The sequence below is a fragment of the Manis pentadactyla genome, chromosome 10 (genome assembly GCF_030020395.1).
Source record: "Manis pentadactyla isolate mManPen7 chromosome 10, mManPen7.hap1, whole genome shotgun sequence".
Classification (NCBI taxonomy): Eukaryota; Metazoa; Chordata; class Mammalia; order Pholidota; family Manidae; genus Manis; species Manis pentadactyla.
In genome coordinates this window covers 114,717,840-115,006,197 of record NC_080028.1, presented here as the reverse complement: position 1 = coordinate 115,006,197, position 288,358 = coordinate 114,717,840, and the positions used below count along the sequence as shown (strand labels likewise).

Below are 288,358 nucleotides of genomic sequence, written 5' to 3'. Positions count from 1 at the left end.
ACTTCCCCAATCTGGGGAAGAAGATAATCTCTCAGGCCATGGAGGTGCACAGATGTCCCAACACAAGGGGCCCAAGGAGGACAACACCAAGACATATAGTAATTAAAATGGCAAAGATCAAGGATAAGGACAGACAGAGAGAAAATAAGATCACATACAAATAATGAAAGCCCATCTAGGCTATCATCAGACTTTTCAACAGAAACTTTACAGGCCATAAGGGAGTGACATGATGTATTTAATGTAATGAAGCAGAAGGGCCTCAAACCAAGAACACTTTATTTGGCAAGATTATCATTTAAATTTGAAGGTGGGATTAAACAATTTCCAGCTAAGAAAAGCTGAGAAAATTTACCTCCCAAAAACCATCTCTACAGTGTATTTTGGAGGGACTGCTATAAATGGAAGTGTTCCTAAGGTTTAATAGCTGTCACCAGAGGCAATAAAACCACAGTAAAGAAAGTAGAAGAGGTAATTACTAATCAAATACAAAATTAAATCAACTACCCCCAAAATCAATCAAGGGATAGAAAAAGAGTACACAATATGATACCTAATATATAAAGAGTGGAGGAGGAAGAAAAGGAGAAGAAAAAAGAAACTTAGATTGTGTTTCTAATAACATACTAAGTGAGTTAAATTAGACCCTTAGACAGTAAGGAAGTTAACCCTGAACATTTAGTAACCACGAATCTAAAGCCTGCAATGCCAATAAGTACATAGCTATTGATAATCACCCTAAATGTAAATGGTCTGAATGCACCAATCAAAAGACGTAGAGTCACTAAATTGATAAAAAAAAAAAAAAGACCCATCTATATGCTGCCTACAAGAGACTCACTTTAAACCCAAAGACATTCACAGACAAAAAGTGAAGTCATGAAAAAAGATATTTTATGCAACCAATAGGGAGAAAAAAGCAGGAGTTGTGGTACTTGTATCAGACAAAATAGATTTCAAAACAAATAAAGTCACAAGAGACAAAGAAGAACAGTGCATAATGATATAGGGTTCAATCCAACAAGAAAACATAATCATTATAAATATCGTTGTACCCAACACAGGAGAACTGACATATGTGAAACAAATACTAACAGAATTAAAGGGGAAATAAAATGCAAAGCATTCATTCTAGGAGGCTTCAACACTGCACTTACTTCAAAGGACAGATCAACCAGACAGAAAGTAAGTAAGGAGACAGAGGCAATGAACAACGCATTAGAACAGATGGACCTAACACACATCTACAGAACTCTACACCCAAAAGCAGCAGAATACACATTCCTCTCAAGGTCACATGGAATATTTTCAAGAATAGATCATTTACTATGCCACAAAAAGAGCCTTGGTAAATTCAAAAGACTGAAATTGTACCAATCAGTTTCTCACACCACAAAATGCATGAAACTAGAAATAAATAGTGCAAAGAGAATGAAAAATCCCACAAACATGTGGTAGCTTCACAATATGATCCTAATAACCAATGGATCAATGACCATATAAAAACAGAGATTAAGCAATATATGGATACAAATAACAATGATAATTCAACAATGCCAACTCTATGGGATGCAGTGAAGGCCATGCTAAGATGAAAGTATATTGCAATACAGGCCAACCTCAGGAAAGAACAATCCCATATGAACACTGTAAACTCACAATTAATGAAATTAGAAAAAGAAGAACAAATGAGGCCCAAACTCAGTAGAAGGAGGGACATAATAAAGATTAGAGCAGAAATAAATAAAATCGAGAAGAATAAAATAATGGAAAGGGTCAATGAAAGGAAGACCTGGTTCTTCGAGAAAATAAACAAAATAGATAAATCCCTAGTGAGACTTATCAAGAAACAAAGAGAGTCTACACACATAAACAGAATAAGAAATGACAAATGAAAAATCACTATGGACACCACAGAAATGCAAAGAATTATAAGAGAATAATATAAAAAATTACATGCTAACAATCTGGACAACATAGAAGAAATGGACAACTTTCTGGACAAATACAAACTTCCAAGGCTGACCCAGAAAGAAACAGAAAATCCAGGTAGACTAATTTCCAGCAAAGATATTGAATTCATAATTTAAAAAACTACCTAAGAACAAAATTCCTGGACCAGATGGCCTCACTGCAGAATTTTATCAAATATTTATTGAAGACCTAATAACCATACCACTTAAAATTTTCCAAAAAGTAGAAGAAGAAAGAATACTCTGAAACTCATCCTATAAGGCCAGCATCACTCAAATACCAAAACCAGGCAAAGACACCATAAAGAAAGAAAATTACAGACCAATATCCCTGATGAACATAGATGGAAAAATACTCAACAAAAAATTAGCAAACTGAATTCAAAAATACATAAAAAAAATTATCCATCATGATCAAGTAGGATTTATTCCAGGGATGCAAGAATGGTACAATATTTGAAAATCCATCAACAGCATCCACCACATAACCAAAAAGAAGGGCAAAAACCACATGATTATCTCCATAGATGCAGAAAAAGCATTTGACAAAATTCAACATCCATTCATGATAAAAACTTGCAACAAAATGGGTTTAGGGGGCAAGTACCTCAACATAATAGAGGCCATACATGACAAACCCACAGCCAACATCATACTCAACAGCAAGAAGCTGAAAGCTTTTCCTTTAAGATTGGAAACAAAACAAGGATGTCCACTCTCTCCACTTTCACCCAACACAGTTCTGGAGGTCCTTGCTACGGCAATCAGACAACACAAATGAGGAGTATACAGATAGGTAAAGAACTTAAATTGTCACTGTTTGCAGATGGCATGATATTGTACATGTAAAAAAAAAGCCCTACAGAAGTAACTACAAAACTACTAGATCTAATATATGAATTCAGCAAAGTTGCAGGATTCAAAATTAATGCACAGAAATCTGTTGCACTCCTATACACTAATGATGAACTAGTAGAAACAGAAATCATGAAACAATTCCATTCATAATTGCACCAAACAGAATAAAATACCTAGGAATAAACCTAACCAAGGAAGTGAAAGACCTATACACTGAAAACTGCAAGACACTTCTGAGGAAATTAAAGAAGATACCAATAAATGGAAACATCCCACACGCATGGATAGGAAGAACTAATATTGTCAAAATGGCCATCCTGCCTGAAGCAATCTACAGATTGAATGCAATTCCTATCAAAATACCAACCACATTCTTCAATGAACTAGAGCAAATTGTTCTGAAATTCATATGGAACCACAAAAGAACCTGAATAGCCAAAGCAATCCTGAGAAGGAACAATAAAGCTGGGAGGATTATGCTCCCCAACTTCAAGCTCTACTACAAAGCCACAGTAATCAAGACAACTTGGGACAGAAAATAGGGGGATTAAAGATGGCAGTGTGTGAGGTGAGACAGTGACTTCCTCCTAAAACCACATACAGTACCAAAGTATAATTGATACAACAAATCCTGAAAGAGCAACACCAAAGAAGGCTGCACCAGACTGCATACACCTGGAGAAAAGAGCAGACGTCATGGAACAGTGTAAAGTACAAAAGCTTTGACCCATCAGGACCCAAGCCTTTCCACCACACCAGCTCACCAGCAGGAGGAAGAGATACAGAGAGGGAAGGGATTGGATGCCTGGGACTGCTGAAGACGTATCCCTGGAGATCTGCTCTGGGGGCAAGAATGTACATTGCATGGTGCTCCAGTGATTAGTGGGGTTGGAAATCTAAGATAGGTGGAATATAATAAGTACATATCTTTCAATAATCACCCTAAATGTAAATGGACTGAATGCACCAATTAAAAGACACAGAGTAATAGAATGGATAAAAAAGCAAGATCCATCTATATGCTGCTTACAGAAAACTCACCTCAAACCCAAAGACATGCACAGACTAAAAGTCAAGGCATGGAAAACGATATTTCATGTAAACAACAGGGAGAAAAAAGCAGGTGTTGCAGTACTAGTATCAAACAAAATAGACTTCAAAACAAAGAAGTTAACAAGAGATAAAGATGGACATTACATAATGATAAAGGGGTCAAACCAACGAGATGATATAACCATTATAAATATCTATGTACCCTATACACAATGGAATATTATGCAGCCATAAGAAAAAAACAGATCCTACCATTCGCAACAACATGGATGGAGCTGGAGGGTATTATGCTCAGTGAAATAAGCCAGGTGGAGAAGGACAAGTACAAAATGATTTCACTCATATGTGGAGTATAAGAACAAAGGAAAACTGAAGGAACAAAACAGCAGCAGAATCACAGAACCCAAGAATGGACTAATAGTTACCAAAGGGAAAGGGACTGGGGAGGATGGGTGGGAAGGGAGGGATAAGGGCGGGGAAAAAGAAAGAGGACATTAAGATTAGCATGTATAGTGCGTGCGTGGGGGGCATGGGAGGGCTGCGCAACACAGAGAAGACAAGTAGTGATTTTACAGCATCTTACTATGCAGATGGACAGTGACTGTGAAGGGGTATGTGGGGGGGACTTGGTGAAGGGGGAAACCTAGTAAACATAATGTTCTTTCTGTAATTGTAGATTAATGATACCAAAATAAATAAAGAAATAATATCTATGTACCCAACACAGGAGCACTGACGTATGTGAAACAAATACTAACAGAATTAAAAGGGGAAATAGAATGCAATGCATTCATTCTAGGAGACTTCATCACTACCCTCACTCCAAAGGACAGAACAGCCAGACAGAAATTAAGACAACAACACATTAGAACAGACAGACCTAACAGACATCTACAGAAGTCTACATCCAAAAGCAGCAGGATACACATTCTTCTCAAGTGCACATGGAACATTTTCAAGAATAGGTCATATACAAGGCCACAAAAAGAGCCTCAGTAAATTAAAAAAGATTGAAATTGCACCAACCAGTTTCTCAAACCACAAGGGTAAGAAACTAGAAATAAATTACACAAATAAAATGAAAAAGCATACAAGCACATGCAGGCTTCACAAAATGCTCCTAAATAACCAATGGATCAATAACCAAACAAGATCAAGCAATATATGTAGAAAAATGACAACAATAATTCAACACTGCAAAATCTGTGGGAAGTAGAGAAGGCCATCCTAAGAGGAAAGTATATTGCAATACAGGCCTACCTCAGGAAAGAAGAACAATCCCTTATGAACAGTCTAAACTCACAATTAACTAAACTAGATAAAGGAGAACAAATGAGGCCCAAAGTCAGTAGAAGGAGAGACATAATAAAGATTAGAGCATAAATACATAATATCGAGAAGAATAAAACAATAGAAAGAATCAATGAAAGCAAGAGCTGGGTCTTTAAGAAAATAAACAAAATAGATGAACCCGTAGCCAGACTTATCAAGAAAAAAAGAGAGTCTACACACATAAACAGAATTAGAAAAAAGAAAAGAAAAATCACTATGGACGTCACAGAAATACAAAGAATTATTAGAGAATACTAAGGAAAATTATATGTTAGCAAAATGGGTAACCTAGAAGAAATGGACAACTTTCTAGAAAAATACAACTTTTCAAGGCTGACCAAGAAAAAAATAGGAAATCTGAACAGACCAATTACTAGCAATAAAATTGAATTGGTGATCAAAAAACCACTTAAGAAAAATAGTCTTGTAACAGATGGTTTCACTGATGAATTTTATCAAACATTTAGTGAAGATCTAATACCCATCCTCCTTAAAGTTTTCCAAAATGTAGAAGAAAGAGGAATACTCCCAAACTCATTCTATGAGGCCAGTATCACTCTAATTCCAAAACCAGGAAAAGACACCACAAAAAAGGAAAATTACAGACCAATATCCCTGATGAACATAGATGGAAAAATACTCAACAAAATATTAGCAAACTGAGTTCAAAAATACATAAAAAAGATCATCCATCATGATCAAGTAAGATTTATTCCAGGGATGCAAGGATAATACAATATTAGAAAATCCATCAACATCATCTACCAAATCCACAAAAAGAAGGACAAAAACCACATGATCATCTCCATAGATGCCGAAAAAGCATCTCACAAAATTCAACATCCATTTATGATAAAAACTCTCAATAAAATGGGTTTAGAGGGCAAGTACCTCAGCATAATAAAGGCCATATATGACAAACAAACAGCCAACATCATACTTAACAGCAAGAAGATGAAAGCCTTTCCTTTAAGATCGGGAACAAGACAAGGATGCCCACTCTCTCCACTTTTATTCAACATAGTTCTGGAGGTAATTTCCATGGCAATCAGACAAAACAAAGCAATAAAAGGCATCCAGATTGGTAAGGAAGAATTCAAACTGCCACTGTTGGCAAATTACATGATATTGTACATTAAAAACCCAAAGGAATCCACTCCAAAACTACTAGATCTAACATCTGAATTCAGCAACGTTGCAGGATTCAAAATTAATACACAGAAATCTGTTGCATTCCTATACACTAATGATGAAATAGCAGAAAGAGAAATCAGGAAAACAATTCCATTCACAATTGCATCAAAAACAATAAAATACCTAGGAATAAACCTAACCAAGGAAGTGAAAGACCTGAAAACTACAAGACACTCATGAGAGAAATTAGATACCAATAAATGGAAACACATCCCATGTTCATGGATAGGAAGAATTAATATTGTCAAAATGGCCATCCTGCCTAAAGCAATGTACAGATTCAATGCAATTCCTATCAAAATACGAACAGCATTCTTCAGTGAACTAGAGCAAATTGTTCTGAAATTCATATGGAACCACAAAAGAACCTGAATAGCCAAAGAAATCCTGAGAACGAACAATAAAGCCAGGGGGATTGTGCTCCCTAACTTCAAGCTCTACTACAAACCACAGTAATCAACACAATTTGGTACTGGCACAAGAACAGATCCATAGACCAATGCAACAGACTAGAGAGCCCAGATATAAACCCAATTATATATGGTCAATTAATATATGATAAAGGAGCCACAGACATGCAATGGGGAAATGACAGCATCTTCAACAAATTGTGTTGCAAAACTGGACAGCTACATACAGGAGAATGAAACTGAATTATTGTCTATCCCCATAAAGAAAAGTAAATCTGAAATGAATCAAAGACCTGAATGTAAGTTATGAAACCATAAAGCTGTTAGAAAATAACACAGGCAAAAATCCTCTGAATTTTTGAGCAACTTTCTTCAATGCATCTTCTCGAGCAGGAGAAAGAAAAGCAAAAATGAATGTATGGGACTACATGAAACTTAAAAGCTTCTGTACAGCAAAGGACACCATTCACATAACAAAAAGGCCTCCTACAGTATGGGAGAATATATTTGTAAATAACAGTTCCCACAAGCAGTTAACACCCAAAATATATAAAGAACTCACATATCTTAACACCCAAAAAGCAAATAATCCGATTACAAAATGGGCAGAGTATATGAACAATTTCCAAAGAAGAAATTCAGATGGCCAACAGACACATGAAAAAATGCTCCACATCACTAATCATCAGGGAAATGCAAATTCAAACTACAGTGAGATATCACCTCACTCCTGTTAGGATGGCCAGCATCAAAAAGACTAAGAACAAGAAATGCTGGTGAGGATGCAGAGAAAGGGGAACTCTCCTACATTGCTAGTGGGAATGCAAGCTAGTTCAACCATTGTGGAAAGCAATATGGAGGTTCTTCAAAAAACTAAAAATAGAAATACCATTTGACCTTGGAATCCCACTCCTTGGAATTTACCCAAAGAATACAAGTTCTCAGATTCAAAAAGACATATGCACCCCTATGTTTATCGCAGCCCTATTTACAATATCCAAGGTATAGAAGCCACCTAAGTCTCTATCATTAGATGAATGGATAAAGAAGAGTTGGTACATGTACACAATGGAATATTATTCAGCCATAAGAAAGAAACAAATCCTACTATTTGCAACAACATGGATGGAGCTGGAGGGTATTATGCTCAGTGAAATAAGCCAGGCAGAGAAAGACAAGTGCCAAATGATTTCACTCATTTGTGGAGTATAGCAATGAAGCAAAACTGAAGGAACAAAACAGCAGCAGACTCACAGTCCAAGAAGGGACTAGCGGTTACCAAAGGGGAGGGTTGTGGGAAGACATTTTTGGGGGGGGTAGAGAGAAGGGGATTGAGGAGTATTATGTTTAGTACACATGGTGTGGAGGGTCATGGGGAAGATAGTGTAGCACAGAGAAGGCAAATAGTGAATCTTTGGTATATTACTACACTGATGGACAGTAACTGCAAGGAGGTATGGGTGGGGACTTGATAATATAGGTGAATGTAGTTAACCACATTGCTTTTCATGTGAAACATTCATAAGAGTGTATATCAATAATACCCTAATAAAAAAAAACAATCTCAATGGGTAGAATGTATTTCTGAGACTTGAGGGATGTGGTGAGAGTGGTGGGTCAATTATCTGTAGAAATACAGAAGTGCTAGGACCTCAGGGTAGGGGAGGTTATGTACCGCTGTGTAAATGCTTAGGTCCGTGGTTGAGTTCGGCCCCCGCAGGATGTATGCTGTTAGTAGGGAAGTAGGGGAGGAGAGGTTTTCAACTGCTCTGCAGTGGATTGGAAATGGATCTCTGTGGTGACCATTATGGAATGAATACCCAAAGTCTTCCCTTCTCTCCTAGATTTTATAAACTAGAGTTGTATTCTTTAATTTTAAGAGAAGAGGAAGTGTCTTTGGGAAACAGACTGAGTGGGACTGGTTGGGTAGATTCTGAGCCAGGTCAAATATCAGGACATGTGATTGTTTCTGAACTCTAGTATTATAGGCAAATTCACACCAATGACCAATAGGATATTTGAACTTCTGCTAAAACAATATTTTAACTAAGAGATTGCAGTGCATCTCTGCTTATGAATTCTAGTTAATTGGAATATACTATGGGATAGCATTTCATCCTTGACCAAGTTAAAAATTCCAGTTACATACAGCAATCAAGAAGTACTGCTTCCAGCTTCAAAATTTAGTTGCTGTGTATAAAGAAAGAAAGTCAAGATTGCTTGATATAAACATGACCCATACTGGAAGAAGAAAGTCCAAGCCTGGGTCCCTCACCCTTTGAATCAAAACAGAATCCACCCATGAGAAGCAGAGCCTATAACTAAAACATTCATATGTGAAGCACAGCATAGTGCTACAATGAATATAGAGTTTCTTTGTAAAATAATTTATCAAGTAGAAAAGAATTTATGGATATAATATAAGAGAAGGTTGCTGTAGTACATTTTGAACTTTTATTCAATTTGTCGTATTCATTATACTAAAGTTAAATTCAATAGGCTTTATATGAATAAATTCTGAGATTTTTTTCCAAAGGGCCTATTCAATGAAGTATTGCTAATGGCCACTTAATCATCCGGCTAAGGCACAGATGTAGTACTGTGGAAAGTAAAATGGTTTGTTCAAGGCGACTCTATTCATGTAAGCCCTGGAAAGCAAATGGAAATAGGAAGGTTCTGAACTTAGTTACCATGAACTCTTCTCTACCATTATATGATCTCTCTTTTTTTCTCCTACAATTTTACACTAACATGTGTACTTTTATCATTTTGCGTAATTTCTGAGTAAGAGAAATAAAATCATTCTGCATAATATATTTATTTCCTCTGTACTTGGATTTTTTTTATTCCTTCATTCTTTTATTTGAAAATACCACTGACCCTTGAACAACACAGGTTTGAATGGCATGGGTCCACTTATACATGGATTTTTTTCAATAACTACTTTGGAAAATTTGGGGGATGCTTATGACAATTGAAAAAAAATTATTTAGCTTACTTTATCATAAGAATATAGTGTATAATACCTTTAACATACAAATACGTGTTAATCTTCATTTATATTATTGGTAAAGCTTCTGGTCAACTGTAGGCTGTTTAGTAATTCATTTTGGGGGGAATCAAAAGTTACATGTGGATCTTCATCTGGGTGGTGGGTCAGCACAGTAACATCCACATTACTCAAGGGTCAGCTGCAGTTAATGATACCTGTATGATAACAGATATTGGACTACATGTCTGGAAACAAAGATAAAAGAAGTAAGCCAAAATCATAGTCTAAGGCAGTGGTATTCACAGTACAGCCAGGGGTAAGCATCATTTAGCATCAGCCCAGAATTCGTTAGGAATGTAAGATCAAGCCTGCACTACTTCACCCAACAATTTATCTTTTAATTGCCCCTCCGAGTGATTTTGATCTACACTCATGTATGAGAACCCCTGGTTTAAGGAAAGTAAGACAAGCAAATAGATTCACAAAACATTTTGATAAGGTGTCTAAGACTTACGTATAAATTCCTACTGGAGCAGAGTGGGGGAAGCTTCCAATCCCTTCTACAACTGGTTTAGGAAATACATGCTGTATCTAAATGCATGCATCTAAAATGTGTATGTGTCCTTGGCATCCCTCACCATTGTGCAAAACATTTCGTTGTTCCCTACTGCTTTCAGATAAAGTCCAGTATTCTTAGCATATCTGTGATATAAATGATGTATAAGAAATATATGTATTTGGTCATTCAGATGTCCAAAATCTATTTCTCACGTATATTTGGTCTTCATCCACAGTTCCTGAAAATGCTTCAGAGCCTTGAAGGTGAAATAATGAGACTTTTGGAACTCACACAAGGTGGGGGACGGGCGCTGGCTGCCAGGGGGACCAACTGTGTGATTAAAGGGTGGGAACTTTCAGCCCCTGGGCCCCAACCTCCAGGGAGGCAGAGGGGCTGGATGTTGAATCAGGTAATGGCCAATGACTTAAGTCAATCTGACTATGCACTGAAGCCCTCACAAAAACCCATGAGAATATTTTGCTCCTTTTTACATCCTGTCCAAGAGAGAACTTCCATGCGACACCAAGCCAGGTCCCAAACTCCACAAGGAAAGAAACTCCTTCATTTGGGATCTCGCCCCTATGTATTGCTTCATCTAGTGCTAACTTGTACCCTTTACTAAACTGGTAAATATGTTTTCTTGAGTTCTGTGAGCCGCCCTAGCAAAGTAATGGAATGAACCTAAGGGGGAGGTCCTTGGAACTTCCGGTCTGTAGCCGGTAGGTCAGAAACACAGGGAACTGCCTGGGACTTGTGACTGGAGTCTGGAGTGGGGGGTGGAGGGCAGTCTTATAGGACTGAGACCTTAACTTGGGGAATCTGGACCTGTCTCCTTAAAGATAGTGCCAGAACTGAGTTGAATTCTCTGGACACCCTGCTGGTGTTCAAGAATTGCTTTGTGTTACGTGGGAAAGTCCCTCCCATGCACTTGCACACACTGGAACTGGGTCTGGGGACCTGAACGGAATGCCACTCGAGGGGTTCCAGGAGTTGGCCCCAATTATTTTCTCCAGTCTTATCTCTTCCTCTTCCATCAACAAGCATATAGCTTGTAGTCCACACTTGCCATACTATTTTCACCTCTGCTGTTCCCAGAATATTTTCTCCCTCATGTCCTTCCTTAATATTGGACATTATATTAAGAGAAAATTTTAATTTAAAATGTAATTTAATGTCTTACATTAAAAGGAAATTTCCAAAGGGAAGTCTTTCCTAACTTCCCTATGGCCATCACAGCTCCAGCTATTATAACTCTGTCACCGAACTTACCACATTTCATTGTTTCTTGGCTTATCTGTCTATCTTTGTCACTTAAGTTAGTTCCTGGAAACAAGGGTGTTTGGTAAATTTTTGTGTCCCTAATGCCAATGCAGTGCCTGGGACCAAATGAAAATTCAAAAAGGTTTTAATGTATGCTTTTTAAGAAAGGAATGTATTTTCTTGTAACAGGTTTCTGTATTATATGGTTAGCCTTTCAGGCAGATGTATTCATGTGTTTCAACCCCAGAATTACTAGGACAGCCCATGGATTGAAAAGTTCATATGTTTTTCAAACCTTTTGCATCAAAATGTTGTTGGAATATTACTGAAAAACATTTTACAATAAGGATTTCAAATATTCTCATTGATATTAATGGCAAGAATTTTTACAACATTGGAAGCTTTTCCATGAGTATCTGATAAAATGCTTTGCTCTGAGTTGTCGGAAGACATTGCCCAGACCAGAGGATTGTCTTGTCTGAAAAGCACATTGTTAATTGACTCCTTCCCCATCTAGTCACATTATAACAATTTCAGGGTTCTGTGTAAGTCAATCCTTTGTTCAGAGATTTAAAGGATATCTATGGTGTGCATAGACTGCTGCAATATAAATACAATGTACTGGGAACTTAAGTGATAGACACTGAGAATACTGTATATGTACCATGGATGTTAATAATATCCATATCCATGATGTAGGGACCACAATAACCTTGCTAACAGTGAAAGTAAATAATCTGCATAAGATCACAAGCCTAGTAAGTAGCAAAAGCCCCAGACATGAACTCAGGTTGCTCTGGTAATACTATTCTCTAATAACTGTTTATTGGTCTTCCTGGCCCCCTTCTAAGTTTCATGCTAACTGTTGGTTAGATATTTTAACTCCACTTTTATGGATGCCTTTGTCATCACATATAAAATTCTGGAATGCCTAGCAATCAGACTTCACTTTAGAGTGTAAACCTCCAGAGGTAGACACCATTCATTCCCAAGTCCCTTGTACAAAGAATCTATAATGCTTTGCTCTGCCACTTATTAACAGTGACTTAGTAGATTATTTGAATGGTTAGACACTACACATTGCATTAATTCAATTTTCATATAATTAATTCACTCCACAAATGTTGATTAAGCACCTATTATGTAGAAGATATGCTTAAGCCCTGGAACTGTGTAGAGAAGAAGATAGGGTTTCTCTCCTTGGAGCGATCACGTCAAATAGACAAAGACAGGTAAACAGGTGATTACTATGCAGAGTGTCTTGGCAGCAGTAAGCACAGTGCTGTGGACGTACAGTGAAGGACACAAACTAGACCTGGGGCTGGAGGAAGAATTGCAAATGAATTCCTAGAAAAATAATACAGCTGACACCTTCCACTAACAGACAAGTGGAAGTCACGCTAAGGGAGGGAAAGATTATTTCTGTGTAGATGAAATTGCCTTGAGAAAACTGTGGAGGCCCAAATTCTCACTATGCATGTGGGAAAAGGCAAGATAGAAGGGTGTGCTAGACATCTTTTATTTTACAATGAAATTAGACTCTGTCCTCAGAAAAATGGGAACTTGGTAAAGGGATTTAAGCAGAAGAATGACAAACTTCACTTTTATGAAAGGTCCCTTAGTTGCTGTGTGAAAAAAAATTAAAGGAATAAAACAGATACCAGGAGCAAAGAGATGCATTAAGTGCCTGCAGCCCTAAGCTAGATGCACATGATGGTGACCTAGGGGAAAGGCGCTGGTACTCAGAGGAGTGGGTAGACTGAAAATCAGATGTCTAAGAGAATTGATGGGCTTCGTGTTGGATTGTAGGTGGGGGAGGAGATCAAGGCTGGATTGGCAGGCAACGTTCAGGTCTCTGACTTGGACAGCTTTCAGCAGGCTAAGGAACTAAGGGTGAATGCTTTTTAGAATGGAAGAACATGAGTCCTGCTTTTAAGAATTTGAATCTGTGAAGCTGGTAGGGCATTGTACAGTGGATTTGGATCCTATTGATCACAAAACGACTGACAGATGACTTAAAGAAGAACAAGCCTCAAGAAACATCTATAGCATATCATATCTTTTCTTAGAGCTTAAATATTGTTTTTAGAGGTTACCCATTTTAGTTCAGGGTAAGCCTGAGGCACACCATTTCCCTGAAACCCCTAAAAATATTAAATGTATAACTTTATTTAATACTTAGTACCCACTTAAACTTAGTTTTGATTGGCATAATTCCAGTAGCTAAGATTATATAATTAAAAATGACTATTCCCTAGGTCATCAACCCATCAGCCATCTTGTGGGCACTGAACTGATATTTTCTTAGTATTTCAGAACTACTGAATTCAAACTTTATTTCACTGGAAATCTAATTCCAGAAATGAGTCCTGGAATAGCCTAAATTCAAGAAATTTTTTGGGGGTATTTTCATTAATTCAAACATAATTTATTAAGGAAAGAATAACATACATGCCCACATGTTTCAGAAATTAGTACATTTTTTGCTTCATGAAGGCTTAATCTCATGGGCTCCATCCTCTTTATTCTATTAACCTTAATAGAACTAGTGAGTAACTAGTTCATCACCAGTTAATGAAAAAATGCCACTGAATCATTGGTATCTAGCAAGTCATATTGTAAGAATTGTAGTCAACTCTAGTATATCAGGCATTGTTTCTATTTACTGGTTTACAATAAATGACTGCTTTTATTTTTATTTTTATTTTAAAAACATTTTTATTAAGGTATTATTGATATACACTCTTATGAAGGATTCACATGAAAAACAATGTGGCTACTACATTTACCCATATTATCAAGTCCCCACCCACACCCCATTGCAGTCACTGACCATCAGTATAGTAAAATGCCACAGATTCACTATTTGCCTTGTCTGTGCTACACTGTTTTCTCCATGACACCTCACACCATGTGTACTAAACATAATACCCTTCAATTTCCATCTCCCTCCCTCCTGACCTGCACTCCCACACCCCTCCGCTTTGGTAACCAGTAGTCCCTTGGAGTCTGTGAGTCTGCTGCTGTTTTGTTCCTTCAGTTTTGCTTTGTTATACCCCACAAATGAGGGAAATCATTTGATACTTGTCTTTCTGTGCCTGGAATATTTCACTGAGCATAATATCCAACAGCTCCATCCATGTTGTTGCAAATGGTAAGATTTGTTTCTTTCTTATGGCTGAATAGTATTCCATTGTGTATATGTACCACCTCTTCTTTATCCATTCATCTACTGATGGACACTTAGGTTGCTTCCATATCTTGGCTATTGTAAAAAGTGCTGCAATAAACATAGGGGTGCATATTGTCTTTTTGAATCTGAGGAGTTATATTCCTTGGGTAAATTTCAAGGAGTGAGTTTTCTGGGTCAAATGGTATTTCTATTTTTAGATTTTTGAGGAACCTCCATATTGTTTTCCACAATAGTTGAACTAGTTTACCTTCCTACCAGCAGTGTAGGAGGGTTACCCTTTCTCTGCATCCTCACCAGCATTTCTTGTTCTTTGTCTTTTTGATGCTGGCCATCCTTACCGGTGTAAGGTGATATCTCATTGTGGTTTTAATTTGCATTTCCCTGATGATTAGTGCTGTGGAGAATCTCTTCATGTGTCTGTTGGCCGTCTGAATTTCTTCTTTGGAGAACTATCTCTTCATATCCTCTCCCATTTATGTAATTGGGCTATTTGCTTTTTGGGTGTTAAGGCTAGTGAGTTCTTTATATATTTTAGATGTAGGATTTACATACTGGTTTACAATAAATGACTGCTTTTATTTTTATTTTTATTTTAAAAACATTTTTATTAAGGTATTATTGATATACACTCTTATGAAGGATTCACATGAAAAACAATGTGGCTACTACATTTACCCATATTATCAAGACCCCTTGTCGGATATGTCATTTACAAATATATTCTCCCATACCGTAGGGTGCCTTTTTCTTCTGTGATGGTGTCCTTTGCCATACAGAAGCTTTTTAGCATGATGTAGTCCCATTTGTTCATTTATGATTTTGTTTCCCTTGCCCAAGGAGATGCATTCAGGAAGAAGTTGCTCATGTTTATATTCAGGAGATTTTTGCCTACATTATCTTCTAATAGTTTTATGGTTTCCTGACTTACATTCAGGTCTTTGATCCATCTTGAGTTTACTTTTGTGTATAGGGTTAGACAATAATCCAGTTTTATTCTCTTGCATGTAGCTGTCCAGTTTAGCCAACACTAGTTGTTGAAGAGGCTGTCATTTCTGCATTGTATGTCCATGGCTCTTTTATCATATATTAATTGACCATATATGGTTGGGTTTATATCTGGGCTCTCTAGTCTATTCAATTGGACTATGGTTCTCTTCTGGTGCCAGCACCAAATTGTCTTGGTTACTGTGGCTTTGTAGCAGAACTTGAAGTTGGGGAGCATAATCCTCCCAGCTTTATTGTTCCTTCTCAAGATTGCTTTGGCTATTCAGGGTCTTTTGTGGTTCCATATGAATTTTAGAATGATTTACTCTAGTTCATTGAAGAATACTGTTGGTATTTTGATAAGAATTGCATTGAATCTGTAGATTGCTTTTGGCAGGATGGCCATTTTGACAATATTAATTCTTCCTATCCAAGAGCACGGGATGTGTTTCCATTTATTGGAATCTTCTTCAATTTCTCTCATGAGTGTTTGTAGTTTTCAGAGTATAGGTCTTTCACTTCCTTGGTTAGGTTTATTCCTAGGTATTTTATTGTTTTTTGATGCAATTGTGAATCGAATTGTTTTCCTGATTTCTCTTTCTGCCAGTTCATTATTAGTGTATAGGTATACAACAGATTCCTGTGTATTAATTTTGTATCCCACAACATTGCTGAATTCAGATATTATATCTAGTAGTTTTGGAGTGGATTCTTTAGGAGTTTTATGCACAATATCATGTCATCTGCAAACAGGGGCATTTTAACTTCTTCCTTGCTGATCTGGATGCCTTTATTTCTTTGTGTTGTCTGATAGCCATGGCTAGGACCTCCAGAACTATGTTGAATAAAAGCGGAGACAGTGAGCATCCTTGTCTTGTTCCAGATCTTAAAGAAAAAGCTTTCATTTTCTCATTGTTGAGTATAATGTTGGCTATGGTTTTGTCATATATGGCTTTTATTATGTTGAGAGTTTTTATCGTAAATGGATGGTGAATTTTGTCAAATGCTTTTTTGGCATCTATTGAGATGATCATGTGATTTTTGTCCTTCTTTTTGTGGATTTCATGGATGATATTGATGGATTTCCTAATATTGTACCATCCTTGCATCCCTGGAATAAATCCTACTTGATCATGATGGATGACCTTTTTGATGTATTTTTGAATTTGTTTCACTAATATTTTTTTTAGTATTTTTGCATTTGTGTTCATCAGGGTTGTTGGTCTGTAATTTTCTTTTTTTGTGGTGTCTTTGCCTGGTTTTAGTATTAGTTGATGCTGGCATCATAGAATGAGTTTCGGAGTATTCCCTCTTCTACTTTTTGGAAAACTTTAAGCAAAATGGGTATTAGGTCTTCACTAAATGTTTGATAAAATTCTGCAGTGAGGCCATCTGGTCCAGGCAGGGTCCAGGGGTTTAGTTCTTTGGTAGTTTTTTGATTACCAATTCAATTTCATTGTTGGTAATAGGTCTATTAAGATTTTCTGTTTCTTGGTCAGCTTTGGAAGGTTATATTTTTCTAGAAAGTTGTCCATTTCATCTAGATTATCCAGGCTGTTAGTTTATAATTTTTCATAGTATTCTCTCATAATTCTCTCATAATTCTCTCATAATTCATTGTATTTCTGTGTTCCATAGTGATTTTTCCTTTCTCATTTCCTTTTCTGTTTATGTGTATAAACTCTATTTTTTTCTTGGTAAGTCTGGTGAGGGATTTGTCTATTTTGTTTATTTTCTTGAAGAACCAGTTTTGCTTTCATCGGTTCTTTTTGTTGTATTATTCTTCTCAATTCTATATATTTCTGCTTTAATCTTTATGATGCCCCTCCTTCCACTTACTTTGGCCCTCATTTGTTCTCCTTTTTCTAGTTTCATTAACTGTGAATTTAGACTGTTCATATGGGATTGTTCTTCTTTCCTGAGGTAGGCCTGTATTGCAGTATACTTTCCTCTTAGCATGACCTTAGCTGCATCTCACAGATTTTGCAATGTTGAATTATTGTTGTCATTTGTCTCCATATATTGTTTGATCTCTGTTTTTATTTGGTCATTGATCCATTGGTTATTTAGGAGCATTTTGTGAAACCTCCAAGTGTTTGTGCACTTTTTTGTTTTCTTTGTGTAATTTATTTCTAGTTTCATACTTTTGTGGTCTGAAAAACTGGTTGATACATTTTCAATGTTTTAAAATTTACTGAGGCTCTTTTTGTGGCCTGGTATATGATGTATTCTTGAAAATATTCCGGAGGCGGAGAAAACATGGCGGCGTGAGTAGGACAGTGGGAATCTCCTCCCAAAAACATATATACTTTTGAAAATACAACAAACACAACTATCCCTAAAAGAGAGACCAGAAGACGCAGGACAGTGGCCAGACTGCAGCTACACCAGCGAGAACCCAGCGACTGGTGAAACGGGTAAGATACAAGCCCCGGCCTGCGGGACCCGAGCGCCCCTCCCCCCAGCTCCCGGCGGGAGAACAATAGGCAGAGCAGCAGGGAGACGGTGCCCAGGACTGCCGAACACCCAGCCCCAGCCATCCGGGCCAGAGCGCAGACACAGTACATGCCCAGGGGGCCCTGGATACTGGGGGAACAGGGAGTAAGACCTCTGAGTGGGTGCTGAAGCTGATGCCCCTGTGACAAAGAAAAGCGGGGGCTTTTTGAAAGTCTTAAAGGGACAGGGACTTAACAGCTTGACGGAAACAACCCAGGTCACACTACAGCAGCTGGAAATTACAGGGAAAACCGGGTGCACTAACCCCCTGGGCAACAGCTCTGAGACCCCTCACGGAGGCAAACAGTCAAGCAGCCCCCCCATCCATCACCCCACCGGGCGCTGCGAAAGCAGAGAAGCAGCCTGAGACAAATTCCGCCCACAGAAAGGGAAATTTCTCCCTCCCGGCCAGGCAAGACACAAAGACCCACTCTACACGCAATTACCCAACACAAGCCACTAGGGGTCACAGTTGCCCCAGTAAAGAAAGGCCAGTAGCAAGTGAAAATTTTGGCCCTCCCAGCTGACAGTCAATAGCACCTGTCAACATGAAAAGGCAAAAAAATATGATCCAGACAAGACTAACCCAGACAGCTTCAGCATCTGCTACATCTTCCCCTGAGAAGGAATCTGGGGAGATAGATTTAGCCAGTCTACCTGAAAAAGAATTCAAAACAAAAGTCATAAACATGCTGATGGACTTGCAGAGAAATATGCAAGAACTAAGGAAGGAGAATTCAGAAATAAAACAAGCTCTGGAAGGACTTCAAAACAGAATGGACGAGATGCAAGAGACCATTAATGGACTAGAAAACAGAGAACAGGAACGCAGAGAAGCTGATGCAGAGAGAGATAAAAGGATCTCCAGGAATGAAAGAATTTTAAGAGAGCTGAGTGATCAATCTAAAAGGAATAATATAAGAATCATAGGCATTCCAGAAGAAGTAAAGAGAGAAAAGGGGATAGAAAATGTCTTTGAAGAAATAATTGCTGAAAACTTCCCCAAACTAGGGGAAGAAATGGCCTCTCAGACCACAGAGGTACACAGAACTCCCATGACAAGGGATCCAAGGAGGGCAACACCAAGACACATAATAATTAAAATGGCAAAGATCAAAGACAAGGACAAAGTATTACAAGCAGCCAGAGAGAAAAAAAAGGTTACCTACAAAGGAAAACCCATCAGGCTATCATCAGACTTCTCAACAGAAACCCTACAGGCCAGAAGAGAATGGCATGATATACTTAATGCAATGAAACAGAAGGGCCTCGAACCAAGACTACTGTATCCAGCACGAATATCATTTAAATATGAAGGAGGGATTAAACAATTCCCAGACAAGCAAAAGTTGAGGGAATTTGCCTCCCACAAACCACCTCTACAGGGCATCCTACAGGGACTGCTCTAGATGGGAGCACTCCTAAAAAGAGCACACAACAAAACACCCAACATATGAAGAAGGGAGGAGGAGGAATAAGAAGGGAGAGAAATAAAGAATCATCAGATTGTGTTTATAATAGCTCAACAAGCGAGTTAAGTTAGACAGTAAGACAGTAAAGAAGCTAACCCTCAATCTTTGGTAACCACAAACTTAAAGCCTGCAATGGCAATAAATTCATACCTTTCAATAATCACCCTAAATGTAAATGGACTGAATGCACCAATCAAAAGACACAGAGTAATAGAATGGATAAAAAAGCAAGATCCATCCATATGCTGCTTACAAGAGACTCACCTCAAACCCAAAGACGCGCACAGACTTAAAGTCAAGGGATGGAAAAAGATATTTCAAGCAAACAACAGAGAGAAGAAAGCAGGTGTTGCAATTCTGGTATCAGACAAAACAGACTTCAAAATAAAGAAAGTAACAAAAGACAAAGAAGGACATTACATAATGATAAAGGGCTCAGTCCATCACGAGGATATAACCATTATAAATATATATGCACCCAATACAGGAGCACCAACATAACTGAAACAAATATTAACAGAACTAAAGGAGGAAATAGAATGCAATGCATTCATTCTAGGAGACTTCAACACAACACTCACTTCAAAGGACAGATCCACCAGACAGAAAATAAGTAAGGACACAGAGGCACTGAACAACACACTAGAACAGATGGACCTAATAGACATCTACAGAACTCTACATCCAAAAGCAACAGGATACACGTTCTTCTCAAGTGCACATGGAACATTCACCAGAATAGAACACATACTAGGACACAAAAAGAGCCTCAGTATATTCCAAAAGATTGAAATCCTACCAACCAACTTTTCAGACCACAAAGGCATTAAACTAGAAATAAACTGTTCAAAGAAAGCAAAAAGGCTCACAAACACATGGAGGCTAAACAACACGCTCCTAAATAATCAATGGATCAATGACCAAATCAAAATGGAGATCCAGCAATATATGGAAACAAATGACAACAACAACACTAAGCCCCAACTTCTGTGGGACGCAGCAAAAGCAGTCTTAAGAGGAAAGTATATAGCGCTCCAAGCATATTTAAAAAAGGAAGAGCAATCCCAAATGAACGGTCTAATGTCACAACTATCAAAATTGGAAAAAGAAGAACAGATGAGGCCTAAGGTCAGCAGAAGGAGGGACATAATAAAGATCAGAGAAGAAATAAATAAAATTGAGAAGAATAAAACAATAGCAAAAATCAATGAAACCAAGAGCTGGTTCTTCGAGAAAATAAACAAAATAGATAAGCCTCTAGCCAGACTTATTAAGAGGAAAAGAGAGTCAACACAAATCAACAGTATCAGAAATGAGAATGGAAAAATCACAACAGATCCCGCAGAAATACAAAGAATTATTAGAGACTACTATGAAAACCTATATGCTAACAAGCTGGGAAACCTAGGAGAAATGGACAACTTCCTAGAAAAATACAACCTTCCAAGACTGACCCAAAAAGAAACAGAAAATCTAAACAGACCAATTACCAGCAACGAAATTGAAGCGGTAATCAAAAAACTACCAAAGAACAAAACCCCCGGGCCAGATGGATTTACCTCGGAATTTTATCAGACATACAGGGAAGACATAATACCCATTCTCCTTAAAGTTTTCCAAGAAATAGAAGAGGAGGGGATACTCCCAAACTCATTCTATGAAGCTAACATCACCCTAATACCAAAACCAGGCAAAGACCCCACCAAAAAAGAAAACTACAGACCAATATCCCTGATGAACGTAGACGCAAAAATACTCAACAAAATTTTAGCAAACCGAATTCAAAAATACATCAAAACCATCGTACACCATGACCAAGTGGGATTCATCCCAGGGATGCAAGGATGGCACAACATTCGAAAGTCCATCAATATCATCCACCACATCAACAAAAAGAAAGACAAAAACCACATGATCATCTCCATAGATGCTGAAAAAGCATTTGACAAAGTTCAACATCCATTCATGATAAAAACTCTCAGCAAAATGGGAATAGAGGGCAAGTACCTCAACATAATAAAGGCCATCTATGAAAAACCCACAGCCAACATTATATTGAATAGCGAGAAGCTGAAAGCATTTCCGCTGAGATCGGGAACGAGACAGGGATGCCCACTCTCCCCACTGTTATTTAACATTGTACTAGAGGTCCTAGCCACGGCAATCAGACAAAACAAAAAAATACAAGGAATCCAGATTGGCAAAGAAGAAGTCAAACTGTCACTATTTGCAGATGACATGATACTGTACATAAAAAACCCTAAAGACTCCACCCCAGAACTACTAGAACTGATATCGGAATACAGCAAAGTTGCAGGATACAAAATCAACACACAGAAATCTGTGGCTTTCCTATATACCAACAATGAACCAACAGAAAGAGAAATCAGGAAAACAACTCCATTCACAATTGCATCAAAAAAAATAAAATACCTAGGAATAAACCTAAGCAAAGAAGTGAAAGACTTATATTCTGAAAACTACAAGTCACTCTTAAAAGAAATTAAAGGGGACACTAACAGATGGAAACGCATCCCATGCTCCTGGCTAGGAAGAATTAATATCGTCAAAATGGCCATCCTGCCCAAAGCAAAATACAGATTTGATGCAATCCCTATGAAACTACCAGCAACATTCTTCAATGAACTAGAACAAATAATTCAAAAATTCATATGGAACCACCAAAGACCCCGAATAGCCAAAGCAATCCTGAGAAAGAAGAATAAAGTATGGGGGATCTCACTCCCCAACTTCAAGCTCTATTATAAAGCCATAGTAATCAAGACAATTTGGTACTGGCACAAGAACAGAGCCACAGACCAATGGAACAGACTAGACAATCCAGACATTAACCCAGACATATATGGTCAATTAATATTTGATAAAGGAGCCATGGACATACAATGGCGAAATGACAGTCTCTTCAACAGATGGTGCTGGCAAAACTGGACAGCTACATGTAGGAGAATGAAACTGGACCATCGTCTAACCCCATATACAAAAGTAAACTCAAAATGGATCAAAGACCTGAATGTAAGTCATGAAACCATTAAACTCTTGGAAGAAAACATAGGCACAAACCTCTTAGACATAAACATGAGTGACCTCTTCTTGAACATATCTCCCCGGGCAAGGAAAACAACAGCAAAAATGAACAAGTGGGACTATATTAAGCTAAAAAGCTTCTGTACAGCAAAAGACACCATCAATAGAACAAAAAGAAACCCTACAGTATGGGAGAATATCTTTGAAAATGACACATCCGATAAAGGCTTGACGTCCAGAATATATAAAGAGCTCACACGCCTCAACAAACAAAAAACAAATAACCCAATTAAAAAATGGGCAAAGGAACTGAACAGACGGTTCTCCAAAAAAGAAATACAGATGGCCAACAGACACATGAAAAGATGCTCCACATCGCTAATTATCAGAGAAATGCAAATTAAAACTACAATGAGGTATCACCTCACACCAGTAAGGATGGCTGCCATCCAAAAGACAAACAACAACAAATGTTGGCGAGGCTGTGGAGAAAGGGAACCCTCCTACACTGCTGGTGGGAATGTAAGTTAGTTCAACCATTGTGGAAAGCAGTATGGAGGTACATCAAAATGCTCAAAACAGACTTACCATTTGATCCAGGAATTGCACTCCTAGGAATTTACCCTAAGAACGCAGCAATCAAGTATGAGAAAGATCAGTGCACCCCTATGTTTATCGCAGCACTATTTACAATAGCCAAGAATTGGAAGCAACCTAAATGTCCATCGATAGATGAATGGATAAAGAAGAAGTGGTACATATACACAATGGAATACTACTCAGCCATAAGAAAAGGGCAAATCCAACCATTTGCAGCAACATGGATGGAGCTGGAGGGTATTATGCTCAGTGAAACAAGCCAAGCGGAGAAAGAGAAATACCAAATGATTTCACTCATCTGTGGAGTATAAGAACAAAGGAAAAACTGAAGGAACAAAACAGCAGCAGAATCACAGAACTCAAGAATGGACTAACAGGTACCAAAGGGAAAGGGACTGGGGAGGATGGGTGGGGAGGGAGGGAGAAGGGGGGGGAAGAAGTAGATTAGCATGCATGGGGGGTAGGAGAAAAGTGAGGGCTGTACAACACAGAGAAGGCAAGTAGTGATTCTACAACATTTTGCTATGCTGATGGACAGTGACTGTAAAGGGGTTTATAGGGGAGACCTGATATAGGGGAGAGCCTAGTAAACATAATATTCGTCATGTAAGTGTAGATTAGTGATACCAAAAACAAAACAAAACAAAACAAACAAACAAAAAAAAAGGACTGTTCCTGTGTGGTAACCTCCAATGAGTTCTACACAAGGGTATAAAGGGAATATACAAGTGTAGGCAAAGGGTCTGTTTGCGTTTATACAGAAATCAAAGCCTAATTGGGCTACCCTGAAAATGAACTAAGATACGATATGAAAGAGAACTTCCAACATCTGCACTCTCTGGAAGACTCATGACAGAAGATGGTCATCAAGAAATCCCAACAAAGATCCACGCACTGCTACAGCTGTAGATGCACTCATCCCACCAGCTCCTGGACTTGCCATGGGAATGAGGAAGGAGATATCTAAGCTGGCCTGTGCATACAGTGAAACAACAAATTTGGACTGGATCTATACTGTTGGAACTCAACCAAGAATTTGGAGAAGTGCAAATTGTAGCGCTCCAAACTCTTACAACTACAGACTATTTACTGTTAAAAGAACATATGGCATGTGAACAGTCCCCAGGAATGGGTTGTTTTAATTTGTCTGATTTCTCTCAGACTGTTCAAGTTCATTTGGACAATATCCACCATATCATAGATAAGTTTTCCCAAATGCCTAAGGTGCCTAACTGGTTTTCTTGGTTTCACTGCAGATGGCTGGTAATTACAGGTATGCTTTGGTTAGGTAACTATATTCCTATTATGTTAATGTGTGTGCACAATTTAATTAGTAGTTTAAAACCTATCCATGCTGAAGTTACTCTACAAGAAGATATGTCAAAGAAATAATCAATCTTCCCAGGTTTTCTTCTGCCTGCTACTTCTGTAGCTTTTCTTCTTCCTACCTAATCACAACCTTTAAATAGAACTCGTGCCACATGTCGAATTTACCGAGTATCATAATTCTTCCAAGTGGTAAAGACACCTCAAGACAAATGCTGGGCATAGAAGCCACAGGGCATAAATATGCGAAGAAGTAAAAAGCTAACCTTTTCAAACGATAAGGCTTCTCTCTCACTTACCAACTTCACATTTCCCTGTATGGCCCCGGAAGATGACTGGTTAGCCAGAGACGGGTAAGATTCCTCAAGGGAGGAACAACCTAAGACAGGCACAGTCGCAGGGGGCCATCTGGTGAGAAAATGGGGAGCAGCAGAGGTGAGGCTTAGAACCTCCCCCCTCATGTTCTGAGAGAAATCTTCTGCATACATGGATGTTTATTGCCCTCGTCTAGCGCGGATTAACACATAGTCTACAGGCACACACCTGATCATCTACATTTGCTCTCTTACAACACTAAACTCTGTTTTCTACCTTTATCTCGTATCTACCTACCACTTCAGCATTTTATTAAAAATAATAATAATAGAGAAATGTGGTATCCACATATAAATCAGGTTTAAAAATCAAATGAGTATTCATATTTGAACTGACTGTTTATAGTTCATAATGCATTAACAAAACCGAAAGCTTCTGTGATGACTGCCCTTGTACTGTTCACCATGTAACTTATTCACTATGTAAGAATTTGTACTCCATGTAAGAATTTGTTCATTATGCATCAGAAGATTGGAGACTGACGAAAAATGGGCTTGGGGTGGATTAACAATTGTGCATTGAGTATTGACCCCCCTATACAGAGATTTGTTGTGGTTAACAACTATTTGATCAATAAATATGAGAGATGCCCTCACAATATATATATATATATATATATATATATATATATATATATATATAAACACACTTCCAATTGTAAAATAAATAAGTAACCGGGATGTAATGTATAGCATAAGGAATATAGTCAAAATATTGTAACAACTTGGTATGGTGATACCTGGTACCTAGAAATATCATGTATATAAATGTTGAGTCGCTGTGTTGTACACCTGAAACTAATGTAATGCAATGCTGTTGTCAACTACCCTTCAATAAAAAAAAAAAAAAAAAGAAAATATTCCATGTGCACTTGAGAAGAATGTGTATTCTGCTGCTTTTGGGTGTAGATTTCTGTTGATGTCTGTTAGGTCCATTTGTTCTATTGCAGTGTTCAGTGCCTCTGTATCCTTACTTAGTTTCTGTCTGTTTTATCTGTCCTTTGGAGTGAGGGAGCGTTGAAGTCTCCTAGAATGAATGCATTGCATTCTATTTCCCCTTTTAATTCTGTTAGTATGTGTTTCACATATGTATGTGCTCCTGTGTTGGGTGCATAGAGAATTACAATTGTTATATCTTCTTGTTGGATTGACCCTTTTATAATTATGTAATGTTCTTCTTTGTCTCTTGTGTCTTTCTTTGTTTTGAAGTCTATTTTGTCTGATAAAAGTACTGCAACTCCTGCTTTTTTCTCTCTATTAGTTGCTTGAAACATCCTTTTCCATCCCTTCACTTTTAGTCTGTGTATGTCTTGGGATTTAAAGTGAAGTGAGTCTCTTGTAGGCAGCATATAGTTGGATTTTATTTTTTATACATTCAGTGACTCTGTGTCTTTTGAATGGTGCATTCAGACCATTTACATTTAGGGTGATTATCAACAGGTATGTACTTATTGCCATTGCAGGCTTTAGGTTTGTGGTTACCAAAGGTTCAAGGTTAACATCCTTACTATCTAAGAATCTTACTTAACTTAGTTAGTATGTGATTACAAACACAATCTAAAGGTTCTTTTTTTCTCCTCCTATTTCGTCTTCCCACATTCTTTATATATTAGATACCATATTGTGTACTCTTTTTCTATCCCTTTTTGACTTTGGGGGTAGTTGATTTAATTTTGCATTTTATTAGTAATTAGCTGTTCTACTTTCTTTACTGTGGTTTTATTACCTCTGGTGACATCTATTAAACCTTAGGAACCCTTCCATCTATAGCAGTCCCTCCAAAATATACTGTAGAGATGGTTTGTGGAAGGTAAATTTTATCAGCTTTTGCTTATCTGGAAATTGTTTAATCCCTCCTTCGAATTTAAATGATAACCTTGTTTTATAAAGTATTTTTGTTTTGAGGCCCTTCTGCTTCATTGCATTAAATACATCATGCCACTCCTTTATGGCCTGTAAAGTTTCTGCTGAGAAGTCTGATGATATGCTGATGGGCTTTCCTTTGTATATGATCTTATTTCTCTCTCTGGCTGCTTTTAATAGTTTATCCTTATTCTTGATCTTTGCCATTTTATTTACTATATGTCTTGGTGTTGTCTTCCTTGGTTCCCTTGTGTTGGGAGATCTGTGCACCTCTATGGCCTAAGAGACTATCTTCTTCCCCCAGATTGGGGATGTTTTCAGCAATTACCTCTTCAAAGACAATTTCTATCCCTGTTTCTCTCTCTTCTTCTTCTGGTACCCCTATAATGTGAATATTGTTCTGTTTGGACTGGTCACAAAGTTCTCTCAATATTATTTCATTCTTCAAGATCCTTTTTTTCTCTCTGTGCCTCAGCTTCTTTGTATTCCTCTTCTCTAGTTTCTATTTTATTTATCTTCTCCTCCACCATATCTAATCTGCTTTTAAAACTTTCCATTGTATGTTTCCTCTCTGATACTGTGTTCTGTAATGATTGGATCTCTGTCTGGAATTCATTCCTGAGTTCTTGAATATTTTTCTGTACCTCCAACAGCATGTTGATTTTTATTTTGAAATCTCTTTCAGGAAACTTCATGAGGTCGATTTATTCATAATTTTGCTCTGAGACAGTTTCCTTTGACATTTCATATTTGTATGTAGCGCCCTCTAGTTCCCAGAAGCTCTACTCTCTGGAGCTGCTCAGCTCCTGGAGCAATGTTGGGGGTCACAGGGGAGCAGTGTTGGTGCCTTGGGGTAGGAAAAAGAGCTGTTTTCTGCTTCCCAGCTGCTATGCCTTTCTCGACTGCCAGAACCAGTGGGCCACGCTCACTGGTATAAGCCTCTATGCTTTGTGTTTGTAGCTGCTCTATGCAAGGCTTCTCTCTTCCTGGCCTAACGACAGGGTATGGTTTGTCGGTTTGCAAGCCAGGTGTGGGCTGGTGGGGAGGAAGGCATAGCAGGCTGCATATCATGGAGGGGGCCCTTGGAGCTGTGTAGCCGGCCAGCGGACTAGAGTGTCTGAAGATCATGAAAGTTCCCAACCTGCTGGGCAGAGTGCAACCAGACAATTTTGTCTACCTGTCCTTTCTCCTGAGCAGTAAACTCTGCCCAATCCTTGCCCCTTTAGCAGCCCTCTCTCTGTTAGGAAGTCTCTCAGACTGCCTGCCTTTCTTTTGTTCCAGAGCAGCCTGGTATGGTTGTCTGCTTTTCACAAGTGGCTGGAATCTCAGACTCTCCAGGTATTCTGCCTGTCTTAGCTTTCCAACCCTTGTAATCATGAAAGCACCATGCAATGTATGTTTGTGCTCCCAGAGTAGATCTCCAGAGCTAGATGTTCAGCAGTCTCAGGCATCCACCCGTTTTCTGCTCCGTTTCTCTTTCTCCCATAGGTAAGCTGGGGTGGGGGAAGGGCTTGGGTCCCACCGGGCCTTGGCTTTGTTATGTTACCCTGTTCCGTGAGGTATGTTCTTTCTTCTAGGTGTATGCAGTTTGGCACAGCCCTCTTACCTGTTTCTCTTTCAGGATTCATTGTATTAATTATATTTTCATATTATATGTAGTTTTAGGAGGAAGCCTCTGTCTCACCTCCTAAGCCACCATCTTTAATCCCTGTCCCCTAAATAACTGCTTTTAAATGTTGAAGTTGATTCTTCATTTTGAATACATGAATGCTGTCCTACATATGTGAAAAGCCTCCACCAACTCATCCAGTGAATCAGCACAGCCAACCACATTCCCAGCATCTGCTCTTGTTGGAGTGTTGACCCAGGTGTCTATGGACATACATCAGCCTATGTGGCACCAAATAATGAAACACAAACAGACAGAAATAATCTCAGCCATAGATATAATCGGTCTGATGAAAATGATTGATTTGAATCCCTGAACTAAGACTGTGCCATTAACAAATTCGATTGAAGCATACACTTTGCAGGTCTCAAATAAATTTCATTCACTGCCCAGCAAAAAATAATACTTGAGGGACTTGTGTGTTCATCAGGCAGTCATTTAGATTGAAGCAACCAAAAGTGAGAAGCACAACACCTAGCAAATGCCATTGAATTTGAAATCTTCCTGGATTTCCTCAGGATCTTTTAAAGTCTTTTTCAGTGCTGTATCCACCTGATACTAAGAAAATGCAGTGAAGACACAGGGTAACATAATCAGAGAAGGTACTGTAAGGTCTATTAACAAAGTAGCTTGGTCACATGATTTGAAGGGAAACAGCTGTAGATGTTGAAACCTTAATGAATTAACCCTCCTGTTGCTATTTACAAGAAGTCTCTATCATCATGCCTGTTGTGTCTGTTATTTGCACCTGGCGTGAGGCTCTTTTGGAGCAATTATGTATCATTTATGTGCAGTCAAGAGCCATTGCTTTGAAGAACTGTTATTTCTAAACACTGACTCCTTTGAGTTTAAAGAAAGAAAATGCTTGGGTATGTATTTAAGTGGATAACACACCATATTGAAATTTATGAACTGGAAGACATGCATACTTTAAATATTTTTTTCAGTTCCTAAGTTTTTTGACTGGTAATGCTTAATTAATCCTTGTCATTCTCATATCTGCCTGTGATTTGGGATGTCACGCAGATGTATGTGTCTGCTCAGAATGAACACTGTCAATCAACTTTATATGTATATGTATTTTTTTCTTCTTTGTACTTTTCTCCATGGTAGTTTTTGTTAAGAAAAAGTAGATTCCTGTGTTCCTTTTTCAGAACCTCTCCTTTAGCACAGCCATTACCTGGTTGAAGAGTTGCAAAGCTCTCTGAATAACATGGACTATTTAAATTCAACTAGACAAAGACAAGAAGTAAACACTGTTGGAACATATACTTTTGTACCCAATTATCCAAATTTCTGGAGCAGGAAGCAGCTGATGAGAGAGGATGCCAGAAGAAAAGGAAGAAGAAGAGGGCTAGGGAGGCAGGGGAAGAGCTAACATATACCAGTAGTATCTTCATGTTTCACTTAAATGTGCTGTCATTCTTGATGGACTCCTGAAGACATATATTGCTCTCCAATTATCCCCAAACTCATCCCCTGCTTTGCAGTCTTGAAGCTTCACCCTCAAAGTCCTCTTTACTTTGCATCACATACCTCTGGTCTACGAATAAACATGGCTCATCACTGAGGTCTCTGACTTCTGATGAGGTTCTGCTGTTGGCAACAAGTCTAAGGACCTGCTGTCTCTGGAAACTTAACCCCATAAAGACATGATGCTACGTCCCTCACATACAAATTTCTCTTGGGTTTGAAATTCTTCTAAATAATAATTTCTGCTGAGGGAATCACCGTAAATATATGTTGTAGAGAAAGTCACTTTAATCTGTAAAAATGGCCAAAATGCTCATGCCAAAGAAAGCCGAGTCAATGGTTTTCAGCAATGTTTTACATTCTCTTTTCTTGCATTTCTGTCTACCATTGGCAAACTTCTGCAGTTGTTGGGTATGTATGGCTGGTCCCCAGAAGACCCTACCTTTGGATTTGACATACACAAAGTTCAACCAAATCCTGAGGGAGAAAGACCATCACTGAAGCCACCTACTGCATATCACACAAGGAGAATTTTATCTCCTATTACTTCTCACAACTCATGAGTACACACTAGAACAGTGCAAAAAAATTTGTTAGTGTGTTCTTAGAGTAGGAATCTCTTATTTAAATAGAGGGACCTGAGAACTACATTATCTAGAAATGGGTTTATTCATACTCCAGTGCATAGTTATATGTGTTTTTTTGTCCATTTCTCTAACTGGAAAACTGAAGTAAGGTGTATTAGTCATCAATCTCCAAAGAAACAGAACCAATCAGATATACAGTGATGTATGTAAGAGGAGGTTCATTACTGGAATCGGCTCATGTGACTATGGATGCTGAGATTCCTATGATCTGCCTGTCATCTGTAAGTGGGAGAACCAGAGAAGCCATTGGTATAATTCAGTCTGAATCCTAAAACCTGAGAACCAGGGAAAAGATGTCTGAGGGTAGGAAAAGGTGGATGCTCCAGCATAAGTGAAGAACAGTTTGCCCTTCCTCTGCTTTTTTGTTGTATTCTTGCTTTCAGTGGATTGGTTAATGCCCAATGCATGGGTGAGGACAGTGTTCTACTGTTTCATGCTAATCTCTTCTGAAAATACCCTCACAAATGCACCCAGAAATATTGTTCTACTATCTGGGCATCTTTTAGCTCAGTCAAATTGACACATAAATTAATCATCACACAATGGCAGTAGTGGAAGCTATGGATTAACTCAACTGAAATAATCTCCAACCCCTAAGGGCATGCAGAAGCACACACCTCTTAGATTACTTTGCAGAAGGGGCTCCTGATATGACTTAAGTCTTGCCAACTAGATGCTTTCATTCAAGTCAGAACTGAGTTCTGTGGGAAGAAAAGCATGGTGTGAGAGAACAAATTTTAAGGCAAGCATCATGGCAGGGGTGGCTAGTTCTGGATCCAATAGCTGTAGAGTCAGCTTCCCAGTTTAGTAGATAATGGGCTGCTCTAATGGTCCTGCTGAGATAAAGGTAGCTTTCCTGGTGATGGTGGCAGGAGACTGGTTCTGCAGGCTGGGAACCTCCCCTGTGTGCTGAGTGAAGGGTAGGAAAATGCCACCCCAAATATGCCACTTTGACCCGAGGAGCTGAAGGCAATCAAGGCCCAGCAGACTAAGGAAAAGCTTCATATCTTTCTCTTAACTGCTTAAAAGCATTTACAAAGAGGGTCTGTGCCAGGAAGAGAGCTATTACCAGAGATAAATTTTTCATCTGAGAGACTTATCTGAATGACATGGCAAACATTTATTTACCAAACATTTTCTCTTCTCATATTCCTTTGAGTTGCTTTCCAGCCCTTGAAGTCCCAAATTCCTATCCCTTTCCTTAGGATGGTATAGAAGCTTAAATTGCCTGGCTCCCTTTCAGATCTCATATCTTTGTGGGACCCCCAAACATATGAAAGTTAATTTGTTATTCTCCTGTTAATCTGTATTTTTTATTATGGGGGTTAGGGATGCAGGAGGGGTTCCAGCCAAGAACCTACAAGGGCAGAGGAAAACTATTTTTCCTTCCTTCCACCAGCGGGAAGCCTGCTCTTCTAACCCAACTAAAGATTTTGTAAGTACCAGTTCCCTGAAGTAAATTCCCCTACATTTTTAGTAGGTTGATGGATTCTGTTGTCTGCAACTGAAACCTGACTTAATGAAGGGCCAAGAGAAAAGTAGGTTAAATAAAAGAGCCAGTAGTAATTTTTGACTACTTATTTTCACTTTACTGTTCTAGTTTAATTTCAATTTCGAGAATTCTTTAGAGTAGGTATTATAATTTTACAGAAAAGGAAATTCATTCACAGAGAGGTTAAGATATTTATCCTGTGTCACACAATGTATAAAGGACAAAATCATGATTTTGAAAGGGCAAGCTCCTCCTGGACTCTACCTCAGCCAATCAGGACCGGGTTCTACTTCAGCCAATCGGAACCTGGATCCTATTTCAGCCAATTGGAGCTTGGTCTCTCTCTCTCCTCCAGTCAGCAAAAAGTACACCCACCACCCCTAGACTCTGCCAATTGACCAAAGCCACGACCTATCACCTCACCAACTACCCCCAGGCCCAGCCAATCAGCCAGGGCCATGACCATCACCCCACAAACCACCCTAGAAACCCATAAAATCTTTGTTCTTGGAAAACTCGCTCTCTCTCTGGCACCTGGCCACTGCATTGGCGTGGGTGTGAGATTGAGCTCGGGCTAGCTCGAATAAAGGCTCTTTGCTTTTGCACCCATGTTGGCTCCTTGGTGGTCTCCTTGGGAATCGCAACTTTGGGCACAACATTTTGGGGGCTCATCCGGGATCCCGGAGACCCCCAGGACTCCCGACCTGGGGGGCCTAGTGCCGGCTGGTGAGTGCACTCAGTTATCTGTCTGTCTTTGTCTACCTGTGTCTCACTCTGTCTTTGTCTATCAGTGTCTCGCTGTTTTTGTTTGTGAACAAGCCTGTATAAGCCTGTAGGAGCTCCAATCTGTATCTGGGTCGGCATTGACTTAGGTGGACATGCTGGCGGGTTGCCGACCAGGGGTCTTGGGAGATGTCCCTTGCCCCCGTCTGGAGGACGAGGTCCTCATCTGTGAGGAAAGTCGGCTGCTGCTGCAGTCCAAAAGACCCTCAACTTAACTTTCAGTTTTGCTTCCGCAGATTCTTCTCTGTAGGCGTCTGTTTGTTGGCTATTGTGTTTATCTTAGTCTTGTTGACGGAAGAAATGGGACAGATGCAGACGACTCCTTTATCTCTCATGACAGACCATTTTTTTGGTGTTAGGGAGAGAGCTCACAATTTGAGCATGGATGTCAGGAAGGGAAAATTTCGTGTTTTCTGCACCTCTGAGTGGCCGTCCTTTAACGTTGGATGGCCGCCGGAGGGAACTTTTAATCTAACCACTCTTTTACAGGTGAAAGGTGTTATCTTCAGGAAAGGAGCCCAGGGCCGTCCAGGCCAAATTCCCTACATCTTAGTCTGGCAGGATCTAATTGAAAACCCTCTCTCATGGCTTAAACCTTTCCTTCCATCCAGGGCAGACCCCACACCCAAAGTCTTGGCCCTACAAGGTCCGGTCCCAAAGTCTCAGAGAGACTCAGGACCTAAAGAAACCAAACCATCCCTTTACCCAGTTCTGCAGGACATCAGCTCAGAGGAGTTGATCTTTCCACCACCCTATCAGCCCCTCCCAACTGCCCCACCAGCAGAGCCAGCAGAACCAGATGGAGGGGAACCAGTTCCGGAAGAACCGGTTCCTGTTCCTGGAAGAGGAGTGCCTGCGCACGGACCTGCGGCGGGGACACAGGGCCAGGTCCATTGGGCAGCTCTCAGTCAAGGACCCACTGACTCAACTGTCCTTCCCCTGCGTGCCGCAGGGCCCCCTGATGAAAAAGGAGAACGGCCAATGCACTATTGGCCATTCTCCACTAGCGACCTCTATAAGTGGAGAATTCAGAATGCTAAGTTCTCAGAAAATCCCAAAGATCTTATTAACCTCTTAGACACTGTTCTTTTTACCCATCAGCCCACTTGGGATGATTGTCAACAGCTCTTACAGGTTCTTTTTACCACTGAGGAGAGAGGAAGGATCCAGGTGGAAGCCCGGAAGTCAGTTCTGGGCGACAATAGACAGCCCACCCAGAACCCAGAGCTCATCAATGCTGCTTTTCCCCTCTCTCATCCAAACTGGAACTACAATTCAGCAGAAGGTAAGGAGAGACTCCAGGTCTATTGCCAGACTCTGTTGGCAGGTATCAGGGCGGCTTCATGCAAGCCCACTAATTTGGCTAAGGTATATAATGTACAACAAGGCAGGGATGAAAGCCCAGTGGCATTTCTAGAGAGAATCATGGAGGCTTTTAGACAATACACCCCCATGGATCCTGAAGCTCCAGAGAACAGGGCTGCTATAGTTATGGCTTTCGTTAACCAAGCCGCTCCATACATAAAGAGAAAATTACAGAGAGTGGAGAGATTAGGAGAAAAGAACTTGCAGGACCTGGTAGTGGTGGCAGAAAGAGTTTTTAATAATTGAGAGAGCCCAGAAGAACTACAGATGAGAATAAACGACCGCCAAACTCGAAACTTGGCTAAAATACTGCTGGCTACAACTGCAGATAATCCTCAGGAGCGACAGAGACACCTTAAGAAACTGGCCAATGGATAAGGTAAGGAAGACCTCACCCGAGGGAACTGCCCCAAGTTAAATAAGAACCAGTGTGCCTATTGCAAAGAGGAAGGCCACTGGGTCAAAGACTGTCCTAACAAAAGACCCAAAAAGGCCCCCATTACTATCCTGGGTACCGAAGGCATTGATGACTAGGGGCGACAGGGTTCGGCACCCCTCCCCGAGCCCAGGGTAACCCTAAAAGTGGAGGGGCAACCTATAGAATTCCTTGTGGACACCGGAGCTCAGCACTCTGTTCTATTAAAACCCCAGGGGAAATTGGCAGATAAAACCTCATGGGTACAGGGAGCTACTGGGATGAAACAATATTCATGGACTACCCGAAGAACAGTGGACCTCGGCGTGGGCCAGGTATCCCACTCGTTCATGGTCATCCCAAAATGCCCCTACCCCTTATTAGGCTGAGACTTGCTCACCAAGGTGGGGGCACAAATCAGCTTCCACCCAGAAGGAACAAAAATTCTAGACAAAGAAGGATGTCCAATACAGGTGCTCACTATAAGTCTCAAAGATGAGTACCGTCTGCACCAGGCACCCTTACCACCAATGCATGACTTAGAATATTGGCTACAGACATTTCCCCAAGCTTGGGCTGAGACAGGGGGAGTGGGATTAGCTCAACATAGGCCGGAAATATTTATAGAACTGAAATCAGGCGCGGATCCAGTCAGGGTCCGGCAATACCCGATGGCACTCGAAGCAAGAGCTGGAATCACTCCACACATTAGAAGGTTACTCAAGTTAAGCATACTGAGACCTTGCCAGTCAGCATGGAATACCCCCCTATTACCAGTCCGAAAGCCAAACTCACAAAGCCGACTGACTATCGACCAGTCCAAGACTTGCGGGAGGTAAACAAGTGGGTGACAGATGTACACCCAATGGTCCCAAATAAGTATACCCTCCTCAGCTCATTGCCTCCCACCCGAACCTGGTATACAGTCTTAGATTTAAAAGATGCCTTTTTCAGCTTGCCCCTAGCACCTAAGAGCCAGAACATCTTTGCCTTTGAGTGGACGGACCCGGAAAAAGTGATTAGCGGCCAGCTCACCTGGACCAGTCTCCCCCAAGGATTCAAGAACTTTCCCACCATCTTCGATGAGGCTCTACATAAAGATCTGAGTGAGTTCCAATCTAAACACCCAGAATTAACTCTTTTACAGTATGTAGATGATATCCTGGTAGCCACTGAAGACCAGGAGAGATGCCTGCAAGGCACCAAGGACCTGCTTTCAACACTAGGAGCCTTGGGTTACTGAGCCTCGGCCAAAAAGGCCCAAATCTGCAAGACAGAGGTAAGCTACTTAGGCTATAAATTAAAAGAGGGACAGAGATGGCTCACGGAGGCAAGAAAAGAGACTGTCTTAAGAATACCACGCCCACAAAATGTCCGCCAAATGCGTGAGTTCCTAGGGGCCGCAGGATACTGCTGATTGTGGATCCCAGGTTTTGCAGAAATAGCTGGACCCCTTTATGAAGCGACCAAAGAAAGACAGGAGTTTACATGGACAGACACTATGGAAAACTCATTCACTAGACTGAAGCAGGCCTTACTCTCTGCACCTGCACTGGGGCTTCCTGATTTAACCAAACCTTTCTACCTATACGTAGATGAAAGTAAAAGAGTAGCTAAAGGAGTGCTGATACAGTACATTGGCCCTTGGAAAAGGCCCATAGCTTATTTCTCCAAGAAGCTAGACACTGTCACCGCTGGATGGCCCCCCTGTCTGTAAACCATTGCCACAGTGGCTACCATGGTCAAAGATGCAGACAAACTAACACTAGGACAAGAATTAAATGTCAGTACCCCACATGCAATCGAAGGGGTGCTCAAACAGCCACCAGACAGATGGATAAGTAATGCCCGACTAATGCACTACCAAGGACTGCTTTTAAATCCCGCTAGAATTCTGTTCCAGAGACCCGCTTTGCTGAATCCAGCCACCCTCCTCCCTGACCCGGACTGGGAGGCACCACTCCATGACTGTGGAGAAATCCTGGCTCATGTTCATGGAGTCAGAACCGACCCGCGAGATCAGCCACTGGCAGAAGCAGATGCCACATGGTACACCGATGGAAGCAGCTTCATGCAAGACAGAGTAAGGTATGCAGGGGCAGCTGTGACAACCGAGACAGAAGCTGTCTGGGCTGAGCCACTGGCTCCAGGGACTTCAGCCCAGCGGGCAGAGCTGATTGCGCTGACTAGAGCATTGACTATGGCCAAAGGCAAACGCCTTAATGTCTATATGGACAGTAGGTATGCATTTGCCACTGCCCACATACATGGAGCCATCTACAGAGAGAGGGGGCTATTAACTGCAGAGGGAAAAACCATCAAAAATAAAGAAGAAATTCTTGGCCTCCTATGGGCCCTTTGGCTACCCAAAGCCCTGGCTATAATTCATTGCCCAGGCCATCAAAATCTGACACCCGATTGCCAAAGGAAATAGACTAGCAGACCAATGCGCCAGACAGGCAGCCCTTTCAGTGGACCATGCCCTAGTGACCACGTTGCCAGACCCAGGGGCCTCTAACCTCCCAGACACCTCCTCCTACACTGATGAAGACACCAAATGGATCAAGCAGCTACCCATGACCAACTACCCAAATGGGTGGTGGAGAGCTGCCGACTGCATCATTCTACCGGAAGAGCTAGGACCATGCATCCTGACCAAAATGCATCGGGCTACACACATGGGGATGAGAAAAATGGAAGACTTGGTGCGACGTGCTCACATCACTATCAGAGACTCTCCATCAAAAATTGGACAAATCGTAGCAAGCTGCAATGCTTGCCAACTGACAAACGCGACTGCCCAAGCGCCCAACCCTGGTACCAGACTCCAAGGAAATAGACCAGGTGCCTATTGGGAAGTAGATTTTACGGAAGTAAAGCCCGGAAAATACAGGTACAGGTATTTGCTAGTGTTTGTAGACACTTTTTCAGGTTAGATCAAGGCGTTTCCCACCAAACATGAGACAGCGCAGACCATGGCCAGGAAGTTGTTAGAAGACATCCTGCCAAGGTATGGTTTTCCTGCCAAGATAAGTTCATACAATGGATCAGGATTTGCTTCCAAGGTAACTCAGGGAGTAGCACTGATTTTTGGGGCGAATTGGAAATTACATTGTGCATATAGGCCCCAAAGTTCGGGACAGGTAGAAAGAATGAACCGAACTTTAAAAGAGATCTTGACTAAATTAGCCCTAGAGACTGGCAGAGACTGGGTAACTCTCCTTCCCTTTGCCTTTTATCGAGTGCATAACTCCCCATATAAGATGGGACTTACTCCCTTTGAAATCATGTATGGCATTCCTCCACCTATTATTCCCACTCTCAAACCCGAAGTCCTTGCTGAATTTGATGATCACCAACTCCTTTTTTCCCTCCAAGTGTTGCAACAAGCCCATGAGCAGGTCTGGCCTAAGCTGAAAGCTCTTTATGAGACTGGACCCCCTCCAGAACCGCACCGCTATCGTCTGGGTGACTGGGTGTACATCCGGAGACACCAACACCAGACACTGCAACCACGCTGGAAGGGACCCTACATCGTGATCCTGACCACTCCCACTGCTCTCAAAGTTGACGGGATTACTTCCTGGGTCCACTGCACCCACGTCAGACCAGCTGACCCACACTCCGTTCTCAAAGACTTTGTTCCAGGATGGAAAAGTCAGCCAGACAAAAGCAATCCTCTAAAGCTAAGACTGCACCGTTCTCACTTACCCCACTAATGTTGCTTATACTATGCCTTCCTCATGCCAAAACTCACGACCCTAACCCTCATACCCCCTATAATAGTACATGGCAAATCATTACCCCAGCTTCCCACCAAGTAGTAGTCCAGTTAACGGGACAATACCCTAGGGGGACCTGGTGGCCTACACTCACCGTGGACCTGTGCACTCTCTTCAAGCAAGACCCTTGGCATGAAGGCAGAATAGGGATACCAGGATGTGGTACTCAGGCTTCCATGAAAGACTCCAAAATACCTGCTTCTATATATGTCCAGCCCCCTCAACCAACCGTGCCAAGGTCTCACAGTGTGGTGGGTGGACAGATTTTTTTCTGTAAAAATTGGGGTTGTGAGCAGACTGGAACATGCCATTGACTGATAGGAAAGCCTCCCCCAGGCCTCATAAAAATCCAACAAAATAGAACTCACACCCAATGCACACCTAATCCCACCTGCAACCTAATTGACAGGAGAAAAAGAAACAAACTGGGAAATAGGGCTTATGTGGGGACTATGACTCTACCAGAGTGGATATGATAATGGAGTCTTGTTTATGCTCAGGCTGCTTGAAAGGCCTCTAGCCAGGTCCCAGAGAATAGGCCCAAACCCTATGCTAGCACCTCCTCCACCCAAATTTCAGGCAACCACAACGCCTATCTCCCCATTGCCCTCCCCTATACCTGCCATAACATCTGCATCCAATAACACCTCTGATGCAGACACAATCACCCCCGTCCTGACCTCCTTCCCACAGAACCCTCCCTTCCTCAACCCCTCTCAACATCCACTTTGGGATCTGATGTTCCAAGCTTACAGGTTCCTCAATGCAACCAGACCCAGCCTTACCCAATCTTGCTGGCTCTGCTATGACATTCGCCTTCCCTTCTATGAGGGAATCGTGATTTTGGGTCAGTACAACACAACTCCTGACCCTAATGCCTGTAGATGACACCAGAGAACTCAAGGACTAACTTTACAGTCAGTGTCAGGTCACGGCCTCTGTTTATGATACCCCCTCTTCAATATCAACCCCTCTGTAATACAACCATAAACCCCTCCAGTCTGGACTATTATGTACCCCCCCAAGAAAGTTGGTGGGCCTGCTCGACAGGCCTGACACCTTGTGTCCACGGGCAGGTCTTAAATAAGACTAAAGGATTTTGTGTCTTAGTCCAGCTTCTCCCTAAAATCATATATCACTCAGAAGAAGAAATATATCAGAGATATTCGAGTGAAACTGGACACGCTAAGAAAGAACCCATTTCAGCATTAACTATTGCAATGCTCTTTGGAATAGGGCTGACAGAGGTTGGGACTGGAGTAGCTTCATTAACAATGCAGAGCTCCCATTATAATAGCTTGAGAGCTGCTATAGATTTAGACCTCAAGAGAATAGAAACCTCCATCTCCCACCTTCAGGAATCTTTAACCTCTTTGTCAGAAGTTGTCCTTCAGAACAGGAGAGGTTTAGACTTAATTTTCTTACAACAAGGGGAGTTATGTGCAGCCCTGGGGGAAGAATGCTGTTTCTTTACAGATCCCTCGGGAATTGTCAAAGAATCTATGGCTAAAGTCCGAGAAGGCTTAGCCAAATGGTAAGAGAGAACGGGAACAACAAGAAGGATGGTTTGAATCTCTATATAAAAATTCCCCATGGTTAACAACCCTAGTCTCCACCCTAATGGGCCCTCTAGTAATACCGTTACTCCTACTTACCTTTGGACCCTGTATCCTCAATAGACTGATGACTTTTGTCAAAAATAGAATTAATACAGTTCAGCTGATGGTGCTAAGACAACAGTATCAGCCTTTATCTCCTTACAACTGTGAAACCTCATTGGACCCATGATTGGGTCCCTTTTTAAGATCCAAAGAAAGGGGGGAATGAAAGGGCAAGCTCCTGGACTCTACTTCAGCCAATCAGGACCGGGTTCTACTTCAGCCAATTGGAACCTGGATCCTATTTCAGGCAATCAGGACCCGGATCCTATTTCAGCCAATCGGAGCTTGGTCTCTCTCTCTCTCCTCCAGTCAGCAAAAAGTGCACCCACCACCCCTAGACTCTGCCAATTGACCAAAGCCACGACCTATCACCTCACCAACTACCCCCAGGCCCAGCCAATCAGCCAGGGCCACGACCATCAGCCCACAAACCGCCCTAGAAACCCATAAAACCTTTGTTCTTGGAAAACTCGCTCTCTCTCTGGCACCTGGCCACTGCGTTAGCACGGGTGTGAGATTGAGCTTGGGCTAGCTCAAATAAAGGCTCTTTGCTTTTGTATCCATGTTGGCTCCTTGGTGGTCTCCTTGGGATTCGCAACTTCGGGCACAACAATTTGAAGCCAGATCTGTCTTGTACCAAGTTTCATGATCATAATCACTATGCTGTTAAGCCTCCCCAGGAAAAAAGGAAAACAGAGTGACTCTCAGTGACTTGGCAGGCTCTGGATGAGGGCAATCACATCAATACCAAGAAACAATTTATTGTGTTCTTGAATACTCTCTCAGATTCATTATTACAGATCGATACTTGAATTTGTAAACTATTACATACCTCTTTATCAATATTCAGGAAGGCACTGGAAAGTTTGGATGGTCTATTTATGATTTTATACATGGATGCTTGTGGCATAAGTGCTAGTTTAGCATGTCATCTCTATGCTCTCCTGGTGCTTACTCAGCATATGGTCCTTAGACTGCCCAGAAAATCAGGCTGGGTTTGTACTTAGAGTGACCAGCCATCCCAACTTGCCCATAAATATCAGTGTTAAAACTGAAAGTCTCATATCCTGGGGAAACCCTTTAGTCCCCAGCAAATGAGGATGGTCAGTTACCTTACTGGTACACTTCCTTCTCCATATACTGTCTCTTCGCTGCACTAATACTTCGTAAAGCTGGAAATCTACCATGGCTGAGTTTTCCCATAGCTATGTCTTCCCACAGAGCAAACATCTGTCACCTTTGCCTCCTAATGAGCCTGGTTACCCTCTGAAGTGATCTGTTGTTTTCTTCTTTTCCCAGAGGACCAAACATCTCCACCCAGTCTTGACTTCCTGGCTCTTCCTAGAGGCATAAATGGCATAAAATGCCTCCCAAAGCAGAAATAAGTGCAGACAGGCATAGAGCTCACCTGTGGTAGCATGGCAACCACTGCCAGCTGCTTGTTAGTGTGGGAGTTATTTTGCATGAAGTTATTCGTTAACTGGGCTAGAAACTTCCAGTTTCCTGCACACCTTGCTTTATTACAGATTATTCTTTTTTTTTTTTTTAATAATTATTTTTTATTGAAGGGTAGTTGATGCACAGTATTACATTACATTAGTTTCAAGTGTACAACACAGTGGTAGAACATTTATATACATAATTCTAGGTTCCAGCTATCACCCTACCAAGCTGTTACAATATCTTGACTATATTCCTTATGCTATACATTACATCCCGGTTACTTATTTATTTTAACATTGGAAGTCTGTCTTTTTTTTTTTTTTTTTTTTTTTTTTTTTTTTTTTGTGAGGGCATCTCTCATATTTATTGATCAAATGGTTGTTAACGACAATAAAATTCTGTATAGGGGAGTCAATGCTCAATGCACAATCATTAATCCACCCCAAGCCTAATTTTCATCAGTCTCCAATCTTCTGAGGCATAACAAACAAGTTCTTACATGTAGAACAAATTCTTACATAATGAATAAGTTACATAGTGAACAGTACAAGGGCAGTCATCACAGAAACTTTCGGTTTTGCTCATGCATTATGAACTCTAAACAGTCAGTTCAAATATGAATACTCATTTGGTTTTTATACTTGATTTATATGTGGATACCACATTTCTCTCTTTATTATTATTATTTTTAATAAAATGCTGAAGTGGTAGGTAGATACAAGATAAAGGTAGAAAACATAGTTTAGTGTTGTAAGAGAGCAAATGTAGATGATCAGGTGTGTGCCTGTAGACTATGTGTTAATCCAAGCTAGACCAGGGCAATAAAACATCCACGTATGCAGAAGATTTCTCTCAGAATAGGGGGGGTGAGGTTCTAAGCCTCACCTCTGTTGATCCCCAATTTCTCACCAGATGGCCCCCCTGCGACTGTGCCTGTCTTAGGTTGTTCCTCCCTTGAGGAATCTTACCCGTCTCTGGCTAACCAGTCATCTTCCGGGGCCATACAGGGAAATGTGAAGTTGGTAAGTGAGAGGGAAGCCTTATTGTTTGAAAAGGTTAGCTTTTTACTTCTTTGCATATTTATGCCCTGTGGCTTCTATGCCCAGCATTTGTCTTGAGGTATCTTTACCACTTGGAGGAGTTATGATACTCGGTAAATTTGATATGAGGCACGAATTCTATTTAAGGGTTGTAATTAGGAAGGAAGAAGAAAAGCTATAGAAGTAGCAGACGGAAGAAAACATGGGAAGATTGATTATTTCTTTGACATATCTTCTTGTAGAGTAACTTCAGCATATATAGGTTTTAAGCTACTACTTAAATTGCGCACACACATTAATATAATAGGAGTATAGTTACATAACCAAAGCATATCTGTAATTACCAGCCATCTCCAGTGAAACCAAGAAAACCATTAAGCCACCTTAGGCATTTGTGAAAACTTATCTATGATATGGTGGATATTGTCCAACTGAACTTGAACAGTCTGAGAGAAATCAGACAAATTAAAACAACCCATTCCTGGGGACTGTTCACATGCCATATGTTCTTTTAACAGTAAATAGTCTGTAGTTGTAAGTGTTTGGAGCGCTACAATTTGCACTTCTCCAAATTCTTGGTTGAGTTCCAACAGTATAGATCCAGTCAAATTTGTTGTTTAACTGTGTGCACAGGCCAGCTTAGATATCTCCTTCCTCATTCCCATGGCAAGTCCAGGAACTGGTGGGATGAGTGCATCTACAGCTGTAGCAGTGCGTGGATCTTTGTTGGGGTTTTTTGATGATCATCTTCTGGCATGAGTCTTCCTGAGAGTGCAGATGTTGGAAGTTCTTTTTCATATCGTATCTTAGTTCATTTCCGGGGTAGCCCAATTAGGCTTTGATCCTCTGTATAAACACAAACAGACCCTTTGCCTACACTTTTTTTTTTTAAATCATTAATCTACACTTACATGACGAATACTTTGTTTACTAGGCTCTCCCCTATACCAGGTCCCCCCTATATACTCCTTTACAGTCACTGCCCATCAGCGTAGCAACCTGTTGTAGAATCACTACTTGTCTTCTCTGTGTTGTACAGCCCTCCCCTTTCTCCCACCCCGCTATGGATGCTAATCTTAATACCCCCCTACTTCTCCCCCCCTTATCCCTCCCTACCCACCCATCCTCCCCAGTCCCTTTCCCTTTGGTACCTGTTAGTCCATTCTTGAGTTCTGTGATTCTGCTGCTGTTTTGTTCCTTCAGTTTTTCCTTTGTTCTTATATTCCACAGATGAGTGAGATCATTTGGTATTTCTCTTTCTCTGCTTGGCTTGTTTCACAATATACCCTCCAGCTCCATCCATGTTGCTGCAAATGGTTGGATTTGCCCTTTTCTTATGGCTGAGTAGTATTCCATTGTGTATATGTACCACATCTTCTTTATCCATTCATCTATCGATGGACATTTAGGTTGCTTCCAATTCTTGGCTATTGTAAATAGTGCTGCGATAAACATAGGGGTGCACTGATCTTTCTCATACTTGATTGCTGCATTCTTAGGGTAAATTCCTAGGAGTGCAATTCCTGGGTCAAATGGTAAGTCTGTTTTGAGCATTTTGATGTACCTCCATAATGCTTTCCACAATGGCTGAACAAGTTTACATTCCCACCAGCAGTGTAGGAGGGTTCCCCTTTCTCCACAGCCTCGCCAACATTTGTTGTTGTTTGTCTTTTGGATGGCAGCCATCCTTACTGGTGTGAGGTGATACCTCATTGTAGTTTTAATTTGCATTTCTCTGATAATTAGCGATGTGGAGCAATTTTTCATGTGTCTGTTGGCCATCTGTATTTCTTTTTTGGAGAACCGTCTGTTCAGTTCCTTTGCCCATTTTTTAATTGGGTTATTTGTTTTTTGTTTGTTGAGGCGTGTGAGCTCTTTATATATTCTGGACGTCAAGCCTTTATCGGATGTGTCATTTTCAAATATATTCTCCCATACTGTAGGGTTCCTTTTTGTTCTATTGATGGTGTCTTTTGCTGTACAGAAGCTTTTCAGCTTAATATAGTCCCACTTGTTCATTTTTGCTGTTGTTTTCCTTGCCCAGGGAGATATGTTCAAGAAGAGGTCGCTCATGTTTATGTCTAAGAGGTTTGTGCCTATGTTTTCTTCCAAGAGTTTAATGGTTTCATGACTTACATTCAGGTCTTTGATCCATTTTGAGTTTACTTTTGTATATGGGGTTAGACAATGGTCCAGTTTCATTCTCCTACATGTAGCTGTCCAGTTTTGCCAGCACCATCTGTTGAAGAGACTGTCATTTTGCCATTGTATGTCCATGGCTCCTTTATCAAATATTAATTGACCATATATGTCTGAGTTAATGTCTGGATTGTCTAGTCTGTTCCATTGGTCTGTGGCTCTGTTCTTGTGCCAGTACCAAATTGTCTTGATTACTATGGCTTTATAATAGAGCTTGAAGTTGGGGAGTGAGATCCCCCCTACTTTATTCTTCTTTCTCAGGATTGCTTTGGCTATTCGGGGTCTTTGGTGTTTCCATATGAATTTTTGAATTATTTGTTCCAGTTCATTGAAGAATGTTGCTGGTAGTTTCATCGGGATTGCATCAAATCTGTATATTGCTTTGGGCAGGATGGCCATTTTGACGATATTAATTCTTCCTAGCCATGAGCATGGGATGCGTTTCCATCTGTTAGTGTCCCCTTTAATTTCTTTTAAGAGTGACTTGTAGTTTTCAGAATATAAGTCTTTCACTTCTTTGGTTAGGTTTATTCCTAGGTATTTTATTTTTTTTGATGCAATTGTGAATGGAGTTGTTTTCCTGATTTCTCTTTCTGTTGGTTCATTGTTGGTATATAGGAAAGCCACAGATTTCTGTGTGTTGATTTTGTATCCTGCAACTTTGCTGTATTCCGATATCAGTTCTAGTAGTTCTGGGGTGGAGTCTTTAGGGTTTTTTATGTACAGTATCATGTCATCTGCAAATAGTGACAGTTTGACTTCTTCTTTGCCAATCTGGATTCCTTGTATTTTTTTGTTTTGTCTGATTGCCGTGGCTAGGACCTCTAGTACAATGTTAAATAACAGTGGGGAGAGTGGGCATCCCTGTCTCGTTCCCGATCTCAGCGGAAATGCTTTCAGCTTCTCGCTATTCAATATAATGTTGGCTGTGGGTTTTTCATAGATGGCCTTTATTATGTTGAGGTACTTGCCCTCTATTCCCATTTTGCTGAGAGTTTTTATCATGAATGGATGTTGAACTTTGTCAAATGCTTTTTCAGCATCTATGGAGATGATCATGTGGTTTTTGTCTTTCTTTTTGTTGATGTGGTGGATGATGTTGATGGACTTTCGAATGTTGTACCATCCTTGCATCCCTGGGATGAATCCCACTTGGTCATGGTGTACGATGGTTTTGATGTATTTTTGAATTCGGTTTGCTAAAATTTTGTTGAGTATTTTTGCGTCTACGTTCATCAGGGATATTGGTCTGTAGTTTTCTTTTTTGGTGGTGTCTTTGCCTGGTTTTGGTATTAGGGTGATGTTAGCTTCATAGAATGAGTTTGGGAGTATCCCCTCCTCTTCTATTTCTTGGAAAACTTTAAGGAGAATGGGTATTATGTCTTCCCTGTATGTCTGATAAAATTCCGAGGTAAATCCATCTGGCCCGGGGGTTTTGTTCTTTGGTAGTTTTTTGATTACCGCTTCAATTTCGTTGCTGGTAATTGGTCTGTTTAGATTTTCTGTTTCTTTTTGGGTCAGTCTTGGAAGGTTGTATTTTTCTAGGAAGTTGTCCATTTCTCCTAGGTTTCCCAGCTTGTTAGCATATAGGTTTTCATAGTAGTCTCTAATAATTCTTTGTATTTCTGCGGGATCTGTTGTGATTTTTCCTTTCTCATTTCTGATACTGTTGATTTGTGTTGACTCTCTTTTCCTCTTAATAAGTCTGGCTAGAGGCTTATCTATTTTGTTTATTTTCTCGAAGAACCAGCTCTTGGTTTCATTGATTTTTGCTATTGTTTTATTCTTCTCAATTTTATTTATTTCTTCTCTGATCTTTATTATGTCCCTCCTTCTGCTGACCTTAGGCCTCATCTGTTCTTCTTTTTCCAATTTTGGTAGTTGTGACATTAGACCGTTCATTTGGGATTGCTCTTCCTTTTTTAAATATGCTTGGAGCGCTATATACTTTCCTCTTAAGACTGCTTTTGCTGCGTCCCACAGAAGTTGGGGCTTAGTGTTGTTGTTGTCATTTGTTTCCATATATTGCTGGATCTCCATTTTGATTTGGTCATTGATCCATTGATTATTTAGGAGCGTGTTGTTTAGCCTCCATGTGTTTGTGAGCCTTTTTGCTTTCTTTGAACAGTTTATTTCTAGTTTAATGCCTTTGTGGTCTGAAAAGTTGGTTGGTAGGATTTCAATCTTTTGGAATTTACTGAGGCTCTTTTTGTGTCCTAGTATGTGGTCTATTCTGGAGAATGTTCCATGTGCACTTGAGAAGAACGTGTATCCTGTTGCTTTTGGATGTAGAGTTCTGTAGATGTCTATTAGGTCCATCTGTTCTAGTGTGTTGTTCAGTGCCTCTGTGTCCTTACTTATTTTCTGTCTGGTGGATCTGTCCTTTGGAGTGAGTGGTGTGTTGAAGTCTCCTAGAATGAATGCATTGCATTCTATTTCCTCCTTTAGTTCTCTTAATATTTGTTTCAGGTATGTTGGTGCTCCTGTATTGGGTGCATATATATTTATAATGGTTATATCCTCGTGATGGACTGAGCCCTTTATCATTATGTAATGTCCTTCTTTGTCTTTTGTTACTTTCTTTATTTTGAAGTCTGTTTTGTCTGATACCAGAATTGCAACACCTGCTTTCTTCTCTCTGTTGTTTGCTTGAAATATCTTTTTCCATCCCTTGACTTTAAGTCTGTGCGCGTCTTTGGGTTTGAGGTGAGTCTCTTGTAAGCAGCATATGGATGGATCTTGCTTTTTTATCCATTCTATTACTCTGTGTCTTTTGATTGGTGCATTCAGTCCATTTACATTTAGGGTGATTATTGAAAGGTATGAATTTATTGCCATTGCAGGCTTTAAGTTTGTGGTTACCAAAGGTTTAGGGTTAGCTTCTTTACTGTCTTACTGTCTAACTTAACTCGCTTGTTGAGCTATTATAAACACAATCTGATGATTCTTTATTTCTCTCCCTTCTTATTCCTCCTCCTCCCTTCTTCATATGTTGGGTGTTTTGTTGTGTGCTCTTTTTAGGAGTGCTCCCATCTAGAGCAGTCCCTGTAGGATGCCCTGTAGAGGTGGTTTGTGGGAGGCAAATTCCCTCAACTTTTGCTTGTCTGGGAATTGTTTAATCCCTCCTTCATATTTAAATGATATTCGTGCTGGATACAGTAGTCTTGGTTCGAGGCCCTTCTGTTTCATTGCATTAAGTATATCATGCCATTCTCTTCTGGCCTGTAGGGTTTCTGTTGAGAAGTCTGATGATAGCCTGATGGGTTTTCCTTTGTAGGTAACCTTTTTTTTCTCTCTGGCTGCTTGTAATACTTTGTCCTTGTCTTTGATCTTTGCCATTTTAATTATTATGTGTCTTGGTGTTGCCCTCCTTGGATCCCTTGTCATGGGAGTTCTGTGTACCTCTGTGGTCTGAGAGGCCATTTCTTCCCCTAGTTTGGGGAAGTTTTCAGCAATTATTTCTTCAAAGACATTTTCTATCCCCTTTTCTCTCTCTACTTCTTCTGGAATGCCTATGATTCTTATATTATTCCTTTTAGATTGATCACTCAGCTCTCTTAAAATTCTTTCAATCCTGGAGATCCTTTTATCTCTCTCTGCATCAGCTTCTCTGCGTTCCTGTTCTCTGTTTTCTAGTCCATTAATGGTCTCTTGCATCTCGTCCATTCTGTTTTGAAGTCCTTCCAGAGCTTGTTTTATTTCTGAATTCTCCTTCCTTAGTTCTTGCATATTTCTCTGCAAGTCCATCAGCATGGTTATGACTTTTGTTTTGAATTCTTTTTCAGGTAGACTGGCTAAATCTATCTCCCCATGTTCCTTCTCAGGGGAAGATGTAGCAGATGCCGAAGCTGTCTGGGTTAGTCTTGTCTGGATCATATTTTTTTGCCTTTTTATGTTGACAGGTGCTATTGACTGTCAGCTGGGAGGGCCAAAATTTTCACTTGCTACTGGCCTTTCTTTACTGGGGCAACTGCGACCCCTAGTGGCTTGTGTTGGGTAATTGCGTGTAGACTGGGTCTTTGTGTCTTGCCTGGCTGGAAGGGAGAAATTTCCCTTTCTGTGGGCGGAATTTGTCTCAGGCTGCTTCTCTGCTTTCGCAGCGCCCGGTGGGGTGATGGATGGGGGGGCTGCTTGACTGTTTGCCTCCGTGAGGGGTCTCAGAGCTGTTGCCCAGGGGGTTAGTGCACCCGGTTTTCCCTGTAATTTCCAGCTGCTCTACTGTGACCTGGGTTGTTTCCGTCAAGCTGTTAAGTCCCTGTCCCTTTAAGACTTTCAAAAAGCTCCCGCTTTTCTTTGTCACAGGGGCATCAGCTTCAGCACCCGCTCAGAGGTCTTACTCCCTGTTCCCCCAGTATCCAGGGCCCCCTGGGCCTGTACTGTGTCTGCGCTCTGGCCCGGATGGCTGGGGCTGGGTGTTCGGCAGTCCTGGGCTCCGTCTCCCTCCCGCTCTGCCTGCTCTTCTCCCGCCGGGAGCTGGGGGGAGGGGCGCTCGGGTCCCGCCGGGCCGGGGCTTGTATCTTACCCCTTTCACCAGTCGCTGGGTTCTCGCTGGTGTAGCTGCAGTCTGGCCACTGTCCTGCGTCTTCTGGTCTCTCTTTTAGGGCTAGTTGTGTTTGTTGTATTTTCAAAAGTATATATGTTTTTGGGAGGAGATTCCCACTGTCCTACTCACGCCGCCATGTTGGCTCCGCCTCTCTACTACAGATTATTCTTCCCCTCAGAAACTTTTATGACCTAAAAGAGATTTGAAGATATCACACAAATAATAGGACATATCTGCCAACACCCTTCAAATGGTTGAGAGTGTCCCTGCATCCTCAGCCTAGATTATTTTAGGTTATTTCTTATTCCTTTGACTAGTAAGTGACAGAGAACAAAAGTGTGTACTCAAATATTCTTTTCCTTCAATTCAAGGCAACAGTTTACTCTCCATCCCATTCAGCCAGGTAGGTACCTCCATCACAGCCTGAAAACTACTAGGGGACTTTTTTTTGGTGGGGGGCTGATTACCCATTCACCCCCCCACCAACAAAGAAAAAAAATCACTGAACAATTTGCAGTCCTTAATTGACTTAATACAATTTAATTTCCTGCTACTCTCCAGTCCCTTTTACGCTTTAACTAGGTAATCTCACCAATCTAAAAAAAAAAAAACACTCATAATCACTTCTTAATCTCTATTTTGTTGCCACGATTATTCTCTCATCTGCTCTTTGCTGCTAGCCCTACCTCAGCTCAGGTAGTTACTGCCATGATACCTTCACTGCTACCACTCCCACGGTGGCTATGGTAGCACCACCAGCACCACCAGCTCCTACCTCAGCATCGTTCCGAAGGGCCTTGAACTAGGCCTGACCCTGTATATTGAGCTCTTTGCAACACCTGTCTCATTTGAATCTTCACCGCAACTCAGTGAGTGACTATTATTTCTGTTTCATGCATGAGGAATTTGAGACATGAGATATTAAATAACTTTGTCCAAAGTCACAAAGAAAATAGGCAGTGGAAATTTATTTGACTACTTACTCGTCACTATAGGAACAGAACAAAGGGACTATATGCTTTTTTAAAAGGACTGTGAATGTCATGATGCTTGAGAAAAATACTCTGGTTCCAAAATATGAAGAGACAATTGCAAAACTAAAATACATAAGCATTTCCTTAAATATCTCTAGAACGTGCCATTATGTCAATATAGTTCAGTGATAAGTTCATGGTATTTTGAACAAATAACAATGGGTTTAAATCCTGTTTGTTTGTTTTATTTACTAGATATGTGACTCTGAGAAAATTATTTAGCCATTTTTTTCTCATTGGTGGAATATAGTAATCCTAACACTTGCCTATAGGAATCTGGTTGTAACGATCAAATAGGCATAAAGTGTTCTGTCTGTGCCTCTCAAGTCAATAAGTGCTCCAAAGAGGTAGTGACTTTAAAGCATGTCGGCTTGGCAGGATGTGACTGTTAAGGTTTGACATAATGTAGGGTGGGACGACCAAGTATAAGAGTGCCCAGGGCCCTGATGGGCTTAGGACATCTCTCAGCAGCTGTGGAGGCCCTGCACAGGAGGAACCTGGGCTGTGGGTCCCACTGAGGCGGGTCAGAGAGGACGGAAAGGGAAGAAGTTTGCGCGGAGCCTTAGTTTTTTATCATTTGCCTTTTTGATATATGTGTGATTCCCTGTTTCCAGGTCAGAAAAATAAAATTAAGGATAGGGCACCGATGAACTAATGCTTCTCTCTTTTTCCAGTGAGTTAAATTTGACTTCCCATCATGCTTTTGGACCTGGCTTATTTTGTGCCTGACTTATCTTTTTTAAAAAAATTTTCCCAGGCTTTTGTTGTTTGTTTTTAAGCCGTTTCCCATTATTTTGCCTTCTTGGGTTCTTCCCGAGAATGTAGGTTACTAGCAATATGTTTTTCTTCTTTTTTTAAAAAAAGTTAATTTGCTTAAACTTACAAAACAAAAACAGAAACAAATATTCTTGGTTAAACAATTTGGTAAGATGAAATGGAAACGTTCTTGTAGGATGAAAAATTCTTGTAGAAGGGCCAGCAAGCTTATGATGTTCCTAGAGATAGCTATAACTCTCCTACAGTTCAACTTATTTTTTTTCTATGATGGGAAAAGCACAAGGTCATATTGTGACATTAATTCTTGAGTGAGTCTTAACACATGAAAGCGTTTTCAGAAAAATATCTTGCATTCGTTGCTTCTCGTCAATGGCAATGTGAAATCTTGACAGCTAAAAATGAGCTATATAAACTAGCATTTCAGTTGTCTAAAAACATTAGAATTTGGGGGATGTCATTTATATGCTCAGGCTCTTTGCTCATGCTAAAGACCAAAAACTTCCCTATGTGCTTCACTGACATGAGATTTTTATTTTTAGAACCTGGAAACAATTATATAGTGTGTTTAGCTCAGACTCCTGCATGGAAACACCACCATGCGATGGGAGTCTCAGCTCTGCTGATGGCTTATTTGATATTGTCATTTGAGGATAGAGAAAGGAAAGATAACTCTCCTTTGTAATGAATTCACTTGGGAATTTTCTTTTTTAATAGGGAAAAGTTCCTACTAATACCTATTTAATGTCCCTATATAAGTTGTAATAAAGTTTTGGAAATACAGGTTTTGGAGTCAAACCATATTGACTTCAGTTCAATGTTTTATCTCTTGTTAGGTTTTCTAGTATCTCCTGATACAAGTTTCCCAATGTGTAACATTAAGTTGATAATACACAGTTTTATTGTAAAAAATCTGTGAAGCACTCATTATTCTCGAAACATATTAGACTGAGAAATATTTGTGACTTTCCTCCCTTTTTTCTAAAGCATAATTCTGCATTTACTCCCTTAATCCAGATATTCTGAACACTCATTATCAAATGTCTGTATTTTATTTTATTATTTTTTTTTAAATTAAAGTATCATTGTATTTTATTCTAAAGCTGCTGATAGATAAAAAGATGGGAAGAACCGAGACCCTGAATGCCCCCATCTATCCTTTCACAAGTCACCCCTGGTCCTAGAGGTCCCCAGGGAGACGGCTGTGCTAGTGCCTGCCCCGTTCCGCTCAGAGGCTTTGGCCCTAACACAGGGCAATGCCCGAGGGCTGGGAGGAACCGAGCGTGTGGCTGGCTTCTGCCATGGTCCCGGGACACAGGCAGTGCCTGCCCTCTTTGCATTTCTCCTAACCGCTATGTGAATCTTGTCTTCCTTTCAGCAGTAATCAAACGGTGGTCCAAGTCTTGAACAATACTCTCCTGGAAAGGAAAGCTTCTTTCTCACTCCTGAAGAAAGTGCTGCTTGCAGAGCCCTCTGCCTCTCGCCCCCTCCTGCTCTCCCCCAGGCAGGTTCAGGACAAAGGACTGAGCCGGCACAGGTCAGTCACCTCATCGCTGTCACTCCTTTGGGAGCCAGCTGCCCGCAGGAAGCGCGCCCTGTCCTCTGTTCCTTCGTGCTGCATGCTTCACAGGGGCCTCGGGGGGAAGTTCACTGGTGGCCCAGAGTCACCTGTGATGAAGTCTGTCTAAATCCGAGGCTCAATATACGAAAGTACATTGCTGCCAGGCACCTAAGCCACGTTTTTCAATAGCGCCTTTAATATTAATAGGGCGCTAATTTTTCCTCCATCAGCCACTTTGTATAATCTCCCTCTGGGTTCAGAGCTTCAGTGGTGAATCTGATTCCTCTTGTGGCCAGCCGCCTGTCCTTTTACTCTAGCCATGCCGTAGTCAGCAGCTTTATGTACGTGCACCGTGACAGCAGTTCACCTCAGCTGGACTTAGCCCTCACCATCTGCCCCAGAGCTTCTCAAACTCGACAGCTTTGCATGCCTATGGAAACCTTCCCAGCACTCAGGTTTGCGTGACACCCCTGTGCGCACACGTGCAAGCGCAGGGAGTGAGGGGAGTTAACAGCCCTCAACCAACGACCAACATGGGCACGGGAGCTGGTGAATAGACACATCCTTCCTTCTGGGGCACCGTGTTCACTACATGGATCTGCAAGAGGTCCCAGGGAGATCAAGTCCCATTCGCCCATAGTCAGGAGCTTCTCAAGAAGGCGCTGCAGTACTGGCTTCACCCTGTCGTGGTTTCCGGCGCCATCATTCACTACAGTTCTCTGGAATCACTTCCCAGAAATAAATGACAGCCACAAGCCCATGCCTCATGCTCTTCTGTCTGGGAGCAACGCAGGCTATGAGAAGCTGAAAAGCAAAGGACTATTTATGTTTTTCCTTCTTTGCAGCATCTTTGATAACTAGGGAGCTTAAGAAACAGAATTTAGTGGAATCTGAGAATCAAAACAATGCAGGGAATGAGAATTTTGGTGAGGCCTTTCTCTCAGCTTTGGCTGGTCGTTGAACTCTGGTTGCTTTCTCCATGAGCAAAGGCAGTTCTAACACTGGCCTCTCTAAAGGAGAGGGCGCTCAAGTCTCAGGCTGCTTTGGTTTAACCTTAAAATATGCAGGTACACATTTCTCTAAGCTACTCTGGCCTGAGCAGAGTTTTGATGAATAACTTGTGGATAGCAGAGGCAAAAAAAAAAAAAATTTCTATTTGACTGTGTTATTAAATAAATTAGGTAAGCCAAGTCTTCAACAGCAACTAGTTTTTTGTGGGCTACAAGAGTTCTACTGGGTAAGCTTCTAGCGTTCTAAGTCATTTATGCCAGACTGGGTAGGGATAAGAGATACGCTACCCTAGATCCTGTGCCATTTTCCAGTGCTTTTAACTGCCTTTAGGACCCAGGAAGGAAACTGCAGAGGACAGAGTCAGATTTACACGGAAGGAAATTCAACTTTTTGCATTGGGCCCCTTCCTGTATGTTCACCTGATTGTTTTCATGGAATCTCAGAACTAAGATGTTTTTACTGCAGTTGCTTAAAGACTGCTTCTTTTAAGAAATGACTGCATGCTGTTTCAGAATCTTGCTTTGGGTAATGGATTTGGAGATTGATTTGGAATCTGATTTAGTGAGATATATTTATGTAGCTTACAGTCACTTTCAAAGAAGCTATTGCATGTAATCCTGAGTAGAAACGGCTTCTGGGGACTTTAACACTCACTCTCCCAACTCACCAGCAATGATATATAAGGTGCAGATCAAAGTTCATATCATGATATGAGCAGAAACATGTCGGCAGTAGAAGAGAAATGAGGTTAGACATGTGAACCATCCTTGCAGTTATAAATACAGAAAATTGTACATGGTTATTCCTTTCTCATGAATGTCTGGTCAAAATGGAAGTTCTCTTTAATCAGAAATGTATTTCATAAAGCAGGATATAAATCCTGAACATACTAATCATTTTTTTCTTTTTATTGGTAGCATTCAGGTAGAAAATATTATAATAATTCGCCTTTGCAGACCACAGCTCTGTAGCAGTATGATGAAGAGTAAATACATCCATTTATGACATTGTGCGTAAAATTGCAATATTTCCAGACTCTCACACCTGGCCTTAGTGCATCTCCGTATCAATAGGTGTTTCCAAGAGGTGGAGAGAAGTAGTCTGTCTCCATATCAATAGGTGACTACAAGGGGGAACAGGGCATATCTGGACTGGAGAGTTGAGTAGGGTTCCTTTTTGCAGCCAGGTCACAAGAAACATGGGAGAGCAGAAGTGAATGACTGCTTGTAAACAAAAACTGGGTTTCTCCCACTTTATTTCTCTGTTTGACTGGTTTCAGCTTCAAAGGTAATTTTCCCCAGACTAGAAACTTATTCCCCCACACACACCTCGAGAGTTACAGATGTAAAAAATGTAATGGGTCCTGACTATCAATAATAAAAATACTGCACTAGTTAGGGTGAGGATTTAATAATGTGTGTAACTGTTAAATCACTGAGTTATATACTTGAAACCAATATAATATTGTATATCAACTATACTTCAATAAAAAAATAATAGAAGAAAACTCAATCAACCTAGAGAAAAGGCTGAGTTATCTTTTATAGTTTCTATTGAAAATCCTGTGAAAGTATCTTTATCATACTAACAGTGATAGCATGCAACTAAAAATATAGGAAAAAATTATTACCAAGATGTTTTAAATAATTAATGAAATATAGTAATTTATCTGGATTTGGTGACATTTGTCAGATTTTTTAAGTTTATGATTTACTGTGTTTCTTTGTCTCATTCTAAATAACTATGTATTTTTATCTAAGTTTACATTCAAAATTTTGTGTCCTTTGTCCTAAGAGGGGCCCCAGAAAATTACATTAAGCTTCAAACATCTGATTCTGGCCCCAGGCTGATAGACTAATTCTTTGCCTTCAAGCCATTTGTTTACAGATGCATAAGGTTTGTCCAATTGCACGGTGCCAAGCTGGCTCTGGACTTGATTAAATGTTAGTGGCAGACTGGAGGGAGATGAGTGGGAAAATGAGATAATTGAGGCTAGGATAGAGTGAGATAAAAGCACCAAGGAGATAGATGTGGTTCTAACTGTTCTTAAAACGTGTTTTAGAAATGGGGCTGATATTTTACTTACCAGTTGATTGAAACTGTGCTGGGGTCTGATAGAATCTAGCAGAGAAAGAGAGAAAAAGTCTTAGAAAGCTTCCTGGAATAAACTTTCCTAGAAGAGATAGAGATCCAGGAAACTACAGTGTAGAGGGAAACCCCATTAAAGCCACATTTAGTATCCATAATAAAAATTATCTGGAAGTTACCCCTTAAAGATTGTGACAGCTGTTTGAAGTGGTTAAAATAAATTGGACTGGCCTGCAGAAGGAAGACCAGAGGATCATCATTAAATATTCAAAGCATTACGGAGGATCAAAGTGAAATGAATCTCTTACTGTGTGTGGAGAAGCAGCAGCTATTGCCTGTGTTCTGTTGGAACCTGATTAAGAAGTTTATGTAATTGAGATTCCAAGAGAGGGTACAACAAAGTAATTCAAGGGAAGCCAGGCAGGAGAATAATAGATCAAGGTCAGGCCTTGGACAGATGTTGGTCTGATGGGCGAATTCCTCCTGGGTGAGAATATTCAATTCATAGACATGGAGGTGGCCAAGATTTATTTGAAAAAATAGTTGCTTTGGCAGGTTCAGAGCTCACTCGTTTCCTATTTCTTGTTTTGAAAGATCTTCACAGGACCAAATTTATGAAAAATTGCTGGACAAATAAATGACTATCCAGAAAACAAAGTAATGTGCGAGAAAACAAGCGCTTAAGATCCTATAAATGGTACTAATTATATGTTGTAAAGGATCCATTTAAGAAGCAGATCCAACTTTCTGAAAAGATGTGAAAAATGGTTGGGGCAGACAAAGATAGGATAAGAGAAATACTATTCATGCCTAGCACGTGAAAAATGTGAGAAATTTGGATAGCTTAGGAGTACATAGCAGGGATATGGGGATACGCTACACCCCCAGGGGTATATACTAAAAAATCCTTAAGAGAACTTTTAGTGTTTGAACCTGTTGAAGACGTTTCTGCTAAGACAAATGTGGAAATGAAGGCAGAATCTTCCCAGGAGGTAGGTTCCTTTGACTTAAGCAACTCCATAGCAAGAAGCATTTCAGAGGGTTCTGTAGCGGAACTGACAATCCCGGGACATAAGATACAGTAGGTTCTGTCAGCAAGTACAGCTTATACTCAGTTCAGCATTGGAGGGCCGGACACACCAGGATCAATGAGCAAATGGAAATAAAGATTGTATTACATATGCAGGAAAGATATCTCAGTTTAAGACCCCATAACTGGGCCTACTCACACAGACATTTCTAAACTTTGCAGAAGGCAGGGATCTAATAAATCTGAGAGAAAACCACATGCATAGCTGGATCTGCCTGCCAGCTGTGGTATAATCATAACGCCAAAGTTAATCTCCTGTTGGGAAGTTTCTTCAGCCAAGTTTAAGAACCCTAGGCACAGACCTTGGACAGCTGAAGGTAGATTGACTAGCACCCAAGTAAGGCTGAAATTCACAAGGTCTCTTTCCTCCTTTCCTATAAGTGCGTGAGTTTCTGCATCGGCCTTTGGTAACCCTGAAGACTTTGGTTGGAGCGACTGCATCAAGCCTGGGGATTGGCTTATCTTCTAAATTTTGGGGTTCTTGAAGTGTTAGAATATTTTGTGTCCTACTATCTTTTAGGATACTCTGTCTTAGATCTTGAGAAGACATCAATTCCAGTGAGAGAATGCATTAGCTTTGGCTGCTAAACAATTGCCATGAAAACTTCACTGACTGAGACAGAATAGAGAAAGGAGTTAGGAAGATGAATTCTAGACTAATTTGAATTTTAATTCATAGGGACAAGTACATTTGATTTAAAATTTGAATTCCTTTGGACTTTAACTTATACTATGTTTATGCTTTCATTTCTTTGGAAATTTAGCTCACAGGGGCAAGATAATTTGATTTCTGAATCTATGTCTTTAGACTATAACTTTCAGCGGGATTTAATTTTGAAACTTAATTTTTCCCTAGGAATTTCATAATAGGCAAGGTTTCTATTGAAATTCTGGTCACATCTATGTTGTTAGCCATTTTATTTTATGCTGTCTCTTTATTTCACAGTAGATTCTTGATTGATTGGAAAGCATAGCTTGTCATAATTTGGGATAGACTATGTGTAGAAAATGGCCTTAGAGTTATAGAATTAAGTATCATTCTGACAAATTTCAAAACACCAATGGGCCAAATATATACCCTGGTCACCAGCATTCCTGGTGATGAAAAATAAAGGAGCTGTGGTGAGAGCTATTGGGACAATGACCCCTTGAAGTCAGGAACAAAACTTTCTGGATAAATTCCTTCCCTAAGGGGAAGAACCACACGTTTGGTTGGTCATAGGCTCAAGGACAATTGGCTAAATGTGAGTAAAATTGCAATTATTTCCAGAACCTCTCTCCTGGTCTTAGTTGTTCACAATAGGTATTTACCGCTGCAGCATTTCCCAGCCCCAGAGCAAGGGGTGGAGAGAGGATGGCAGTTGTCTCCTCCTGTCCATTGCTGGTACCTAATTGGTCTGGCACCTGCCAGTCGCCAGGACCCGCCCCTGGTGCTCCTTCTGGAAGCTGTGGGCAGAGAGGGTACCGCGGGCGGAGACACGAGCCAGAGCTGTGGCTAGAGGGGACAAATGGAGTCAGGCTGCTCGTGAGCAATAAACGGGTTTCTCCCAGCCCAGCTTTTCCCTTGACTGATTCCGTCATACCAGTTCATTTGCTCCACTCCATGAACAACATTTCCCCCAGAGCTACACTAAGGAAACAGAATTCTGAGCATTTACAAGGGAAACAAGTTTCTCCCCTCATGTATCCTTTTAAGAGGACTCCACTCTGCTCCTCACTCTTTACGGTGGGGGAGTGACTTGACAAATGGAGTAATCTGGGATAAGGATCTGTGGCTCACCCTCTTCTCTCTCTCAGGAGCTAGCTGTTCTGCTTGCTTCTACATACATCACGTTCCTGGAGGAAGCCCCCTCACCACACCTGCAATCCCCCTGTGGTGGTGTGCAGTGTTCTAGGGCTGCCCGTAACCCAGGGCTCTTTGTCTAATGGGGATGCTTTATGTAAGAAGTCATAGTCTTAGCATTACCTTCATCAGTAAAAACTGAGTAGGCCTTTAACTGGGCTGCATTGGGCTCTTACCTGGAGGCTCTGGAGAAGAACATGTTCTTAGTCTCATTCAGATCTTTGGAAGAATTCAGTTCCTTAGAGTTGTAGGACTGAGGTCCCCATCTGCCTCCTGACTGTTAGTCAGACATTCTCATCTCCCAAAGACCACTCACTCTCCTGGCCTTCTGCATGGTTCCCCTTCATCTTTAAAGCCAGAAACAGCACATCAAATCATTCTTGTGCTTCAAATCTCTCTGACTCCCCCTTCTACTACCAACTAGAAAAAAATCTCTGTTTTAGAAGGCCCTAAGTAAATCAATCCCACCCAGATAATCTCCCTATGGTCAACTGATTAGTAACTTTCAATCAATCTACACAATCCCTTGGCAGGTGCCACGCAATCTGACATAATCACAGGCGTGGTGCCTCATCACATTCACGTCTTGGAAATTAGGGATGGGACACCACAGGGCACCAGCATTGAGTTCTGACTGCCACACTGGCCAATCTTTGGTAATATTGCTTTTCCTTTGCAGGACAAGAGGGGAATGGAGCAGGAGCCCCAGGTCCGCACCCGTGGTCACTGTGGCAGTGGTGTAAGGTGTGCCCAGGTGTGGGGTTGGGGCAGAGGAGGCAGAGGCATGGTTTCCTCTCGAGATCAGTTCTGTGGGTGATTTAGTTCTGGCTTCCAAGCCCGGTTCTCAATTTTCCTGGAGATGGTGTGAAGTACTCAATATCCTCTAATACATTTATCTTTTTGATCAGATTATCCAGTGTTTGTGTTGCTTTAAATTAAAAAACTTACAATAACCAAATTGATTGATCATATATTCTTCTTCTCAGTTTCCAGAGCTTTGTTCATGTATTTTTTCCTTAACTGGAATGCAGTATTTATCACATCTACCTATTGTGGGGAAATGTTATTTTCCTATAAGGCCACCTCTCATTTCCTCATAAAGTGTTCTTACCCTTTCCACCCTGGGCCCAGTGGATTTTTTTCTTTTTAATATTATTTGGTACTTATCACAATGTACCTTGATTTATAGTTATGTCATCCTTGAATTATATATCATCCTTAGAATCTATTATATAGCCTCTAAAGTCTTTAAGGATATTGTAGTGGGTTGAATGGTGGTCCTCCCAAAATAAGTCCATGCTCTACTCCCTGGAACCTGTGAATGTTACCTTATTTGAGAAAGAGCCTTTCTGGTATGATTAAATTAAGGACTTCAGCTGAGATCGTTCAGGAATTAGGATTCACCCTAAACCGAATAACAAATGTCCTTGTAAGGGAAAACCTGGGTGAGATTTGAGATAGAGATGCTCCAAGACACAAGAGAAGGCCATGTGAAGATGGAGCCAGAGACCGCAGTTCTGCAGCCCAGGACCCAAGGAATGCATGGAGCCACTAGAAGCCGGAAGAGGCAAGGAAGGATTCTACCCGAGAGCCTTGATAGGAAACATGAGCCAACCTACTCTTTGATTTCAGACTTCTGGCCTCAGGACTGTGCAAGAGTAATTTTTTATTGTTTTAAGCAACCCAGTTTCTGGTCATTTGTTATGGCAGCCTTAGGAGTCCAAAATAGATCATCTTCAATGGAAATTTTTCTAGGCATGTGGTTTTCCTTACTGCTTCCCAGTTACTTGGATACTATGATGGACAATTGCTGTTTTACCTTTCTATCATCAAGTTTTCATTCTTCTACTAATAGCCCCTCCTTTCACTTTGGGGGACCTATTTTCCCCTTGATAGGATGCCAGTCAAAGTGGCCATCCTTTGGATTCTCCTGGCCAACTGGAGGACATAAGATCCAAACGTGGCCTATCAGATAGGCTCTTCCTGGAGTTTGAATCTTCAGAAAACTGATACAGAGACTGAATAGGAGTGTAATTCATTTTTTTTGGAGAGAAGTACCCCAGAGAAATGTTTTACTAATGAAACATTACTTCGATCACCTGGGATTCTTAATGCCTGTCCTTTGCAAAGCTTTTCCTTTCAGCTTATTGTTGAATGCTATGAATTACGCCAGATCTGTTTAAGACCATTTTGTGCTTAAATTGGCAGAGTTGATTCCTTTTTTTTTTCAAGTTGCTACCCAAGATAGCTACTTGTTGATAGGAACCTTCTTGAAACTCATCCTAGACCAGAATCTGAATAAGAATCTTTGAGGATGCATTTCAGAATCTGTATTTTTATAAGCTCAATTGGGGATTCATTTTTCCTTTCTTTCTCTTAAAAAAAGTGTAACATTTGCTAATCTATAAGCAAACAGCACTTATCTCAGATTCAGACTTAAATATGTGGAATGAACAAATGCTGCATTTCACTTTGAATTTACCAGTCCTCAGGTGGAAATGGATATATGAAGATCGAATGGGGAAACTGTCGTACCAACAAGTACTTATTGGTCCTACATATTTATATGAAGAGAATACAGCCCCATGGCAATTGGTAAATCCCATAGGCAAATTAAAGTTGTACTTTGGTGGTTCTCAGACTACATTTTTTGAAGTAGACTTCAGGCTAGAAAATGGAGCAAGGAACTCAGGCTAAATCTCAAATCCTATGATCCCTATTCTTAACACTAATCTGAGCCAGACATTTTTAGTGGGATTTTTATAAATCCCACTTTAAAAAACTATTTTGAAAAAAAAAATCTCAGTTGTTAACAAAAGGTAACTTAAATTTTTAGAAATTATTTTCAAAAAACATCTCAGGTGTAATAAAAAGGTAACTTTAACATTTCTTCTCTGTATAACACAATATAACTTTGTTCACAAGGCCTATGCCTGATAAACATAGATAACAAAGTCTTACTAATTCAGGAGGACTCAATCCCTTGCACTGTGAAATACAGTCACATTGAAGTTACTCGATCAGTTCAGACTTTCTCATCTCTTTCTCTTTCTCCTGTTCTCTGCAGAGGCACTGTGAGTTCCTAGGAGTTTATTTGTAAGAATAATGCCAGTATAGGTAAGTTGGTACCACTGATCCAACCACCACCTTCTGATCAACCTGGCTTCAGCTAGAGGGTGACCCAGTGTGTCTGGACCAGGGTAGTCGGTCTGTGTCGCTTTCCCCGCTCGAGTTCCCGCTGCTGGAATAACCTCTGGTTATTGTGAGTGGAAATCTTGCATCCTTTCCTCTACTATTAGGCTTCTTGCAGTCTACTGGCCTCAGCATTTCCTCTCTTCTCCTTGGGGCCTGGAGAATCTCTAAGGCTACCTTTAGACCCAGGCACTGGTACATGCTCCTTAGCCATTCTACTACAGTGCTCAGAGACTGTGTTGTAAACCTGCAGTAGAACTTGCCAGAATTTGTGGTCTTCTATATTCTGGGAGACTCTCAGATATGTGTTGGGTTTTATCAAGAATTCATTACACTGCTACACATCCACCCCAGCCAATTCCCCAGTCTAAGGTCTAGTCGTGTCCCTAATTATTCTCCCTTATGACCCATTATTCTAACTTTCCTATCTCTTTGGGATAGAAAATTGCTCTTACATTATCATGTATCCCTCCTCGTTCTGTCATTTATCACTGTGCATAAATACTGTGTTCTGAGAACTCCAAAGATCTCAGGATTTGGAGATCATCAAAATCTTTTATCACTCAAAAAAGTCTAGCTTCTATAATAATAATAGAAATAATAGAAAGGCTTGCTTTCAAGATTATTGCTTCTACCACAGACTTTTGAAAAAGCCTAATTTGAACCTTGAAGATGAGCAATGCCCTCTTCTCAGCTAATATTCTCACTGGCCCTGAGGGTGTTCATAAGAAAAGCTACTGTGGCAGCCTGGATGGTGGAAAGATAATGGGTATAAGTAATCATGAGGAAAAGAAAGAAGGTAGTTTATTTTAAAACATTAACCACAAGGAATCAGTGAAAAGCAAATTGTATGAGAAGCTTCTTTTACTATCTTTAAAATTGTAGCAAGAGCCAATCCCCTAGTAAAACAGCTACTTATGTTACAAATGGCCCAACTCCAATATGAGTTACCTTATATATATCAGAGAGATAGAGACAGAGAGGAACAGAGAGATTTATTATAAAGGCACTGAGCTATCTCAGGTAATCCAAGGACAAGAATAAGGTTGCTGGACTTAAGAGGCACTGAAATCAGATTGTATATATGATCAGGACCATTGGTGTTCCAGAACCAGTCCTACCAGCTCACTAGAGCCAATTATCAACAGGAAGTTTGAAAACTGGTTGTAAAACACAGATATTACTAAAAATTAAACTAAATAAACTTACAATTAAGTAAATTATTTAGGTACTAACTAGATCTCACCATTCCATAATATTTTTACTGTTGTTGTTTTCATTATTATCTATTTGATATTTTAGTATTATCTATGCTCATGAAATTGTATACATTTATTGTATCTATGTGTTGGAAATATTGTATTATGTGTGCTACTGGGAATCTCTTTCCAACTCACATTCATTGACATCCCATTAGTACTTTGAAATCAGCCATGATAGAAGAATTTACACCATAGTAATTGGCAAATCCTCCAACCGGTTAGGTTTTTTTAGGAAAACTGGTAACTGGTTGTTAAACATTGTCCAGCATACCAATGTTCAGGACTCTCTCTGTTTCCCATGTCTTTTCTCTCATCCTTTTATGTCTCTGCTTTGTTGTTTTTCTCTTTTATCCCTCTAAGCCAGCTATGTCTGGATCTTTACACATGTGGGAAGAAATATGGATACAGAGAAATTTTAAGATTCACAATTTACAATCAAGTCACTCAATAATAGTATACTCTTGCAATAACTCCTGTGAAAAGCAAGGAGATGGCCTGACACGAGAGGAACTTTGCAGAGCAGAGATGCTGGGTAGATAATCTCAAAGTTATCCACCATATTACCACGGACATGTTCCTTTTTTAGAGCTTTCCCTTGAAAAGCTGCTCAGAGTATCTCCAGGAAGCCCATCTTTTTTTGTTCTAATTGTCCATTTGTGACTAATGACAGAATATATATATTTTGCTCTTCTGATTGACTTTCATACCAAAACCATTTATCAGCAAAAAAAGTTTTTTTTTGAACACATAGCTGTAAATGAAATCCCTGCCAGACAATTCAAAAAAACTCATGTTCAAATGCTAAAGGTTTCCTGACTTTTCTTTTGAGTCCAGTAATTCTATATAAATTTGGCTTTGAAACATAAGAAATGAACAAATTGAGAATAATCCATGTTATGATGCAATACAAAAAAATGCACATTTTACTTTCCAAAACTAAAACTCACACCATTCTCATTAACATGGCCCTGGATCATGTCAAATATCTACTTTACCAGCTATCAGATATTTCGATAACTAGGTCAGAGTTCTTTCCACTATACGTTTCCAAATATCTCTACACAATTATTTATCTATGAGAATGGAGTCCTAGCTTTTGAGGGAACTGTAATCAAATCCAGAACAGGGACTCTAGAGTGACCTGGTATAAATTAGCACTTTTGAATCAATAGCACTCAATGCACTGCTAGATCTACAGCAGATGCTCATAAACCTTGGTTGAATAAGTAAATGAATGAAGGTCAGAGACTTTTCTTGACATCGCTTTGGACGTCGATGACAGTGTGTTGTAATCCTTGAGAATAATTATAGTTTCCATAGTAGTACAGTTTTTCCTCACGTGAAGAAAGAAAAAACAGAAATATGCAAGAGCTGAATTGGGTGTGTCATGTCATGATGCTGCTTTATGCATGGTTCTTTAAATGCTTTCTATAAAACTGGTAGGTAAGACCCAGAGGCTTAATTAAATTCATATTTTTTTAAAACTCTTCTTTTTGCAGTAATATTGCATGGATGGGGCTGTGTATTTCCTGTAATATCACACTCGAATAAGAGGCAATGGGTCTGGGCCACACTGAGTGATGGGGAGGATTAATCAGTGGGTTTAGGGAACGTCAGTGTAATCCATGTGCCTTAAAGTTCCCATCAACCTTTACCTTAGGGTGATCTTTGACCAGATCTATTATTTCACTAAGAATTGCAAATTTCTTAATTTTTCAGAATTATCAGATCTACTGTAAAGAATTTTTCCACATTAACTATTTGTTTTCTTGAAATATAGTTTGTATAGGAAAGGCAGGATAAGTGCTTGACTTATTATATCCTTTATTTTCCGTTTCAAAATAATAAAGTGCTAGGTACACTAGCAAACCCATGAGGCTGACCTGTTTTTTTTAGGTATCATGAAGTCATGGATTTTTTACAGATTTGATCTGTTTTACATAGCACAGTCTTTCTTCTCTTCAGTGCTACGTTTTCCATTTTACTCTAGTGAAGGAACTTCAAGTTAGTTCCTGAGACATCCTATGTGACCCCAGTAGTCCTGGATGGCTTCCTTGCTTTTGGTCTAACAAGATAACCCAGGATCACCTTGTACATGTCCTGACATACATCTGGAATAAGTTTTAAAAGGATCCCTAGATCTTTTTAGTGGGAAATGTTATCTAAAGACCAAAATCTGGGCACTAGAGCTGCCGATTTATACCAGCTTATGACTCTCTCTAGACGTTTCCAAAACAGACAGGTATGAAGTGAAGTTGTTGTGTTTTGTTATTTTTAGCAAGATAAAAATAAATATGCTGTACCGACATTCAATAAAAACATTACATGACTTCTGCTTAGTTTCACTGATTTTTATATTTTTCTCTTTTATTTTAGAAACATTGGTTCCTAAAGACATTAACACTACTATTTATTTGCTTTACCCTCCAACATATAATTAGTAGTTTCATATAATGATAACAGTATTATTATAAATGTCATTACATAATGCTGTTCGATTTTTTTAATGATTTTCTTTTGTTCTTAGGATAATTCCTGCTAGGAATATACAATAAAATTACTATGTTTTAAAGTCACTTGAAAGAATTATTCTCAATGCTCATTCATTTCATATGTTTTATTCACCAATATCTCAAATCCCCACTTTGTAAGGTGAAAATATGTGGGTTTTTTTAGCTTTTTTTCTTCTTCTTCATCTCTTCAGTTCTTTATGTTAGGCTAACTTCTAGCAGTTACATTTTCACGTTTAGTTTTTCAAGCTTATCAGCAGGTACAATTGGCTCAATAAACCACAAATCATTTTTGCTATGTCTGTAGGTTGAGTATAAATGTTGGAAATCAATAAGAAGCATTTATAACTATAGCTATATAAATATTATTTGAATCTGGGTCAAATTTGGAGTCTTAATATCATCATTTCCCTAATCAGAGTGGAATGTGCCTAGAATCAAAATTTAATTTTTTCTTATTCTACGTTTAAATCACTTAATACTATTCCACAGTTAACATGCCTCATATTTTGCTGTGACTTTCTCAACAAGTTTGTTTGGTTTGATTTTGTTTTCTGAGGTTTCTTTTTTATTGAACAATTTGATTTTATCATATCTTAACCCATATTTAAACATTTCAAATGTATCACTGTTTATGAACATCTTTCATACAAAGCTCGACCCACCCCCATGGTCAGAGCGCCCAGTCTCTGCTGCATTGCTGCGAGAACTGCAATGTGCAGAGGCTTCAGCATGGTGCCAGCTGGTACGAGAACCTGACCAAGTGTCTGACCTCGTGGCTTTACTGGACCTCATGGGGTCCCAGAACCTGCCCAGAGACAGGGTAATATAATCTAGAGGTGCTCTGATGTGGGGTGGACTTGAACAATGGGGGACCTAGGACAGGAAGATGCTAGCAGAACAGTTCTCTCTTCTTCCCTGACTATGGACTGTTCTGGGATAGTAGTTCCTACAGCCTCTTTGAAGATCTCCTTTTTAACTAACTAAGTTTTTAACTGAGTTAAAAAGTTTTAGCCAGCTTGGTGAGGCACCACTTAAATTTTCTACTCCTCTTTCCCCGCCTTGCTTCTCTCTGTCCCTCATTCTTGCTTTCATGGGATTAAACTTTCTCATAAAGTGTTAGTACCTTACCTTTACTGGCTATGTGTTTATTCCCATTTTTGTTCTAGATTTTTGTAATTTTACTTGTGACATAAAATTGTGCAATCAGAAGCATTGTAGGCAGAGTCTGTAGCTAGTTTGCCATTCTGAACAGCGTGTTGATGTCACAGCTTTAGAAGATATGAGCATCATACTGGGCAGGTATATGCATTTGGTCCAAAGGGAAGAGTAATTTTCGTGCATCATTTATTCAACCAGTATTTATTTGTGATAAACCTATGCCAGGTGCATGGATTCAGAAATAAAAGATATTCTCATCCTCAAAGAGATTATTTCCAATAGAAATACATCTATTTTCTGAATACAATGGTAATTCCTCAGTCATAGTGTACTTTTCCTGAGCTTTAATTTTTTGTCAAAACCCTTCCCAGAGCCTTGGTTCTGTCCTTGTTTCTAGGTTCTAGGATTTGGAGTTGTATAACCAGAGGCTGGCCTTTGAAACAGGCAGCACAGTCACAATCTCCTTTTCTTTAGCTCATTGTTTTTGGTTTTTTTTTAAACTTCTCTCTCTGCCATGGCTGAGAAATGGCTGTTCATAACAGAGGCTGAAAATGATGCCAAAGGGAAAGTAACAGTTTTCTCTTAGTCTTTTTTCTCAGTTTACTAAGCTTTCACATCCATGTTCTCATGTGTTTATCACAACTCGGGAGGTAAACAGTGTGGGTGTTGTTTCTTCATTGTGCAGAAGAGGACACTGAGGCCCAGTGAGATGAATTGTCTGGCTCAGGGGCAGTAATGCAAAATCAGGTCAAGAATCCCAGTCTCAACTCCTGGACCATTTTTTTCCAGTGATGTTTTAATAGAGCTGCAAGGTCCAGGTAAGAGATGGAAAGACAGTGTAATAATCTCACTGTGCCTTCTCTTCTTAGCACCATCTATGGACTCAGCTGTGCCCAACATTCAGTGATCGGTTTGAGAATTTCCAGATTCAAAGGAAGAGTGAAAGAGGCAGCATAGGATCAAGAGCGAGGCGGCTCCAGGGGTCCAGGTGGACCAGTGTTCTTGCGGCCCCTGTTCTGACGGCTTTCTACCCCAGTCTATTAAGCTCACTCGTGGGACCCATTCCCGTTCCTCCTGGCTGTCCAGGTCATCTGTGAGGTCCCTGACATGTGTCATGGGATCTCTTTCCCTCTAGTCTGACACAGAAAATTTAATAAAAATGTACTAAATCAGTAAATGCATAAATAGATGTACACCCCTAATCTGAAGTTCTGCTTCAGTCTTGTTTATAAACCTTCTGTTCTGTCATTTCCTTTCCTTTTTTGCTCCTTTAATGCCATGCCCTGACATGTTGTATTCCTACAAGCAGAGCGGCAATGACGAGTGTTTTTTGGTTGTAGGCAAAAGAAACAGACTCTGTTGTGCTAAGCAGAAAAATAAAAAATATAGTAACAAAATATGTAAATGTGAATAACATGGGATAATTCAAAAATGGAAGGGAAAGGGTAAGAACCAGGCTAAGAACAAGAAGGAGGCGGCTCCGGGATCCTAGTAGCTGAGTTCACCTGATGGGCTTGTCAGCCTGCCATTCTTGCGATGACTCAGCCCCACCAGTTTTCCTGTCCTAGAATCAGGGTGTTCAGCATTCAGAGTCCCACAGAGAGAGTGTGAGTTGACTAACATCTGTTATATACTCAGGCCTTAGCTGGAAAACGACTTGACCAGCAGTCCCCCAAGACTGCAGACAATTGTCAAGAATGACTTTCTCCAAAAGAATTCTGAGCACTATGACAAAAATAAGGGGAAACAGACTGTAACCATCCAATTTGCAGAGTATAATGGCAAGAGCAATGAACTGCAGTTAGAAAACTTGGGTTCAAATTTTGTGTTTCTATTGCTTAGTTTGGTGACCTCAGCATGCTGTTTCATGTTTCTGTGGTTCCGTCTCCTTGTCTACAAATAAAAACCTTGGGTAAATGATAACTAATGCTCCTCTTATTTTTGTTTGCCCTAAAACTGTGTTTTTCTAACTTCAGAAAGTTTGCCCTAAAACTGTGTTTTTCTAATGCATGCCAGCAAGTTTATACTATAATGGTTTCACAGAACCCAAATCATTTCCCTGATACTAGTCGAAAGCATGGTTACTGGATTAGGAGACCCCATGCCATACACGTCTGCAGTCTTCTTCCCCCAATCCCCGTTCACTATTCTGTGCTGATCCAGTGCATTGCCTTAGTCCTGACCTTCCTCTGTACAGTGTATCCTCTTCTGATATATGATATTCTGTCCTTTCAATACTGCCCATGAAAAACTCTCTTAATTTCTTTTTCACCAGCAAACTTCACTTTTTTTGCTAAGGTACTTTTTCAGAAAAACTGACAGTGATGTTTTCAACTTTATTTTTCCCATTCAAATTAATTAAACTTTTAATGTTTTTCAAAAGTTCTATTTTCCCTGTTTTATCCAGAACAATGAATTGGTCCTGCATAGGATACCCACTGTCCCCACTTTTATTCAACATAGTTCTGAAGGTCCCAGCCACAGCAATCAGACAACACAAAGAAATAAAAGGCATCCAGATTGTCAGGGAAGAAGCTAAACTGTCACTGTTTGCAAATGACATGATATTGTACATAAAAACCCTAAAGACTCCACTCTGAAACTACTAGATCTAATATCTGCATTCAGCACAGTTGCAGGATACAAAATTAACACAGAAATCTGTTGCATTCCTGTACACTAACGACGAACTAGCAGAATGAGAAATCAGGAAAACAATTCCATTCACAATTGCATCAAAAACTAATAAAATACCTAGGTTAAACCTAAACAGGGAAGTGAAAGACCTATATACCCTGAAAACGATGGGACACTCATGAGAGAAATTAAAGAAGGTACCAATAAATGGAAACACATCCCGTGCTCATAGACAAGAAGAATTAATATTGTCAAAATGGCCAACCTGCCTGAAGCAATCTACAGATTCAATGCAATCCCTTTCAAAATACCAACAGCATTCTTCAAGGAACTAGAGTAAATAGTTCTAAAATTCATATGGAACCACAAAAGACCCTGAATAGCCAAAGCAATCCTGAGAAGGAAGAATAAAGCAGGGGGGATTATGCTCCCCGACTTTAAGCTCTACTACAAAGCCACAGTTTTGGTACTGGCACAAGAACAGACCCATAGACCAATGGAAAAGACTAGAGAGCCCAGATATAAACCCAAGCATATATGGTCAATTAATATACAATAAAGGAGCCCTGGACATACAATGGGGAAATGACAGCCTCTTCAACAAATGGTGTTGGCAAAACTGGACAGCTACATGTAAGAGAATGAAACTGCATTATTGTCTAACCCCATACACAAAAGTAAACTCGAAATGGATCAAGACCTGAATTGAATGTAAGTCATGAAACCATAAAATTCTTAGAAAAAAATATAGGCAAAAAACTCTTGAATATAAACATGAGCAACTTTTTCCTGAACACATCTCCTCAGGCAAGGGAAACAAAAAAAAAATGAACAAATGGGACTACATCATGCTAAAAAGCTTCTGTATAGCAAAGGACACTATCAGCAGAACAAAAAGGAATCCTAAAGTATAGGAGAATATATTTGTAAATGACATATCCGACAAGGGGTTAACATCCAAAATATATAAAGAACTCATACGCCTCAACACCCAAGAAGCAAATAACCTTATTAAAAAATGAGTGGAGGATATGAACAGACACTTCTCCAAAGAAGAAATTCAGATGGCCAACAGGCACATGAAAAGGTGCTCCACATTACTAATTATCAGGGAAATGCAAATTAAAACCACAATAAGATATCACCTCATGCCAGTTAGGATGGCCAACATAGAAAAGACTAGGAACAACAAATGCTGGCAAGGATGTGGAGAAAGGGGAACCCTCCTACACTGCTGGTGGGAATGTAAACTAGTTCAACCATTGTGGAAAGCAGTATGGAGGTTCTTCAAAAAACCAAAAATATAAATACCATTTGACCCAGGAATTCCAGTCCTAGGAATTTACCCTAAGAATGTAGTTTCCCAGTTTCAAAAAGACACATACACCTTTATATTTATAGTAGCACTATTTACAATAGCCAAGAAATGGAAGCAACCTAAGCGTCCATCAGTAGATGAATGGATAAAGAAGATGTGGTACATGTACACAATGGAGTATTATTCAGCCATAAGAAGAAAACAAATCCTACGATTAGCAACAACGTGGATGGAGCTAGAGGGTATTATGCTCAGTGAAATAAGTCAGGTGGAGCAAGACAAGTATCAAATGATTTCACTCATCTGTGGAGCATAAGAACAAAGCAAAGACTGAAGGAATAAAACAGCAGCAGACTCACAGAACCCAAGAATGGACTAACAGTTACCAAAGGGAAAGGGACTGGGATGGGAAGTGAGGAAGAAGGGGATTAAGGGGCATTATGATTAGGACATATAAGGTAGGGTGGGGCACGGGGAAGGCAGTATAGCATATAGAAGTCAAGTAGTGACTCTGTAGCATCTTACTACACTGATGGACAGTACTGTTATGGGGTATGTGGGGGGGACTTGATAATGGGGGAAATCTAGTAACCACGATGTTGTTCATGTAATTGTATATTAATGATACCAAAATAAAAAAATTAATAAATAAAAAACAATTGGTCCTGCATAGAAAGTTGAGACATCCATTTTTTCCCCACCTTTCTCCATACTTTGTTTATGTCAATACCAACAGTCATTTACTTTTTAAATTCTCTCCACAGTTATGTAGGCTGTGGAGGAATGGATTCTCTTCATTGCCAGTGAGCACAATTAAATTCTTACTCCTTCATCCTCATGTAATATTTATTTTGTCTTAGCCACTGAGTTAAGCTCTGTTACAAATGCAAAGGTATACAAAATATAATTCCTATCCTGTAGGATCTCACGTCCTAAGATTTTCAAAAGTAGATGAAACATAACTGCTTCCTAAAATGACTAGACTGAATATAATAAATGTTATAAAACAGGAGCAACACAGAGTTACCAGGGTAAAGAAGGGAGAGATTATCTCCATTTAGGTGAGTAGGGAAGGCTTCATGGGGCAAGGGAGTGTCTGAACTATGATCCAGGTAGGGAGAACTGGCCTCCATCCTCCACTCTTGCACCCCAGCAACACACAGTGACTGAAAAGTTAATCAGTTCCTGATTCCTTTGCATCTAACTGCCCAGTGCCTTCTCACTGTGCCAGGAGTAATATCCCTACCTCTTACTGTCTCTTAGAAAATGCTACATAATCTGGTCTTCCATCCTAACATTTATACACTCATCTATTATTTTCCAGCCATGCTGGACTACTTTCAAAGTCTTGGCTACAGAAAAGGACATTTGCTGTGAGATACTTATTTTTGCTGCCTTTTGCCCCAAACTCTTTGCCCCCAGATCTGGTGTTTTCTTGACATTTAGGTCTCACCCCAAACATCCGAGAGGCCTTCCACGAACCCAATCCAAACTCATGCATCTCCAAGATTCTACTGCATCACTCTACTTTGCTTCTTTCAAACTACATGAAATTTTCTTGCTAATTCATGTGTTTACTTTTAAAATTTCTGTTCTTCCATGACTACAGTGTTATTAATTGTTTTTAATATATAATGGGCTTCTTCATGGGAAAGTAATATTCACTCAATATTTCACTTTATTAGTATCTTATTAATTCTATGATTTTATTCAAGAATGGATTTTTTAATTCTTCTATCATAGAAATTAATGAAACAAAATTTAAGAACTTTGCAAAGTTAATATCTCCCAGTTTTAAATATTGTTGACCAAAAAATGCTTCTAAATATTTTATATTTTAGGTTACTTTCAATGTTTTAAATACCCTTTAAAAATAAGGAATACACTATGACAATGATTACAAAATTAATGAATATATTTACTCTAAAACCAGGCATTAAAGTGCTCTATATTATTCTTATCCTTATATTTATTATTCTTGTCTTCAGGTTTCCATTAAAACCCCTACATGGGTTTTAATAATCTTACCAAATCTTTTGAAAAATGGTACCATTTCAACCTAACTGGGTTTTGGATATGAGTTATGTGAAAAATTTAATTCTTGGTTGAGACACAGCCCTGGTTGAGCAGCCTCAGGTGACTTCTAGAATGCTAATCAATAGTAAATTCCATTTTGTAGTAAAATTTTAATCATTATTACATCTTGAGACTCAATTATTTTTTTTCATAAAAGTTTAATTTTTTGAGACTTGGTAGCTTTCCAGGAAGTAAGGAATCCTTTTTTAAGTTCTATCCTCTGCATCAACAGTCATGTTGATGTATTAGTGTGGTTTGTTAGTACTATTAAAATCTTATACATTTCTTATTAGTATTTTATTATAATTAGTTGGACCATCAAGAATTGTGAACTCCTAGGAGATGAGCAATTGTGTCTGCACAGTCAGCTTTACTCTTTTGTGCATTTGGTTAATTTATCACTTTACAATACTCTGTTGAGCCCTCCTTTTACTTGATTGTGTGTGACCACTGAAGCTGATTAGCTGTGGACACCCTTTGAATCTGACTAATTATATGTGCTGATCAGGTCTTTTCTTGCTACTGACTCTACTTTTGCTGGGATAACATGGCTTTCTTATGTACTCTGTATTGATCAAAGTAAGTACATACCTAAACTTTATAGACATATTTAATACTTTTGTATGCTAACAACTCCTTATATGTTCAGATAAATAAAATATTAAGCATATTCTAATATATTCACTCACTTCTGTATTACAGTACCTTTTGGGAATCTTATATAAACTTCTCTTGTCTGAATATTGTTAGGAACTTATAGACTTCCTTAGATTCTATCTGTTTCACTAGCTATAGCAAAATTACTATAATTGTTGTAATAATTATTATTGTTTAATACTCAAACTGTGAATATTTTGAAAATAAGGACCCCTATAATTTGCCTCTTTTTATTTCAGCATTTTCACTGACATTTTTGAAAGCATGCTTATGTCCAGCAACACCAATTAGAATTCAGTTTCCTCATCTATAATCAGTAGGAACAAATAGGTGTACCATCAATACTGATATTTTTCTGCCCCCAAAATTTGAAATCAACCTCTTTTCAAGGAGTCCTCTTCTTCTTTGTGTGTATGCATGTAGATGAGAGACAAAAATATGGATGCTAGAGGGGTCTAATGAGATTTAGGTCACTTTGTTGGCCTCTCCCCTATATCATTCAATCAAAGCCAAAATCCCATAAAAGGGAGTTAGAAATGACACCCTCTAACTGAAACACCTCACGGTTCCCTGTGGTATGCATTCTATTTTGCTGTAATGAGTAATGCACCCAACTAGTTCAAGATACAACCCTTGAAGTCAAATTGCATAGCCATAAGGTAGTACATTTTACTTTTGAATGATACTGCCAATTATCCTTTAAAAAAACTGCACCAATTTATGCTCCTATCAAATGTCTGAATAGGTTTGCTTCCTCACAGCTTTGCCACATTGATCTTTTTTGATCTTTGGTCATCTATTATGTGAAAAATAATGTCTGCTCCATTTAGTTTACTTTTCTTTAATTAGAACTGAAGTTAAGCATGTTTTTCTATTTTTAAACCAAATTTTTTCATATTTATGACTTATGCTCGGTGTCCTGTCAGGTTTACCTTTCCATCCAATTTGTAAGAGCTTTTTAAATATTAAAGATATTGTATTCTTTTGTGTGTGGCATGAGTTGCAAATATGTTACCATTTTGTTATGTGTCTTATTTTTTAATACAATTGTGTCATTGTAGACATATCAGCTTTAAAAATTTTATGTAGTAAAATTTATCTAGCTTCTCCCTTACAACTTATAAATTTTGTATGTTAACTAGAAAGACCTTTTTTAAAATCATTAAAAAAAAAATTCTCCCATGTTTTCTTCTAGTACTTTTGCAGTGGCTGTTTCCTGTTCTTTTACTTTAGATTCTTGCAGCAACGGACTTTGATCCCCACACCTTTCACATTGAAAATTTCATATTTTTATTTTCAGTTTCCTTCATGGTTTCTCCTAATCTGGTAGATAACTATTGTTTATGACTCTCTGCTCATTTCCCTTTCTCTAGAGCAGTAATCCCTTAACAAAATATTGTGAAACTACCCTTTGCCATCCATTCTCACCTATGTATTACTGAGTAGGGTTTTTCCAGGGAAATCCCGGAAACTCTGAGTGGCTTAAGTTAAATGGTGATTCCATCTTCTGGCCACAGTGGTTCAAGGTAGGGCCACAACCTCACTGGAGGTATAGCTGTGTACAAAGGGAAACTTTTTGTTTTGCCCTTTTTGGAAAGAGACTCCCTTGTGCAGGAGCACACAACTTCCTTTCTCTTAATAGGAAAAGTGTGAAAATGTGAAGTTTGTAATATGGCAGCTACTTTTTAACTCTCATAGATAAACCTGAATCTCCTGAGTATCACCATATGGAGCTGAGGGTAAAGCAGACACCGTGGAAGGCCGAGGGAAGAAATAGAGAGAAATGCTGACATTACTGAATTGCTAGATCCAGCCCTGCCTGAATCTAGCCATACGTCTGATTTTTCACGTACATGAGATAATAAATATCTCCCACCTTAAAAATCCAATTGGAGCCGAATTATCTGTCACTTGCAAGCAAAAGATTCCTGATACTTTTTCTTTTTCTTTCTTTCTTTCTGTCTGCTACCTTTTGATGTTTCTAACATTTCTGTCTTCTAATTTCATTTTTGCACATGGTAGGCTATGACCTGATTCTGGTTCATACTTTCCTTTTGGCCCACAGACCTACAGAATATATTTTTGTCTTTGATTTGAATTAGTTGCCAACATTTAACACTTACCAGTTGAAAAGCATTTCCATAAATATGCAACAGTGGGCCTACAATTCCAATTGACTGGAACTAAATAGCGACTATGATATCAAGATGAGTCTTGCTGGGGCCAGCTTTCCACAGCCTCCATACCTCTATTATCTTCCACTGGACACGCATCCCTTGTTTGTTTACCTGACTTTTCTGGTTTTTGAGTCTGTGATCCTGATCTACAGTACAGTAGATAATGGGAATGAAGAAGAAGAGAAGGTCCAGCCTTGTTTCCGTGTAGAGTAAGAAAACAATGACCCTTATAGGGTATTTTTACTACTTTGATTAATCTCTATTTGTCTTTCTGAAAGTATTCAGAAATAAATCTCTATTCCTACAGGGAGAACTTAATAAAAAAATTAATTGAAAAATTAAGAATTACTTTTCCAACGCCTGTGAAATGGAAAGGCAGTTAAAATAAGAAGGCTTAAAGTTATTTTCTCCTGCTTAATTTGATACATTATATATGCATAAAAACCAATCTCATAATTGAATGCTGCTTTAATGAATGTGCTAATGGTGGCATAGAGCTTTTTAAATTTAAAAAGATCTAAAAATATCACTCCATTCTTATTATCTCCGACACATTCTATGTTACATAAATCCATCTTGACTGAATCTAAATGACACTCAGTGGCACACTTGAGTTCTTCATGAAAGGCCGCACCAACAAGTAAATGTAATTGCAAGACGTTATCAGCCCTTTCAAGCAAGAGAATGAAATCAGTCTTAGGCCAGTGACAGGTCTGGGAAGATTGTTTGCCCTAAGTCAAAGGAGACAGGGATATTTTCGAAGAGTCTGAATTCTCTTCTAGTACATGAACAGGTACCTTGACTCTAATTAGATTACAGCTGGTGATTTTAAAGAGCAGCATTATACAGATAAGAGCTTTCTTTTTAAAAATAAAATCCTATAATACTTAAAACTTTGTTTTGGTATGATAGAGGCATTTGAATAGCATGAATCATTGGGTAGGTATTTTTAATAAGTACATTCTAACATTCATGTGAAAATGTACCTTAATAAATATTCTATAGATTTTATTAATATCATTTATGTGTGTATTAGGTATTATTTTCTTAGAAGAAAGCTAAGTGTTTATTTCTTTGTGTTAAGACTCAAGTTAAAGGCCTATAAATTCTGTTTAGTGCTTAAAATTGAATCCTTTCATTAATGAGTTTGAATACAGAGCTGGGAATGATGAAGAAGAAAAGTGAAATCAGAGGCTACTGAATCATAACAACAGCTACCAGTATTGAATTTTTCCTGTGTGCCAGGCATGGGATTAAAAATTCAATATGCATTGCTTCTGGAGTATTTACAACATATCCTTATTATTCTTATTTTACTTGCCCAAGGACTCTAGAAGGGTTAGAAATGTCTTTCTGTTGAAGGGGCAAAACAATTGGTTTAGATTACTTGTGCACTAGATTATTCAGTGGCATGTACTTCCTATAGCATTGCCCTGTGGTGATCCATTTAGTCAAGTCTCTCCCAAGACCTTGATAACCACCAGCTAAACCTGCTGATTAAGCCAAGCTGGGTCATTGCCTACTTTTTTTTTTTAATAGATTAGAAACTTTTATTCTGATATAATTTCTCACTTACAGAATAGCACAAAGAATTCCATATTCTACTTACTCATATTCTTCAATTGTCACGTTCACTCCATCTGCTTTATCACTTATTACATTGGAGGAAAGTTTTTTTTTTTTTGAGAGGGCATATCTTATATTTATTGATCAAATGGTTGTTAACAACAATAAAATTCTGATTAGGGGACTCAATGCATTGCCTACTTTTATCAGTATTATTGTATCCTTACTGTTAAGAGAGAATATCAACCTTACAGAGTTATAGTAAGTGTCCCTGAAGGAGGAACTCAAGGTAGATCTTTTATAAGGTTTCATGGTCTGGGCTCCAGTGGTTCAATCCTAGTCTTTCGAGACAGGGATCTGGTTGGGATAAGGAAAAGTTTCTGATATAAATAATTTAAGATTGCTGGTCACAGAGAGGTGAGGATCTTGTAGTGATTCATAATGAGTAAACAGTCCTTTCATCAGCATGCAGCTCACCCAGATAAGCAATCCACTATCCGGAAAAGAGAGTTAATTTTTTGAATGAATTTTCTAGAAGTCCCTAAACTAATTTAAGAGTAACAGAATGTGCCCCCCCCGCCAAATACACCTCTTTGGCACAGAAATTATGTTTTAGCTGATCATTTTTAAGAAACTTGCAGACACAGGAGAAGCTCTGAAAACAGAGTACAAGATTGCCCTTTTGGAAGGGAAAAGTATATGTATAAATGAAGATGGGTTTACATTAGAAGGTGGGGGAGGGCTGTACCAGGAAGACAGCTATTACCAGGGAGACTTATGTACATGGCAGGACAACCTTTGGTTACTACATATCTGCACTTCCCACCTGTGAATTGCCTTTTGGCCTTTGAAGGTCCTTATCCCTTTCCTTAGCTAGGAGGTACAGGAGCTTTAATCATCTGGCTGCCTTTTGAGTCATATTTCTGTGAGGCTCCCTTATGTGATACATAATTAATTTTTTTTCTCCTGTTAACCTGTCTTTTATTATAGGGGACTGTCAGCCAAGAACTCAGAAGGGTACAAGAACAATTAATTTTCCTCCCCTACAAAGCAATGAAGTAATTTCCTGGTTTATAGTCTTACCTTCCTGGAAAAAGACAGTAGAGTCATGTTGATGCAGGCAACCTTAGTTCCACAGAAATGACTTTCTAGGACCAAGACTGAGCTGTCCCTGCCGGGGGTACCATGCAGCAAACCGGAATTTACGTAACGTTTATATTCCTTGTAAATGCTCCGCTCGACCATAAAGGCACTATATCCAGTCAGCCAGTCTCCAAACCAAGCCAACTCTGGGCTCTGTACTTATTTCCCTGCTCCTTACTCATTTTCTATTTTCTCTTCCTTATTCCTTATTCTTTGCTCTATTAAAAGTTTGCCATTTTCTTCCCTGCCTCGCAGTTCTTCAAATGGAGACTATCTGCTTCATGAGGTGTTAAATACTGTTTGTATGTGTCACCAAAATTGTCTTTAATTATTTTTTCACGGTTCTTAGTCTCGATAGTGGAGCTATGTGGCAACATGCAGTCATATTTTTCAGGGATATATAAAGGTATTTGGAGAGAAAGTCTAGTGCTGTGGAATAAGCTAGGACTTTGGAGTCCCTGAGCCAGCTGTAGCCCTTGGAAAAGAACTGAATTTCCTCATGTTTGAGAATTGAGCCCATCCATGTTAATATGACTTAACTGTTCATTTCAGTCATTCTTGTCCAGGAAGAGAAGAATACAAACTAAAGCATGATTTCTCTTTGCTTTAGGAGATTCTTGCAAACTAGTTTTTCTGGGGAAAAAGGACTCATTCTGGCCAATATTCTTAGATCGGAAGATTATCATCCAGACAAACAACTCATCCATCAGGAAACTTTGCCATCAAGGCTGCTTTAAAACATTCACTTTGTTATGTCCTCCAATTTTGAACTATTATGTCATAAATTTTGCCCAGTCTCAGTAAGGTTCCTGCCAGGAAAGACCATCCTAAACCACTGAATCTCAGACTCCAAACCATACTAATATCCTTCCTTGACCCCTTCTTTACCCCTTTAAGATGGTACTAGGATTATCATATTGCTGTACATCTATTAAACTTGACTGTGTGTGATCAACAGGTTTTTATGGAGATCTTACTTGGAGTCAGTAATCACCATCTTAAAAAAGGGAATGATAATAAATATTTCCCAGTTTTGTTATAAAGATTAGGATATGTACATATAAAAGTACTGAGTATAGTGTTTGGCATAGATAGGGACTCTGTAATAAATGGTAGTCATTATTATAGGAAAATTTCAGAAAGATTATATTCAGCTCAGTGGCCTAAGACCAGCAAAGATGTCTTTTCCCAAATATGAGGGTTATATTTCTGAAAACCCCCTTGGTAGATTTAAAGGATTTAAGAATATAAGATGTTAATAAAAGGACCATAGGGTCTTGGGAGATTACATGTGAACATATACAGGTTGTTGAAAATGCTTCTTTACATTTGCCAAAATATAACAATGATCACATATAATACATGAACTAAAGAGAGTAATACTTGTATTTAGACATTCTAAATACAATTAATTTCCAATTACCTTTCCCAGCTGTCCAGAAGAAAAGCCAGTTTCAAGAAAGTAATATTCATTTTATTTAGTTGAATATAATATGCTACTCAGAGTCAGTCAAACTCAAGGTTAAGGACTCAGTCCCCAGACTGCCAAGTTGGCCCAAAACTTCAGACATCAACTGCAAGTTTGGGGGTTTCCCAGGACAACTATCAGTTTCAAAAATTCACTAGAACAACTCTCAGAATTCAGGAAAGGGCTATACTTAACAAATATATTTATATTATACTAAAGGATATAAATCAAAACCAGCCAAATAAGAGGCGTGTAGAGCAGAATCTGGGATTGGGAGGGCTCCACATGTGAGGCTTCTGTGTGCTCAGGGATGCACTTCCCTTTCGGTACCAATACATGGCAATAGTGCAAGAAGCATTGCCAACACACCTGAGCTTCAGTTTCCAGAGTTTTTATTGAGACTTCGTTGTGTGGGCGTCATTGACTGAGTGACTACTCATGCAGTTGACCTCAGTGTCTGTCCTCTCCCGTCCCCAGAGGTCAGGCTGATAACACAGGCTTGAAGCCTTAATCCTCTGATTACACGGGTGGTCTTTTTGATGTAGTCAGTCCCCATCCTGAGTCATCTTGCTACCATAAACTACCTGGCGGCCCATGACAAATCACCTTATCACCATAAAGTATCAGGTGTCATCTGAGGGACCTGACATGAGTAGCAAAGATGCTCCTATCACTTGGGGACTTCCAAGGATTTAGAAGTTACCTCCCAGAAGCAGGAACAAAGGCCAGATGTTTCTTTGGAGAAAGTTAGTTCTTCACTACTAATATGCACAATGCTAATATATATAAATTATTGAGCATTCATAATGCAGCAATCATTTTATACATTATTTCTAATTATCACTAGGATTGGAATGATGATGTGTTATAAATCATATTCTAATGGTCAAGAAACTGAATACTTACCCAAGACTACAATCTAGTGCACATCTGACCCACAATTAGAACTTCAATCTTACTTCAAAGATCGCACACTTTCTATGGCCTCTTGCTTCTTTTTTACTGTCAACAAAGATAAACAAATATTATTATGTTCTACTATTATGTCCAACACCTCCTATGGCTGCTCATCCAACCAAATATTCAATGTTTCTGCCTTTTTTTTTAAGTAAAAATACCTAATTTACACACCTTAGATAAGAATTTAGAGTGACAGTAATATATTCTGTAAATGTTTGCAGATAAAGAAATGTATGCATGAAACAAAATTTAAGAAACACATCTTCTAGTGTTCTCTGGTTATAAGGAACAGAAAATACTTCTGGATAACTTGCAAAATGAAATTTCTTGGAAGAATATGAGGTAATTCATAGAATTAAAGGAGGAGCCAAGAAACCATGTATTGAAATTCTCCCGGCAGAGAAGACAGTGGATTAGTTTGAGTTACATCCCTAAATCCTGATAGCCAGTTACCAGGGAAAGGGGGATGGGTAAGTCCTCATAGAGAAATCCAAGGGCTGCAGGACTGCTGTCCTAAGACGGAGGAGTGTATGCTTAAGATAAAAAAGGAAAGAAATTTCCACATCAAGGGGAATTAGTACAGGGGAAGTGCACACATACAGACAAGCCCAAAAGGGACACTAATCACCGTCTGCATGGAAAGTTAAAAAAAAAATAGTCACTTTATATATACAGGACAAATTGAAGGGAAGACTTCATAATATTAGGGTAGTGGTAGTGGAGAAATTTACTTAGATAAATGAAGTTCTGAATCATTAAAATATACCAAAAACTAGAACTGGTTTATCTGATTTTTCCATTGTACTTAAGTATAAAATAGTATCAGCAGTGGTAGTACCAAGAGGAGATAGCATCACACTTCTCTTAATAATATAAAACCTACAGAAAAGCCGGGTACTTGCTGGAAAAAATGCAGCTTTGAGATATAGCCCCTGAGGTCCCATTTCCCAGCCTACTGTCCTATGTAGTGGATTTATTGCAAAACTGTCCCAATTTCCACCTCTTTCTATGTCCACCTTGTTTGACTTGAGAATTCCCAGTTCCTTCCATGAAGAGCTGGAGTCTGTTTCCTAGCCTTTGATTCTGGGCTGGCCTTGTGACTTGCTTGAGCCATAAAATGTGGCATAGGCAGAGAATTCCAATTCTGAGCGTGAGCCTCAAGCGGCCTAGTACACATTTGCTTGCTCCCTCGGATTCCCGCCACCCTGTTAGGCTGCTGAAGGGAAGGGACAAAATCCTGGAGGTGGGCAGAATTGGCCCTACTGAGGCCATCCTGGCATAGCCGCCACTGGCCAGTCTTCCAGTTGGCTGCAGAAACATAAACAAGCCCAATTCTGATTAGCTGAGCCCAGCTGAGACCCACAGGGCACCAGCCAACCCAGGCATTCATAAGTAAAAATATATGTTTATTGTTGTACATGCCTCTGAAGCGTTGTGTCTGCTTTTTTCATACAGCATTACTGCAGCAGTGGGTAATCCTCCTGCTATGGAACAGCCACTGTGAAGAAGGAAGCAGACCTGCTCTGATTCTTCCGTATTTCCTCTTGCTGATACTGGCAAATAACCAGGGAATGAGAACTGACTCCCTCTCTTCAACCAGCCCGTGCTCATGAAGCATTAAGAGGAATACCAGCGAGCCACAGCAGGTGCATTTTACGAAGCTAACTTTCCTGTACACACACGTCACCCAGCCGAACTTTACTTGGTAACTGTCAACTTTCTTCTTTGCTTTGTGGCTTCCTAGACCCAGACATCATGTCCACTTAAAAATACTCATTAGTAGGTATCTTAAAAACATAGAGCTATGAGCAAATTTTTAAAAAGAGGCTTTCATTAAAAATTATTTGTTTTAATGTTAAGTATAAAAACTATTCTTTCCCAACCCAGATGATAAGTTAAAAGTATCTCCTCAAGCTTGGAAAATTACTTTTCCTGAAAAAAACAAAAACAAATACAAAGTATATAACTTGAAATGAGCTGAGAATAAACACTTTAAGTTTTCCAGGTGATATTTATTAATGCATATTGCACACCAATGGGATGCTCAGAACTGTGCAGTGTACCCATACACTTCTGGCTCATTTTTAGAGATTTTGGACTCAGCAGTTTTTTAGATTCCTTGTGAAGCCGAAGTTGCTCAGTACCTGTATTTATGGCAGAATCAAACTGCATCCTCACTTATAAATCTTTTCTGTTTTTTATTTGCCTCACTAAAATCTCAACAGAGATTTTGAGTCTCTTTCTTCAACAATCTCTCTCTCTCCATCTTTTCCTTGAATGAGTCAAGATCATTTTAAAAGCAAATGAATAACCATCCCTAACGAAAGTGATAAGAGTATATACAGTTTCTAAGTGTCTTTTACCTGAGGGCTTTCTGGGGTGCTACTTTTTCTCCTTATTACACATTACAGCAACTTTTCTGAAAGGTTAGTGCATAATTATTTGAAACCAGATTCTATTCTTGGTAGTTTATAATGAAAAAAGTCCATTTTCTAAATACAAATAGATGACATTTTTCTCTTTGAACACTTTGATAGCAAGGTTTTTAATTATGGATTTTTCATTGTAATTTAACACTCTCATCAAATAATTATTTTCCACCCATTTCATAGAACAACATTCCCAAAGGACTGAATTTGTTAATCCACATTTGATAGTTATTTTGTTTCATTCACTTACATGTTTCAAAGAAGGGACAGGGCAGAAAATGTCCCGTGTACCCCAAAACAATAATGAAAATGAAGGGCTGCTGCAGGGGCAGGAGTGTAAAGGCTGGCATGCTCACGCGGAACAGAGAAGTGTTACTACGTGACACCAGGGGGGACTTCCAAGAGCAAGTTGCTAATTTGACTTTTAAGGTGTCAATATGCCTCATGAATACTTGAATGGGGATTTGGAGGGTGATGCTAATGAAAAGGAGATAAGCAGACTTTCTGTAGGAAAAGGTTGGAGGGGTCCTTACCTTGAGGCAGTTGATATCCAAACATCTGGAAGTATGGAACGGTGAAGGATGTTTTCAAAGAAGACCTGAAAGAGGAAAAGGACAGAGAGACAATAACATCTAGGCTCAGGCCAAAAATCAGTCTTGGGGAACAGCTAGAGAGGGGACCTAAAAGTGTAGACTGGCAAGAGAAGACTAAAGAGAAAAGACTTTCACTAGGGCTGGCCTGGGGGACAGTGGCAAACACAGGCAAGCTCGTGGGCAAGTCACAAAGGCAGAGAATAGAAGTCAGTGAGGATATACCTGGATGGCCCTATCTGGGTAGAATCAGGCTTCTAGAACCCCAAAGGCAGGCTAAGACTTCATTACCTGAACCCAGAACAGGAATTAGAATTTGAATAGACGATCCAAAATCCTTGCACTTTCAGGGTAAAGGGGAGCAGATACATTGTATATGAAATCATTTAATTCTATGTCAAGAGAAATGGCATTAACCAGCCTCATGGCTTGTAAACCCTTTGGGTATAGTTTCTTCCCTTATAAAATGAAAAGGTTGCACAAACTCATCCTTTAGATTCCAGCTCTCCTATCTGAGGAATCTGACACTTGTGCAAAACCCTAGTTGCATTCAATCTGCAAACCCTTGTTTCCCAGTTGGGGACTGCGGGGTGCAGATATCTGACAATATCTAGCGACACTTTTGGTTGTCGTGACTTGCAGAATGCTACTGGCATATAGTATGTCCAGGCCAAGGATGCTGCCAAACATTCTACAGTGAACGGGCAGCCCCCACAACAATTATCCAGCCCACAATGTCAGTAGCGATGCGGTTGAGAAACTTTACTACAGGCCAAAATTCCTTGGCAGTAAGTTCTTATTTACTGATCAGTTAGTTCTACTGCTCCTTTAAGTAGAAAATACTGTGGTAAGAGAGCAGGTTTAAGGTGAGGTCAGTGATTTCTTAAGGAAGAAAACCTACCCTTGAAAATAGCCCCTGGGTCAGAATGTCATGGCTGTATTTATCAAGAAAAATCGTGTGTCCTTCATTCTCTGGTGAAGGCCTGTGCAGCAATGGCAACAGATTTGGGGAACCAGAGGGTATGGGTTCCAGTATATTTGAACTGATCCTGTCATTAACCAGTTGTAACTGGCAAGTCACTCAGAACCTGAGAGTAGTAATAACATGGTTACTATTTGTTTTACTGTCCATAAGGTTACTATGAAAATCAAACGAAAGGAGATCTGAAAGAGATTTGAGAAGTTAGAAGTGCTATAACTTTTATAAAAGTGCTGAAACTATATTAAAAGTGATTTATGCTTATGTTTGACATCATTTAAAGCATTTTCTCAGCTAAATCTTGTTATATATGAAATTGAGCTCAACAAAAACTGGAATTCCAACTTGGAAAAGCATAGTATTAGATACTGTGCAGGCCACGGACAACAAAACAAAACACGTTTGTGTTCACTAAGAGTTGATAGTCTAGTTTGGGAAATGTATCAGTTACCTACTATCATAACAAACAATTATAAAAACCTAAATGTCATATGACATTAAGCATTAGTGCTTATGTGTTGAGACCAGCTGGGGCTTGGTCAGGTGGCTCTCTTGGTCAGCTCACTAATACCTGCAGGCTGACTGTCCACTAATGGAGCATTCCTTAGCTGGGGCAACCAGCTCTGCTCCATGTGTCTCTCGTCCTTGTGTAGACTGGCCTTGGGCATGTGTTCATGTTGATAGCAGAAGGCAAGTTTCTGCTTAGGTCTTGTCTGCTAACATCCCAGGGGTCAAAGCAAGACATGTGGCTAAGCTCAGCATCAAAGGGTGGGCACAGCATTTCATCCACAGCAAATGGACACTGCCGTAAAGTTACATGGCAACAGATGTGCATACAGGGAGTGGTCAAGATTTGGGCCAATGATGCCACCTTTTTCAGGAAACAGACACAATCACTGGACCATGAGGGGCCACACCCATACCTGAAGGAGAAGATTATGTATACCCCAGATTTTCTGGACACTGAGTTTTCTGGTAAGAGTTACTGAATATAACTGTGAGTGGACTTCCTTGAAGAGGTATTATTGAGTTCGTTTAACGTGTAAGAAGTTGATTCACAAATGTTCAATGGTCAGAGGGATAAACAATGGAAAAACAGCTAACTGTACATCCAAGTTTGTGATTCCCTTTCTCCCTGTCTGTGTGCGATCATGTGACTCATTCTCTCCAATGTAATATGAGCAGAAACAATTGTGTCATTTCCAGGATACGGTACTTAAGAAGTAGGTGTGCATTCATTCCCTGTTCTTCCCTCTTCCCTTAGCTGCAGACAAAGTACTTCAAAGCCCTAGTAGATGGCAGAACCACAAGAGGAACAGAAGCTGAGTCCTTGAATATAGAGGAAAGTTACCCACCAACCATCAATAACAGCATGAGACATGTACGTGAGTTTGAAATAAATGGTTGTATCAAGCCACTAACATTTTTAGACATATTTGTCACATCAGCTGGCATTATTTAATATGTCATAATTTTCATATAACATTGTTAACAATTTAAAATTTTAGGAAGAGCTCAAATCAATCTTTCTTAGAAGTTTAGTACAGCTCCTCACCTAAACCTGAGAATTTAAAACTCTAACAAATTCTCACCAAATGAATACCTGATCCATTTGAATATTTTCAGTGATGGTAAACTTACAAACTTCAGAAGCAACCATTTCTGTTCAAGGATATTGTTTATAGGGAACGCTTTCCCTAGTTTTAGCAGCATATTTCTGTTATCTACCCATTTTAGAATGATAAGCTTCAGCTTAGCCTCTCTTCTAAAAGGCAGATGTTTCATTATTTCAAGATTGCTGTACATTCTACCTCCAAACTGTAATGTTTTTTTTTCTCTCACCTCAATCATGCCTTACAGAAAATAAATTCACCTTTAAACTATCTCTGGGAAACCCAGCGGCAGTAATTATATATCAAACTTCAATGTTCTTTGAAAACTGCAATAACTTTGTAAACACTAGTTACACTAACGCTATGATGAGTTAACTTTTATTGTGTAGTTGAGAAACTAATACATTTTAAAAAGCTCACATAGAGAATGAAAGTCACAGAACAGGTTGGGACAACAACAAACATTTGAGACTTTAAAGGGTTTCAAACCTAATGGTGGAAAGAAACCACAAAGCCGTTTTACAAATACATGGATTTTACTATACTGGCATCTGATAACTTTTTGAGGTTTTTGTTCCAACATTTTGACATAAAGAAGGATTTGTATTAACTAAGTCAACTAGAAAAATTTTTATGTAATTTCTAAGAAATTCTGTTTTTTGAAGTTCTACAGCACTAACATCTTGTATCCATTATTTTTATTTATACTTCTTTCCCTGACTTGAATATTGGTTCAATTATGCAAAGCTTCCAAGAGGAAAGCTTCATATTGAAAACTTCTGACCCCTTTGTACATTTTTACTAACTAAATATTCAGGGTTTTTTTCCTCCCCTAAAATGCTGAAACATGGTAAATGGCGACCTCTACTGGCCCTCAGATCGCATAACCAAAATCACTGACTTCTGGCGAACAGCAGTTGCTTCTGCATGATGCATAGAGGAAATTACCAGCATAAACTGAAAAGTAAATTTTTAAGAAGAAGAATAGATCTCTGCTGGTTTTAATGCAGTTTCAAGTTCTACATTCAATAATATCTTTAGTTCAGGAAATGCTTTTAGGGTTTTTACCACCTCGTATCTGTGTTTTTATTTTCAGAGAATAAAAGCATAGTTGCTAGAAAAAGGAAGAAACATATTTCAGATTTCAAAAAAAAAATGCTCGATAGAATTTTACTTATCACAAAAGGAATACAGTCTTATTGTTAAAAAAAAAGAAACAATAAAAACTACTCCTTAGGTAATACTAGTAACAAGGAGAAAGTGTCTTCATCACCTCCACTGGTCCTATTGCGATAGGGCAGGAACATGAGACAAGGGTCATATCATTGTAAAATCGACTAAGCCTGTGAAAAAGGCAAAGCTCATTATTTAACTTAATCTATATGCTGCTCTTCCTCTTCTTCCAGCCCCTTAATAAATTAAGTAACTAAGTAACCAGGACAGGAGATAGACCTCCGAAGTGTAAATGAACATGTGGATAAAGAATGCCGAGATCCTGGTCAACACAGTCACCTAAATACCCTATTGTTAAGACAAAACTTAAGAATTATGAGTCACCTGTATACATCATGCCTTATGCTGGCCCCTACTCAAAGGCCCTTTAAAACCCCAAACCCTAAACCCTTAAGTGCATCTCCTCTCTGAGGTTGCCTGCACTCCCATCTGACTGTTACTGTCTTATATCAAATAAACTTCTTTGTTGCATAAGCCAATAGCACTTGTCTCTAAATTCTTCTGCATGATAAAGAAAAGAACTCGCTCGCCATCCTCCACATCTGGTTGTAAATGTCTTTGTCACTTTACTATTTCATTCAGCTTTCTAGTCTTAACACAATTCTTTTCTCTCTCCCTGTTTTATTTCAGACCAGTAGGGAAGTGGAAGCTCCCAGAAAATCATCTCACTCCATCCAGTGCTCTGCAGCTCCCCCAAATCCTGGGGTGGTAGGGGCTCAGGTCCCACACTGTGCAGATTCAAGTGGACACTGGACGCCGGGTGAGTGGCTTCAGGGGTTGGCGAGGGATCTGCCCTGTGCCGAGCAGCAGTTCGATGAGCTTCCCTTTCCTCCCTCTGCTCTTCTTGCTCTCTGCTCCCTGCAGCTTGCTGACATTCACTTCTGCTCACACTTGAATGAATTCCTTCCTTACCTACACTTGTCTGACCTGTTCGAGAATTCTTCCTCGTTCAGAGTCAAGAACCCTGCCCTGTCCAGGTGTGCAGGTTGAGGTTTCACCTAGTGCACAGCTGCCCGACAACACTACTTTCCAGGATTCAGATTAATTTACCATGGAAACATTTATTTTTGGTGTTTGGATTACACGGTTTGGGATTTTATACTTAGTTTGGGTGAATAGAATATAAGTATGCATTGGCTTTTAGAGTAGTAGGATAAAGAGGAGGGTAAACAAAACCACTCTATTTCCATGCCCTTAAAGAACTTAACACTGAAGAAGATTGTCTGCTCATCTTGCTAGAGGGAAGACGTAACCAGTCTTTCTCTGAAAAGTGTCAGAGTGCTAAACATATAGGAAAAAGAACAAAGTATGCCTGGATATAGGTATCCCAAGTCTAGGCTTTCAAAATTGAATTTAGGATAAGACTCAATTTGTAGACTCATTGTCACTTTTAGCAGAAAACTACTCCATTGGTGTTAATAAAATCAAGTTCTTTTTTCACAATATGCCAAATTGTAAGTAAAAATACTACAACATCAAAAATCGCCAAATAACAAGGATTCTTAATTTTCCTCTTACAGACCATTTATTACTAGACATTTCACTCAAGGCAATGGCAAAAAAAGAAAGAAAAAAAAATCTTAGTAGTTTCTTGGACCTCATGGATTGATTAAACCTGTTAAAAAGAATAAGTATTAAAAGAGCTTTCTTACTCAGGAGGAAAAAGAGAAGAGTGTTCTGTGCATATGAATTAAATTTTACTAGTGCTTGAAGGTATGGCAATAGTTTTGAATAGTCTGACAAACTATTCAAAGATGGGTAAAACCCTAACTATATCAGGTCCTCGAAATGGGAATAAAAAAAGAAATTGTACTCAAGGAAGGGATTTATTGAATCAGAACAGAATAAAACACTATTCTCCAGTAAATGCAAACATTCACTAGAATTTACATTAAATGTCAACATTCACATTATTTTGTCCTAAAGTATAGGGGTTTGCTTTCTAGTTAGTTGTTAGAAGCTTTTGAGTAAGATTTTAGTGGTTGCTTAGGGTAGAGAACTAGCTCATGCTAAGAAAGTGGCTTCCAGCCGTGGGTCTGCAGACCAGCTCTGGGGGTTGCCACAGCATTTTCACTGGTCCACAACGGAATTAGAACACTTAGGTAAACCAAGACAATATTTCGTGAAGCTAAGAACATTAAATCTAAAGACCTGCATTTTCAACTGTATGTTTTTGTGCTGCCAATTATTTTGTATGAAAAGATAATAATAATAGAACAGCACAAGTTAATAAAAATAAAATGAAAACTGATCTTATTTGGCAAAAGAAAAAGGTGACCACGCTCTGGTTCCCTCTTCCCCATACTTCAGAAAATTTACTTATCTTTAAAATACCAAAAACTGTTGTCACTGCCTTGTTAGGCTTCCTCTTTACATTTACCAAAATATCGATTTAACCCTCCCATCTTAGAAATGAAACTTCTGAATCAAGTTTCCTCAGGTCAGAGCTGGCACCACACTTACAAAATCCCCTATTTGCAGTACGAATACTGCCAGAATAACACGTGACTTATCTTCACCCCAACGAGCTGGAGAACTTCTGCATTTTGTGGAAGGAATGTTTTGTCTTACGGTTTTTGAGAAACACTTGTAAATCCATGTATATCTGTGGGATTTATCTTTCAGAACCAGGAAGATATGTTCTGCCAGTTATAAATGGACTGTAATCCCTGCAGACTCAAGTTCAATTCAAAAACACTCTCTCCAGAGCCACTAAATTTGGCAATCACATGCTCTCCTCCATATGCTGTCCTTGGGGGATGCCATGTACATTGTCCATAATGGTTCCTACTTTAGATGTCTGGAAAAGTAGGTATTATGGTCACAGAAGGGCCATTAAGGGAAATTTGAAAACAGATCCATTAAGTTGAAGTATTCAATTGTGTGAGTCTTCAGGTTGGATGGACTACGCTAATTTATATTCAAGGACCATATCCACCTGCTTCTTTTATCATAGCCTCTAACTACCCAAGCTTGCATTGCTTACCAACCTGGTTTGGAGAGGGAAATATTAGCAGAACATGGTGTGCATACAAAGTACAGCAGATAAACAATGAATTGTCCCTAAATGTGAACCTCATTTCCATTCCATTCGGTCGTTCAGTGCCTTCACCGTTTCAAACAGCCACCTTTTCTTCATTAATTACATCAGCTCTGCTTTTGTGTCTTCTTGGAAAAGAGAAAAGAAAGTTTCCATTATTTCTCTTCTAGACTGTGGAATGCAGCAGCTGTTGTGTTTTGCAAACATACAATCATATCTTAGAATCTCTGATCAGTTTTTGAGTGGATTTAAAAATACTTTTCTGTATTGTTGTGCTCACTTGCCCCAGATTTGTGAATTTATGCTTCTTTTCTCTGCTCATCTTTTGTGGCCTTACCCTTCCTCTACCTGGATCTCCTTTTCAAGCCTTAAAAGTTCTCAGGGACAATGTAACTATCCCAGAGGTTTCCCAGCTTGGCCCTGTCTCAGCAATCCAACACTATTTTTGAGTTTTTAAAAATTCTGGTTCTTTTCCTTCTGTTTATATGATTTTCAGGACACAGTTTCTCTTCTACTGTGCATGCTAGCTGCTCTCTGTTGGACATCTCTGTGGTCTTCATCACGTGATGCTTAGCTGAGGTTGAACTCACAGTTTGTGGGTAAAATTGCAATATTTCTAGATTCTCTCACTTGGCCTTAGTGTATCTGCATATCAATAGGTGTTTCCAAGGGGTGGAGAGCAGTAGTCCATCTCCATATCAATAGGTAATTATATGACCTAGAGAAAGCTTATCTGGACTGGAGAGGTTGAGTGGGGCCTCTTCTTCTGCAGTCGGGTTGTGAGAGACATGGGGGAGCAGAAGTGGATGACTGCTTGTAAGAAATAAATGGGTTTCTCTCACTTTATTTCTCCCTTTGACTGATTTTGCTTTCAAAGGTATTTTGCCCCAGGATTTTCCCCCTGGAATTACACAGTTTTACTTATACCACTTCCTTCATTGGATGGAAATAACACAGTCAGAAAGATCCCTGAATCTGGACAGCACTTCATGAGTTTTAAAAGCTCTTTTACCCATCCACTTTCTCATTTGATCCCAGAAGGATCTTGCAAAGTAAACAGGATAGATGTTATTCTTCCCATTTGATGAATGAGGAGAGTTATGGACATAAGGAGTTACGGCACTGGATCAACAAACTCTGAACACTAGTAAATGGTGGAACAGCAACAAGAAGGCCAGTCTTCTGTCTTCAGTGTTTTGTCCTTCATGTGTCCTTGGGTCTCTCTTCATCTGTGAAATGGGAAAGATACTAAATTTATGTTGTTATGAATGAAAGAATCTAGGTAAAGCACTTAGGATAATTCCTGGGCCTTAATAAGTGTTCAATAAATGTTTATTTTTGTCTTTTACCTGTCATATAACAGATAAATCGGCTGAAATACACATGCGGCTGTTGTCTTTCTGCACACATCAGGATATATTCATCTACAAAGGAGAGCTTTTGATTACCCATTGACTGAAATACAGTGATTGGAAATTTATGTTTGGTTCCAGCCCTCCAGCAGCGACAGTCCCGCCCTGCTCGCACCAGGAAAATTACACATGTAGCAGATTCTTCCATACAATGAAACTAGCTGATCCAAACAGTATGGTGCACATGTGGACAACAGATTCTAGGCTCATATCCTGTCTTACAATTAATAGACTGAATGATTATGGTTTGGACAAATTATCTAATCTCTCTGTGTCTGTTTTCCTATCTGTAAAATGTGGATACGCAAGCTTATCAAATAGGTTTGTGGAGGGGCCCAAATGAGTATAATAGGACTGTTTAATTGGAATTGCTGTCCAAAGGTATCAAATAGTCCCTCAGAATGCAAATTTACAAAGAAAATAATAGTGTCTATTGATATTTTAAGTCCTTTACCCAGGGATCCTTCATTCAGAGCCCAGATATAAAAGGACCAGAAGAGGTGGGATTTGGGGAGGGTTTGCCAAGAGACTGTTTTAGGTGACAGCTGCACTCTTACCTCCCCTGTGGGGAAGGCTGCCTCCCAATGCCAGGTCAGGTGAGAGGGGCTCCACAGACACCACTCAGAGAGCGTGGTAGCCTGGGCCCCACAGACTGCGGGCTCCCGCATGCCTGAGGAAGCAGAGAGCTGCCCCAAGAAGTGACTGCATCTGCTCCGTCCTGCAGCGAGTAAAGGTGTATGGACTCTGAGGACTAGATGTAGAAACTATGCTTGTGATGTCAACTTCGGGTTGTTTAAAAAGGGATCCCCACTCAGGTACGTGGTCTGCCAGGGAAAGGAGGTGGTAGGCACACGTGCTGGGGCAGGGACTAAGGGAGGGTGGCTCAGTTGGGCCAAAGCTAAGGCTGAGCCCGCCAGGAGGGAGTCACGGTTGGAGGTTTCTGGGATGGAATCCCCAGGGATCCAAGGGTTCTCGTGGGAGAAGGAGTCAGCATCAATTCCCCACCCCAGACAACCTCCGGGGAACATGCAGCCATCTTACAAAAGCGCCTGAGAGGGAAAACTTTTCCTCTGCCCCCTGGCTCTCCTTCCAAGAGCCTTCGTGCCAGCGAAAGGCAGGCTCGACCTGTGCGGACATGGATGCATTGGATGTATTCACTTTAAATCAAGATCAAATTTTTGATTATAACACCATAGTGGATGTTTTAAGTCATAAAAATCATAAATGTTTTTGTGACTTGAAGTTTCTGTAGGACTGTTATGGGCATACAACCTATGAAGTCATAGGCTGGCTCAGGGTATCATCCAAGCAGGGAAAAGAATAGCCCTACTGAGTAGGATTAAAAAGAGAAAGAAAGAGAGAGAGACAAAAATAAGGTTATTTTGTAATTATTTCAATGGGTTCTAAGATCAGTTAGGTAAAGAATCGTAAATAAAGTTTGCTCTCTAAGCTGCTCTGGAAGTCTATTCTCTCATCTGAAAAATAAGAATTTTAAATGCAAACAAATATTAATAAAATTTAAAATACTTAAAATCTCTCAATAAGTGAGTTGATTATTTCCAGTAGTAAGGCAGCCACTAGCTCATTAAACTGACTATTGAAAACCTACAGACGTTAGAAAGTCCATCCTTACTCCAAAACAAAATCCATATTCATGTGGTTTCCATCCATTTGTTCATCTTTTATCCACTAGAGGAATACAGACCATGTTTAGCTGAAATTCTGTGGTTTTCAGTTTTTTCCCTCTTCCAAATAATATCACGGGACAGTTATGTCTCCCTTATTCTCTGTTTTCAGACTAAATGTTACTGTTTGCTTCAATAATTTTTCATATAATGTGATGTACTTATCACCTTAATCTCCTTCCTCTGCAGGTTTTCCGGTTGCTGTCTCTCCTCTTGAACTGAACATGAGCCCCACATGTAAGTTGAGAGCTGAATGAATTTAGCAGTGATATAACATGCATATCAGGTTTGTGGACAACTCAAAGCCCTCAAGTTATTTTCATAGAAAATACCCCCACAAGTCAGGTCTTCCTCATCCTGTATTTATACAGATGGTAATGTAGAAGCAAAGAAAAAACTGTGCCTTTGTTATACTCCATTTTGTTGGGTTTACCATAGTGTTCAGGCTTTTGCAAGTACTTGGAATCTCTTCTGACTCATGAATATTTTGGAAATAATTTTTTTCCAAATCCCAGCATTGACCATTTTATAGTTTATAAGCGTTCCTTTAAATCTCCACTTGAGCCACTGATAATGGATTGAAGAGGAAAATTATTTTAAGTGAATATCCTTGGATATGTAGATGCTTGTGCATGCCAAGTGAGTTTCACCAGGGCATATGCTCCAAAGTGAAATTACTGGGTCATAAAATCCAAGGATTTTTATTTGTATTAGATGTTGGTAAATTGCACATTCTTTAGATAAATTAAATGCACACAGTTAATTTTCATTATATGAGGGAGTTGCTCATGTATATTCAAAAATTACTGTTTCCCATGAACACATGTAAAAGTGGCCGCGGAACGCATGCGGCGGTGGTAACACCCAGGGTCCAGGGCTGGAGAGCAAGCTGGGAGGTCCGGACCCCTGTGGTGGCAGCAACAGTGATCTCCATGCACTCACTGTAGCAAGACTTTTGCTCTAGTCTGATCTTGTTTCTGCATACATTTTAAGCCTAGTTTTTCTGGTTCTCTGGTGCTTCTATGAGGCTAAACTTTATTCTTTTAATAAACTCCATTTCTGATTAAATATATATAAGCCAGACTTACTTTCTGTTGCATACAGCTAAGAGAATATCACAACTATTTTCTCATTGCTACTTAAGCGCTCATTTCCTCCCCCACCAGTTTCAGAGCGAGATTTCACACCTCTGTTAATACGCATATTCAGAGATGTTTTTGTCACTACTGCAAACTGAACAACTGCTATCCTAAAAGATTCACTCAATTCCCTTTTTTATTGAGTGCACATGCTGCTTCCTCAGCTAGGAAATCCAGCAGCTCGGAAGAATGGGGCTTCACAGCCTTCCCACGCTCTACGGTCCTATCTTCTTTCTTAATCTGTTCTTTGTTTCATTTAGATTTTGTTTCCATGTTTCTTTCTCAGACAAGCAAAAAAAAAACCTAACCAAAAAAAAAAAAACAAACCCAGAAAGAAATAAAGAATATGTTATCAACAGTAGTACTAAAATTAGCAAATTTGGCTAATTTGAGTGTCTATCTTATAATTTGTTCCTCAAAGGATAATTTTATATATATTTATATTTTTTTACTTACTAGCTTTTAGGGAAAGGAATGTCACAAAGGAATTGATACACAGCCGCATTTTTGTAGGAGCATTTTATACAGACATTAAAAATTGGTTTAATTGGGAATCTAAAAGTTTTGGTTGTTAATTCCAATGTGGGACAGGGCTCCACACCACCAACAGGCAAGTCTCTGACACCAGCTGGGTTCCCTATAAGCCCAATTCACTTCTGACACTACCACCTGGAGACAGTGCCGGATCCCACAGGCTGATGTGTCCATGCCTCCCACCCCCGCGCTGCTTCAGATGCCAATCAAAGCCAAGGTTGTCTCCTGCGCACATCTGACCCACTGACTGTAGACTGGACACACCAGCAGCTCTCCCCGCCCTGAACCTGGGTTCCGTCAGCTTTCTAGGGTGGCTCACAGAACTCAGTAACATGCTCCTTACTAAAGTACCAATTTATTATAAAAATATGTAACTCAGGAACAGTCAGATGGAAGAGATGCATAGGACAAAGCAGGGAAAGGACATAGAGTGTAGAGGCCCTCTAAGTGCACCACTCTCCCCAAATCTCCATGTATTCACCAACCTGGAAGCCCTCTGCACCTCATCCCATGGGGTTTCATGGAGCCTTCCTTGCATAGACATGCTGGAGTAAGTGGTTGGCCTTTGGTGACCGATAATCCAGCAACTCTCTCCTCCCTGGAGGTCAGCGGTGGGACTGAAAGGCGCAGCCCTCTAATCACAGGGCTGGTTCCCCTGGCGACCAGCGCTCATCCTTAGGGGCTTCCCAAGTTACCTCATTAACATAAACACAAGTATGATTGGAAAGGGTTTGTTAGGAATATTAAGGCAGCATTGCCACTCTTATACTTGCTTTGATCACTTAGGAAATCCCAAGGGTTTTAGGTGCTCCCTGCCAGAAACAAGGATAAAGACCAAATACATATTTCATCATAATATCATACTCTCACTGGTTCCCAGAAACTTACAGTGCTGGATCCCACAGGCTGATGTGTCCATGAAAAGACTGAATCTCATTAAACTACCAAATAAAAGAAAAAGTATCTCAGACTAGAGCACCTAGTCCCTGCATCCTAGAAAGGCTTCTGAGAAAGCATCTAATCAGAACTGCTGAGGGGAAGCCTCTGGCATCTGTAGTTTTTACAAGCTCCCATGTCATTTCAATACACAGCCTATGCTCAGAATTAGTAGAAGGCTGGTAGTGTTAGCAGAGGCTGTCAGACAGACTTGAGCAGGAGGGGAGAAAGGAGGGTGGCAGACCACCCTGCCTCCACCCAGTGTCTGCTCAGAGACTGCCCTGTCTCCCTTAGAACAACACTTTTTTCAGTTCAGCACAAACTGACAAAGAAAAGATACTATCACTGAGACTTTCCCAGTTTTGGATTATGTGCACTTAGGGAAGAACTTGTCTACCAATGACCCCAGAGGCCATTATAGTATCATTTACATTGCAGTTCAGTTTTGCTTAGGCATTGTCTCACCTGAGGGTTTCACCTTGGTCAAGTTCACTGCGGATTCAGTGAGACTGGGAAATGACAATGGGACTGAACGTCCTAGGGGTAAAAGAGTTTATACCCGGCTTTATTCTCCAGGCAGTAGGTCAAGCACTAGAATCACATCTGCATCCAGAAGCCTGCAGATCCATAATCCATATACACCTCTACCTCCGCCCAGAGCCCTGGGCAGATCTCTCTATATAGTGACTCAGTCAGTAATAGCTCATTGCCTGTGGGTGTGGAAGCAGCAGCCTAGCAGCAGGCTAGTTACATCATCAAGTAGTTTAGGGTCAGGTGAGGATCCTGGCCATAGGGACTTCCATTTTCCCCACAGGCATTCATGGAAAAAATGACTACCACCAACTTGTGCAATGAGACTGAAGGAGGAGAACTAAGGCAGATCCAAAAGATGATGTAAGAATGACAAAATGGGAGGAAAGACACCAAATAAACCCCCATAAAAGACACAATGTAAAACCCTGTGGGCTGCTACCCACCCTTAGGGTCAGTCCAGTCCTCTGTCTCTGGAGCATACTTCCCTTTGTGGTTTTAACTCTCTATTGTGTCTCCTAAATGAATTCTTTCATTTGAGAAGACAAGAACCAAGAATTCCACAATCCTCCCCACTGCCCGTAACAGTGGTGGACTTACTGGTATTGCCTTCCCAGCAGCCCTTTCTCTGCTGCTCGGCCATCCTGATTTCCCTCTGGAGGGCTGCCCTGCTCCCCTCACAGCCAAGAGCCTGCTGGGGGTGAGGCTTAGCCAATCTATAGTGACTGATTTGGGGATAAGTATCTAACCCAAGCTAGCCTGGTAAGGCTCAGTTACAACCTTTTGTTAGCACTGTGGGAGAAGAGGAGAGAGATTTCTTCTCCCTAGGATTTCACTAGGATCATGCAGAGAGAGAGATAGAGAGAGAGAGTCTAATCCTATTGTATCAGGGGCTCTACCTTTATAATCTTATTTAAGTTAATTACCTCCCTACAAGCCCATCTCCAAATATAGTCACATTGGGGTTTAGGACTTCAACCTATGAAATATGAACTTCGAGGAAGACAGAATTTAGTCCATAGGATGAAACACGAAATTCCTTCTGTCTTGCCAATGGGTTTCAGCCACAGGCAAGTTCACTATGGATTCAGTGAGACTGAAGAATGACAATGGAACATTCTTGGGGTGAAAGGGTTCATTACCTGGCTTGTTCTCCTGGCAATAGGTCGAGCACTAGAATTATGTCTGCATCCAACAGCCTGCAGGTCTGTAATCCTCCTTCATCTCTGCCTCCACCCAGAGCCCTGGGCAGAGCTCTTTATGTAGTAATAAGTTATTGCCTACAAGTGTGGAAACATTAGCCTAGCAGGAGGCCAGTTACATCATCAAGTAGTTTAGGGTCAGGTGAGGATCCTGGCCATAGGAACTTCCATTTTCCCCACACCTTCCTTCCTTCCTGCTTTCCTCCCTCCCTCTCTCCATTCCTTTCTCTCTCTCTCTCTCTCTCTCTTTAGACATTGGGTTAGTTTTCAGTCACTTCATATGACACAGTTCCACATGCTGTTGGCTTCAGCACCCCGCTCATTCTGTTTCTGTCCTCTGTGTCTGTCTGCCTCCCTAAGCTGGTCACTGCAGTGGACAAACAGGGCCCTTAGGACAGAAACAGCCATCTAGTGGGGTGGTTCAAAGCGAGGCCTCTGGAGTCTGCCTACCTGGGCTTGAATTCCAGTTGTTCTTTACTTAACCTCCCTCTGTCTGAACTCGCCTGTAAACTGGTAAGGACAAAATCTCTACCTCCTCAGTTGTGAGGATTCGATACACTAATATTTATAAAATACCTAGCACTGTGCTACAATGTTAAATACATACACAGATCTGCATTAAACCTCTGCTTGTGCGTCTATCAGTGTGACTGCACGTCAGCTAACTTCCCAAGCTTGTTTTTTCCTAATGAGGAAACAGAAGATGAACTGCTCACTTTGGGTGATAACACATATGAATTCAGTAACACAGGTCCTGATAGTAAATGCTCAATAAGTGGTGTGGGAACAAATGGATGCATTACAGATAGAGGAAGAAGTTCCCCTTGTTGTCTTGAAATTTTCACTTTGAACTTAAGTATATTTAATTTTGAACTACTTCATAGATTTATTAGATTCATCTATTTTTCTCTCTTTACTTACGAAGGTATCATTTATCTAATGCTCAAATGTAGTTACATGGAAATGTCAGCTGTGCTCAAATGAGATGGAATAATGTAGATGAGCCCTCCACAATTCTTACAAAATCTGCAAAAATACTAAGGCAAAGTGGAAGTCTTCTGGGAGCTGTGTGATTAGCAGTTATTTAGATGGACTACTTTTCTAAGAAACTTTCTGTAATGGAATAAACTATAGGCTGCCTATAAAAATTATACTTTATGTATTGAAAATAAAGACCAGAAAAACAGAATAGATTGCCTTTTTCTGACCTGTATAGTTAGAGCAAATGCTTATTGAAAGTCAAGGTTCTCCTTGCCTTTAGATGAGACATATATAATGGAATGCCACTTCAAAGATTCTCTTGAACTACTGACTTGAGTTAGGAAAAAAAGAAGAAAACTGTGGGATTTTAGAGACAGATTCACATTATAAATTACATTTTTCCATGTTGCGAGAGTTGGTGACTGTCTTGCCAATGGGTTTCAGCCCCAGGCAAGTTCACTATGGATTCAATGAGACTGAAAAATGACAGTAGAATATTCTTGGGGTGAAAGGGTTTATACCCAACTTTATTTCCACGGTGGCAGGTCAGTCACTAGAATCCTGCCCACTCAGAGCGAGTCTGCATGCAGCAAGCCTGTCTCTGCCTCTGGGTCCTCTGTCCCCACAGCCGCCTCAGTCTCTGTCCTCGGTGCTGCCACCACTCCAGTCCCATCTCTGCTCTCCTGCAGCCTTGCAGCGGTGCCACTGTGTTGTGCAGAGCACTGGAGAGCTCTTTATATAGAGTCAATAGCAATGTATTGCCCACACGGGTGTAGTGAGCAAGCCCACCAGGGCCAGATAGGAACCTTCACTTTATCCACAGTGAGTCTCAGAAGCAGATTTCTCTTAACAGGGAAACAGATTATTGTCCCAAATAGACTAGGAAGGTTATTAGAATTTTTGTTTCCAATTGGCACTTGAAAATTTTTCTTTAAAAATTATTCTTATAAAAAGTAAAACAGTGAAGATACATTTAAAGAAAGTTAAATAATCTTTTATTCTCCACTTTCCCCTCCAATCATATCTGCCTGAGGTAACCAGGTCATCAGTGTATTTCTCTTTTTTAAGAAAATGGAGTCATATTATATACATTACTCTGCAGTTTGACTTTCTACTTCTTTGATATTGGTAGTGATGCACAGCCCTCTTCCAGGGCAGTACATGGAGCTCAAACACATTCTTTATGTGGTGGCTTAAGATCTCAAGTGAGCATGCGCCAAAACTTATTCACCAGACCATTTAAGTTTTCAGATTGTATTTTATTTTTTGTCACTACAAAGAATGTGACAATAAATGTGCACATGCTCTTTTGTTGACAAAAACAGTAACAGATTTCTCTAATGTGCTGTTATTTTAGGGTAACTTCAAGGTGCTACCACATCCTCCTAACAAAGTAAAAGAAAATAATGACTAATGTTTGTTGATGGGAGAATTTGATAGTAAACACAAAAGAATGTAAAGAATGAATTTAAATAATTTAGGTCAAGAGTGATCCCATTCACTTTTGCGCAGTGTGGTACTTGTAATACTCAACCTTCATGAATTGTTTCTAGGTCTGCGGAGGGGGCCATCAAGCCTCCACACTAATCTGAAGGTCTTGAGTAGTTTCTCAAAGTGTGGCTCCTAAAGCCCCATTGGTGGGGATCATGCACATATTCACAGTAAAGATTCCACTGCCCACCAACTAGAGATTTTTATTCAGTGGGTTTGGGTGAGGCCTAGGTCACCTAACCTTTCGACAAAGAACTTCCATGTGGAATTCTCAGGTGAAAGCATTGGAGTGTGCAAGCTTTGGACTAGATCAGGGGCCAGCCCAATTCAGCCTTCCATTTGTTTTTTACAGCCTGTTAACTAAGAATGTTTTTTACATTCTAAATGGTTAAAAAAACAAACAAAAGAAATATAATATTTCATGATATGTAAAATTATATGCAATTCAAATTTCAGTGACCTTAAAGTGTTGCTGGGACACAGCCACGCCCATTCATTCTGTGTCATCTCCACTGCGATGGCAGGGGTCAGTAGTTGCCACAGAAACTATATGTCTACAAAGCTAAATATTTACAATCTGGCTCTTTGCAGAAAAAGTTTGCCGACTCCTGGGCTAGATGAACTCCAAGGTCCCTGTCGATATGTTTTACTCACAGGAGTCGTTTGCCTCCTTTGATATGCAAATACATGGCCAAACCTTAGAGCTGGTGCAAACCAATGGAGTCACAAAGGGTGGGTGAAGGTCGTACACCAGGATGAGTTTCTTTCTACCAGTCACTTACAAATTAGGAGGCTGTGTGAGGAACATAAGCATACATTAGTGCAAGCAGAAAATGAGTAACAGCTACCATAGCTGTCTTATGTGATGCATTACCTGTACCAGGACCTGTTTTCATGCTTTCCACACACTGACTCATGCAACCCTCACGAGAGCTAAGTGATAAAGGTATCTGAATTCCAATATGCAAGTCAGGAGAGTGGGACATTACCCTCCAGTGAACATTACATCACCTTTTTACCCAGGGTCACAAGGTCAGATATCTTCAGGGTCAGGTAAGAACATCAATGAAGAGCATTGCCTTCTCAAACCCAGTTCCTTTTCCTACGTTGAACAGCTCTATAGAAACAGAGCCTTATTTTTATGAAAACAGCTTTCTAAGGAATGATAGTAACTGGTAGTTGCAGGGCAAGAAAACTATCATGTGTGTGTGTGTGTGTGTGTGTGTGTGTGTGTGTGTGTAGGGACTGCGTCCAGCTAGTGACTGCATGCCCGGCACTCATCTCTAGCTTGTTACTGACATGTAGAAATTAGGGCAATACATATTTTTATAGTGCCATCTCCTGATATTTAGGAGTTCAGCAATTAATTCAAATATTAAAAACAAACAAAGAAAACACACTGTCTTGGCCAAATAAAATAAGACTTCAAGCCACTGAAGCTTGAAGCCAGGGTGTGACCCATGCTTTAGCAATTTCTCCTTAGGCTAAATAATCTCAATTCCAAACCTTTCCGAGTGGATCTCTAGGTCAAGACGTTTAATCAGAATCATGGCTGCCCCCTTGAACTGGTGCCAAACTCTTCAGGTATCTGTAGTTGATGATAGTTACAAAGTTACTTTCAGGAGTTGAGTCCTATCTGGCAAGTGGTTATGCAAGGATCAAGCCTAATGCCCTCTCATGTATGTTATAAGGAGCGTCTGCTTTATATTAGAGTAGACAATCTTGACGGGGACCGGCAGCATTGATGAGCCCTTTTCCTTAATGGGAAAGCATTTTCATTGATTTTCCGGGAGTATCTTGGTGCTTTTCTTGGAGCCATATGATCCATTGCCTTATGCATCATTCTTCAATCGCACAATGCTTATTACATTGAATATAATGGCTTATACACCTTCACTAATAGCCCCCAAATAAAGACACTTTTTTTTTTAATTTGAAAGTGCTTCAGAGTAGAGTACACAATAAGGAAAAGAACAAAACAGAAAATTGCCAGTTGTTTACTTGAAGTGAAAAAAAAGTAATGTTTGGAGTTCTGGAAACTTGACTGATAAATCACTGTAATAAAAAAATAAAAAACATTCTTCATTCTGACAATCTAAAATGGTATTTAAATTCAGACATTTTACTAAACATTTACCTAAAGAACTTTTAGATCCCATAGGAAACAATTTTTTATAAAAGAGTATTTTAAGGTACTTTCCATGAGAATCTATTCAGGAAAATAGTGCCTTAAATGGAATTTCAAAATCAATCAAAATTTATTGCTAAAAATTGACATTTATATGTTCTGGTTGGAGTTCATGGACTCTGAGTAAAGTAAGCATTATTTCAAATATTTTCAGTTACTTTAATACATAGAGTAATAAATAAAGGACAAGTTGTGTTCAGAGGCCTGCCTTGAAGTTTGGAGTTTGAACCAGGCTCTCTGGCACTTGAAAACAATTCTCTAATGAAAATTAAATAGTTACATAGAGGCACTAACAGGACACTAAATTAAGACGTGCAGAACTTTACAAAACTTGAATTAAAACACAATCACAAAATGAAAAATATAGTATTCTGGATTAGAACATGAAACAGAAAAAAGTGGAAAACTTGAAATCTGAATAAAATGTGGAGTTAAGTTAATAGCAATGCACAATGTTGGCCTCTCAGTTTTTACAAATGCACTGCAGGAACATAAGATGTTAGTTTAGAGAACATAAGGTGTTACCATGTTAGTTTCCAGATACCTGGGTGAAAGGTACATGGAAACTCTATTTTTGCAACCTTTCTGTAAATCTAAAATTACTCCAAAATAAAAAGTTTATTTGAAAGACCACAAAACAATTGTTATGAGTATTAACCTATGCTCTTACAGCATCCAACAGCATAGGGTAAGCTGATAAAATTCATATGCTATTAAGTACCATTTGTGCATGGGTGTGTGGGTGGTATGTTTGTATAGCCCAGGTGGCTAGGTAGGGATGTGTGAACACAGTTAACAAACTTTGATCTTTTCCTCAGTTGACAGCGATGGTACTCAAAGTTTTAAAGAACAGAAATGAGAGTGGGAAGTGAGTTCCTAAACATTTTATTAAAAAGAATATATGTTATTAAAATATATTTATATATATTAATAACATATATTTAAACTTTATGAATTCCTCTATCACTGTGTTAAAAACGAGAGGTTGTCATAATTGGCAACTTCTAACTTTTGCTTTTCTGTGTGATTTTGATTTTTTAAAACAGCTTTGTGCCTCTTTGTGATATCTTTAAATACAGACCAATGAAAATGATTATGGCTTGTTTCCAAGCTCTACAGAGCACAACCTTATCCTCATGTCTATCCTTTGAACAAAACTCCAATCTGATTTGTGCTGTACAGAGAAGGTGGAGTAGACACACATTGGCATGTTAATGTAAATGTAATAGGCTTGCTTTCGGACAGGATGTCTCAGATCATGGCTAGCCAACACTTCCACGGAAACAACCAAAAAAAGGCAAATAAACTACAAAAAGAGGCACCTATTTTTAAAGATCTCAGAGAATAAGGATACAGCATAAACAAACATTCCAGAGAAAGGAAAACCATTTTCTGAAAAAAGCTGACAATTGTTGGCTTTGGTTTTCCTTAGGGTCTGAGGGTTGATCTTGATGGAGGCAGAGAGCTTCTGTGAGGGAAAAGAGACCCCAGCAAGTCTTTGAGCTTTCTTGTGGGACTAGAGGAATCAAAAAGAAATGTGGAAGGTCTCAAATACAGGTAATAATGGTGGAACATTTGCAATGCAAGTAGAGAGTCTGGACTTGTGCCAAATGCCATTTTGAGATGGTTGAGATCTCAAGAATCAGGACTAGGACATATCGATCCAAATGATACTGGTTCTTTGCAAAAACAAAGGGTGGAGTAGGTCTAAGGCAGCCAACTACTGCTGCCTCATCACCTCCTATGCCCACCAGCAGCCCCCTGGATACCCCTTTCACCTCTGCTCAGCACCACGTGCTGTGTCAAAGGTTTGAGCAAATGTAAACCATCAGAGGTGGTTCAGCGGTTATGGTACTGTGTGAATCCATCAGCATGGTGCTGCTTCCGGGAGACCAAAGGAACCTCCATGCAGGGTGCACAGGATGAATTCATCTACAGATTCCTATCAGGTGCTTAGAAGAAGTTCCATGTTCCATGAGGAAAATGTATGCCAGTTGTCAATGTGACTCCATCCCAGCTGACATTAAGACTTGATCACTGTGCTAGGCCTTGAACTCTGAATTAAATGTTTAACTTTTTCCTCCTTTGATAGAGATGAATTGAGGACACTTGCTTGAGGGAGCCCGAATCTTTAGTGTACAGGTAAAGCTGCACGAAGGAACAGCCAGGGCAGCTCTGTGCTGCAGACCATACGGAAGTGGTTAAGCTGGTGACCCGCAGGGGGATCTTTTCTCCATGGTTTTGTCATTACCTTTTTTGGATTTTGAACTCCACCGTTCTTGGCTTCAGTCCAGCATGCACTGTTCTAAGAAGGTGCAAAGGGAACATCAAATTCTGGTTTCATGGGGCATTTCATTTGTCACCATGAAAGAATAACTAGAACCTGAATCAGCAGGATTTGTTCCTGGGCCTGTTCGTTTTAGTGAAATTGAAGAATTAAAACAGCATCATGACCTTAGGAAACACTTCATTTCCTTTATTTCACCCTTATCTGGATGTATAAATCAGCCATATCGAACAGTTTGGGCATTATTTATTGACAATGCAGGTATATGGCACATGATTTAATCTGTAAACAATTTCAATTTGGCCTATTTGTCATTCAAGGTGCGTGCTCCATTTAGAATGGCTTCTGCTCACTCAGGTCTCTCACAAGCTCAGGGATTCAATATTTAGATATATATAAAGTTCTTGACAACACAGTAAAAAACAGCACTTAAATGAACTGCACAGGCCTCAAAAAAAATCAGATACAATCTTGAACATTGCCAGATTCTGAAAAGACAGTATAGCACACATTTTTATTTTGTTTTCTTTTGCTGATTATGAATACTGAGTTCTCATAAATGAAAAGAAGTTTTATGTTCTAAAAAAAAAATCTATCCAAGTATATGTATAACATTGTTTTGTTTAATGAAGGCCTCAATTTGAATTTTGATATAAATAATTAATAAGAAATTGGTGCCATTTTAGGAGTTAATCTGGGGCAAGTTTTTCTGGTTACAAAGGAATGTTTAATTTCTATACTTTTTTTCTCATGAAAGATTCTAACAGAGAAAAATAAACAGCAAACATCAATAAAAGTTGTTTTAGGAAAGATAATTTTTATCAGATGTACTATCATTTCACATATATAAAACAGATAGTATATAAGAATGTAATATATTTTAATATAACTCCATTTAGAAATAGTATCTGGATTTATTAATTTTTACAGTGTGTTTTTCACATGGGTCAGCTGGAAAGTCTACAATAAACAGTGGTTGACATGTGTTAATAAATAATATTAGTTGTGATGATTTTTAGAATCAAGTCAACCTTTAATACCAGTTTAGCTTCGTCTGTTACTTCCTTAAGTCACAGCCTATTTACCCCCTTCATTTTATTTGTTAAATTATAATTAAGTAATTGGGTAATTTTTGATATAGAACCTTTCCTGTTATGTTCTGAACTCCATGAGGGCTGGGACTATGTTGTCTTATTCACTACGCTATACTTAATACTTAGCCTAGTACTGAAATATAGACATGCTCAATAAAGACAATCTTAATGAATAAAGGACTGAATGATTAGCACCAGGGGTGGGCAAACTGCCGCTCACATCACCCAGTTGTCTGCTTCTTACGGCCTTCGAGCTAAGAATGTTTTTCTATTTCTAAATAGATCTATTTTTCAAATCATTAGATAAGAACCTTAATAGTAATATCTGTTTTGCTTATTGATCCATAAATTTAAAAATATTTAGAATCCAGCCCTTTAAGAGAAAAGTTTTCTCACCTTGTTGTAGACCAGCAATGTCCCACAGAACTGTGGGAACGATGAAAACAGCCTCCATCTGTGCCCTCCGATAGGATTGCCATGCACGGCATGTTTATTGAGCATATGAAATGTGTGACTGGGGAGCTGAATTTTATTTCATTTTAAGTAATTTAAATAATCCCACATAGCTAGCAGCTAGTATATTAGACAGCAGCAGACCTAGATATACAAGAGAATAGACTTTGTGTAAATACAGTAAACAATTACTTGGAGATCAAGTATATCCAAGGAAAAATTGAAAAATATGTGCTAATTTTGCAGTTAGTTGAGCTTTTTGGCAAAAAATAGCATAAAAAAAGATAAACTAAATTATCACTGGTTCATTAAAATAGCTAATGTTATGACAATCTTTGAAAAGGCCCCAATGTAAAAGTTAATTCATTAAGTTTGAGTTACACAGAAACTCAATTAAAATAACTGGTGGTTCTTCATTCTATGAACTGTAGGTAAGAAAATAATTATTTTGTATAAGACTGATAATGGTAATGTTCTATTAACAAGTAAATGAAGGATATTATTTTTAGGAAGATTTTAAAGCTTTTCTTTGCTTTACTGAAGGTCACATCACTTATTTGCAAAGAAATTCTTAAAATACATAGAATACTATTAAAGCAAAATATTCTATAGCATAGCAGGCAAACACTGGCACACATAAACAACAAAAAAAAAACAATATAATCCAGTGCTATCCTCAAACATTTAGCATTAAAGTTGACTGAAAAGTAAGATCCAAATTGCAAAGTGAAGTTTACATCACCCACATCCACATATGATTTCAAGTCTTTAAGTTGAGAAGCTCTTAAAAGGAAATCTGAATCATGTGCTATTTAGGATTGAAATGTTTTGCTGCTGTTATTTATAATACTTACAGTAAGTTAAAAATTTCAAAATCAGAGTACATTTCCTTTTTTTGCTTGTACTGTTCCTAACGTGTCTATGTATGAAATAATATCTCCCTGAGTAAAACTACTTTGGCTGCCCTCTTGCATTTGCAGTGATTTTATCATTAGGGAAAAATTTGAAATCACAGTGGACAAATAATCCCTTAATGCTTTTCCTGGCTAGCAAGTAATTTGTCAAAGCAATCCAATTTCCAAATACCGTACAGACTCAGTAAGACACTGAGCCAATGCATCTGCTCCTCTCTGTATTCAGATGCACAAACGCCTTCCATCTGGGAGTAGAATCCTGAGACTGAATTCTCTAAAAGGATAATTTAACTCTTGTAACAAAATATCATTTATACTTTGTTAAATCTTGAGAATTTTTTTAAAAATCAGGTTTTATTGAGATGCAATTTACATGCAATAACATTCACCCTTTTTAAATGCACAGTTAAATGAATTTTGACATTTAAATTGTGTATTCACCATCCAAATTAACTCATGCAGCGTTTTCATCACCTTATGCCCCTTTGTAGACAATCTCTCCTTTACCTGCAGCCCACTGACAAGCAGTGATTGACCTATTTTTTATCTCTACAGCTTTGACTTTTCTAGAATGCCATATAAATGGAACCATACAGAATGTAATCTATTGTGTCTGGCATATTTCACTTAGCCACTTTGTGTAATGCTTTCGAATTTCATCCATGTTGCTGCATGTATGTTTCTTGCTTGTTTATTATATTTTATCCATTCTGTTGCTGGTGGACTTTTGGCTACTATGAATAAAGCAACTATTAACATTTACTGTGTGGACATATGTTTTCATTTTCGTTGGTTAAATATGTATGAGTGGAATTGTTGTGTTATAGGTTAGGTATATGTTTAACTTTATAAAAATCTGCCAAAGTGTTCTCCACGGTAATTGCATCATCTGCATTTCCATCAGCAATCTTTACAACTCCAGTTGTTATATTGTCCCCAACAGTTAGTATTATCAACCCTTTTAATTTTAGCCATTCTAATGGATGTGTAGTGGTATCCCCAGGTGCTTTTAACTTGTATTTTCCCGATGATAAATGATGTTGAATATTTTTACATGTGTTCATTGCCTATCTTCTTTGGTGAAATGTTTGCTCCAATCTTTTGCTTTTCTTTTAACTGAGCTTTTGTCTTATTATTTATATACTCTGAAAACAATCTCTTTATCAGGTATGTGCTTTACAAATATTTTTCATTGGTCTATGGCCTGTCTTTGCAGTTTCTTTTGAAGAGCAGATATTTTAAATTTGAAGTCAAATTGGTCAAATTTTTCACTTATGGTTCATATTTTTTGTGTCATAAGAAATCTTTCCTTATTCTAGGGTCATTGACATTTCCTCCTACATTTTCTTCTAGAACTTTTTAAATTTTCTCTCTTACATTTAGGTCTAAAATCCATTTCAAGTGACTTTTTCTATGTGATATGTGGTAAGAGTTGAGATACCTTTTTTTTTCCATTTTGATGTGCAGTTATTAGCTTGTTACTTGATGAAAAGAGTATTTTTCCCCATTGAATTGCTTTGGCACCTCCGTCAAAGATCCACTGACCAAATAATTATGAGTCTATTCCTGAACTCACTAGTTTCTTCCATTCATCTATGTGTTTGTCTTTAAACAAATACCACACTGTTCTGATTACTATGGTTTTATAGTAAGTCTGGGAAACTTTTACATTTGAAATAAATATAGTGAATACTGACATCCTTCATAAACTCAAGTCCCCTGAAAGAGTCATTTACTATACAGAGCTGTAGGTGGACTCCTGAACTAGGTGGAGAAGATACCACAGACAGAGGAATTGCTATTGTTAGTGGCTACTTCAGGAGGCCTGTGCCCCTGTGTTCCACAGGCAGGCAGTTGACTGAACCCTGAGGATTCACAGAGAGCATTCAGGGCATCCAAGATCTTGGGTCTTGGAGAAAACTTACTTCTTTATTTCCACTAATCTCTAATTGAAAGTCAGCATTTGCTTCAGTCATAAAAGTGGATGACTAACCTCAGCAGTAGTGGCAGTTTCTGGGACCTCACCAGCTACTTGGCCTTGTCGTTGAGTGAGTTAGTGAAGAAACATATGTAATTATGATTTAAAAAAAAATTATTTTGGTAAATATCTCAATATGACTGGTTTCCTTTGTCATATTATATATTTAACTATGTATTTTTTAAAAAATTGTTTGAGAAGGATCCCAAAGGCATTTCCAGACTGGCAAAAGGTCCGTGGCATGGAAACTGTTTAACTCTGCGCTCTGGATGCCCAGCTAATTAGGGACTAATTCACTCTTTAGTGCTCTTATCAGCTGTTGACAGAGCCCTTTCCTGCCGGTGGCTGCCAGGGCACTGGGACCCTCCTTTGTGACGGGCTCCATTTTCACTTGCATCAGTATCTAAACGGAGCAAATTCCAGTCACACATTTTTTTTTTTTTTGCTCCAATATGGGTGTACATGAAAAATCTTTATATTTTTGAGGGTTTCTGTTTCGTTCAGGAAATTGTTCCATCTTGCATGGCTGTCCTTATGGGAAACAGGCTGGCCTGCCTCTGAAGGGTTCTGCTTCCAATTGCTGAGGTGACATTACACTTTCTGAAGAAGAGATGGTGCCCTTTCTTGCCCTCTGCAGAAGAGTTTTTTTTTTTTTTCTTTCTTTCTATTTGGAGGACATCTTAAATTATGACAATAAAATTTTATGACCTCACTTACCTGGCATTATTCTTTTCTCTCAGAGGATGGACTAGTTTTATTCCTGGGGGGATCAGTGTATTTATTTCCTTCTTTTCCTCCACAGCGTGTTCTGAATGCTTGCACTGTAGGCACAGGACAAACAGTAAAAATGATGTATTTTCTGTCCCTCTGGTTGACTAGAAGAATACAAGCATTTTGAAAGTAAGTGCAATAAAGTCGCATTGATGCTGTCATAGTCGTCTGTTCAGAGTATAGCGGGAATATAATAAACAGACAGTGATTTACATGTGGGGGTAGGGCCATAAATATTGAAGGACAACATAGGCAAGTGTTGACAGGAAGGCTAAAGGATGTTAGCCTCCCTGGAAGAGGGACCAGTGAGAGCAAAGTCCAGATGGAGGCAACACTTGAGATGTAGGAGTCACAGAAAGTGTGGATAATTTGAAACTGGGGTTAGATGGAGTGCAGAGAAAAGTTATGTTGATGAAGTAACCAGGGGAAGCTTCATGGGGGATTTGGATGCCATGCAAAAGAGTCTGGGCTTTTCAGTGCAAAAATGGGGGTGCCACAGGACGGCTGTGAGTAGGGGGTAGGAGACTGATGCCAAGGGAACCAGGAGGGCAGTTCTGAGGCCCTGAACTGAGACCATGGCGGTGGGACTGCAGAGGAGAGGCAGTGAAGAGAGATACATTTCATTTGAATGAAATTGTTCAAATGGATTAGAGGAGGGGGCAGCCTAGGGTGCGTTTGGTTTTCAGCTGAAAGTTGCCTTTGCTAAAAAAGGAGTATTAGGAGAAGAGTAGGTTTGACAGGAAAGTTTAATGTCAGACCTGCTGATTCTGAGGTGCTAATGGAACGCCCATGGTGTGCGGCAATGTTATTCAGGCAGTTGGATAAGCAGGTCTAGAGCCCAGGAGAAGATTCAGAAGAACTAGGTTAGAAATTAAGATTTAAGCATCATCAGATTCAGGCAGTTTTAGAAGCCATGACCGTGTCCCTTGGAAAGTGTGTAAATTGAGGAAGGCCCAAGGACAGAGCCCTCAATGGAAAATACTGATATTTAGAAGACAAATAGAGAAAGAAGAGGCTGTGAAGAAGCTGGGAGGGAAATGGTGGAAGGAGAAAGCTCCGGGAGCAGGGCCTCTTCTGGCTTCCAGGGAGCAGCTCTTGGGGCGCATCGGGTCCCCCATCTCCCTGAATCGTAGGGCCTCCTTCCTCCTCTGCACTGGCTTTGGCTCTTCACAGGATACCTTCCTCTGCTCATTCATAGTTTTTGACCCTCAGAACTTTGGCTTCTCACGGTCAGACACTGCCTTGAGAATCTTTCTATATGACATAACCCTTCAGCAACCACCCCAAAGAAAGAGAGGCAGAGAAAGTGAGACGCAGATGGGTCTGAGTCTTCTTTTTGAGTCAGGTCACATCAAGGATCTGGGAACAAGCGTGCATTCCCAGTCACAGCACCGGTGGTGGCGATTTTGTGATTTTAGGTCTTTGCTCTTGTTCTGGAGTAAAGCAGTGGGTCTGGACTTATGAGCACAGATAACAGAACTACCCTTAGAAAAAAGAAGAAAGGATCTCTTTAAAGGACACTGTGGGAAGGAGGGAAGGGGAAGCAATGTGGGTACATTTTAGGAAAGGGTATGAGGCTGGCAAAGGGCACTGATGTGTACTATGCAGTCTTTGTCCCTTCACTCCTCTTCTCCTCTCTTTTTCCTAAGAGTTAACGGATAACCTAATGCTGCTATAGATCCTGAAGTCTCCCAAAGGGATCCCATGGAGAGTCAAATGGAGGATAGCCCTCCTGGTCCTTTAGGGAGGAGCAGGCTCTGCTATCGTGTGCAGCCTGCCAGGGAAAACCAGGCTGCTGCCAGTCTGGCTCTATGGCACAGCTCCAGAGCCATCCGTGACACCGACCCCTTCACAAGGGTTTCTGCCAGCCCTTTCTGGGTGTTCTGGGGTAGCCTGCCCATTCTGCACTCCTCCCCCCAAACAAGCCATGGCCGTGGTGTCTCAGGCTCCTTAAAGGACATCTGAGGAATCACCAATCCCCTCATTATATAAATAAGGATTCAGACCCTGGAGAAATCAAGTGACTTATGCAGCTTTCTTTGCTGCTCATCCTTCTCTACAGAACCTTCCTTTTGCAGTTATTGAAGATTTAGCCCTAGTTTCCCCATTCTTTCCTCCCTTTGCTTTTTGCACTGAGTGATTTCATCTGCGTCCTAGCTTCCATTTACATTTGTATGTTGATAACTTCTAAATTTGTATTCAGGCTCCCTCTTTGTTTTATAGACAAGGGCGTCTTTAACATCTCTTGAATTTCTCAAAGCATCTGACATTCAACATATCCAAAATGGGATTTTTAGCTTTTCTCCCAAATATTGCTCTGGCCAAACAATCTAGAAGCTGTTATAGCCCATCGGCCAAGGAGCACTAGGAATACAACTGTAGCCCAAGTTAGATTTATTTTGCTTACCGCAGCTGGGGGAATGCACTCCGGAGGAATTGTGGATTTTCTCCACGAAATAGAGTTCTTAGGAACTTCATATAGCAGTTGGGCTTGTACTGTTTGGTTGTAGAGAGTTTTTAAAAATCTGAGGTCCAGTTTTGAATTGGAGTTGTCAAGAAGATAGGGAAATTCAATGACTGGGCTTACTTTTTCTTTTTTTTTTTTAAACAGGAGGCAGGATGATTAAAGTAGGCTGAGAGTAGTCATTGCTAAAGAAGCAGTTTTAGATAAAAACCTTAAAAAGTGTCAAAAGTTACCTGTTAGAAGACAGGATTTTGAGAGTAGCCTTGTCTATCTTGTTCCAGACATGCCATTGATTAGCCTTGTCTGAATGTTATCAATAATTATCATTTATTTCATTTTTTTATCATCTCCAAGTTTTTGTTAGCTAATTTTGGGAACAGTGACTTGAACTCTCAGCTTAAATTTTCTAACAGAAAAAGTAAAGCAAATATCTACTATTATTTCACACAGTAAATTCAAAATCACTTTACATATGATTTTAGTGGTATACAAATTTTCCTTCATTTTAATAATGACACTTTTTAAGGTTTTTATCTAAGAAAAAGCCAGATATCATTCTAGTCAATTGCAAAACTAGTTGCATTGGATTGGTAGATTCTGATACCTACCCACTCAGAGGAAGAGCAGACAGGACAGCATTAACTGCTTGAGGTCTGTAGGGTTATGCATCCACCTATTACAGTATCTTGCTTTTCTCAAAAGGAAACTGAAAAAAATGGAAGACCTCATGGGAAACCCTCAAATTATCAAGAAATAAGACAATATCTATAGTGGTTAAGCGGTTAGAGTCCCAGGGCAGAATGCCTGAATCGACTCTTGACTTTACTATTCATAGGTCTCTCCCTGCCTTCTCTTGCTTGGAGTAAGCTGCTTGACCTCTGTGTATCTGAATGTCCTCTTTGGTCATGCAGCAGGGATAATACGGTCCCTTCCTCCTAGGACTGTTGTGAGGATTAAGTAAGTTAATATAAAGTGCTTAGACTAAAAGCTAGTGCAGAGTAGGCACTCAACAAATATTTATTTGGCATTATTATTATAACCCATCATGTCATTTGGACTTTAAAAAACCTTTTAAACATTGGGTCATTGCCAAGGACACTGTATGAATGGTATGTGTACGTCTAAGAGAAACATAAAGTTGGAGTCATCTCTAAAATTTTAAAAACAGATCTGGCTACTCAAGAAGACTCCTTTGGAGAGAAATGCTCAGATGCCAGCACACTTGAGAATAATGAATCTGGAAGTACATTAACATAATGGAACCTTCCAATGGAGACTGGGATGGTGAAAGAGCAATTTGAATAGAAGACTTTCACAACTGTCAGAGAAATGTATGATGTTTCCCTCCTTGCCAGGAAGTGGCTTATGCAAAACCTTTGGACTGAATATGAGAGGCCAAAAAAAAGGAACTTCTGGGGGGATTCTATGAAATCTATGACTGAAATGGCCCTGCTCTTCCTGTCAAGCTTGCCATTTTGACATCCATTAACTAAACATGTAAGTGAGGTAGACATTTAATTATGACATCTGTTTTAATTGGCCTTCTGTGTCTCGATAATTTCAGTTAAACAATATGCTTTTAGCATTCTCTTGACTGGATCTGGTTTCTCTGGAGTAGAGAAAAATAGTTTGCAACAAAGTTAAATTACAGATTATTTTTATAATCATTTGGAGCACATAGAAAAGTTCTTTGTATTTATTCTTATATTTGATGACTGGTCATTTGTGCATTTTGTGGGGGTGGGTAATATCTGAATTAAGTTTACTGACATATTTTTGTAGAAAACTCCAGTTTCCTGAATTAGTTTCTGTCAAGTTATTAGTAGGTTGCTTGTCTACATTTCCTTGTATTTTATGTACAAATATCTAGCCAGGAAACTATTCAAATTCACAGTTCATCGTCATGGAGCTGTCTGTGGATTCTGTGTTTAGCCACTACTGGTTTTCTGAGATGTCAACTTTCTAAAGAACAACTAAATCCCAGGAACCATTGATTCGTTTAAAAACAGGAAATGCGACAGTTTCACAGGGGCTTGAAAAAAGTAAGAGTTCTTAAATAGTAATGTATTAAATAATATTATCAGCCTTTAACTAGCAATCCTACTCTTGGGAATATAGTTTTAGAGGGAGAATGAATTATTGGAGAAAAGAATAATGCCATTTGCTCAGAGGCATTCACAGCAATCTTAGGTACTATAGCAGGAGGTCAGAAAAAGAAACAAACTAACGGTCTAGCAAGATAATGTGTAAATAGAGTACATTTCAGTAGGACAGATTCTTATGAAGTCATTGAAAATGACTGTGAAGGCAGTGTAGAATAATGGGAAAACATCCCTTTTATAATTAAAGTAAAGGAGGCCGAGTATAAGATGAAATGTTGACTGTTAAGGCAAGCATAAACAATGTGTGCATTTGGATCCACTGAAAATAACTACTCAGTGCTGGAAATATGAGTAATTTAACCATGTTTTCTTCATTTTTTTTTTAAAGATTTTTAAATGGCACGACTATTTTTCAAGGACCAAATTCTTCACTCATTTTTCATGGATTTGTAAAAATGACAGCTTGTATGTTAAGGCAATTTGAGCTTTAGCCCAGGAACCTGATTTGTTTGCCTCAATAGATTCACTGTATCTCTTGATTTTATTAATAAATTCTGTGCAAATTCCAATGCCAACTGGTTTGCTATCTTTATTCATATAAAGATCCCGTGGGTGAAAAGATTCCATAATCAGAGAAAAACAGGAAAAGCACAGCATATGATACAGAGAGTCTACCAAATGGTCTGAAGGTCTTTTGAGGAATTGTTCCTAATTGCTATATATATATTTTTTTTTTAGAAGTTGGAGTTTTATGGTGAATATATAGATAATACAGAACATTTTCACCTTAAATTTCACTTTCAAATTAAATCTTTTGCATTACAATTAAAAGACATAGCCATAGTCAGTTGTGAGAAATAGTTGCAAAAATCCTCCTCAATTTAAACCCAAAATTTATTAGCAAGTCACCTTGGCATAATGTCTGTTTAGAGAATGTCAGCTGAAGGCAGAGGGGAGTATGAAATTCTGGCGTCCTTATTTATTCTTTGACAGTGACTAAAGGGAGGGAATCTAATCTTAGATACAGACCTGTTGAGCAGGAGTCCATTTAGTCCATCTTGAGTGTCGGTCCCCCAACCTTGGAATGAAGCAGACACTGTGGAGCCTAGCGGGGTCTTCTGAGTTCTTGGGTGTAAAACTCTCTCAGAGGAGCCACTTTAAGACTGTCTTCTCAAATATTAAACACTTGGGGTCTCCTTACAATACCCATTTTGACTGAGTAGGTTTGGGGTAAGGACTGAGATTATGCATTTTTAACAAGCTCCCAGGTGACGACACTGCTGGTTCACAGACTGCATTGCTGAGTAATAACACCTTAAACTCAGCTCACCTTAGGAGAAGGGATGCAGGGAATTTCTTGCTTAATCCTACTTCCCATATTACTTCTATGACTGGAAACTACTATTCCTTAGAGTATAACTGGAGTGGACTCCAATATAATAAGATTTTTATTTAGCATACTAGTGTCGAGAATGATCAGTTATTGGTAACTAAGAAACATACCTAGGAAATATAACTAATAAATAGTAATTCTTATGTTGAAATCTTAGGCATTGCTACATACCCAGCAACTTTTCAGGACGTTATTACCTTAACATCACAATATGTGGACATGCATTTAGTTGGCTGTTCTTGAAATTTTGCTTTGGAATTTTCAAATTTCATTTACAAACAGATGTCTTTATAAAAACCCACCTCTCTGATTCTTTTGGTGGCCCTTGTTTAAATGATGATATGCAAAATGATGAAGAACACAGTATTTACTAATTAGTAACTATCTTAAGATTTATTTTAAAATTAAAGTTAATAATACCTTGGGCAGGAAGCCTCTTGGTTTTCACTGACCTTCCTAAATTACAATTAATCCCATCACTAGTGTTCGAATTTTCAAAGGTGGCGGCAGGCTGCAACTTTTAACTTTAATTTGCAAAGTTCTCATTATAACATCATATACATATGAGACAATAAAAGCTATGCATGAAATGCATGACCAAAAGCAGTAAGACAAAATACACTTGGAATGTCAATGGGATTATTATTGAATTTTTTCATTTTAAAAGTGAATAATGAGCTGAAAATTCTTAAATGTGTGTCCTCTGAGAACACATTTCAATGGATAATACATGTTGTTTTTTTCGTTTAGTTTTGAATACTACTATATCTTAATTCTTTGGTCCACTAAAGTGTGGAGACCATCGAATTAGACAAAAGGGAAGAACAAAAGGGAAGTCAGTAAGCAGATGCTGGGAATCCAAATTATCATGCTCTCTAGATAACAATTAAATCTCTAGAGTGAATGGAGAAAGGATAAACTATTCTAAAGTGTTACTGCTTGCCTTAGGTGCATCTGGCTGTTTTGATACTAAGGGTCTACATCCCTAATGCACGTTATTGAGTTAATTTGTTGTTCCAAGGATTGAGGTATGGACAGCACCCAGCACCCTGTTCATAGACACTCAGTGAAGTTTTACTGGACTTTATGTATCTTACTTGACCAGAAACACGTACACCCTGTCCTTTGAAACGTTATAGAGATTTGGTCTTCTGCTTGTTAGCTTTCCAAGATGGCATTTCTGTTTTGGCCCCAATAAAGAGCTATCCTACCCTTCTTATGTACTTTCATCTTGCAGAAAGGTTAGAATATAAAATCAGGACAAAAATTAAATGTGTTTGTGATGTAACTCTATTAGGCTATTATGACCTTCAGAAGCTCTGTAACATTGCTTTGTTTACTTAACTAAAAAAACTCCCTGAGGTTTAGATTTAATTTTCCTAATAAACAAATGGTAAGGGAATCTTGTTTCATTAATCTTAAAGGTAGGAGCTATGCTATTAATGGCAGCAATTTTAATGCAATCCTTTCTTCTCCAAGCACTTACAACCAATTTATTAGAATGAAAACACATTACAAATAATCTCATTAACAAAAGTGGATATTAAAACTGTGCTAGAGATCTAAAATGTGAAGCATATTTTTAAAGAATTTTAAATCTGTTTTCAAGATAAACAACAGTATTTGCTTTTAATAAGACAGAAGTTAAATTACTCAAGAAAATGATTTACCTTGCAAAAGCTTTCAGTTCTTACTTGCTAAATGTTGATCCTCAAAACTTCTAAATATCATTCTTCAGTACAGTATAACCTGTTGCTAAGGGATGGCTTCTCAGACTTAGTACAAGTCAGTAATGTGGGTCCCTTGAAAGTAGGGTTTGTATACATAGAAAGATGTTTGACATCCTATACATAAAAGTGAACTGTCCTTTGCCTTCAATTTTATTTTTAGTTCTGTCCCATTGAATTAGTTTACGTAGAAATAGAACACCAGTATTTTTTCTTTATGTTTTAAATCCTGTCCCTTGTGTCTTCATTCACACGGGTTTATCTGCACAGAATTACACTGTCCACTGAAATTAGAAATATTCTGAAATGACTAGAACATAAGGCATGTCTGTTATTATAATAAAATGGTATCTGGAATTGTTTTATCTTTCCTTTGAAACACATTCTTTGAGCATACTTTGCCCAAAGGAAAACCACCATCAAGTCATTTTATTAAAAGAGTTCTAGCAGTACTAGAAGACTGGATTCCTTCCTTAGCGTGCAGCTGACTCAGAATACATGTGCATTTAGTTCAACATGATTAGCTGATGCACACCAAATCTCATGTTTACCAAATGAAAAGCAACATGGTGAATTTTAGGTTGGAATTTACATATTTTATTTTTCTAAAACTCATTATGTCCAATCATAACTGTCTAAGCACAAGGTAAAGTCTTTTCCTCCCTTGAGATTTAAATACATGCTACTTTGGTCTGTGCTAAAATGTGATAACTCTCTTATTCTGGATTGTACATTGGAAAATTTGAATAAAAACAGCACAATTAAAAAACAAAAAGATCTTCCATTGACAGAACATCTGCAGACTTAATAAGGCAATCCATTGAGATAAAGACATCAACTAATAAATTCCCACACGTGCAGCCAGAAGCATCACTGGCAAAGTACAAACCATCTGGGGAGGTTTGGAGATTCAGCTCCTTTGGGCCCAGCTCAACTAGAGCACATATTTCACAGAGCAGATTATTTCTTTAGCAGTCCTCCTCCATGAAAGCAAGCCCCTCTGACTATATTTAAAAACAACCTAAAGTAAACTATGATTAAGGGGGAGAATGGGACAGGAATGAGCGGTCTAGGACACAGTTCAAAGTAAAGGATTATGTATTTATGTGGACACTTTCTTTTCCTCCTCCCACATGTCATTATCTAAAGCCTAACTCTTCTATATGCCTCATTTATATGTTTTAATGAATGGATTATAAACTCCTGAAGATCAAGAAAAATCGTAGCTTTTTAATCTTTCTCCCGAACCTTTACTGTCAGCATAGTCTTAGTCACATAGTTGCAAACTAACACACTATGGTTGAATTATATGCAACTTCCACAAAGTACTTTCATTGAGATGTAGGGAATTAATAAAAGATTAATTTCAGATTTAATTTAAGTTACAGATTACGTATGTTTTATTTCTCTTCTTGAGGCAGTTTTGGCAAATTTTATTTCTTTGAGAAATTTTCTATTTCATAAAAAAGTTCAAATTTGTCAGCATAAAGTTGTTCATAATATTCTTATTACCTTTCTAATTTTTGTAGGAGCTATAGTGGTTTCCTTCTATATTCTTGATAATGGCCATTTCAAAATGTTCTTCCTTTTTTTTTAAAATGATTAGTCTTGCCAGAGTTGTGTCAATTTTATTAATTATTTATGAACCAACTTTTGGAGGTGTTAATCATCTATCTACATGTTTTTCTTTCCTAACTATTAATCTTTTGGTTGTCAGTCTTTTTCTTTTCTAACGTCTTTAGCTCAAGTTTTGATGTGAAATTTTCATTACAATTCAGTTATTTTTATTATTCAAAATGTTTTGATTTCCACTGTGATTTATTTTATTCAAAAGTTATTAGATGCTAATTCTTCAATTAAAAGCATATGGTAATTTTTTATTTATATTTAAAACAATTTATAGCTTACATGTACTGTGGTCAGAGGCTAAATATGATTTCAATTTTTAAAAATTTATCAAAATTTACTTTAAAGCCAGCACATGGTCAGTTTTGTAAAAATTCCATGTGTGCAGGAAAAATTTTATATTTTTATTATATTATTTATTATATTTGTCCATTGGGTCAGTTTTACTTATTTGATTGTTCAAATCTTGAATCTTTACAATTTTGTTTGCTTTTTCTATCAGATAAATGGGAACATGAAATGCCCACAGCATGATTGTGGATTCATCCATTTCTTCCTTAGTTGTGCTAAATTTGCCTATTTTGAGATGTTAACATAATATTATTAATTATAATATTATGATATTAATGAAATACAATTGCCTGACATTAATTAAAATATACTTTGATATTGATGCAGCCACCTTTTAAAGAGTATCTGCAAATGCCTTTTTTATTCACATTAATTTTGAACTTTTTGTACCCTTATGTTAGAAGATATGTCTCTTCCAACCAGCATATTTCTAGGCTTTTTTTTTTTTTCAGTAAGTTAATCCTTGGTTTATAATTGAAGCATTTAATTTACATTTAATGGAATTACTGATATATCTGGGTTTATGTCTACTATCCTATATTGTTTGCTTTCTATATGTCCTGCCTGTTCAATGCTTCTTTTTCTTTTATAACTTTCCCTGCCATCCCCACCCCCAACTTTTTTAAAGAGATTGAAAATCAGTTTCACAATTAGACCTGAATAAGCAAAGCCCCTGTTCTGGACCCCACAGCTCAGGCCTCCCTGCACGTTGGTGTCCTCTCTGGTGTTTGGGACCATCGGGGTTGACAGTGCCATTTGGTCAGGGCAGCCCGAGTCCCAACTGGAAACTGTTTGGGTCCTAGTCCTCATTTGTCCCTTTTGGGTCACTCCCTTCCCACCCTCTACCTGACTGTGGGCTCAATCAGATCTCCCCCCAAATTCTGAGGCTTATTCTTATGAAGTCAACCTGGAGCCCTTGGCTGGGCCACAGTTCCAAGAGGGCAGGCAGGTAAGCAGACTGCTCCTTCTGGGCGGCACTGTCTCCCTCCCGTGGGATGCTGCAAGACTGGGCGGCCAGATGATACTGACAGCTGATTTCGGGTGATCCACATTATGCGGGACAGGCATCCTGCAAAGAAAGATTTGCTCCTGGTTCTGCTCACTCTTGAGGTGGTCCTGTAAGAGTATCATTTCATTCTTTTCCTTCTATTGTCTTGGAAGTTATATTCTTTTGGAGTCTTCCAGTGATTACCTTAGCTATTATAATACTCAACCCTCACTTTACAAATTCTGAGTAATTTTTAAATTGTTTTTTTCCTGGTCAATGGAAGGACCTTGTTAAAATATTTTACCTCCATTTATTACTTTCTCCTGTCTGCTACTGGTTTTGATTATTTATTGTGTATATTTTTTAACTCCCATCAGACCTTAGTACTATTATTTCCACCAGACCTTATTATTGTTATATATAATCAATTTTTACCTGAGTCTACCTATTCTGTTATGTTTTTGTTGACTTACCTTTCTTTCATTTCCAACTCTCCAAGATAATTTTCTTCCTGCTTGAAGAACACCTTTAGTGTGATTTGCTGTTGAAAAATCTATTTTTATTTGTCTAAAGCTATCTTTCTTTCACATTAATTCTTGCAGGATATTTTTACTGGGACAGAATTCTGTTAGCAGTCATTTTCAGTGCTTTGGAAGTATTATTCAATTGTCTTCCAACATTTATTATTTCTTTTGAGAAGTCCACTGTCAAAATCAGCAGTTAGGTCTTTGTATGTAATGTGTTTTTTTTTCTTCTGGACTTTTTAGACTTTTTTGTTGCCTCTGGCTTTCAGCAGTTTTAATACAGGCCTGCATATATATGTATATATTTAAAGTTTTGCTTCTTGAATCTGGGGTTTGATTCTTTTTCTAGTTTAAGAATATTCTTAGCCCATTACCTGCATGAATATTAGTTCCCTCATGTGCTCTTCCTTGTCTTCTGGGACTCCAATTATACATATGTTAGACTTTCTCAATGTATTCTCTATGTTTCTTAACATGCCTTCTGATTTTTTCCTATCCCCATATTCTCCATGCTTTGTTCTGGATGTTTATTTCAGAATTTCCTGATGGCTCACTAAGTCACACTTCAGCTGTGTGTAATCTCTACTAAGCCCATCTACTAAATTACTCATTTTGGTTAGTGTATTTTTCCTTCTAGAATTTCTATTTTTTACTTCTTTAGTTTCCAATTCTCTGCTAAAATTCTGTTTTTTCTTTCACCTCTTTCAGCTTAGTAAGAATGACTATTGTAAAGATTCTGTCTCATAACTGAAATATATAGAAGCCCTATGGGTCTGTTTCTATCCTGTAGTTTTTCTTGTTTTCATCCTCCCTATTTTGGATAATTTTTTCTAGTGTGCCAGACAATGTATTTGCAAAGTTGTTTGTAGAAACAATGTGAAGCCTAGAATTATGTTTTTTTCAGAGAAGATTAATATTTATTTCTACCAGTTTCTTAATCTATAAAATGGGGTTAATGATAAAACTTATTTCATGAGTTTTTGTGAGGATTACATGACTTAACATGTAAAATCCTTAGGACAGTGCCAGAAAGTATATGCAAAAACCAATGCTTTTTAATTTATGAAGATATAAATCCTCCGATACTACCTTCTATAGGACACTTTGCAGAACTGACACACAGATTCATTTAGCAGCATTTTATGTTGTAGGCACTGTGTTGGGTGCTAGGTGTGAAAGTGACTGTTCAGAAATGCAATCCATTTACACATCAGCAGGGTAAGAGTGGAGTCCTTTTATAGAAATTATACATAGCCTCATATGTGTTCTTTTGCCAATTCTACCAATATCCTCCTGATATTAATATTAACATTATATTACTATTAGTAGAATATTAATTAAGGCAGAATCACCAATAGTGAAGTTAAGATTAGAAGCCTGTCCACCTGCATTTACTTTAATAGCATATCTCTGGTTTACATTTGCATTTACAAAGAATTCATGGCAACAATATTACTAATAGCTTTAGAACAATTAACTGAAGTTGAGATATAAACAAAATGTTTCCATGTATTTTGAAAACAAACAAAATGTTTCCATGTATTTTGAAAAAAAATACTTTAAAGAATGGAGAACAGAAGCAGAAAGCTAGGACAGAAATTAAAAAGAGCAGTCAATTTAGCTCATAGCCACCTAAGAAAGAATGGAACAACTTCATGCCAACACTCTGAAATAACAATGTATGTTAAAAGGGGTTAATAATAATAATCAATATTACCACTAATAAATAAAAGTAATATGCACAGTGGTTAGAACCACAAATAACAATCTTCAGATGCATGCAGTATGGAGAGGCTTTTTGTGAAAGTTTGTATCAACATTTATATCTACAGATACAGAGTAATCGCTATTAGAAATTATCCTAGAATTATTAATCTTAAAATAATAGATTATCTTAGCAAGCAAAATTACTGTAAATCTTAACTACTGAACATAAGGTAATATTCTTTATCCAACAATTCACTCTCAAATGTGGACAATTCTCCAGATTTTGAAATGGGAACACTAAAAATCCATTTGTAAATTCTTTGATTAGAATTTAGAACACATTTATGTTCTAAATATAGTTAAGTTTCCACTTCTATCCCTCTAGGGAATTTAACAAACACAACTATTGTTTTTACATTATGCATCACGTACCAGGAATTAAGTGCTTTACACTGAGAATTACAATGAGCTGCATAAATATGACAGAGGTATGGGGTTTAAGAACTGAGAATACCTGTGTCAACATGATTTATTTGTTTGTTACAGCAAAACTCTGCCCAGAAAAGATAAACCTGTAAACTAATAAATAACTTCTTTTTTTTTTTCAGGAAATTCCTATTTATCAATTTGTCTCAGACAATCTGCAAGAGTTCACTTATCAAGGAAGTTTACTTATCCAGACTTGCTTCAAGACCCCTGCCTTGTTACAGATACTAATCATGAAACTATTATGTCACCAACTGTTTCAAATCCATCTGTTCTCCACCTTAAAAGAGCCACCTTAAACCACCCCAGCCTAGAGCTGCAAATCCTTTAATACCCTCCCTTCTCCCTTCAGGGACTGTGGATTGTCAAGAAAGAGTCCTCTACTATTGCAGAGCTCTAATAAACTTAGTTTTACTTTATTAATAAGTTGCCTGGAGATATGCTGGGGGGAGTTCAATAACATATATTTCATCCTTTAATCTTCATAACATTACTCTATTCTTATGTTCTTTTTACAGATGAGAAAACTGAGGAACATGGAATAGCAAAGTGACTAATGCAAGGACACAAATCAATTTAACTAACACAAATCTAAACTGTGGTATTAATATTACTGAGTCCTTCTTCCCCCAAAGTCTATCAATTTGAAGATACCCTGAGAATCCCCATGCCCTGATTCTCTCAGCCCTATACAGTCATTATAGAATAAATTATAATTTTATTATCTTCCTCACTGGATGGTGAGCTCTCTGATGGTATGTTTATTGCCACACTGACAGTGCCAAGCATACTCTCTGACATATGGTAGGCATTTAGTAAGTGTTTATAAAATGAACATTCAGTGAAACCTCACTCTAAAAATGAGGCTCTGAGATTATTATTATCATTATTTTTAAATATTTCTCTGATGCTTTTTTTATTAAGGTATTGATATACAATTACATGAGCAAAATCATAGTTCTAGATTTCCCCAAATTATCAAGTCCCCACCAGATACCCCATTACAGACATTGTCCATCAGCAGAGTAATATGCTATATAGTCACTACTTGTCTTCTCTGTGCTATACTGCCTTCCCCGTGCCCCCCTCACATCATGTGTGCCCCCCCATGTTATGTGCACCAATCATAATGCCCCTTTTTACCCCTTATCCCTCCATTCCCTCACACCCTCCCCAGTTCTTTTCCCTTTGGTAACTGTTAGTCCATTCTTGGGTTCTGTGAGTCTGCTGCTGTTTTGTTCCTTCAGTTTTGCTTTGTTGTTATACTCCACAGATGAGTGAAATCATTTGGTACTTGTTTTTCTATGCCTGACTTCTTTCACTGAGCATAATGCCCTCTACTCCATCCATGTTGTTGCAAATGGTAGGATTTGTTTCCTTCTTATGGCTGAGTAATATTCCATTGTGAACATGTACCACATCTTCTTTATCCATTCATCTACTGATGGACACTTAGGTTGCTTCCATTTCTTGGCTGTTGTAAATAGTGCTGAGATAAACATAGGGATGCATATGTCTTTTTGAATCAGGGATCGTGTTTTTTTTAGGTAAATTCCTAGGAGTGGAATTCCTGGGTCAAATGGAATTTGACTATTTTTAGTTTTTACTATTTTTAGTTTTTTGAGGAACCTCCATACTGCTTTCCACAATGGTAGAACTAATTTACATTCCCACAAGCAGTGTAGGAGGGTTCCCCTTTCTCCACATCCTCACCAGCATTAGCTGTTGTTTGTCTTTTGTATGTTGGACATCCTAACTGGTGTGAGGTGATATCTCATTGTGGTTTTAATTTTCATTTCTCTGATGAATAGCAAATTGGAGCATCTTTCCCTGTGTTTTTTGGCCATCTGAATTTTTTCTTTGGAGAAATGTCTGTTCAGATCCTCTGCCCATTTTTTTGCTTTTAGGATGTTGAGGTACATGAGCTCTTTTTATATTTTGGAAGTCAATCCCTTATTGGATATGTCATTTATGAATATATTCTCCCATGCGGTAGGATGCCTTTTTGTTTTACTGATGGTGTCCTTTGCTGTACAGAGCTTTTTAGTTTGATATAGACCCACTTGTTCACTTTTGCTTTTGTTTCCCTTGCCCAGGGAGATATGTTCATGAAAAAGTTGCTCATGTTTATATTCAAGATAGTTTTGTCTATGTTTTCTTATAAGAGTATTGCTTTCATGACTTACATTCAGATCTTTGATCCATTTCAAGTTTACTTTTGGGTATGGAGTTAGACAGTAATCGAGTTTCATTCTTTTACATGTAGCTGTCCAGTTTTGCCAATGCCAGTTGTTGAAGAGGCTGTCATTTCCCCATTCTATGTCCATAATTCCTTTATGTATATTAATTGACCATATATGATTGGGTTTATATATGGGCTCTCTAGTCTATTTTATTGGTCTATTATTCTCTTCTTGTGCCAGTACCAAATTGTGTTGATTATGTGGTTTGTAGTAGAGCTTGAAGTTGGGAAGCATAATCCCCCCAGCTTTATTCTTCCCTCTCAGGATTGTTTTGGCTATTCAGGGTCTTTTGTGGTTCCATATGAATTTCAGAATGATTTGCTCTAGTTCACTGAAGAATGCTGTTAGTATTTTGATAGGAATTGCATTGAATCTGTAGATTGCTTTAGGCGGATGGCCATTTTAACAATATTAATTTTTCCTATCCATGAGCACAGGATGTGTTTCCATGTATTGGTATCTTCCTTAATTTCTCTCATGGTGTCTTGTAGTTTTCAGAGTATAGGTTTTTCACTTCCTTGGTTAGGTTTATTCCTAGGTATTTTATTCTTTTTGACACAATTCTGAATGGAATTGTTTTTCTGATTCTCTTTCTGCTAGTTCATTAGTGTATAGAATTCCAACAGATTTCTGTGTATTAATTTTGTATCCTGCAACTTTGCTGAATTCAGATATTAGTTCTAGTAGTTTTGGATCAATTCTTTAGGGTTTTTTATGTACAATATCATGCCATCTGCAAACAGTGACATTTTAACTTCTTCCTTACCAATCTGGATGCCTTTTATTTCTTTGCATTATCTGACTGCCATGGCTAGGACCTCCAGAACTATGTTGAATAAAATCAGGGAGAGTGGGCATCCTTGTCTTGATTCTGATCTTAAAGGAAAAGCTTTCAACTTCTCACTGTTAAGTATGATGTTGGCTGTGTGTTTGTCTTATATGGCCTTTATTATGTTGAGGTACTTGCCCTCTACACCCATTTTGTTGAGAGTTTTTATCATGAATGGGTTTTGGATTTTGTCAAATGTTTTTTCAACATCTATGGAGATGATCATGTGATTTTTGTCCTTTTTATTGATACTGTGGATGATGTGGATGGATTTTTGAATGTTGTACCATCCTTGCATCCCTGGGATGAATCCCAATTGATCATGATGTATGATCCTCTTGATGTATTTTTGAATTCGGTTTGCTAATATTTTGTTCAGTATTTTTGCATCTATGTTCATTGGGTATATTGGTCTGTAGTTTTCTTTTTTTGTGGTGTTGTTTCCTGGTTTTCATACTAGAGTGATTCTGGCTTCATAGAATGAGTTTGGAAATATTTCCTCCTCTTCTATTTTTTGAAAACTTTAAGGAGAATGGGTATAATGTCTTCTTTAAATGTCTGATAAAATTCAGAGGTGAATCCATCTGGTCCAGAGGTTTTGTTCTTGGGTAGTTTTGATTACCAGTTCAATTTGATTGCTGGTAATTGGTCTATTCAGATTATCTGTTTCTTCCTGGGTCAGTCTTGGAAGGTTGTGTTTTGGTGGAAGTTGTCCATTTCTTCTAGGTTATCCAGCTTGTTAGTATATAATTTTTCATAGTATTCTCTAATAATTCTCTTTATTTCTGTGGTGTCCGTAGTGACTTTTCCTTTCTCATTTCTGATTCTGTTTATGTGTGTAGACTCTCTTTCTTTCTTAATAAGTCTGGCTAGGGGTTTATCTATTTTATTTACTTTCTTGAAGAACCAGCTCCTGCTTTCATTGATTCTTTCTATTGTTTTATTCTTCTCAATTTTATTTATTTCTTCTCTGATCTTTATTATGTCCCTCCTTCTACTAACTTTGGCCTCATTTGTTCTTTTTCCACTTTTAATAATTGTGAATTTAGACTGTTCATATGGGACTGTTCTTCCTTCTTTAAATAGGCCTGGGTTTTTTTCATTTCTTTCTGTGTATTGCTTGATCTCTGTTTTAATTTGGTCATTGATCCACTGATTATTTAGAAGCATGTTGTTAAGCCTCCATGTGTTTGTGAGCCTTTTTGTTTCCTTTGTACAATTTATTTCTAGTTTTATACCTTTGTGATTTGAGAAGTTGGTTGGTACAATTTCAATATTTTTGAATTTGCTGAGGCTCTTTTTGTGGCCTAGGATGTGGGTTATTCTGGAAACTGTTCCATGTGCACTTGAGAAGAATGTGCATCCTGCTGCTTTTGGGTGGAATGTTCTATAGATGTGTGTTAGGTCCATCTGTTCTAATGTGTTGTTCGTTGCCTCTGTCTCCTTATTTATTTTCTGTCTGGTTGATCTGTCCTTTGGAGTGAGTGGAGTGTTGAAGTCTCCTAAAATGAATGCATTGCATTCTATTTTCCCCTTTAATTCTGTTAGTATTTGTTTCACATATGTAGGTGCTCCTGTGTTGGGTGCATAGATATTTATATATAACAGTTATATCCTCTTGTTGGATGGACCCCTTTATCATTATGTAATGTCTTCTTTGTCTCTTGTGATTTTCTTTGTTTTGAAGTCTATTTTGTCTGATACAAGTACTGTAACACCTGATTTTTTCTCCCTATTGTTTGCATGAAATATGTTTTTCCATCATTTCACTTTTTCAGTCCGTGTATATCTTTGGGTTTAAAATCAGTCTCCTGTAGGTAGCATGTAGATAGGTCTTGCTTTTTTATCCATTCTGTAACTCTATGTCTTTTGATTGTTACATTCTGTCCATTTACATTTAGGGCGATTATCAATAGATATGTACTTATTGCCATTGCAGGCTTTAGATTTGTGGTTACCAAACATTCAAGGGCAGCTTCTTTACTATCTAGCAGTCTATCTTAACTCTTTGATTATGCTATCATACATGAAGGCTGAAGATTTTTTTTTCTCTCACTTCTTTTTCTTCCTCCTCTACTCATATACATTAGGTGTCATATTCTGTACTCTTTGTGTATCCCTTGACTGACTTTGCAATTAGCTGATTTAATTTTGCATTTAATTAGTATTCAGTTGGTCTACTTGCTTTATTGTGGCTTGATTTTCTCTGGTGACAGCTATTTTGCCTTAGGCACACTTCCATCTAGACTAGTCCCTTTAGAATACACTGCAGAGATGGTTTATGGGAGGTAAATTCCCTCAGTTTTTGCTTGTCTAGGAATTGTTTAATCCCTCCTTCAAATTTAAATGATAATCTTGCTGGGTAGAGTATCCTTCATTAGAGTTCCTTCTGTTTCATTTAACTGAATATATCATGCCACTCCCTTCTGGCCTGTAAGGTTTCTGTTGAGAAGTCTGATGATAGCCTGATGGGTTTTCCTTTGTAGGTAACCTTTTTTTTCTCTCTGGCTGCTTTTAATACTCTGTCCTTGTTCATGATCTTTTCCATTTTAATTATTATATGTCTTGGTGTTGTCCTACTTGGGTCCCTTTTCATTGGAGTTCTGTGCACCTCCATGGCCTGAGAGACTATTTCCTTCCCAAGATTGGGGAAGTTTTCAGCAATTACTTCTTCAAAGATACTTTCTATCCCTTTTTCTGTCTCTTCTTCTTCTGTTGTCCCTATAATGCAAATATTGTTCCATTTGGATTGGTCACACAGTTCTCTTAATATTCTTCCATTCCTAGAGATCTTTTTATCTCTCTCTGCCTCAGCTTCTCTCTATTCCTGTTCTCTGTTTTCTATTCCATTCACAGCCTCCTATACCTCACCTAATCTTCTTTTAAATCCTTCCATTGTCTGTTTCATTTCAGTTATCTCCCTCCTGAATTCATCCCTTAGCTCTTGAATATTTTTCTGTAGCTGCATTAGCATGCTTATGACTTTTATTTTGAATTCTTTTTCAGGAAGATTGGTGATTTCAGTCTCACTGAGGCCTCTGTCTGGTGTTTGAGGGATTTTGGACTGAACAAGGTTCTTCTGCCCTTTCATAGTTCTGGAGCTATGGGAGTGGTCACCGGCAAGTGGCACGGTTGTCATCTGGGAGGACAAAGTCCCTTCCTGCTTGCTGGTCATTGTGCCTGTCTCTGCTGTCTGTATCCATTAACCATGTGCAGGGAGCAGCCTATGGGTTAATCCGCTAAACTGCCTTGGGCAGGGTGGCGCTTGGGATGACCTAGGGTGATGGTGGGGTTTGCAGGTGAGCAGCACAGGTTCTGCCATGAGAGCAAAGCCCCTTTATGTCTCCCAGTCTTAACGCCCAGCTCTGCTGTTTGTGCTGGTCAACTGTATGCAGGGAGCAGTCTCTGGGTCTGGGCAGGTTAGTTGCATGCAGAGAGAAGCCTTTGCATTAAGCTGTATAGTTGCTGCAGGCAGGGCTTCCCTCCAGCTGCTGTGCAGCAATGGTGGGGACAGCTGGTTTGCCTGTAGGTGCCAATGGGGAGGAAGGAGTGGCAGGTTGTTTATCGTGGTGATGGGCCTTTAGGCTGCATTGCCAGCAAAGGGGATAGGGCACCTGAAAGCTCCTGAAATTTCCTAGCCTACTGGGCTGAGCGTACCAGGACGATTTTGTCCACCTGTTCCTTCTCCCAAACCCTTGCTCCCCTATCAGCCCTCTGACCATTGAAAGGTCCCTTAAAGAGCCTGCTTTTCTTTTGTTCCAGGGCAGCTGGTTGTGGGAACCTGTTCACAGTCTTAGTCTCAGACTCTGCCTTTCAGTCCCTCCAGTCTCCAGAGCACCATGCAATGTGGGTCCATGCTCCTGGGGTAGATTTCTAGGGCTGTGTATTTAGCAGTCCTGTGCTTCCACTCTCTCCCCACACTGATTCTTTTCCTCCCACCAGTGAGTTGGGGTTGGGGGGAGTGCTTGGGTCCCACTGGGTCGTGGTCTTTTACTTTACCCTTTTCCATGAGCTGTTGACTTCTCCCAGTTGTAGACTGGCTGGTGTACTGTTACTTCTGGGCACTCTTTTAGCAATTGTTGTATTTGCTGTATTTTCAAGATAAATGTGGTTTTGGGAGGAGATTTCTTCAGACTCATGTTGCCATCTTTTTCCCCTTCTCTCAAGGCTCTGCGATTATTAACAATCTTGCATTAACTCACCCAAAAAGTAAGTGTCAGAATTAGTGTTCCACCAATGCACCACATTCTTTAGCTTGACTGTAAAATGAGTTCTCAAAGAACAGTTTTTGTGAAATCAGAGTCCACAAACATTGCAGTGAGGATTCATGTGTATAAAGACCCAGTCCTACAAAATACTATATTCCTTTTCTTTTTGCTGAAAGTAAGATAAACATCCTGAAGAGACACTGCAACCAAATGCAAATGTGTGAAACCCTGTTTTGATTCTGAATTGAACAAATGGGTATAAAAGACTTTTTGAGCCAATCATGGAAATGTAAATGAGTACAAGTAGTAGATGATCTTATGGGGAAAAAAAACCTTGACTTAGAAATATATACTAACATATTTATATGAAATAACAATCTGGCTGAGATTTGCTTTAAAATTCTTCAGGGTGTATGTGTGGTATGTGTCAATGCTCATGTATGTTCAGATGAAACAAGATTAGTAAAATGTTGATAATTATTGAGGTTTGGGATGAATACATGCAGATTCATTAGACTCAACTCTCCACTTTTGGACATGTTTGACATTTTCCATTATAAAAAAAGCTTAAAAAGAGCCAAATTTTCCCAGTATTTCCCAATATAGCTATATTCAGAGTACCTGACCATTCACATGTATACTGGCTGCAAACTCAATATTCCAACCCAAAGCAAGCCATTATTTTTCTCATTTGCAGATAGATTTCCAAAATTTCAGAGAGTGGCTACTTTTTCTGTTAGGAGAATTTTATACTATCTCTAGCTGAGCATCAACGAAGCTTTTTCACAACTGTGTATATCAGAAACTGCAAATTTTCTGCTAATGAAAGGAACCTGTACCACACTGGGCAGAGTACTGGCCTTAGCTCATTCAATCTTGCTTTTCTTGCCTTGGTGTTTTACAGAGCACAAGGTAATTCCATTAAATGTGACCCATTCCTTTATTTTCATACAATGAATAACCTCAAGAATCCTTAAAGTGAATATATCCCTTATAAGGTGCATATTCCTTTAAGGGCATATATTTTTTCTTCATGTAACACTTAGATTAAAACACAGTGTAAAATATGCTTTATATCAGGCACTTTTATTTCTGGCCTGGTTCCTGCTTTAAATGTTGATTTTTCCCTTTCTGATAACATGGAAAACCTTTCTAAAATGTGGAGGAAAACACAAATGACCTTCTGTACCAACTAATTTTACTGTATCTACACCTAAACTTTTCATCTGTTGTTAAGTCAATACAAATCAAAATGTGGTATGTAGAAAATATCAAGAGTCTCAAATCCTGAACAGGAAACAAAGCTCAGATTACATTCTATTGACCTACTAACTCAGGAATGTAGGTCAATCACATAATATTTTCATGAGTTCTTATCTTAATAATATGCAATTTATCAATGGAAAAATGGATTATGGCATTCTGTTGTTAGCTGTTTATTGTTTACTTAAAATATATAGCAATGTTTTTCAAATATTTACATAACACAACATACATATTTAGAAAAGCAAAATTAGGTTCTACAAAAAGATACATCTAATACCTTCCTCAACTGAAATCATTGCTGCTTCTTCAGAGCAATAATAGCATAACATCTGGGAGATTTCACAGGATCAAACAGCTTCACAAGTGTAGACCATGCAATATCTTCCTGCAAAATGATAAGTGATTTAAATATACAATAATTTGTTGAAGATAAAAATGAGACATGAGTTAGACTATATATTATAGTATTAGAAACTATGTAAAAAATAACTATGGAACAGTATTATTCTTTGTTGAATAAAATTAACATTTACAATTCCACCTTCAGGAATTTATGCTGAGGAAATAAAAATGTACATAGAGAGTGAACTACAAGTTGCTCTGCTACAACTGTGAAAAACTGAAGTGTTCAGTAACAGTTGAGTATGAAATAAATTATTAGGTGATGAAACACTGTTCAGCTTTACAGTATATTTAAGAAGATGGGAAAATTCTATATAAAATAAGAGAAACAAATTAGATGAGAAACCACATTCATAATTTGATTCCAGTTTTAATTAAAGTAGAAATAATGTGGTTATACTTACACATGTAACACATATATATTAGAGAGAAGCACTAGGAAACATACCAAAAATTTAATACTTAGTGCTGAAAGGTGGGATTATCACTAGTTTTAATTTTCTTTATTATATTCTTCATTTTAAGTTTTCTAACATAAATATGTATTACTTCTATAACTAATTATTATTTAAAATATTAACATTAACATTTATATGATTTCTATCACTTCATACAAATCTTTAATCTTTGTGCAAACTGTTTTATTTAGGTCAAATTGTTTTGTAAATGTAAATGATGAGTACCTAGTAAAATAGGCCTGATTCTGTTACCTACCAATTTGGGAACCAAAGCTTTCCAGTGATTTTGAGTTAGTTGGTAGCTCATTCTAATAAATGATTCTCTAAATCATTCTCTAAATATTTAAAAATTCTCTTTTTTCATAAAAATACAAATTAGAACAAAAGCAAACATTTATTAAAATTCATTTACTCCAAGTAACCTATTAAAAAGAAGAAAGTAAACCTCCCAATATGATCAAACAAAGTTGTTAAAATAATTAGAGTGGAAACATAATGCTGAATCCATGAACAGGTTTAATTTAAACAGTTCAGAAAACCATTTTGATCACAGCTCAGAGCAGAATCTGCAAAAAATATTTTCCCTAAAGATAGTAAAAAAATTTATACTTTTTTCTGGAACATAAAATAAATAAGATGGTGAAAAAACCGAAGCAATTTTCACTGATTAGAAAGAAGTTTCTATATTGCAGAATGAATATGTCCAAAAATCCAAAAGTGAAGTAAAAGGTGAATTTTTACAAAATGAAACATACATGGTATCTTTTATGTCTGGCCTTCATTAATTTTAGCTGTATAATATATCATATATATGATGGTGTTCACTGCCTACCGTATAGTAATTACCATACAATTAAAAGAACATAAACTTCATTATAGCAGTTTTGTTGAAAACATCTGTCATACATATGTTTGTATTTAAAAGGAGATGGAATGAATATTTAAACTTGGAAAATATAATGAGAAAAATTATCTTACTAGCTGTATGTCAAAGAATCTTATCTTAGGCATATGTGGATCCATATTATTAGATTTAATAAAGATAATTGTTATGCATTTAAAAATAACATAACTTACCTGTTCTTTAAGGTAGCAAAGTCGATCCAGAAGAATCAGTGTCTCTATACAAGGAGCCAGAACAACTTTCAACTAAAAGATAAAGTAAGGTAGGATGGTGATACTTTAAAAACAAAACAACAACTAGCTTACCATTTATGTTTAAGAAAATGTATTTACAAAAAATTTATATAGGGCTGTATCTCCACCGCCCAATGTACACCTAAGAAAATTAACACTGCAGAGATCAAAAAGTTTTCTTTAATAATAATAGAAAAAGAATGTCCTTTGAGTGAGTGTGATGTAGAATCTAAAAGCCATCATACATATGTGATAGAAAGCTTTTAAGCTACTAAGAATGAAATTCATTAAAAGGAATGCTTGTAAAATAACTGCATTGAGACCAATATGTGTTCAAAGAACTCTGAGACTGCTTTCTATGCGTTTATAATGTATTTTAAGAGAAATCTACCATGTGTTCTCTTTATTACATTACTGACACCTCATATCATTTTGAAATAGGAAATGATCCAAAACAGTTTTTTCTGCAGTAAGAGAAAAAGAGCCTAGATTGGTTGGCCCCATAATAAAATGTAATAGTACCCTATTCAAGTCTAGCAACATATTCAAATTAATATGTTAAATTCTGAGATTTACCATATTAAAAGCTTCCAGCTCATTCATTCTAGGTTTATACTTCTCGTAGTAGTCCATTATAATGTTTTTTGGCAGCTTCAAGATAAAACAGCAACAATAAAGTTAGCAATAGTAAAACATATTTTTTCCTTATCAAACATACAATAAAGTAAAATGAATATAACAATTTAAAACAACCTTAGGTGTCTGAAGAGCTCTAAATATATTCATGATGCAAGTAAATATAATTATTCAACTTAAATCTTCTATACCAACAGAGGTTATTCAGCATATTATAAATAAAATCACAAATAACATATTATTAATACTGCTTTACTTTCAACAAGTAGTGATGAAATATTTACTTTCACTTGCTTCTATTCTTGAGGTACGTAGTATGAGCTCAACAAGTATTTTTTGAATAAAATTAAGACTAAAAAAATATAGAACTATTCTAGAGAATAACTCAGAGGCAACAGGAACATGACATGAACATATATTCATATTTAAGGTAATTTCCTATGTCCACTAGACAAATCTGTCAACAGGCATTACTTTGTTTTTCCTCTAAAGTACATTAAACCTATATAGTACACTGAGACTTTGTAGTTAGCAGACCACTTTCTAGATCACTTACATGTTTTTAGTCCCATCAGTTGAGCTTTTTGCTTACTGAGTCAACTGTATTTGTTTCTAAACTTGTTATGCCAGTTATATTATTGTAATGATATAAGTAAATGTAACATAACCAATGAAATATGAATGCAAAGGAAAAGTTGTTTCTATAAGCTGAATGCCTTTGTGAAAGGCTTGGTAAAGCAAAGTCACCAGAAGAAATTGGATAAAAAAGAGTAAAAAATATCCGAAAGGATGTATAGTCAGATTTCTTGCAAAGGTTTAAGTGAATTTTTTTCAAAGCCCCTATTCTTTTTCTTATGGCACTAAATTTCTTTTGAAGTTAAAAATTACCAAAGGGTAACTGAAAAGTAAGGCTTCATCTTATCCAATTTCTCACGTAGTGCTCCAGATCTCCCCCTTGGCACAGAACCCAGGAATGTTATGCTCCCCTCCCCAACCCTTTTTAAAATTTTGACCATCTTTGAATCAAATGGATACCTCCTGGACCAAATTTTTGCAGTAGAGTATACTGGGCTGCATCCAGGCCTGCTCTACAAAGCAAAAAAGTTCTCATCTCACAAAACTGTGTGTGTGTGTATGGTTTATAGACAATCATCTTTACTTCTCCTCTGCCATCTAAGAGTAGTTACAGGACAAAGAACTCAATCTTTTTTCATTCCTGCCTCACCAGCATACTGGTTCCTAAAAACGTGGTTTTCCAATGTGATTGCTTGGGTTCTCTAATATTCTGTGTTTCTTTTGTTAGACTGGAAGCACCACCCTGAATTTGTTACAAACTAGGAATTGTTGATTTTGCTCCTCAGGATATGCACTTTGGAAATTGTGTTCTGTTGATTTTGTTGGTAATCTGTAAGCCTGCATCTCTTCGTCTTTCTGCATCCCTCTTTACCTTTATTGTTCTTCACAGTATACTTGGTTTGAGATTTAAAATGCTTTTGATTCTGTCAAAGGAGTTTGTGGTTCGGTTTCTTTCTATTTGTTTCTTTTGTGTGATTCTGAAAAGGCCATCAAAACTCCATTATTTAACAAAACTGAAGTCTGCTGTTTCACTTTAGGTGAACCAAAGCTGAACATTGTAGACTATGCCTAATAGATATGTTTGATGCAAAAAAGTTAAGGTAGAACTGCAACAGTGAAACTATGCAAGCCTGTTCTACAAGCCAAAAATGTTCTCATCTCACAAAATTGTGTGTGTGTGTGTGGATTATAGACAATCATCTTTACTTCTCTTCTGCCATCTAAGAGTAGTTACAGGACAAAGAACTCAATCTTTTTTCATTCCTGCCTCACCAGCATACTGCTTCCTAAAAACAAAACAATGTGCAAAAAAGCAAAACAAATGCCTTAGTTTTATAGCAAAAGTTTGGTGAGTAAAAGTCTATCAATGTTTTTAAATGAAAAATTGATTGTTTAAGGTATGATTCCATGTTTCAATTAGTCAACTAACAGTCTCATCAGATTAGATCACAGAGAATGTATGGGCAATGTTAAATGAAGAACACTATTTAATCTTAACACCAATCTGTAACATATATACATTCATGGACGATTGGGAGTATGGGCCATGAATTCCACTGCCCCCTGCTGCACGTCTCCTTGACTCAAGAAAAAGAGATTAATATGAGTTAAGCTGTGTAACAGGGCCCTAGTTCAGCAGGTTATGGTTTGAAATCAGGAAGATATCTAGTCCTAAGGATAAACTGAGGGAGAGACTAAGTGAGCAGTCATGTTCAGGTGCTATAGATTTTTCCCCCACCTTTCTTACAATTTTTCAAGTTATTTTAATTCCAATACAGCTTATGTTTTAGACAGTGTATGTCTTAATGGTCAACATACTTCATACACTTGTTTCATCCTGTCTAAACATCTCTTCTTTAATGTTTCAATGAGATTCATCATTTTGAATTTCTTCTGCCTTTTTTCAAACCTCAGTTCTTCACTTTGCTCTAGAAGTACATTTATTGTGTCTGAGGGCAAGCATGGATTTTCTCCATATTCTTCCTCAGAGGCTTATTTATCTGATTACTCCTAGTTTTGGAAAAATGCTAAACAAGCATTTGTCTTCTGCTCAATGTCTGTTAGTAAGTTATATAAATATGACAAAAATGTCATGCGGACTAGAGTTAGTCTGCATTAGAATCCCTCTTCCCCAGTTTCCTAAATCTTAAGCCTTAAGAAATCTGCTTAACCTGTGTCTCAATGTTCTCATCTATAAAATGAGAATAGTACTCCTATCATAAGGTCATCCTTAGCATTCAGTGAGATGATATACACAAGAGCTTTTAGCACAGTGTCTGGCACAAAGCAAAGGTTCACTGAACATTAGCTTTAATCATATTAAAAAAAATATCCTCATACAATTTTTAGATTTAGAGACATTTTGTAGTACAGACTTCCCATATACTCTATATCAAGCTTCCCCTATTATTAATACCTTACAATATGGTTATTTGTTGTAATTAATGAACCAAATATTGATACATTATTATTATTAGCTAAGGTCCATATTTTATTCATATTTTGAAAGTCTTTACCTGATGTCCCTGTTCCAGCATCCCATCCAGGGTATCACACTGCATTTACTCTTACTGGTTGCAACAGGGTCTTGGACTTGCCTTATGATGACCTTGACAGTTTTGAAGAGTACTTACTGGTCAGATATTTTGTAGAATGTTCCTTCACTGGAATCTGTCAGATGTTTTCCTCATAATTAGACTGAGACTATGCCTTTTTGCAGGGGAAGACCACAGAAGCAGAGTGGGATGATCCTCACATCATATCAAAGGTATATACTATCAACATGACTTATCACTGTTGACACTGACCTTGCTTCCCTGGCTGAGACAGTGTTTGTCAGGTTTCTTCACTATGAAGTTCCTCTTTTTTTTCTTCTCCATACTGTACACTTTACAAGAAAGTCACTTAGGTGCAGCCCATATTTAAGGAATGGGTAGTTTTACTCTATCTCCTTGGGGGTGGAGTATCTAATTATTTAGAATTATTTTCCAGGAAGATTTGTCTCTTCTCTTTCACATATTTTTTTATTAACATTGTCTTTTTTAGATCTAAATAAGGGAGCCCAGATAAGCAGAACTGGACTGCAATTTCAAAGGAAGAGGGTGGGCTGGATGTGTGGATGAGAGATACACAGTTGTTCAGAGGACCCACCCCGGCCCCATGCATGATCAGAAGATGAGTTAGCAACTGATTAGCTCTCACAACTAGACAGTGGGACTGAGGCTGCTGATAACACCCTTGGCTAGGGCATAACTGGCTCAAGAACTAAGGTAGGTGGATGTGGAGGTGAAGTCCACTAGCTGATCCTGGCTAGGGAGCCTGGGGAAGACAAAGCCAGTGGCATGAAGCTGAGGTGGTCCTGATAGTCTTAGGCTGTCAGAGGGAATTATCCATGTTATTACTCAAAAGATTAGCATTACTGCGAATACTCTGGAGTGCATAGTGCAAAGGTGATCAGTATTTTTACTTTTTAGAAATGATGTAATTATACATGCAACCAATCTCCCTAAGCTTGAAATTTATGGATAATAAGATGGAGGTTCTCTTAAAAAAGAGAGTAAAGCATACTGCATTAAGTTTTTTCCATATTCTTTAATGTACACCTTATTCAATGAGTAGCTAATGGAAATAAAATTTGAACATAATTTACATATAAAATATTAATTTCAGCTCACAGTCATTCTACAAATGATTACTGATACACCATGTATTACATATTTTTTCATTTGAATTAGTCATTTGCAAATTTTGTACACTTCAATGATTTTAATAATCTAACACAGTGTGACATTGAAATTAATGTTTTCTCCTCTATTAACAGCAGTATTAATAAGATAATTAACTAGCTCTTATTTTTCTTCCTTAAATAAATAAAAAATAAATAAAGGGTGTAATGCATTCTTCTTTCAATGATTTATCTTCTACTACTCACTAGAGCTTTTGGTTGCTAGGGAGACATTTCTGTACCTATTGCTTCTCTATGGTTAGTTAGGAGAATAAAGATAATTTTTACAGGCAGTGTGGTTGCTCTTATATGAACTAGACTTTTATGAAAATTTTGTATTTCTTAATGAAATATCCTTTTGTTTTCTGTGCATTTGGAATTAAAATTATATTTGCATATAATTTTGACATAATGTTTTGCATCACAATTTGAAAGAAGTATAACTGTTAATTCTTGTTTTCTTTTTCAAAAGTTAATTGCTCCAAATCTAGATAATCATAAGTTATAAGAAACCTTATTATTAATACTATTTTCAAGAAGAATTTGGTAGTTTACAATATGAAACATAAAAATATTATCAACAGTAGAGCCATTAAAGAAAGAATAAATTCTCAAGCAAAGGCATGTAAATCAAGGGAGAATGTGATACCAAATAACCTAGCTAAGGACAGTTGCTGGCATCAAGCATAAGGATAACTTTGAGGCTCCTGATACGTAAGGCAAACAAGAAATAAGTTGAGTTTTGAATCTGGAAATTGCTTTGGGCAGGATGGTCATTTTGACAATATTAGTTTTCCCTAACTTATCAGCATGGGATATGTTTCTATTGCTTTGTGTCTTCTTCAATTTATTTCATCAGTGCCTTACAGTTTTCAGAGTACAGGCCTGTTACTTCTTTGGTTACGTTTACTCTTAGGTATTTTATTCTTTTTGATACGATTGTAAATAGAGTTGATTTCTTGATTTATTTTTCTGATTGTTCCATATTAGTATGTATGGAAATGCAACAGGTATTTGTTTATTGATTTTCATATCCTGCAACTTCACTGAATTCATTTATTAGTTCTAATAGTATTTTGGCAGAGTCTTTGGGGTTTTCTACATATAGTATCATATCATCTGCATACAGCGACAGTTTAACTTCTTCCTTACCAATTTGGATGCCTTTTTCCTCTTTACCTTGTCTGACTACCATGGCTAGGACCTCCAGTATTATGTTGAATAAAAGTGGTGAGAATAAACATCCTTATCTTGTTCCTGATATTAGAGAAAACATTCAGCTTTTCACCATTGAGTATGATGTTAGCTGTGGGTTTTGTCATATATGACCTTTATTACGTTGAGGTACTTGCCCTCTATACCCATTCTGTTCAGAGTTTTTATCATGAATGGATGTTGAATTTTGTCAAATATTCTTTCAGCATCTATTGAGATGGTCATGTTTTTTATCCTTTTTATCCTTCCTTTTGTTAATGTGGTGTTTCACACTGATTTATGGGTATTGTACCATCCTTGCATACCTGGAATAATTCCCCCTCAGTTATGATGAATGATCCTTTTGATACTTTTGAATTTGGTTTGCAAATATTTCATTGAGGATTTCTGCATTTCTGTTCATCAGGGATATTGGTTTGTGACTCTTTTTTTTTTTTTTTTTTTTGTAGTGTACAGCCCAGCAATTCCATTTCTGGGACTTTACCCAAAGAAAACACAATTACTAATTTGAAAAGATACATGCACATCTATACTTATTACATTATTTACAACAGCCCAGATATGGAGGCAACGCAAGAGCCCATCCACAGATGAATGGATAAAGAAGATGTGGTACATATAAAAAGTGGAATATTACTCAGCCATAAAAAGAAGGGAATCTTGCCATTTGCAGCAACATGGATGGACCTAGAATTTATCATGCTAATAAAAATAATTCAGATAGAGACAAATACCATAAGATTTCACTTACATGTGGAATCTAAAGCAAGCAAACAAAGAATAAACAGACCCATAAATACTAACAAGAGACTGTTGTTTACTATAGGGAAGGGGGCTGGGGAGATGGATAAAAAAGGTGAAGGGCAAGGAGGTAAAAACTTCAAATAGGAAATGAATTAGTCATAGGAGTGGAAGTACAACATAGAGAATATAACCAATAACATTGTAATATCTTGGTATGGCAACAGGGGGTAACTACACTTACTGTGGCATTTAGTAATGTATGTAATTATCAAATCCCTATGTTGAACATCTGCAACCAATATAATATTGTATATCCACCACATTCCAATAAAAAAAAGAAAGAAATTGTTCTTTGGAGTTCATCCTATCATGAAAAATTAAACACATTATTATGTAGGTTCCTATGTAACAGAGCCCAGATAACATAAACAGCTTTCATATTGTCTTTATTGAATGTCCAGAAATATCTTCACACCAAATATGTTAAGACTCAGAATGCCTCCAACCTCAACACATTTTGATGTGTTCCTGTCCTACCGTTGCTTGGAGGAAGGGTCATGGGCTGCGACTTATGTACAGGACTTCCTGCAGGTACATGTTTCCCTTCTCTACCTCTCTCACTTTATTGGATATAGGGTGTTTGTGACATATGACAGGGCTGCTGCCAGCTAAATAGTGTTTCTGTGAGAATTAGAAAAAGACTTCCCCACCCTCCTTCGGTGGATGCAGTCCTGGGCCAGCGCACTTGTCTTAAATGGAACAGAGGCTAGAATTTTTGCTCTATTTGTGTCTCAGCTAGATGCCTTTGTGCAGAGCAAAAATCACATAATCCTGCTGAAGAAGTGGTGTGGAATAACAAGTCTATCCAAACAGGTATGAAAGACATCAAATAAATCAACTAGATCTTCTTTCTCTTTAGGTGGACGTTGGGGGAGGCAAAGGGAACTGAAAGTGATATACGATATTTGTTGGAAGTGGGAAGCCTGGTCATGAATAAACAGCATAACAAGAAGTAAATACCTGGAGAGAAACACTATCTAGGACAAAAAGTGAAATAGTTGGTAGTCCAGGAGCTGAATCACTATAACGGTGAAAGATTAAAAAACATAATGCTCAGAAAGTAACAGTAGTAATTCAGTCACTATGGCTGCTTTAAATCCTGCTCCCATTAACAAAATACATCTTGATGAGACAAGGCTGTACATCTCTTGGTTCTTGTGAAGCTGAGATATCCCCGTCTTTCTTATAAGTGTATGTGTTCCTGGAATAGCCTCCCACCAGTTATTGAAAAAATGAGTAAATCTTTATTTCTTGCAATCAAATCGCCACATACTTTCCTTCTTAAGATCTTAATAAAAGCAAACTGTTAGTTCTGATAATGCATCCCTACAAGGATGAACTACTGCAGGTGTACGGGGGTAAAACAGGGGAATACAGTTCTTTAATCATGTGATTTGATATAGAGATGGGGCTTGGGTATTTAGAATTTGTATGGATCGAATGTCTATTAAAAGTAGGGAGTGGAGTTCAGTACAGAGTTCTCTGTTGTTACTGAGGCAAGATCAAGAAATCACGGGACATTCATGAGATACTGTAGTTCAGTAGCTGTTGGGGGATTCAAAGTCATATTCCAAAGCAGTGAGGGCTTAACTGAGATAAAATTAGGAGCTATGATAAGTAGGGATGGAGGGGTTATCATTAAGAATCAGGACGCTGCTGAGAATCAAAAAAATATGACAGACAGGTAGCAAAATTTCTGGCTCATAAGCAGAAGAAAAAGCACAAAAAACTGAACAAAGGAGAAAACTAGAAACTTAGAGCCTGATGATGAGGCTGCACCAGAAGACGGTGATATCAGGGTACCAGATGCAAAGGCAAGAATTTGAATAGTGCTCCGGACAAATGCTACCAGACGGTTTGCCTCCTGCCATGGTTAGACTTCTGGGGTCCCCTACCATGTCTGGATTCTCAGTTGGAAAAAGCTGATACACTTTCTGACTTCCAAACAGGACTTTCTTTAAGGCTTCCCCAAACTCTGAAATTTAGTGCCTTCCGGACCGCAGGAAAGGAACTGCACATGTGCCTAGAGGCAGGGCCAAAACTCTCCCAAGGAAGCAGGGTTTGGGCTGCTCAAGCACTTGAACAAAGTACTCAGGTACAGTATGGAAATTTGTCACCAACAGCAGCAAAGCATTTTGATACAATGAAATAGATGGAAAATGACATTTTTGCAAGGAAATGAACTCTGGAGCTTGCAGGTCCCTGGTGTGGGAGAAAATTGGTCTCTAGACGGGGGAATAATTTACTGCCTAAGTCCCAGAACAGTGATTTCCAAATCACTTTCCTATGACTTTTTTTTCTCCTAACATCCACTGAAATTTCAGTATAACCTTCAAAATAATTTTGTTCTGAGCCTATTCTTCTTTTTCTTTTTTAAATTCCAGTTTCCTAACTAAAACTGGAGGATCCATGATCAGGAAGAACTTGGCACAGGAAATCATCATACAGAAGTTTCACATCCATGGTGTTTTTGATGACTGGCAATCTACATAGTAAAGAGGGGGTCTGCTTTTTAAAGAGGCTATTATTCAAATGGGACCTTGACAGCTATTTTCCTACAGGAAAAAAATCAAGTTCAGTAAGTTATGAATTATAATGCAAAGAAGCAGTGGAAAAGATGGTTTGAATATGAACTGTATTGCTGCTTCTGTTTTCCTAACATGTGAAGTTGTAATTACAAAATGTGGACAATGATTAATATTTTATGTGCGGCCAAGAGGAGTTTGGTTGGTGGGTGAGGAATCTGTCCAAATGTGGTTTTTGACAGCAGTGACTAGTAGCGCTGGCAGGTGTCAGGGTCACAGCATAGGGGTCAGGGTCACAGTATCTCTGAGAACACCTAGTAAAAGCCTGTAAAAAGACCCGAATCAACTGCTGTCCTTGACCACACAGGAAGTTCATATTCTCTAAATTGCCCCCACCCTTCTCAGTATTAAAATGTTAAGACATTTTAGCGTAGGCTTTGATTTCCAAGAATCGAGGCTGCACTTTTAATTCTCTGAAACACTTTTGTTGTCTTTACTTTGTGTGAGGTTCAGTTCAAGTTTGATGCATTCAGGTTTTCAAGAACTTAAAAAATCAAGTTCAGTAAATTTCTCACTGATACATTGTTATTTATTGTAGTTTATATTGAAATCTCACCAGTTGTCCTAATAATGTCCATTATAGCTTTTTTTTTTTTATTTTTCAAGCACCCACTCCAGGAGGGGGCATCGCATTTAGTAGTCACATCTTTAGTCACATTTAATCTGAAACAGTTCCTTAACCCTCGTCTTTTATGACATCGACTTTTTTAAAATTGAAGAACTGACACACAATACTGTATTAGCTTTAGGTGTACAGTGTAGTGATTCAATATTTATATACATATTACAAAATGGTCACCACAACAAGTCTAGTTACCATCTGTCACCATACATATTTGTTACAATATTATTGACTATATTCCCTATGCTGCACATTACAGTTTTATTTATTTTACAACTGGAAGATTGTACTTCAATTCTCTTCACCTATTTCATCCATCCCCTCACTCTCCACCCACTCTGGCAAGCATCAGTTTGTTCTCTGTATCTATGTGTCTGTTTCTGTTTTGTTTGTTTGTTTGTTTTTGATTCCACAAATAAGTGAAATCACACAGTATTTGTTTTCTTCTGTCTGACTTAGTTCACTTAGCAAAATGCCCTATAGGTCCATCCATTTTATCACAAGTGGAAAGATTTCATTCTTCTTTATGGATGAGTAATATTCCATTATATATATAATAATCACATATATATATATACATATATATATATATATAAAGTATATACCACATCTTTTTATCCATTCATCTACCAATGGCATTTAAGACTTAAGTTGTCTCCATTGTCTTGGCTACTGTAATGCTGAGATCAGCATAGGAGTGCATGTGTATTTTTGAATTAGTGTTTGTCCTTTCTTTCTTTCTTTCTTTTTTTTTTTTTTTTTTTGGATAAATGCCTAGAAGTAAATTTCTGGATCATATGGTAGTTCTACTTTTAAGTTTTTGAGGAACCTCTACATTGTTTTCCATAGTTGGCTGCATCAATACACATTCCAACCAAGAGTACACAGACGTTTCTTTTCCACATCCTTGCCAATAGTTGTTATTTCTTGTCTTTTTGATAACAGCCATTCTCACAGAGGTGTAAGGTGGTAACTCACTGTAGTTTTGATTTGCATTTCCCTGATGGCCAGTGATGTTGAGCATCTTTTCATGTGCCAGTTGGCCATCTGTATGTCTTCTTTGTAAAAATGTCTATTCAGGTCCTCCACCCATTTTTTAAGTGGATTTTTTTTGCTCTTGAGTTGTTACGAGTTCCTTTTATATTTTGAATGTTAACCCCTTATCAGATACATCATTTGTGAATATCTTTTTTCATTCAGTAGGTTGCCTTTTCATTTTGTTGAAGGTGTGCTTTCTGTGCTACACTGACCTATTTTGAAAAAGCCAGCTGTCTGTTTTGTCACGGGCAGATTCGAGCCATGCACTTTCGGCAGAAGTATCACATAAGCGACGTCTTGTCCCTGCCAAAGCATTGTATTATGGGGCAGATGATGTCAGTTTATTCCACTGCTGGCAATGCTAACTTTGATGACTTGGTATGGGGCACTGACCAGGTTTATCAACTTCTTGAAATTAATAAATAATCTGTGGGGTGCACTGTGAGACAGTGATTATCCTGTTCCTCCTAAATCTTTGACTCAATGGTTTTAATCCATTGCTGATTCCCCTGTGAATCAATTATTACAATGGTGGTTGCAAAGAGCAGCAGGAATTTATTAACAGGAATGCACATGTCTTTCTCATATCATCAAAGGTGACAGATTTTCTATATATTCAGTCCATTTCAGGAATTTCCTGATCCTTTAGGGTCAGCGGTACTCATTTAATTAGAACATTTATAGATACCTTACCACATGGAAGAGTTTACGAGCTCCCTACATTTGCTGTCTGCCTTCCTATGGAACAATTCCTGCCCTCACCCCCTGTATTTAAACCATTTGGTGATTATGTTTGGTCTTGATTAATCTCTGATTTAATATCTAAAGATCAGTTTACTTGGTCCCCTCATATGTGCCAACCCTTTAGCCTCATCTCTCACTGCTGCCTCCTCTATTTGTTTTATTTATATTTTAGTAATCATGTTTCTCACATCTCTGTGGTTGTGCACAAGCCCCCCCTTCCCCACCACACACCTGAAATGAATTCATTGCTCCCTACCTTCCCACCTTATTTGCTCAGTGAACTCCTATGCATCCTTCTAGTCCAAGCTAAGTTACCATGTGTCCTTCGTGAAATCCTCACACATAGAATGAGTCACTCCTTTCCCTGTGCCTCCATAACAGTTTATATATATGAGCGTATTGTTGGAGAGTCATACTATAATTACTGGCTTTCTTTTTTCATGGGTTATGTCTTAACTATCTTTGCAACTCCAGAATTCACACTGTTGTTGACACATGGGAGATTTTCCAAAATAAATGTTTACTGGTGAATAACTAAGTGAGTTTGTTCTCGAGAGTTTTGTTTTTGCTGGGCCATTTAAAAAAAAATAAGGACATTTTTCTGAATTATTCCCTATTTATTACTCTTTATTTCTGAATTATTCTTTATTAAATAAATAATCACTATTATTTATTTACTTTCATTACAGAATAAGCTTAGCAGTTTTCAGCCTTTGCCCATTCAAAGCACTCCCCCCACCAAATCACTAGTTTTACTGTCTTTATTTTACTTCTCAATATCTGAATCATTTCTTTGATTTCTTCTTCATTTATGTGAGTATTCTAAGTGTATGACTCCTGAGCTCTAGAATATAAGCTCTTTTTATTTCCCTCTTCTTATGCACGAATACTCTAGCTCATTTTTTCTCTAGCAAATAATAAGGGTTTTGATGCTTTAATGCCCTATGAATGCATGTGTGTGCACGTTTGTGCATTCATGTGCATGGGGGAAGAGACAGGAAAGTAATATGAATTCACAAAAGAAGGTAAAATGCTGTGGGTCATGAAACCTTAAAGACAATTTTGGAGGTTTTCTGAAATTTGCTGAGATACCAAAGTTTGGGGCAGAATATAAAGTTTGAGAATACCTAATATTTTTTAGGTCTAGGTAAAGCTAGTCACTAGAATTTCGTTATTTTAGACACTTTAAAGTTCTATTAAATGTTTTTCAAAGAAGTGAGCTTTGCAAGAATTTCACTGTAACATTTCATGCTAAGAAATCCATCTATTATAAACAGTATACTTGCTGATACCACAGAGCCGAAGCTTTGCCACAATTTACCATTTTCAGTGGTATAGAGTCAGCTTAGCTTTACCGTGGAGTCTAAACAGTCTTAGACCTATATTCTATGTGGGGCTGAAATCAGTATTACCCTTAAATGGTTAGAGCTATACTAAGTCATGATACATGAAGGGATAGTTTTGAATAAAATGTCTTCAAAATGTATGAACAGAATCATGGCTTCTCTCCTGCCCCTCTCCATGCTTCTTGGTGCAGCAGGTAAAATGACATAAAAAATAACACAGGGTTTATAATGGGAATGTTAGATGACTGCAAATCGAATCACTGAGAGGGCAAATGCTCAAAAACAGTGGATCTTGGGTGATTTTGCCCCTAGGGCATTTTTGGCAACATCTGGAGACTTAAAAAATTTTTGTTGTTGTTATTATTACCACTAGGATGCTACTGCTGACATCTAGTGGGTAGAGGCCAGGGATGGCACTAAACAGTGTGCAATGCACAGGGAGGCCCCCCACAGCAAGAATCATACAGTGGCCACACTGCTGAGTTTGAGAGGTGCTGCTCTGAGAATGTCCTATGCTGTCTTCCACAACTGACTACAGGACTTGTGGATTAATCTCTTGAACTGTGACTGAGCCCCTTATATATTTAGTTCATGAGCTCTGGTCTCCTCTGGAATGAGGATTTGTGTGGCAGTGTTCTCTATTTACTTTCACATGTACGACATGATTTCTTGTGACTAAGAATGTGCTCAGAGCATGCTAGATGTTCTGCACTTCACTTGCTTACATACTTTTGAATATGAAGAGATGTGCTTTAAATATCAGAAATACGTTAGTGCATTCACCACACTTCCCATTATATATAAACATTTGTTAATAAATGATTTCAAATTCAGTCCAAAGATCTCTAAACTATTTTGGTAAATTTAATATTTTAAACTTAAATGATTTTGATACTTCGCAATGGTTAGAATCTCATGTGAAAATGTTATTTTTAAAGTAAAAGCTACACACAAATCTTTTTTGGCAGTGCTTGTGCTCGAACTTTCATTGTAGCATTGGTAATTCCTGGGTTGTAGGAGACAAATAGTAGGATTTTGTATTGGATTAGAAACTTAACTTTTTAAACAACTTAACTTGGTAATAACTTACCTTATTTCCAACCACTCTGGCCAGACAGACACAACTCTCTTAATTCCCCTTTCTAAAAATTAAAACAAAAAAAAATCCCCCCAAACATGTAGTCATAGATCTGTTTCCTATCACCAGCACATCCTCTCAGACACCTTAACTATGCTGTTCTGTGTTTTCTTGCCCCAGTGTCCTCCAGCTGAGGCTTTTGTTCCTTTTCTTTTTCTACCCCATTTTATTCAACATAGCTGTTTTCAATGAACTTAAATAGCAGATTCTATGAGAAAATCAGTGAGGCACTATTATTGCCTTTCATAACTTTAAAATTAATAAAAAGAATAATTTAGGACTGATCTTACATGGTGATCATTTCCTACATTGGTCTTTTTTTCTTTTGTTTTTAATTCCACTTCTCAGCATACAGGAAGTTAACGGTTCAGATTACGATAATAGTTCAATTCATATTCAAGTTCTAGTTCTACCGCCCGCTAGCTTTTCAGCCCTGGGAAAATGACGTGCCTTGTTCTAGTCTCTCTTCCTAGATCATTACATTAGTAATAATGATACTGATCTACCATAAGTGTTTTTGTTAAGAGTACCTGAGATAACGTGATGTCCTTACCGTGATCGCATAGCACGTGCTGCTCGATTATCTATTATTAATATGCTTATCAGTATAATAAGCATATTAAGAGACACTTACTATGGTTGTTATTAAAGATAAACCTGGGGAAAGAAAGCCATCACGAAGGTCAAATAACATTTTTCCTAGATTTTTATTCTTTGGTTTTTGTCAAGGAAATCGATTTTTAGTTTAAGTAAAAACGTACTCTTTATTTGTGAAAAAATTGTGTAGGTGAAATTGAGATAGGCAATAAAGATATGCACTAATTAAGACTTGCTGGAAGACCGGTGTGACGTATTAAAAACATTTAAAAAACAAAACAGAAATAAAGGAAGTAGGACAACAGTGTATATTCTCATTCATTTTATAAGACAAGAAGGACCTTTGTTTTGGTGACTACATAAACACAAGAGTCATATTAACGGGGTTACTACTAGTAGTACATAAAAAAAAGACTGTAATAATAAAAATTAGTACTATTTGGTTAGCGTTTACTATATACAAATGTTGCTTTTGCTTTACATATACTAGCTCATTTAATCTTTCTTAAATCATATTAGTTAGGAATGCCTTTTTAATAGCTATTTTACATGAGAGGAAATGTTAGCAGAAGTCTAACTGCTTTAAGTAACAAAGTAACTGGGGAGTAAATGGATAATTGGTACAATAAATAACACCCTTTAGCTTTGACACAACTTAATCATGTCCATGTCATTTTCTTTCATGAAACCCATTTCATTTCTTTAACCATCTATTTATTCTTTATTTCAATTTATAATCAAATCAAAATACTACAGTAGTCTAAGTTCAACTTAATACTTCAGTATACAACTCATTTGAATCACACTGAGTTTATTATTATTTTCTCTGTGTTAGAATATTTATTACTACTAGTCAACAAGCTTACCTTTTGTCTTCAACAATATGTTTTCAATTTATTAGCTTAGGGCTCCTATGATGCTGCTAATTTTCAGGATTCTCCCTTTCAAAGATTTTTTTTGAATTAAGATTTTAAATTTTAATTGGTTACATAATCTTTAAATAAATGTAGTTGAATATTAAAACCATTGTCTATTGCTTTACTTACAATTCTCATTTGTTTTGTTGTCTTGTTTTTTAATTCTATTTTGATTTGAGAATTGGCACATTTTTACCTGAATAAACCTAATGGGGGATCCCCTCTGGAGGCACGTGATAGCAAATTAGCCACACTGACAGCAAAACTGAACTGGAACAAACATAATGGAGGATTGTTTTCAATGTAAGTTAGATGTTTTTTTACAAATAGGAGAACAGTAGAAGACAAATAATTTTGTGTTAGCTCAAAATTTACTACCTCATAGAAGTTCACCTGTTTTTATGTGAAAACTAGGGGTCTTCGCATACTGACCTTGGACTCATCTAATCCAAGCTTCTTTAGAGACTTTCTGACATAATCCAGAAAGGAAGAGGATTTGGAATAAACTTTACCAACATGGCGATCACTGCAAGACAAAATTGAGTCACTTTTCAGTTTTTTCATTTAATTATAGATGACTTCAAATTCAGTCATGAAGTATTTTAAAATAACTTCTGTGTATCTGGCACAAGCCCCAGATGTGATAAAAATGTAGTAATATTTATGTGAACATTTTTAAGTTACATATTATAAAGTATTCAGGATCTGCTTCTGAGAAATCCTTCAATATATAGTAATGGAAGACAATATTATGAAGATAATACCATGAGAAAGATGACATAAACTTATAGTATTAAAATGATTCATTTTAAAGGGAACTATACATCTTTCAATAGTTTCCTTTGTGTTACAGAACACATTTTAATTTTACTGGCTCAACATTACAGTGCACATTTCCTTATAACATCTGCTAATAGTGGCAATAATTCAACAGCTATGAAGAGAATTACCCAATGCCAGCCATTGATCAAGCACCATATGCTGAGTTGGGTCTGACTTGAAATCACTTATTCATTATACTTTCATTACAGTTTAAACAGGTCATGAGATAGTTTTTAATTTAAATAATGCCATGCTAGGTTATCCCAAAATTTTGGCTGCAACTTAGGTATAATGTAAAAATAAAAAATTCACCACACCCAAATTATTCAAAAACAATGAATTAATACCTCATCTACCTTTGGCAGTATAAATATTAATCTCTGTGATTCATTAAACATGAAATTCTATCAATTCTTCTTCTGAAATATATCTCAAAATATATTCCTTCGGCTACATTTCTAGACAGCCTCCTCAGTTCCACTCATCACCTCATGTCCCAACTATTACAGATACTTCCTATTGAAGAAGAAAGGCTGCACCCTACATTTCTGCCTACACTGTCACGTTATTTTCTTAGAGGAACATTTTTATTTGCCTTGCCACTTCCCTGCTCAAAAAACTGGCAAAACCTCCCTCATTTCTTGGGATATATTTGAAATTCTGTAGTTAGGCCATTAGGCCCACTATTTTCTGGCTATTACCACATCTTCCCATTATATTCCAGAACAATTTCCCCCACTCCTTGTTTCACACTGTCCACGTTTCCGTCTTGGTGCATTTGCTCATGGAGTCACTTCCTAACAGATCAGATAGTTGTCTGCTCCTTTCTTCCGCTTAGTGAAACTGAAGCCACTCTTTAGGACCAAGTTCAAATTATGACCTCTTTTTGGTAACATGATGAACAATAATCATTCATAGTTTTTAATTTCTATAGCCCTTATCCTTCTTCCATTCATTTGTTATTTGAAATAATAGTCATTTGAGTAGGTATAGGTTCCAAGTGGCAGAAATTGTATTTTTTTTAAAGTTTTTGCATAATTCTCAGATCCTATGCATATATATCTTATGTATAACAAATATCATATAATAGATATGTTCATCTTATCACAGTATATTGAATGGAATAACTGTGCTCCAAGAAAAAGATAGTATTTAATCTTAACTTCTTGCCCTTAGAAAGGTTTTTAAACCTTGATTAAAAGAAAAAAACAAAGGAGCAAGCAATTCTTTCTTATGAACCAGTGATTTTCATTATTTACACTATTCATCACTGCCTAACGGAGTAGCTCAAAAGAGAAGGCATAAAACAGTAGACAACAGTGTGATTTCCAGTAAGACTGATTCTATCACCTTGTTTATAAAATACAGGCCATCCATAGTACCTATTTCATAGTCACTGTGCAGATTAAATTAGATAACACATAAAAGGTGCTCAGAACCGTTCCATAACGTGAGCTGCTGTTGTTTTTATTACTGTTGTTTTTATCATTACTGGAATTATAGTCTGGATTCTTCTTTTATTACAACACTAAAAGAACCACAGTAAGATGCTCACAAGTAAGTGCTAACCACGTAAACTGAAGGGAGTATGATGTAAGTGTAGGTGGTAAGGATTTATTTCCTAGATTTTGTATATTAGATTGCTTGAAAATAAGAGAAACATTTTAAATTTTAATTTGTCCTTGTGTTACTTTCCCTTTTCAGGACATGCTACCTTTTACTATTGCAAAATTTCACAGCCTGATTATAAAATTACTTTTTGTGTGCTAAGCAATTATTTGCTGCATAAGACTTTATCTTCAAATCCTTTGTCAATGTGTGTTATTTCAGACCTGTTTTTAGTAATAAGAGGTAAAGGAGAAGAAGACCATCCAAACAGAACTAGAAAGGTGATTATTTGATCACGTTTTTTCTCTTTAAATTCCTCCAGACCTTCCCATGACTCTCAGGATTAAGATCTAAATGCTTAACATACTATATGATAAGCCTTGTACCATCTGGTTCTCTTTCAACCCCTCCGCATTGTTTTATGACATTCCCTTTTCAACCACAATGGCATTCTTTCAGTTTCTTGAATATATCCTGGTTTTGCCTATAAACACTATTCTTATAACATTCCACTCTCCATCCTTTGGCCTAAAGTACGCCAAACTCTTCCTTTCAGATCCTATCCCAAATGTTGCTTCCTTAGAGAAACCTTTTCCTGCCATCCTGATGAAATCAGGCTCCTAACACAGAGAACTTTTCCTTCACATACTTTTCCACAACTCCTTTCACAAGCAGCACTTCTCCTGCTTTAACTTGACAAAGGAAAGGCATACTTTTTAACCATGTTGCTATGTTGCATTGCTATGAGGTGTAAGAACCTCTGAAGCATCAGTGACAAAATAATCATTTTATTAAAGACTTTATAAATGCCAACCATATCCATCTGAACAGGAGATGCATTTCAATAAACTTTCACTCATCATGTTCAATAATTTAAAATAAAGACTTGTAATTTATGTTGTCTACATGTATGAATATTTATGTAACAATATCTTAATCCAGAAGAAGTTCTTTTTTAATACTAAGAGCCTTATGGGTATAGGAAATTTTGTCATCCAGTGGACATGACATAAAAGAGTAAAAGGAGAGCAAAAACCAGTCAACAAAGGGAAAAGATATAGCACTTTGTTCCCATTATGGATTTCAAACATGCCTGGGCTTATTATCTCTAAAAAAGTTAACATTTTAGAAACTATGCATATTTTGAAGAATACTCCATAGTATTTTATAGTCAATTGTCAACAGTATATATAATATTAAAGAAACTCAAAAGAACTTTGCTATTGTCATTTCATTTGAAGTTGATAATTATATAAATCATAAATGAGATCCAAGTAGAAATTAAAATAATTATTTTCAAGATTTTTCTGTGTTTTTTAGAGTGTCCCATTAAACAGTGCTACAAATATTTATTAAATGTGCATATAGTTTGGAGAAGAAATATTATATGAACAAATAAACATTGATTTCAACAACATTAAATACATATCTTTATCAAAATAGCAATTACTATGTTCCAGGCACTGATTTAAGCACTTTATAGATATTATTTTTCACAACATTCCTTTGAGATAGGTACTATCATTAACCCCAATTTACAGATGGGAAAACCGAGGCAATAAGATGTTATGTACCCAAGATCACAGTGTTATTATCTGATGAGGACTGGGATTTAAAACTAGGCAGTACAGCTCCTGTGCTTATGCTCTTAACCATTACTCTGCTGTTTCTCTATTGGAAGTCTTTAAAAATACATGTGCACTAGGAATCCTAAGAAGGGTTGACTTTACATGAAGCATTTACTTGATTAAGAAGTGCTTTTCTGTCCAAGTATTTTCACAGAATCATTGCTCTTCAGGACAGCAATCTGGGGAACACTGCTATACAATAATCAAAATTTGATTTTCTTTCAAAAGCATTTCTAAATACTCCTAGGCTAGATTATTTGGTTCTACCACTCATTATGAATGAAATACAACAAACAAAAAAATCACTTGAACTTTGATCAATGAAACAAGTAAAATACATAGTACATTAAATAGTAACAAAAGCAGAGAGGCTGATGATAGAGGAGAGAAAGTGGATATGAAATGTAAGAGAAGTGATGGTGGATGGTGATACAGAGATGATGAATTTGAGTAAAGATCTGAAGAAAGAGAGTAAGCTAGCCATGTGGATATCTGGCGGGGAGCATTCCAGGCAGAGGCTACAGCATATGCAAAGGCCCTAAGGTAGAAGTGTTTCTGGTATTTTCAAGGAATAGCAAGGAATTCAGTGCAGACATAAATAAAGGGAAAATGGAAGAAATGAAATTTAGAGAGATAATAAGGAGCCACATCACATAAGGCTTTGCAGGTCATAGAAAAATACTAGCTTTACTATCAAGTGAATGAGAAACTATCAGGTGAATGGTAAGTTTCTAAGATCTCATGGATATTAACAGGATCACTCTGCCTATTTTGAGGAGAATAGATATACAGGATTACTGTAGAAGCAGAAAGAACAATTAGGAGGTTTATTACAATAATCTGAATGGAGATGATGGTAGTTTAGAGCATGGTGGTGGCCCTGATGATGGTGAGAAGTGGTGGGATTTAAGGTATATTTTGATGGGAGACTGCAAAATTGCTGAAGGACTGAAGGCAGTGTGAGAAAGACAGGAGTCAAGGATGCCTTCAAAATTTCTGACCAGAGCAACTGGAATAAGATCATCATTAACTGGACTATATAGTTTGGGATTCCTCAGCACAGAGATGGTATTTAAAGCCAGGAGATGGAAGAGATCACCTAAGTAATGGGTGTAGATAGACAAAGTACTAAAATAGATAGAGGTTTGAAAGGATAAGAGCGATCAGCAAAACCCAAAGCAGAGAAAGGGGAAAAGCTGAGTATCTTGTAAGGGACTTTCACTGGAATATGAGAGAAAAATGTTTCAATTGAGAGTGGGAAACTGTGTGAAACACTGATGGCAGGACAATGATGATGACTGAGAACTGACTGTGGGATTTGGCACCATGTGTTCATTAGTGCCCCTGAAAGACTGATTGATGGAGTGACAGAAGAAAAATTTGATTGATATGCAATATAAAACAGGAAAGAAATTGGCAGCATGTTTAAGGAATTTTCTGGTAAAGGAAAGAATAAAGGATAGTTGGAAGGGAAAATGGGGTTCAAAGAGAATGTTCAGAATCCATGCCCTTAACCACTATAATACATTGTTTCATTTAGTAACACTGAAAACTGGCTATTAAGGAACTCACTAGGTGGAAGAGGAGTAGACACAACTAATTAAACAATTAGGATTGATGAGAGCTGTGAATTCCATATTAAGTCCTATGGGAGAAAAGAAGAGGGCGTGGAGAAAAAAAAGGCATCCTAGAGATGCCTTCTAAATTGGGATTTAAAGAATGCTGAGGATTTCACTTGCCAGACACTGTGGGAAGAAACCGCGGCAGAAACGGGGAGAATATTCCAGGCAGATGGAGGAGCTCTAAGCAAGCGCACAAGGTGTAAAATTAATTGCATGGAAAATGGTGAACAATCTAGTGTCCAGTGCACCAGGTCAGAGCGCCTGGGCAGCTGCCTGGGTACTGAGGAGGGAGAATGGGGTGACGGACTAGGCTGGACAGTGTATGACCGACAGGTTAGAAATGGCCTTGAATGCTATAAGAAGGGTATTTTAATTTTTGAGTATGAAGAAGAGGAATTATCAAACATTTTGAAGTTAGAAAGCAAATGACTGTTTCTGAAAGATAAATGATGGGACTTAAAGGGGGCCCTCTGTCAGAATAAAGCATGGTCAGCATGCTAAAAAGGAGTTAGTATTCTTTCTTTTAATAAAAGTGAATGAAGTAGATCTATTTAAAATTCTACTCAACTGAATCCAATACCACCCACATACTTTTCCAAAAATACAATTGTAAGAACATGATTTACTTATAGCACTTTCCAAAGGAGCAACATAAGTGTAGGAAACTTTAAGAAAAGGTGAATCAGGGGTATACTAAATAAATGAAAACAAGCACATGAAGGACAGAAAGTACCAAAATGCATTTTCTCTACCATCACAAAATATTTATGGAATTATTTTGTACCTTGGATATGCCAATACATATTGAAAGACTTAAAAGGTCAACTACATAATATTTTACTGAAAATGATGATTAGTTAAGGAAGCTCCAAAAGTCTTCAAAATATTCCTTAACTCCAAAGATGCGGACTTACTAATTTCAACTTGACCAAGCAGCATGGATTAAATAATTAAATTTTGTAAGCTAGTTTTTACAGTCTGGTTTTTCACTTTCCTATTTGATTATAGGAAAACCAAAATGAAAATTAAACTAGGTAATACATAATTATAGGCACTAAAATTATATATTTATTGTAGAGTGTACACAGTATTCATTATGAAAGAGAATAAAATGTACACATATTTTCCCTGCCCTTTTTCAAGTGTTTTAAGAGATTTTTACTGCACAAAATTCCTTCTTTGGCATTTTATTCCCTTTAGAGTTTCCAGAAAAGAACAGTTATACAAAAAATAATTTTCTATTAACTGAGTTTTAATATAAATGTTAAAAGGTATGACACAATTAATAGAGTAAAAATGCTATATGTAAGTCCATGAAAAAAGTTTACTTCATCATCTCAGGTTACATTAACAATTACACTTAAACTTTAAAATAGTGTTTTAGATATTCTAAAACAGTGTATCATTTGCAGTATATCGTGGTAGGTTTGTCTAGAAGTTTTTCTGTGGCTGCCTTTTCCCGGTCCTTTGGCTGAAAAGAGAAGGTTTTTATTGCAGCTTTTTCCATCTGTGCCCATGGCATTTCTAGATTGTTGATTTTATTCAGCTCCAAATCAGGACTACAGGGAGCCAAGAGAAAACCCAAGGAACTCACCGCTGTGTTGTTCCCTGGGTCCTCATATCCCTAGCCAGTGTGCCTTATTTTTTCCATCTTTCAGAGTCCTCTTATGTTTATTTTATGGATAATACTCTGGGTTTTTTAATTGCACTTAGCATAAAAAATAGATAAAAGTACATCTATCCTATTTTCCAGAGTGGAAGTTTCTCAAACCTTTTTCTGGGTCTTTAAGGGGCTGTTTCTGTCGACTATTATTTATCTTGGTTTTTGGTCATGCTGCCCTGTTTCATCTTATGACTGGTTCCTTTGGATTGATTTCACATGCTGTGTCTACAAAACTAGTGGTAATTTGCACACAGATATGTACTATTTTTGCCTAGAGAGGATTTGCTAATAGCAGCCAGCTAGAAGCAGCAGTAATCTGAAATACTTTAATCATGGCCTGAGATAATTCCAAGTTCACCCTCACTCAGATAGTGGAACTAACTCAAAGTATGAATGATTTATCCACACTATAGAGCCCTCATCCTCGGCAGGCCATGAACTCTAAATTCTAACTCACTAGAGTTGTTATTCTGTTGAAAGTTATGCCACCCTCTCTGTCCATTCTGCTGACTGTCCTGTGCCTATTCAAAAATTGGTAGATACCTATGGGGAAGATGCAGCCCTAAAAGCTAGACCTATCTCTCTTAGTTTTAATCTTCTCCTAGGTATTTTCCCTACTTCTTTTTTTTCTTACATTGACAAGAAGTACTTTATTTCAAGATTTAATTTTGACCTCAAAAATATGAAGTTGTAAGGGTGGAGGCAAGATGACAGTGTGAGTAGAGCAGCAGAAATCTCCTCCCAAAACCATATATATTTTTGGAAATACAACAAATACAACTCTTCCTAAAAGAGAGACCAGAAGACACAGGACAACAGCCACACTACATCCACACCTGTGAGAATCTAGCGCCTCGCAAAGGGGATAAGATACAAGCCCCAGCTGGGCAGGACCCGAGGCTCCTCACCCCAGCTCCGTGGTGGGAGGAGAGGAGTTGGAGTGGGAGGGAGAGGGAGCCCAGGACTGCTAATCACCCAGCCCCAGCCATCCGCACCAGAGCGCAGACACACAGTGCATGGTGTGCCGGAAACTAGGGAAGCAGGACAGTAAGACCTGTGAGCGGGTCCCGCAGCCGGCGCCCCTGGGAGAAAGAAAAGCGAGTGCTTTTTGAACGTCTTAAAGGGACAGGCACCTCAAAGTTGGACAGAAGCATCAAGGGACACTTAGCCTAGCAGCTGGGAATCCCAGGGAACTCCGGGCACCTTAACCCCATGGATGGAAGCACAGCTCGGATGCCCCTCACGGAGATAAACAGCCTCCCACCTGCTTCCCCTCTGACCCACATCCACCATATTGGAGCAGCAGACTGAGGTCGGCCACAACCATAGCAACTGCGGAACTTAACTCCACAGCAGCCGGGTAAAAATCAGAAGTCCCGTCTGTGCGCAGCTCCACAGCACAAGCCACTAGAGGTTGCTGTTCTCCAAGGAGAGGAGGGCCACAAACCAACAAGAAGGGATGTTCTCCCAGCCGACACATACTCCATCTTCCAGGAACTACCTCTATTGCCATGAAAAGGCAGAAAAATTTGATACAGACCAGATTAACCCAGACATCCTCCCCTGAGAAGGAATCTGGGGAGATAGACCTAACCAATCCCCCTAAAAAAGAATTCAAAATAAAGGTCATAAACATGCTGACAGAGCTGCAGAGAAATATGCAAGAGCTAAGGGATGACGTCCAGAGGGAGATTACAGAAATGAAACAATCTCTGGAAGGGTTTATAAACAGAATGGATAAGATGCAAGAGGCCATGGATGGAACAGAAACCAGAGAACAGGAACGCATAGAAGCTGATGCAGAGAGAGAGAAAAGGATCTCAAGGAATGAAACAATATTAAGAGAACTGTGTGACCAATCCAAAAGGAACAATATCTGCATTATAGGGGTACCAGAAGAAGAAGAGAAAGAAAAAGGGATAGAAAGTGTCTTTGAAGAAATAGTGGCTGAAAACTTCCCCAAACTGGGGGAGGAAATAATTGATCAGACCATGGAAGTACACAGAACTCCCAACAGAAGGGACCCAAGGAGGACAACACCAAGACACATAATAATTAAAATCACAAACATCAAGGACAAGGACAGAGTTTTAAAGGCAGCTAGAGAGAGGAAAAAGATCACCTACAAAGGAAAACCCATCAGGCTATCATCAGACTTCTCGACAGAAACTCTACAGGCCAGAAGAGAATGGCATGATATATTTAATACAATGAAACAGAAGGGCCTTGAACCAAGACTACTGTATCCAGCATGACTATCATTTACATATGAAGGAGGGATTAAACAATTCCCAGACAAGCAAAAGTTGAGGTAATTTGCCTCCTAGAAACCAACTCTACAGAGTATTTTAGAGGGACTGCTCTAGACGGGAGCACTCCTAAGGCTAAACAGATGTCACCAGAGAAAATAAAATCACAGCAAAGAAAGCAGACCAACCAAATACTAACTAAAGGCAAAAAATAAAATCAACTACCCACAAAAGCAGCTAAAGGAAACATGAAAGAGCACAGAATAAAACACCCAACATATAAAGAATGGAGGAGGAGGAATAACAAGGGAGAGAAATAAAGAATCACCAGACAGTGTCAATAATAGCTCAATAAGCGAGCTAAGTTAGGCAGTGAGATACTAAAGAAGCTAACCTTGAAACTTTGGTAACCACAAATCTAATGCCTGCAATGGCAATAAGTACGTATCTTTCAATAATCACCCTAAATGTAAATGGACTGAACACACCAATCAAAAGACACAGAATAATAGAATGGATAAAAAAGCAAGACCCATCTATATACTGCTTACAAGAGACTCACCTCAAACCCAAAGACATGCAAAGACTAAAAGTCAAGGGATGGAAAAAGATATTTCATGCAAACAACAGGGAGAAAAAAGCAGGTGTTGCAATACTAGTATCAGACAAAATAGACTTCAAAATAAAGAAAGTAACAAGAGATAAAGAAGAACATTACATAATGATAAAGGAGTCAGTCCAACAAGAGTATATAACCATTATAAATATATATGCACCCAATACAGGAGCACCAACATATGTGAAACAAATACTAACAGAACTAAAGGAGGAAATAGAGTGCAATGCATTCATTTTAGGAGACTTCAACACGCCACTCACTCCAAAGGATAGATCCACAGGACAGAAAATAAGTAAGGACACGGAGGCACTGAACAACACACTAGAACAGATGGACCTAATAGACATCTATAGAACTCTACATCCAAAACCAACAGGATACACATTCTTCTCAAGTGCACATGGAACATTCACCAGAAGAGATGATATACTAGGCCACAAAAAGAGCCTCAGTAAATTTCAAAAGACTGCAATTCTACCATCTAACTTTTCAGACCACAAAGGTATAAAACTAGAAATAAATTGTACAAAGAAAACAAAAAGGCTCACGAACACATGGAGGCTTAACAACATGTTCCTAAATAATCAGTGGATAAATAAACAAATTAAAATAGAGATCAAGGAATCTATGGAAACAAATGACAACAACACAAAGCCCCAACTACTGTGGGAGGCAGCAAAATCAGTCTTAAGAGGAAAGTATAGAGCAATCCAGGCCTATTTAAAGAAGGAAGAACAAACGCAAATGAATAGTCTAATGTTACAATTATCAAAATTCGAAAAAGAAGAACAAATGAGGCCTAAAGCCAGCAGAAGGAGGGACATAATAAAGATCAGAGAAGAAATAAACAAAATTGAGAAGAATAAAACAATAGAAAAAATCAATGAAACCAAGACCTGGTTCTTTGAGAAAATAAACAAAATAGATAAGCCTCTAGCCAAATTATTAAGAGAAAAAGAGAATCAACACACATCAACAGAATCAGAAATGAGAAAGGAAACATCATGGCAGACTCCACAGAAATACAAAGAACTATTAGAGACTACTATGAAAACCTATATGCTGACAAGCTGGAAAACCTAGGAGAAATGGACAACTTCCTAGAAAAATACAACCTTCCAAGACTGACCCAGAAAGAAACAGAAAATCTAAATTACCAGCAACGCAATTGAAGCGGTAATCAAAAAATTACCCAGGAACAAAACCCTAGGCCAGATGGATTTACCTCGGAATTTTATCAGACATACAGAGAAGACATAATACCCATTCTTCTTAAAGTTTTCCAAAAAATAGAAGAGGAGGGAATACTCCCAAACCCATTCTATGAAGCCAACATCACCCTGATACCAAATACAAGCAAAGACCCCACCAAAAAAGAAAATTACACACCAATATCCCTGATGAATGTAGATGCAAAAATACTCAACAAAATATTAGCAAACGGAATTCAAAAATATATCAAAAGGATCATACACCACAACCAAGTGGAATTCATCCCAGGGATGCAAGGATGGTACAACATTCGAAAATCCATCAACATCATCCACCACATAAACAAAAAGAAGGACAAAAACCACATGATCATCTCCATAGATGCTGAAAAAGCATTGGACAAAATTCAACATCCATTCATGATAAAAATTCTCAGCAAAATGTGTATACAGGGCATGTACCTCAACATAATAAAGGTCATATAAGATAAACTCACAGCTAACATCATACTGAAAAGCAAGAAGCTGAAAGCTTTTCCTCTGACATCAGGAAGAAGACAGAGATGCCCTCTCTCCTCACTATTATTTAACATAGTATTGGAGGTCCTAGCCACTGCAATTAGACAAAACAAAGAAATACAAGGAATCCATATTGGTAAAGAAGAAGTTAAACTGTTACTATTTGCAGATGACATGATATTGTACATAAAAAATCCTAAAGACCCCACTCCAAAACTACAAGAACTAATATCAGAGTTCAGCAAAGTTGCAGGATACAAAATTAACACACAGAAATCTGTGGCTTTCCTATCCACTAGTAATGAACCAAGAGAAAGAGAAATCAGGAAAACAATTCCATTCACAATTGCATCAAAAAGAATAAAATACCTAGGAATAAACATAACCAAGGAAGTGAAAGACCTATGCCCTGAAAACTATAATACACTCTTAAGAGAAATTAAAGATGACACTAATAAATGGAAACTCATCACATGCTCTTGGCTAAGAAGAATTAATATTGTCAAAATGGCCATCCTGCCCAAAGCAATACACAGATTTGATGCAATCCCTATCAAATTACCAACATTCTTCAACGAACTGGAACAAAAAGTTCAAAAATTCATATGGAAACACCAAAGACCCTGGATAACCAAATCAATCCTGAGAAGGAAGAATAAAGTGGGGGGGGGATCTCGCTCCCCAACTTCAAGCTCTACTACAAAGCCACAGTAATCAAGGCAGTTTGGTACTGGCACAAGAAAAGAGCCACAGACCAGTGGAACAGAATAGAGACTCCAGACATTAACCCAAACATATATGTTCAATTAATATTTGATAAAGGAGCCATGGACATACAAAGAGGAAATGACAGTCTCTTCAACAGATGGTGCTGGCAAAACTGGACAGCTACTTGTAAGAGAATGAAACTGGATCACTGTCTAACCCCATATATAAAAGTAAATTCAAAATGGATCAAGACCTGAATGTAAGTCATGAAACCATAAAACTCTTAGAAAAAAACATAGGCAAAAATCACACGGACATAAACATGAGTGACTTCTTCATGAACATATCTCCCCGGGCAAGGGAAACAAAAGCAAAAATGAACAAGTGGTACTACATCAAGCTTGTTCAACAAAGGACACCATCATTAGAACAAAAAGGTACCCTACAGTATGGGAGAATATATTCATAAATGACAGATCCGATAAAGGCTTGACATCCAAAATATAGAAAGAGCTCATGCACCTCAACAAACAAAAAGCAAATAATCAAATTAAAAAATGGGCAGAGGAGCTGAGCAGACAGTTCTCCAAAGAAGAAATTCAGATGGCCAACAGACACATGAAAAGATGCTCCACATCGCTAATTATGAGAGAAATGCAAATTAAAACCACAATGAGGTATCACTTCACACCAGTAAGGATAGTTGCCATCCAAAAGACAGGCAACAACAAATGTTGGTGAGGCTGTGGAGAAAGGGGAACCCCCCTACACTGCTGGTGGGAATGTAAATTAGTTCAACCATTGTGCAAAGCAGTGTGGAGGTTCATCAAAATGCTCAAAACAGACTTACCATTTGACCCAGGAATTCCACTCCTAGCAATTTACCCTAAGAACACAGCACTCAAGTTTGAAGAAGACAGATGCACCCCTATGTTTATCACAGCACTATTTACAACAGCCATGAAATGGAAGCGACCTCAGTGTCCACCAGTAGATGAAATGGATAAAGAAGATGTGGCACATATACACAATGGAATATTATTCTGCTATAAGAAGAAAACAAATCCTACCATTTGCAACAACATGACTGGAGCTAGAGGGTGTTATGCTCAGTGAAATAAGCTAGGTGGAGAAAGACAAGTACCAAATGATTTCACTCATATGTGGAGTATAAGAACAAAGAGAAACTGAAGGAACAAAACAGCAGCAGAATCACAGAACCCAAGAATGGACTAATGGTTACCAAAGGGAAAGGAACTGGGGAGAATGGGAGGGAAGGGAAGGATAAGGGCAGGGAAGAAGAAAGGGGGTATTAATATTAGCATGTATAATGTGTCGGGGGAATGGGAAAGGCTGTGCAACACAGAGAAGACAAGTAGTGATTCTACAACATATTACTATGCTGATGGACAGTGACTGTAATGGGGTTTGTGGGGGGGACTTGGTGAAGAGGGCACCATAGTAAACATAATGTCCTTCATGTCACTGTAGATTAATGATAACAAAATAATAAACAAACAAACAAATAAATAAATATAATACTGGGTAAAATAACTTTTAAATAAATGAAGTTGTCTCATTCTTCCAAGTGTCTTAGAAAAGAACTCACTTCAAGTATCAATAAACCAATTCATAAAATGCCTGATGACATTCAAAATCCTAGGTAAATGCAGATCTTATCTTCTTTGTCCCCAATTTTACTGGAAATAATTGGCATATATCACTGTATAAGTTTAAGGTATACAGCAAGACAGTTTGGTTTACATATATGGTGACATGATTATGATAATTAGTTCAGCTAACATGCATCTTCTCATATAGATACAATACAAATAAAAGAAAGACCAAAAGAAAAAACAAACAAATTCTCCTTGTGATGATGAAAATTCTTAGGATTTATTCACTTAAAAATTTTCCTACATATCATACATTACTACTAGCTATAGTGACCATGCTGTACATTAGATTCTTAGTGCTTATTTATTTTACAAATTGAAGTTTATACCTTTTGACAACCTTTCTCCAATCTTTACTTCCCATAATACCCTCTCCTTCTGGAAACTAGAAGCCCAATCTTTTTTTCTTTCTTTATTTTTTAAGATTCTATCTACAACTGAGATCATATAGTATTTGTCTTTCTCTGACTTATTTCACTTAGAATAATTTCTTCAATTATTGTCATAAATGATAGGATTTACTCATTTTTCATGGCTGAATAATCATATGCCTTGGTATATATACTGCAATTTTTTTATTCACACAATGATGGACATGTAGGTTGCTTCCATGTCTTGGCTATTATAAATAATGCTGCTATGAACATGGGGGTGCAGATTTATTTTCAAGTTAGTATTTTCATTTCCTTTGGATATACTCCCAGAGGTAGCATTGCTGGATCATATGGGAGCTCTATTTTACAATCCCATGAAGAATGCACAAGGGTTCCCTTTTCTCCACATCCACATCAGCGTTTGTTATCTCTTGTCTTTTTAATCATGGCCATTCTAACAGAGGTTAGCTGATGTCTCATCATGGTTTTAATTTGCATTTCCCTAATGACTGATGTCGAGCATCTTTCATGTATCTGGTGGCCTGTTATATACCTTCTTTGAAGAAATGTTTATTCAGGGCCTTTAACCATTTTTAAATTGGTTCACTTGTTTTTATTTGTTTTTGCTATTGAGTTATATGAGTTATTTATATTTTTGGATACTAACCCCTTCTCAGATGTATGGTTTGTTCCTTTCTGTAGGTTATCTTTTCACTTTGTTGATGGTTTCTTTTGATATTTTAGTTTGATGTAGTCCCACTTGTGTATTTTTTGTTTGTTTGTTTAGTGTCATATCCAAAAAATCATTACCCAGACCCATGCGAAGGAGCTTTATTCCTAGGTTTTCTTCAAGAAGTTTCATGGTTTTAGGTCTTATATTTACGTCTTTAATAAATTTCAAGTTAATTTTTGTGAGTATGTAAGATATGGGTCTAAGTTGTTCTTTTACATTTCAAATATCTAATTATCCCAGCACAATTTAATAAACAGATTGTCTTTTCTCCATTGAGTACTCTTGGCTCCCTTGTCAAATATTAGTTGTCTGTATATGCTTGGATTTTTTTTCTGGGGTCTCAGTTCTGTTTCATTAGTTTATTTATTTCTATGTCAGTACCATACTGTTTTGATGACTATAGCTTTACATTATAGCTTAAAGTCAGGAAATATGATGCCTCCTGCTTTTTTCTTCTTAGAATTTATTTGGTTGTTCAGGGTCTTTTGTGGTTCCACTTACTTTTTAGGAGTGTTTGTACTACTTCTGTAAAAAATGTCATTGGAATCTTGATAGGGATTGCACTGAACTAATATATGGCTTTTAACAGTATTGACATTTTAACAATATTAATTCTTTCAATCCATGAACATGGGACAACTTTCTTGTTTTTATGTCTTTGACTTTTTTCATTAATGTCATGTAGTTTTCAGAGTAGAGATCCTTTACCACCTTAGATTTGCTAAGTATTTTATAATTTTGCCTTTAATGCTATTATAAATGGGATTTTATTTTTCTGAAAATATGTTAGTGTATAGAAATGCTACTAATTTTTTGCATGTTAATTCTGTATCCCACAACTTTACTGAATTAATTGATTAGACATAACAGGTTTTTGGTTGAGTCTTTAGGATTTTCTATATATAAAATCACATCATTTGCAAATAGAAACAATTTTATTTATTCCTTTCCAATTTTGGTAACTTTTATTTCTTTTTCTTGCCTGATTGCTCTAACTAGGACTTCTAACACTATGTGATTAAGACTGGTGATAGCACGCATGCTTCTCTTGTTCCTGATCTTAAAGGAAAAGCTTTCAACCTTTTACCACATTGGGTATGATATTAGCTGTGGGCTTGTTATATGTGGCCTTTATTATGTTGAGGTAAGTTCCTTCTGTGTGCCTAATTTGTTAAGAGTTTTATGTGAATGAATGTTGAATTTTGTCATATGCTTTATCTGCATCCACTGATACAATCATATGATTATTTTATTTCATTCTGTCAATGTAATATATCACATGAATTGATTTGCATACAGTGAACTATCCTTGCATCCCAGGGAAAAATCTCACTTTTTTTATATCATGGTGAATGATCCTTTTTATGTGCTGCACAATTAGGTTTGCTAGTATTTTACTGAGAGTTTTGCATCTATGTTAATCACAGATATTGGCCTGTAGTTTTCTTTCCTACTGGTACTTCTGTGGCTTTATTATCAGGATAATGCTGGCCTCATAAAATGAGTTGGGGAATATACCCTCCTCTTTGATTTTTTGGAAGAGTTTGAGACGAACTGGTGTTAGTCTTTAAATGTTTGGTAAAATTCACAAGTGAAGCCATCTGGTTCTGGAATTTTCTTTGTCAGGAACTTTTTTGTTACTGATTCAATCTCCTTACTAGTAACTGATCTATTCTTATTCTTTATTTCTTTCTGATTCAGTCTTGATTAAGATATGTTTCTAAGAATTCTCCCACTTCCCTTAGGTTGTTCAGTTTGTGTATACTTGTCCATAGCAGCTTCTTATAATCCATTGAATTTCTGTGGATCCACTTTCAATGTCTCTTTTTTCTCTTACAATTAGTTGATTTGTGTCCTCTTTTTCCCTTGATTAGATTAGCTAAAGGGTTGTCCATTTTATTCCTTTAAATGTATCAACTCTTGGTTCAGTTAATCTTTTATTTTAAATTTTTTATTAAGGTACTATGGCTATACACTCTTATGAAGGTTTCACATGAAAAAACAATGTGGTTACTATATGTACCTATATTATAAAGTCCCAATCCATACCCCATTGCAGTCACTGTCCATCAGTGTAGTAAGATGCCAAAGATTCACTATATGCCTTCTCTGTGCTACACTGGTTTCCCTATAACCCCTCACACCATGTATACTAAACATAATATGCCTCAATAACCATCTCCCTCCCTCCCCATCACCCTCTCAAACCCCTCCCCTTTGGTAACCAGTAGTCCATTCTTTGAGTCTGTGAGTTTGCTGCTGTTTTGTTCCTTCAGTTTTGCTTCATTGTTATACTCCACAAATGAGAGAAATCATTTGGCACTTGTCTTTCTCTGCCTGGCTTATTTCACTGAGCATAATATCCTCCGGTTCCATCCATGTTGTTGCAAATGGTAGTATTTGTTTCTTTCTTATGGCTGAATAGTATTCCATTGTGTATATGTACCACTTCTTCTTTATCCATTCATCTACTGACAGACACTTAGTTTGCTTCCATATCCTGGCTATTGTAAATAGCACTGTGATAAACATAGGGGTGCATATGTATTTTTGAATCTGAGAACTTGTAGTCTTTTGGTAAATTCCAAGAAGTGGAAATCCTGGGTCAAATTGCATTTCTAATTTTAGTTTTTTGTGGAACCTCCAAATTGCTTTCCACAATGGTCGAACGAGCTTACATTCCCACCAGCAGAGTAGGGCGGTACCCATTTCTCTGGATCTTCGCCAGCATTGTTGTTCTTCATCTTTTCAATGCTGGACATTCTTACTCATGTGAGGTGATATCTCATTCTGGTTTGAATTTGCATTTCCCTGATAATTAGTGATGGGGAGCATCTTTTCATGTGTCAGTTGACCATCTGAATTACTTTGGAGAACTGTCTCTTCATATACTCCGCCCATTGGGTTATTTGCTTTTTGTGTATTGATGCATGTGAGTTCTTCACATATTTTGGATGTTAACCCCTGGTCAGATATGTCATTTACAAATATATTCTCCGATATGGTAGAATGCCTTTTTCTTCTGTTGATGGTGTCCTCTGCCATACAAAAGCTTTTTAGTTTGATGTAGTCCCAAGTGTTCATTTTTGCTTTTGTTTCCCTTGCTCGAGGAGATGCGTTCAGGAAGAAGTTGCTCATGTTTATATTCACGAGATTTTGGCCTATGTTGTCTTCTACGAGTTTGATAGTTTCATGACTTACATTCAGGTTTTTGATCCATTTTTAGTTTACTTTTTTGAATGGGGTTAAACAATAATACAGTTTCATTTTCTTGCATGTTGCTGTCCAGTTTTGCCAACACCAGTTGTTGAAGTGGCTGTCATTTCCCCATTGCATGTTCATGGCTTCTTATTCATATATTAATTGACCATATATGGTTGGGTTTATATCAGGGCTCTCTAGTCTGTTCCATTGGTCTATTATTCTCTTCTTGTGCCAGTACTATATTGTCTTGATTACTGTGGCTTTGTAGTAGAGCTTGAAGTTGAGGAGCATAATCCTCTCAGTTTTATTCTTCCTTCTCAGGATTGCTTTGGCTATATGGGGTCTTTTGTGGTTCCCAATGAATTTTAGAACAATTTGCTCTAGTTCATTTGAGAATGCTGTTGGTATTTTGATAGGAATTGCATTGAATCTGTAGATTGCTTTAGGCAGGATGGCCATTTTGACAATATTATTTCATCATACCCATGAACACAGTATGTGTTTCCATTTATTGGTATCTTCTTTAATTTCTGTCATGAGTGTCTTGTACTTTGCAAAGCATAGGTCTTTCCCTTCCTTGGTTAGGTTTATTCCTAGACATTTTATTCTTTTTGATGCAATTGTGAATGGAATTCTTTTTCTGATTTATCTCTCTGCTAGTTCATCCTTAGTGTATAGGAATGCAACAGATTTCTGTGTATTAATTTCATATCCCACAACTTTGCTGAATTCAGATATTAGATCTAGAGGTTTTGGAGTGGATTATTTGGGCTTTTCTTAATATACAAGATCATGTCATCTGCAAACAGTTTAACTTCTTCCTTACCAATTTAGATGTCCTTTATTTCTCTGTGTTGTCTAATTGCTGTGGCAAGGACCTCCAGAACGATGTTGACTAAAAGTGGAGAGACTGGGCATCCTTGTCTTGTTCCTGAGCTTAAAGGAAAGGCTTTCATTTTGTCACTGTTAAGTATGATGTTGGCTGGGGGGCTGTCTTATATTGTTGAGAGTTTTTATCATGAATGGATGTTGAATTTTATCCAATGCTTTTTCAGCATCTATGGAGATGATCATGTGTTTTTTGTCCTTTTTGTTGATAAAGTGGGTGATGTTGATGGATTTTCAAATGTTGTACCATCGTTGCATCCCAGGAATAAGCCCTACTTTATCATGGTGGATTATTTTTTTGATATATTTTTGAATTCAGCTTGCCAATATTTTGTTGAGTATTTTTGCATCTATGTTCATCAGGGATATTGGTCTGTAATTTTCTTTTTTTGTGTGGTGTCTTTTATTGGTTTTGGTATTAGAGTGATGTTGGCCTCATAGAATGAGTTTGGAAGTATTCCCTCCTCTTCTACTTTTTGGAAAACTTTAAGGAGGATGGGTATTAGGTCTTCACTATATGTTTGATAAAATTCTGCAGTGAAGCCATCTGGTCCAGGGATTTTGTTCTTAGATACTTTTTTGATTATCAATTCAATTTCGTTGTTGATATTTGATCTGTTCAGCTTTTCTGTTTCTTTCTGGGTCAGCCTTGGAAACTTGTATTTTTCTAGGAAGTTGTCCATTTTTTCTAGGTTATCCAGTTTGTTACTGTATAAATTTTCATAATATTCTCTAATAATTCTTTGTATGTCTGTGGTGTCTGCAGTGATTTTTCCTTTCTAATTTCTGATTCTGTACATGTGTGTAGACTCTCTTTTTTTCTTGATAAGTCTGGCTAGGGGGTTATCTATTTCATTTATTTTCTTGAAGAACCAACTCCTGCTTTCATTGATTCTTTCTATTGTTTTATTTTTCTTGATGTTATTTATTTCTGCTCTAATCTTTATTATGTCCCTCCTTCTACTGACTTTGGGCCTCATTTGTTCTTCTTTTTCTAGTTTCATTGTGAGTTTAGACTGTTCATATGGGATTGTTCTTCTTTCCTAAGGTAGGCCTGTATTGCAATACACACTTTCCTCTTAGCACGGCCTTCACTGCATCACATAGATTTTGTAGTATTTTGTTATCATTTGTCTCCATATGTTGCTTAATCTCTGTTTTATTTGGTCATTGAACCATTGGTTATTTAGGAGCATGTTGTGAAGCCTCCATATGTTTGTGGGATTTTTTTTTATGTAGTTTATTTCTAGTTTCATACCTTTGTGGTCTGAGAAACTGGTTGGTACAGTTTCAATCTTCTTGAATTTACTTAAGCTCTTTTTGTGGCCTCATATATGATCTATTCTTGAAAATGTTCCATGTGCACTTGAGAATGTGTATTCTGCAGCTTTTGAGTGTACAGTTCTGTAGATGTCTGTTAGGTCCATCTTTTCTAATGTGTTGTTCAGTGCCTCTGTCTCCTTACTTGTTTTCTCTCTGGTTGATCTGTCCTCTGGAGTGAGTGGAGTGTTGAAACCTCCTAGAATGAATGTATTGCATTCTATTTTTCCTTTTAATTGGGTTAGTATTTGTTTCACATATGTCGGTGCTCCTGTGTTGGGTATATAGATACTTATAATGGTTACATCTTCTTGTTGGATTGACCCATTTATGATTATGTCATTTCCTTTTTTGTCTCTAGTAACTTTCTTTGTTTTGAAGTCTATTTTGTCTGATAAAAGTACTGCAACTCCTGCTTTCTTCTCCCTTTTAGTTGCATTGAAATATCTTTTTCCACCCTTTCACTTTTAGTCTGTGTATGTCTTTGGGTTTAAAGTGAGTCTGTTGTAGGCAGCATATAGATGGGTCTTGTTTTTTTTATCCATTCAGTGATCTATGTCTTTCCATTGGTGTATTCATACAATTCACATTTAGGGTGGTTATCGATAGGTGTGTACTTATTGCCAATGCAGGCTTTAGATTCGTGGTTAGCAAAGGTTCAAAGTTAACTTCCTTATTATCTAAGAGTCTAACTTAACTCACTTAGTATGCTATTACAAACACAATCTAAAGGTTCTTTTTTCTCCTCCTGCATTCTTTATATATTAAGTATCATATTCTGTACTCATTGTCTATCCCTTGACTGACTTTGGGGGTAGTTGATTTAATTTTGCATTTGCTTTGTTATTAACTGTTCCACTTTCTTTTCTGTGTTTTTATTACCTGTGGTGATACCTTTTAAACCTTAGGAACACTTCCATCTATAGAAGTCCCTTCAAAATACACTGTAGAGATAGTTTTGGGGAGGTAAATTCTCTCATCTTTTGCTTATCTTGAAATTGTTTAATCCCTCCTTCAAATTTAAATGATAATCTTGCTGGATAAACTATTCTTGTTTGGAGGCCCTTCTGCTTCATTGCATTAAGTACATCATGCCACTCCCTTCTGCCCTATAAGGTTTCTGCTGAAAAGTCTTATGATAGCCTGATGGGCTTTCCTTTGTATGTGATCTTATTTCTCTGTCTGCTTTTAATAGTCTGTCTTTATCCTTGATACTTGTCATTTAAATTATTATATGTCTTGGTGTTGTCTTCCTTGTTACCTTGTGTTGGGAGATCTGTGCCCCTCCATGGCCTGAGAGACTATCTCCTTCCCCTTCCCCAGACTGGGGAAGTTTCCAGCAATTATCTCCTCAAAGATATTTTCTATCCCTTTTTCTCTCTCTTCTTCTTCTGGTACCCCTATAATATGAATATTGTTCTGTTGGATTGGTCACACAGTTCTCTCAATAGTCTCTCATTCCTAGAGATCCTTTTTTCTCTCCATGCCTCAGTTTCTTTGTATTCCTTTTCTCTAATTTCTACTTCATTTATCATCTCCTCCACCATATCGAATCTCCTTTTAAATCCTCCTTTGTATGCTTCACTTCTGATACTGTTTTCTGTAATGACTGAATCTCCAACCAGAATTCATTCCTGAGTTCTTCAATATTTTTCTGTACCTCCAAGAGTATGTTTATGATTTTTATTTTAAAATCTCTTTCAGGAAGATTCATGAGGTCAATTTCATTTGACTCTTTCTCTGGTGTATTTATAATTTTGCTTTGAACCAAGTTCCTTTGAAGTTTCATATTTCTATATGGTGCCCTCTAGTGCCCAGTATCTCTACTCTCTGGAGCTGCTCAGCCCCTCGAGCAATGTCGGGGGTCATAGGGTAGTGGTGTTGGTGCCTGAGGTTAGGAAAGAGCTGTTTCCTGCTTTCCGGCTGCTATGCCTGTCTCCACTGCCAGAACCAGTGGGTCGAGCACACAGGTATAAGCTTCTATGCTTTGCTTTTGTAGCTGCTGTAGCTGGGGCTTCCCTCTGGGTGACCTAACACTAGGGCAGGGTTTGCCGGTTGGTGAGCTAGTTTTTGGGCTGTCCTGGAGGAAGGCATAGCAGGCTGCATATCACAGAGGTAGGCCTTGGAGTTGCATAGTTAGCCAGGGTGCTGGAGCACCTGAAGTTCATGAAAATTCCCAACCTGCTGGGCAGAATGCACCTGGACAATTTTGCCTACCTGTCCTTTCTCCTGAGCAGTAAGTTCTGTACAATCCTTGCCCCTTTAGCAGCCCTCTCACTGTTAGGAAGTCTCTCAGACTGCCCACCTTTATTTTGTCCCAGAGAAGCCAAATATGGATGCTTCCATTCCACAAGTGACTGGAATCTCAGTCTGTCCAGTTATTCTGCCTATCTTAGCTTTCAAACCCCCCTAATCATGAGAGCACCATGTAATGTAGGTTTCTGCTGCCACAACAGATCTCCAGTGCTAGGTGTTACACAGTCCAAGGCCTCCACTCCCTCCCACTCCATTTCTCTTCCTCCACTGGTGAGCTGGGGTGGGGGAAGGGCTTGGGTCCCACTGGGCCATGGCTTTGGTATGTTACCCTGTTCTGTGAGGTTTATTCTTTTCTCCAGGTGTGTGCAGTCTGGCACAGCCCTCTTTCTTGTTACTGTTTCAGGATTAGTTGTATTAATTATAGTTTCATTTTAGGAAGAGGCCTCTGTCTCACCACTCATGCTGCCATCTTTAATCTCCCAACTACCTGGTTAATCTTTTATTGTTTCTTTTCTTTATTTTATTTACTTCTGCTCTAATATTTTATTATTTCCTTTTTTCTGCTAAGTTTGGGCTCAGTTTGTTCTTCTTTTTGTAGTTCTTAATGGCATAAAGTTAGGTTGTCTACTTAGGAACTTTCTTTCCTGCTTCTTTAATGCAGGCATTTATTGCTATGAATTCCTTCTTAGTACTGCTACTTTTGCTACATTTAATAAGTTCCAGTATGTTGTGTTTCCATTTTCATTTGTTTCAAGAAACTTCTATTTCCCCTTTAATTTATTCTTTGATCTATTGGTTGTTCAGGGGACTGTTTTTTAATTTCTATGTTTTCATAAGTTTTTTCCAGTTTTCTTCTTTTCGCTTTCTAGTTTCATGCCACTCTAGTCAGAGAAGATACTTGGTATGATTTCAGTCTCCTTCAATATGCTAAGACTTGTTTTATGGCCTAACATATGGTCTATCCTAGGAAATGTTCCATGTGCACTTGAGAAGAATGATAGAATGTTCTGTGTATTTGGTATAAAATATTGTTCAAATTTTCTGTTTCCTTATTGATTTTCTGTCTGGATGATCATTTCTGTCTGGACCCCATTGTTAGATGGGGTAATAAAGTCCTCAACCATTATTATACTACTGTATATTTCTCCTTTTATAGTTTTGGCTTTATATATCTAGGCACTGTGATGTTGGTTGCATAAATATTTACAATTGCTATATCTTCTTGATGGAGTCACCCTTTTATTATTATGTAATGATGTTATTTTAAAATCTGTTTTGTCTAATGTAAGTATAGCTACCCCTGCTTTGGTTACCATTGCTTGAAATGTCTTTTTTCCATCCCTTCACTCTCAGTCTATGTGTATTTTTAAGGTCAAAGTAAATCTTTTTTAGGTAGCTATTGTTGAATCTTGTTTTTTCTTTTTTTTTAAATCCATTCAACCATTCTATATTTTTTAATTAGAGAATATTTAATCTATTTAATTTTAAAGTAATTATTGGTAGGTAAGGACTTACTATTACTATTTTGTTGTTTCTTAGATCCACTGTTCCTTTTCTCTTATCCTGCTGTCTATTTTGTATATTTTGATATCTTTTTTTATCAGTATGCTTTGACATTTTTACTGTCTTTTGTGTTATTACTATAGGATTTTCCCTTGTGGTTACCATGGGGCATACATAGAATATCTTAAGCTTCTAACACCCTATTTTAAAGTGATAACAACTTTACTTCAATAGAATTCAAAAGCTTTATACTTTATCTTCTCCCTTTCAAATTTTAGATTATTGCTGTTACAATTTATGTTTTCTATATTGTGTAACTAATGACAGATTATTGCAATTATGGTTATTTTTTCTATGTTCATTTTTAAAAAACCTTTCAGGGTTGTAAGTGAATTATGCACCACTATTATCATATTACAAAATCTTACTATCACTATATATTTACCAATACCAGTGAGATTTATGGTACCTTTTCATGTTTTTATGATGTTAACTAACATTCCTTTACTCCCATTGAAAGAACTCCCTTTAGCACTTCTTGTAAGGCAATTCTGGTGGCAAATCCCTCAGCTTCTCTTTGGGAAAGTCTTTGTCCTTCCTTCACTTCTGATGGACAGCTTCACTTTTTATATAATTTTTGATTGACAGTTAATTTCTTTCAATATTTCTAATATATCATTCCATTCTCTTCTGGCCTGAAAAGTTTCTCCTTAGAAATCTACTGATAATTTGATGCATGTCTTCACTTCTTGCTCTTAAAATTCTTTCTTATCTTTGATTTTTGACAATTTAATTAAAACCTGTTTCAGTGTAGCCTTATCTGGGTTAAATCTATTTGGAATCCTTTGGGCTTCATGGATCTGGATGTTCACTTCTCTTCCCAGGTTAAGAAAGTCTTCAGCCACAATTGCTTTAAGTATATTTTCTATCCCTTTCTCTTTCTTGTCTCTTTTTGGGATTCTCATAACACAAATACTGTTTCTGTTCATTGTGTCCCTTAATTGTTCATTGTGTCTTTTAATTTACATAGGCTTTCTTTATTCTTTCATTCTTTTTCTTTTTGCTCCTCTGACTTGGTAATTTCTAGTGTACTCTCTTCCAGGTTGCTGATTCTTTCTTCTGCATGGTTGCATCTACTTTTGAAACTCTCTATTAAATATTAAATTCTTCAGTTCAGTTATTGTGTTTGTCAACTCCAGGATTTCTGTTTGTTTGTTGGATGGTGTTTGTTTTGTTTGTTTGTTTGTTGGATGGTGGATATTTTCTTGTCAAACTTCTCATTTTGTTCATGTATTGTTTTCCTAATTTTGTTAAGTTGTCTGTGTTTTCCTGTAGTTCACTAAACTTTATTTTAAGATAATTTTCCTGAATTCACTGGTGACAGTTCATAGATATCCATTTATTTAGGGTCAGTTATTGGCACTTTATTAGTTTCCTTTGATGGTATCACATTACCAGATTTTTTCAGGATTTTTGATTCCTTACATTGTTATCTGCACAGTTAAGTAGCTAGGCTTCTCTTCCAGACTTTACAGGTTTGCTTTGACAAAGACCACTCTTTTCCAGTCAACTCAGTTTGGATGTGTGAGCTGATGATGACCTTGGGTATGTAGGACCTGCTATTATTTTGGGGTGACATTTTGAGGTGAGGCAAATGTTCAAGCTCTGAGGATGGAGATAGCTATGTGCCTCTGCCTAAGGACAGTTGGACAGGACTGCTGACTTGGTCCCTTACCCAAGTGAGGCTGTACAATGGGATCCATGGCTGCCTAGATTCTCTGGCCAGGCTTACTAGGTGGTTGGAACTGGGACTATATTCATTAATACATACGGCTACGAATTAGTTTCCCTGTTCTGGTAAGGCAGCAGAACAGGCCGTAAGACCTGTATAGGCCATTGTTTGCAGACCCCATTCAGGCCGGGGTGTGCACTGAACTCCCTGGTAAGGTGAGGCCACCAGTTTTAATCTGCAGACAGGGGATGGCACAGGCTGTGCTCTCTGTTCAAGTGCCACTCGATGGAGGGCTTTTGAGTGAACTATTCAGCTTCCTGTGTGCTCTAGTTAGGTTCCTTGGTTGGACAGGCTGAAGGCTGTATTCAGAGATGAGCAGAGCTACAAATTAGATTTTCTACCCAGGTGCAGCAGGAGAAGCAGCTCTAAAGCCGGTAAAGCTCTTTGTTTGCTGTCTTAGCTCAAGCCAACCCACACCCCAAGTTCCCTGGCTAAACAGGGCCACTGGATTTGCGTTGTAAACTATTGACTCTGTCTGCCCTTCTCTAGGTTACAGCACCATTGGGTCACATTACTACTAGGAGCTGTTGCCAGCCCTACCAGTCAGGTGTGGCTGGAAGACACTTCTATAGAAGGTGCGGTATCTCAGCTCCCTTGCCTAGGTGGGAGGGGGAGGGGGCTGCCCTCAGCTTTAGCTATGATTAATACTTCTACCTGTGCATAGCACATGAACCTTCCATGCCCAGTACTGGCTTTGTCCTAGGGGTAATCAGGTCTGCCCACCTGCCTCTCAGCTGTAGAGCCACTGGGCTTACAGATCCCAGAAGCTGTCACCAGCCCTTCTGGTCAGATGAGGCCATAGACACTCTCTACAGCAGGTGGGGCTTGCCCTTGCCTGGGCATGGGCTCTCTGGCCCTTGCCTGAGCATGGGTAAAGCAGTATCAAGGGAATGCCTAGATACACGGAGGGGAGAAGTAATAAGAAAACCTCTTAAAGTAAATAGATGGATGCTCAGAGTAGAAATAAGAAACTTTGAAGACTGCAACTCAGTGGAAGATAAGGAGGAAGAGAGTTTGAAGAAAAAACAATTGCCCACATAGTCAAATGTGGCTGAAAGGTCAGCGAGGCTCTGGAATGAAAGAAGTCTTACAATAAATACCATCTATCTTCCGAGGAGTGAAAAAAGGCAGGAATGTAGGGGGTTGGAGACTGTTGAATTTTTAAGTGAGAAGGACCACTTAGGAAAGACTGTAGACAACTTTAAGTGGTCATTAAGAGAACAATAAAGAAATCTATTAGCACATTTGAGGTTTTAAAAGAAGGCAGGCAGTCAATATTTAGGTGGACATGACTGTGGACAATTCTTTAATTTTTTTCAACAAAGTTAGTATCTTTAAGTGAATTCAAGAGAAGGAGCTAGTTTTCAGGAAAACATGAGAAATTCACTTTTATACATTTTGAAGGTTGTTAAATTTATATGAAAAAGAGAATGAAGATTGGAATGCAGACGGGAGTTACCTATACAGAAATGACATTTGAAACCAATGGTGTATGTAGATATTTATATGTTGTAATGTTTATCAGTAAAAAACAGATTTTCTCTTACAGAGAAGTAATAGCTAATCTAAAAATAGCTTCTAACTCTTGACAAGTATGGATTTTTTTTTTGAGAACCTAAAAATTGCCCCGTTTAAATTTGAAGAAGACTTCTATTACAAACAGTTATCTGAATTCGAAAGCTTTAATTAGCAAGAGGACACGTACGAATCTTTCCAGCATTGCAGATGTATGCTTGAGTGTGTATGCTTGAGTACTGAACCAACATTATGGAAAAAGTTCTCCTAACCACTGTATCTCTGTATAAGCAATGCATTATTTGGGGAAAACAGAAACAAAAACAAAACATATGTTGAGGTACTACGCTATCAGTAGAGACCCAAATGGCTACAATGGTTGTTCATAATTAACATTTGTTCTAATTGTTTACGCTGTACTGATTGTGAAACATTTAAATGTAACTCTGGCTCACATGATAATATTATATTCACTGAATTACTTACCTATAACATTTCAATACTTATAAAATTCTAAAGTATATTTTACATCATTATTTTATCAATACAACAACCTTTCAGGACAAAAAAGAATCATTAGAGCCCCATTTTAATAATGATTAACCTAAAATACAGTTGCTGCATAATTCTTTGTTACTTATTGACAATATGCTCAAATCCAAAGCTTCTCCTACTAGTAACAGTGGCTCTGAATAAATTCACCCGAAAGCTGAAACTCACTTCACTTACAAAACAGCAGAGTTATTCTTATTAAACTGAAATTCTCATACCATTTGGTGATGCCATAACAATCTTTAATAATATCCTGAAGGACAGCTCGATAGAAGAGTGATTCAGTAGGCAGCTGAAAAAAAATGTAGATATGTATAAGCACAAGAAAGCACAAATAAAAAACAGAAATCAAACCAATATTAGAGTCAGGCATGTAAGTGAATGTTAGAAACCTGACTGTTGCAAAACATACAGGACACTTTCATAATTTTCCATTTCAAGTTTCCATAGCCACGTTACCCTGAGGCTAACTCTGAGAAAGTAATTTTCCAAGAAAACAGAAGAAACTATAAAAGAAATTGTAGTGAATGGGGAAGAAAAGGCATAATCAAAGGAAAATGAGTTAATGTCCCAAATGGAGTGCTGATCAGTTAAACGTGTAGAAATAACATCCACAACCAGCCAAGTCAGCTCTGGAGCCTGTGAGAAAGCAGTCAGGTAGGATACATGCAAAAGAGAAGAGAAGGTGGGTTTGTCCTAATGATGGTGGAATAAAGATAATGTCACCTAGTTCTCATTCCCAGGAAGGAAAGGTACTACCCTAAGTGAGGACATTCTAAAAATACGAGGCTGGAAGGTCCCATCACTGGCTACTGTGCAGGTGAAAAGAAGGACCTTGGAAGAGACACAGGATCCGAGAATAAAGTCTTGGCCAGGCTTCATGTCCTGGGGAGACAGAGGTGGGGAGTGTCCACGAAGGGGCAAAGGTTTCCCAAAGGAAAGCAGGAATGCCTGAAGAGATGGACCCCATGAAATAATTTCAAAGAAGTAGAAGGTAAAAAGGTAGTATACCTGGAAGAGCATTTAGGTGAAGCAATGAAAGAGGTACTCGTACACTAAGAAACTGCAAAGGTCACCAAAACTGGATCCACGTCCCCACAGACCTCTTAATATTGGTAGTATAGGAAAATCCAACACAGAATATCAGCAACAACCCTACTTACATGCAATTATTATTGAAAAAAAAGAAAAAGCAGCATGGATGGAGGGAAATCCACAATATGGAACATGCTTTTGAGAAGTCAAATTATGTGACATCTAAAACGTATCCAATGACTGGTGAAGTTCAGTGAGTATCCACTCAGATATCCTTTTGTAACTTGCACTCTCTTTCAGAATCTAAAACTGTTATTTTCTTCTGTTTTCAACCAGAATACATTTGGACTCAGATGGAGTTCAGCACAAAATAAAATTCTGCCTGTGTGCTCAGGCAGAAAACCTGTTCTAGTGCCCTCTTCCCCAGGTGCCGAGACTAAAAAAAATACACAAGCTGGAAACTGAAGGTCAACCACTATTTCTTGGGTCTTCACTTTCACTTGACGGCACTGCTTTCTTAAGTAGCTGGAGAATGTCTGACTTGTAGGACGTTGACAGAGCACTTTGAAAGAACACAAGTTAAATCCTTTCTGGGTGGTGGGAGGAGTGGGAAGGGACATTCCAGTAGGAAATGGTGCTAGGAATACCACAGTCCCTAACTCAACTCCCAAAATAACTCACTGAAAGCAGACAGACACACATACCTGAGTGCCCACAGGAAAATTTATAACCTTCAAAAGGCACACTTCTTGTATAAAAATCTCTTTTCAAATGTAACTCCTTGACTTCAGACAGGCTCTACTACTTCTAAACTTTCCTTTCCTGAGACGGACCCAAAACATTTCATTCGAATTTCTCATCTCTGGATAAAATTTTCCATTTGACATTTTTTTCATCTCAGTAATTCTTTTCTGCAGTACCAAAAGATCTCTGTTTTATCATCTGTCCCTCTTTGCCCCCCTCCCACCCCTCATAGCTCTTCAGCACTTTTACAAAAATGCTGAAATCCCTTTTCAGGTATCAACACTTACTCTTATATTGTTCTACTGCAATTCAAAGCATTTGGGGAAATAGAGTACATGAAGCAAAATACTAGTATTAGTATTATAAGTATCTTACAAAGTTATTGACTTTTTATTCAATAGCCAGACATGTGAATTTTATAGGAAATATTTTAAAATATTCGAGCTAGTGTTTAAACTGAGGAAATCTCTGATGTCCCAGTACAAAGTCACGATGCTATTCTGCCTCTCTAATACTTGGGCAGGGATGAGGTGTCATTAATTTATTTTGTATCATTTAGGGAAAAAAAATCCTTCTAAAAATAAAGCTCTCCTTTCCCATGCCTTTGAGAAAACTTATATAAATGGTATAAAGATAATTTAGAAATAAATGTGTATTTATTTGGTTATTAAAAACTGATAGTAGAGAGAAAAACGTCCAAGAAATACATTTTAAGCAACAGATAATACAGAAATGGAATGCACAGAGAAATACAAACAGGATAGAATAAATCATAATTCCCAAGTCACCCTGAGCAAATAAGAGACTTACAGCTGTTTCCTAAGAGAAAGGGAAGAGAGTTATGAATGACTTCAAATGTGCATTTCTGGACTAACTAGGACTATCCATCCTGGTAATACAGATGGGGGGTAAGTGGGAAGGGAGTCAACATCTCCCCAGCGGCCTATGCCTGACTATTCCAGGAATAAACTGGATGTGGCTTAGAGTTTACTTTCTTTCCTTCACAGGTGATAAATCAGCTTAACACTTTAATGCATTTTAAATGGAAGGAGCAGAAAGAGTACACCTTTAATGTGTATATATACATATTAGACATGCACTTTTTAGGTCTAGTGGAGAGGACACTAAGCTGGAAGTCAGTACTCTGCAGTTAATTAGGGGAGCTACAATGCACTATTAAACTGCTGCTGTGTATCATGTTCTTATGTAAGTTTGGGATAATACCCAACTCATAAGATTGACTATAAACATGAGCAGGCACTTGGAAAACTGAAAAATACCATGCAAATGCATTTGGATATTATTATCATTAAGGCTCTTTCCTCTTCCAGATCCTTAGGGAACCACTAAATTGATAGGCAGTAAAGAGCTTGGGGTCCAGAGTGAGAGATTCAAATCTCAGTAATCACTACTTTCCTCATTGGAGTCATGGGATGATAATAGTATTTATAGTCCTACATATGTGGTACTTCAGGTGATGAAGAAAACTTTGATCAATACTTCAGTAAACACTGTGTTAAAATTAGCTATTATTTTTATGAGCATAATTATTAACTACCTTATAAACAGCAACAATAGCTGACATTTATTGAGCTTTTACTGTGTGCTAGACATTGTTTTAAGCATTTTACATTTTTCATTCATTTAATCCTCATAACTCTGTGAGGAAGGTATTTTTATTCTTATTCTTCTTATGGTTATTGTTATTTTACAGATAAATTAAGCTACAGAGAAATTATGACATTTGTCCAAGGCCGCTAAACCAGTAACTCAAGATATAAACCAGGAGCTTGAGACTCTAGCCCACACAATTACACTATGCTCTAATGCCTTTAAAAAATAAGTTTCTATCAATTTTTAGATAGGTACAATGAACACATTTTTAAAAATCCCAAAATTCTTAGCATTGTACTTGGCCCAGGCTAAGCAGTCAGTAAATAATGCTTTTTGCTATTATTATTTTTAAATTATTATTTAAAAAATTCAAATTGACATACTAATTTTTGAAAAGAAGCAAAGAGAGTTCTAAAATTTAGGCCCAACAAGAAAAATCTTGTGAAAAGGTTAAGAAGAACTAAAACAAAAACCTGAAAATTCCTAATACATTTAATGCATCACATGATGGAGAATAAAGCAACTACATGGTATTTGGGGATGCATCTAACTCTTGTCCCTGTGTACAAACCCATTTAGCTATTACAACTAAGGACTAATCATGTCAATAAAAAAAATAAGAAACAACCAACTGAATTATGTGTTTTGTACTACAATTTAAAAAAAAGTCAACTGAATGTATACCTTATTTAACTTCACTTAAACTAAGCCCACAAGACCCAGACAGTCAGTAACAGCATTCTTCAGAAATATTTATAGACTTTTCAGTATAACATGGAAACATGAGACATTAACAAAGAATATAATATGTAAGTTTTCCTAAAGAGTAAATTTATTTTTTCTGAAAGTTCATTTCTCTTTTAAGGTAAACTTATGGAAAATGTATAAATCAAAATATAAAGGGATGACAAAGAGAGCTTTTACTTATTAAAATACATCAGGCTTTAAGTACATCAGCCGGTCAAATATGAAGAGTGCTTTAAGAAAAACTATCATGTTCATCAGTTGGATTAGATTACTTACCCCTTGGCCAACTGCAACCCGTTCCAGTGCCTTTAAGGAAAAAAAAAACAAAAGACAAAGACTGTTGATATATTTAGTCTTATAAGACTAATAAAGACATTGTATAAGGGCTTGTAAAAGTGACTTTTAAAAAGATTAATTAAGTGACAACACGTAAGTTTATACACTTAGAAGTGTTAATATCATTAAGGAATTTTAACTGGTATAGTTGGTATAATTTAAGGTGGATTTATAATGGATGTGTGTCATGTACACAAACACATACACTCCCCAACTGTATACAGTGCTTGAATTTTAGAGGAAATTAGAAAATAGGAAAGAAATTACTCATATTTTTGACTCACTTTTAGTGTAGCTAAAACAAATTCAAAGCTATTTTGCATATATAAATGTATTTGTACTTTCTAAACTTTTCTTCTAATTTTTTATAAACATACAATTTCATCTTTTATTAAACAAAATTATGTTGAAGAGTTGAAACATTAATAAAGTATGTTTATTTTTGGTCTGCATAGTCTGCAATTCACATCAAATTCACGTATGGTCAAGTGCCCAGTAGCAGAGAAAGTAGTACGTATTTTTAAAATTTGATATGTGGCTACTTTTACATTTATATTTATTCAAGATCCAAAACATTTTTATAAAATATTTCCCAATATTTCAAATACTCATAATCCAACATATAAAGATTTGTTGTAATTTAAATATGGAATAGAGCCTTCTGAAACTTTCACTTTTTTAGAGACATATATTTCAAAGCTTAAATAGTTTTATAACTGAATTAAAGTATTTTGACTGAAATTTTATTTGAAAAATTTTGATCAGAACATATTTCAAACATAGAGAGAAATAGTATATATAGCAGATATAAGAGATCTGCATATACTTACTGCTCAAATTTAAAATACCCATATTTGCTTCAGACTGCTATGTCCTCATAAATAATTCTTCTTAGATATAACTGAATTATATACTTTCAAGAAGAAAGATAATTTATAGATTATTTTGTGTAAGTGCAATTTTTCAGATGCACAAGGTCACTGAGAGGTAAAGTAACTTTTCATAGCTAGTTAACATGTGTGCAGGAACTAAAAATCTATTCTTTGAACCCTGGTTTACATCCCATGCCCTCACACCATGAAGATTTAGTGGGAAAATGAGCTCACTGTATGAAAATTTGCTTCACAGAAATTCAAGAAAAAGATGTAATTTTTTCCATTAACTATAAGGATACTTTGCTGAACATCTAAAGCCAGAGTGAATACAGGAAAGAGTTTATTATGTAATTCTCATATTGAGTTAAAAGTAACAGGCCAAGAACATGTTTAACACTGAAGAAAAAACTGAATTTTTATTTACATACTGGGTGTGCTAATTTCAGATTATATTTCTGTGTATGGCTTTTGCTAAAAGACTGAACTGAATAAAGAAACAGGAGAGTTCTTAATAAATTATTTTGGGTTAATAAAAATATATAATATGAGACTACTTTCAGTATGTGTTGCTGATGAGTTTATTTGAGAAATACAAATGATAACTTTGATTATATAGTACAATATAATCAGGGAAGTAATAAGAAGTTTCTTGCAAACAATATTTTTCTTGGCTAATAAATAAAGATAATGGAATATTTCATACTAATCTGAAATGTTTTACAGTTTTATCAAGTTTACAGTATGTTGATGAGATTGTGAAAATCTAATTAAAATTTTATTTCTGGTTAGTACTCTTAACAATTTATCTGAAAGCATTGCCAGAAAAGTTTCTCTCTGTCTTTTTTTTTTCTTAAACACTTTAAGCCTTGAATATTTCTGGAAACAGTCAGTCATGAAGCAAAAGGCAAGAAAAACAAGATGCACTAAAAGAAATGTTCCTTAGACTTTCCAAGATTATTTTAGTATCAAAAAAAGAAGTCAAGGTGCACAGGGACTGGCATGGAGCTAAGGAGAGGGTAATGTCATGGGAAGCTGACACGGGTCAAGAAAGTACTTAAGTGCAGCATGGTCTACACAGTCCATATTTTGGAATTTTTCAAAAACTCTTCTTTGCTGTTCTCTGAGTTTTTTTTAACAGCAAACATCCTTGTTTTGTGGATACAATACATTCTTTTACCTTTCTAAGAGATATTAATAGTTACTTTATGTCATTTTATTTTGGATAGTCTACCAATCCCTCCAAGTTGCTTTTCTTCTGTTTTTCTGATCTCTTTTCTTTTACGTTGGACTTCCTTTAGACATCTAGTGCTTCTGGGCTGCCTGCCGATAAGTAAAATGGGAGCATCATAAAACTGATTAGAAACACTGTGCTTACAGGTGAGAACTATTAATTGTGGGCTTCACCATAAAGGTGAGATGTGTCCTGTTTGTGAAATTCTTGGTAACAGTATCTTAGGGTTTTTCTCTTAGGTTCGTCAGGTTCACTTTAAGAGACTGCTTCAATTTCTGGCCTGGAGGGCATAATCCCGGCTGCCAGCTTCCTTAGAACCAGGTCATTCTAAGAATGACCTGCCATTCTAACAAGACCTTGAACAGATGCCATTTACAGATATAATGAAAAAACAAGACAATTTCCCAGAAAAGTATTTTTTTTTAAGATGACTTACAAAAGGAAACTATTTGAGCATAAATAATTTCTAAGATAATTCTAAGATATATGAACTACACATCAGTACACTATTTTTTATATTGTGTAACTGGCATAAAAATAATGGCCATAGAATACTTAATTTATCTTAGGGTTGGACATTAAATACATATTTAATCATTTATAATTTAAATTTCAGATAACAAAATCCACTTACACTGTGTAACTTGCAACTACTCCTTTATAAACTAACATAGCACCATAAACAGAGAATAGCATGGGCAAAATTATTCTAGGTCTAAGGAAATTAGCTAAATAAGGACATAAAGTTATTTGATAGTTATTTCATATACCAGGTAGCTTATTTCCCATTTGATAAAAAATTAGGAGACCAAATAATCTACTATAAACTAATACCAACATACCACAGAGCTGTGGATAACATACAGACTAATTCTGCACTTAAGATTTAGTAGTTGGTATATTTTATATGATAAAGTAATTATATGTAAAATGTAGTTATACTATAACTTCACATTATAGTATAACTATAAATAGCTACCACGTCACATATAGAGTGGATAATGTAAGAAGGGCAAGTCATCTTTTTCTCAAAATTTGCAGTGCACAAAAGCATTAATGATGAGTGCTATAAAATCTGGCTTTTAATGCATGATATTAGTCAAAAATAATAAATTCTGCAACATCTGGATAAAACTCTTAATCCAAAAAAAGAGCATAATCATACCAAACATGCTGACATCCTGGCATTACGACCACAGCACCATTTTTCTTCCTTTAAGTATTGGCACATTGGAAATCCCCACTTTTCTTGGGTACATTCTGCAGCTGGGGGGAAAATAAGGATTATTTAAATAAAATGCTTCTTCCCTCCGTTAAAGTAAATAATATACGGAGAAAGCAAAGCAGTAATTGAGAGAATCAAATAGTAGTTAAACGTGGAGGTGGTAATTGTTAACAGTTCATTTCAGTCTGTTAATTGAAAGCATATTAATGCTATGAAAATGGCATTTTCTCAACAATAGTTGTTTTGTGTTTGAGGTACAGGTCTGATACCAACCAATTTACCAAAATTATTTCTCTAAGATTTAGTAAAAGCAACTTAAAATGGAGTACTCTTCATGCTCAGTGTAACTCTAGGAGATGAGTAATGAGATAACTGGGCATTTGTTGCTGACCTGACTTTCTAAAAAAACGATTCACTAGAAGTGACATCTGGTAATTCATTATAGAACAATATTGATGCATTCCTAATAATGTTGAAACACCCTTCTTTCCCAACCACTAGGTTCTATGTTCACTTTTCAGAAAAATAACAGCTGTATAGCCTCTTCTCTCTTCATTCTGTTAAGAGGCTGTAATATTTTCAGTTGTGATCCAATTTGACTCAATTGCACATATGCTTCAAGGAACGACAAAAAATAATATTCACTGCTTAATCACATATCTCTGCTGTCCAACTCACCTACAATTAATTTGAAAAATAATTATTTATAATTTGTTTCTAAAGCTTTCTCCTTTACCAATAATTACTTTAAAATATAATCACTTGTGATTTGTTTTTAATAATAAAACATTTTTATTTTATCAAATTTTATGTAAAATTCTTAGAAACAATTGAAGGGATGAACATGTGATGTAGCGGGCACCATGATACATAAATGAAGTAAAATACTTCCTTTTTGACCTTGAAGTTTATGAACCTGCAAGTTACTGTGACATTCAGTTGAGAAACTGAAGTGCTTAAGTGAAAAACTGTGCAACTGAAAAAGAAGTACTTAAGGAGATATCAATATTCTTTTATATTTGTCAAAATAAAGCAACTCATTATTTTAACAAATATATATTCAGCATCTGCTGTTTACCTGATACTGTTTGGGATGCTTAACAAATGAGGTGACTTGCAGCTTAAGTGAGCAAATTCACTTATTTATAAAAGACAGCAAGTTTACATTTATTTTAAACTGTGGGTCACAGCCAGTGGTGTGGTGAAGTTGGCTCATACTGGCTCCAGAGAAAGTCAACTGTCATCTCTTCCCAACTCAGCATCCTGTGACATCACATTGGTAGCTTGAAATTGGCCAAGCTGGGTATATTTACACCATGGATATCAGGAAATCCATGTTATTAAAATATAAGGGATTTTATTCAGGAGCAGAGCCAAACATTTACCATCTTACCACTGGCTGCAACCCACTAATGGGTCATGAAATCAAGTTAGTGAATTATGACCAATATTTTATAAAGTTTGATAAAAAGAGAATAAAAACATCAGCATGCACAGGTACAGCACCTTTTGAAGAATGAACATTAACCAAGAAGATAAAAGAGTAAGTAATTTTTTGTAAGATGTCAGTACCAGTTTTATCTATCTATATATATATATATACGAGGTAATGATGTAAAATGTATTTCTTATTGTGGGTTTGAGTAAAAAAATGTGATCCCACTATTACAAATAAGAGAACAAATATTTTCTCCCACAAACATGTTTTATAACCTTTGTGGTCAAAGATTACATGCTTAGGAGAGAAATAAAAACTCATATAACTAATAGGTGAATGTTTAGAAGCTTTTTGTTTCTTCTCAAGTAATACCAAAGAGAGGAATTATAATTATGATAAAAAAGGAGCCTGAGTTTATATAGACTTAAAATTAAATAAGACGTCTGTCTCACCATGATAGTGATAGTATGCTTTCCTGTTTTACTTCAGCAGTCTCTGGAATGTAAACCTCTAACTTTCTGTTTCTTATCTTTATGAAGAAAGGCAAAAGCCAGACTAATACTTTAAGAATTCCCCAATTGCTTATGTCAACATCACTATTTCTTCTCAAGATATCTCATCAAATACCTTTGTTTCCTCTCTAGTTTTAACCAGTGAATCAGTTTTTTTCTTAATTTCTAATTTTATTTCATGCTATCCCTTTATTGAATACTTGCCATATGTCACATATTACGGTGAATATTAGGCATTAAAATTTTTTGAAAAGCACCTGTCTTCAAGTTGCTCAGTCTATTGTGAGAGATAAATACTAAACTACCCCAATTAAATAATGCAGTGGTTGCTGAAGCAAAGGAACATATGAAGAGATCGTTGTCTCCCTCCTCCTGGGGGTTTTTGCTCCCATGTTACACTTCTTAATCCCCAAAATCAGGACATAAAAGAGGAAACACAGAGGGAAGGAGGAAGGAAGGAGGAGGAGGGGTAGGAGAGAAGGGAAAAAGCATGTTTTTCAAATGTTAGTGAGCTATTCAACAGTCATGGTTAATGCCTCTCTACCTTGCCTCCTCGCTGAAAAAGTCAAAAGGTCACCTTCCCAGACTCTCTTGCAGCTAGAAATCACCTTGTGAGCTATGTCTAGACAATGAGACGTGACACATTTCTCCACTGGACAGATTTTTTTTTTCCTCCTTGACAAAAGTGAAGAATGGCTGGGGAGAAAGCCTCTAGCTCATGCCCACTTCTCATGAAGACATAATGCTTATGACCACTGTCCCCCTGCAGCAGCCCCGACAGTGAAGTCCAGCTGTGAACCCAGCGACCTGCTGTCACCGTCAGGGAACCAAGCCTAGAACTGGTACCTCCTGACTTTTGGTTATGTGAGAAAATTAATGACTTCATCGCTATGCCAATGTTAGGTGAACGTGCTATTAACTACAGCCAGAAGTATTTAAAACTCAGGTTCTGGTTTAGATTCCAGGTATGGCTACCCACTATTTTCTTTCCTTCCAAGTTGTGGCTCTTCAGAAGTCACATGTCACTTACATTACAGCAGAATTTGGCCTGAAACTTTCTCAATCTCCTTTTCCTCAAGGCTCATGTGGCCCACACAATTAGAAATGAACACATTAAAAAAAAGAAGCTAATTTTGTGGTACAGGCTATTAAAGCAAAAATGAAAGGTTAAAGCAGGACATAGCCATTTATATTGTGTCAATTCAATAAAATCTTAATCCTAATAAAATATCCAGTATCTACATAAAAAGACAGTTCATAAAATGTAAATGGGAGGCCACATTTACCTTATAATGAGTATCTCTATATTTAATTAACTATAATACCAAATAGAGTCCTTTAAGGATAATGCTGCTCCTAAAGACAAAATGTGAGTATATATGAGCTGGGACACCCAGGGACACCTCCCCGCTATCATATTCCAGACAAAGAAAACAGCACGATATCACTTTATTTGACTGAGAATAAGTTACAAGGTTTAAAACAAGAGAGAGAAGCAGACGTCAGGAAACTGTCTTAACCCAGTGTTCGTGAGGATATCTGCCAATCCCCAAACGGTCTCAGTCGGCCAAGTCAACGTCCTACCCAGGACCTAAACACAGGCTAACCAGCCCCTTCCGTATTTAAGGAGTGCTGTACTTGAAAACAGGTGAGCGTTGGAATTAGTCTTCAGTTCCACTCTTGGCTCTACTCTACGCCCAGGAGGCATCGGCACTCGTGTCTCCCGGTGCTCCCCTCCTCGCCCCATGTCACTCACACAGGGTTGCCGAAGCGTTTTCTCAGGTTCTGGTTTAGATTCTGTTGAAAAGGCTAGAAACCACTCCAGAAGGCTACCACATAGGGTAATAGCCCAGTTATTTTTTAATTTAATAGAATCTTCCCAGGAGGACTAACTCTCTCTCTCTCTATCCCAGTTACTGACTGAAATGTTAAGAGTGTGATTCTAGAGCCAGATTAACTGGGCTAAAATCCTAACTCCTTCACTTATTAACTCTGCAATCTTAGGCAGGTTACTTAGCCTTTCTGTGATTTAGTTTCCTCATCTGAAAATGAACATAATGATCACAGTATTACTTAAAGGGGGGCTATGAGCAATAATCAAAGTGGAGATGATAACACGGTTACCTCATCCAAGTGTTTCCAATTACCTCATACAAGTGTTACAAGAAATAAAGAGTTAATAAGAGTACCTAGAATAGTGCTTTACACATAGCATATAGTCATTAAAAGATTAGCATTTATTAACATGGTTTTTTTTGCACCTAATCAGAAACTACTGCTCTATGTCTTCAATTTTTCAATAAGACCCTTTGATACTAGATGTCAACTCATACGTGATTGGAGTTTGCTTTCTGAATAGCAATGTAGGCAGCTTGCTACCTTCTTCGGGGTGAGTACTTCTGTTAGGTTAGTTCCCCGAGCCTTGAGGATTTCTGACTTATTTCCCTTTTCCCAGTTTCGACTGTTAGAATCCCAGCAAATTTTATGGTTGTGAATCACAGGTCCTGTCAATTTCTGCTCTTGGATACATTGCTGTTCTGTTCAAAAATTCTCATTACCAAAATGGACTTTACATATGAGGTCCTTTTGTATTGACTCCTACTTTTCTTTTTCCCCTAATAAACATTTCTCTGCTCTCTATGAATCAGGTTACCACCTAACTGGAGAACTCATACATTTCCAATGAGTCACCTACCACTCCTTAACTAAACCCACCCTGTTCCTTATACTTTGAAATGCTCCTCTGCATATCTTTGCTTACCCTACAAAGTGCAATTCAAAAGTTACTGCCTTCATAAAGTTTTTCCTGGTCTCCTAATAGGAAATAATCTTTACATTCTCACTGGAATAGTTCTTAACATACTCTCCTTTTTTTTTTTACCTCTAAGAAATCACTTATAAACCATATATACTCATATATAGTTAATAAATCAGACATAATTTTATTTATTGTTGCTATTATTGATGGCTTATTATATATTCATCATTTATAAATATAGTTAGTCTCAAGGTAAAAGTTTCATCCAGAAGTACACATAGATTTACGTGTACTAGATCACAAAGGATCTCAGACCATCTCAGAACAGAAGTCTGTTCCTTTCTTGTCATTGTCCAGGAGAAGGCAGACAGTACAGAGTGTGTTAATCAAAGACCCAGATGGGTAGGGCTGTTCTGCAATCTTCAAGGGCCAGTTACCAACTTTGGTATCACGGTTGTTGCTATTCTTAGACAGTAGGAAAGGTGAAAGAAATGAGGACAAGCAGCTTCCTTTTAAATAAGTTCACACATTATTTTGACTGATATTCTATTGACTTGAACTTTGTCACATGGGAGACAGGTACTCTAGCTGGGTGGATGGGTGGTTTGCACTGTTAAAATTAAAACGAGTTATATTATTAAAAGAGAGAAGACAATGGATACAATTACATTCTGTTTCAGATACATTTCCTACTCTCAATTTTCCTCCTTCTAGTGCCTTATTCATGCATTAATATTACACACATGCATGCACACACACCGCATTAATATTACACACATGCATGCACACACACCGCATTAATATTATACACATGCATGCACACACACCCCATAGCACAGAATGCTATTTGCCTACTCAATATCCAGTTTCCCCTCCTTTGTCACTCACAGAATCTTGATTTCACTTGAAGCTATAATGTGTCCATACAGAAGGGTACACATCTTAGCCTTTTAAAAGTAGTTTATGAGGAGAGTTGTTGGGTAGGATTTCCAGGAAAGTTCTTCAAAGGATGCTATCTTAGAAGGAAGAAGCTCTCCCATTTCCTTCCATTTGGACTATAATGGCTGGAGCAGTAGCAGCCATTATGTAACCATAAGTGAAAGGCCAAAAATCTTGGTCCTCACACCTTTGAACCATATGAACCAGTATCAGCTACTACCTTAAAGATTTTCTGGAAAATAAGAGAAAAACAAATCCTATGTGTTTATGCTACAGTATAGCTCCATTTCCATGTATTTAGATACCTGTACTTATAAAACTTTCCCAAAACATGATTGCTTATACATAGAACCATCTCACAACATTAACATGTTCAGACCTTGGCCCTGAAACTTAGTCCTTCCTTAGTGTTTCCTATCTTGTAAGTTGCCCCACCACCTACCCAGTAGTTAAAAATGGAAACCTGATAATGATCCGTGATAATTCTTTCTTCTTTATCTCCTACTCCCTAAACAATCTTAAATGTTTCTTGAATTCTTCTAATTTACTCTGTTCCTACTACTGCTCCCCTAACATTAGACTTCACCTTTGTGGTCTCAACTTATGAAAGTGTGTCCTATGAGACTCCCCACTGTCTGTGCCAAGGACGGGTTGGCTGTATCATTTGTACCCTGCTCCTTGTAGGGCTGTGAAACCAACGCTCAGGTTTGCCAACACAAGCAAATACTTTCAGTAGTTTCAGTATTTCCATCATCTTTGTGGATTCCTGCATTCGTCTATATATGGACCTGACAAATACTATGTATCTTTCTGGTATTTCAAAGATTTTAAGAAATAAAATTTAACTGTATTCAGTATTTTTAGGTGAATGGGGTAGGTGGAGGGGAGCAGACAGGATGCCTAACCAGACATATTTTGTGATTTAGTTGCTCTTCTTTTTTAAGTTTTGAACTTATTCTTTGGTAGACTTTAACCTGTAGACATTCCAACAATCTGAATTTGGGAAGTATGACTCCACAAGGATTTGAATTTGCTTTTGCATGGAGCTAAAGACTGCTTTGTCTCATTCAAGGTCATGCTTAGTATGAACTTTTCAAGTTCCGCTCCTCCACCACACATGCAGGAGGTCCGATATTAGTTTCTTGATCACAGTGTGACTGCCCCAGGGCAACACTGCCTGATGCCTTAGGCTCACAGTCCCTACTCTGGCTTTAACTCCTCTTCCTCTTCTCTCCTCAACTTTTTGGCTTTGATTTTTCTGGACTCATAGAGATTTCCCTTGTTTTTTTTGTAGATTCAGCAATGCTAAAAAAAAATATATGTTCTAATTTAGCCAGGATCTAGCTGAACTGCAATAGGAGGGTTCCTTGAAAAATCACAACTCCCACACTGCTGTAAATGGAAGTCAAACACATGCTGTTCTGAAAAGAGAAACTATGTTTTATTCCTCTGCACCCCCCATATTCCTCTACATTCAGCACTGAAAGACCAAAGCAGACAAAAAATTTGTTTAGGAAAATACATAATGCATGAGACAGAAAATTACTGTTGTTACTGAAAAGATAGCAACTGTATGCATAGTTGTAATGATGGAATTAACTCATTTCTATTAACTTGGCCAGGAAACTAGCCATACCTTTCTGTATGACACAATGCATGGCTTAATGCTGATATTAACTAGCTAATATTGTCATAGTTTTTAATACCACATACTGGATAACTGAAAGATCTCAAAATACAAGCATAAGCTTATCTTATAAACATACTTTAAACAGTATGTTACATTTTCAAGTAATATGCTCAACATACTTTTGTCTATCTCCAGACACCTTTCCAGGTGAAATACCTCTACATTTAAAGCAATGATATCAATTGTTAATCCTCAAAGACAGTGAAGATGACCATATAAATATCTAGCCTCCTGCCTTAAAATTATCCTACTGGTGACTTAAATAGAGAAACAATCTCCAGTAGGAGAGGTATCATCTGCTCAAATAGGACTTCTATATCCTAGTTGATATAGAAATGGCAGGACCAGATTGAAAGATGCCACTAAAAGATGATCTTCAGCCCTTGCTTGATTTAAAAAAATAACAACAAAAGTAAATGCAGGGACCTACTAGAGAATCATTCACCTCATTACCCTGTAACACATCAATGCTGGGGGTAAATGTTAAGATGGGCTGTGGGCTTTCTTGGGTTACGTCATTTGTATTTGACTGAGCAGATGAGCAGCACAGGGAGTGCACTACTAAGAGGAGAAGCCTCCCTAGCCCTGGGCTGGGAGGAGGTGGGGAAAGACCAGGCGCAAATCTGTGCCTCAACAAGGGCTGCTCCCAGGAGGGCCTCCTGTTAAGTCCAGGGAAGAAACTGTGAAGCCACCTGATGGCCCTCCGAACGTCCCAGTTCTTTCTCTCCTCCTCCTGCTCTCCCAAGCCTCTGAAAGGATCCTACTAATGCCCAGGGAAAGCAAAATTACCTTTCATCCCTCACACGGGGCCTAAAGGACGCAGAGCACTGACACCAATTCTGACAGAATAAACAGCGGGCAGATACAGAAATACCTCTGTGAGGCCGAACAACCACACAGAGATGACCAAGTCCAGGGGCAGAAAACCAGCGACGGTCCTCTCTTGTTCAGTTTCAAGAGCAAAAGAAAATATTTCCTACCGCATATTTCACCATTAATGGAAAGAAACCTAGAGACATTCTCTCACCAACTTCTAGAGGAAGAAATAAGTATTTCGAATTAATTAAGGTAGTAATAATCAATATTAAGACAAAACACTGAAACAAGTCGAGCCTGGGAAAATACATATATTCTATAAACCCCTGCAGTATAAAATAGCTTCTGGTATTTCTAGTTCTCCTAGGAACTACCGGCTCATAATGTATGATTTAAAAGCAGTTTTGAAAACACATGGTAGAACTTCAGTTCATAATGACTCAGAGAACTTTGAGGTTTTTTTGAAAATTAACATTCATGACAGGCCACCTCTATGGTCTACCACAGCATATTGGATAAACATAGTCATATAAAACACATATTGTTTACACAGCACATAGCATCATAAAAAGTTGCAGGGTATATCCCAGACTTTTCTACTATACTACACTGGACTACTAATAACTCAAATTTACAGCCCAAAGGGCAACACTGCCCCAATTCAAACTTAAACACAGCTGTACAAACAAGTAATGGTGAGGGGCAGGTGTACAAGATATGAAGGGAGAGACCCACGGCTCACGACCACTCAGAGATACTTCATGGACCTAGTGCTGGATATACGACAGGAAATGTGCTAACTCTGTGTGTGCAAGTCCCTCACCCTGTAAAGTCAGTTGGTTTACTATAATGACCAAACGATACAGTGGTGAATTCCTATTTTAGTAAGGAATACTGGGACTATATGTATATGCTGTACATATGAAATAAGACTATATCCATACCATAATCCATCTGTTCAGATAGTCACTGCTATACAGCCCAGAACAAACTGTTTCCCACTGGCTGCCTACACACATACACCCCACCCCAGCTCACACTAAAGTTAACCTCTCAAAATTCTAGCGGTACTCATAGCAATTACCTTGGACACCCCTTGTTTGTTCTAGATTTTTTCCCCTTGATTGTGTCCAGTTTCTAGTCCCTAACTTTATTATGTATTTATGACCCTGTATTCCACCTTCTATGTTTGGTTTCCCCAAGTTTTCAGTCTGAACTCTTTACTTCAAGGACTATTCGGGGACTAATTACTCTGACTTTCTGCATGCTGGACTTTGATATACGGCTCTCCTGGGCCCTTCAGGGGTCAGTCTTTGGTTAGGATCTGCAAACCGGCACGTAAGTAGACTCCACCTAAGTCTTTGCATGGGAGAGGCTAAATTAACCAAAAGAATCTTCACTCTGTTTCTACAAATCCTCTCCTAGAATGCTGTATGTCTATTTATGGAACCACAATAAATACTGCTTTCAACCATACTGTTCATCAAAAGTGCCTACAGAGATTCTTGAAAGTACTTAGATAAGGCAACGAAACCAGAGACAGGAGTGTGGGAAAGAGAGAAGGGAGTAAGTTCACTTTTGAGATGGAAAGGAGGCGGGCCACAGCTAGGCAGAACAGGAACAGAACCGAGGATGCTCTTGTTAATCCCATCACTTACTTTCCCACATTTTTCTCCTATCTTTTGGCTTTCCTACCTTTTTTGTCCTATCACTTGACCGCCCAAGTATTTAAGGTACTCATATTGCACCTGCCTCCACCTATTTCATCACAGCTGAGCCTTATTTCTTCATGCTTCTTTTTCATTTTCCTGACAAGTGAAACTCCCAACTCTCTGTTCTTTTCAAATATGGATGAGGAAAGCAAATAACACTAAGGTATTACTATTACCTTTTATCACTTAAACCTAGTACTATTTGCCTGATGATCTCAACGATTATCAATGGCTAAGAAATTTTCGACAGGAAGTCCTTTCTATGAACAGACAGCCTGTCAGAAGGAAAATTAGACTTTGTAGCTGCCAGTCACTGTTTTAACAAACTTTTCCAACACTTTTCTTGTCTGAATCCTGAAGCCAAAAATGTCTTATCAACTCAGTGAACAATGAATGGCAGCTTTCACTCTGGAGATGAGAAGGCTAAACTGCCTTTACCCAGGCAGGATCCAAGCCTGATACTAGAGACTCTGTTGGCTGGGAGGCTTCCCTTTCCAGAGGGAAAATTTAGAGTTATTTTGTTCAACTCATTTTCTGAAAAGATTCAAAACCTATTTTATGAATGACTAAATACTAAATAAAAGGAGAGATTGGGGAAATGAACTATAGGGTAAACTGAAAAGAGAAAATGGAGACCTTGTTTACTCTAAAAATTGCCCTTTCTACCCACTGAAAGATTAGGATTATCAGTAGTTGTCTGAGAAAGCTACTTGGAAGAATAGGATGGGAAAAAAGAAGGTAACAAGGAAACAGTGACTATGACAGGCAAAGAGAAGGAAACTTGATTTTCAACACTTACCACCCCATGCCTTTGTTTATTCTGTCTGCAACACCCTCACCACTTCTTTGTCTGACTAACTTCTACTCATTGTTCAGGACACAGTGGGTATCACCACACTGGGAACATAAGCTTCCCCTTCTATCCCCACCACAGACTGAGCCACGGGCTTTTCATAGCTATATTTTGTCCTACAGCACTTACTACACTATTTTGAAACTCATCTTTGAGGATTAGAAAACAAGGACAATTGCTTGTGCCATATTTTGTGCTCCTCAAAACTCTACACTGAACTCACCATCTGTTTACTAATATTGGCTTACTGGGAGAAGAGTACTATTGCTTTAAGAAAATATTAACTTAAAAATTTTAGGACTAAATAAAATAGCTTATGAAATACCTTAGAATCATTAAAAAGAATAAGGCAATATTCTATGTGCTGATATAGAAAGATCATCGAAATACATGAAGTGAAGGGTAAGGTAGTGAACTGTTTATAGGCAAACCTCAGAGGCATTTCAGGTTCAGCTCTGCAATAAAGCAAATATTGCAATAGTCGAATGAATTTTTCAGTTTTTTAGAGCATATAAAAGTTATGTTTACACTATATGGTAGTCTATTAAGTGTTAACATTATGTCTAGAAAACAATGTATGTGCTTTAATTAAAATATGCTTTATGGCTAAAAAGTGCTAAATATCATGTCCGTTTCCAGCAAGTTGTCTCTTTTTGCTGATGAGAGGCATTGCCTCAGTGTTGATGGCCACTGACTGACCAGGGTGGTGGTGGCTGAAGGCTGGGTGGCTGTGGCAATTTCTTAAAACAATGATGAAGTTTGCCAAATCAGTTGAATCTTCCTTTCATGAAGGATTTTCCCTTAACACCCAATGCTGCTGATGGCATTTTACCCACGGCAGAACTTCTTTCAAACTGGAGCCAATCCTCTCAAACCCTGCCACTGCTTTACCGACTAAGGTTATGTATCATTCTAACTCCTATTGTCATTTCAACAATTTTCATTGTATCTTCACCAGGAGTAGATTCCTTCTCAAGAAACCACTTTCTGAGGAGGGAGCCAAGATGGCGGCATGAGTAGAGCAGCGGAAATCTCCTCCCAAAACCACATATGTCTATGAAAATATAACAAAGACAACCCTTCCTAGAATAAAGACCAGAGGACACAGGACAACAACCAGACTACATCCGCACCTGCGAGAACCCAGTGCCTTGCGAAGGGGGTAAGATATAAGCCCCGGCCCCGCGGGAGCCGAGCGCCCCTCCCCCGAGCTCCCGGCGGGAGAAGAGCAGGCAGAGCGGGAGGGAGACGGAGCCCAGGGCTGCCGAGCACCCAGCCCCCGCCATCCGGGCCAGAGCACAGACACAGTGTGTGCACGGGGCCCTGGATGCTAGGGAAACAGGGCAGCAAGAACGGTGAGCGGGTGCCTGAGGCTGGCGCCGGAGAACATAAAAAAGCGAGCAGCCATTTTTTTCTCTTTTTTTTTTTCTGTTTTGTTTTGGCGAGCGCTTTTTGGAAGTCTTAAAGGGATAGCGACCCCAATACTAGGGAAACAGGCAGCAAGACCGGTGAGCAGATTCCTGAGGCTGGCGCCGGAGAATAAAGAAAAACGAGCGGGCATTTTTTATTTTCTTTTCTTATTTTTCTTAATTAAAAAAAATTTTTTTTTTTTTATGGTCGTTTTGTTTTCGCGGGTGCTTTTTGGAAGTCTTAAAGGGGCAGGGCGGGACGATTAATCCAGAGGTAGAGAATCCGGGGATCACTGGATACCCTAATACCCTGGGCTGCAGGGAGCTCAGAGGCCCCTTACGGAGATAAATAGCCTCCTGGCCACTCCCCGTCCAACGCGACTCCACCACTTTGGAGTAGCTGCCCGAGCCAGGCCACGCCCACAGCAACAGCGGAGATTAACTCCATAGCAGCCGGGCAGGAAGCAGAAACCCTGTCTGCGCGCAGCTGCCCAGCACAAGCCACTAGAGGTCGCTGTTCTCCCAGGAGAGGAGGGCCACAAACCAACAAGAAGTGAAGTCCTTCCAGCCGTCACTCGTCCCAGCTCTGCAAACTATTCCTATCACCATGAAAAGGCAAAGCTACAGGCAGACAAAGATCACAGAGACACCACCAGAGAAGGAGACAGACCTAACCAGTCTTCCTGAAAAAGAATTCAAAATAAGAATCATAAACATGCTGACAGAGATGGAGAGAAATACCCAAGAGAAATGGGATGAAGTCCGGAGGGAGATGCCAGAAAGGAGATCGCAGAAATGAAACAAACTCCGGAAGGGTTTATAAGCAGAATGGGTAGGATGCAAGAGGCCATTGATGGAATTGAAACCAGAGAACAGGAACGCATAGAAGCTGACATAGAGAGAGATAAAAGGATCTCCAGGAATGAAACAATGTTAGGAGAACTGTGTGACCAATCCAAAAGGAACAATATCCATATTATAGGGGTCCCAGAAGAAGAAGGGAAAGGAAAAGAGATGGAAAGTATCTTGGAAGAAATAATTGCTGAAAACTTCCCAAAACTGGGGGAGGAAATAATCAAACAGACCACGGAAATACACAGAACCCCCAACAGAAAGGATCCAAGGAGGACAACACCAAGACACATAATAATTAAAATGGCAAAGATCAAGGACAAGGAAAGAGTTTTAAAGGCAGCTAGAGAGAAAAAGTTCACCTATAAAGGAAAACCCATCAGGCTAAGATCAGACTTCACGACAGAAACCCTACAGGCCAGAAGAGAATGACATGATATATTTAATGCAATGAAACAGAAGGGCCTTGAACCAAGGATACTGTATCCAGCACGACTATCATTCAAATATGATGGTGGGATTAAATAATTCCCAGACAAGCAAAAGCTGAGGGAATTTGCTTCCCACAAACCACCTCTATAGGACATCTTACAGGGACTGCTCTAGATGGGAGCACTCCTAGAAAGAGCACAGCACAAAACACCCAACATATGAAGAATGGAGGAGGAGGAATAAGAAGGGAGAGAAGAAAAGAATCTCCAGACAGTGTATATAACAGCTCAATAAGTGAGCTAAGTTAGGCAGTAAGATACTAAAGAGGCTAACCTTGAACCTTTGGTAACCATGAATTTAAAGCCTGCAATGGCAATAAGTACATATCTTTCTATAGTCACCCTAAATGTTAATGGACTGAATGCACCAATCAAAAGACACACAGTAATCGACTGGATAAAAAAGCAAGACCCATCTATATGCTGCTTACAAGAAACTCACCTCAAACCCAAACACATGTACAGACTAAAAGTCAAGGGATGGAAAAACATATTTCAGGCAAACAACAGCGAGAAGAAAGCAGGGGTTGCAGTACTAATATCAGACAAAATAGACTTCAAAACAAAGAAAGTAACAAGAGATAAGGAAGGACACTACATAATGATAAAGGGCTCAGTCAAACAAGAGGATATAACCATTCTAAATATATATGCACCCAACACAGGAGCCCCAACATATGTGAAACAAATACTAACAGAACTAAAGAGGGAAATAGACTGCAATGCATTCATTCTAGGAGACTTCAACACACCACTCACCCCAAAGGATAGATCCACTGGGCAGAAAACAAGTAAGGACATGGAAGCACTGAACAACACAGTAGAGCAGATGGACCTAATAGACATCTATAGAACTCTACATCCAAAAGCAACAGGATATACATTCTTCTCAAGTGCACATGGAACATTCTCCAGAATAGACCACATACTAGGCCACAAAAAGGGCCTCAGTAAATTCCAAAAGATTGAAATCCTACCAATGAACTTTTCAGACCACAAAGGCATAAAACTAGAAATAAACTGTACAAAGAAAGCAAAAAGGCTCACAAACACATGGAGGCTTAACAACACGCTCCTAAATAATCAATGGATCAATGACCAAATCAAAATGGAGATCCAGCAATATATGGAAACAAACGACAACAACAACACTAAGCCCCAACTTCTGTGGGACACAGCAAAAGCAGTCTTAAGAGGAAAGTATATAGCAATCCAAGCATATTTAAAGAAGGAAGAACAATCCCAAATGAATGGTCTAATGTCACAATTATCGAAATTGGAAAAAGAAGAACAAATGAGGCCTAAGGTCAGCAGAAGGAGGGACATAATAAAGATCAGAGAAGAAATAAATAAAATTGAGAAGAATAAAACGATAGCAAAAATCAATGAAACCAAGAGCTGGTTCTTCGAGAAAGTAAACAAAATAGATAATCCTCTAGCCAGACTTATTAAGAGGAAAAGAGAGTCAACACAAATCAACAGTATCAGAAACAAGAAAGGAAAAATCACGACGGACAACACAGAAATACAAAGAATTATTAGAGAGTACTATGAAAACCTATATGATAACAAGCTGGGAAAACCTAGGAGAAATGGACAACTTCCTGGAAAAATACAACCTTCCAAGACTGACCCAGAAAGAAACAGAAAATCTAAACAGACCAATTACCAGCAACGAAATTGAAGCAGTAATCAAAAAACTACCAAAGAACAAAACACCAAGGCCAGATGGATTTACCTCGGAATTTTATCAGACACACAGGGAAGACATAATACCCATTCTCCTTTAAGTTTTCCAAAAAATAGAGGAGGAGGGGATACTCCCAAACTCATTCTATGAAGCTAACATCACCCTAATACCAAAACCAGGCAAAGACCCCACCAAAACAGAAAACTACAGACCAATATCCCTGATGAACGTAGAAGCAAAAATATTCAACAAAATACTAGCAAACCGAATTCAAAAATACATCAAAAGGATCATACACCATGACCAAGTGGGATTCATCCCAGGGATGCAAGGATGGTACAACATTTGAAAGTCCATCAACATCATCCACCACATCAACAAAAAGAAAGACAAAAACCACATGATCATCTCCATAGATGCTGAAAAAGCATTCGACAAAATTCACCATCCATTCATGATAAAACCTCTCAGCAAAATGGGAATAGAGGGCAAATACCTCAACATAATAAAGGCCATCTATGATAAACTCACAGCCAACATTATATTGAACAGCGAGAAGATGAAAGCTTTTCCTCTGAGATCGGGAACTAGACAGGGATGCCCACTCTCCCCACTGTTATTTAACATAGTACTGGAGGTCCTAGCCATGGCAATCAGACAAAACAAAGAAATACAAGGAATCCAGATTGGTAAAGAAGTTGAACTGTCACTATTTGCAGATGACATGATACTGTACATAAAAAACCCTAAAGACTCCACCCCAAAAACTACTAGAACTGATATCGGAATACAGCAAAGTTGCAGGATACAAAATCAACACACAGAAATCTGTGGCATTCCTATACACTAACAATGAACCAACAGAAAGAGAAATCAGGAAAACAACTCCATTCACAATTGCATCAAAAAAAATAAAATACCTAGGAATAAACCTAACCACAGAAGTGAAAGACATACTCTGAAAACTACAGGTCACTCTAAAGAGAAATTAAAGGGGACACTAACAGATGGAAACTCATCCCAGGCTCGTGGCTAGGAAGAATCAATATCGTCAAAATGGCCATCCTGCCCAAAGCAATATACAGATTTGATGCAATCCCTATGAAATTACCAGCAACATTCATCAATGAAATGGAACAAATAATTCAAAAATTCATATGGAAACACCAAAGACCCTGAATAGCCAAAGCAATCCTGAGAAAGAAGAATAAAGTAGGGGGGATCTCACTCCTCAACTTCAAGCTCTACTATAAAGCGATAGTAATCAAGACAATTTGGTACTGACACAAGAACAGAGCCACAGACCAATGGAACAAACTAGACAATCCAGACATTATCCAGACATATATGGTCAATTAATATTTGATAAAGCAGTCATGGATATACAATGGCGAAATGACAATCTCTTCAACAGATGGTGCTGGCAAAACTGGACAGCTACATGTAGGAGAATGAAACTGGACCATTGTCTAACCCCATATACAAAAGTAAACTCAAAATGGATCAAAGACCTGAATGTAAGTCATGAAACCATTAAACTCTTGGAAGAAAACATAGGCAAAAACCTCTTAGACATAAACATGAGTGACCTCTTCTTGAACATATCTCCCCGGGCAAGGAAAACAACAGCAAAAATGAGTAAGTGGGACTATATTAAGCTGAAAAGCTTCTGTACAGCAAAAGACACCATCAATAGAACAAAAAGGAACCCTACAGTATGGGAGAATATATTTGAAAATGACAGATCTGATAAAGGCTTGACGTCCAGAATATATAAAGAGCTCACACGCCTCAACAAACAAAAAACAAATAACCCAATTAAAAAATGGGCAGAGGAACTGAACAGACAGTTCTCCAAAACAGAAATACAGATGGCCAACAGACACATGAAAAGATGCTCCACATCGCTAATTATCAGAGAAATGCAAATTAAAACTACAATGAGGTATCACCTCACACCAGTAAGGATGGCTGCCATCCAAAAGACAAACAACAACAAATGTTGGTGAGGCTGTGGAGAAAGGGGAACCCTCCTACACTGCTGGTGGGAATGTAAATTAGTTCACCCATTGTGGAAAGCAGTATGGAGGTACATCAAAATGCTCAAAACAGACTTACCATTTGACCCAGGAATTGCACTCCTAGGAATTTACCCTAAGAACGCAGCAATCAAGTATGAGAAAGACCAATGCACCCCTATGTTTATCGCAGCACTATTTACAATAGCCAAGAATTGGAAGCAACCTAAATGTCCATCGATAGATGAATGGATAAAGAAGATGTGGTACATATACATAATGGAATACTACTCAGCCATAAGAAAAGGGCAAATCCTACCATTTGCAGCAACATGGATGGAGCTGGAGGGTATTATGCTCAGTGAAACAAGCCAAGCGGAGAAAGAGAAATACCAAATGATTTCACTCATCTGTGGAATATAAGAACAAAGGAAAAACTGAAGGAACAAAACAGCAGCAGAATCACAGAACTCATGAATGGACTAACAGGTACCAAAGGGAAAGGGACGGGGGAGGATGGGTGGGTAGGGAGGGATAAGGGGGGGGAGAAGTAGGGGGGTATTAAGATTAGCATGCATGGGGGGGTGGGAGAAAAGGGAGGAATGTACAACACAGAGAAGGCAAGCAGTGATTCTACAACATTTTGCTACGCTGATGGACAGTGACTGTAAAGGGGTTTATAGGGGGGACCTGGTATAGGGGAGAGCCTAGTAAACATAATATTCGTCATGTAAGTGTAGATAAAAAAAAAAAAAGGCAGTTCCTGTGTGGAGACCTCCAATGAGTTCTACACAAGGGTATAAAGGGCATAAAAAAGTGTAGGCAAAGGGTCTGTTTGTGTTCATACAGAGGATCAAAGCCTAATTGGGCTACCCCGAAAATGAACTAAGATACGATATGAAAAAGAACTTCCAACATCAGCACTCTCTGGAAGACTCATGCCTGAAGATGATCATCAAAAAACCCCAACAAAGATCCACACACTGCTACAGCTGTAGATGCACTCATCCCACCAGTTCCTGGACTTGCCATGGGAATGAAGGAGATATCTAAGCTGGCCTGTGCATACAGTAAAACAACAAATTTGACTGGATCTATACTGTTGGAACTCAACCAAGAATTAGGAGAAGTGCAAATTGTAGTGCTCCAAAATCTTACAACTACAGACTATTTACTGTTAAAAGAATATATGGGATGTGAACAGTCCCCAGGAATGGGTTGTTTTAATTTGTCTGATTTCTCTCAGACTGTTCAAGTTCAGTCGGACAATATCCACCATATCATAGATAAGTTTTCACAAATGCCTAAGGTGCCTAACTGGTTTTCTTGGTTTCACTGGAGATGGCTGGTAATTACAGGTATGCTTTGGTTATGTAACTATACTCCTATTATGTTAATGTGTGTGCGCAATTTAAGTAGTAGCTTAAAACCTATACATGCTGAAGTTACTCTACAAGAAGATATGTCAAAGAAATAATCAATCTTCCCATGCTTTTCTTCTGCCTGCTACTTCTATAACTTTTCTTCTTCCTTCCTAATTACAACCCTTAAATAGAATTCATGCCTCATATCAAATTTACCAAGTATCATAATTCTTCCAAGTGGTAAAGATACCTCACGACAAATGCTGGGCATAGAAGCCACAGGGCATAAATATGCAAAGAAGTACAAAGCTAACCTTTTCAAACAATAAGGCTTCTCTCTCACTTACCAACTTAACATTTCCCTGTATGGCCCCGGAAGATGACTGGTTAGCCAGAGACGGGTAAGGTTCCTCAAGGGAGGAACAACCTAAGACAGGCACATTCACAGGGGGGCCATCAGGTGAGAAATTGGGGATCAACAGAGGTGAGGCTTAGAACCTCACCCCCCCTGTTCTGAGAGAAATCTTCTGCATACGTGGATGTTTTATTGCCCTTGTCTAGCTTGGATTAACACATAGTCTACAGGCACACACCTGATCATCTACATTTGCTCTCTTACAACACTAAACTATGTTTTCTACCTTTATCTTGTATCTACCTACCACTTCAGCATTTTATTAAAAATAACAATAATAAAGAGAGAAATGTGGTATCCACATATAAAGCAAGTATAAAAATCAAATGAGTATTCATATTTGAACTGACTGTTTATAGTTCATAATGCATGAGCAAAACCAAAAGTTTCTGTGATGACTGCCCTTGTACTGTTCACCATGTAACTTATTCACTATGTAAGAATTTGTTCTCCATGTAAGAATTTGTTCGTTATGCTTCAGAAGATTGGAGACTGACGAAAATTAGGCTTGGGGTGGATTAATGATTGTGCATTGAGCATTGACTCCCCTATACAGAATTTTATTGTTGTTAACAACCATTTGATCAATAAATATGAGAGATGCCCTCACAAAAAAAAAAAAAAAAAAAAGTACACACTTCCAATTGTAAAATAAATAAGTAACCGGGATGTAATGTGTAGCATAAGGAATATAGTCAAAACATTGTAACAACTTGGTATGGTGATAGCTGGTACCTAGAATTATCATGTATGCAAATGTTGAATCACTGTGTTGTACCCCTGAAACTAATGTAATACTGTGTGTCAACTATCCTTCAATAGAAAATAATTATCTACAAAAAAAAAAAAAAAAAAAAGAAACCACTTTCTTTGTTCATCTCTAAGAAGCAGCTCCTCATCCATTAAAGTGTTATCATGAGATGGCAGCAGTTCAGGCACACCCTTAGGCTCCATTGGTAATTTCAATATCGTGCTCTTTGCACCACATCTGCAGTTACTTTCTCCACTGAAGTCTTGATCCCCTGAAAGTCATGCATGAGGGCTGGACATGCATAACTTCTTCCAAACTCCCGTTCATGTTGATATTTTATCCTATGAATCATGAATATTCTCTGTTATCTAGAATGGTGAATCCTTTCCAAAAGGTTTCCCCCTTACCTTGTCCAGATCCAGCAGAGGAATCGCTCTCTCTGGTAGCTGTAGCCTTATGAAAAGTATTTCCTCAAGAATAAGACTTGAAAGTTGAAGTTACTCCATGGGCTGCAGAATGGATGTGGTGTCAGCAGGCAGGGAAACAGTATTAGTCTTGTTGAACATCTCCATCAGACCTCTTGGGTAATCAGGTGCACTGTCAATGCAGTAGTAATCTTTCGAAAGAAGGACTCTTTTTATCTGAGCAGTAGGTCTCAATAGTAGACTTAAGATATTCAGTAAAGCATGTTGTGAACAGATGTGCTGCCATCCAGGATTTGTTGTTCCATTTCTACAATATCAGTGGAGTGGATTTAGCATAATTCTTAAGGATTTTTGGAATGGTAAACGAGCATTAGCTTTGACCTAAAGTCACTTGCTCTATTACAAAAGAGAAGTCAGTCCTTTGAAGCTTTGAAGTTCGGCATTGACTCCTCTCTAGCTCTGAAAGTCCTAGATGGCATCTTCTTCCTACAGAAAGGCTGTTTTGAAAATCTGTTGTTCAGTGTAGCCACTTTTACTAATGATCTTAGTTAGGTCGCCTGGATCACTTGCCACAGCTTCCATGCCAGCACTTGCTGGCGTACCTTGCACTTTTACATAACAGACGTGCCTTTTTCCTTATGTTAGTTCCTTAGTTTCCCACGAGCCAACCTCTGCTAGCTTCAAACCTTTCTTCTGCAGCTTCCTCACCTCTCGCAGCCTTCACAGAACTGAAGAGAGTTAGGGCCTTGGTCTGGATTAGGCTTTGCTTAAGGGAATTTTGTGGCTGCTTCGATCTGCTATCCAAACCACTAAAACTTTCTCCATCTCAGCAATAAGGCTGCTTTGCTTTCTTATCATGCTGTGTTCATGGGAGTAAGCACATTTAGTTTCCTTCAAGAACTTTTCCTTTCCACTTACAATTTCACTAACTATGGCACAAGAGGCCTGACTTATGGCCTGTCTTGGCTTTCGGCATGCCTTGCTCACTGAGCCTAATCATTTCTAGCTTTTCATTGAATATGAGAGATGTGTGACCCCTCCTTTCATTTGAACACTTAGAGGAAATTGTAGGGTTAATAACTGGCCTGATTTCAACATTGTTCTCTCCCAGGGAGGAGGGAGGCCTAAGGAGAGTGAGAGACACAGAGGAACAGCTGTGGATGGAGCAGTTTGAACACATACAACACTTAGGAATTAAGTTTGCTGTTTTACATGGATACAGTTTGTGAAGCTCCAAAACAATTACCATAGTAACATCAAAGATCACTGATTTCAGATCACCATAAAAAACATAAAAATAATGAAAAAGTTTAAAATATTGTGAGAATTACCCCACCGTACACAGAGACACAAAGTGAACAAATGCTCTTGGAAAAATGGTGCCACTAGACTTGTTCAACACAGGGTTGCCACAAACCTCAATTTGTAAAAATACAGTTATCCGTGAAGTGCAGAAAGATGAAGCTCAATGTAACAAGGTATGTCTGTATTTGGTTCACTAAAAGTATTAGAATATAGAGTGTGTATGTATGTGTGTACATTGTTTTTTCTGTAAAGATACAAAAAAACCAAAAATATGGGCTTGGGGAATTAACTTTCCTTTTAATTTTTAAAATCTTTCCATGTAACTTGAATTTCCTATTCTAAATGATTTTTTACAAATAAAAAACTTTAAGTTACTAACAGGGATTATCTGGTTCCTGGGATTAAGGACTATTTTTTACATCCCTTGAGAGTAAAGATGATATCTCATACATTTTAAAATCACCATTGCTTAGCACAGTGTGGAACATTTGGCATCCAATGAATGTTTTTTAAGCTAAACTGAACTCTGATTGGCATCTATTTGAGTTTCTTTTTTCCCAAAGTATTGACTTTTTATGAGCCCCTCCCCCATCTCCTTTTATGATCAATAAAGTACCAAAACCACACCTACACTACAAGTTTTGATTTAAATGTAAGTTAGGGAATAAACATCCTAAGCCAACCAGCTCTGGAGATCATTCTAGAGGGAGAGTCAGGTATGGAAAAATATGGGTGTGACAAATAATAGAGTACACTGCCAAAAGAGAGGCTCCTATCCATGGTGAGAAATACCGAGATTAGGTCTGAGATCTGATGAGACAGAGCAATGGCCCCAAGGGTCCAACAGGACGAGAGATGGCAGCCTTAAGAAGGAACTGCTTGACAAGGGGAGGGAGGCCCTTTGGAAAGTGAAGGCATCTTTGGGGGCAGGAAGATAAAGTGAAAGGAGGAAGCAGGCCCCTGAAATTAAAGATCTTACACTAGATGACAGTACCTCTAAAGTGAAACATGCATCAAGTGTCTACACCTACCCTAACTGAGCCAATTATTAAAGAAATCCCATTTCTTTGTATGTACAGAACAGGAAGCTTTTGAATAAAGAACCAAATCTCCCCCACATAGAATCACATGCCGTTGCTGACCCAGGAAAACACTACACATTTAATATTTTAAAAGCTTTATAAAGCTCTGATTAAAGATTTTTTTCTTCATTTCATTTAGGAAAGATACACAAAAACACTGCAAAATAATGTAAATATTTGAGCACCTAATTTACATAATTAATTTTTTTCGATTTTTAAGTTCACTTTTCCCCCAAATTCTTATGTTGAAAATCTTTGTATTCAGAGAAAAGTTATAAATAATGGCATGACAAACATATATTCTCCACCTAAATTTAACTATTACTAACTTTGTGCAATTTGATTTCTTTCTCTCACTCAGTGTATCACTATGTAGTCACAACTTTATTTTTGGACCACCCTTCTTAAAGGATACTTTTTAAAACTTTGACATAAAAGAATTCAAATTCGATTACCTTTATTTCACAAAAACCTTCATCAGTTCTAAGGATGACTAGTCAAATTTCAGCAGAATTATACAGTCATAAAATTCTTACCTCTTGGGCATGACTAAATTAACAAAAGTTTCATATATGTCTGAGTTTTAAAACTGAGATAAAGAGCAAACAATGCCATCCATAATGCACACAGCTTCCTGATCTAAAAATACTTAGTATGGACACTGGATGTAGCAAACTCACAGACTGCATCCAGCAATAAAGACTTAATTAGACTAAGAGAAAAGCGAACTGCTAATATTAATAGACTAAATAACCATCAAATCTGAGCTAGCAGTTTTGAAACCATACCTTATGGAGAGAGAGAACATATAAAATGGATCAAAGAGAGGAATTTCAGGAATGTTCTGGATGAAGGGCTGTGGGGTGCTTTAAATCCTGTCAACATACTCTGTACTTTGCTCTTCTGGCTCCTGATTCGCAGGCCAGGGAGTAAGTCTGAATGCAACTGCAGTTTGCACCTTTCTAAAATTACAGTATGTTGCCTCTTCAAAATACTGTAAGGAGCTTTTTGTCTGAAAAATATCAATACTCCTTAGTACATGGGAAAGGCGTGGAAATGAAAGTAAATCTTGAAACTCTATATTCATGATGAAAATAACTGAGTTTTACCATCTTAGTACATGTATGTTTTACAAGTGTTTTTAAACTAAAGTTCCTAAAATACACCACGAAAGACTTTCAAATATTTACGTTTTTCAGCATTCATTAAGACCATCTTATGACCAAAGAAACTGTGCTAAAAATACATACAGTGACAGGGCATCAAACTTCATTTAATGTCACATTAAAACTGAAGAATATCAGATGTTATCCCAAATGTTAAATCAAAACAGCAATACTTTCAGCAACAAAAAAAACAGAGAGAGAGAGAAAGTACCCCTTGTGCTCAAACAATAGGAGTATGAGGTATGGAGAACTTCGTACCTTCACGTGGGGTTTCAAACTCTTCAGATAAGAGGTGATAACAGCAACCTATGCTGCAAAGTCCCCTGGCCTCAGACTTGGAAGCAAATATTCGCAGAGTACTTGGAGCAAGATCACCACAAGTATGCAGACCTACCATCAAACAGTCCTTTAAAAATGAGAAGAAAAAAATTAATTTCGGCAATTAAAAGGAGGGCTTAAAAAAAAAAAATTTAACGTGAAGATTTTAAATGTTCATTAGAGTATGTGGACCTTTTTAAAATAAAATGTTCTACCTGGAAGGTAGTGTATGCTTTTTATATTCATAACAAACAATTATTTCCTTTATAGACAAAATAACTGTGATCTTGAATCACAATTGACATAATTCTGAGTTGATTTTCTAGTGGTTTTTGGTTACTTAACCATATGAGTTTTCTCTGATCTCTTTTACAACCAACATTTGCTACAACAACTAGCCAAAGTAAAGGTTGGAACGATGAAATGTAGCATTACTAGGACAAACTTGTGATTTGAGACACACTTACACCTTATTATGCAATTTTTAACATTCTTCACACATTGCCCATCAAAACTTGTAAGACATTATAAAAAACAAATAAGTGTTGCTAAGCTGGCATTTCTACTCTAGCACCAAAAAAATATACTTAGTTCATCCATTACATTAAATATGGCAATATTAAGTTCAATAAAAAGGTTGTTTTAAATTTTGTAATACAAATTTTACATAAAAATTCTCCTGATTCTTTTTTTTTTTTTTTTTAGATAATTATTTTTTATTGAAGGGTAGTTGACGCACAGTATTACATTACATTAGTTTCAAGTGTACAAACACAGTGATAAAACATTTATATACCTAATTCTAGGTTCCAGCTATCACCCTACCAAGCTGTTACAATATCTTGACTATATTCCTTATGCTATACATTTCATCCCGGTTACTTATTTATTTTACCATTGGAACTCTGTCCTTTTTTTTTTTTTGTGAGGGCATCTCTCATATTTATTGATCAAATGGTTGTTAACAACAATAAAATTCTGTATAGGGGAGTCAATGCTCAATGCACAATCATTAATCAACCCCAAGCCTAATTTTCATCAGTCTCCAATCTTCTGAGGCATAACAAACAAGTTCTTACATGGAGAACAAATTCTTACATAATGAATAAGTTACATAGTGAACAGTACAAGGGCAGTCACCACAGAAACTTTCGGTTTTGCTCATGCATTGTGAACTATAAACAGTCAGTTCAAATATGAATACTCATTTGGTTTTTATACTTGATTTATATGTGGATACCACATTTCTCTCTTTATTATTGTTATTTTTAATAAAATGCTGAAGTGGTAGGTAGATACAAGATAAAGGTAGAAAACATAGTTTAGTGTTGTAAGAGAGCAAATGTAGATGATCAGGTGTGTGCCTGTAGACTATGTGTTAATCCCAGCTAGACAAGGGCAATAAAACATCCACGTATGCAGAAGATTTCTCTCAGAACGGGGGGGTGAGGTTCTAAGCCTCACCTCTGTTGATCCCCAATTTCTCACCTGATGACCCCTCTGCGACTGTGCCTGTCTTAGGTTGTTCCTCCCTTGAGGAATCTTACCCGTCTCTGGCTAACCAGTCATCTTCCGGGGCCATACAGGGAAATGTAAAGTTGCTAAGTGAGAGAGAAGCCTTATTGTTTGAAATGGTTAGCTTTTTGTTTCTTTGCATATTTATGCCCTGTAGCTTCTATGCCCAGCATTTGTCTTGAGGTATCTTTACCACTTGGAAGAATTATGATACTCGGTAAATTTGATATGAGGCACGAATTCTATTTAAGGGTTGTAATTAGGAAGGAAGAAGAAAAGCTATAGAAGTAGCAGGCGGCAGAAAACCTGGGAAGATTGATTATTTCTTTGACATATCTTCTTGTAGAGTAACTTCAGCATGTATAGGTTTTAAGCTACTACTTAAATTGAGCACACACATTAACATAATAGGAGTATAGTTACATAACCAAAGCATATCTGTAATTACCAGCCATCTCCAGTGAAACCAAGAAAACCAGTTAGGCACCTTAGGCATTTGTGAAAACTTATCTATGATATGGTGGATATTGTCCAACTGAACTTGAACAGTCTGAGAGAAATCAGACAAATTAAAACAACCCATTCCTGGGGAATGTTCACATCCCTTATGTTCTTTTAACAGTAAATAGTCTGTAGTTGTAATATTTTGAAGCGCTACAATTTGCACTTCTCCTAATTCTTGGTTGAGTTCCAACAGTGTAGATCCAGTCAAATTTGTTGTTTCACTGTATGCACAGGCCAGCTTAGATATCTCCTTCCTCATTCCCATGGCAAGTTCAGGAGCTGGTGGGATGAGTGCATCTACAGCTGTAGCAGTGCGTGGATCTTTGTTGGGATTTCTTGATGACCATCTTCTGTCATGAGTCTTCCAGAGAGTGCTGATGTTGGAAGTTCTCTTTCATATCGTATCTTAGTTCATTTTCAGGGTAGCCCAATTAGGCTTTGATTTCTGTATAAACGCAAACAGACCCTTTGCCTACACTTGTATATTCCCTTTATACCCTTGTGTAGAACTCATTGGAGGTTACCACACAGGAACAGTCCTTTTTTTTTGTTTGTTTGTTTTGTTTTGTTTTGTTTTTGGTATCACTATTCTACACTTACATGACGAATATTATGTTTACTAGGCTCTCCCCTATATCAGGTCTCCCCTATAAACCCCTTTACAATCACTGTCCATCAGCATAGCAAAATGTTGTAGAATCACTACTTGCCTTCTCTGTGTTGTACAGCCCTCACTTTTCTCCTACCCCCCATGCATGTTAATCTTAATACCCCCCTACTTGTCCCCCCCCTTATCCCTCCCTACCCACCCATCCTCCCCAGTCCCTTTCCCTTTGGTACCTGTTAGTCCATTCTTGAGTTCTGTGATTCTGCTGCTGTTTTGTTCCTTCAGTTTTTCCTTTGTTCTTATACTCCACAGATGAGTGAAATCCTTTGGTATTTCTCTTTCTCCGCTTGGCTTGTTTCACTGAGCATAATACCCTCCAGCTCCATCCATGTTGCTGCAAATGGTTGGATTTGCCCTTTTCTTATGGCTGAGTAGTATTCCATTGTGTATATGTACCACTTCTTCTTTATCCATTCATCTATCGATGGACATTTAGGTTGCTTCCAATTCTTGGCTATTGTAAATAGTGCTGCGATAAACATAGGGGTGCACTGATCTTTCTCATACTTGATTGCTGCGTTCTTAGGGTAAATTCCTAGGAGTGCAATTCCTGGATCAAATGGTAAGTCTGTTTTGAGCATTTTGATGTACCTCCATACTGCTTTCCACAATGGTTGAACTAACTTACATTCCCACCAGCAGTGTAGGAGGGTTCCCCTTTCTCCACAGCCTCGCCAACATTTGTTGTTGTTTGTCTTTTGGATGGCAGCCATCCTTACTGGTGTGAGGTGATACCTCATTGTAGTTTTAATTTGCATTTCTCTGATAATTAGCGATGTGGAGCATCTTTTCATGTGTCTGTTGGCCATCTGTATTTCTTTTTTGGAGAACTGTCTGTTCAGTTCCTCTGCTCATTTTTTAATTGGGTTATTTGTTTTTTGTTTGTTGAGGCGTGTGAGCTCTTTATATATTCTGGACGTCAAGCCTTTATCGGATGTGTCATTTTCAAATATATTCTCCCATACTGTAGGGATCCTTTTTGTTCTACTGATGGTGTCTTTTGCTGTACAGAAGCTTTTCAGCTTAATATAGTTCCACTTACTCATTTATGCTGTTGTTTTCCTTGCCTGGGGAGATATGTTCAAGAAGAGGTCACTCATGTTTATGTCTAAGAGGTTTTTGCCTATGTTTTCTTCCAAGAGTTTAATGGTTTCATGACTTACATTCAGGTCTTTGATACATTTTGAGTTTACTTTTGTATATGGGGTTAGACAATGGTCCAGTTTCATTCTCCTACATGTAGCTGTCCAGTTTTGCCAGCACCACCTGTTGAAGAGACTGTCATTTTGCCATTGAATGTCCATGGCTCCTTTATCAAATATTAATTGACCATATATGTCTGGATTAATGTCTGGATTCTCTAGTTTGTTCCATTGGTCTGTGCCTCTGCTCTTGTGCCAGTACCAAATTGTCTTGATTACTATGGCTTTATAGTAGAGCTTGAAGTTGGGGAGTGAGATGCCCCCTACTTTATTCTTCTTTCTCAGGATTGCTTTGGCTATTCGGGGTCTTTGGTGTTTCCATATGAATTTTTGAATTATTTGTTCCAGTTCATTGAGGAATGTTGCTGGTAGTTTCATAGGGATTGCATCAAATCTGTATATTGCTTTGGGCAGGATGGCCATTTTGATGATATTAATTCTTCCTAGCCATGAGCATGGGATGAGTTTCCACCTGTTAGTGTCCCCTTTAATTTCTCTTAAGAGTGACTTGTAGTTTTCAGAGTATAAGTCTTTCACTTCTTTGGTTAGGTTTATTCCTAGGTATTTTTTTTTTTTTGATGCAATTGTGAATGGAGTTGTTTTCCTGATTTCTCTTTCTGTTGGTTCATTGTTAGTGTATAGGAATGCCACAGATTTCTGTGTGTTGATTTTGTATCCTGCAACTTTGCTGTATTCCGATATCAGTTCTAGTAGTTTTGGGGTGGAGTCTTTAGGGTTTTTTATGTACAGTATCATGTCATCTGCAAACAGTGACAGTTTAACTTCTTCTTTACCAATCTGGATTCCTTGTATTTCTTTGTTTTGTCTGATTGCCATGGCTAGGACCTCCAGTACTATATTAAATAACAGTGGAGAGAGTGGGCACCCCTGTCTAGTTCCCGATCTCAGAGGAAATGCTTTCAGCTTCTCACTGTTCAATATAATGTTGGCTGTGGGTTTATCATAGATGGCCTTTATTATGTTGAGGTACTTGCCCTCTATTCCCATTTTGCTGAGAGTTTTTATCATGAATGGATGTTGAACTTTGTCAAATGCTTTTTCAGCATCTATGGAGATGATCATGTGGTTTTTGTCTCTCTTTTTGTTGATGTGGTGGATGATGTTGATGGACTTTCGAATGTTGTAAAATCCTTGCATCCCTGGGATGAATCCCACTTGGTCATGGTGTAGGATTCTTTTGATGTATTTTTGAATTCGGTTTGCTAATATTTTGTTGAGTATTTTTGCATCTACGTTCATCAGGGATATTGGTCTGTAGTTTTCTTTTTTGGTGGGGTCTTTGCCCGGTTTTGGTATTAGGGTGATGTTAGCTTCATAGAATGAGTTTGGGAGTATCCCCTCCTCCTCTATTTTTTGGAAAACTTTAAGGAGAATGGGTATTATGTCTTCCCTGTATGTCTGATAAAATTCCGAGGTAAATCCATCTGGCCCGGGGGTTTTGTTCTTTGGTAGTTTTTTGATTACCGCTTCAATTTCATTGCTGGTAATTGGTCTGTTTAGATTTTCTGTTTCTTCCTGGGTCAATCTTGGAAGGTTGTATTTTTCTAGGAAGTTGTCCATTTCTCCTAGGTTTCCCAGCTTGTTAGCATATAGGTTTTCATAGTATTCTCCAATAATTCTTTGTATTTCTGTGGGGTCCGTTGTAATTTTTCCTTTCTCGTTACTGATACTGTTGATTTGTGTTGACTCTCTTTTCTTCTTAATAAGTCTGGCTATAGGCTTATCTATTTTGTTTATTTTCTCGAAGAACCAGCTCTTGGTTTCATTGATTTTTGCTATCGTTTTATTCTTCTCAATTTTATTTATTTCTTCTCTGATCTTTATTATGTCCCTCCTTCTGCTGACCTTAGGCCTCATCTGTTCTTCTTTTTCCATTTTGGATAATTGTGACATTAGACCATTCATTTGGGATTGCTCTTCCTTTTTTAAATATCCTTGGATTGCTATATACTTTCCTCTTAAGACTGCTTTTGCTGTGTCCCATAGAAGTTGGGGCTTAGTGTTGTTGTTGTCATTTGTTTCCATATATTGCTGGATCTCCATTTTGATTTGGTCATTGATCCATTGATTATTTAGGAGCGTGTTGTGAAGCCTCCATGTGTTTGTGAGCCTCTTTGCTTTCTTTGTACAGTTTATTTCTAGTTTTATGCCTTTGTGGTCTGAAAAGTTGGTTGGTAGGATTTCAATCTTTTGGAATTTTCTGAGGCTCTTTTTGTGGCCTAGTATGTGGTCTATTCTGGAGAATGTTCCATGTGCACTTGAGAAGAATGTTTATCCTGTTGCTTTTGGATGTAGAGTTCTATAGATGTCTATTAGGTCCATCTGCTCTACTGTGTTTTTCAGTGCTTCCGTGTCCTTACTTATTTTCTGCCCAGTGGATCTATCCTTTGGGGTGAGTGGTGTGTTGAAGTCTCCTAGAATGAATGCATTGCAGTCTATATCCCCCTTTAGTTCTGTTAGTATTTGTTTCACATATGCTGGTGCTCCTGTGTTGAGTGCATATATATTTAGAATGGTTATATCCTCTTGTTTGACTGAGCCCTTTATCATTATGTAGTGTCCTTCTCTATCTCTTGTTACTTTCTTTGTTTTGAAGTCTATTTTGTCTGATATTAGTACTGCAACCCCTGCTTTCTTCTCTCTGTTGTTTGCTTGAAATATGTTTTTCCATCCCTTCACTTTTAGTCTGTACATGTCTTTGGGTTTGAGGTGAGTTTCTTGTAAGCAGCATATAGATGGGTCTTGCTTTTTTATCCATTCTGTTACTCTCTGTCTTTTGATTGGTGCATTCAATCCATTAACATTTAGGGTGACTATTGAAAGATATGTACTTATTGCCATTGCAGGCTTTAAATTCGTGTTTAACAAAGGTTCAAGGTTAGCCTCTTTAATATCTTACTGCCTAACTTAGCTCCCTTATTGAGCTGTTATATACACTGTCTGGAGATTCTTTTCTTCTCTCCCTTCTTGTTCCTCCTCCTCGATTCTTCATATGTTGGGTGTTTTGTGCTGTGCTCTTTCTAGGAGTGCTCCCATCTAGAGCAGTCCCTGTAAGATGTTCTGTAGAGGTGGTTTGTGGAAAGCAAATTCCCTCAGCTTTTGCTTGTCTGGGAATTGTTTAATCCCACTGTCATATTTGAATGATAGTCGTGCTGGATACAGTATCCTTGGTTCAAGGCCCTTCTGTTTCATTGTATTAAATATATCATGCCATTCTCTTCTGGCCTGTAGGGTTTCTGTTGAGAAATCTGATGTTAGCCTGATGGGTTTTCCTTTACAGGTGACCTTTTTCTCTCTAGCTGCCTTTAACACTCTTTCCTTGTCCTTGATCTTTGCCATTTTATTTATTATGTGTCTTGGTGTTGTCCTTCTTGGATCCTTTCTGTTGGGGGTTCTGTGTATTTCCGTGGTCTGTTCGATTATTTCCTCCCCCAGTTTGGGGAAGTTTTCAGCAATTATTTCTTCTAAGATACTTTCCATCTCTTTTCCTCTCTCTTCTTCTTCTGGGACCCCTATAATACGGATATTGTTCCTTTTGGATTGGTCACACAGTTCTCTTAATATTGTTTCATTCCTGGAGATCCTTTTGTCTCTCTCTATGTCAGCTTCTATGCGTTCCTGTTCTCTGATTTCAATTCCATCAATGGCCTCTTGCATTCTATCCATTCTGCTTATAAACCCTTCCAGAGTTTGTTTCATTTCTTCAATCTCCTTTCTGGCATCTGTGATCTCCCTCCGGACTTCATCCCATTTCTCTTGCGTATTTCTCTGCATCTCTGTCAGCATGTTTATGATTCTTATTTTGAATTCTTTTTCAGGAAGACTGGTTAGGTCTGTCTCCTTCTCTGGTGTTGTCTCTGTGATCTTTGTCTGCCTGTAGCTTTGCCTTTTCATGGTGATAGGAATAGTTTGCAGAGCTGGGATGAGTGACAGCTGGAAGGACTTCCTTTCTTGTTGGTTTGTGGCCCTCCTCTCCCGCTTCGTGAGTTGCTGGGTTCTCTCAGGTGCGGATGTGGTCTGGATATTGTCCTGTGTCCTCTGGTCTTTATTCTAGGAAGGCTTGTCTTTGTTATATTTTCATAGATATATGTTGTTTTGGGAGGAGATTTCCGCTGCTCTACTCACGCCGCCATCTTCCGCCCCTCCCTATGTTTCTTATAATTACCCAAAGCCTAATTTAAATGTATATACATACGAAATGGGTACACATGCATACACTCATGGAATCTTGATCAATATACCAAGTTAAAGTCTTCAGTGCCATAATTTCCTCATCTATAAAGAAAGGTGTGAATAAAATGAAGGTTCCTGTGGTCAGGATTCTCCCCTGGCCCTGGTCAGCTTGCTCACTACACACGTGTGGGCAATACGTTACTACTGACTCTATATACAGAGCTCCACACAGTGCTCTGGGCGACACAGTGGCACGGCTGCAAGGCTGCCAGGAGAGCAGAGACTGGAGTGGAGGCAGCACCAAGGACAGAGGCCCAGAAGCTGGCTGTGCAGGCTGAGAGGCCCAGAGGCAGAGACCGGCTTGCTGTGTGCAGACTCGCTCTGAGTGGATGGGATTTTAGTGATTGACCTACCACCGTGGAAATAAAGTTGGGTATAACCATTTCACCCCAAGAATGTTTTACTGTCATTTCTTTGGTCACACTGAATCCATAGTGAACTTGCCCAGCGTTGAAACCCACTGGTAAGACAGGAGGATAATAGTACCTCACCTCAATGCGTTATTGCAAGACTTAAATAAGTTAATACAGGTATGTGACTTAGTACAATGTCTGGCACACAAAATTCAGCAACTATTTTCTTCTTGCCTGAGGGTTTCGGCTCTGGGCAAGTTCACTATGGATTCAGTGAGACTGAAAAATGACAACAGGACTGAACGTTCTGTGGGTAAGAGGGTTTATACTTGGCTTTATTCTCATGGCAGTAGGTCAAGCACTAGAATTACTGCATCCAGCAGCCTGCAGGTCTCTAATCCTCCTCCTTTATGTAAAATTTGTTTTATATAGAGAGCTCCTCCCAGAGCACTGGGCAGAGCTCTATATATATATATATAGTGACTCAGTCAATAGTAGCTCATTGCCTATGGGTGTGGAAGCAGTAGCCTAGCAGGACGTCAATTACATCATCAAGTAGTTTAGGGTCAGGTGAGGATCCTGGCCATAGGAACTGCAATTTTCCCCACATCATCATCATCATGTTATCATAAATTTAAAATAATAGGCATATTAAGTTGTGAATCAAGTATATTTTTATGTCTTCAGAACAAATACAATCGTTTTAAGTTATTTTACCAAAATATGACTTTAGCCTATAATCTAGACATAAAGCACGGCTGAATCCTAACCTTTCTAAAGAAAAAATCATACCTATAAGCAGCTTTGACTTGATGGAACATACATTTGCTTCAACCATCATTCTCTTCAAAGCAAAGTTTTTGGAGTATTGCACTATTTTTCTTTCTTTAATGATCAAATAGTTTAGTTAGGTTTTATTCAGATGTTACAATGTTATTTTAAAAAAGGCATTCAGAAAGAAAGGGTTTATTGCTAATTAATGGTAAACAACAAAGATATAAATCTCTCTCTTCTAAAGCTTAGCTTAGTTTTCCCTAAAGATAATACAAGAATATAAAATCTCATTCCTTACTGTATTCATCATATGAAATTCATTAATAATATTAGTAGGTGGCAGACAAAAATATGCAATTGCCATTATATCCTGATAGTAAAATACTTAAGTATTGTGTGTATGTGTTTTGGGGTGGGGAGAGAATGGGAGGTACTGGTTAATTCTGGTAATGAAATTGCACATTCACTACAGAACCCAAGAAACATTATTCCAGAATATTTCGTTAGACATTTTCTTATAAAAGTTTGCATAGCTTTGATCATGTATTTTCAACAAGATTTTGAAAAAATAAATATGTGATAATAAGCTCTAAAAACTTACATTTTTTGAAGTCAGGTTAAAGTAATGAGGGTTATTTAAACCTAAGAGAAAGTTAAGGTATAACCTAATTACTTTGTTCTTGAACAGGAAAAACAAGGAGGATTAACCAGTTTCCCTTACCTAGTGAAATCCAAAATACCTGGGAAAAGAAAAATTCCCCATTCTAAAATAAGAAAATGACAAAACACTATCAGCTACCAAACAAGGATTCAAATTTATAAAGAAGTCTGGTAGCTTTTGCTTATTCATTTCTCTAGGGACAAACTTCTGAAAAATTTAAAAAGAGAAGAATATTATAATTTTGAAGGCTACCTTGTTTTTTTAAGACAATGAGGTAGGTTAAATGATTTCTAGAAGTTCCTCTCCAATATTGCTGTTAATATATAATGTTGCCTTTGTTTAAGATACATTGTCTTTCAATTACATAATTTGATACACTTGTGATTTAGAAAAAGTTCAAAATTAAGACTACACAGTAGCAACTCTTGCTCAAAAGAACTGCATATTTGGTTACCATGGCTAACGTTAAACATAACATTGTTCTAGATACCTCTTTACTTTAAATTTAAATATTAATACAAAAGTTTTCTTGGATTGGAATTTTACCAGTTTCTAATTACATAGTAAGAATTCAGCTTACTAGCTTTTGTGCTAGTACTTCTCTTTGATTTAGGAGACTTACAGTGAGTGGGGGGACTCTACTCTGGAAAACTGTAATTGTCAGATTGTCAGATTTTGTACACTTGTCAGATTTTGATAGCTATGGGAATCACAAAAGCCTACATATAATTTTATCTTCTTGGTCCTTTAGATTAATGAAATCGAATAAAATAAGTAGGTTAAGAATGCTACTATTAAAATTTAATTCTGTCTCTGAGCATTTTTATAAATCAAATCAAGAAATTAAAAAATGAAATCACCTCCAGATCCTTAATGATATCATGAAGTTCTGAATCGGCAGTGATAAAAGATGTTAAAGGTGAATATATATTTGATTCACTTGACGTTGATGTCATTTTTCTTCTCTCTCTATTTGCTTCAGACTTTTTTCTCTTGGAAATTTGGAATGAAGAAGTAGGTTCTATGGCATTAACAGGTAAAAGGTCTATGAGAGAAGAGGCATTTTCAAAACACAAATTTTCTTCTTGATGTGAGTAAACATGCAGGTTTTCCATTTGTTTTCTGATGTTAGAAATCACAGCACCTGAAAAATCTGGCAAAAAATCTGAGGAATACATCTTTTCTTGACTTGTAGGACTGCTGCTACAGAGTCCCCCAGTATCTGCTTTATATTTACTTTCATTTTGTACTTTCTTTCCTTTTGCCATTTTTAATGCCAGTCCATTGACATCTAATTTTGACCGAGTATGACAGACTTTCCAATGTTTCTTCAATTTCCTGTTTCTCTCCTCAGCTCCATGAGTGTTGGCATTAGAGGAATCAATTCCATAGACGTTTAAGCCATACTTCAAGGACAAAAAGGAGCTGAGGTAGCCTTTTCCAGAACCCAGGTCAATTACCTAAAATAAGAAAAACCGAATGAATGACTAGTGGATTTCGGTCAGATGATAACAGAAAGCATCCTTGATATCTTTCTAAAAAACAAATGGTTGTATGATTTATACAACATGTTATGTTTGTCTTTAATTCTAATTTTTTGATTCCTGTTAAAAAACGAGCACTCTCATCATTTTTATTTAACATTGTAAAAGAGGTTCTAGGTAGTGTAATAAGTCAAGGAAAAGATGCAAAACACATGGATGATGGAAATAAAACTCTCTGCCTTCATAGATGATGTAATTGTGTCTGCAGAAAATCATGAGGAATACACAAAAATGTTAACAGAACTAGTAAGAGAATTTAGCAATGTGTCAGGATACAGGATCATTAGAAATTAATAATGTACCATCAGAATATATACAAAACAGTAGCAAAAAACAGTTTGAAGATAAAATTTAGGACCGGTGAATCAAAATAGCATAACAATAGAATACCTAGGAATAAATTTAACAGAGGTTATGTAGGATCTATACATGAAAGAATCTCCACATGCCCAGCCCAAGCTGTAACAGTTTTTAACCTCTCCACAAGTCTGGAAGAATCTGTGGAAAAGATTCTAACACCTAATAAATACAGAAGGAGGGAAAATCCTCCATAGATGTTCTTGTTGAGGGGTAATAAACATAACTGCTTTTGTAAGCCATTGTAAGCAATCTTTGACTTTATTTTGTTTTCAGACATCACAACTACAAACGCTATTTTTTTACTCTGTGATTCTGACACTACGGAATAATCCAAGTTCTAGAATGTAGTCTCTTCATGTTACTATAATGAAGCAGGTACCCCAGACCACAGTTTACTAACGTAGGTCCTGAGAAGACCCAGAGGCAAAGGCTTGTGTGGAATGTCACCTTCCTAAAACTGCCTGAAGCTGGAGTTACAGTGTATCTGAGAGATTACCTGAATGCCTATCAGCTCTGAAAAGAGTGATGTCTGTGGCAAATATTAACAGCTGCATCTTGTTTTTAGCATAAACTTGTCATAATTACAGCGTATTAGGAAAAGAGTGCATGTTTAAAGGGTGTGACCTATCTCACATCAGCTTTTAAGTCTAGACAACAATAGTAGAAAAGGAAATTTAAATGATACAAACAATGGCAATAATTTTAACACCCGAAAACAGGAAACTATTGTTACCTGCTTTATTCCAAAGTAATCAGCAATGCTGCTGATTAGTTCTGACATTGCCTGAACTTCATGAGATTTTTTCAAATTCATAAACTCATCTGGTTTCACATTTCCATCTGAACAAAAATAAAACAAAATTAAAATACTGTTATTAAAGAATAAAAATTTAATAAAAGTTATCAGCTGATGTTCATGTTTTCTATAAATAAATATGAAAATAATAGATTCTATTGTGATGTCTCCATGATAGATCTCTATTAGTTTAGCTGCTATGGATCAAAATTTGAATGAACAAAATAAATAAGAAGACCCATAAAACTTTATTAAAAATGTTCCTATGACACAAAGAACAATTAACATAAATGAAAAGACTTATAAACTAGACTGTAAGATAGGGAAAAAGGTGGAGATTTATAACTAAGCTGTTCTGTTTAATATGGTGCATGAGTAAACCTAAATCATTCAAAAACAAGCCAGTCTGTCAGTGTTCATGGTTTAAGGTCTGACAATAAATTAAGAACATGTTGGAAATATATATATATTTATTGTATACATATACATATATATATGTATATACGTATACATATATATGTATATACATATATGATACCTACACACACACACATACACACACATACATATATATATATAAACAATATAATACTTCGAAGTACCAAAATATATATATATATATATATACACACACACACACACACACACACAAACACACCTACCAGTTCTCTGTTTTTGATTTCCTCGAAGGGCTACTAGTAACTGTTCAAAAGGAGTACACAGTCCCAAGTTTTGCACAGAATAATATTTCACAGCTACAGCAAAGGCTTCCACATTCACCAGCTTCTGGGAAGTTTCACAAAATATTTTGGGAAAACTGGTAAGATCTAAAAAGAAATCAGGATAAGAAGTGAAATGTTAGCAAGAATTAATTAATAGCTAATCTATGTGAGATTTAAAAAAATAAATGAAGAACATTAGATTTTTATAAAAAATTACAATATTTTCATTTTGGTGTGAATTTTGAAAGTATCTCTAATGGTTCCACTATATTTGTGACTTAAACTATTAGCTATTTGGAGCTATCCAGTTTTCTCTTAATGCTGCATACAATTATAATTTGAACTCCAGATTATAATTCAGCCCCTTTTTTCCATTCCAAGAGCCAAAAAAAGAGGGATAAAGATGAAAAAAAGGACAGGACAGGATAAAAAAGGAGGGAAGGAGGAAGGAAGGAAGGGAGGGAGGGAAGAAAAACAAAGGAGTTAAAAACCCTGCTGACTATAATGTGGTCATGAAATTTATGAATAGTCCTGGCTGACCTACAACTGTGAACTTAATAGGGTTCAGCCCACACAACACCATTACTCCCTGTCTAGGCTGTCTGTGGAACGATGGCAATAGTCCCAGTGGTATAAACACTACTGTGAAACAGTTCCTGCATCATTTGGACATGCAAAATTGTGTGTGTGCGTGTGCGTGTGCATGCGTACTCAACGCACTGTCGATATGAGTTCAAAACTAATCATAATATGATCAGGTAAAGAACAGCTCACTTTCTTCCCATGGTCAGTTTTAAACCAGACATTCTGTAGTTTTGCAGAGACACTATCAATAGATTCCAAATGCTCACTCATTTGGAAGACTATTGTAACCTGTCACACGGTTTACAATCATCTGGTGTGCCTTCCTGTGTGAGGATCATTCATTCTGTTGAACTCACTGTGGCCACACCTTGCCGAGCTGAACTATGCCATTTTCAAGCAGAAGTTTTCAGAGAATCAGAAGGTTCACTTAGGTTTTCTTTTCCCAGAACTATAATCACTGTAGGATGATCAGGATGGAACCTGAGTGACCCCGTGTCCATGACAAGGCCATCGTGCTGTCAGACCACAATGGACATGCAGCCTGTACAAAAGTAAACAACTTGGGTTTTAGTCACTGAGTTTTTAGGCTGATTACTGCAGCATAATCTCGCCTATTCTAATGGAAACACACAGGCACACTGACAGATTTGATTTTTATTTGTTCAATCTCATTTCTCTATGGCTATTTTTAATCCACGTTAACTTATTTATGAAGGTAAAAAAAAGGCACTCCAACACTTTGTAGGGGTTTGAAGAAACTCTTCAGATAGAGCAGTCTACTTATAATTAAGTCTATTCATTGAAAATTGTTTTTAGTAATTCAAAGAAACCACAAATCCAGTGGTTAAGTGAAGTATTCAAAGTGTCCACCTCACAAAAGAATAGACCAATCCATGAAACAACTCTGGTTCTACCAAAAATACTACACTATATGCTAGAAAGTCTATGCCAGCATAACTCATCCTCCATAGTTACTTACAAAAATCCACTTAAACACAAAGAATAACGTCGCCGATGGCAAAAATTAAAAACAAAACTGATGTAGGTTTGTAGAATTCTAAATAAGTCTACATGTTTGAGACGGTATATTTTTAAAGCTAATATATAGTAAGCTGTTGGTGGTAGTATTTACCAAATAAATTAGTAACAATTAAATCAGCAGAGATGTGTAACTTCTATTTCCACATCAACTAACGGAAATTTAAACTACAAAATTACTATAGTAAATTTATTAAAGATATAGTCTATGTATTATAGAAAGTTATTTGGACATTTTACACACTGAGTTTACTAATGCAGCCAAAAGTAATAAAATCCACATCAAAATATTTAGGCATGATACAGAGGGGAAAACTCAGTCGACTATTAAGTAAGACTCTCAGGTTTAAGGGCAGTCTCAACATCCCCAAGTTTCAAGGCAGCAATTTCTTAGAGTGTGATAAAATAAGCGTATTAAATCTTAAAGTGCAGAGGGACTGTTAGAGTAGTCAGTTATTGGACAATGTTGCCAACAGAAAGAAATGTGATGTTTCTGTTGGAAAAGTAAAGGTTCAAACCAATTTACCTATCCCGCTGAAAATACTTGAAAAAAAAATCCCAATCCAAGCTGATTTAAATGTTAATTTGCTTTTAATTATAGGCCTTCCAGTAATTTCAGAAATTTGGAGTTCTAAATTATAGATGTTATCTTTTTAACAAAGTTTGCTTTTTAAAAAGGGAGCGTTTTCTGGTTCAGTCCATTAGTTTATATCATTTAGGGCTACACCAGTTTGTACAAGTTAGTTTTAGAATGCCATGAAAAAAAATCTTTCTGGTTTATGAAATGATAGCTTCTGTGCTTTGTTTTCAAATAATCCAGCCTGGAACTTCCATTACTTGTGATCTTTAGAAATTCAGAGACACAGAGCAAGAGAGATATCCACCAATGATCTTTTCTTTAATTCCATCTCTGAAACATGTGAGGAAGTAAAGTGGTAAGGGTGTGTGTAGTCACAGCACTTCCCTAGGTACTTGTATAAGGAGTTAGGGTTTGGCAACTAGCAAAATAGAAACCTCAGTGTTACTCATCTTACAGTTAGTTAATTCTTTATTAGTTAGATTTTTTACATAGAGAAAGCTTTGTTTTTAAATTTGCTGCCCAATGCACCTGCATATCATGTGGCTTGATTATTTTGCCAATATCTCCCTCTACTGGAATATTGAAGGCTTTGTCTTTTTACTCTCGTTTTGTGCACCCTGTACACTATCCCAAGGGGTTTCTGAAAGGGTAACTAGGCGTGATAGAGTGAGGGGCACAAAAAAGGCAGGGGAGAGGTTATTTGCAGTACGTATGAAGTCAGGGCATCTTTTATAACAGCAGAAATCAATGTCCAAGAAAAGATAGAAAAGTTCCATATACATGTTGGATTATGAAAATCTCAAGACAGAGAAACAGTGTTTCAAAACTAAAAGTAAAATAGGAACACTCAACAAATACATATTTACATTTAATAAGTAAAAATGAAATTTCAAAAATAAGTGTTATTTTCCTGGAAAGGTACCCAGCATTTCTAGGATAACAGAGTACTGTTAAGATTCACAATAACTCTACAATATTATTGCTAACGTTTATTGCATAATACCATATGCCAGCTACTGTGCTAAACAGTGTACCTTTAATAGAACAGTCTTATGAGGTGGTGACGTGGTGCTCTTCTCCCCACTTACAGAGCAAGAAACCTAGACATAGAGAACCTTGCAACTTAGCCTGCTTCACACAGACACCAGGGGGCAAGGTATGTGAACCAAGGCAGTGCTCAGACCTTGCTCCTAATTCCCACATTCAATCAATTAGCTTGCCACAGCTCTAAGTTCAGTGGGCAACAAATGAAAACAGGCAAGACAGCAGTTAACAAAACTGCTGGGCAGATCTGTCAGGACAGGTCTAGCGAGAATTCCCTGTGGGAGTGAGCAATGCATGGTAGTATCTTAAGATAGTTCATACTGAATTTGTTTATCTTCTTAATTCTTTCACTTTTTTTGCTGCTCTTAACACCTTCCTGTCTAGCAGAAGTGAAGGTAAGGTTTCAAGAAATCAAATAAGTAATTTTTATATATTTAAAGCAACTATGTCTCTGAAAAGGAAATGAAAAGGTTTTGTGGTAAGATTTTATCATGGTATCTACTTCCAGAAACAAAGCAACCCAACTGCCTCATGCCCAGTTTAAAGTAAGAATACCATAGACACAGCGGTCCCTGTGCAGTTAGCAGGGAGTGAACGGATGCAAGAATGAACGACAGCAGCCGCATGGCACACTTACTGCCGCAGCATCACCAGCCTCACCAGGAGATACAAACCCTGAGCCTCCGTGTGGGTCGTGACCACTGAGGCCCCAGAAGGGCGTCAACGGCACTACTGAGCCTGTTACAACAGCACGAAACATCGCCTCAGCTCTAACGTTTAGAGTCACAAGGTGAGATGAGTGACAGAACATTTTGAATGTGATGTAAGATAAAATGCAGTTAGGTACTAAGTTTTAAGTTTTACCTGTGTTACAGGGGTCAGAGCAAAGCCACTTACTGCTATTATCACACAGCATAGGACTGTGCTGTCCTATGGCCCCGAACTTCAGGAAGAAAACAACAGCGCCCTCTCAGTAACATCTTCACAAGGACATACAAATGTTTTGTATTCATTTCTACATGAACATCCTATAGACGTCTCCAATTCAAAAGGTGCAAAACTGAGCTGTATTGTTCTCATGCTTGCCTCCTATTTCCCATCTTGTTTAATAGTGTCATTGCTCACTGGGTGCTGAAGTTAAAAATCTTCAAGTTACCCTAAGTGCTCCTTGTGCCCTCAATTTGCAAACCCAGCCACTCACCATTCTTAATGTCTTTCACTTGGGATACTCCTCTCCACTGTCACTGCCGAGGTTCAACTCTCAACTCTCCATCAGTATTACTGCAATAGTTCCATAGGTGATTATTGATTAAACTCTATAGCACAATGCTCCATAAATGTTGGCTGAGTTTAAATAAACATGTTTTTTAAAAAGGAAATTTACTTATATTCAATGTAAATTTAATTACACATTTTAAGGCTGTGGCTTCCACAATCACTGACTTTAGACTTCAATCTTTTATACTTGCTTAGTAGACGCCAACCAAAAGTTAAAGTTTGTCTTACTGAACCATGAAAATTATAGATGGGATGTGTTAAATTTTATGAGTTTGAATACATCCATAATCCTATCATCTATGTAAAGAGGAGAACAGAATATATATACTGTTGCATTTTAAAATCGATTTGTATCACCAAATTACATGCTACAAAACTTTCTGCCTAGCCCACATTAGGGCAATTTCTGGTTGCAAATGAAATACAAAAACATGTAATTCCAACATGTAAACCATGTTCTTAGAAAAAATAAAACTAACAAAGAATTGGCATGTATGTCTTATTGTGCTAATATTAACTCACATTGACTGTATAAAGTACACATAACCATTTTGAAAGCATTTTCACATTGAAGTTATTTAAGAAAATAATAAAAACAAAAATAGGAAAACGTAACTATAGTATTTTAACTCTAATAGGCTCTTTTCACAGTTTTATTTGAAGGAAAAGAAGAATATACAAAGAAACAGCAATTTAGAAACTGATCTGGTAAGTAAAAAAAAAAACTAGATAAAAGAGAATAAACAGGGGGCGGAGCCAAGATGGCGGCGTGAGTAAGACAGTGGGAATCTCCTCCCAAAAACATATATATTTTTGAAAATACAACAAATAAAACTAATCCTAAAAGAGAGACCAGAAGACACAGGACAACAGCCAGACTACATCCACAAGTGTGAGAGCCCAGTACCTGGTGAAAGGGGTAAGATACAAGCCCCGGCCCGGTGGGACCCGAGCGCCCCTCCCCCCAGCTCCCGGCGGGAGAATAATAGGCAGAGCGGGAGGGAGACGGAGCCCAGGACTGCCGAGCACCCAGCCCCAGGCATCCAGAGCAAAGCGCAGACACAGTGCATGTGTGGGGTCCGGGATACTAGGGAAACAGGGCAGCAAGACCTGTGAGCGGGTCCCAAAGCTGATGCCCCTGTGACAAAGAAAAGCGAGTGCTTTTTGAAAGTCTTAAAGGGACAGGGATGCAACAGCTGGATGGAAACAACCCAGGTGACAGTCTAGCAGCTGGAAATTCCAGGGAAACCCGGGCACATTAACCTCCTGGGCAACCACTCTGAGACCCCTCACGGAGGGAAACAGCCAAACAGCCCCCCGTCCATTACCCCTCCGGGGCGCTGCCATAGCAGAGCAGCAGCCTGAAGCTGGCCAGGCCCACAGCAAGGGAGCTTCCCCCATACTGGCCGGGCAAGACACAAAGACCCAGTCTACACGCAATTGCCCAACACAAGCCACTAGGGGTCGCAGTTGTCCCAGTAAAGAAAGGCCAGGAGCAAGTGAAAAGTTTGGCTCTCCCAGCTGACAGTCAATAGCACCTATCAACATGAAAAGGTAAAAAAATTTGATGCAGACAAGACTAACCCAGACAGCTTCAGTATCTGCTACATCTTCCCCTGAGAAGGAACCTGGGGAGATAGATTTAACGAGTCTTCCTGAAAAAGAATTCAAAACAAAAGTCATAACCATGCTGATGGACTTGCAGAGAAATATGCAAGAACTAAGGAAGGAGAATACAGAAATAAAACAAGCTCTGGAAGGACTTCAAAACAGAATGGACGAGATGCAAGAGACGAGTAATGCAATAAAAAACAGAGAACAGGAACGCAGAGAAGCTCATGCAGAGAGAGATAAAAGGACCTCCAGGAATGAAAGAATTCTAAGAGAGCTGAGTGATCAATGTAAATGGAACAATATCCACATTATAGGGGTATCAGAAGAAGAAGAGAGAGAAAAAGGGATAGAAAGTGTCTTTGAAGAAATAATTGCTGAAAACTTCCCCAAACTAGGGGAAGAAATGGCCTATCAGACCACAGAGGTACACAGAACTCCCATGAAAACGGATCCAAGGACAGCAACACAAAGACACATAATAATTAGAATGGCAAAGATCAAAGACAAGGACAAAGTATTAAAGGCAGCCAGTGACAAAAAAAGGTTACCTACAAAGGAAAACCCATCAGGCTATCATCAGACTTCTCAACAGAAACCCTACAGGCCAGAAGAGAATGGCATGATATACTTAATGCAATGAAGCAGAAGGGCCTCGAACCAAGACTACTGTATCCAGCACGAATATCATTTAAATATGAAGGAGGGATTAAACAATTCCCAGACAAGCAAAAGTTGAGGGAATTTGCCTCCCACAAACCACCTCTACAGGGCATCCTACAGGGACTGCTCTAGATGGGAGCACTCCTAAAAAGAGCACACAACAAAACACCCAACATATGAAGAAGGGAGGAGGAGGAATAAGAAGGGAGAGAAATAAAGAATCATCAGACTGTGTTTATAATAGCTCAACAAGCGAGTTAAGTTAGACAGTAAGATAGTAAAGAAGCTAACCCTAAACCTTTGGTAACCACAAACTTAAAGCCTGTAATGGCAATAAATTCATACCTTTCAATAATCACCCTAAATGTAAATGGACTGAATGCACCAATCAAAAGACACAGAGTAATAGAATGGATAAAAAGCAAGATCCATCCATATGCTGCTTACAAGAGACTCACCTCAAACCCAAAGATGCACACAGACTTAAAGTCAAGGGATGGAAAAACATATTTCAAGCAAACAACAGAGAGAAGAAAGCAGGTGTTGCAATTCTGGTATCAGACAAAACAGACTTCAAAATAAAGAAAGTAACAAAAGACAAAGAAGGACACTACATAATGATAAAGGGCTCAGTCCATCAAGAGGATATAACCATTATAAATATATATGCACCCAATACAGGAGCACCAACATACCTGAAACAAATATTAATAGAACTAAAGGAGGAAATAGAATGCAATGCATTCATTCTAGGAGACTTCAACACACCACTCACTCCAAAGGACAGATCCACCAGACAGAAAATAAGTAAGGACACAGAGGCACTGAACAACACACGAGAACAGATGGACCTAATAGACATCTACAGAACTCTACATCCAAAAGCAACAGGATACACGTTCTTCTCAAGTGCACATGGAACATTCTCCAGAATAGACCACATACTAGGCCACAAAAAGAGCCTCAGAAAATTCCAAAAGATTGAAATCCTACCAACCAACTTTTCAGACCACAAAGGCATAAAACTAGAAATAAACTGTACAAAGAAAGCAAAGAGGCTCACAAACACATGGAGGCTTAACAACATGCTCCTAAATAATCAATGGATCAATGACCAAATCAAAATGGAGATCCAGCAATATATGGAAACAAATGACAACAACAACACTAAGCCCCAACTTCTGTGGGCACAGCAAAAGCAGTCTTAAGAGGAAAGTATATAGCAATCCAAGCATATTTAAAAAAGGAAGAGCAATCCCAAATGAATGGTCTAATGTCACAATTATCGAAATTGGAAAAAGAAGAACAGATGAGGCCTAAGGTCAGCAGAAGGAGGGACATAATAAAGATCAGAGAAGAAATAAATAAAATTGAGAAGAATAAAACAATAGCAAAAATCAATGAAACCAAGAGCTGGTTCTTCGAGAAAATAAACAAAATAGATAAGCCTCTAGCCAGACTTATTAAGAAGAAAAGAGAGTCAACACAAATCAACAGTATCAGTAACGAGAAAGGAAAAATTACGACGGACCCCACAGAAATACAAAGAATTATTGGAGAATACTATGAAAACCTATATGCTAACAAGCTGGGAAACCTAGGAGAAATGGACAACTTCCTGGAAAAATACAACCTTCCAAGACTGACCCAGAAAGAAACACAAAATCTAAACAGACCAATTACCAGCAATGAAATTGAAGCGGTAATCAAAAAACTACCAAAGAACAAAACCCCCGGGCCAGATGGATTTACCTCGGAATTTTATCAGACATACAGGGAAGACATAATACCCATTCTCCTTAAAGTTTTCCAAAAAATAGAAGAGGAGGGACTATCCCAAACTCATTCTATGAAGCCAACATAACTCTAATACCAAAACCGGGCAAAGACCCCACCAAAAAAGAAAACTACAGACCAATATCCCTGATGAACGTAGATGCAAAAATACTCAACAAAATATTAGCAAACCGAATTCAAAAATACATCAAAAGGATTGTACCCCATGACCAAGTGGGATTCATCCCAGGGATGCAAGGATGGTACAACACTCGAAAATCCATCAACATCATCCACCACATCAACACAAAGAAAAGACAAAAACCACATGATCATCTCCATAGATGCTGAAAAAGCATTCGACAAAATTCAACATCCATTCATGATAAAAACTCTCAACAAAATGGGAATAGAGGGCAAGTACCTCAACATAATAAAGACCATATATCATAAACCCACAGCCAACATTATACAGAACAGCGAGAAGCTGAAAGCTTTTCCTCTGAGATCGGGAACTAGACAGGGATGCCCACTCTCTCCACTGTTATTTAACATAGTACTGGAGGTCCTAGCCACGGCAATTAGACAAAACAAAGAAATACAAGAAATCCAGATTGGGAAAGAAGAAGTTAAACTGTCACTGTTTGCAGATGACATGATACTGTACATAAAAACCCTAAAGACTCCACCCCAAAGCTACTAGAACTGATATCGGAATACAGTAAAGTTGCAGGATACAAAATTAACACACAGAAATCTGTAGCTTTCCTATACACTAACAATGAACCAATAGAAAGAGAAATCAGGAAAACAATTCCATTCACAATTGCATCAAAAAGAATAAAATACCTAGGAATAAACCTAACCAAAGAAGTGAAAGACCTATACTCTGAAAACTACAAGTCACTCTTAAGAGAAATTAAACGGGACACTAACAAATGGAAACTCATCCCATGCTCGTGGCTAGGAAGAATCAATATCATCAAAATGGCCATCCTGCCCAAAGCAATATACAGATTTGATACAATCCCTATCAAATTACCAGCAACATTCTTCAATGAACTGGAACAAATAATTCAAAAATTCATATGGAAACACCAAAGACCCTGAATAGCCAAAGCAATCCTGAGAAAGAAGAATAAAGTAGGGGGGATCTCACTCCCCAACTTCAAGTTCTACTATAAAGCCTTAGTAATCAAGACAATTTGGTACTGGCACAAGAACAGAGCCACCGACCAGTGGAACAGACTAGAGACTCTAGACATTAACCCAAACATATATGGTCAATTAATATTTGATACAGGAGCCATGGACATACAATGGCGAAATGACAGTCTCTTCAACAGATGGTGCTGGCAAAACTGGACAGCTACATGTAGGAGAATGAAACTGGACCATTGTCTAACCCCATATACAAAAGTAAATTCAAAATGGATCAAAGACCTGAATGTAAGTCATGAAACCATTAAACTCTTGGAAGAAAACATAGGCAAAAACCTCTTAGACATAAACATGAGTGACCTCTTCTTGAACATATCTCCCCAGGCAAGGAAAACAACAGCATAAATGAGTAAGTGGGACTATATTAAGCTGAAAAGCTTCTGTACAGCAAAAGACACCATCAGTAGAACAAAAAGGATCCCTACAGTATGGGAGAATATATTTGAAAATGACACATCCGATAAAGGCTTGACGTCCAGAATATATAAAGAGCTCACACGCCTCAACAAACAAAAAACAAATAACCCAATTAAAAAATGGGCAAAGGAACTGAACAGACAGTTCTCCAAAAAAGAAATACAGATGGCCAACAGACACATGAAAAGATGCTCCACATCGCTAATTATCAGAGAAATGCAAATTAAAACTACAATGAGGTATCACCTCACACCAGTAAGGATGGCTGCCATCCAAAAGACAAACAACAACAAATGTTGGCGAGGCTGTGGAGAAAAGGGAACCCTCCTGCACTGCTGGTGGGAATGTAAATTAGTTCAACCACTGTGGAAAGCAGTATGGAGGTTCATCAAAATGCTCAAAACAGACTTACCATTTGACCCAGGAATTCCACTCCTAGGAATTTACCCTAAGAACACAGCAATCAAGTTTGAAAAAGACAGATGCAGCCCTATGTTTATCGCAGCACTATTTACAATAGCCAAGAATTGGAAGCAACCTAAATGTCCATCGATAGATGAATGGATAAAGAAGATGTGGTACATATACACAATGGAATACTACTCAGCCATAAGAAAAGGGCAAATCCTACCATTTGCAGCAACATGGATGGAGTTGGAGGGTATTATGCTCAGTGAAACAAGCCAAGCGGAGAAAGAGAAATACCAAATGATTTCACTCATCTGTGGAATATAAGAACAAAGGAAAAACTGAAGGAACAAAACAGCAGCAGAATCACAGAACTCAAGAATGGACTAACAGGTACCAAAGGGAAAGGGACTGGGGAGGATGGGTGGGTAGGGAGGGATAAGGGGTGGGGAGAAGAAGGGGGTATTAAGATAAGATTAGCATGCATGGGGGGGTGGGAGAAAGGGGAGGGCTGTACAACACAGAGAAGGCAAGTAGTGATTCTACAACATTTACTATGCTGATGGACAGTGACTGTAAAGGGGTTAATAGGGGGGAGCTGGTATAGGGGAGAGCCTACTAAACATAATATTCGTCATGTAAGTGTAGATAAAAAAAAAAGAAGGAAAGAAAGGAAAGGGGGATTACTCCCTGATAGGATAAAACTAACTGTAAATCAACGATTAATGCATGCTTTAAATATCCCTAATTTTGATCACTTAAAGGATGTCAGATGAGTGGCTATGGAGGTACATTTTTCTGATAATACTCCTTTCTCTTAAAAAAAAAAAGCACTTGCTGTGTGGTGACCTCCAATGAGTTCTACACAATGGTATAAAGGGCATATCAAAGTGTGGGCAAAGGGTCTGTTTGTGTTTATACAGAGGATCAAAGCCTAATTTGGCTACCCAGAAAATGAACTAATATACGATATGAAGAAGAACTTCCAACATCAGCACTCTCGGGAAGAGTCATACCAGAAGATGATCATCAAATAACCTCAACAAAGATCCAGGCACTGCTACAGTTGTAGCTGCATTCATCCCACCAGTTCCTGGACTTGCCATGGGAATGAAGAAGGAATATCTGAGCTGGCCTGTGCATACAGTAAAACAACAAATTTGACTGGATCTGTTCTGTTGGAACTCAACCAAGAATTAGGAGAAGTGCAAGTTGTAGTGCTCCAAAATCTTACAACTACAGACTATCTACTGTTAAAAGAACATATGGGATGTGAACAGTTCCCAGGAATGGGTTGTTTTAATTTGTCTGATTTCTCTCAGACTGTTCAAGTTCAGTTGGACAATATCCACCATATCATAGATAAATTTTCACAAATGCCTAGGGTGCCTAACTGGTTTTCTTGGTTTCACTGGAGATGGCTGGTAATTATAGGTCTGCTTTCATTATGTAACTGTATTCCTATTATGTTAATGTGTGTGCCCAATTTAATTAGTAGTTTAAAACCTATACATGCTTAAGTTACTCTACAAGAAGATATGTAAAAGAAATAATCAATCTTCCCATGTTTTCTTCCATCTGCTACTTCTATAGCTTTTCTTCTTCCTTCCTAATTACAACCCTTAAATAGAATTTGTGCCTCATATAGAATTTACCGAGTATCATAATTCTTCCAAGTGGTAAAGATACCTCAAGACAAATGCTGGGCATAGAAGCCACAGGGCATAAATCTGCAAAGAAGTAAAAAGCTAACCTTTTCCAACAATATTGCTTCTCTCTCACTTACCAACTTTACATTTCCCTGTATGGCCCCGGAAGATGACTGGTTAGCCAGAGACAGGTAAGATTCCTCAAGGGAGGAACAACCTAAGACAGGCACAGTCACAGGGGGGCCATCAAGTGAGAAATTAGGGATCAACAGAGGTGAGGCTTAGAACCGCAACCCCCCTGTTCTGAGAGAAATCTTCTGCATCCGTGGATGTTTTATTGCCCTTGTCTAGTTTGGATTAACACTTAGTCTACAGGCACACACCTGATCATCTACATTTGCTCTCTTACAACACTACACTATGTTTTCTACCTTTATCTTGCATGTACCTACCACTTCAGCATTTTATTAAAAAATAATAATAATAATAATAAGGGAGAATTGTGGGATTCACATATAAATCAAGTATAAAAATCAAACGAATATTCATATTTGACCTGATTGTTTATAGTTCATAATGCGTGATCAAAACCAAAAGTTTCTGTGATGACTGCCCTTGTACGGTTCACCATCTAAGAACTTATTCACTATGTAAGAATTTGTTCACCATGTAAGAACTTGTTCATTATGCTTCAGAAAATTGGAGACTGATGAGAATTAGGCTTGGGGTTGATTAATGATTGTGCATTGAGCATTGACTCCCCTATACAGAATTTTATTGTTGTTAACAACCATTTGATCAATAAATATGAGAGATGCCCTTTCAAAAAAAAGAGAATAAAGAATGGGATGTGTGACCTAAGAGGCCAAGAATCACCATCTTTTACTCTTTTTTCACCTTTTGTTTTGCCCAGTGTTAATATTATGACAAAAAATTCAACCAAGTATTTTTCCTCTGGCTTCTAGAGATCATTTTAAATCTTCAGAACATGAAAATTAACTGTGACTACCAAAACAACCTAGGATTATTCTTTTTTTACTATTCTGAACATAAATTTCATATTTCTAAAGTTAATTTAACTTTGAAAAAATAATCCTTTCCTCTCCAGTATTTTTATTATCAAATAGATCTTATCTTTGTATTGGTTTACGTTACAAGGCTGAATGTTTTAGGTAACTCTCACTTAATAAAAAAATACAAATAATTTAAGGTACCAAAACATACAAGTCTGTTCTATTTGACAACATATATATTAAGAATGTAAAATGGTTTTAATAAATCGTGTTTGCATATTCCCAGAGATATCCTAAATGACATATACAACCACTTGATCCAGAAGAAGAATAAACCACATAAAATATTTTCCTGCTTGACTAAAAAAATTAATTTAAAAGAAATGCAGATACTTCTGTGAACAGGGGCTGGAAAAAAAGAAAGATTGAAAAGAACAAACAGAAGTATAAATAAACTGTACTGTTAAAGCTTGTGAGATTAAAAATGACCCTCCTCCTCAAAAGGGAATTATTTCATGATAATTTAATACTGGAATGATACCTCTAAACCTGTCTTTGGTAGAAAAGATTATAAAATATTAAACAGCATTAAAGGTGTGTAAGTACAGGTGTTGCAGAAAAAAGGATAGATTCACTGTGTTTTGATAACACCTCCATAATCAACAGATGCCAAGAGCAGTTAATTAAGAATAATAATCTTTTGAGAAATAACTGCTGACAGATACAGAGCCATCTGTGGTGAAATTATGAATAAATTGTAAAAACAATGCTGCTTTTTAAATTAAAAAAAATAGTTGTCAAGGCAGATTACTTCAGTTCTCACTAAAATAGCATAAAATATCTTAAGAAATATAGAGAAGAAGAAAACAATAAATGAGGAAGAGCTTGGCATGCCAGGAGGGAAAACCAGAATTGTATTGTAGAGAAATGGAAAAAAAAATACAACACGAAAGCAATACAACAATTGAAATAGACACAGCTGGACACACTAGATTTCAAATATAAAGAATGATGAAAAACTTGTTTGGAAAATGAAATAAACTGAGTTTGGATTTAAAAAAAAACACTGTCACAGAGCTAGAAGCTAAATAAAAAATTTATAAAGTTTGAAAAGCACTTTCTTGTACAATGCTCAGAACATAGGGTTTTCATATATCACTTAGTCTAGAAAAAGTGTAATAATGCAATTCTCAGACCACACCAAATGGGAAAAAACAGGAATAAAATTCTGCTGAGAAAGAAATACTCCATTTTTCCATTTTGTTTTATACTATAATTAGTAATGTCTTTTATTTCCCTTTTTGGAATGTGTTTTTTTGAAGGCACAGATTATGCCCTGTTCACTTTGAATTCACCCACAACATCTAGCCCAGTGTTACACTAAAAAAATGCTAAGTAATTTTTGTAAAAATAAATGAGGATATAAAATAATCAGGTGCCCACAGGTTGTAAGGCTTAGAGACTACTGACCTATCCTTAATTCTATTAACGATCACAGCATATTTGAAGAACACTGAACCCACACAGGTCATACAAGAGGTGTTCAAGGATTGCCTATCCCTCGCTCTCAATTATCTGTGGGGGTAAATTCATTTCAATTACTTCTGGTTCCTATAGCCCAGAGCAGTGATAATTTACATTACTCAAATAAGATGTATGAACTAATTCTAAAAACTTATGGCAGCAGGTGAATGGTAAGGGGGCAATGAGGGTGAATCCTAAAATCTCTTTAGTTAGGTGACCTTAAACACAGTATACCCAAAACTGAATACATTGTTTCCCCAAATAGCTCCCTCTCTTGATTTTCCTGATTTTGCTAATGGTATCATTATAATCTTCAAAACATTCCCACAATCAGAATCTTGGAATTATCTTTGATTTCTCCATTTCTCTAAACCCGATATAAGTATCAGTCACCAAGAACTATAGATTTTCTCTGTACAATTTAAACTATCACTTCCTTTGCATGTTCACTGTCCCTGTCTTGCCCCAGGCATGTCCTTCATCTTTAGACTAGCCAAAGGATCTTAAACAGGGTACCATTGAATTTGACTGCAGTATTTTTTTTTACTTTATTTTTACCTATGTAAAATGTTATGAATACTTTGCTCTATGTTCCTCACTGTTGTCATGTATGTTTCACAGGTTCCCACCTTCACCTGTTTGCTGATACTGCTCTACCTACTGAATGCCCATTACCTCTGTACTTAGCCTTATTAAGTTCAACACACACAGACACGGAGAGCCAACCAGGTGGCCTCCCTGTCTGCTGGACCCCAGAACTCACACACCAGGAGAGTCCCAGGAAAACCCCCGTGACACACGTGCTGTGCGATCTAATAAAGGTGGGACTAAACAGAGAGTGACTAGTTTGTTACTAATTTAATATAGTTTGACCCTGGCTTTGACAGAAGATGAGAAATAAACGGATGTTCACTAATAGTTGGGGTGGGGAAAAGAGGATTGCAGGAACAAAATCGAGGAGAGACGACACGGCACATCGAGGGAACAAGTATAAGGTATACGGGTCGGTGGAGAAACGCAAGAGAGTTCCTGATAATGCTCTAACAATCCCATGCTCCATCCCTTCAGCTCTGGCTGAAGACATGTATTAAAAATTGAGAACTGACATAAAATTATTTCAGCCATCTTCATTAAAGTTGATTTGGAGTAACAAACTCCTGGATTCATTCAGGGGGCACAACGAAAACTGGCTGAAGCTCACAAACTGAGAGCCATAATCTCTAGTACTTTTGAGGGCCAGGAAAATTATTTCAGATCAGGAAGCTAGCTAAGGGATGAGAACACACCCCTATATAGGGAGTTATTTACCACACAGAGATAATGCAACAAAACAGCCAGATATTGTGTTTCCAAGAGAAGTTACAATTCTAGATTTGTGTATGTGTGTGTTAAATCTTTCAAAATTGAAATGTTGGCTAAAAAAATATATATAAACACTTGTAAGTCATGCAAGACATATTGATAAGACACAGGGGCTGGGGGTGGCTATTTTTACACCTCAATTATTGATGAACACCCTAGCAGTTGCTTCTCAGATGAGGAAACTGAGGCTTCCAGTTACATGTCCTGTGTAAGATACACAGCTAATCAGAGTTAGAGATGGATTAGAACCACGTCTTCTGACTCTGGGCCTCTTTGGCCTCTATCTGAGGGAAGCAGAAATAGAAAAGATGGCTAATACTTATTACATGCCTATTCACTTATGTCCTAGGCTTTAACATGTATCTCATTTACTCTTACACAGCCCTTTCAGCCAGGAATTATGATTCTCACTTTTCAAATGAGGAAACTGAGGCTCTAAAGCTAAACTAATTTACAAAAGATTAGGTAGCACTAAAGTATCAGAGTCAGAATTCAGAACTCTATGCAATGGAGAACCCATCTTCTTCCCGTCCCCTCCTATCTGCTCATACTCATCTCCATTTCCAGCTGGAGAGGAGACAGCAGATGAGGACAGAGGTGAAGAACTTCATATTGTAGGAAACGGAGACCTCCTGCTGGCTTCTGAGCACAAAAGAACCAACCAGAACCATGATTTTGGAAGCTGACTGGAGAGCAGCCTGAATGGAGAAGCAACTGAAACATAAGAGTATGAAGACAAGAATAACAGCTCAAAGTTATTGCTAAAATCCTGTTACAAGATTTAAAAAGGTGACTGAACTATTCACTATGGGAATGGGAAGCAGTAGATAGATGGAGGAGGAAGAGCTGGGAGATTATGAATCTGAGTAACAGGAAGAATGTTAATGGCACTTACAGAGGAGCTCTTTAACTACCGAGGTGATGAGGTTAAAAATCAAAGTTAAACACAGAGCCCAGCAATCAAGAAGCCATGTAGGAAAGGAGGGTTTTTTTGTAAAACTGGGAAAGAATCTAAATAATGACAAACATGAGGATAGGTTCCCATAACCGTAACCTTCCAGTGAAACAAAGTTACAAGATATTATATAGAAGCTATCTCTACGGGTTTTTTCCTGCAATCTCACAAAGGACAGCTTTGGTAACCCTCTTTATAAATCTACACTTCACTTAATTCTTTATGTAATGATTGGACATAATTTAAACAAACAACAACAGAAAATGAACATCTAAACAAACATAAGGCACTCAAATTCATTCCGATTGGCTAAACGTAAGTATAACTTAAGTAGAATGAGGAGAAAAATGACGTAGATAAGTGGATTCTTCATGAACTTTGTTTTACTGAACTTCTTAATAACTAAAAGATCAAAAGTTGGGGATACCATTAAAAGTAATCAAAAGTTGGGGATACGATTAAAAACTAGATTATAAATTCAAGTTTTAGATGGTCTCATCTAAAAGGAACAATCAGAAAGCACTTTGTACATATCAAAAAGCAAAGTAGGATGACACATTTTCCTGAGTTCCCAGGTTTATTTGCAATGTTGCTGTCCCTTATATAAAATTACAGGAGCAACCCAGAAATAGGACTGACACTTGCCACTATCCTATTGTGGTATGGTATTACTTCTGCACTTGAAGTCTCCTAAAAGGACCCAGACAAACTGAAAAATGGAAAACAGAGTCCAGGAAAATACATAAGAAAAATAAATGGGTAAAAGTTAAAATACAACAGAGTATGAGACACTATTTCTCTGCTGTTCTCACTTTGTTTCCAACGTGCTTTCTGGCTTCAAGTGTACGAATTCAAAGTGAGCACAATTTCAACACACTGCAGTCACCACCTCACCACCAACAACAAACACTCCTGAGGATGGCCAAGAAGAAATTTCATTACGATGCAATCAAAGTAACTGAAGAGAAAGCTCAACTACATAATAATCTATCACAGGCATGATGTTCAATTAAAGTGGCAGTAAATGAATCACGCAGATGCTCACCAAAAAGAATCAATTCTAAATATTTACTCAGCATTCAAGTCTCGTAAGCATCATCTAATTGACAATAATAAGAAACAGGAGAAGCGGTCTAGGGCCTCAAGAAGCCGAAAGGAGAGAGTCAGGAGAGGTCCTGGAGGCTGGGGCAGAGTTAGACCATCCCTGGGCTTTGGCAGCGTCACCAAGGACAGCTTTGCAGGCGCACAAACTGGATTTCCTGAGAGCTGAACAGGTTTGCCACGATTGACTCTTAACAAAGTTACAAGATATTATATAGAAGCTATCTCTACGGGTTTTTTCCTGCAATCTCACAAAGGACAGCTTTGGTAACCCTCTTTATAAATCTACACTTCACTTAATTCTTTATGAATCACTTGCTTTACTAATCTATATGCCGGAAGCCGTTCAAGGTGCTGAGAATACAACAGTGGAAAAGGCAAGCTCTGTACCTTTGTTTTTAGGGAGATTATAACCTAGTTGCATCTACAGACAAGTTAATAGATGACATTAACAGTGTGACGTTTGTTAATATGGCAGAAAATACAGGTTGTTACAAGGACACATACATTTCCACAAGTTTCTCATTTATTTCTTTCACGGAAAGACCTAGTTACCTCATAACCACCACAACCATCATCACCATAACCTCTGTCATCATTCAGCAGCCGCGGTTGGTTTCCTGCACCCATGCTATACTCTCAGTCCTACGTTAGGTGCTACATATTACATCATCTAATTTTTAGTACAACTCTGAAAAATAGGTAAAAGTATATTTTTGAAAAAAGGAAAAACCAACAGTATCAGCTGTGATAGGCAAATGTCAACTCATACCTGGCCGGGTACTAACACCCAGGCCACAGTCTTCCCTACTGAACATGAAAGATTTCACAGCACTCCAACACCAGATCAGATAACTCCGTAATCATGCCTGAGCACAGACAAAAACATGAGCATTGTGCAAAAACAGATGAGTCCCGTGCAAGCAGCCCCATGGAGAAGTCCATGTGGAGAGAATGGTGGCTTCATGCCATCAGGAGCACCAACCAGCCACTATGGGCATGAGACAGTGTGGCAGATCCTCCAGCCTCCATCGAGCTTAACAGCCGCTGCCTCAGCCAACATCTTGTCAGTGACCTCATGAGACCCCAAAATAGATCCACTCAGCTAATCTGCCCCTAAATTCCTAACCCACAGAAACGGTATGAGATTGTGCAGTTTTAAGTCATTTGTTAGAGCAACAGATAATATGTAACATTAACATAACCATATATCAATGAGTATGTTTCCAGTTAAAAGATTTATAAGGTAGGGTGTACAATTAAATACTAATACTGTATTTTCCTCTAATTCTTAAAGTATATTTTCTTTTCGTTCTTTGAACATATTTACAATTGCCACTTAAATCAAACATCTGAGCCCAATCAGGATCAGCTCCTATTAACTCATTTTTTCCCCCCTGGGTCATACTTTGCTTTAATTCTTTGACCATAACTACTTAAACCCAGCATCAGGGCTCATTTGGAATCAATTTCCTGTCTAGCAGTCACACTTACCTGTTTCGCTGCACACCTTGTTTTTAAACTACTAGTAATTAAAAAACAGATGGGGATCATTTCTTGAATGCATCTATTTTGTTTCACTAAAGATTTTGTTATTGTTCTACTAAGAAATTAACTTGCCTGGACTTAAAGTGAAATCGATCTCCTGTTTAGAGTGCAGCAGTGAAGTCTCCACTCAGTGGCTGAGGTACCAGCCTGCCCCCTGATGGTATCCCTGAACTTGTATAGTTTAGCAGATTTGGATAAATTTTACAGTTAGATTGCGGAGCTCACCCTCACTGTCATTACCTTTGTTTCCAAGGCTCCCCAGCCTCAATTTCCACTTGCTCTGCCTAAATACATTCTGAATTCTGCCCTTAGATACATGAATTCACCCAGCTTCTGATATTTGCCACCCAAGCAGTGTGCACTTGGGAAACACACTCTGTCAACGGTGCCCCAAATTTGCAAATGTTGCCAAGAGCTCTTTCAAAGGTTCACCATCCCCCTAGTTTTACCTCTGTTTTTGACTCTCTGAAATCTCCCATGCATGTATAGGTTAGAGGTCATCCAAGAATGTAGGCAGATATTATACTCAGATTTTAGTGGCTCTCATGCTTCCCGAATGTACCTCTTAAATTTCTATCTGCTGTGATTTCTGAACTTTGTCATCACCACCTTGAGCTGGTAAGGATGTAGTTTTCCACTGACAGATCTAGGTTGTTTGCAGTAACCCCAGAAAAAAGGCCATTAACTCCCAATTCCTACTCAATCAGTAGAATCTTTCTATAGTAAATTCTTCTTATCCACCTTTGGTCACCTTCCAGAGCCTTCTGGAAATTTTTTTAATAATCTCGCCGGTGTTTATCATTGTTATCTGCTAAGACATTACCTCACCTCTTCAAGAGGTCATTACCTGAAGTTTCCCTGGACTACTTTATTAGCCTCCTATCATGTCTTCCTCTTTCCAGCCTCACCTTCCCATAGCCTCTTCACACATTTTACCAGACTCATCCCTTTGAAACATCCATCACATACCACCTCCACACAAAATCCTGGGCACTCTCCATTTTACTCAGGAAAAACCAAGCCCTCAGTATCATCTACAAGCACTATGTGAAGCTGCCCCAGGCCACCTCTCAAACCTTACCTCTTACCATCTCTTATCAGTCTCACCTAGACCTTTCTGGTGTGCTTCCAACTCCACCCAGCACGCTCCAGCTTGGGCACCCCCTCTTCACTCAGCCAGAAACTGTCTCCCCTCAGCTGGCTACATGACTGCCTCCCTCACTTTCTTCAATCTCTGTTTGAATTTTGTTGTTGGAAAACACTTCCCTCATCACCCTACCTAAAACAGCATTTCTCTCCTAGTCATCATACTCACTGTTTACTGCCCCCTGATATCATTCACTTACATATCTGTATACACACACTTTACTATGCATCTACCCGCACTGAAACATAAACTCCACGGGGGCAGAGATTTTTGTCGTGTGCAATATCATAACTGTAGGGCCTAGAAAAAGAGTCTGGTAGGTAGAAGGTTCTCAGAAAATGAAATGAATTAATGGGTTATGTGTGCTATTTGTTAGGCATTATTCTTCACCTTTCCACATTACTAACACATGTAACTTTCATAGTGCCCATCAAGTAGATACTACGATCATCCCCGTTTTATAGATGAAGAACTGGAGCACAAAGAGTTGGAGCCCAAGTTAACAAAGCTAATAAGCGTGGAATCAGGACTGGAACCCAGGCCATCTGTCTGCAATCCCACTGCATTAGTTTGCTGGGGCTGCCATAACAAAACAGCATGGGCAGGGTGGCTTGTTAACAACAGAAATTTATTTTCTCACAATTCTGGGGAACTGGAAATCTCAGATGAAGGTGTCAGCAGAGCTGGTTCCTGGTGAAACCCCCATACTTGACTTGTGGGTGGCTACCTTCGCACTGTCCTCACATGGTTTTCCTCAATGTCTTTTCCTCTTCCTATTAAATTGGGGCTCTACCCTTATGATCTGTTTAACCTTAATTACCTCCTTAAAGGCCTTACCTCCAAATACAGTCACATTGGGAGTATGACTTCAAGTTATGAACTTTGGGGGAACATAATCCAATCCATAACACACATAATGTATGCCTTTGAAATATAGGTATTTTCAATATCTTGCCTTTTTATTTCAGACAATTAAGGTTATTTTCTCTAGTCCTTTATAGATGAATAGAGAAGAGGCTTTCAGAACCCTGACCAAGTTCCCCCTGGTCATTTTACTGAAATGGCTACACTAAGGATTTCCAAAAAACAACTTTGTCTCATAAAACACCAAAATGATTGTGCCAAACATCTGTTAGTGTACTTTCACACACTGTGAATTAACTCAGAACAGCTCTGGGAATTGTGTTTATTTGTAACTCCTCCTATAGGACCAACAGAAAGCCATACTTCTTTTGAGTCTCCGATGGAAATCCATTCCAGGCTCCTGCTGCTCTTTAAACACACTGTGCCCGCTCCCACCGCAGGCCTTTGCACTCGCTGCTCTCCTTATCTCAAATGCTCCCTCCAAATAGCTTCATGACTCATTTTCTCCTGAGGTTTTTTTTTCCCCAGAGTCATCTATCTACATGAAGTCTTGTTGGAACAGCGTATTTAAAATTGCAAACATACTTTCTCCTACACTTCCCGTTTATTCCTCCCTTTTCTATTTGATTTTTCTCTGTAGCACTTTTTAAAAGATTGTCTACCTCCTCCCTCCAGAATGCAAGCAAAATAAAGGACAGCATTTTTGCTTGTTTTATTTACTGCTCTTTTCCTAGCTCTTGTAAGAGAGCTAGCGCATAGTAGACGCTCAGTAAACATTTAGCTGAATGAAGGAATTTCATCAAGATTACACAGCTAGTATGTGATAGAACTGGAATTTGAATCCTATCTGACTCTAAAATCTAACAACTGTTTAATTATACTGTACATAGCAGCTATGTAATGTAAGCCTTAGTAAGACACAAATCCTGCCAAAGAGCAAAAAAATGCTCATCCCTGACACAAACAATAGACCCCGTATTGGTGGCCCGAAATCCCTCGGTGGCTCACTGCCGCCTGGCGCCCTGTCACGCTCCTAAACACCGAGGCGAAAGCAGCTTCTGTACGCAACCGCTATCATAATTGACTAATTTTCTCCTGGCCATTACCATCATTTGAAATTATCATGACGTATTTCGTTAAGTGTTATGTATCTCCTGCCGTGTTCCACATGTGATCTGTAAGCGCAGTTCCCCTTGTTTCCCTCCGGTCATACAAACATTGGTGAATTATTAATTAAAGAAACGCCCCTGCTCTGCTTCTTATTCTCTTAAACTGTAGAAATGCACAAGCACCGAAGGTAGCAAGAGGGACCCGGAAAGACCTTTCCCTGCATCGGTACCGCCCCCCGGCCTCTGCCCGCCCCGCCGCGCACCTGCTTCCGCCCCGCTTCCGCCCCACCTCCGCCTCAGAAACGCTTCTCCGGGGAGAAGATCCGCCCACCAGCCCCGCCCCAGCCCCGGCCCCGCCCACCCGTCGTTCACCTGATCTCCTCTTGGTTCCCAGCAGGGGGCGCCAATCAGAGGGCGGTGCCTCCGCCTCCGACGCGAACCGCTTCAGTGTCGCCAGCACCACGTCTGGGGGCAAGTCGACCAGTTGCTCCCACACGGACTCTGTGTAGAAGTCCACCGTATGTGCATTGGAAATGGACAGGGCTTCCCTCAGGAACCGCAGCAGCCCCTGCAGCGTGGCACGCAACGTGGACAGGTCCTGGGTCACTGGGAGTGGGCCGGAAGCCGCCATGACGCTCACCCTCCCGGGCTGTAGGTGGCGCAAACGCGGCCGCAAGGCGCGGGCTTGGTCGCAAGTAGCATAGGCCAGATAAGTAGAACCTCGAGCTGGACGTCAGTTGGGTGGTTGGTTGCTTCTACCTGATGACGTATTTTGACCGCGTTCGTCGTGATCTGGCGACGCAGTTGGTCGGCCATGGCGCCGGTGAGGCAGGCAACGAGGTGGCAGTCGATGGGGAGCTCGCGGACGAGCGGTGAAAGAGTTTCTTCGGTCGGATTCAGGAATAAGAATGTGAGGCAGAGGACGTGGCGACCTAACCATCCGCAGGCCTTCGTGGGGAGCGTCCGCGAAGGTATGTCAGAAGACAGCCTCTACAAGTCCTCAAGTGTGCGGAATTCTTAGGATACGCGGCTTGCCCCAGCAGGGAAGGATTTAGGGACCCGACAGGCCCTACTCGGAACTGAGGAAGCTGGCCCTAAGCCCGCAGGATTCTCAGAGCTGTGGATGGAAAGACGAGCTGGGTTGCCAGCTAAATGTTTAAATGCCGGCCCGCACTTAACCCCATTCTTGATCAGAGCCCTTCTCCTTGCATTTTTTCCGAGAAATCTTAAGGACCGTTTGTGCTGTATTGCACTAAAGGGTGGAGAGCAGGACAGGGCTGGAAATAAACTGCCCCAATTCCTTTCTAATGACAAATACCGTGGAAACTGGTCTTGCTCTTCTCTTTAGTTTTTAAATTTTGTCTTGCTGTCTTAAGTTCCCTCACTTCCCATTTGGAATGTATAAATCTTAAGTTCAGTCCTCTGAAAATTGCTAGCTGTTGAGAAAGTCGTACACCATCTCTCTTTAGAGCTGAATTACTTTCGAAAGTTAGTCGTATTCACTAAGGTAGAGTAATAGATGTAAGGGTGATTTTTTTTTGTACCTACTGAAGACCTAGAGTAAGTGTTTTAGATGGATTAAGCAATTGGTTTCGATATGTGAATACAATAAATTGATGTTGCACAACACTCCATTTTTCCTTCTTTAAGATTCTTATTTGAGTGCCTGCAGGACAAATGTTAGTCTGGTCATTTTGCAGAAGACTTACATGCTGTTGATTACATTAGATTAAACTTGTTTTCTTGAAGTAGCCTTTGAAAGTAAAAAATAAGGTAGTTCTAGCTTCTGGATGTGATGATAGAAAAAGTTTTTCATTTTAAATTAACCAGCTACACTTATTGTGCAATTTTCTAAGAAAGTAATTTATGACTGTTATTCTTCACTAGGACAAGGCTTTGCTTTTCAAAGAAAACTAAAGATTCAGCACAATTACAAGAAATTGCAATGGAGGGGAAAGAAGGCTCAAACCTCAAAGGAGTCACAGTTCACAGATCACTACCCTGATCATCTGAAGCATCTCTATTTAGCTGAAGAGGAAAGACTCAGGAAGAAACTTCGGAAAGTTGACCAGACTTTGTCAGAAGGACAAGTTGATCAACCTTTGCCAGAAGAACAATGTAGTGTTGAGCAGCCTCAGTCAAAAGAACAGTGTAGCACAAAAGAAAAGTATGTATTATCATCTTTTGAAATCTTATTTTAGGTGTAAGTAGAGTTTTATGAAAAAGATTATAGGACAGTTTATGTAGGAATTGGAAACTTTCTTGTAGCATTTTAGAAGTTCACAGTGTAATCGTGTGAAAATATTTCAATGGAGGCTTTCTTTTTATCTTAAATGAGTGAATTAGGCTAGTCGAGCTTAATGGAAGAAGTAATGGAATAGGAATTATGAGATCCAGGTTTTGATTTCAGCCTCTTAAGTACATTTAACTTGGACTGTGATTAACTCCTGTTACTAATACATATATATGCTTTAGAAACATTAATATATGTTTAAACAACTAATTTTTGAGAGGTATTATCATGGACTCTGGAGCTGGACTTAACATGTTGGTGCCCAATGTCCTGTTCTCTACAGTGAAAATAATGATAGTAAGTATGTGATTCAGAGCTGCCAACGCAACACCAAGATGGACTTTTCACGCAGAGTCTATGGTACTACCGACCTATTTTGTGATGTTACAAAGACTAAATGAATTCATTTATCATTTACATGAGGTACTGAAAAGATATATGGTACATAGGAAATGATACATGAGTGTTACCTAGTACTACTACTATTATTATTACTATTAATCAGGATTTTTTTCTATAGGACATAGACTGGTCTGCAATTAAAAAGCAAATGACGCATCTCTATAAAACTTCAGTTTTATAAGAGCAAACTTACAAAGCATTCTCTGCACATACTTCAATTAAAAAAAACTGTACTTAAATCTAAACTTGCAGAGCAGCCAGTTGTTACATAAGATAACTTTTTGTTTCACTGAAATTCTGTACTTTAAAGTTGTGAACTATTTGTGGCAAAAGTAACAGGAAATAAGACCCTTGAAAAAAGTGCATTCGGGAATAAAGGCAGAGACACTGAAAATTCAGTTTTTGGTACACTTGTCCCTCATATTATTAAATAATGGCTATAAATCTCTGGTAAGTGAGTAGCAATAGCAGTGTAGATTTGAGTTATTCCTAGTAATAAGAGAAGTGAAGAGTGTTAAATCTTGAGACAAGACACAAAGGTAAAAATAATATTCCTAAAGATAACTTCTTTTGAGGTAAAAGCAGGAAAAAGTTGCTTTAGAAGTTAAATAGAATTGTCAAAAATTGGAGAGGGGAATCCAGTGACAGCCAAGCAGCAGAGGAAAGTTGTGCAAAGTAGGGATTGGTCAACTGTCAAATACTGTAAAGCCCAAGTTAAACAGGACCAAAAACAGGTTTATGGATTCATGACTTGTGATCTAGGCAATCGAGATTTTCAGTAGATGATCCTGGTTAAGTTTCTGGTCTTACATGTGGCATCTGAAGCCATGGGCATGGATATGACTGTCCAGATACAGAGACCAAGAAAAGAAACACTTAGGGAAAAACCAGGAGCAAGGAAGAAAAAGAGCTCTAGGGAAGGAGAATGTCACCAAGACTAAGGAAGTGGCATTTTCAGAAGCAGTGAATGGTCAGTTAAATGAGACTGAATAGTCAGCACCCATTGACTGGATGATCCTGTTTGGCTAGAATGTCAGCACTGCCTAGGTTTTGGGCAGTGTCACTGGAGTGGTGAGAGCGAGTCAGACAGGAGAGGCAAGGAGTGCACTGGCAGTAACCATCGCTGTCTCTCTGCTATTCCTTCTGGGTGTCTTACTGAAAAGACAGGGAGTGAGAGACAAGTAACAGAGAGGAGATGTAGAGTGTTGCTGAGTAATTTGCATATTTGATTACTTTAAGAAGGAAGCTACTAAAGTTAAATTGGACTTGGAGTTGGTATAGAGAAAAGTTGAGTGACTGGGAGAAGGGAGATTATTACGGAATCAGACACCCCGAGGAAATGGATGGAATCTGGGGCTGGGTGATTGAGAATTAGCTTAGGCAAGAGTGAGAAGTACTTCAAGATAGAACAGTTCTAAATAGGGACTAGTCCCTTAGGTGTGGTCCTTTAGGACTAAGCAGATGAAATGGAATAGAGCCGAACTGGTCAGGGAACTGTAGGATTGAAGTTCATATATCCCCACAACTCCCACATGTCCTTCAACTTAATGCCATTTTCAGTCTCATTTCTACGATTCATATGTTGGTTTCCTGTATTTTGTTTTGACTTACTTTTATATACATATATCTATATTAGAATCTTGTCAAAGCTTTCTGCATTTTCTCTGCTTGAAATATGCTCTAATGGTCTTTTGGAGAAATAACATTTAAGTACTTTTTAATCATATTTTGAAAGCTATATATTTAGTATGTTATTTGGACATTTTACTAATGAGATTTATGTCTTCTTTCAACCTCTCTTCCCCCCTGTATTTGCATTAATGAGATTTTACTATGAAGTACTATATTTGACATAATTGTGTCATAGTTTTTGGTTATATCATTTTTCATCCTTGTGATTTTTTTTTTGTCTTTGTCTTATTAAGCTCCATTACTGTTCCAAAGAAAAATAAAAAGAAAACATCAAATCAAAAAGCACAGGAAGAATATGAACAGATACAAGCTAAGCGTGCTGCTAAGAAACAAGTAAGGTTTACTTTTAAAATAACTTAGATCATTTTCTCCTAATTTTCTTATATGTGTATGTCAGCTCTGCTTCTTAGTATGGGACACACAGTACGTCCTCTATGAATATTGTTGAATAAGTGAATGGTATGAGCAGAGCTGGAAAATTTCAAAATGTTCAGATTCCTTGAGAGGTGATATTGGTAGGTCAAGAGGAAGATTTTAAAGATACTGCTCTTAGATTAATAATACGAGCACCTGGGACAATGTTTTGTAAAAGTATGGACCAAGAACTTACACTTTTAGCAGATGTCTCAAGAAATTCTTATGTATAATAAAATTTGAGAACTGACATAAGAAAAATATAAATGATTTTAGGAATTTTACATTGAAGCAAGTAAAGCCAGAAAAAAGGTGTTAGAATAAAATATTTCTTTATTCTCTCAAGTGTAGGTCTTGCCTATTAAAAAACCTGTTAGATTAATTTAGCAAAAAAGTTACCACTATTATTCAGAAATCCAAAATTATAATAGCTATTTTCAATGAGTTAGAACAAAATTATACACAGCTTTAACAAAATTATTTTGTTTAATCTGCAGTTAGTTCTTATTTTGTGTATGGAAGCTGTATTAATCTATTACTTTAAATAAAGGATAGCACATCAATCCGTCAAAAATACCCCAGAGATGTCACTGACATATTTCTTTCATGGTTTAGCTTTTGAATTTGTATAATTAAGAAATCTGGAAGTTTACCATCTAAAATCCTTACAGTTATTCTTCAACTGATGGCAGACTGGGATGAAGCAGTCGCGTTTCTCCACGGACATACTGGACCTTTGTTTCAGAGCTTGTTTTTTTTTTTGTAACCAACCATCTGAAATCTGCCACTGTTGGAAGTGGTGTGCTCTCATTTTATTTGTATACAAATAATTAAATGTTAACATAAAGGCAAAGAGGATGCACTATTTCAGTTAAAGATAACACCTTACATTTTACAAAATATAAGACAAACCTAGAGTGTTTGCAGGGTGACAGCTATTTCAACACAATTACTGAAGTACATCTACTGTTTGTTACTAATGAAAGTTACATATGTCAATCATTTCAGGAATTTGAAAAGAGAAAACAAGAGAGAGAAGAAGCCCAAAGGCTCTACAAAAAGAAGAAAATGGAAGTTTTCAAAATATTGAGTAAAAGGACTAAAAAAGGCCAACCAAACTTGAATTTACAAATGGAGTATCTTCTTAAAAAAATACAAGAAAAAAATTAAATCAGACATGTCTTTAATCAAGGGTTAAAATAGCTGCTGTCTGCTGAGTAATTTTGTATATGTACTTTACCTCTAACAACTAAACTTGTCAACACAAACATTGCTAAGTGACACTGCATATAAAATGTCCAAATATTTTTGTTCTTGTAAAAGAAAACTTTCTCCATAGGTTCTACATAATATGATTTGTTTTTTATTTGCCTCAGAAGGAAGGTTGGCCTAAAGAACTGAAAGAACCTTCAATTGGAATGACAGGTTTAAGTATCTAATACTTTTGTACCATATGAAATTCAGATGAAATAAAATATTTTTAAAAGAACACAGCTTTCAATGAATCATTTCAATGAAATGTTTAAATTTAGCAATCAATTATTTTGTTATTAAAATTCATTTTAATGATGAAGGAGGTAAAGACTCACCTTTTATTTTAAATTAAGCACATGCTATAGAGGGATAGGCTTTCTAGGAATTTGAGAGCCGCTACCAGGTAGCTGAAACTGCCTTCTGCCCCCACCGTGTATTACAGGGTGGTCTTTATAAAGCAGAGTTTGGTGTAAGAATTCAGAGTCTCATATTTAAAATCATTCCTGTAAGTGGAAGTACATACTTGTTAGTGTAAGATCTTGTGAATGATAATGGAAACCGAGCAGTGTCACAGCAGGAATTAAGCTTTCCAGATTCTTGTGCACCCTACTGTGTAAACATCATCACCAGGCACCAGTGGTGTCTCTGTTGGTACCTCTGTGAGCCCTGGGGAAGTGCTGGAATACTGCTGCTCTCCTGTTTACTTGCGTCTCAGCCAAGGAGAAAGGCTTGACTCCTTATAAACAAAAAGAACTGTATAATATTTGTAAACTGCTGTATAATAGTTTTATAATGGTAATGATGTGGCCTGATTTAGGGAGGCTTTTGCACTGCACTGATCATTGAACTTAAAAGTGTAATAAGCGATGCTGAGGAAGCACAACTTAATAAGAAAAGGACTTTATTTATTGCATAGAAAAACAGTGCTAAGAAATTTGCAATACATTTTTAAATTGCGTTAAAACAACCAACTCAGTCTAAATTTGGCTATGTTGGTGAAGGCAGTACATTGTGAAGCAGAGTAAATTATTTCAGTTAATTGCTTTATAATGATTTCACATGCTTTTCTTTAGAGACTGTCAAGATAGGAGAAAACATGGGAAGAGATCTATTTCCCATGGGAAGAGGATTAACTACTGTTGTATGACTAAGAAGTCATAAAAGTTCATTTTAACAACTTGTGGAACAGCTGCTATATATGCAAGGTCCATGTTAAGAAATTACTCTTTAAAAAAAAAAAATTTCTTCCAAGGAACTTAAAGGGCAGTAGACACCAAGTAACATAGGACAAGAAGCAGTCAGTGATGATCAGGTACACGCAGAAGGCTCAGACTTTATTGCACCAGAGACCCTCCCGCAGAGCTGCTTTCAGTGCACATTCAGGGGCACTGCCCTGAGTTTTGAATAGGATTGATGGGTTCAATAGCAACCCGTTTCAACAAGCAACCCCTGTGGTTGTGTTGGGATCCTCAGATCACATTCTACAAAGCGGTGGACCAGGGTCTCAGTCTTCAGAGGTTTCACCCGGTTGAAGACATCAGGGAAAGTTTCATGGATGAGATGGCACGTGAGACAATCCTTAAAGGTTGAGAAGAAAATTAAGAGTTGAAGACAGCATGAAGAAAATACAAAGAGAAGAAAGCTGGGAATATATTTAAAAGTTTATGAAAAAGCCTTAAGAATAGTTAAAAGATAGCTGATCGTTACTGAGGGGGCTAACACTTCCTATCCATGGCAGTGTTTCCTTCCACGTGGAGGGGCGCCCTCAGCCCGCACCCTCGGGCTCCTTACTGTTTGTGCACCTTCTGCCCAGGGAGGTTGTGACTCATCTACATAAGTTTGGGCGAGGACCTGCCCAGTCTCACAGTGCGTGGAGGCTTAATCACTGTTCTTACACTGAAAACTAAAGAAAAGGCTGTATGTGAAGGGTGGGAGAGGGATAGGAATGGAGGCAGAGCAGGGGGGAAGACGGGGAATATAATGGCTCAGACTCCAAATTGGGCTTATATGAGTCAGTACATCGAGAAGTAAATAAAATTTGACGGGACATAATACACAGTGGAGAAGCTTTGGGTGGCCAGAGCTTGTGGTTGCAGACCTAGACTGTAATGTGCACAGGGGGAGTTTTGATCTTGGCAGTTTGTAGAAGCTTATACCGGACCATTAATTGTGTTTTTATAAACGCACAGTAGACTTTTAATTGCTGCGGTTTTGGCAAGATGCTTTAAGCCTTAAGGCACACCAGATTTTGACGTGAAGTTTACGGTAGCTTTGTCAATAGAAAGTTGTTTTTTTCTACAGAGGCAGGGTGCTGTATTGGGCCGTTAGTAAAAGTACACAGGACTCAACAAACCAGAATGGCAGGTGAGAGTGGTGGAGGGCTTCAGCAAAGGCACAGAACGCGTGGGGCTCACCCAAAGCCTGGCCTCCTTGATGGCCTCTGCTGATGCCGGCCAAGGTGACACAGCAGGAGTATCGTCACAGCAGGTACTGCTTTGCCTCTTGGCGTGTCCCTTGGCTTGGTGAAAGACGCATACTTTTTAGGCTTTTAAGACCCACCAGCAGCTGCCAAACTGGGTGAACCTTCTGCCAATATGGTCTTTGCTTCTCGCTACCTGTGGTTTACGCCTGCTGTGCAATCTTTGTTATGTTTAGGCAATACTCAAAAAATTCCTTTTTATTTCCTTATTTACATATCATCAGTTAATATAACTCAAATGTACTCTTTGAACTTGATTCCCTCTTAACATGGCTGTAGCAATAATTCAGGAATGCATGCCCCGATGCGATCCCAGACACACTTTTGGTCAATCTTATTCTTTTAATTGAGGTATAGTTGACATAACATTATATTCATTTCAGGTGTATAACATCATGATTCAATATTTGTGTATATTGTGAAATGATCAACACAGTAAGTCTAGTTAACATCCATCACCATACATAGCTACAGAATTTTTTTTCTTGTGATAAGGATTTCTAAGATTTACTCTCAGTAACTTTCAAATATGTAACATGGCATTACCTATAGTTATCATGCTGCACATTACATCCCCATGACTAACGTTATAACTGGAAGTTTGTACCTTTCAACTCCATCCATTTCAACTCCATCCACTTCCCCACACTTGATAATTAATATAGTATAGATGGATTTTATTTTTAAAATGACAAAGACATCTTATTGTGTCTTCTGAAATGCAACCATTAAAGCAGCTCTATTACATAGTATTTGATCTTCCCAGATAGCAGAATTAATACCTCAGACTGAAGCCTATTGTGGCAAAAGACCAAAGACAGTAGATAGGCTTTAAGAATTGTTCATGGTTTGGAAATGTTATGAACCCTAAAGGACTTATGACTTCAGTTGTTTTGACTAATAGTGGGAAACATAACAATGACTTAGTGGACACTATTCAAAACTCACAAGGAAACAATTGTTACTAAGGTAGAAGCACATAGTCAGAGAAAGCCAGCAACATTCCCCTGCAGTGCTACATGCTAAATGAGCAGTCTCTGCCATCCCTACCATATGAGCTTCTTAGTTGATTGTTTCTCTTCTTCAAACATTCAGGTGGATGGTTGTCTCAATTTAAGCTGGCCATGGTTGATGGACAGCAATTAGTCAGCCTTCTGAAAAACAGAATTGGCCATCTCAGGGATAGAGGCCAGAAGTCTGAAGTCAAGATGTCAGAAGGGCCGTGCTTCTCTAGGGAAAGAGATGTTCCAAGTGTCTTTTCCAACTCTGGTAGTTCCGTGGTTTATGGCAGGGTAACGCCAATCCACATGGTGCCCTTCCTATGTGCATCTTTTCCAAACCCAAAGTTCCTGTTTATAAGGACTTTTATTGTATTGTATTATATATTGTATTAGGACTCATCTTCATTATCTCATTTTAACTTGATTACCTCTGCAAAGCCCTATCTCCAAATGAGGTCACATGCCGAGGTCCTGGAGATTAGGACTCCAATTATCTTTTTTAGGGAGCATAGTTCAACCCATTCCACATACCAACATGAAAGTGCTTTACCACAATTACTGGAACATTCCTAGTCCTTCAATGGGCTCATGTGTCACAGTGCAAACTACCAACCCAAATCAGTGGAAGTTCACATGCAGGAGACCTTAAATTGAGGCTAAAATAAATCTCCTTATTGGAAGATTGAAGAATGTCCAAGAACTCCAAACCAAGGAAATGACAATGGATATTTAGTTCAAGCCTGAGATTGACAAAATGAGACATTCCAGAATGAATTTTTTAAAAAATAAAAATCTTTCTTTTTTGTAACTACTGTTCTGGTATTTAGTACTTTATTGCAAATATCATGATATTATTTTCTATCAGCATAGTTGACTTTAATCATATTCAGTTCTTAGTATATTCAGAAACATAAGGTTACAGTAACCCATGCATTTGTAATGGCATTATGTGCAAAAATGGTTTGGTATATGGGAACTTCTATTTTCATACAGAGAACACCTCCATGCTACCGGTCCCTTGTAATTCCCATTATTATGCACAGGCGTGTGTGATTGCTCTGGTCCCCAGTAACCATAGATCACCTGAGATTTGTGAAACCCTTCCTGTAGTTCTCTGTAGAGGCCCAGTTTACCTGATCAAAAACCACACAGGTCATGGGGTCTGAGTGGAGACAGGCTTTAAAATTGATAACTCTGTTTCAGTGGCTGGAAACAATAGAGAATGGGCATCACAAACACATGCCACTTTCGGTAACGTTCAAGGGATGAAAAATAATATAAAAATGATAGGAGGGAATAACCTAAAGGGACTTTAGTGCCAGTTTCTAAAGGGCTGACTTTTTAGTAACTTCTTCCTCCCTATATTTGGTTTGTGGAACTAGAGCTTATTGGATGTTCCCTGCTAACTAATTAGTCTTAGTAAGTTCATCTACCTATTGTCAAGCTTTGCAGATTGTACAGTATCTATTAGAGATGGCAAAGCAATATTTCATCCATCAAGAAAAGTTCATCACTGGCTGGAAGGATTCACTCATTTGACTTCTACCTGTGGTTGTCTTTACATTAATATTGTATGGTTGTATAGGTTTCAGAAAATTGTTATGTCAGTGAACCAGCTCTGTAGTTGAATCTCTGATGTACAGTGACACTCAAATGATGATTCTGTGCAAGAGTAGACTAAACACCCTATGGTCAACTTTCTCCTATGGGATAGAGGCGAGGGAGGGCAGGGACGTGGGACAAGCATCATGATTAACTTTTTCTGCCTGTGATGAAAAATGCTGAGGTATAAACAGTCTAGTTAAGAACAGCAGGGACCCCATTGTAAGGCTAAGATTCCATTTTTAAAAAGCAGAGTTGAGAAGTAAAATTCCTAACATAATCTCTGGTAATCAGACAATAGCCCAACAGCCTACCTTAAGGCAGGGCAGGCAGTCTTAACTGATATGTCCCCACTGCTTGAGGTAACCACTATCTTACTGAAGAACAGGATAAATAAATCTCTTGTGTTGGGTTTATTTAGCAAAATTAGCTGGAAGATTGATAATAGAGGAGAGGAGACAGTGTCTCTCACCAGAGAAAAGCATCTTGAGACCACGAGTCAAGCCTATGCCCAACAACCTCCCCTCTGCTCTTTGCCCCATTCTTGAAAGCCTTAAAAGACAGAGTCCCCAAAGTTCCGTGTACCTCCTCTCTGAGGACATCCGCACTTTCCTTTCTTTAAGTGCCTACCTTCAAATAAAGCTTTCTCACCGGTCAGATTTCTGCAGTCTGTCTCTTTGCTATTTCATTTTATTTCCAAGTCTTTACTTTGTCTCCATTTTGCTCCTAATAAGTGGGAAAGAGCTAAGTGCTCAGATTTGAGCCTGCATGTTTCTGTCACCTGAGTGACCTGGATGCAACTGCAGCTGTGCCATCTGCTCTTAGTAGCCTGCCTGAAAATCTCCTTTCTTTGGGAAGTTTTCAGAACACAATCTCACTCCATCCTGTTCTCTGCTGTCATTCCTGCTGCTCTCGCTCTAATGAATTCCTTCTTTACCTACATTCTTCAGACCTTCTCTAGAATTCTTTCTCTTTCAGGGTCAAGAACCCACATTCAGGCTGACGTTTCTCCTAGTGCTTCACCTAGTGCACAGGGAGAGACCTCCCCAGATGCAGCTGCCTGGCAACAGAGGGATATCTATTCATAAGAAAGGACTGTGAACTTGGACCTCTCAAGCACAGCACACACACAGCAGAGGCAGCCAATACCATAATCCCCAGATGGGGAAATCACACACAAAGCAGAGCTGATGTAATCCTAAATTATACTTGGGTGCTATAATCTTACAATGGGCAACATACAAACACTCCAAGCAGCTCAGTGCTTACTTAACCCAGATAAAACCAGCCAATAGACTTCTTGAGAGATCTTGCTTTCCTAATATGGAACAGAGGTAGTCCGTGATCTTGTGGTTATAGAAAACTTACCCTATTTCTCCTCCCCCAAACTTCTATAAAAGCCTCCTGTATTTGGTCTGTTACTATGTATATATAATTCCATTAATATTTTATTACATTATTTTATATGATATATATATATAATTAATATAAAAGAAATAGAGAAACTATTAAAAGGAGCTGGTTTACATTGAAAAATGTTGAGTTTTTTGGATGTATATCTGAGTAGACCTCCAATTATTTGTTCACAGCAGTGGAGAAAGTCAAGTGGATCTTTAATACCATCTACTCCATCTTGCCATCCTTAGGAAAAAGCCTTTTGGAAGTTCTGCTTGAATTAATTAATGGGGCTGTAGGTTTTGAAGGTTACTTTTCATGCTTTTTGAAATGTAGATTGAAATTTGAATTCCTTTAAAAAAACAGCATATCTGTGTGACTTGCATTTTATGCTTGCATATGAAGAAGAGTATTTTGGTTTTTTTTTCCCTAATCTATATATATAATTTGGCAAAGTATTAATCTATCATCTTAAATTATAAACATTCACAAAACCTGCTTCCTTTAGTAAAAAGTGAAAAACTACTGTGAAATTCATCCATTAGATTCTTACCCCCATTTCAGCAAATTTATTTTTGGTATACTTTATTAAGAACCTAATAACAAATTTCAGTTTTGAATCAAAGAAGAGAGCTTGTAATTCACAGCAACCAATGCCTAGCTCTTTAAAAAGGTTTTGGGATGTATTCTGCAATATCAATTACCATAATTCACAATTCTGGACATTAATATATTCTTTCAGGATATCTGTCACCAGCTCTAATGGCTTATCCAGATTTCTTGATTTGATAAGAATGTTTTTACCTTAGTGGCCTAGTAAGTGAGCCATCCACATAAGTCATGATGACAACTCTTTGGTGTTCATAGAGGTTTTAGCAAAAATGGAGTATATACTGTTCTAGAAATCAGAAGCCACTAATCTAGTGTAAAAGGAAATAATTGTTCTTTGCTGTTAATTGAAATACTTTAAGAGTTTGCGGTCCCAACAATTACCGAAACTGGGAAACATTAATAATTTATGCACAATTTGATAGGGATAAATATACTTGAATTATTAACTTACATATTTAAAATTTGACTGGATGGAATCTATGTGTAGAGTTGTGATTACAAAATTATTGTTTGCCACTTTAAAAGAAGCTATTAAAGAATTTGAGAACTAGTTTCAAAGTTTCATTTTGGGACCTCCTGCAGATGACAAATCTGAGGTTCACTTCCATACTATGGAAATCAGATCAACTGCTTCAGGATCAGATATTGAAATAGTAACAAATACTACTTTTAATCCTTCCTAAAAATGGCTCAATTAACTGTACTGATGTACATTTATTTCATCTATATTTCATGGAAACAGAATTCAAAATGTAATTTATAAATGGGAATGTATGAAGTAAAATCCTAGTTAAAGAATAACTATACTTACTTGTTTTTTCTTATTTTACAGTATCAAATGTATACATAAACAGGTTCTCAGCTATCAGTTTTTTACAGTATTAATTCTGTTAAAGAAGAAGCTGAGGAGCTTTACATTTTATAAATGTATATTTTTATTATATTTTTTCTAAGTATTAAAGATGAAAATGCAAATTTTTAAGACAGGAAAATTGTATAGAATTATGAACTATTAATACATTGGCATACAATTTCCTAGTATAGAATTTTATATTCTACTTACTGTACTACAAATGCATCTTTACATCATTACATAATGTCAGTATTTTAATGATTTATAGTTGAATGCATTTTATTATAATGTTGAACCATAATCTTTCAATTAATTGCAAATTATTGACTTTTAGAGTATGACTATTCTAAAATTTAAAAAAAAAAATCAATGTAATGAAAATGTGCACATACAAATCCTTAAACACTTTTTGTATAAATTTTTCCTTACAGATTTCTATTTAATATAAAATATCTATACAGAAATTAATACCACATTTCATGTCAAACTAAGTATTTGGGAAGCTTTATCATATTAACTACCACCATAAATATATATCAAGTGCATGTTGCAAAGTATTCCTTTTTGAGCTTTTTAAAAAAACTCATCATACAAAAAATCAATTTTAGTGGGAAAAATTGCAGAAAAATCGTGTTGGATATGTTTCACTTCTGAAAGAGTGAAATAAAATATGATTATTTTTTCCAGCCCCTTCTTACATAGGTTTATTGAAGGATGAATTTCCTTATTATATTATTATAAAGTGATAATAATTCTATTTTCTTTAAAGAAATGGTGTTTTATTTGCCCAATTACTTCAAAAGGCAATTCATACAAATGGGAGATAGCAAAAAAGACATTTCATTCCATTGGCTTTAGGGTCCAAAAAAACACATGAAACAAGATAATTACCACATTCTTTTTCAGTAATTACCTTACATGTTGTAGTGTGCTACTGGAACTTTCAGTCCTCTAGAGGGTTCCATTTTATCCAGGTTTCCAGAATGAAAAACAATTTTTTGTTTTTTGTTTAAGGCAATTAACACTAGGCCTCAAAATGACATTTTGGGATTTAAGGGCAGTAGCTTTAAAAAGAAAAAAGGATGGAAACCCAGATTGGGGAACCTAAGAATTGGTGTTTGAGGTGCAGAGGTTATATAGAGAATGGGGACCTGGACTGTATACATATATCCTTAAGTCTAGTTTTCTTTCTCCTCCTGTGCACATAAAGAACCTTAACAAAGCAATGATTAATTTCAGAATAACAGCACCGTGCAGCTATCATCCTAACATCTAGTGAATCCTTTTCTTGGAACACATGACTTTTGTTCTTTCTTTCTAAGAGGTGTCCCTCTTTGAAGCAAACTAGACAGTTGTTAACAGCTGTTGGCCTGATAAATTCCTTAAAGCTTAGAAGAGAAGGTAAAATAATCTTTTTACTTAGCCTCATCTTGTTTCATGAATGTCCTTTTCTACAATGCTTTATAAAAGCTTAGGACCCCAAGATCTGTTGTTTTTTTCCCCTAGCAATCAAAGTGCTTAACACAGCAAGGTGTGTCTAGTATTACGGAAAGTTGTGTCTGTTCTGTCTGTGGTACAGATTCTTCTTCACAGACTATGTCTTCTGTTTGGGGTTGAAGTGAATGAGAAAGAGACATGCTATCAAGTGAAGAAAAATAGGATAAATAAATTCAGGGATGAGGCATCAGGTGCATATTTTATTTGGGTGTTACTCTGCTTTTCTTAAAGAGGTCTCATAGAAGGCCACTTCTTTATCATACTCTATTTGAAAACACAAATTGTTATAAAATGATAATCTTTACATGATAACCAAGATGAAGATCCATAAATTTAGCTTACATGTAATTAACATGTAACATGCAATCCACACTTACTATTAACAAATGTTACTATAACACAGATAGGACACCAATGGTCATGTGTTACCCTCATGTTTTACAGTTAATATCAACGTTTATATTATATTATAGTTAATATAAAAGATATAGGCAATACAGCCTAGGTGGGGGACAATGGACATATTTCGCCTTGATACTTTACTGTTAATAAATGATACCATAATTGAAATAGGGAGACCTTTAGATATGTTGGCCCTATCTATCTCATGTAGCTTAACATTCCTTCAGTAATACTGATCAAAATGAAGAACCGAGTCTAAATATTCCTTGAATTGTGTTAAAGTTTATAATTCCCAGGTCACCATATAGATTGGCCTTCGATATAATTCATTTTCATTTCTAAAATGAGATGAGAGCAGATAATGTGCATTCTCTGGTCACAGCGTGACACAGCTTAAGCTATGAAGCTGCATATTTATAGATGCTTTTCTCCTAATTCTCTGCTGTAACTGGATGAGCCACATATTAAAATTCACATCTTTCCTGCTGATGTGGTATTAATGCATTTTCTCAAGTTGAGAGTTTAGTCGCAATAGCACAAGTAATGTGGGAAAACAAAGGGCTTGGCAATCCCAATTTTCTTTTTTGCTGTCAATTAAAGGAGAATAAAGTTCTCCTTTATTCTCCACGACCTAGTTCCCCCTGGTCTCTCCCTATCCCTCTCCTGCTGCTCCTGTGCATGCAACCTGTTATGCTCAAGTTATTAAGGTTAAGATGTGAGCCACGATGCCACATTGGGTGGGGCAGTACTGTGGGGAAGAGAAGACAATCTACATGTGTGTTCAGGAGGATGTGGTATTTAACTGATTGAAAGTGAGGATAATTAATATTTAAGGGATAATCTCTGATGACTCCCCAATTTTTATTTTGTATGACACAATAAAATGAAGTCCTGAAAGAAGAGGAGGCAGGAACATGGAAATGTCACCGTAACCAGGGTTCCGCATGTTCCCTTGTGGCCTCCCCGCACCTTGTCTGTACCTGTGCGAACAGTGTCCTTATGGTCTGCGGTCTGTGTGTTCTGTTACCTGCCAGGGCCTTGGGTGCCAATCATACCAGTCAAAGCGACCCCAGGAAACAGAACTTCACATCCGTGGGGGCGGACTGCTCACATGTCTGAGGAACTCTGGGAGGCACGGAGCGCGGGTAACACGTGACGTTCGCTGATGTTGTGATCGCTCAGACCATCATCAATGTTGGCATGAGATAAAGTACATGGGCAGGATATGGCACTTGGGTATCAAGGGATGGTAGAAGTCAGTTGTTACTGTAAAAGAAGTGATTATAAAGTTTGTGGTGTTACCTAGGTCCTTCTGATGGCCCTAGAGAGTATATACGTGGAAAATAAGCAATTGAAAACTATAAATATCTGGCATGGATGATCAGAAAGTTTAAAGGGACTCTTGAAGGAGTCCCTTATGTCCTGTGACCAAAGTGGAGATACGGGCGAGGGCCAAGTCCACGGTCCAACTGTGAGGGTTTCAGAGCTCTTAACTCAAACAATTCCCAAGCTTCCTAGGTCTCTTACACTTACAGAAAAGGGTGGGTGGGGAAGGGGTAGAGTTTTAAACCATGAGAAAGGAACACATGAGCATCATGGATGAAGCTGAGAACCTTGTTTTTCTCCACACTCCTACAACCAATTCCCTCAAATACAAAGATATCTAGAAAAAAAAAGGAGCAGTCTTCTTCTGCATAAAAGCCCCTCATTGATTGCAAATGCCTCATAACACACCCATCATTTCTTCCAGATATAGCATGGATGAAAAGTATAAGGCTTGCCCTAAGAGGAGACAGCTCACACCCAAAGGGTTTCAGAAGCTCCTCTCTAATCCATATGGGTCAGAAACCAGAGACTGTGTGGGGGAGTGGATCTTAAGGAATTAGATCAAGGAGAACAAAACATAAGGTGGTGGTGTGGCTGAGTGAATTTTATATATTGGCTGACGTATGTGGGAAAGGTGTTAATAACCTGCAAATTGGCTAATTGGAGCCTGGGTTCATTAATCGTCCATATTTTATAAACGGGAAATGCCTGAACTTTGTTGGCAACACTGTTCAAGAAGATAGAAACATTGGGAAGGCTCCCAGTCCCTTCTTACCACACCCCAGAAAAGAATCTTTGAGGATGTTTCCTTCATCAAGGCACTGAACAATGTGTCATTGAGGAAGCTACCAGCCTGGCAGATGTGGAATTTTGTGAACTGGTTAGTAAACACGGCCATCATTAAAAATAAAATAAACAATCTGAAAGGCTATTAAAATAATCCTTTCCCCAACTACATATCTGTGTGAAGCAGGAATTTCTTCATATACTTTAACCAAAACAACATATTGCAACAAACTGATTGCAGAAGCATACATGGAATTCCAACTGTCTTCTGTTAAGCCTGGTATGAAAGAGTTTTGTGAAAATATGAAGTGTCTTCTTTCTCACTGTATATATTTTTTTAGAAAATACAGTTATCTTCACAAACCAAATTACTTATATTAACATGTAAGCCTCTGTACTACCCGATTTATTAATTTCAAATGAAGTAATAAATACATATTTTGGAATTGTGTGGTTTTAACTTATATTACGGTAAATAGTGATATATATATATACATATATATATGTGTAGATATACATTATAACAGTTCTTTCCTTGACAAGTCTTAAGAGTTTAAAGGGGAGGAGTTGTCAGATTAAAAAAACATTTAAGCAACAGTACTTTAGATCATTATTTTGCCAGATAGCACATTCGCTCAACTTCCCTTAGGTCTTTATTGTAAGTGAAACTGAAATCCTTTTTTTCCTGAACATGTATCCCCTATCCTCATTTGCTTTATTTTTCAAAATTTACTGTTCCCTTACATGTATTGTGTTTGCTTACTGTATGTCTTTTCAGATGAATATAAGTTCTCTTAGATAGCAGGGAAGTGATCTGCCATAATTACCTCTATATCTATAATGTCTAAAAGAGAACCTCATACTTGGTATAGTGGATATTTAATAAACATTTTTGATTGACTTGTTGAATGATAAATGAATGAATTTCAGTTATCAGTTTCAAAGACTTCCCTGACTTCTAGCATCTACCTAGAGCAACGGATCTTAAAAATTTTGTATCATTGAACATGTCAGAGTATATTTTCCTAAAGGTTAAGAATATAATTACCATAAAATATTGAATGAACACCTGTCAAAATTTATTCAACTCATTAATGAGGTAACTAGCAGGAAGTCTAAGCTGGTTCAAAGGAACAGGAGTTTTATTGTTAGAAACACAATACTGAATAAGCTTATTGTTAGATACAAAACTGGCTAATATCCTACTGAGAAATAAAACCATACTTTAGGGGATTATATTTTTTACTGAAAGAAAATCCCAGGCAAAAATATACAAGCTAACACATAAAATCATACAGTTCAAATCTTTGATCAATAGTAGATAATGAATTAAATAAATGATAGCAATAATGATTCCCCTCGATAATGAAATATTCCTTGGGTTGATCTGTTATCAATATTCTAATATACCTTATTTCTGAATTTTGGGTAATTTTTTAGAGTTTTCCCTTTATGATCTCAAGTAATCTCCAAAGATTATTCCTAATCACAAAAGTGGCTAGTCTTGTGTTTTGACCTGAACTTTTACATAGGTGCACTGAGAATTGTTAATTAATACAAGCCTCACAGAACATATAGAACATACAAATTTGAGTAAATTAAGGCTAGAAATTTGCCTTTCTCTGAAAGTTTCATAAGGACTGTAGGATTGAACTTTTAAAATCCTCTTTATTGGCTCTACTATTTAGAATTTAGAAAACCTAGCACAAAATTCTCTTTTGCAATGCCTGTACGTTTGGGTAAATTCTTCAGTTGAAATCACCAAAAGAGCCATGAGAGCTCTGGCTTCCTAAGAAGTTTAGTTTCTTATTAGTTGTGGGTCTGGGACCTTTTAATTTATATGATAGGTGCCAGTCCAATTTGGGATGAAGTTGTTGTGGTATTGGTTCCACATGTGAAGGGAAACACTTATTCCCTAATGAGAAGCTCCTGAGATTTATTAGTAAGTGTAATACTTCATTATGACCTTGGTTCCACTATCAATTTGTCCGCTGTGTCCTGGTAAAAGGAATGATGAATTCTTTCTAAACCAAGGAGTAAATTCATTACTATAAATAGTGACAAGACTCAATCATAGCATCTATTTCTGAATTCTGAGAGGTCAGTGAGAATCAGATATCATTTTTAAATGTTTCATTTCAATTTACAAAAGCATAGTCAACTAAATTGAAGGTTCGAGACAACTTAATAAAAAAGGAAAAGACTTCCTGTCCATCAGAAAATAGAACTCTGGAAATAACACTAACAGTATTAATTATTGAGTCACTATGTTGTACATCGGAAAACAATATAATATTGTATATCAAGTATAATTTCAATAGGAAAAAAAAGTGAAACTCACAACATTGAGATTAAGCTAATCTACATCTAATATGCATTCAGTGTAAATGAGTAAACAAGCAGAGAAATGTTTCCTTTGTTACCGACAAGTAACAATGAGCAAGAACATTTCATTTGAATGAAAAATGAGAATTGATTTATAGCTTCCAGTAAATCTCATGGCAAACTTTAATGGAACTATATCTTAAATGAACCTGAATAAATGTTCAAGAATATTTCAAGCATTAAAAAAATACTAACAATACGCTAAAAGATGAGGACAAATATGCCCCATTAGTGTATTGATTCTATGCACAATAATTCCTGTTTTTATGGATCCGTTCTCTTGAAGTCTTGTGTTTCTGAACTAAAACGGTTTCTGGAAATCAAAATTTAGTCTTCTGGGCAGCCTGAAAATTGTCTGAGCAATGTCTATTTAAACTCCAAAGTAATCATGAGTCTATTTCTAGAAAGTTTACTTGGTACAGTTCTTTCAGAATCTGAGAATGACTCATTTTTTGCATATAGTACATAGCAGAGCCTTAAAAAAAAACAAAGGAAAGAAGAAATTATCAGTTGTTAAGACAGATGAATGGAAGTAGTTAATCTATCAGAGCAACCACAAATTTCAGAATGAGGAGAGATCACCAAATGGTCAGACTGTAAGATTCCCATTCATTGATACCACAAAAGGAAAATAACTTACTGACCCCGCACAAACCAGATTCATGTACACATGTTCCCAGCCTTAATGCCCAACAATCTATAGCATCTCTTTATTTAACTCCGTTGAACATGCACCCACCAACTCCAACCTGTCATCTGAATGGATCTATTGCTACTACCGTTAAAAGAGTGGCATGCAAAGGACCTAGAACAGGCAAAACAATATTGAAAAAGAAGAAAAACATTGGAGAACTTAACTGTCTGATTTCAAAGCTTGCTACAATGTTACAGTAATCAAGACTGTGTGCTATTGGCATAAGAATAGACATAAACATAAATGGAACAGCATAAAGTCCAAAAATAGAATCATGTATAAATAATCAGTATTTTTTTTTTTGCATAGGTGACAGGATAATTCAATGGAGAAAACATTCTCTTTTCAATACATGGTACTGACCAATAAGATATCCATATGCAAAAGAAAGAAAGAATCTTGATCTATATAAAACTTGAAATGTCTCATAGACCTAAATGTAAAAGCTAAAGCTATAAAACTTCTAGAGGAAAATTTTTATGACATTGGTTTAGGCAAAGGTTACTTAGATATGACAATAGAAGGATGATCCATAAAATAAAACATTGATAAATATGACTTCATCAAAATTAAAAATTATGTTCTTGGAAGACATTAAGAAAATGAAATCACAAGTATTTTCAGATCATATATTTTATAAAGGTCTTATTTCCAGAATATATAAAGAACTTTTATAACTCAATAAGAAAACAAGCAACCCAGTTAATAATGGGGCCAAGGATTTGAACAGACACATCATCAATGAACATATATGGATAACAATAGGCAAGATGTCCAGTATAATTAATCATTAGGGAAATTCAAATGAAATCATATCTACCAAAATGGCTAAAATCCAAAACAGACAATACCAAGGGTTGATGAGGATGTGGAGAAACTGTAGCCCTCTGTTGAGAATGATGGAAGAGCTCAAGTTTTACCCTACTTATAAAGCTAACAAGTTAGCTTTCCACATTTTGTGGATGCCAGCTGAAGATACAAGACTCCTTACTGAGGCAAAGGACAGTTGATTACTTAAAACAATAGCAGTAACCAGAGTATATTTTCTTGCACCAGTTCTCTAAGCCCTAATCCCCATAGGGGATGTAGTGAAGGCGAGGTGGATGCTGTGTGTGCTGTGGGACTTTTTAATAACCGCTGAGGAGCCCTAAACTAAAATTTCTTTAGTTGTGAATATTTAATGACCACAAACAGATCTTTGCCTGAGAAGGAGATATTTTTATTATTACGGAGAAAGTGAAGGTTTCTCGCTGCCTGCAGACTCGCTCTGAGTGGATGGGATTCTAGTGATCAACCTGCCACCATAGGAATAAAGTTGAGTAGAAACCCTTTCACCCCAAAAATGTTCTATTGTCATTTTTCAGGCTCTCTGAATCAAGAGGGAACTTGTCCGGAGCTGAAACCCACTGGCAAGACAATGGCCCATTGTTATTGCTTTTCTTAATCATTCATCATGACTCATCTTAATGATTTATCATGATCAATGCATACTCCTTTCTGATATATATAAATATATGTATCATTATATTTTTCCTTTAAATAACTGCATAATAGACTAACACATTTAACCACATGTTTTATCTTTGATTGATACTCGAGTATTTTCTGTTTTTTGCCATTGTAAGTATGTTACATTGACTGTCACTAGACACGTGGCCCTAGCTGTTGGGTACTTGGATTTTTATAGGATAAATTCCTCCAAGTGCGAGTATTTTCTCAAAAGTGTGTGTGTGTAGGTATTTGATTTATAGATATTGACAAATATTTTGAAAAAGATTGCAATAGCTTGCACTGAATGTTTTTATATATCGAATTTTTGCCAATTAGCAAAAGGCTTAAGGTAATTATCCTATTAATGGTTTATAGCTCTCACTGTGTGTTTTTCATTTTCCTTGACTTCTTGAGAAGATAGCAGCTTTTAATATGCTTACTGATTACTTACTTAGATTTCTTCCACTATGAACTTTATTTTTCTATTACATTCCTTTTCTTTTTCTTACCAATTTATGAAAATTTTTCGTATGTTAGGAAATTTATGCCTTTACCTATTATACCTGTTGCAGTATTTGTCCTCCACTTGCCTGTGACTTTATGGTGTTTCCCTCTTATGACAATGAATCTGAAGTTAATTGGGATTACCTTTTCCCTCATGACTTTTAAATCTCCTGTCTTATTGAAGAACTTTCCCATCTAGATATATGAAGCTCTCTGAAATATTATTCTACTGTTTATAAGGGTTTAGAATTTATATGTACTTTAAATTTCAAATACTTTTGTATCAAATATGAAGTAGAGAAACATTTATGTTTGTTCCAGATATATGGCTAGTGGTGTCAGTATATGTTGTTATCAAACTCCTATTTACCCCCTTGTGTGGGAAAATTGTTATGTTTGTCATTTGTTAAATTCCTAGAGCACTTGTTAAGATACTTTACTCTGAACTCTCTCTCTTTGTCTTGTGTTTGCTGTTTTGATAACTGTTATTCTATGTTAATATTCTTTCAATATTCACTCTTATACTGAGCTATAATTTGTAAGTGTGGTAGGCCAAAAATATGCTTATATTTACTTGAATTTTTATCATAGTTGTAGTCATTATATGACATGTAAAGGGTTTCTAAGTGCTCTGGTTTTTTTATGCTAGATTGGTACAAATACATGGTCTTTTTGAGGTTAAATTGCTCTTTAAAGCCAGCAGAGGGAGTGCAAGGAACCATTTTACTACTGAGGAATTAAAAATCATTTAAAATGTGTTTTAACTGATTTATGGAATAAATTTAAATATTCAAAAATATTTGTTATCCAATATCTTTATTGATCAAAGTTTATGCCAACCTAATCAAACTTGTCTAAATTTTTATAGATCCTCTATAAATCACATAATTAAGAGGAGAACCTAAACTTCCTTTTGAATGAGGGGAATTTTTGGTGTAAACTTATGTATAACAATGAAGATAACATAAAATTGAAATAATGTATCGTAAATGAGATTCTGACTTATTCTGGAAAACCAAACTCTGGAAAAATTCAGAGAAAATTACTGTTGAATAGTTAATAAATGTTTATTATTTCATCACTTATTTTTGATCACATAGCACAGTTTTCCAATTCTAGAATGTAGATATAAACAGATGAAAGTCTTGGATGAATAACATAGCCAAACATTTTTGAGGTACTTATTTCTTTAAAGTGGAAGAAAATTAGAAAATACTGCAAACATGATAAGCTGAGGTTGACATTTTAGGAGGAATTTATAGATCGGCTAATTTATACTGAGTATTTTGAAAAAGCTGTTATTCCAATGCAAGATTTTGTCTGCAGACTGCCGCTCTTTGATATTTATAAATATCAGGGTGATGGCCACTACTCCGAAGCAGAAAATGCTTCACTGAACCTGTCAGTAATGGTAGCAGTAAAGCAGTAACTCAATCAAACAAAGGTTGCAAAAGCCCTGTGGGCCACTACTTATGTGATAGCTGAGGTGGACCTGATTTTGTTATATCAGATATTTTTAGGTCAGAAAGATTAGTGCTAAATTTAATGCTCTATCAGGGTAACTCTATTACTCTGAGTTTGATACATCCACTTCATTTTTGTTCCACATTTTGTTTGTTATCAGTATATTATATGCTATGTAAATTACATATAATGTATAAAGTATGTATTTTATACAGGATATTATAAATTAAATATTTAAGAGTACAATAATGTGTTACAATAATTTAAAAATTCACTTTAAAGCTAGTATTTCCCAAATACATGTACTTCGTAGTGCAGCCAGAATTCAGTTTTGAAATAAACATCTGGAGTGATATATTTTAACTATTGTTACTGCTTTGTTTCCCACATTTCCATTTTCAAAATATTTCACCCAAAGTGAGCATTTGAGTTTTGAACTTTGCAAGAAACACAAATTTAACTACTTTTAAGTTTGTATTCATTTTTCATGAAAAGTTGCAAGTATTCTTGTAAAATAGACTCAATAGAAAATAGGTTTACAAAACAATTAGAAGAAATGTACTTCATTATCTTTTCTTGCAGATAAATGACCATCTTTGAGATAATCATAAAGAATAAGGTGGAGATATTTCACTACATGAACTTAAAAAATATTTATTTATGTCAAAATAAACATAATCAAAATTAAACGGCTACCTCCAAATGGGAAAGGACATTTGTACCATGTATTTAAGATTGCAAATCACAGAATAAATGTTTCCAATTCAATATTTTTAAAAAGTGTGTATTTCTAACTTAGGCATTTCTCAAAAAATATAAATGATTACTAAATACATGAAAAAATACATTCTCACCACAAAAGACAAATTTGAACAATGAAGGTGTTTTTTTGTTTTTGTCTTTTAACTTGGTAAATAAAACAAAACTGTACAGTGTTTAAATTTGGGGAAGTCATTATATGCATTTGTAGTGGGTATCTAAATCTAATCTGATGCAGTCTTTCAGGCAGATGATATGTATCAAGAAGTTAAAAAATATCCACACACTTTGACTTGGTAATTCCATTTCTAAAAATGTATCTTAAAGACATAATCAGGAATTGATACTTTACATTGACTTTTCCCATTACTGGGAAGCTCTTTCTGGGATAACTATATGGCTAGTTCCCTTAACTGACCTCTCATTCATCTTCAATCAGCTATTCAGTAAGGCTTTCCGTAGCCAATTATTTAAATTGCATATCCCACCCTTCCATCCTCAGCTCCCTTATTCTGCTCTTTTTCTTTATTTCTATATATTAGTAGCACCTAATTCCTGCCAACATACTTTATTTTATGTACTTATCAGGTATATTCATGATATACAAGCTCAACAAGTAATGAAAGGTCTCTCTTGTTCCCCAATGTCTTATTCCTCCGATTATTTGGAAGAGCATCTGGCATATAGAGATGTTTAATAAGTATTTGTTGAATGAATAAATGCCTATCTAGGATGTTCACTGCAGGATTATTTATGATAGCAAAAAAATAAAAGGGAAAAATTCCAGTGTGTCTGGGAGTGGTTAAATAAATCACGTTGTATCCACATGTGTATTAGTTTCTATGAGTGGTTGTAACAAATTACCACCAACTAGGTGGTTTAAAACAACAGAAATTTATTCTCTGACATTTCTGGAGGCCAGGAGTCCAAAATCAAGGTGCTGACAGGATTGGCCCTTGTGGAGACTCTGAGGGAGAATCCATTCCATGTTTTTTATCTTGTGGTGGCTGCTGGCGATCCTTGGTACGTCACTTTGCCTCAAACTTCACACTACCTCTCTATGTCTTTTCTCCTCTCACCAAGTGCTGGTCACTGGATTTAGGGCCCACTCGAATCCAGGATGATCTCATCTCATCCCAATGCCTTCAATTGCATCTTCAAAAAACCTTTTCTCAAATAAGATCATATCATATTCACAAGTTCCCAGAGGACATATATTTTGGGAGGCTATCATTCAACATACTACAATAATGTTACACTGTTATAGTGCTATTTAAAATCTTAGTTACTGTTTAAATCTTGAGAAATGTTCATGATGTAATGTTTAATTAAGGAAGGATGGTGCAAACCATGTTTATATATGTGCATGTGTATTTGTGAATTGATATACAGCCACACACACACAGAGTAAATCATCCTAATTTTGCGTAAGTTTCTGAGTTAAAAAGGTCCATGAGGAAATCTACCAAAATATTAAAGAAAATTCAATGGGGTGCTGGTTGATAGGAATACAAGTGGTTTGTTTTCTCTTCATAATTTCTAGAGTTTTCCAAAATGTCTAAAGAGAAAATAAATTTTAATTTTTATATTTACAATTCTATTATGAAAAAGTAAATAAAAATTAAATAGAAACAGACCTTATAAATGATTTGTTGGGAAAGTAAGAAAAATTAAGTTTTAAAATGACACAGTGATTAATGATCTCTTTTATATCTAACACCATTAGGTTTATCCTCATGAAATTTTTATGTCAATCTGCTCAGGAAGATGTGGAGTCTTTTGCCCGTAGAGATTTTTTTGAAAAGATAAGGGAACTATTCTGTTGGAAAGTTTAGAAGTTTACCTTCCGCCAAAAAATGGGAGTGGAGCTAATGCAATCTTAGGCTCCCTTGTGGTCTAAGGATTTTGCCACATTTAGCATATTGCACATTTTATGATTTATCAAAGGCATATTAATTAAATAGGAAGTTATCTTTTCTTGACTTTATTTTGCTTGCTTTTAAAATTTGATACCATTACACTCAAATTTCTGGATTCATTTTAGGATTCTGCCACTTTCCCTTAACCATTAATTAATTAAACAACTATTTATTTAGTGCTTCTTAAGTGCCAAGTGAGTTTGAGTTTGGGAAAATATTAATCCTGAGTTTGGGAGGAGGTGCCCACACAGAGGGCTTACGTTTCAGCTATCTGAAAAATCAACATCCCTTATTCTTTATAGTACATACACCGCCACTTTCTTTGAACTCAGTAGCTCCAAAGAGGGTCTGGACTGTGCCAGGATAGGATGGGAGCCTTGGAGGGAATTGTTGTGAGCATAACTGTCACAGAGATTCCTGGAATCCTGTCCTCATTTACTTGAACATTGATTGACCAGTGTCAGTTCACAGCCTTGGGAATTTCCCAGGTAAAATTTGAAACGGGTCCCCATGCATGAAGTACAAGGAGAGACTGAAGAGACAGGCAAGCCACTCCAGTTTTATTTAAAAAGAGAACTTACATATGAAGGTTGTCTTGGGTGGCCGCAAGATGAGTAGATCCCCACACCTGCCTACCATAATCTTAGAGGTTTATTTAGAGGCCTTAACTGGGTTCAGTCATGTGTACAGCCCAGATCGTCCTAACAACACATTACTCTCTCAAAGTTGTGTCCTTGAAATGGCTCCAGTTATGGGAATGATGGGCAAAACATACTCCCAAGACAGGGGAGAAGGTAAAGAACCTCTGATTGCCCAAGTCCAGCTTGAGGTCAACTGGCAGTCACATCCTCTCAATGATCTCCTCCAACAACTGGGGTCCTATGTGCAAAAAGCTGTATAGAAGCATATTCTCCAAGGTAATTGGCCATATCCACTAGACAGTTCTGGAAGGAGAGTAAAAATAGAGAATTTAACTAGAAAATGAGTGAATTATTCCCCTTCCAGTATTTTAATTTTAAAGGTTTGATGCTATTTTATGCAACTTGTAATGTTTTGACATAATATGTAAGAGAGTTCACTGAGCTAGGTTATAATAAAGTCAAATATACTTCTGAAAAGATACTTACATATTTGTTAATAAACACGAATTCACTGAAGCAAGGAAGAACTTGATTTGGAAACCTTACATATATTATTAGAGGCATAAATGAAAGTAATTTTCTAAATTTCCTATTTGTTCTGTCCTGCTGTGGACATCAGCCTGTATTGAGCCTTTTAGCAACAGCAAAAACACTTCCATTTTGAATCTCTTTCAAAAGATGACACCTAGAGGAATATAGCAACCCTTCCTGTCACTTTGAAAACCGATCTAGTCTACCTCTAGGGAAATCTATTGGATTGCCTCTCAATTAGCTTTCTAAGTCCATTTCTCCAAAAAGTCATTTAGCACATCAATGATCTCTACGAGCTACTTGTATCAAATCACATTTAAACTGATAAAAAAAAAAAAAAAGCCATTTCTGTTCCACACAGGATGTTGAAAACAACTATTTATGACCACTGGACTGTGGGGAGCCTTCCAGCGTGCGTCAGTCATGTGAGGGGAAGATGAGGAAGTCTGCTAATGTCCCCCCTTGAGCTCTCTCTGGTTCTTCCATTCACTTTAGATAATGTTGGCAAGTTATAAACAGGGAAGTTAAATTTTAAGACAGATAACCTGAATTTTTGTGCCATCTTTAATGACTTTTGGAGGTGAGCCAATAGTCTATCAGAAGGAAGAATGAAACCAAGCCTCTGACTTATTTCCAGGCTTATGTGTTTTCCAGGGGTTAGATTTTTTTCTAGATTTATTTTAGAACCATGATTGTTTCTACCCAGGGATTAAGAACAGTGAACCATTTCCTGGACAAAACCTTCTTAAGTCAGGGCTATATCTGTTTATAATATCCATCATGTGCCTGACATATTAAATAATTTCAATAAAATTTTCTTCAGTGCATCTAGGTTCATGTCCCAGCTGAATCACATAGACGTGGGTGAGCCGTTTGAGGTCCCTAAGGCTTGCTGTCCCCAGTTTACAAAATGGATATTAAAAAGTTGCTATTACTCCATTCTGAGGATAGAACAGGCTAATGGTAACAAATATATATTTAAACCACGGTTTTATGTGGAAAAACAGTGATTACTGTGTACATCTACTAAAAATGTTGATAGATAAGTGAATACTGTAATGTTGAAGTTACAAAGTGAGGTTAAAAGAGCTGTTGGAATACCCAATTTGAGTCCTGAAAGGGACATTGGTAAATTATTTCTTGTCAACTGCCCGATTTAATGTCTCTTCACAGCACTTATATCACACATATTTTTGTTTAAAATATTTTCCTAACTAGTTAGTAACACTTACTAAAGTAGAGACCTTGCCTGTCATGTTTCCAGCTGAATACCAAACACTTAAAACAACTGGCACTCAGTAAACATTCAACTATTTTTAAAGTAAATCAGTACCACCACATTGTAGACAGCCAAGCACTGCTGGGTCTCTGTCTGCTGATGTTGTGGCTGGTCAGTATTCTTTTTTTTTTTTGGATGCAATTCTCTTTTATTTTGAAAAGTGTACAATATTATAGCTTCGCTTATGGCTGTGAAACTGTCGATCTTAAGAGGCCTCCATGGAACTTTCCTCGGCAATTCTGTTTCCATGGAGAAAGCAAACATATGTGTGTGTGCCTCTAGTTTGATCAAAACTGGCAGGGCTGGGTGAGAGGCTTTGTGATGTGGCAGTAGTATGGAAGCAGGTATATGCTGAATGCTCTTGTTTCCTGGTAAGGACGGAGCCAAACTTCCCTTCAGGCTGCGTGGAGGTGGGGAGTGATACTACAAGCATTCTTCAGACTCTTCTTGGCAGTTTTCTTTCACTGACATTCATTTCTAATTTCATCACGTGGGGGTATGAGCAGTTTCTGCACTGTCCCACATTTGACATTTTCTTCAGGTCAGAGTTTCTGAGGTGGTAGAAAACTGCTGAGACCATGCGTCTGGTAAGGGGTGTCAGAAGTGTGATGTCACTGCCCGGTGCCCTCAGCATTTCACGCTTTCTTCCTGGTTGCCTTATTGGTTCTGCCTTTTCTTCACTTGGAAAACCAGACAGATGCTGCCTTTTTTTTTTTTTCATAAAAACTCAAAAGTAGTTTTATTGGTTTGACATCATTAGGTCAATGGAACCCTATTTTAATCTCAATATTTCTTATAATGCAATATATGCATGAGAAGTTAATCTGTATTAAGATAGAGGTAAATGTCTAATTAAGCTGGGCATTTAATCTGAGTTTATAGTCCATATTCTTTATAGTTTTGGCATATTGATCATTTCACAGGATGTGCTCAGTTAAAGACCAGAAAGGCCAGGCCTGAGCTGGGCTAGCCCCTGAATAGCCAGGTAGTTAGGATATTATGCCACCATTCCAATTCTTCAGGTACTTACCTGCTGTTTTAAGTTTTGATTCATGTGTGTTTTAAATTATTTAATACATTAACATTTTCTACTGAATCTGTTTCACATGAAATAATGAGCTTCAAGATTCCTTGATTTATTTTATATAAAGTGAAAATTAAATCAAATGTCCTGGGTTTCAAAGCACATTTCTGGATGCAAACTAATTTGAGAAAGTTTGCACTTGGCCACTGCTAAACATTCAGCCATTCAGTTAAACTCCTCCTTGCCTCGTCAATATAGGGCTTGTCTTCAGGCAAACAATCCTCTCTTTCAAAGCACAAACCCACGGGTTTGCCCAGAAAATGTTTTAATTTGATATTCCACTTGGCATTGCTCTTTCAACTTCTGAGTCAGCAAAGCAACTTGCTCAAGAGGAATCACAGCATCGTTTTCAGCAAAGACGAACAGCGTGGGGTTCTTTGAGCTGTGCACGTCTTCAGAGTCCCTGACAATGCCATAGATGGACACCCCTGCCCTGCATTCTGGGTATTTCGTCATCATGTGATGGACAGCCACTCCACCCCAGCAGAATCCTGTGATGCCAATTTTCTGGGCGTGACACTATAGTTTCAGATACTTCAAGACAACCTCTACCTCTTTTGGGCATCTCTTGTTTTCAACCACTCGGAGAAAGTAGACCAGTTCCTAGAGGGGTGCCAGGGCTCTTGATCTACAAAGAAGTCTGGAGCAATGGTTGTGTATCCATTTCCTGCAATCATGCCAGCCATGTATCTCGTATTGGGCAATTGCCAGCTGATATCTTGAATGACGACCACGGCCTTGCCTGTGTCAATGGAGGGTTTGGCGACAAGCCTTGATGTGCTGGACCTGGACTTTATGCCCCATCCTGCCATACTGTATGTTGTGGCCGATGTCACACGGACAAGGCTGGGCTTTGTTAGCTATTGGAGGGAATGAAGTTGGGCTCCATTCTCGTACATTCAGTGTCTGGGAGCCTGGTCTGGCCGCCTGGACACAGCTTCTACCCGAGAGACTGTCGGAGGCCCCGCCCTCCGGACAGAAGTGGGCGCGGTGACGGAGCACGGCGGGACCCCAGGGTCAGTGGCAGTGCCTGGCGTGCCCGGCTCCCTGGAAGGCTGGAGCGAAGGGGGTAGGGAAAGAGAGGAGAAGGGGGAAGGGAGGGGACAGGAGGTAGGGAGGGGAGGTGGGGGGAAGGGGAGATGGAGTGGGGGGAAAGGAGGTGGGGGAGGGGGCAGGGGGAAAAGAGGGGATCTGGGGGGAGGGGAGAAGGGGGAGGGACTAGGGGGCCTGGAGGGAGGAGGAGGGCGTAGCTGGTCAGTGTTCTTGAACTTTCTTGAGACTAGAAATTATGAATGATAAGAAAACCACAATTTTTATACCCTCAAAAAGAAAAATATTTAAAAATACTGTGTGTGGACAAGTACGTTTTGCTACTGAAAACTGGGGTGTTAAGCCAGAAGATGTAATTATCAAATGACAGTCTCATGGTAGGCAATATGTGTTTATATTCAGATCATTAGACTTGACCTTTGTGTAATTAATATCATACTCTAATTTATGTCACATCTTCTAGGAAACAGAGTTCAGTATTTGCTTGATATTCTAAAGCATTATTGGCTCTACTAAAACACTTTTTGAATGGAATATAATAAATACATAGCAGAATCTTGTCTTTTAATCAATATATCCAAATATTATTTCATGTTTATTCAAGCATGAACTAAAATAGTTGGCATATTTTTGGCAGTTCTTGTCAAATTACTTCATTTTTTCAGAAATGTTTAAATCAAACTGACAGTTTGGACTGCCTCACAGCCCCTGCCCATGACTGTCACAGTAGGAACCAAATGATTTTCCTGCGTATAGTTAATAAAACAAAAGTGTTGTCCCACATAGTTGTTATTTTACAATTTGAGAATATACAGAAACATTACAGTTGTGCTCAAGGACATAAATACTTGACATGAAATGTTAGTAGAAGAATCATATTAAGAACTTCAGAAACTTTTTTCTTTTGTATTCTTTCTCTGAGAGAATTTGTATTTCATTCTGAATTTGAACATTTTTCCTTTTGTTTGCTTGACTTGAACACTTTTAAAGCTTTCTGTCTTCCATTTCTCTGTCTTAAAATCATTGTGAATTCCAATACTTTGTCTATGGCTGATATGAATTTTATTATTTTAAGTTTTAGATGAGAGCTGCTTGTCTTTTTACTTTCTCAGCTCTTAAAAATTACAGTGTTTCTGTTTCTGTTTTGAGAAAAAATATCTTAAAAATTGATGATTTATTTTAGTGGATGTTCACGTAGATTAATGGGATTCAATTTTTTAATTTTGAGAAGAAAATCCAAATTATCAAATGCCATTATCTTCCTTTCTAATACTGCATTAGTAATTTCAAATTCACAATAATTTTTTTCTATCAGCATATTGATGAATGGAAAATAAAGTAAGACCCACTAATGTGAGAAATTACTTCAGTACATTGTGTTAGACTCTCTATTGTATTTTAATTGATGAAGAAATCTTAAGGAATTAGTTAATATCATTGCCTTAATTGAAATTCTGTTCATTGTGAAAAACAGAAACCAACTTGAGTGAACTTAGGAAAAATAGGAAATTTAATGATACTGAGTTAGCCAATGGAACTCAAGGGTAGCTAGGTAGCTAGGGCTCTCAAATTATTAGAGTCAAGATCAAGAAAGCCATCAGGACTCCTAACTGTAATCTGTCACTTTTCTCTTTTATTTTGAGCATCTGCCTCACTTTTTCTTTCTTTGTAGACTGGCATCTTCTGTTTCTTCATGATCATGCTGGAAAAAATGGTTCACAGATGCCAAGTTATAAATCAACATTGTTTCATCTGCCCTAATGGGCTGTCTCTGACTTCACTTCCAAGTTGTTGATAAAAGCTTTCTTTATGAAGTTGGCTTTGAAATTGTGGTAATCATTAATACTATTCATCAGATACTTGACTTTCTTTTCCACCTTGCAAGCAGGTGATAGGATTGTGCTTTCTAACTCCATTTTAGTTGGGTGAGACCATGTGATTCATTCTGGTCAATGAGGTGTGAGTAGCAGTGATGTGTGTCATTTAAACACCACCAAGAGATTCCCGAGTGTGTGCTTTTCCTCTGCCTTGATGATCAGCAATGTTACTTACGGTTAATGGCTACTTCATCAGTTTGAGTTCCTGAATGGAGATAACGCCAGATTAGCATCCCCACATATCCCTCAATGAAGCAAGAAATAAACCTTTATTGTTTTCAGTCTCTGAGATGTTGCAGTTCCTTCTATCCTAGCGTAGCCAAGCCTGCTTGACTAATATGTAAATATACCTGGAATTGTATTAGCTTTGCAATATTTTCACTTGGGTTTGATCTGTTATTTAAAACTTCCCCCAGGCCACTGCTTTGTTCCTGTTGGGCCTGCACTCATACTATTTTCCTGCCCTAGGCTTGGTACCCATTTTTCTCTGTTATAATGTGTTGCTGTTACAAGAATTCTCAGAGTACATGTAGACAGGGCATTAAAGTATGTTGGAATAAGCACTGGCCCAGGAGTTAGAAGACATATATTCTTTTACTTATTCAACTCTGTGACTATGTGGCATTTTATAACTTTGAAACTGAGTTTCTTCATATGAAAATGAATATATTATACTCTATTTCCATTACAGCATATAAAAAGTAAGGGACTTCATTTTACAAATGTAAGTTACTGCTATCTATCTATCAATCACTTTAATATAAATTGCGTTGGTGTGTTTTCCAAGGTATAGCTGGGCTTTGTTTCACTTGCACAATTTCGCCAATGAATTTAAAAGTATACAAATTCATAAATGATGGTAATAACATGTAACAAATTAGCAATGATTCTTTTTAAATTTTTCAATTGCTTCTAAACCTTTGTTTCCTTAAGTTTTTCTTAAAATATGCATCAATACAGTGATGAAACCAAATGATAATTCTAGTTAACAAACTTCAAAACAGTGCGGATCATATCCAGGTAGTGATTTAACTATATTGCTCTATTGGATACCCTAAAGGTATACAGCACTAATTTTATACCTGTCAGCCATATGTCTGGATGCTAGTGTGATCTATCAATCATATACACTGGTGTAAGATTTGGGAGGCAGAAAGAGTCTTCCTGTTTGGCTGTTATTCTGTGGGAAACAAAGTCTTGTGAAGACTTTGAGATCCTTCCACTGGAGAAGAGATCATTCCACCACTGCTTCTCAGGCTCCATTCTCCAGCTTCTAGTATGGAGAGGCACCTATGTGGAGGCAGCAATGGTGGCTTCTTAATTTCATCATCCTGCTGCTCCCTGCAGTCAATTGGTCCACCAGTGAATCCAGAGGTGGCAATTCCTTAGAGGAATTCCATAGTTCTATCCTGTTCTTTGTAAGTATCCCACCTGTATTTAATTTATTCCTACAGAAAGTATCTAGACCAGTGGTTCTCAAACTTGAGTGTGTCTCAGAAAGACTTGGTGAACCTATTAAGACACATTAGTTGGCCCCACTCCCAGAAGCTCTGATTTGTCAGGCATGGAGTGAGGGTGGGGGCGGTAGGATCCAAGAATTCTGACATATAAGAAAATCCCAGATTGCTGAACCAGAGACTACATTGAGCAACATCAGTCTAGAGTATTTTCTGCTTCCTACTCAGAATCTATACTGAAATAAGCTTTGTCCCTAGTTGTATGAAATAATCCAGGCCCATCACAATTGTTTCTCAAAAGTTCAATAACTGGAGTTCTTAAGTATTGCATTCCAAGTGGAGAATACTAATTGTAAGTACAACAAAATACATATTAAGAGGTGTTATTACAAAGTTAATAATTAGGAAGATACACTAGAATGGCTTCTGTTGAGTCTTTGGAATAAAATCTGTTTGGGTGATGTCATATAGTAACATTACAATATAGTAACATATTTTTTCCTCATCTGAATATCAGTTCAGCACAGACAGGTAATACTTTTTTCAGTATACAGCTTTTCTATAAATTCTGTTTTGAGAATAGAAGCTTAAACAGACTACCATTTAAATTTAATCATTATCCTTTTATACTGTATAATCAGAGAATATCTTTATATTAAATTTTAGCTTAATCCTCTACTCAACTTATTTCAGCCCAATGCTTTTCACATAAAAGATTTTGAGGCCTAAAGATATAAATACTTGGAGAAAGATCTGAATCTAGCCATCTAAATCTTTTGATACCTCATCTAGTTTTCTCTTCATTATTGCTATGTGTGTGTTTAAATCAGCAATGGAAAATTTTGCTGTGTTTGAAGCAGAAGTGTAAAAAACATTAGTAGGAATTACATTTCCAAACCCATGCTAATATTTAATATTTAAGTATTAACCAGAGATCATTAGGTGGTGCCAGTTGTTTTTAATGCTACTGAAAAATATCATTTTATGCTATTTTAAGTTGTAATTTAATTCTTATAAATGAGTAGTATATTTTGATGCCATCCAAATTTGGATCCCTATAAATTCAAGTCCTTCACTTTATAATCATACTATTTAATCAACAATTAACTGCCTACCAGAGTGGCTTGTTAAGCATTTGCTAATTCTGACTTTTTTCTCTGAAATATAATTGAACTTAGCTTAGCGGTCAATAGCTTCTCTCCCTAGGTCTCAGATAACAAAATCCATTTGGGGTTTTTCCTTTTATTCTCCAGATTTGTCATCTTTTAATCTTGTCACTTTTTTCTTTAAAAATTACTTTCTTTTTTACGATGATTGAAGTGAAAAAAAATAAACAAGTAACCATTAATTGATTATTCTGGAGGCTTTGCTACTTTCAGATGATTTTCAATCTCTTCTAATATGCTTTTGCTTCTAATTAAAAATATATAATTAACAGTCTGAAATCTTCTAATGCAGTTCAGCCTGTTCAGTAACCAAAGATGTTTGGTTCATTCTTGTCCGTGTTGTCAGCTCTAGACCATGATGGTATCCTTCCAAGTTAATATAGGTTACCTTTTCATGTAACAGGAATATAAGGAAAGTCTCTCGTGGAGTTGTGAAATTATTTACAAACTTTTACAAGTTAAAGATCTAATCTCATAATTTAGTGAACTTTCAAGAGATGAAATACATCTCTGCAAAATATTTCTGGTTTAGAATTATGTAGGTGATTGATAATTGCCAAAGCAGGGTGATGATACAGAGCGTTTACTATACCAGTTTCTCTACATTTGCATATGATTAAAATGTCCTGAAATGAAAAACTTTAAAAAGAAATGTGTGAAATGATACTTTTAAGGATTATGTGGCAAGGTCAGGTGCATAGAGGGGTGTTTAGTGCATAATACATAGAGAAATATTAGGATATAAGTGAAAAACACAAAAAGCCTATCTCTACTGGGATTACCTTGTGCAGTTAGAACCATGACTAGGGGAAAAATGGGTTAAAAAAGTTGATATGTTAGAGTCTAAAAATTATTTCCTTTGGTTGTCTTTATTTTACATCATTATTTATATCATGAATACAGTTTTTAGGTGTACTTAAAAATTTTTGTTTTGTAAATATCTTTTTCATAAAGTTCAATGAAATAAATTCAAGAAATGAAATTGAGTTCTCATTTTATTGCTGAACAATTAGTCATGGAGGTCATATTATTGCATAACTTGAGTTTTGTAGGACAAATGAAAGCGAACACCTCAGACTGAAAAAAGGATGCTGTAAATCATGAGGTAGTTCTACCTTTTTTTGTTTTTTGGTAAGGATCATGGACCACTACCCCAGAAAAAAATGACATCATTAGAGCTCAAATATCACAATATTAGAGTGTTTGTGGAGCATGCCCTGGGGACTCCAGGTTAGGGTCACTTTTAAGAAAGAATTTCTGTTCTCGTCCTTTAAGATTACAGAACTCTGAATATTAGAAACTCCTTGTGTTAGAGGCAGAAGGCACCACGAAAAATTATGACAAGAACGTAGGCTTAGAATCTTTCTAATTTAAAGACAAGTAAAATGATAAAAACTCTACCAGATACATGACGACTCTGATGCTGTGGTTGTGGGAGAAGGTCATGCAGAGGCTGGGACCGCCGGGAGCCCGCGAGCCGCGCCTGCGCCGTCAGAAGCTCCTCCCCCGCCCCGGCCGCGGCCTGCAGTTTCTCCGCCGTCCCGCGGAGGCGCCGCCTTCCCAGCGCAGTCTTGGGGGAGCGGTGCGGGGTTGAGACCCCTGGGTGGCATAGGGGGACTGAAGCCAGTTAAAGCCCCGTGAACCGCTAAAATTCTGGCAGGCAGGTGCAGAGGTCTGCTCCTCGTGCAGGGCCCAAGCCGTGGAGCGAAAGTAAGTTCCTTTGCTTATTTAAAACCCTCACCTACCAGTCTGGAGTGATTTGCCTCTTTCTTCCATCTTTCCTTGCCCTCTGGGTCCAGTTTGAGTTTCACCTGGGACACTTCAGAGGGCGTGAACCAACAGTCATAAATAATAGGAAAAATAGTAAGTGAAAACATGGAAAAGTGTTTATCCTTTTTCCAACGCTGGTACTAGGGTGAAGCAGTTGCGTGGGAGCAGAACATAAAGGTGCTTATTCTCGGGGTCACGCACGTTCCCGGTCGGCCAGGAGAAGGGAGGCTTCCGTGCATTTTGCTCTGAAACACCTCACTTGGCGCTAGTTCCAGCCCTACTTTGCATTAAACAAAGAAATTCAATTTAAAGCTATTTCACCGGTATCTCTGATGTCTATGACCCTGTGCTCCTGATATTCATGCCTTTGTATATGACATTTATAAATATATGGCATTCCGGGTGACCAATAGAATATGTCTGAGGTGGTGGTGGTATGTGACATTTTGGCTACTGCTTTGCTCTGTCTCCTGGGGGAAGCTCTCAGGCTGGGAGAAGCCAGCTGAAATTTTGTGAAGCTAAATAAACTGCTAAATGCAGAAATGCAACTGATAAGGAACTGAGGCCTTCTGGCAGCAGCTGTGAGAATGAGCCATATTGGAAGGAGAGTTTGCTGGCCCAGTCAAACCTTAAGGGCTCTGTAGCCTCACCAACATTTTAATTGCAACCTTCCAAAGAAACCTGAGCCAGAACCATTCAGCCCAGCTGCTCCTGAATTCATCACTCATTGAAAGTTTGCGGTAATAAATGCTTATTGTTTTGAGTAGATAACTAACAACACAGTAGACTTGAAGCATTTTATCATTTGTACCTAAAGAAAAAGAAGTTCTGTGTTGGTAATGAGTCTGATCATAGTGGTAAGAACAGCGACTCTGGAGTCAAGTTATCTCAGTTCAAATTCTGCATCAGTCTTTTATTAGCTGTGTGGCCTTGGAAAAATTACTTAATCTATTTGTGTTTTAGTTCTTCATCTATGAAAGAGGGAAAATAATAGCACCTATACTACAGGGTTGATGGAAGAATTAAGAAAGTGAATATGTATAAAGTGCCTATCAAATAGTAAGCATTATGAAAGTGTTTGATATTATTACTATTTGCAACTATTTTTGTGCTTATTTCTCACATAGATATGTGTATTATTGTTAACAGTAAGAGAAATGCAATTTTCCTTATGTGCAAATACACTTCACTAATGCCTTAAACAATAATACCTGGTGGTAGATATGCATGGCTTCTGAAAAAAGTATTTTTGTACCTCCAGAGGAGGAGAAATTAGACTTCTCCCACCACAGTTTTAGGTGGGGAAAATCATTTTCTGAATTAGGTAGCTAGGAAAAGTTGTCCCCCCATTACTCACATTTTATTTTATGGTTATCTCCTTTTTGTTAGAGGTGCTCCCAGCTGCAGTAGCTAAGATTAAATTTTTGAGTGTCTCCTATAACAGACTCAAAAAGGTTTTATTGTTCAAATGTTGCATACCTATACCATGCAGCTTGGACCTCCCTATAAATGAATCTTTTATTTTCTTGCACTGTGTGTGTGTGGGTATGTGTGTGTGTGACTCATATGCATTTTTCTCTCTTTACAGGAATGTTCTTACTGCTCTGCAGGCATCATCTAGCTTGAGCTAGATTGCCATGGTGGTTGCCATGGTGATATGGCCATAGAGGATGACTTCAAGACTACATCTTGCCAAGCTGTTTTCAGTGAGAATTGAGGACTGTTGTCTTTGACTGATGGACGCTACTTACACTGGACCCTGCCTGCCTTCTTCCAAGAATAATTAAAGAACTTTGCTGTTGGTGAATGTCCAGGCTGGCTGTTTTCAAAAGCATAAAGTAGGTAACATTTATCTTTACATTTTCCTTTTCTCTGGCCTTTTCCCCAGTAATAGCAATATTATTTCTGTAGGCATTTGATGACCTTATATTTCCTCAGGTCTTCCTCAGATGAATAAACTAATATGATAAACTTTGATGACCTTACATTACCTCAGATCTTCCTAACAAGGAATAAACTAATCTGATAAACGTATGCACACTGATTTAACAAGAAAATTCCATCATTATATTTGAGTTGCATTATTTCAACTCACCTCAAAAGTTATGACTATAGAGAGAGTTACTCTAGAGGAAAAAAATTAAAATTTTTTTTGAAACACACATGTGGAAATTTCTGCAGTTAGAAATATGCAATTAACTTTTTTTTTAAATTAACAACTTTACAACATACAATAGCTTTCAAATAATTCCCAAAATAAGTATGCTAGGCAGAAAACCAAATGTGTCAATTTGTGCCCAAAACAGCACAGGTTTTTTCCCTCTGTCCCAAATGCTGAATCCTCCTGAAAAAAACTTCAATTTAATTCTTCTTTCTTAGTGAACATCATTTATATTTTTTGTTTTTATTTTTCTTGAATGTCTGAAATAGTTTTTAAAGTTTCTCAAAATTCTGTTGCCAACTTATATATTCAGTTGGGCATCAAAATCTTCGAAAAATGCAAATACATTTCAACAGTAAAGAAAACAAAAATAACTATTCCTGGTCATTTTTGTGTGAAGTAAATGCATTTGAATCTTACACTACTTCTCCTTACTCATATTTATATCATTCTCCTAGCATTTAATATTTGCTGTCACTATTTAACTTTTCATGTGTATAGTTGTCTCATCAAATGGAAAACTTCTTGATGTTAGGGATCATGCCTAATGTTTTAAGCATAATTAATTGGCAGATTTATTTAGAAGCAATTAAAGGAGGTATGCAAAGTTTCAGGGAAAGTGATTACACATCTTTCTTCTCCCCCAGAAATATTTTGCTGCTAGTCAAGTTTTAGTTCTTCTGTCATAAAGAGGGGTGAAAATGTTTGCTTACATTTAAAAAATTCTTATTCAATACTAGACTTTGTTCTTTGAAATGTGAACCAAGGTTAGATGATCCCCACTTTTATAGGGGCTTACATTAGTGGGGGGAAATAAGCAATTAAGCAATGCACTTTTCTAATGCATTAAAAGGGGCTCAGGATACAGAGACTGGGGCTACTTTAGAATCAGACTCCCTGAGCAGGTGCCTATCTGGTAAAATTTAGGAGTGTGTGAGATTTGAAGATATAAAGGCTAGTGTTGCTGAAGTGTAGTGGACCAGAGAGGGAGATTATTAAATATAGCAATCCCTCTTTATCTGTGATTTCATTTTCTGAGGTTTCAGTTGCCCATGATCAACTGTGGTCCAGAAGAAGATGGTTCTCCTGATGTCATCAGGTCAGTGGTAGCCTAATGCTATGTCACAGTGTCTATATCATTCACTTCATTTTATTTCATCATGTAGGGATTTTATCATTTCACACCATCACAGGAAGAAAACAGATAAGTACAGTACAATAAGATATTTTGAGAGAGGCCACA

General features: G+C 37.9%; 3 protein-coding genes and 1 pseudogene across 6 annotated transcripts; 2 read left to right on the top strand and 2 right to left on the bottom strand.

Moving 5' to 3' along the window:
* The first annotated feature begins 32,583 nt into the window (after positions 1 to 32,583).
* LOC130679193 (uncharacterized) lies at positions 32,584 to 36,286 on the top strand. 3 transcript variants are annotated; one of them, XR_008992275.1, is made up of 3 exons: positions 32,584 to 32,991; positions 33,660 to 34,333; positions 35,976 to 36,286. XR_008992275.1 is itself a non-coding variant. In XM_057487537.1 (2 exons), exon 2 carries the CDS (start codon positions 34,030 to 34,032, stop codon positions 34,657 to 34,659), a length of 630 nt encoding a protein of 209 aa, XP_057343520.1. In that variant the 5' UTR covers positions 32,585 to 32,991; positions 33,660 to 34,029; the 3' UTR covers positions 34,660 to 35,616. The 3 variants fall into 3 exon arrangements, 1 of the variants encoding a protein (XP_057343520.1); XR_008992276.1 differs by having other exon boundaries at positions 32,588 to 32,991; positions 34,174 to 34,333; XM_057487537.1 differs by lacking the exon at positions 35,976 to 36,286 and having other exon boundaries at positions 32,585 to 32,991; positions 33,660 to 35,616.
* Positions 36,287 to 132,197: 95,911 nt separating this feature from the next.
* Positions 132,198 to 247,657, bottom strand: METTL25 (methyltransferase like 25). 2 transcript variants are annotated; one of them, XM_036890029.2, is made up of 12 exons: positions 246,873 to 247,075; positions 223,923 to 224,087; positions 223,198 to 223,304; positions 221,421 to 222,020; positions 210,571 to 210,718; positions 186,567 to 186,667; positions 183,236 to 183,265; positions 179,038 to 179,111; positions 150,790 to 150,883; positions 134,992 to 135,066; positions 134,356 to 134,427; positions 132,198 to 132,803 (listed from the first exon to the last, which is right to left on the bottom strand). In XM_036890029.2, exons 1-12 carry the CDS (start codon positions 246,889 to 246,891, stop codon positions 132,711 to 132,713), a joined length of 1,578 nt encoding a protein of 525 aa, XP_036745924.2. In that variant the 5' UTR covers positions 246,892 to 247,075; the 3' UTR covers positions 132,198 to 132,710. The 2 variants fall into 2 exon arrangements, with proteins under 2 accessions (XP_036745924.2, XP_036745923.2); XM_036890028.2 differs by lacking the exon at positions 246,873 to 247,075 and adding an exon at positions 247,248 to 247,657 and having other exon boundaries at positions 132,201 to 132,803.
* CCDC59 (coiled-coil domain containing 59) lies at positions 247,651 to 253,250 on the top strand. The gene is made up of 4 exons (XM_036890030.2): positions 247,651 to 247,846; positions 248,763 to 249,042; positions 251,496 to 251,595; positions 252,685 to 253,250. The coding sequence occupies exons 1-4, from the start codon at positions 247,690 to 247,692 to the stop codon at positions 252,844 to 252,846; spliced, it is 699 nt and encodes a 232-aa protein (XP_036745925.2). The 5' UTR covers positions 247,651 to 247,689; the 3' UTR covers positions 252,847 to 253,250.
* A 24,533-nt stretch (positions 253,251 to 277,783) lies between these two features.
* Positions 277,784 to 284,960, bottom strand: LOC118914791 (carboxymethylenebutenolidase homolog; annotated as a pseudogene).
* Between the last annotated feature and the right edge of the window lie 3,398 nt (positions 284,961 to 288,358).

Coding starts and splice junctions, on each gene's coding strand:
- LOC130679193 (XM_057487537.1), top strand. CDS start 34,030: ATGCACTATTGGCCATTCTCCACTAGCGACCTCTATAAGTGGAGAATT.
- METTL25 (XM_036890028.2), bottom strand. CDS start 247,506: ATGGCGGCTTCCGGCCCACTCCCAGTGACCCAGGACCTGTCCACGTTG. Junction 224,088..247,247: donor GGGAACCAAGAGGAGATCAG/GTGAACGACGGG, acceptor ATTTCTTTTTAG/ATCTTACCAGTTTTCCCAAA. Junction 183,266..186,566: donor CCAGGATGTCAGCATGTTTG/GTATGATTATGC, acceptor TTTTCCTTAAAG/GCACTGGAACGGGTTGCAGT.
- CCDC59 (XM_036890030.2), top strand. CDS start 247,690: ATGGCGCCGGTGAGGCAGGCAACGAGGTGGCAGTCGATGGGGAGCTCG. Junction 247,847..248,762: donor CGTGGGGAGCGTCCGCGAAG/GTATGTCAGAAG, acceptor ATTCTTCACTAG/GACAAGGCTTTGCTTTTCAA. Junction 251,596..252,684: donor AGCGTGCTGCTAAGAAACAA/GTAAGGTTTACT, acceptor CAATCATTTCAG/GAATTTGAAAAGAGAAAACA.